General features: G+C 37.5%; 1 protein-coding gene and 1 long non-coding RNA gene across 4 annotated transcripts; one reads left to right on the top strand and one right to left on the bottom strand.

Moving 5' to 3' along the window:
* Positions 1-123066: 123066 nt before the first annotated feature.
* LOC103458690 (leucine-rich repeat and fibronectin type-III domain-containing protein 2) lies at positions 123067-253949 on the top strand. Of its 3 annotated transcripts, XM_008399680.3 has the most exons (6): positions 123068-124102; positions 165813-165937; positions 187333-187462; positions 204182-204270; positions 240916-242311; positions 244983-253949. In XM_008399680.3, exons 5-6 carry the CDS (start codon positions 240936-240938, stop codon positions 245971-245973), a joined length of 2367 nt encoding a protein of 788 aa, XP_008397902.1. In that variant the 5' UTR covers positions 123068-124102; positions 165813-165937; positions 187333-187462; positions 204182-204270; positions 240916-240935; the 3' UTR covers positions 245974-253949. The 3 variants fall into 3 exon arrangements, with proteins under 3 accessions (XP_081459148.1, XP_008397902.1, XP_081459149.1); XM_081603022.1 differs by lacking the exon at positions 204182-204270 and having other exon boundaries at positions 123067-124102; XM_081603023.1 differs by lacking the exon at positions 187333-187462.
* On the bottom strand, positions 227023-233915 carry LOC103458689 (uncharacterized). Its single transcript, XR_532605.2, has 3 exons — positions 227936-233915; positions 227640-227739; positions 227023-227517 (listed from the first exon to the last, which is right to left on the bottom strand). It is a non-coding gene; the product is annotated as an uncharacterized LOC103458689 (long non-coding RNA).
* Positions 253950-288358: the final 34409 nt, after the last annotated feature.

The following is a 288358-nucleotide window of genomic DNA, read 5'->3' as shown; positions in this document are numbered from 1 at the left end:
TTTTTTTTTTTCCAAATGCGGAAAGAAGGACAAGAAAATGTTAAATACTGTTTAGTCTCAAACAAAGCATGAATTACTAGGTCATAGCTCTGAAGAATCTAACCGATTTAATGATTTTTTCCCAGGTTTCTGAGAGATTCTGCCTCAAACCAACAATGTCAGAATATTGCTAACACTATAATTCTGAACCACAAAAACGTGTGACTCTTTTCTCACAGCTTGTTCAAAGTAGAACTGTTGCACCTTGATGTTCAAAATGTATGAAGGAGGAGAGAGGTGTTAACACTAAGCCGGGAGCGGAGCTGTGCGTGTGTGTTTGCGTGGGTGTATGTGTGTAAAAAGGACAGCTTGTATGGTGGATACTTACATCAGTAGGCAGCAACACTGTCTCTTCACTGTCAGAGCACTGTGTAAAATCGAGCTATTATACGATGAGTAGCAAGTCATTTTTGTTAAGGGAGGATCAGTCCTAAGAAAGGAACGGGACGTATTGGCAAGATAAAAAGTCGTTCTACAGGTGAAATGAAGAGGATATGATCAAAAAGGTGGCAAAGGAGTAGTTCAAAAGTTCAAAAATAGAAAATATGATTAAAGAATAATACATCATGGAACACTATGGTTCTTTATTGGTGTTCTCTGAACATTCTTGCAAAATTAGTGAATTAATAAATATCTCAGTGGGAAAAAAAAAGAAAACTTGCAAGTTGTTTGTACATTTCTTTAAAACACAGTAAATACACACAATGTTAAATAAATACATTTTAGATATTTTACAGGTTTTAAAGGGAAAAAAACAGGTTTGCAACTTCAATACGTGATGATAAATGGAATGAAAAGAGATTGTATAGGAACATCAGGATAATCAGAAAAAATATAATAATAATAATAATAATAATAATAATAATAATAATAATAATAATAATAATAATAATAATAATAATAATAATAATAATAATAATAATAATAATAATAATAATAATGGTTAAATAAGGAGAAGAATTGGTGGGGACAGAGAGAAGTTTTCATTCAAATGCTTGATGTCACAAACATTTGATGATAATACATTTGCAAGGTGAGCAGGGTTTGTAGTTTAGAGTTGGTCTTGCTTCCTAAAATTAATTAACAACAGAAAATGGTAGGTACAAACATTTGGTCATTTGAAGAAAAATAATTGTATTTAATTAAATAACATGCTGAGGTATTGGTTTACTTTACTTCTACTAATCTCCAGGAGACATGGAAAACTGCTTTAGACCTCTGGAGGTTCCCCAGAGATTGTAAAAAAAACACACAAAAAAAACTGAATATTTAATCAAGACTGGAAAACTGCTAAGAGTTTCTTTTTGCTATTTTAAATATAAACATTATTCATACAGAGGCCCCTCTGGTGGGTTTGCATAGCTGCAGGTGGTCTACACAAACACCAAAATACCTAAAGCTATTTGCAGATCATTCCAACATCAAACATCGGGCCAAAACTGACCACAGCTTCAGATTTCAGTTTTTTTTAATACATATATCCCCAGACCTTTTCTTTTCTCAGCAGTTTCTGACAGTGTTAAAAAAAACACAAAAAAAAAACAATACCCACCACGATAACAAGCAGATATTATGGCCAAGTGTCAAACCCACACAGGTCTGTTATAAAACCTGTCCACATATGGCGGGGGAAGTTATTAAATTATACTGCTGCTGCTTCACAAGTGTGGCTACCTGGGAATTCAATACACTGTCTCTTAGATGGAGGAAGTTCTCACTCAATAGCTGGTTATTTTGACTCCTCCAAAGATCATAATATGAAGTAGATTAACGTGCAATGATTGTTTTGTTCGCCTTTATAAATTCAGGAACAGCTTATTCTAAACAATGATAGTGGTAGATAAAATTCCAACATAATTCTACTAGCCGCAATGAAGATATAGACGAGACCACAGAAGGGGCAAATTGACCCAGATGTTCAAGCAATCAGGCATTTCGAAAACCTGAAAGCAGTTGAAAAAGAAAAGTAATGCTTTCATCTCCAACATCAGCAAGTCAGGTCATCTTGACACTAAAAGCACTAATCTGAACGAAGAGGGAGCGAGCCTCTCTATATGGCTGACACACTGTAATTTCTCAGGAGCTCAATATTTTGTTTACATCTTTCTGTAAGTGGCTTGTGGACAGATTTGACATCTTAATAAACTGCAAAAAAAGAGTGCTTAGTACTTGATAAAACCATAAATACCAAAAATTCGTTTAGTGTTGTTGTTGGTTTATTGAGAGAATTTTGTGTCAAGGAAAGATGAAATAATAAAAAAAAGACATTATTTCTCAAAAAAAGCATGTTATTAGGGAAAACTTTTCAATTCCAATAGTTATTTGACCTCAAGTTGTGGCAATTACCTTTTGCTTGATATTGAGCTCAGTCTGATCATAACCTTGACCAAATTAAAGGAGATTTAACTAAAAATAAGCAAAAATAGAAGGATTATTGAGTTTAGCAGCAGATATCTCCCCCAAGAAACACCAGAATCAACTTTGTGACTTTAAACCACCAAATACAATTTTTTTTTGCCTTGTATTGCTGCTCTCACAAAGCAATCCAATGTGAGGAAAGCAACCAATTTAAACAAACTTCACCAATTCTCATACGAATAAGAGTGTCACACATTCAGCCAGAATTGTGCCATGTATTTTTATATTTGGGTATATATACATAAATTCGACCATACTAAATGTAGTAACAATTCTTGGCTGGCTATAGCAGAAGATATTCAGGTCTTGCAAAGGGTTATAAACAGACTCAGAGTAGAAGTAACATTTTATTTTCACTAGTCGGAAAACACCAATGTAGAGAAATTATTAATTAAAGTATTTTTTACATTTACATTGGACATTTCTCCACAGATTCCTGAGCAGTAAGTGCTTCTGACAGTTTCTGCAATCTTTATTTTTATTATTAGGTTTTGTAAACAGCAGCTTTTGGTATGTTTCACCGCCAGCAGTAAGGATATTTATGTTTGAGTCAAATTTCATTTCTTTGCATGTCAGGCCCTTGTAAGCAATTTTATTGCAAGTGTTTTTAATGGGGTAGTTTTGTTGCAGTTTAGCCTGTTTAAGGCTTACTTACAGCAGAGCGGACATTTCTTAATTAAATTACATTGAAAATTGTCAGTTAATATTTGACTGGGGACTTATTTTTATTCTGTTGTCCAAGTTGGTAGTGGTGACTTTATGTGTTGATTGTGAGGGCAATTTTAAAGCTGAATTTTTTCTTTTATCGTTTACTGAAATGTATGTGGGAGCAACACAAACATTTAATCATTTTTAGAAGTTTAAAGAAACACAAATTGAATTTTTAATGATGTTATGAGTATCATAAAATACAAAAACCTCCCCTCTGAGCGACTAGGCTCTTGCAAGTCGGTATCTTTTTTCCATTAACTAAACATGAGGGACACCACACCGCTGGCTTATATGTTTTGTTTTCTCACTTTTTCTTTTCTTTTCTTTGTAGCATTTCTTCTTATCTGTGCCCACGTCTGGTTTTGTTAATGGGTAAATGCATCTTTACTTTTTTGACATATAGTAACATTTTCCAGGATTTTTGCAGCTTTTGCTTTTCAGCACAGTACTCAATTCTGAAGTTAAATTGTGACATGTTAAGTAAAACCGTCTGCTGCTACCATCATCACTTTTGGTGTAATAATTTATGATTTCTGTCTCTTTTCAAAGTGAGCTCACACATCAGTAATGCCAATTATGTTGCAGTAGTCCTAGCCCTTTGTTCACCACTTTGCCCCCAGATGTTTGAAAATGTTGTGTTTTGCTTTCCTTTGCTTCCATCCTGTGGCTGTAGATGACATGCATATTGTTTTCATTAACACTAGAATAATAATAAAATCACAGTATATTACGCAGCTCTACTGTGAAGCATGGTGGATCATGCTATGTTCAAGAATCCTGAATCTGTCTAATCATCAAAAAACTTGAGGAGGTCATGTAAACGTTATGGTCAGGATGAAATGCCTTTGTTTATCTCTTGTATTTGACACAGCCATAAGTGATCATCATATTGGTTCCTATGGAAACTGTACTAACTGCCAAGCATGGTGGTGGTGGTGTCATGCCGATGATGTCTTTGGCTGCCAGCTCTACTGGTGCATTGTGTGAAGCGGATGTAACAATGAAGATATTTAGAGTGCTTTCAATAACATTCAGCTTACTCTGTTTTTATCATTTTTTTCCCCCATGTGTAGCTTTGGCGTGCCCTGTCATCATCAAATTTTTTTTTCTTCTTCTTTTTTGGAATAACAAAAGCAATACTGAAATCATTTTTTTCTTCTTCTTTTTTGGAATAACAAAAGCAATACTGAAATCATTCCAGCCAATTTCTCTGTTATCCTCACCAAATGACCTGAGAATTCTGGGCTCTCACCTGGACAAAGACAACTGTCAATTTACTAACAGTTTTCTCAGTATGACTGATAGAATATTTAGAATTACTACACTATTTTGAATGGCTATCTGGATTATTAAAAGGTTGTCTCCCTGGGTTCATTTTAGCAACTCGGTAAAGCCGGAGGTGATTTTGACATTAAAAAAAGGTAATTGTGTTATATATTTATTATAAGCCTCATCTCTCCTCAGACCTTTCCAGTCACCCGCAGCGGTACACATGCAGCACTTTCGCCCGTAACCAATCCCAATGATTTGTCAGCCATGTGCAGTCAAGTGTGCTCTAATCTGCCATATCTGACAGCTGACAGCGGTGACTAAGTGCCCAAACACTCGGTATCGACTGTTTCCTGGGGGCAGCTGCCGCTGATGAACTGGAAAAGGTAACAATGTTGTCCTCCAGGAAGAGATGCTCTGGCCCTCCCCACTTTAATTCACCAGAGTGGCCAGTGAATCAGGCCGAGGCGTCACATCAGTTGTCATTCTGTCCTTCCTGATCCTAACAGAGCACGCAATCAGCATCCAAATCAAATCCCTGAGGGAAACTCCTCTGATTATGGGTTTTCGGCATGTGATTGTGTGAGTTTTAAAGTTTATATATTTATTTATCCCCCTCTGGCAGACTTCTGAGTCAAATGTGTGTTTGCAGCCTTTCCAGCTGAGAGGGCACTGCTTTCCCAGGCCAGAACAAACCAGATTAGTGGGGGATAATCCTGATTTAACAGGTTTTTTTTTTATGTTTTATTTAAAGAATTTGTCTCCACTGGATTACTGTCTCATGAGACTGATGCATCGCACATCAAATTTTGATTGAAAAGTCGTCTAATATGAATAAAGCGCATTAAAAACCACTTCACTGGTGAAGAGGGAATTTTGCTCCAAAAATTGGCCACAAGGTCTTTTAGGAGGTGGGATTGCTGCAGTGACACAATGCAGTCGGCTAGGTGTCCTTAGATGGAAAACTTTTTTTTTTACGAATTTCCATAATAAACTATGCATGATTGCATTTTTTAATATAAAATGCTGAACAAATTAATGAACAATTCAAGATTATTATAACTGTTACAATTTGAAGGTGCAATATGTTTGCTGGGAAAATATTGTAATAAATTATCTGGCCAATAAAGTGAACATCATGCTTGACCGACTGAACTTTTATGAATAATTTTAGCCAATAGTAGTAGTACACAAGAAGCTGGAGTAAAATGTGTTTTGTTTTTCAACTGTGACATTTTATATATGCTGTTTTTATTATTATTATTTTTTTCTAAAATAAATGTATTGTCAGAAACAGTCATGTTGTTTCTGCAGTGCAGTGAAAAAGTCCAGCTCTTATACAGATTTCTTTTGTTTTTGCTTTTGTCACATTAAAACGATTCAGAGTAAACAACTTTAATGTCAGGCAAAGCTAAATAGAAAAAGACTACCCAGGTTAACCTGGCTCTTTGTGAAAACATAATCATCCAACCCAGTAAATCATGAATAACTGTATTTCACTCTGTAGATATATATATATATATATATATATATATATATATATATATATATATATATATATATATATATATATATATAGTCATGATTTGCTCAAAACCCCTCCAGCGTGGCCAAGTAGAAACAACATTCTAACATTTCTCTTCAGGAACCTAAAAGACTCATTAACAATGATCACAAAGGCTTGAAAGTATACATGCATTTCCATGGTACTGTAAGTTAAATAAGTATAATAGTAGCAACAGTTTCCTTGAAAGTCAGGAAGGAAAAGGTTGGAATCCACTAGATGTTATGAAGGTGGTGCTGAGGAAGGTCTGGAGCTCTGGATGCTATTTAGATGCTCAAAAATGACTTTTTAAAATATGATTTCTTATTTTTCTGTTCCTTTGTTGTACTGATTGACAGTTGTAACTTGTTTTGTTTAGAAATTAATTCATTGATTACTTTAATTTCTTTGTTGTGTAATGCAGTGTTTTTTTTGTTTTTTTGCTGTTATTGATATTTTTGTTAAAATAAACAGTACAGGAAGGAAAAGTTGCAAGAGTCTCAAGAGACAATATAAAGACATAGTACAACGTCAATTAACTTGTCTTTTTTTATAATAATCTATGTCAATGTTTATTTTAGTAACATTGCATGAAAATTTTTTCACATTTTTAAGACATGTCGTCCACATAAAATAAAATGATATATTTCATGCCTAAAAATATTTGAAAAGACAAGAAGCTCCTAAATGAACTAAGGGCTAATTGAACAGATTTTTCAATTTCATAATTTTGAAGTTAATAAGAGGATATTTTGGGCAAAGGATTTAATAACCATAACCTAATTCTTCCTGGGAGGGAAACCCTTTAAGCAGGGAAGCGACAGTGTGTCATGATGATGCTGATTGGAGTCTGATAGAGACCTAATTGATTTTCCCCACCTTGATTTGCACCATAATGATTTAGACACAGTTTTCTTGTGCAGGTTTCAGGGAAATCAAAGCGGTATGTAAGCAAGCTAATCTGTCTGTGAGAGGAAACCTCAAACATCCCGGAGGAGAAGCATGAGATTATCACTCAAGACAACGGAAGCCACTTCACGGCGGATGGCCTTTTTTGCTTGGCATGGATATGTTTTTTTCATGAGACAAAACAGATTGAAATGTCTCATCCTCCATCCATGGCAGATCAAATATATATAAAGATCCACATATGTGCGACATTAAATTGCATCATTTTTACAAGGCCTTGCAATTTGGTTGGTGATGGAAAAAAAAAAATGTTGCAGCTGTCTTGGGTAAATATGCATGCCACATTCCCTTGTCATCATGTTTAATCTTATTGATGCATAGATCTAATATGACCACCTAGATCACAGCAGTACACAATAAGTCAGCCCCCTTCTTCCTCTGTCCATCACCGTGGGGTTCCCTCCATCTTAAAGCTGGCATTCACGTTCCATTATGGGAATTTGCGTTCGCTGATCCACTCTTGGAACATGCCGCAGCGCGGCGCGGAGAGGACTTTATTGACAGGCGTGCTCGTAAGTCAGGCCATCCATGCCGTCATCTGTTATCGTTTCAGCCGTCCCCTTCTATGAAGCCCTGCCGGTGACCTGCAGATAAATCGCGTGCGGGGCCTTGCAACTGTCTCCAAGGACAAAATTAGATTGGTGTGTACCTGTCAGCCTCATGAAAAATGGAACGGGCCAATTCTTACTCACGGCAGGCCAAGCAAAGGCCTCACCTTAAGGTGAAACCTGGAGGACAACTATGCCAAAGAAACAGCAAGTGTACCTGCTTCCACTGCTTTTACAGCAGAGTGCCTTCGATGCTTTTTTTAATTAGGCTTCAGTCATCGCTGTGCATACAATAGCAGCAGCTGGACAGCGAAATGCTAAAACCGACTTGTCAGTTGGCTCTCAGCAGGAGTCGGCCTCAGCTGTTTAAAAATAGCAGCAGGAAACAGTGGGCTTATTTGACATGTACATAGCCGGCGGCAGTTTCAGCTGGAAAGGGAGTGGTGTTTGTTTACCTTAAACTGCTCCACACTGAGGCCTCTGCACGGATTCCCCTGAAGAATGATTTGCGGAGCTGGTGTGTAACGCCACGATTGGCAAACAGTGTGGTGAGCTTCAGTCGTTTTGATGGCTGTCTCCTCACATGCCTCCCTCTCTCCATGCTCCTCGTGGTGGACTAGAGACGGTGCATTTGTGAATCTATTCACATGTCTGAGAGGGAACTACTACTGAGAAATGGGGGCTTTAGAACTTTGAACTTTGTTTGCATTTCTGGAAAAATCTCAACTGATTGTTGAGATTTGAACAGCAGCCAAAAAAGGATGTTGAAGGGTTATTGAAATCATTAGGTATTTAAAAAAACTTTAGTTTTATAATTGTCATCGACGAATGTTTTATTTCCTTGGGTAAATGTAGCAAACATTGACCATAACACAAAATAATTACTTTTAGTAACAGTCCATGTGCACAAGTTTACATAGATTCGTCATTAGTATGTAAATTAATCAAAGCAAAAACTATGCATTTATGCTATTTGCCCATTGTTTTTGGTGAACAGATGATAGAACATGAGTATGTTTATGTTTATTGTACACAGACTCAAATTGAGTCACACTGATAGAAATGTATGCCACGTACCCTCATTATTATTATTATTATTATTATTATTATTATTATTATTATTATTATTATTATTATTATTATTATTATTATTATTATTATTTGGACTAAATGTTTGGATTTGTATTATTTGGACTAACAATGTTATATTTTACCCACAATTCCCAATTGTACAAAGCAGTAGAAACCAGTCAGCAGGGCTGGAGAACACCTTGTGCTCAGTAATGTGTCTTTGTGAGAGGGGTACAGAGCTGACCCCACATTAGCTGTAGTCGTTTAAACATTGAATTAATGAATTTTTGATCTGATCAGGTAGTGTCAACTGTTTGTTCCCTTATTCTCCTAAATTTAACCTTTGGTTGCTCATACTTTCCTGACTGAGCTGGGGGTGGCCCAACAGCCACAGCAAATGCATTGGTGGTCTGACGCACTCTCCTCTTATTGCCTCTTATTGAGAGTTATAAACGAACACACAAACTTGTTCATGTGGTTTGTGAACAAGCACACTTTCATGTGTGCACTCTGCAGATAATATCACACTAAAAGTTCGACCTTGTCACAACACAAGGTGGTTCTAAAATTCTTTCACTGATAAGTGAAGGTTGAGGTTCTTGGACTAAAACAGAAACTGAGCTCTGAGAATGACAAAACCACCAACAAAGCCTTTTCCACCTTCATGCTGTCAGATATCAAACACTGAAAAAAGCACACTATCTAATGCTTTGTGAAAGTGTCTCTACAGTCATAGAACATTGTTTGCGGGTGTTTGTTTGAAAGTAAACTTTACACCTTAGATGCACAATACCAGTTTAAATCTTGAGCTACTTGTTAAAAACTGTGGTAACATTAAAACATGCATGACTGCAACTGCACAGATGTCTCTCCTGTTTTTTTGAAAGAATCAAAGCAACACTTCAAGTATGTTTTTGATGAATGAAAAACACTGTAACGTAATATAAAGTTCAAAGAATACATTTTACAGAATTTTTATCTTTTTATTTTTTCATTTTTAATTTCACCTAAATTATGTAAAACAAGAGATGGCATAAATAAATTATATTATTCTCAGTTACTTTAACCCATATACTCAGACATAACATTAACTATAATACAACATTAGTTCTTCTCTTTTTCTGCACCAATCTATACAAGCCTGACGTGTCTGATAGAGGAATACATTTTCCATCTTTGTTTTGTTGGTCTTGAACTCTTAATTGACAAAATAAAATAGCTGAAATAAAGCAAAAACCTGTTATGGCTCCTCAGATTGGTCAGAATATCTCCCTCTGGTGGTTTTAGTAGGTATTGGAATCTAATTAATAGTTGTTTTTTCGAGAGCTTGATGCTCTCAGTTGGTTTGACAATGTAGCTTGTGATCCTTTCACGGTGGGTTTTGTGATGCATTGTTCCTGCTGAAACTATTTTGTAGTGTGACTTCCAAGTTTTCTTTAAATGAGTAAAAACTGTGAAGGCTGTGTAGTGTGTCCCTGTTGTTCCAGATAAACTATGATGATTTTGTAGCCAACTGTTTTCTGCTTCTTTACAGAAGAGGTCTTGGAGTTCTTTTAAATTGTTTGGTTTCCTGGCAGAGACCCAATGTTCATCAAAAGTAAATGCGTTTTCCAAAGGTTGAAATTTAAATCCTTTCCACAAATGTCGGCGTGCTTTATCTAGTTTAAAATCAATTTTGGTATGCTAAGCGTCTTTGCCCTTTTGGGACGCTTCAATTGTATCTAAAACTTTTACAAAAATATTAAATGAAACTGCTTATAATGCTCAACAACAGCTCGGGAACCAAAGACACTCAAGCCACTTCTTCTGCAATCATTTGTTGAGCACCAAAACACAAGTAGGAGCTAAGCAAGATCACTTACATCTTGGTCCAACAAGTTATAAAAAAAAAAAAAAAAAAAGATAGCTAAATGAGTCTAGGATAAATAAATGTTATTCCAAAATATGTTTCTGACTGTTTTAGCAAGTTCTGTGTTGGAAGGTTGATGTCCAATTGGGAGAATATTTTCTGCTCTATAGAGCCCTGAATTATAGCATCACTGTTGGAGGTGTGATGCTGCTGATGCCGTCAAGGGAAAATCTGTGAAAAGCTGGTGGGCTAAGCTTTTCCTTCCCTTCACCGAACAACCCACACCCCTGAAGTCGGTCTCAATACACGTGCCAGAGAATTACCCATGCTGACATCTAAACTAGCTTTACAGCCATAAAAGAGGATCTCAAAATCACTGGGGATCACTAAGTGCTGCAAGCACAATAGAGGTGGACCATGTAGCAGACTAAAATTGTTGGCGAGGCTCAAAAGCACTTTATTGTGAAACATTCAGCCATATTTTGTGACTGATATTGGAAGCTGTATGTCTTTCAGTTTGGGCTACATAATAAATGGTTGTAATTGTGATCTGTGGAGTTTCTTGCATGAATGGAATTGTGGTAAACCGCTCTTTCTGTCACCCCCAGCTAATAAAAAACATCAGCTAAAGCAGGAAATCATCTAAATTCTGGGTGCATTTTCTGCCACTGATTATGCTCCAGATTAGGCTTCAAGTGGAAACAAAAAAGCTTCAAACCGAGAAGAAATATTTTCTTGTGGCATCCAGTGTATGTCATTATCCCATTTTTGTCACATCGACATCATAAATTTTAGCCTTTCTTACAGGGATTTTATGATTAGATCACAGTGTAATGTATACTTGTGAGGTGTAGGAAAAGGGATACAGATTTTTTTTCCATCTAATAAAAGCACATATTTTTATTCAGCTCCCTTTATTCTAATGCCTCCAGTGCAACCAATTGCCTTCAGAGAAAAAAAAAAAAACAATTTAGCAAATATTGTTGATCTGTGAGTAACTTAATCTCAGTAACTTAATCTCAATGTAAACATAGCTGTTCTTTGAAGGCCCCAGAGACTATTGGGGACAAAGCTGCATCATTAGGACCAATGAACACAACAAACAGCCAGCAGGTTCACGATGAGACGTGCAAAGATGCTCAGCTGATGTGGGATTATCTGATGAATGGACAACTACTACTACTACATCGCATAAGTAATGAAAGACCATACTGTTAGTTTATTTAATTTTTTCCCTAAATTAGATGGTCTTTGCTGCCATCTGAAGACAGAAATCCAATAAAGCTTCCTGATAATCCAATCTTTTCCTCAGAACTGCCCTTCCCATTTTTCTGAAGCCATCGGTATATGATGAGAAGCTCCTGTATTTTCAGCTTCCTGTTAGCGGGGAGCATCCTTGTTTTGCGAGGAGTCAGCACCTTTTGGCCCCCTGAAGATTTGGTAGCACCACAGCGAGAGAAAGGACCTGCTAGGAGAGCATCGGGCCAAAGTAAATCATCTCGCCTTTGTTCCTCCACATGGAGCTAAGGTCAAAGATCAAGACAGATTGAATGAAACACTCAGCCGTCTTGTTGTTACCTTAAACCTTAGTGGTTTGTGTATTTATATCATTAAACGCAGACCCATGTCAGCATCCATGCTCCTCCACATTTCTGCTGCTGTCTCCCACAGGACATTACGATGAACGTCGAAATGTGTATTGGACTAAGATTCCCTTTTAAGACCATCCCAGGAAGAAAAGAAACAAGCTCAGATATGAATAGTTTAAAAATAGAACAATATTACAGACCCTGCTGCTTCTTTATTTGTTTGAGGAGCCATGTGTTCCAGCTCCCTGTTGTGTTCCTGGAACAACTTCAAAGATTGCTTCACTCATCCATCCACTGCTCAAATCTCCAAAAATTAATATTCAAACAGTGTGCATAGAAAGATGCCCAGCAGCTCCAAACAGGACACCATCTTCACATCAAAGACAAAAAATATAACTTTTTTTTTTTCAAATCACTTGTGCCATTCTTTGGAATAGCTTGAATCTTGAAGAGTTGGTCACCTCAATTATCTCCCTCTTCCTAATTTCAGATGTAGGTTAAGAGCTGCAGTGAAATCTGGGTTATGTTTAACATGATAATCAGATATACAATTCCTAAAATGACAGAAATGGAAAGCCTGTTTTGTGTTATAATAATACTTTTTTCACTGCAATAACTCACTTGCATTACAAGTCAACCCAAATCAGTGCATAATCGTGAAATGGAAGGAAAATTATACATTGTTTTCAAATTATCTTGCTACTGTATATGAAATTTCCAGAGCTCTAACATTTAGGGACAGAAATTTTAGTCCATTCTGCTTTGCAAAATAGTTTTAGGTCAGTGAGACTGCATGGAAAGCATCTGTAAGCATCAGTTTTCAAGAGTTGTCAAAGTTTTTGGATTTGATTTTGGCCCGGACTTCGACTAACATCAAAGCCACATTCCACTTCAGTTCTGGTTGTATGGTTAGAGTTTCTGGGATTCCCCAAAATGTAAGTATTTAGCACTCTCTGACTGTCCTTTTGCTGAAATGTGATATAACAATAAATTTGACTTGATTTGCTACAAAACCTTACACAAAAAAACAAATTAGTTGGGGAAGTTTTTGCTTCCCCAACTAATTGCCAAGTAGTTTAATTTTGGGGAACACACCCCCAAAATGAAACTACACTCCTGTGGGAGTTGTAAATGATTTGAAGATCTTGGAAGAAAAAAAAAAAAAAATCAGTTGAGCACGTGTTTAAAAGAGCTTTTGGTTTTGTGTCAGTTTTGTGTTTTATGTTTGTGCATGTTTTAAAATCTTTGTTGAAAGTCATATTGTGGTAGAAAGTGCTTATTTTTAGGCACAGCCAAGCACTATGATACTGCCATCACCATCATTGACAGATGGTACTTTGGTTTGAAAGCCTCATTTTGACTCCAAACACATGATTTGTCAGTGTGAATTTTGATGCAGAATATTTGTTTGAGGTCAACAACTTCTCAGTTCGTGGCGTTCCAGTAGTTTGCGCTCATAGGAGACTTGAGCCTCTGGGTCTGTTGGGTTGTTCCTGAAAATCTGGACTTGCTAAGAAATGTCTTCTCTGTCTTTTCCAACTTGTAAAAATCTACAATATTCCTCCTTAGATCTTCTTGTTTCATGTGACAAACAAGTGAACTGAGACATGACCTTCTGCCAGGTGTTAGGCATTAACCTAAGTTGGAAGACATTGGATCCATCAACAAAACATGCTAAAAGATTGAAAAACTGAATGTCCGCCCTATTCTATTGTTCAAACAAATCACTGAAGGATTTTTATTTTTCTTGCTGGAAGCAGATTGCTTTAAAGAAATCATATTATTGCAGTAATGGTAGCTGTATGTAACCTGTCACATCTGCGTAGTTCTTCTATGAATCAAGAAAATAATAAATAAAGCAGCAAAACATCCTGCTGCTCTGCAGGATTCGTCTGCCTTGATCAGTTAGTCTGAGAAAGTGAGTGACAAAAACATCAGACAGATCAGAAACATGTAACTCTGGAGATTTCTACAGGTAGGAAGAGAATGAAAGCTCTAGCCAAAGGTGGCCTTAACTCTTAGACGCTGAAATACACAGAAAGTGTAGCAGGTAAAGGTTAGAGTTAGTCTAAGCATTCTGAAACAGGGCTAGAGCAGGTTAAGGAGGACAACTGAGCGAGCTCTCACTATAAGCCTTATGAAAGAGGAAAGTGTTTAGCCTGGTTTTAAAAGTAAGGAGCGTACCCGCCTCCTGAACCCAAACTGACTGCTGATTCTACGAGATAAGACGAGTCTCTTAGCTGGGGAATCCAAAAGCGGAAATGTCTGAAGAGTTACAAAAGAAACACGGCATACTGTATTTAAACATGTGACAGACTCATAATGGGAAACTTTTTTTAAAGTGCCAATCACTACTTTCCTGGGAGTTTTAATGACTTGCTGTGAGTTTGCATTGTATTGAAAAGATATAAACTGTATGCATACTCATTTGCAGTTTACAGTCTTAAAATCCAAACATTGCTCGCATATATTATTATGACTTTGCCAGAATCAACTAAAATTTCCCTGCATTGTTTTGCATAATTGCACAAATCTCAGTTTAATCAGGCAAACAGACGGAACAGCAAAATCCTTTTTTGTTTTTGGTTGCATTTATCCACAAAAGCGGGGCTGAAAATTGGACCTGTCTAACCTCCTTTCATTCAATAAAGACGTCAAAAGTAGGAAAAGAAAAGCTTGCCATTACCTTTCCATCTACTTCTCCTGTGTTTTCTCGATTCGTTTAATTGCTTATGTATGAACCCCGAACAAAAGGAATATTTCAAGACGGTGTCAGTTTTTCTGACATTAGTTAGCACCATTATAAAACACGGTGAGAGGGAGCAGTTGCGGCATTGAATAATTGATTGCCACTAAAAGACGCAGGCATTGTTATGCATTATTCAAATTGGCACTTATTACCATCTCAGCTTTTGCTGACGTACCAAATACCACAGAGAGAAGGCTGCTTGTGTTTCTTTTTTTGTTGTTCAGTAGTTTCGGAGAAGGGGCTGAAACTCCTTTTGTTGACAACAGTCCAGTTTTTGCTCCTGATCTGGAATTGGGGGCACAGAATGATTTTTATTTCAAGCTGCTGGATGAGAAGCAAGACATCCTCAAGGAACAAAAGAAGTCTGCTTGCCTTTTACTGAAGCACTTTTGATAAGCTGTTGGAGTTGTACAAATATTTGAAAAGAAACCTGAGCTTTCTTCTTTAATTATTTTGTAGTAGTTTCTGTTTTTCTGTCTTCTGGTTATGTGCAGTTACTGTTAATCTTTGTAAATATAGAACATTTATTTAGATAAACCTTAGGTATAACTTTGTAATAACGGATGGTCTCAAAGCAAAAGCATGTTGGTATTTTCAGCTATAAATTGTGAAAATTTATAGCTGAAATACTTAACATTCACAGCTTTTTACACATTTTTCATGTCGAAACTTTCGACTTTACTGGACTAAAATGTTTTTAAGATGTCATCTCTTTTTCAGATGGATGGATTGATGGATAATGAAAAATATCTTCTGTAATAAAATACTTAGCAAGAAAATAATATAAGGGACAAGTTGAAGCACAAAAACATCCAAAAGCATACATATAGACAAAGAAGAAGGAAACAGTAGTTTATATTCGTTTTTCTCTGCATGTTTTCTTTTTTAACATTAAATCTACAAGTGTTACACTGATACATCTAACTTTTAAAACATCTTGACGTGAAATGCATATTGTCTGTAAATATGATTCGCAATGCCCACTTTTTTATTGACGAAGAAACAAAATCAAGGCTTTAAGCCAACACACGCTGGCTTCTGTCTGTGAAATGCTGGAACAGCCTGACTGTTCTCATATGGAAATCCCTCAGGCACACCTTGAAATTTTGCCGTCTTCTCAACTTTGTTTAAAGCTCAAAATTCATCAAGGAAAAGGTCTCATTTCTGCACAGCTGAGCTTTTTCCTCAAATCTAAATACACCGGATGATGGAGAGGAAAATGAAAATTAGGGCGTTGGAGAGATACATTTCAGAAATGATGGAATGATGTGAGCACAGAGCAGAGCTACAGAGCACAGCAGAGTGAATGATTGCTGCCCTGGTTATAAAACACTTTCATTATGTGAGAAAGCTTGAGATCAAGAATGATTAGGCAGAAAGAGACTTGTAATGAGGCTCTTTGACTCTATGAACTTTTTACTCATTTCACATCCATCAAACCCAAGTAATTTTTCTTTGAAAATGGAAGTAAAGCTGAAGTTGTGATAGAAACAGGTGGTGGAGTACACAGGTAAAACGAGTTTCTAACTGAAAGAATGTCAAATATGGTTACAAGGCTCATAATATATGAAAAAAAAAAAAAAAAAAGCTGAAACTCAGTAAGATCAGATTCTGGTTGCTCGACTTCCCTCTGTTCTCTTTACTTCCTGAATTGCTTTTTGTTTTTTTTTCTTTGTCCATCTTGTTAATTTGGTGTTTTGTGATGTTTAGTTTAGTTACTGCCTTTCTGATCCTGTTGTTCTCCTTCCTCCTATCAGTTTATAAATTATGGACTACTTATATTTATTACTGTTAAACACATGGAACCGATACTTAGTCGTGTTAACTTTATACTTTTAATATCGGAGCAAGAACTAGACAAACTCTTGTTAGTTTATTTAGCCACCGAGAACAAGAATCAAACATGGAAAACCAACATTTAGCTTTGTAGGTCTCTAATACAGAACAAACTTAAGATCCAGAGAAACCCTAGCTTATAAATTATTGACTATTCTTATTCTTATTAAACATGCAGAATCAATATTTAGTTTTGTACCTTTACCATTTTGTCTTTCTTTTGGTTTTGCTGTTTTATTTGTATTTCCTTCTAATTCATGTAAAGCACTTTGAACTGCCTTGTTGATGAAAATGTGCTATATATATATATATATATATATATATATATATATATATATATATATATATATATATATATATATATATATATATATATATATATATATATAATGACCTTACCTTACCTAGCACTTCATAATTTCTCTATTTAACTCTAACAATTTAGGCTTTCTTACAGATCTTCCATATTCAATAATTCAAGGACTTTATATCAAGTACTTTTTTTTTTTATCAGAAATGCCTCTGAACCGACTTCATTATTTCCACCATCACCCCTCAGTACTGGCATTACCTAAGGCTTTCAGCTCAACTTTTTATACGGTCTTCATCCACAACTGCATCACTTCATATGTCTCTCTCATAACACCCTTAATAAATTAGTAGGTGACATAACTATTGCAGGACTGACGAGACGATGAAAAAACCTGCATAAAGAGAGGAACTGTAAACACCAGTTTAAGTTCCTTGGGGACTTCATCACATTCGAACTAGAACCCAGACATATCCAAGCAAAATCCAGCAGAGAATGTTCTTCTTGCGGATCCATACTGATTTACTCCTGAGTGTTTTTCTGACTGACTGCCACAGGAAAAAAAATAAAAGTATCTGCAATAGCATGACCCCTCCCGACCCCACTGAGGGAAAAAGGGTGCAAGAAAATGGATGGATGGATGGATGCAATAGCATGTGAGGACAGCTGAAAGTATTGTCGACTGCTCTCCTATGGATCTGAATGACACCCACCTGAACCTCCTGCTCACACTGGCCACAAATATCCTGTAGGACCTCTCATAGCAAAGAAACTCCCTCTGCACCACACTTCAGACTCAAACCCACAGCGTTTTAACAAGCAGAATATGGAGAAGTTTGTCCCTCCAAGCTGTGGAAAAACTACACAAACATAGAGCAGCTTGGATTCTATGCAAAATAACTTGTTTAATTTAATTCTCAGTTGACTTAGTTCTCAATTATATTACCACAATGTGTAAATGTCATAGAAGCAATTATTTAGTTTTATTCATAAGTACACTACCACTGTTTAATTCTTACAAAGGGTACACATTACAGCCTCTACTTAAGCTTAGACCCTCTGAAAAAATGCATAAATGTATTGGCTGGAATAGGAAGAAGTAGAAATAGTAAAAAAAAAAAAAAAAAGAAAGAAAAACATCTATCTATGCATATGCATCTTTGAAACAACTGTGCATTTCAGCTTATGGGGTCAATTTGTGGAATAATTTGATTGATGTCAGAAACAAACTAGATGGAAAGACAATGTTAAATATAGATTTGCTTTGTTTTGCAGATAGATTTTAAAAAGAGGCGTGTATCTGTAGTTTTTCCTATGGTATGATAGTATATTTTTTCTCATTGTCCCTTGAATTTTATGCATTCTTGCCTGACAACTTACATCTGGCCAGTTAATATTGATATGGGATGCTTAAATAATTAAAGTACTGGACTGAAGAACATGTAACAAGGTAAAGATTCTATGTTAAATACTAGATAAAGTCAAGTCTAAAACCTTTAGACAGAGAAATAAAAAGGACATCTGATAAATTGTCAGTAACGCTGTGATGAGTCACATTCTGAAGAAGCCAATTCTCAGAGGAAGGTTGCCAAGTACTTAAAAATTTCACGATGTGAGTGCAGATTAATGCCGGTCACAAGGACTGAAGATTTCACCAGATACAAAGAAATGCATCTGTGTCCCATTAGCTGCAGTGTGCAGCATTATATTATAGTCAAAAAATTATAATGTCAAATTAAGATGGTGTTCAATACATTGTATATGTGCTCACAATTGCTTACTTTTCACTTAATTTCTTCATTAACACACATCTAACCTCATTTTTATGCAACCATTTTACAAGCATGGTAAACCCCACTATATATACACTCTTCTGCAACTTGTGTCCTCGTTAAGTGTGTAGCGTGCAATTTTTGTCACACATTTCAGTCATTTGCGGCAGATACTGCAGCTCAGTATTTCAAAGCTGCTTTTCATAGAGTGCTGCGTCGGGTAAATCCCCAGCTCGCATTGTGCTGCAGGTAGGTGGGGTGTCGTAATCCTTGAATCAATCCACTAGGGGGGATAGCGCAAAAGGGAGAATAAGGGAAATGATGCAAAGAGAAGTCCAAAAATGCAAAAGGATTAACATTTATTAGACTTTTCACACCGGCTGCACTTCAAACAGATTTTTGCCAAAAGCTGAACTTGCCCCCCGGCTGTAATGGAGGGATCTGTTTTCAATATTCAGCCCAATAGTTTTGGATTAGCTGCAAAGAACAATACCTCTACTCCTCCTAAATTACAGTCTCATTACCCACAGCTTCTGCGGCCTCGGCTGATGAACCAGATTAATCAGCTGCACTCAGGTCGGCGCTGCCAGGTGCTTTGGCTAGTACCGTAATAATGCTGACCTTCCTTTACTGACAGAAGCTCCACGCTCCGTGGCAGCCTCACGGAGTTTACAGTCGCCCCTCCACTTTGAATTAACTTAAACTGCTTTAATCAGTTCCTGCTTCAGATCTTAAAAGTCCATCTCCTGACCTTGAAAATGGTAATCACTTCCCACACAATCTGCTCTGAAGTGGAAACTTTCTCACATTTCTTTATGCTTTATCTGCAAAGAAGAGTTGAAGTGATGGAAACTGTGCTGAACTCTTTTAAGATTGAGACTATAGAGGAGCTGATTATTATTTAATGTCTTAAATGCTATGTAAAATAAGGCCCCATCTCATTTGAATGAACAGATTAAACTAAATATGCTTGGAAGTGTTCATTGACAGACTTGACATTATTATTGGGTTTCCTGGTGTAGGAATGAGCAGTCACTGTCCAAACTGCAGTAGCTGGCAGTCGGCATGATCAAAGGCTGGTAGCGATGCACAAGCAGAAACAAAGACAGGTGAATTTCTGCTTGCAAACCAAAACATATATTTTTTGAGCAAACTGTACAGCATATTGACATGTGTCAACTCTTGCATGAGAGAGATGTATACAATGTTTTACAATGTTTGTAGCCTACACTTTCCTGGGTGAGATACTACAGCAGTGTAGAGCAAAGATGTTTTTTTTAAAAATCTGCCTAAAAAGCAGAGCGTTTTAAATAGTGTAAGAAAATATACCCAAGTTCCATCTTTTAGGACAAATAAGTATTACAACACATTTGTGAATACAGGAGAGAGAATCAAAAGCAGTTGTTAGGATAGTGTGTTTTTAAAATATAAGTTTAACCAGAACCACATGAGATGCAAATGAGCTCCTAATTAGGAGTGCATATTCATCCCTATGGTGAATTATTTGGTGTCAAAGAGGCAACAGAGTCAGTTCATGGGTTCATAGTTCATAGTTGTGTAAGAAATGTGTCCAGGGCCTACACAAGAAAAAACAACAACAACAAAAAAACACACACAGCTGTTATTCCTATCAATGTAAGAGACTGGTGCATGAGCCAAAACATCATAAAGTATTTCATTTAGTCTTTAGATATCAAGGCTACATGATAAATGACCTAGAGTTTTAAAAATCATCTCTTTTCATTATGGTGTTGCAAATCTCAGAAGAGAATTTTCAAATCTCTGCAATCGTCTGCATTTCTGCTGTCACTTCACCCACACTCATACCCACTCCTGCTATTTGCTTTCATTGTGCAAAAGGCGTGTTGTATTAAGTCAGGGGTGTTACTACCTTATGTAATCGTATCAGAAAAGAAGCACTTAAGACACGGTTGCATATTATTTTTTTCACTTAATGAATTAACAGAAAGGGTGTGTCGTATGTTCATGTACCTGTTATCGCTCTAATCAATCTGCCAACCTCAGCACTGTTAACATCTGTTGTGTGTCTTTTGCATTTTTAAAAATCAAAAAAATATTTTAGCTGCATTTTACACTATTTTATTTAAATGGGGGTCATTCTCAGTGACAGCATTAGGTAACTCTTCAGTGGTAGACATATCTGACGTACGTCTTTCTAAAGCCCACAGCAGAGCAGGTTATTCTTTTCTCTTTCACGACTGATTGTGCCAAAGTTATTGCCAGCTTCCTGTACACAGTAATTTTCTTACGCATTGTGCATCTAACTCTGGTCTTTGAGAATGCCAACCAATTTGCTGTGGCTATAATTTACATAAATATGGGCGGGCTTCCCCAGAAATGCACGAGGCACACACATAATTTAAATCTGGGCAAACTGTATCATCGCAGAGAAACACCTTTTTATATATTTTTTAGAAGCATTTCAGATTTTGCTTCTAGTTTCTGTATTAGAAGCATGTGCAAACTCAGGCTTTCCCACAATTGGCAACTATAAAAAGCTTGTATCTATGTCTCAAAACCTCTTTTACTCAGGATTTCTGTGTTAGTATGGAGAATGCCTATGGCCAACTCCAGCAGTGAAAACATCTTGGAGACAGGTCGTTACACACTAGAGCTTGTCATGTGGAAGGCAAGGTGTCAGTTTTTACCTTCTTACACAGCTCTAATCACACACTGGATTACGAGTCTTGTAATCAACAACCAGGGACACCAGGAGGCCTCCGCCTGCATTGCTGTCAGCTACCTACCCGATAGACCCGGGCCTCATGGGGTCGAATGCACCCGAGTCCCCCGGTGGAGGACCTTCTGTGCCAATCATCCAGCGAGACAGACACCTGAAACACTGTCAGTCTTTGATGTGGAGGAAGGGCTGGTGACCTTCACGCCTGCCGGGGAACAGCTTACAGCCAGAAAAATCATCAAAGCAGTAAAGCCCGATCGCCAGCATGAACAACTACGTGAGAGAGCGGCGAGTGTCTGCCCCCCCACCCCACCCCGACTCCACTAAAAATCTAATTGTCAGAAAATCCATTTCTGGTCTGTCAGTCAAGCAGAGGCCCATCCTGGAGTGGAGCGAGATTGTCAACATTTGCTTTGCATTGTGCGTGAGTGAAATGCATTTTTAATGATGGAATTCAAACAATCAATCCGAGAGCTGGCAACAAAAATAAACATGGAATCTCAGTTCTTAGATTTCTTTCTTCTGTGTGTAAGTGAAAATAGATTTGAGTCCCTGCTGCTGTTTTCAAATTGAACATGCTGGTTTTCTTTAGAAAGATGGGGAACGAAGAAAAGCACACTTTCTGCAAGCTGATTGTTTTAGAGCCACATAAATCACCTTTTGTCTCCTTTCTTTGCAGCTAAAGCCTCTGAGTTAATTTCTAACAAAGGACAGAGAATCTGAAATGATTAATTGCAGCTTTTAGATCAATTAGCAATGTCTTATCGGGATGTGTAAAAAAAAACAACAAAAAAAAACAGATCCTCTTCATCAGGTTTAAGGCTTGATTCATAAAATTTAACCTGCGGCAGAGGAGAGGATGTGTTTTCTGCTGATAACAGAGACCCACCTTGTGAAATTACCTCAAATTAAGCATGCACTGCACTGCACTGTAGGGGCAGCTTACACTGAAAGGCAGAGGTTCCTGCTCTATCACTGGTGTGTATTGAGGCATCTCTGAAAGACTCTACAAAGTATTCTTCCAGAGTACAATTCCTGCTGCCAAAATCAGTCTTGTAGTAACACCAACACTCACGAGCACAATTACAGGGAGTAGGAGGAAAGTGTCAGTGATACATAAAACAGCCAAACCAGAGCTCAATGCAGCCTGAGCGAAAAAGGTTCTTCTGAATGTCGGATTGTTCACTGTGTCCACACTAATCCACATCCTAATCATGCTATAATAACTGCCATGGACAGCTACATAGAGGATTTGCGTCCCTGTATGATTACTAAAGAAATATTCAGGGTGTTCTGAGGACATGTCGAGCCATTCTGTATTGACAACTCCAAAGGCTAAAGGTTTTATTGCAAAACATTGTTTTTTCTCCACAATAAATGGAGGATTTAAATAATTTGGAAACCATCAAATTTACCGGTGACTATAATGAAAAAAGACTATGCGTAATTTACATTTACATTTCTAGCTGTTCAAACCATACATCAACACTAATGTGCTAATGTCCCTGATCTTTGGTCAGGACAGGTTTTTCTCTCCTGGGTCAGTGCTTGTTGTGCATAAAAGGGCTTCAATTTTCCATCTTCTGATGTGGTTTTTTGTTTTGTTTTTACAGAAAAGACATCTCTAACCCCAAATGTTTCTTATAAAAGTGGCTGGTTGCATGAATAACAAGAGTTGTGCCACAAATACCGTATTAGTTAGCTGTGGGGAGAGATTCAAAAGAGTTTGCTGTTGGAATGAAAATAACTCTAAATCTAAATCTGCCTTGGATATAAATATTTGTAGGCTGACTTAACATTACTGCCACTTTTTTTTTTTAGCTCTCTACCATTAAACCTTTTTCTACAGCATAATGTCCACGACTATATTAGTGAAAAAAGTCAAACATTCGTTTTCAACCAGTGCTGACTTCTTAGATGATCGTAGCCTGAAAGTCACTGTTGTTGACATAACCATAAAGAAAATTTAGAACATGCCTTCATGGGTAAATTGAAAGCTTTACCGTCTGGCTCAAATTTGACGGTAGCAATGTCCAAATTTCTGGACTCAGCTCCACTGAATTTATCATTTGCTCCATTTTGCCATCAATCAAGCAAAGTGCCAAGATAGTTGAGCTCTTGAGATCAACTCCTGACTGAATCTGTGCAAATGCTACATCAATCCGGTTAAAATATTAACTCATCTCTCTTCTTAGATATGGCATGTCACTGTTTATTGAAGATATCAAGGCGATGCATAATCCACAGTTTTACCTATTGTTGACACTTGAAAACTTAATTCAGTAGCCTTAATGAGATAGACTAAAGCTAAGGAAAGTAAGATACTTACTACAAACCCTTCCATCAGTTAGTGAGGTAAAAAGCACTCTTAGCTGACATCTTAAAGAACCAACAAAGAAATCCCCACTCCCTTCTTTACAAGACGTAAATACGTCAGTGTAACCTCTGCCAAGGTTACAAATGACGTATTTACTCTGTCATCCATGCAACCTTTTTAGTTCAGATGTTCATCCTTCACTGTCACCTCAGGTTTCTGATAATGTGTCAGCTTTTGATGCCCTGAGATGAGAACAGACTGTTCCTTCCTTTCGTCCAGCACACAAAGCAATATGTGTCCAAAAATCTTATAAAGAGATGGAATAATAACAGAAAATGTCATGCAGAGCATTTTGGTAAAAATGTGTAAGGCCATTAATCCATGTTTTGTGTCCTTTAATTGATTTTAAAAATGGAGAATTCATTCATACTCCAGTCACCCCCTAAAAAGTCTAAGACTAGTGATCCAGCTTTCATCTATGAATCTATCTATATGGAAAGGAAATCTTCAATCTGTCAATAATGTTTTCTCAATAACAAGAAATCACTTTGGTGGACTGCTTCTGAACAGTATGTAAAAAAGAAGAAATCCTTCTTCAAATCCAATTATCAATGACTTCATATATGATATAAAAAAAATTAGTTTTTTTTATCCAGCTGGTCAAACTCTTCTACCTGCTGGCGTAAATTGGTAAAAGCAACGTAGTTGATCCTTCAGTGGAAGGTTCTGAATACACCGACTGTAAAACCAATTGGAATCACTTGACATCTTATTTTGAAAAATTCCTGCTTCAGTACATTATAAAGTGTTTTTTTTTTTTTTCGGGAATGAAAGAATCGCACAATTTACCTTTGAACTATTTCAAAGAAGTTCAACTGAATGCCCCAGAGTCCGTACGTATGGATGATTTGACAGTCTGTCTGGACCTCTGCAACTATTTTATTCATAAAGTCTCTTATTTGTCAGGGTCTGTCATTCTTTGTCAGGGGGTTACTGTGTGTGCATGCATTTGTGTGTAAGCTTGGTTGCACACCTTTGTCAGAATGACGATCACGAAGAAAGGCTTGAGGATACAGCACACGGCGAGAGGAAGCCGTTAAGGAATGAGGATACCAGGTTGTGCCATAACAGGAAAAGAGTTGGCTAGATGAAAACTTTCTGGCTTTTAACTGTTGTTCTTGTCTCATGTTATTAATTCTTTTATCGTTTGACCTTGTACTACTTTTGTCTGAATGCCGTTTTGGGCCATTTGAAATCTACAAATAAGAAAGTATTGCAATAATGGCACACAGTTGCTCAAATCTGGCCATGTTGCTGCATGTCAACAATAATTTATTTTAATATTTCAGTTCTGCCTATTTTGACCAGCATGTTCTTGAAGCTAACCCTAACATACTGTGTATGTAACTCAGAGGAACATGAAGTCAGGAATTACAGCTGCAATGAGGAAGAAATACAGTTAGAGGAAATTGAGAAGATTGAAGATTTTAACCTCAGATTCTTCACACATGCTGCTGCTGTAATGCTACAGCAGCAACATGCAACAGATATGAACTGTACTCTTAGGTGTGCTTAAAATAAACTGAGGTCATGTTTTTATGTTCCCAGGAATGTGACAGCTGCCGTCCCTCCCTTCGGTAAATTAAGCAAATTAGTTTATGTTTCATGTAGTTTAACAGTTGCAGCTGAGTTCATTCTCCACCCTTTCCAGGAGAAAGAGCAAGTATAATTTTGGTCTGCACTGGGGATTTCGGGAGGTTTCACTGTTTTTGCTTCCAGCAGCAAGAAACAAATAACCCAAAAGAGATCAACAGATAAATCCAGGATGTGTTAATTATTTTTAGGAGTTGTCGTTTATTGCGCTTGAAATCTCCATGCTGAGACTATGAGATGGCATCTGTGGCACAAAGGGTGTTGGCCTGTGTTAAAAATGGAAAATCTCAGAGCAGATGCTGCTTTTGGAAGAGACAGACTTTGTTGTTTTGAGTTCCCCCCCCCCCCCCCCTTTTCCCATCTAAAAAAAAAAAAAGCTGCTGCGACATTTTGAGCTCATAAAACAGAAAGAAAAGCATTATGCTCCCATTTTTATTCTTCCAAACCGAGATGCACCAAACTGAAACAGGAACACCGTCAGTCATATCTGAGTGTTGTGGTTTTCCTGGGCTTTGAAGCAAATATTATGCAATAATTTTACACATCATAGGTGCAGATTAGTTACTGTGCATTAATTTTCATGGCGGGTTATGAATGATAATTGCTCTGCGTATCAGGCGCAGAAAGGCATGCAAATGAGCTGAGTTCATTAGAGGCATTAGAAACACGTTAGCCAATTATGGCATTGTGATTGTCCACGCCAATGACATGGACACAGATTTTGGATGTGCTACCCCAATGTCTATTTTCAAGCAGAATTAAGATCCAGATTGCCTCTTTTAAAGGGATAATAACCCCATAATAAGGATTAAGAACAAAAGAATAGGTACAATAAACAAAATAAGGTGGGACACTTTGCAGAGGAAAAATGAGGCAACTCTACCAGACCAGAGTTTTTAGAAAACAAACTGAAGGAAAAGCTTCGAACCACCAAGTTTATTCTAAGCAGCTTGTGTTTTTGTATTCTTTTTAAATGGTATTGATCCGTTGTTTTTCACATGAATTCATCTTATGATCTAGTAACCTTGGAAAATAACATTATTAATATGACTGGCTGCCTGAACAGGAAAAAAAATCATTGTAATAAGATGATGTAATTGTCTTTTGTATTATTATTTATTGAGCACTTTTCACTCTGAAAGAAAAAAAAAACATAAACTCTTACTAAGAACTTTTGGTTTAGTCTCCAGTGCAAATACCTTAGTACACTTGAAATAAGAAAAAAAACAACTTGCAAGTAACTTTTCAGCAAGGTGTAGGAGCTTTGTTTGAAGTAAATAATTCCCTAATATTGAAGAAAAAATAGTAGTTCCACTGGCAGATTATTCAAGTTATAACATATCTTAACATTTGCCTGACATAAATGTCCACCAAGGAAAAAAAAACAAACAAACTACATAGATAAGATTAAAAAGCAAAACATTTAATGCCTGTGATAAGCATATATAAGGCCAACTAAATATATTCTTTCATTGATTAAAAAGTATTTATCAAATAAAGTGTTTATTCCATGCTTAAAATATTTAGGATGCCTGAAGCTGAAAAGAGATACTAACACAGTGCTGGCTAGCTGGCTCACAAGTGTCTGATGTGGATTAGTCTTGACAACTTTTCCGTCAAAAAAAGTTTTGTAAGACACACATAGAAAGTAAACTTGCGAATCAAAAGGATTTTCAACTTCAAAAGTTATCTTTTTTTTTGACCCACAGATCAAAATTGTCATCTTGAGAAAGAAATATTGTTCTAGTGGCTACAGTCAGACCAAAAGGAAAGATAAAAAATCAGTTTGCACCAACAGCTCGCTGTTATGGTTAATGCAGCTGGATCAACGGATCTTGATTATAATTGGTTGGATGCGAAAACGAAGGCCGAAAACACAAAAGTCATTCTTTTGTCAGTGTGTCTGCTCTCGCTGGAGGATCAGGCACAGTGAAGTTGTCACAGCTGAAATGGCTTTTTTCTAACTCGGAAAAACAAGTGTGGGTGGAGAAGGAGGTGGACAGAGACTGACATGGCTGAGGCCAGAGATAAATCCAGCAGCAACTTTGTGGTTTCGTTTCGTTTCTTCTTTTTTTTTAACCGCATGGCTGTAGAGCTTTGTGAAAAAAATTAAATAAATATTGCAGGTTATTGAGTCGTCCATCAAATTACATGTTCAGAGGAAGGTGAGGACGAGGGGGACTGAACTGTTTTTAGCTGCAATGTGAATGTTTAATGTTAATTTAAATTCTACTGGAAATTGAAATAAAAAAATATCCCAACTGGTGACAGAAATTCTTCTTTGACAAGGGCTCCATCAACAAGCATTCTCACAAAATAACGGGTTCCTTAATAAATTCAGATAAAAAGCACATACAAATGTTTAAAATTACCTCACTAAACTGTTAAAAAGGGAAGTAGTTCTCATTTTAGGAGTTTAAAGGATATTGTAAATGGTATGAATGATTTCTTGCCAATGTTTTTTTTTTTTTTTTTCTGGGGCAGTGGGACCTACAAGTGGCCTCCCTGGTCACAGTTAAGAAAAGCATGTTTGTGAACAGTTTCCTATTTGACTCTGAGAAAGTTATACTGGGATCAAACGTTGAAGGAAAAGATGGATTCTATTAATGATTTATGAACCAGAGAGTTCAAATCTCCTTCCTATCACTAAAACATCTCAGGAAATGTTGCTGTGCCTTTTTAGGGATGCAGTCTGCCTGTGCCTTAAAATCCAAGCATGTGTCCACTTCAGTTACCAGGTATTTAAAAGACACCACTTGTCCCATCTGCTAGTTCAGGATATACAATTGACTGGAAGAGTGATGACCTATCAATATCCAGCAGCACAACTGCTTGGTTTTTAAAGCATTAAGTTTGAGGGAGTCATGAGTAAAACTGTTTGCTTTCTGATCATTTTAAAAAGAGACATTGTTCCAGTGTTGCAGAAGATGTTAGTGGGGTAAACTGAAAACATTGTTAATAAAACACTAAACTTCCAAGATTTAAAAAAACACTTAAGAGGACCTTCAGCGGTGTGTTCTTTAAAACGTTGAGAATCAACAAAACCAATGCAGTCTTGATGTCTAAGAGCAGCTTCAGCAAGATACTTATAAAAGCCAAGGGGAAGTTGGCTTTTACAACTGTACATTGTACATCTGCATGCAGATGTACAGTCAGATGTACAGTGATGGTCTAATCAGATTAATGTAATGTAGCAGGAAAGAAGCAGATGGAAAACTGAAGGAAATGAACCAGAACGTGAAAAATCTAACCCACAAAAATATTATGTACACAAAAAATGTATTTAAAGCATTTATTCTTTATCTGGCTTTCACTAAACTCTAAATACATCATCATGGGATATTGTTGCTTAAAACATTTACAGAGAAGAAACAAGTGGTAATTGTCAGTTTGGCTTCAGTTAAATTTAGTTATAAAAAAAAACAGGTAAGGACAAGCTCCCTGTTACTAATGTTCATTATAACTGAAGAAAAAAAAAATCAACAAATAGGCCATATTTCCAGAATGAAATCAATTGGATTTAATAAGATATTGGAAAGAACTTGGGACACCATATGAAACAGGCTGGAGCACTGTACTGGTGAGCAGGTGTAACTTATCAAAGCTTTCCTGTTTCGCTAACCCAAACACGTAACATTGCCCGTAACTGGTGCCGCTGGGCTGGTTATGAACACAGAAAATAAATCTTAATTGAAGTAAGTTATTTTTAACGATTCTGGTCAGCAGGAGGCGATACCGTAGATGTTTCCGATTAATTTGCTGATGAATCGCATACAGATTGAGTTATGGTTGATTTGTGTTTTGAAAAAAAATTCAAATTTGTATATGGAAAGTGGTCCTGGTGTAAAAAACATTTATGCAAACACAATGCACACGTTTAGACATTCTTGATAAATGACTAGGAGATCTTTCATGAAGTAGTTATTTTAATTAGCACAATTATCATTAGATTTTAATTTTCAGCTTTCAACAAGAACAGGCTTTGAAGTGATCAGTCTCAATTTTAGCTAATTAAAAATACATTCTGCAGAGATTTTCTGACAAAACCAAGATGAAATGGTGCAACTTGGCAAAGAGAAGCAAGAAAGGACACATTCATGCTCCCCTGTCCTACTTTTTTCATACATAATTCATTTATTGGTAGAGATGTGGTGCTGCCTTCGGTTTTGTCAAAATGATAGATTGAATACCAACGATCATATCAATGTTCTCATTACAAATAACCCCCCCCCCCACTAAAACAGGAAATGGGATAGAGATTTATACGTATCCAAATCAGTATGAAAACTCAGTAACTAACTCAATGGCAAAAATATAAATTTTTAGACAAACAGAAGAACACAAACCAAAGTTAAATTCAAGCTTAAGCCTAAACAATGACTGAAAGTCGAAAACCAGATCCATTCAGATCTGTTTTTGTTTGACTGGAAACAAAATCCAAATCTCAAATGGGGAGTTTGAACAAAACCAACCGAGGACATCATGAGGAAATTCAGCAAAGATCAAATTGTCACGAAAAAAATAAAAATAAAAATACTACGGCCCAAAGCCCGTGACAACCCAATGCAGGTTAGGGTCGGCTGTTCATTCTGAGTCGTGAAAATGTTTCATTCACTGAATTTATCTGAAGATCTTTGAAGGAAGGTATGTTTGTGGATAAAAGCAGAAATCCTTCAAGTTGATATTCAGGCTTAAAGGTTATCGTGAAAGCGCAGGTGCATGTTCCAAAGGTTGGGTCTAATCGCTGCCTAACAGAGTTTTCTCCAAAATGAAGAAATCATTTTTAGTGCTTATGGTATAATGTTTTTTTTTCTTGCTGTAGAAATAGGCATAAAACAAGATTCCTGAGTACCAGAAAATCTGCTCTTTTCAGCAGGTGAATTACAGTCAGACTGTATAATCAGCAGAATTACACCCTGATAGAGGAAGGAATGCAAAGTGAACAGGGAGAAAATCATTCAATGACCCAAGTTGGTTCAGAAGAAAATCATAGGCAGGTTTTTGTTTTTTTATTTCTCTCTAACATGTTTTCAACAGAAGATAACAGAACTTAGATTTTAAAATAATAAATACATGTGAGCTGAACTGAAGGTAAACATGTTTTTTTGAGAAACTTGTGCAGCTGAATACCAATTTTAAACATTAAATATTTCTGCGTACTACAATAGATCTACCCTCAATCAATAATATCTGCTGATTAAAAAAACCCAGATCTTATTCATTCATATTAGGCTTGATGTTGCAATTAAACAAAATGTGGATCAACAAAGCATCAACAAAGGTCGTGAATACTTGCATAAATGTAAATTGTTGGTCTGATACAATTTGGATAAAGGTTGCAACATAAACTGCAGAAAACCTGGATCCCTGTGAATACTCTTCAGTGTGACTACATTGTTGTCATGCAAATACACACATGAATAATACAAACATATATTGTCAAAGGTAATACTTCAACGTGGGTCTGAAATGTATTGTTTTCCGACTGGAAACGCTGCGGTAAAAAAACCGGAGGCGTTGAGTCTGAGACGTAGAGCGAGGTGCCCGACAGAGCTGAATCCCACCTGAAAAGCGTGACTCGACTTCGCTCCAAATGAATTCCTCCCTCACGTCACCCTGCGACACCCTCATTTGACCAGAGTTATTGCTCTCATCAGGGATTACAGTGCCCTCCCCTGTTTGTGTGCCCAACATTTGACCGCAGGTTAACAAATAATAATAAATAATAACACAGTGATGATTTTGCTTGGAGTGTTTAGGATGACAGCTACTTTGTCACAGAGGAACTCAGAAGCCAAGGGCAGCAGAGACCAGGGAAAAAGAAAGCCATTATTCTCCCTTATCTTCAGGTTCATCAAGGGCTCTTGAGGCAATTGGATTATTCCACAGCCCTTATTCACAATTGATTGGTGTGCTGCTGAGTGGGAACAGCCTTGCAGATGAGTGTATATAAGTGAGTAGTGTTTTTGAGGATCACCGTGAATGAACCAGAGCAATCTCCCTTCAAGTTCTCCCCCCCCTCCCCCCAGAGGAGAGTTTTGCAATGTGTTGGAGGCATCAGAAGAGCAGTGTGTGGGCCTGACAAAAGCCAGCGTGCCGATTTTCTGACAATTTTTCACCTTTTTCTGTGACTCATTCCATGAAACCTGCCACAGCCGACGTGTGGAGAGATCCTGAAACGTTTGACACATTTAAGGAAAACAAAGGCTTTTCTTCCCCACAGAAACGTGAGAAGCGCAGCGTTTCATCTAAACCCCAATCAAATTCAAAGAAATTTAAAAAAAAAACTGTTCAGATGAAAGATGTGACAGCTGAAGGTGAGATGAAGGAGAATCAGCTTGAAGGGGAATTATAGATAATTTAAAGCAAATCAATTTGTTTATTTTCACAATTGTATTATTTTTTGATTAGCTAAGAAGTAGCTCTGTGGTGCCAACAGTTGTTTTATTGAAAATACGCTATTAATGTTTATGTAAAAACACTCTTACCACCAGGTTTACTGTAGGTATTAAGCTACATTTTTAAATGCAGTTAATTCATGTAACAGGATGCACACTTTTTTAGAAAATACTGTTACACTGGTGGAATAGCTTGACCAGTACATTAGAGACTGTTATGTTTCTGTTTTTGACCATTGCCATGCCACACTCTGACGACTCAGTGAGTCAGATACCCTGAGGCTGCAGCATCTGTCTGAATGAAACGTGATGACTGTCGACTCATGGAAGGACATTCCCACTGACCAGGGAGTAACGCAGGCCTCTCAGGCAGCTCCCTCCATAATTTTGGCTATGAAAAATAAACAAATAAAGCACTTTGTTGTTTGGTGATGTTTAAACCCTGACAGAGAACTCTTTCAAAAAATAAATTTATAAAGCGCAAAAAACATACATACTACTCTCTATTGAAGTACCATGCCAAGTATTAACTCTTATTAAACTTTTGACTCACTTTACATGTGCCTCTTCCAATACTACACTGACACTTTTGGTTGTAATGTCACCAAACAGGAAGAAGTTTAAGGAGTATAAATACTTTTTGCAAAGAACCGTAAGTTGCTGTTTTTTTTGTTTTTGTTTTGTTTTTTGTTTTTTTTACACCACTCTAGAAATACTTGCTGATTTTTCTTTTTCCAGAGTCTCTATGAAATCACGCTCAGCATCAGGTCAGACAGGAAGGTTGATACTGTAATAGATCATTATTTGCAATTTAGCTGATCTGCTGTCTAATACTGCTCACAATCTGGTCTATATGATCTTTGTACCATTAGAGGGAATGCTGTAAAGGAAAAAAAAATTGCTTTAAAGTGCTCACAGTTGTTTGATTTTCCCACTGATTTTGGTGATGGAGGAAGACAATCAGGAGGCCAATCAGGGAGTCGTAGTATATTCGGGTTGGTTCATAGGAATCAGTTCAACTGAACATTTTAACAGATTTTGCTTGTGCAGCTGAAGTTTAAATATATCTAAGCTCATAGTTAAGTGATTATTTGCTGATGTGTGTGACAACGTGGTTTGGTTTGTGTTTACCACTTATTTAATCTTTCTATAGTTGGTCATGAGATTTAATTTAAACATTGGTGTCGAAACTTTGCTTCACTCACTTTTCTGGGTTTGTTTGTGGTAAGATTATGTTGTAGTCTATATGTATGCATATATGTTAGACAAAGCTAACACTTCTAAACCATTAGATGAATATGAATGTTTCTTCTGTTTCAAGGTTAATTTCTGGTAAATTATTATTTTTTTCTTTTCACTCACCATTGCTTGTCCCCTTTAGATGCTACCGTCTGAGCAGGTATATGGGAAAAGCTGGCCCAGCATTTTACCATTTGTTGGTTTTGAACCCTTTGACTACACTACCTCACAATGTGACAGTCACATTGTTAGTGACTTAAAAGGGACTACAAAAATATGCTGATATTTATTTTCAAACAGGGACTCAGTGCTGGAATTAGTCCGCTTTGAAATTCTTCTTATTTTTATTTTCTTCCTTTTTTATTGGTTTGACATTGTTTTTTGTGGTAAATATACCAATAAGGATCACACTTTGGACAATGGCAGTAAAACTTAACATTTTAATTTACGTCTCGTTCATTTTATTGGGGAAGTGGCAAAGGAATAGCTCCTGTCTGAATTCATAAACTGTCTCCCTTATACGTTTTGATGTAGTCAGTTGATTTGTGTTGTTCTGATAAAGTCTGTGATCCCTCAGCAGGTCTAGTTGTTCAGTCCGAGATCCTCAGTCACAAAACGTTGTTCTGCAACTTTCACTTGTGTCCCTGGTCCAATACACTTGAGTCAAATAGCTGAACTGCCTCATCAGTATGCTGTGATGTTCCCCAGAGTCCTGTTAACAAACTCATTATTTAACTCAGGTGGGTTGGAGCAGAGACACATCTAAAAGTTTCAGGACACCGGCCCTCATTTGCACGTCAATTTGTATGAGCTTGAAATGGTTTTAGAAGGGCAAGAGACCGTTGCCTCATCGCACAAGTTAAATTAATGGAGAGGGAGCGACATTCCCTCTTCTGCATCAAGCCCTTTCGGCCTCAGATTACACTCACTAAAAAATGGATTAAGTGTATCAGAGTAAAAGAGGCTGAAAACATTCATGCCACACTTTTCAGTTTCTCTAGCTTTGTTGAGTGAATGAAAGCTATGTATTGTTTTGGTTCAACTTAATCATGATATGCCACCTTCTGTTGAACTATCCCATGCACATTCCCAGTGAATTACACTAAAGTGTAACAGGGAAAAAACGTGAAAAAGTCACAGTGACATAACAATTTTTATTTTTGCCATATTCTTACACCACAGATGTCACTTCAGATAAATCGGGAGTGCATTTCACAGCTGCCTAACATGATGACTAAACTCTTTAGTAGAGAGCTAAACTCCCACATGGAGGGAAATCTACTGTATTACTGGCTTCTATTTTAAACAATGTGATCGCTCTCCCACCACTGCACTCAGGTTCTTTTCAGGATCTAATTCAGTGTGAAAAGCATACAGTGTCCCCTAAAATCTATCCCAAAGCACCTACTAAAAAAATAAACAGAAAAAAATATTATACTTCCAGCTGCATTCATCTCGATTCTGTCTGATTCTGCATGTTGCTAAGAGGTCAGGGGATGTTGACGGGTCAGCGATGGAAGTTTTAGTCTTCTCTATTGTGCTGCAGTGTAAGAAGATTATGTTCGTCAATCCCTGTCCAAACTTACTTATTCTGTCATTTCAGCTAAGGATTATCCTGATCTGCTTAAGGGAAATAGGATTTCAGAAACTGCACACTTTAAGTTGCTGCAACATGCGAAATGTCAACTTCCCCTGCAGCGTTGTAATGAATTCTGTAGTCATGAACATTAACAGGCACTGGATTTCCTTTAGGCTTGATGATGATAGCTCACTTCATTGTTTTATGGACTGTATCCAATGATGCACTCTATTTAATCTACACATTTTAAGGTTAAAAATCTCTTCTCAAGGTAAAAAAAAATAGCTTCACATGCTGTGTTATCCTTATCCTTTCCTTTCTGCTCCAAGGAAATCAAAGAAATGCATGAATAATAATAAGAGGAGCCCAGGGGTTATACCTGTAATGATTTCCCTCTAACCCTGTGGAACTGCTACACCCTAAACATATGCTTTGTACATCTCCCCATGGCCCAAGCTATGTCTTCAACTAATGACAACATCTTGAGGAAGTGCAGCCAGTGATGAGAAAAGCAGGTGTGCACCTGGGGTGATTGGGGGAGGGGGACATGCTAATCAGGATTTCCCACCACAGCTGAATTATTTCACTTTGTAATGGGTTGACAAGAAAATGCCCAGAGTAAATTTAGGCAAGAATATATGTGTATAATGAGAGGGCGGGTTGTTTCGCCAAACCATCAATTTCCAAAGCCACACAAAAAAATCTCATAAAAGCACACACAGGGTCAGTTCGACCCCGCCAAAAAATCTTGTGGGGTCCAACTTGAACCTCCTCAAGTGGAGGTTCAAGCTCTTTTTCCAGACTTTAATTCCATAAGTCCTCTATGGTGAATTCAGTCATACTGTAAAGCAGGCATTGCTCACAAACAAAATTCTGGGGTCACAGGCGACAATCTGGAAATGCAGGCCGAGGCCCAAAATTTAATATTTAAAAAATACGGATAATCATGTAGTTTGCACACTTGACCAAACTTATCTCCAGAGGCTAAAGTGTCCTATAAGTTACACAGATGCTTGCATTAAAGATCAGTAAAAATTTGCATGTTTTAAAGAACGTATCTCAACCTGCCTGTTTTGTGAGTCACTCAGCTGAAACTCAGCTCTCCCTCAGACTGACAGCCATCTGACAGAGACCTGTCTGCAGCATTACTGTTCATTAAAAACTACAACTTGCAAAGCAAAATGCTTGATTTATGAAGTAGGAAAACAGCTTTGATGGAAAGTGTTGTTTGCACAAGATTAATGGGCTGCAAAAAGAACATTTTCTGATCTGAATTATCAACCAGTCACTCAAAGAGATGAAACAAGGTAGAGTTAGCGGTTTCTTTTAACTCCTCCTTGAACAGAGATGCTGAGAGTGATACATGTGTTCCTTCACTTTCTGTGAGCCTATGTCTCTAATTTAGAAGTAAATAATAAAGCTATGCATAATTTATGTGACATGCCGCTCAAAGGGCTTTTAGAACCAAGTTAACCCTTTTCCAGAGCAAAGAACACCATCTGGAAATAATCTAGAAAGAAACAACTGTAGCTATAAAAATGACAGCAACAAATCTGCTGATCATCATCAGGCTGCAGGATAGGAAACATTTCCCATTTTTCATGTTACGTTTTAAGTGTGACAAATTCATAGCGGAAGATAGCTCACAAAATAGCTGTTTCATATGTGTGCAACTGTAACAGCATTATTGATAGGTGAATTTTAGATATTTTTGCCTTGAACTGTTAAAACTGAGAGTTAAGAGTGGATTTTCAATATAATACATATATAATTTGGTAAGTATATTTATTTTTGCAAAAAATTATAATTTGATCATTTTCAAGGTTTAGGCACCTTGTTAAAAAGGTAGACAGAGCACTTTTCCACACCAAATTATTTCTTGGTTTTTGTTTGTGTTACATCAATTACTGTGATGTTACTGATGTTTGGTGCACTTTAATTTCAGCTTAATTATTTTGTTTGTTATTGTGTGTAAAGCAAGTCACTTTTATTTATTGAAGCATAAAAAGTAATTAAGCTGGTTAAGTTACATTTAAGATTTCTTAGAACGTTAAAGTGCCTGATGCATTTTACAGTCACAAATTAGAGTTTCTTAATGTGACAGACATAAAGTGCAATTTGTGTTTTAGTTGAAGTGAATGTAACAATTGGATTGGCTCTTCTGTAGTTGTCCTGGACCTTCATTCTTATCCAGAAATCAGATTTGGACATTTGAATATGAAGTCTGAGTCTTGCTTGTCAGTCTGATTTTTAATTTGTATGAGACTTATTTCTGATTCTCTGACCTTTCATAATCTACTTAAATACACACAAAATAACTCAAAGCTCCACAGCCGACTCAGGGTTTGATTGGGTTTTACTGGCAAATATTTGACTTAAAGACCAGTGGATATATGAGAACATCCTACAGTTTCGTGGTAAAGGTTTCAGAAACTTTGTAGCCCTGACAGCAGACACTGGACTCCATTTAATGAAGGACAAAATATCTTATTTTGATTTCTCATTAATCAACAAATGTTCTTTTTTTAATCTTTTTTTTGTTTTGTTTTGTTTTTCAAAATCTCTTTCTCTTTCTCACTGTTTATTACATGTTGTTTTTATTTTAATTATGTAAAGCACTTTGAAATGCCTTGCTGCTGAAATGTGCTATACAAATAAAATGTGATTGATTGATTTGATCTGTTTTTAAATGTAAACAGAACAAAATGAACAAAATGGCCACATCCAGCTTTAAGACTGCAACAGTTTTGCTGAATAACAATAATATAACTGGCATCAATAATAATATGATTGACAGTAAAGAGTCTTCTAGTAAATGTTTAATGTGGACCTGTTTGTTGAGTACTGCCATTACTTTTAAGGGCTACAAACGGGCTTTGTCTGAGAATACTCAGTAATGTGGGTAATTGTTTGGTATTTTACCACCGCAAGCTGTTAAGCACTGTTAAGCATCCAGAGGTTCATAAAATTAGATTGAAACTTCAAAATCTGCAAAGTGAAAATAGACCAATAGTCGTTTCCTAAGCAGATTCACACTAAAGTGTCTGTAAATCTCTGGCTGACGATGGGCCATTCTGTTTATGTTCTCCCTCAGTTTTCATGTTAAATATCAAAGTTCATGAAGGGACATTTAGAAAACCACTGAACCAGTATGACTGAGAGAGTATTTTCACATCAAATAGCAGCATGATCTTAATTTGCAAAGTTGAGTAAAAGGACAACATAACACTTCTGAAATAATGCACTTTGAACAGGTGAAACCAAACAGCAGACAAGCAAACAAAGGTTTTGTAAAAAAAAACTATCAATTGCAGTGTTGAGGAGCTGTGTTTTCTTTTTTTTTGCCACAGCCAGGACCTGAGTGTTTGCAGTCATTGAGACAACTATTGCATAAGAAGAAAAAAAATAAATGAGTCAATCCATCTAACAGCAGAAGCTCAAACTGGGCTATCAGTGATAATAAATGCAATCCACAACAACGACGTACAAAATAAATAAATAAATAAATAAATACATTAAAGGCTTTACAATAACAGGCCCAGGTTCAGATCTCAACTTGATTGAAATGCTGTTTTGTGAGCTATGTGTTACACGTCTCAGCATATGCATGGACAGACTTCTATAAACATTAAATACTCAAGCAATATTGGAAAGAGAGGTGGGCACACATCATTGCAATGATCTTATAAATAGTCAGACAGACTATTTATCAGTGAATGCTCAGTTATTTCTGCTAAAGTTTGGTTCACAAGCTGCTAAAATATTTGTTGTACTTTTTTTTAAACAGACACCTCCTTCCTTTGAGCATATCTGTGTTTAATAAACATGAAAGTGTTTAACTGGCAGAGCTAGGAATTAAATTTAGGAGCAATATATTGTCGTAATGAGATACGTTCTTGTTTTAATGGGTTTTGTATCGCTATAAAAAAAAAAAATCCTGCCCCAGAATTTATTTCAGATCCTGCTATAGCGCCTGGATATATTGGTTTCTTGCCAACTGCTGAAAAGTTTACTGTGAATCTGTGAAAGTGTGTGTAAACACAAACAAAGATGAGAAAAACTACTCTTTATCAGATTCCCATTACACTGCAAATTCAGGAAAACTGTGTACTAAACTGCTGCTGTTTTCAGAAATACTAACTTCTAATGTTATAATTTTGCAAGCCAAAGAAAAAAGGCTTTGCTCCACACACACTGAACCAAAATGTTTCTTTCTGGTGTAAACACTGCAAAGAAAGAAGCCAACTCAAAAGAAGCGTAAATGGGTTTTCGCTAAAATTCTCCTTTTATATTGTGGCAATACCATCATTTTTATCTATTGCAAGATGCTTGTGTTGATATGGAGGCCTGCGAAGAAAGACAAATTCATAAATTTTACATACAAAAAATTCTTTGTAGCACTATAACTGTATGGTAGTGTTTTAAAGATTATTTCTACAGCTTCCTGTGTTCTAGCTTTGACACCTACACACTCCTTTAACAGAACGGATTTTATGTTCACTTATCTAAAACACAATAAATTGCACATCTATCACCAGGAGCTCATTTGAGGGATCTTTGCTGTTTTTATGTGAAATGCTGTGCAAGTCATTCCTCACACAGACACTCAAAGTATTGATGTCCCTTAAGATTGTCTAAATTATGTGATAGAGCAACAAAAAAGCAAGTAGAAGAAAAACAAAACAGTTTTCTTCTTTTCAAAGACTGAAAAATATGTCTTGCAGGGTATTGACTCAGTCCCCTGTGTCGACGCTTTATAGATGCTACAATCACACTTGCATGTCTTTTGGGGTTTGTCTCTCCCAGCTAAACACATCATTCCCCATTTCCTTTGAAGGTACCTTAAGTTGCTTGCAGTGACCAGGACTTCATAGCTTTCTAGAGCTTCCATAAAGGTTCTGATGCCAGATTCAGTTTGTTTAGTGTTGTTCTTTAAGTAAACCTCGAAGGCATTAACATAACCATAACGGATAATTAGGGTACTTTTGAAGCTTGTTAGTTGCACTGAATTTTATTAGCGGTATCAGGGTAAAGAGGTTGAATATAAATGGACACCAGGATTGAAATCTGTATTGTTTTCTTTTTACAATTAAGATCAACTTTCTGATGGCTAATTACATTAAACTGAAGTTTGTGCTTTCAAGGTGACAAACTATGAAACATTTCAAGCAGTACTTCTGCAAGGCACTACAAGTGATCCAAATGGTTTCGACTCTGCATGCTTGAGGAAATAAATTCCTGTATATTTAATATAAAAATGTAATTCTGACAGTAAATGCTATCCCCTTTGACTCCAGGAAATCATAAATTTATAATTAGAAGTCAGATGCCCAAGACTGAAACAAAACAACTCTGCACGGTTAAATCACATTTTCTTTGCCTTACATCTCCTCTGTATTTTAAGTTTCTGCTCAGTCTCTCATCAGTTTTTTTTTTCCCCCAAACATAAGCTTTACTTACTGCAGGCATGTCAGTCTAACAGTCAATTAAAATCACAGTTTGAAGTGATTAAACTACTCAATTTTATCATTATGCAAAGGCGACTGCAGTTTGTCAGCCGCCGAACACGGCAGTGTCTGGGTGGCTCGTAGCTTTGGGAGAAAGGATGATTTGATGCCAGCTGGAGTGATGTTCATGGTGAAGAGCTCTGTGAGGAGGTCAGGTCAGACATTCAGCAGGGACAGCGTTGATCGCTTTGTGCGTTGCCCCCACATCGACACCAGTGATTATGGTAAAGGCCCTTGAGACACACGAACACCCAGAGGAGCTGTAGATGATGCTGTCGCTGACAACTATCTTTTACAGGAGGCATAATAAAAAAAATATTCTAAAAAGACTTGACAAAAGTTAGTGGTTACTAAAAATGCTTTTGACAGTTTTTTTCCACTCCCCTGAGTCACAGTCTCGTATGGAGCCATTCATCCTCTTCCCCGTTGCCTCCCTGATCTTTGCCACCCCTACAGCTTTTCTCCTTCAGCAGATCCTATTGTAAATGCTCAGGCTACCTGAATGTTTAGTTGTTTCTCTGCCATTAGAACATTTAGCAACTAGTTTATGACATTCAGTGACCCTCCTCCTGGTTCTGATTGTTTTTGTTTTTTTGTCAGATGTTAACAATAGCTCAGGGAGGAGGTGGAGGAGATCAATCTTTTCACAAATTATCTGTCTCATAACGGTGGAACTTTTAACAAACATGCAAAAATATATATTATTTACAAAAGTTACGTACTGCGGCTTTAAGACCCTAGGAAAGTCTAGCTGACTTCTCTCTGACAATAACAACAACATGAAGTTATGGACTTCCTGTTCTGGAACTCAGAATGTCACAGTTTGATTTGCCCATCCCAAATCTGTGCTGTGTCGACTGGAAACATTTACTGTCCCAGGTTTGTTTATGTTTTAAATTTTTACTGAGTCACATCATATTTATACAGGAAAGAGGAAGCAGTTAAATAGAAAGTTTCCATTCGGAGGTGGCACAATCAAATGTTTTACATACTTTCATTCTTTAGGAATTATTTAGGGTGTGAATGAATGAGGCACCAGGGAATTTGCTAAAAACAATCATTTCTTAGGGTGGAATCCCACTTCCTAAATACACACTCTGCTTACTAAGTATGTGCTTACTTGGGTTTTTCAGAAATTTCCAATGTGAGTTTGTGATACTGCAACAATGTATACATTTTTTTTTACATATTATCAGGGACGGCAGCAGATGCAGAGGACACTGCATAATATAAAGCTACCTGTAGTTTAGTGTAAAAGAGGAATTTAGATAAAACTTTAGCCTTACTTTAACATATAAATTATTGAGAGTTTTGTCATTAAGTATTCTGTTTTATTCTTATAAGCCTCCAGGGGATATATCAAAGTTTCTTTAATGTTCATCAGCTGCTCCACTGCAATGTCTGTGAGCTGTTTGCTGCCCAGGAGGAGGTAAACATTGTACATTTCTAATACTGACAAAAAGTGTTGATCCGAAAACCAAAACTTCACAGGTACATAATATTCTATCTTTTTAAAAATAATTTTGACTTCTATATGATTCTTAGTCGACATCATATGTCAGAAATGTAAGTTTGCAAGAACAAACTGAAACATTTTATTACCTTTCTAAACACCACTTCCTGCACTGCGCGTTTCAGTCTGAGACCGGCTTTCTTTTAATCTCTTCTGCAAAAATAATTCCCCTAAAATAAGTTCTCCACTCATGTTTGGAGCCCCGAAGACACACACTTCAGCTCTCACACATGACAAACATCAAAAGTGTGTTTGTTCTGTTTTTGTAAACACCGCAGAGCCTGTCTGAATCATGTGCTGTAGTAATAAGTTGTTGTCGGTGAGGCACAGCGGTGTCTGAGAGCGGACAGGTTCCTTCTCTGCATTGTCATCGTCGAAGGCCTCATGTGAAGCATTGTGTGGAAAATTGCCTGCACTGCGGCTGAGCAGAGTCTATTGTCATGGCACATGCTTCTACAGAAGATGGAAAATGAGTTCCAGTCTTGTTGAGCAAAATATAGAAAGACTAACACAGCAGTGTGTAAAATCTGTTCAACTTCTTCATAGACAACAAACTGAAGCTTTAAGTTCTAAAGTTTTTTTTTCTGCCTCTGACAGCTTTTCACCTTTACTTTGCTTCAGCATACCAGATTTATTTAGAATACCAGAAATGCTATACCCACTATTGCTATTCTGTCAATTTTCATTTCTCCTAATGACTTAGAATTAGCTTGACTGAGGTTTCTAAAACTCATCTGTCACTTTTGGTTTCACTCTAAACAGAAGCAATTATGTAAATCTGCAGAATAATACCCATAAAGACTCTGTTGTGTTCTTGCTTGACTGGTTAGAGAAACCAAGTTTTCTTCATGCATGCAAGAGGATTAATCATTTATTTCACTTTCAATGTAGCCAAAGAAGTCAGCGCTGAAAAATGCAAATGTTGACAACTTGGTATTCTGGTGGTAATTTCAAACCAAGTTTATTTGTATACCAGCAATAATACAGTGTAGTTATTTAGCCCTTAAAAATAACTTGGAAAATTTACTATCTTAGCTCAAATAGCTAAGAAAGTACTACACTTGTCTGCAAAATTCACCAACTGCATAATTCTTGTTTAGTAAGTAGTATAAGATTTGTTGTTAATCTCTTACTAAGAGATGAGCGCATTTTCTGGTAATGACGTGCCACGAAGTAGACATCTTATTTTAAAAAATCAGAAGGCAGTGCATTAATATTAGCACTAGTGAGTAAACTCTGGAAAATTTCTCTAAAGAGGAAATGTGTGTTCTCTGTTTAATAAGTGTGATACATTTGTTTTTACTGCACAATGTTCTGAGAGTTTTATGAAAATGAGTTTTTGTCATGTCACTAGAATGTCATGTTTACTATCTTGTATTTGATGAGTCTTTAACAATCAAATTGACTTGCTGTTTTAGCAGCTAAATGAGAATTTCAGCTGCTAAAATGAGAAGTTTGAGTCATGACTTATTTTGTGTTACACAGTGAAACATGCAGTATGTCTCTGCAAGAACAGCAAACACACAGTCGGTGGCACGAAGAGCTGCTTTGCTCTGAAATTAGTTTTTCCTTTCTTTAAACGCCGCATTGATGGCAGTCAGGACGATATTATATTACACACGAGAAAGAAATGGCTGCAAATGGAGACAAATGTGCACCATTAACTATCTATGTTGGCTTATTGATTTGAATGCACCTGAGGGTCTTGCACTTATTCTTTTTTTTGGGGGGGGGGGGAGATTTTCATTTAGAGCCAGTGGAAAACAGCTCAGGCTCCTCCTACATTATTCACTGGCCTGATTGTTTCCTGGTTTCCATTTTAACCTCACAAGTTTTTATTATGTGGTCTGAAAGTAAAAAAAAAAAAAGATAAGAATTGAGACAATGTGTTAAGTTACCTCTTCAGACACAATGATTCTCCAACAATGGAATATCCTCTCCCAGCAGGAAATCCTGATAGCCTGTCTGACATCACCACCATAATGTAATGAATGTTAGATCAACTCCCAGAGATTGGAGGTTAATGGTGTGCATTTTGAAAACAGAATTTTTTTTTTTTGCATTGTGGTAAGTGGACTACGTTTGCATTCTTCTGTGCCAGACGACCATGTCATACCTGCTTCTTAATTCAGTCGGGAACTCTCCCTTTGCTGATTCTGTGGGAAAAAAATGCTGAATGATAAAAGTATGCTGATGAGAGAGGGTAATTCACTTGCTTCTGCATCTACATTATTATGATCCAATCCCAGTGGAGTTGAGAAGGAGGCAATTGGAGAAAAAAAAAAAAAAAGAGTCGAACTCAGTAGTTCATATCCACTCTTCATGGGCACGAATGTCAGATAAATCAGGTGGGCAAAGTTTGAAGTTATGATGGATTTTCAAAAGACCAAAATTATACGTGCAGGCAGATCTCAATAACATTTGCTCTCTCTCTGAAATGTTGTGTGAGATTCACATTGTGGATCTTATTTAGCGTCCCTGCCCCACAACGGTACAAACAAACAAACATCATGGCCACCGTAACATCAGCCCAGGGATAATTTTGTTGTGGTTATTCAAACCATCAGTGACTCCACATCCTAACGGGCATAAAACCCCTCCGCAGGAACCAACTTCATTAAAAAGAAAATAATTGTTCCATTTTTCCGTGGCTCTTTTGAAAATATTTGAACAGGGCATTTCTACTTCACACACTGATTCAGATTTTATTATTCCGTCATCATCCACTTTAATTAAGAAGGGTGAATATTGATGGAGTTTATGGATCCAATTATGCCCTAATGCTATTTTTTACCAGTGTAATATGTAGGCTGGTTTGTGTTTAGCTTTTTCTTCAGCATTTGTGCTTTCATTCTTCCTTAATTTTGTAATTTTGTAATTTGCAGACAAGATAGACCCATAGAGAGGGTGGCATTAAACCAATACATTGAGATTCCTTTGTGTTTTAAATTGGTATTTTTTACTGTTTTTATCATCCTTCAGCATCCTAATTTCTTTTAACAATTCACTATTGACAGAACTGACCAAACCGATGAGTAATGACTGCAAGGTCTTCAAGTACCCATCCTTGCCAACAAACAGAATTAATCCAAACCTTTGCCCTCGAGACCACATAAACGCAACATACACTGAAGAGCCCTTCGCCTGCACTGCCGCTCGCAGACTGACAGAGCTGCGTAAGGTCGGGTCAGCCAAGGCTGGCCTCCCCTCATCCCTGTGGGACATCCTGCGCTCCTGAAAATGTAAATGCAGGTCCCATGTAGCTAATATGATCCAGTGTAATTTGTTGAACCACGGCAGGTTTGGAATAAACAGGCAGGCGAGCAAAGGAAGTGTCTTGTTTTTGCTTCTTTAATTAAGGCGTCAGAGGAAAGCAATCAAAATGGTGGAAGGTAGATGGGGCCCTGTTAATGTGATCAAGGTTGAATCTTTTCAGAGGAAATATGGAAGTAACTACCTCAAAAATGTATTTTCTGTGTGATTGTGTGTCATGTTTGATTTAAAAACCTCAAGTGCATTTTTCTACAGTTCTGTGCAAAAGTCCTCAGTTGCACTTTGTTTCTTCTTTTGTTTCCAAGCAGTCCGGATTTTTTGAGTGATCTTTTAAAAAAGTTTTGACCAAAATTCTCAAGGCTTTATGAAGGATTTTTAAAATTTCTTAAGAGAATCCAATGAAGAAGTAAAATGTAAAGAAATATGTTGGTTTTGTTTTGCACTGCAAAGTATACATAATCGCCAATCAAATGCTTTTTAAAATTTTGACAAACTTCAATGTTTTTTTTATAAAGAACGTCATAGAAGACGGAACTCAACTACTAAGGCATTCATACTTACATTTATAAGAAACTTCTTAATAATAATGAAGGTTACTTTAAACCAAGACCTGCAACTGAATTTAATTTTAGGCTGATTTTGGTTCATTCAGAACAATAAAATATGTTTTATTATGTTACCGATACATTGGAATGAAAATCAACTAATTCATGTTAGGACTGTAAATTTTAGTGCAGAGCATTATGGATGTGAACTATGTCTTTGAAGTCCAATGTACACGAGCACCTAAAATTTGACTTTCACCACCAAGAACGATATTTCTATTTTTTTACTTTAAAATGTCATCATCAGACTATAGTTAAAAGTGGTGAAAACATGTGCTGAGATGTTTTCTTCAAGTCTCAAAATATGAGGAGTGAAACATGGGATAATGGTTTAGCATGCACTAGTATTATGAAAACTATTAGCTGTTGATGCAGGCACCAAGGATTCAATTGCTGACCTTGGGATCTTTGTGTGATTCTCCATCTGTCTGATTACTATCTCTCAAAATGTTAAATTAAATGATGACCTCGTCATTTGTGTAGGACAAAAGTTTTTTTTTATTTTTCTGAAAGCTTGTTATCACATGTCAAAGTTCTTCTTATATGATCTTATTTTGATTATGATTAATCAGAACTTTCACTATTTATTATTGACCTGACCTTGTATTCAGTGGAATAATAACATGTTTCATGTTTCAGAAAAGTAGTAATGTAGAAACAACTTTAATCATGAAAGTGTATTATCGAAAGTTCTGCTCATTTTAGGAACTTACAGTTCTGAGAAAAAATATTTGAAAACCCTATTATATTGTCACACGGGACATATAACAAGACAAGTCTGCCATTCATATGCTAATAAGTCTCTTGTGACATCTGTTCCCCTGGAATAACAGGTAAAGATCAGAGCCTCAGATTGAGACTTGAAATCCATAAAAAAAGAGTCCAAAAGAAATACCCCGCCTTTCAGAAATTGCTGGGTTACTTGTTTCTTTGTTGCATTTTTCATTACTCTACATTTGTCTGTTTTTGTGTACATTTGTGCAAAATTCTGTTTTTTCCTCAAAATATGTTACTTTCTGCAGCATTTTTATCTTGTGTTTCACTTTGGACTCTGGACCAGTTCAGTCCAAAGTGGTGGTGAAAAATACATGTAATTTATTAGACCCAAACGTTTGCCCTTTGTGGTTTGTAAAGTAGCAAAACTTCTGCTATATGCTGGCAATCTGTCCAGGAAAAATCAGACTTAGAAATTGTAGTCAGAAAAAAGGCATATTAACGTCACAAATTGGGCCATGAAGGTCACATGAGTGGGTCCTAACTTTGAACAATGTCCAATACCACTTAAGGATTCAAATGTGTCATATAATGATGCCAACATCTGAGATGTTTCGGTCACATGTCCCATGATGTGAATTCATGTAAAACTGGTTATGTAGGCAAGAGGGCTACAGGTGTTAGAAAGATGACACCTCAAGTCACCTCCTCTGTTTAGTGTTGGTATTTAATGCTTAACATAAATACATTTTTTTCCACTTCTACCAAAAATACTCTTCTTCCTTGTGGACAATGGTATCTTGAAAACAGCGTCCCTTGCACAACAGTGGAAAATTACATTGAAAACTTGCTTAATTTCTCCAGAAATAAAAGTGTTTCTTGCATTTAGTTTTTTTAGGGTTTACCATTAGAGACCCAGGATGTTTGACAGAGAATAAAGAGCAGTTAAAAAACAATGTAGGTCAGTTGGAGGCTTTGGAAAGGAAAATTGATACAAATTAAAGTTTCTCTACATCTAGAGCAATCACAGTCTGAGAAATGTTACACATGTCCATCACTGAAATGTATACACTGCGGTGTGATTTCTACCTACCATACAGTTACCTTTCATTTATAAACACTTAGCAATGCAACACCCTGGATGATTGAGACTCTGCACCTTTTTGAATTTCGTCTGTATGTTTTTTGAAAAGTATAAAAGCAAGATAAATGATGTAAAAAGAGCTAACAAGATGAGAAGAAATGTGTAATTGAAGGATGATTGTGTGATTTCCTTTTAACATTGTTGCTCTCTGAAGAAATTAACAGCATTTCACTTACAACATAATAACACAAAGCTCATTTTTGGGGGATATATTAAGGGACTTGGTGTATCTGGAAAAATAATAAAAACCCCAAACTTATATCACTTATATCAAAATATTGGTGTATAAGGAAGCCTATTCAAACTTCCAGGTGGTAGGCAGGAGCAGGGCTCCACACCAAAGCAGGAGCTTCCAACAGAGACGCGTTTATGGATTTAAATTCCCTAGATGTGGTTGTTTGACATGCCGGTGGTCTGCGTTTTACCCTGACTGACATGGTTCAGTGTGATATTCCTCACACAGCTCATCCCACACATCAGTGCTCATCCCTCTCTGCTGATGCCAGTCTCCCCATACAAATCAGAAGATGGATGTTGTGCCAGTGAGAGGCGGACACAGCTGGGAAAAAAAAAAAAGGAAGAGAAATGCTGTTCCTGGGAGCACGTTTTGTTGATTTGAGACAGAAATATTCTGAGAACTGGAGGGAAGCCTGAATGGCCCCTGTGTTAAATTGCTTCACGGTGTCCTTGGATACATAGGGGCAAATTGGAGACTAGTAATGTTTGAATGTAGATTTAAAATTCAGATATCAGGCAGAGATGCTCATGTTTTTTTTTACTTGAAAACTAAGTTAATGGAGTTTAAAGAAAGCTTTTTCTCCCTTCTTCCACCTCATCTCCAGGCACCTCTACTTTTTTTTGCTCTTCATGAAGATTATGCAGTAAAAAGGACTTTGCTTTATTGGGGATGATAAAGTTTAGGATTAATACTGGCTGACAGTGCCGGAGCTTATCTTCCTCTTGCCTCCCAGGAACCATATTTCTCAGTTTTGTGCGGTCACAAAAAGCCAAAGCTGAGAGACGGTGTCAGCAGATGTCTATATTTAAAACACTGAGTGAGCATTCATCTTCATTTTTACCCTTGATTAAAATGAGTAAGACTATGTACAGCAATATCATAAGGATATATTAACCAATTTGAACTGTCTACAAATATATTTAGTCCATTTCAGGAAGACATGACTTTATTGAAACAGAACAATAATAACTACAAACATGATTAAGACTAGAACAATTTGAGGTCCTTCAGCCTTAGGGTTTTACATATCAGGAAAGGAAAACTATTTCATACTTGCCAAATTTTAAATTATTTTAATCTAATTTCAAGTGTATGAAGACAACAAATTCTACAAAAAAATTCTACGAGGTTGATTTTGGACCGTCATAACACTTTGATTCTTTGATTTTTCACACATTCTGTGTGTTTTATTTCTGTGTTTGATTCACTGTCATCACAATTCATTTGCTCCAAGTATTAGTTGTCAGACAGTTACATATATGCAAGAAGAGAAATGTTGTATAATTCAATATGCTAATTTTTATTGACATTTTATTTTGTGGAATCCAATCAATGTGAAATTCACTTTTTTTTGTTTTTAGGAAACATTTATGTAGAATAATCCTTTAATTAAAGATGAATATACACATTGATCTTATGAACAGTTTGGCTTTAGATTTCATTAATAACTAAAGCACAAAACCGCAAAATTACTTTTGGAAAGTACAACAATATCAACAAATAAAAGCACATTGCCTTTTCCTGTATGTGTACGTCTTATTCCTTAATGGTCCATAGTGCAGTGCAGTTTTTATTTCTGTCTCCTCACAGAGTCTGTTTCAGCAGGACAACCTGGGTTGCCTATAAATAACAAGTTAAAAATAAGCAGAGAGCAGAGTCTTTGTTTGTTCAAGACGGCCCATGTGTTCAGGAGACAGCACTAGTCATATTGGGAGCATTTTGAAAAGCCACATTGTTTTGATATGTATCCAGAAAATGAGACCCCCCCCCTCCTGAAAGACAGCCATGATAGGTCCAGCTACAATTACAGTATTTTCCTTTTTCAAGCAGATTACTGGCATTTTAAAGCGGATCCTGCCCGATTCTGGCAGGTTGAGGAAGGGAAACGGAAACAAATCAGGATGCTCTGAAAGCTTCATTTATCATCTGCTAACAGAGATTCATCTTAATACTGCCGTTTAGCTGCACCACGTTCTGCTTGAATTCATGAAGTGATGTGCTCATCCACATCAGTCGTGTCATGCAGCATCATCTGCTACTATTTTCAGAAAGAAATCCAAATGTCTGCACAGCACCGAATGGTTTTGGCTTGTGCGCAGAGTCACATTTATATCAGAAGACATTAGTTGTCATGGTAATGATGTGTGTGACACGTCATTTCCAGACTGACGAAGCCAGACGTGAGAACCATAGAAACTCAAGGTGAGTCTGATATCCGTGGTTACACAAGTCCAAGGGTTTTAACAAAGATTATTTGAAAGATGTCAAACGTAACACCGAGTGATGTCCTTCAGCTGTACAGAAACATACAAAAAAAGAAGTACACAGCATAAACACAAGGAAGAAAATATTAATACCAGACTTTGCAAATATGCAAGGTCTGCAAAACAAAGAATAATGAGGTCAAATTTTTCTTAAAAAATGGGATCTAAGGCTTAATTTAGCAGCAAATGTTCAGTTATTACACTATTTAACACATACATAAATGACAACACAGTAGATATTGTTTAAGTGGCATTTTGCTTCAATAGAAAAAGATTTCAGTCCAGGATTTTCTTTTTTAAGAAAAGGCTAATTCAGATTATTTTTTTGAGCAACTAGTCATGTTCTACACACAGAAGATAAGATAAAATAAGATAAGATAAGATATTCCTTTATTATCCTGCAATGGGGAAATTTGCATTGTTACAGCAGTATTGAGGACAGAGCAGAACCAATATAAAAATCTCTATATACAAAAAATACAAGTGAATATATATGTCAGAGGACTTGAAATAAATAATGTTGTTTGAATCCACTGAGTCTATGAGTATCTCCAAGTGATCAAACACTCAACTAAATAGAAAACAAGTTAAACTTTGCTGCCAAGTTAATCACTCCAAATATTCCACATGTTGGAGTGAGTGACTCTTCATCAGTGCAAACAGAACTCCTCTATAGTGTGGTGTAAAATAATTGATGGTAGTTACCTAATTATTGAATTGTTTGAATAGTAGTTAGCCAGATTTTGTAGCACTAATGCCTTTAGAGACATCTATGTGGTATATATCTTTCATATGTCCTGTAAATTCCAATTATAAAACAAAATTGTGTTAGATGAAGAAAAAAAAAAACATAACCTTGTTGAATAAGTGTGCACACCCTTTAACTAATACTTTGCTGACTCATCATTTGGTTGCATTTTCCTATGAAAGGAGTTTATCAGCGTTGCACTTTTTGATTGTATTATCTTACTTTTTGTTTTCAGGTGACTCCACAGATATTCGCTCACATTAGTTCTGGACGCCATTTCAAAACGTTAGCTCTCCTCTGTGGGAGTTATTCGTATATGGACACAAACGACAATGTTTTTACTTTCAACCAATGTCAGTTACCTTTGAGAAATAATAAACCCAGACGATGACCCCACTACCACACTATTTTATTTGGGTTGATATATTCTTTTGGTGAGAAACACCACGTGAAACTCACAATTTGAAATGGTGGCTGTAAAGAAAAACGTTGGCACCTCTGGAGCATAACACATTCTCCAACAAGAACTTGAGATTTTAGCAGGGTCTGAATGTTTTCTTTGAAATAAAATCCTTCTTTCTTGTAGCTAAACTCCATTTGCTCAGACAAAGGGAGAATAAAAGAGGTTGTTGTCACATGTCGAACTCATCCAGTTGGAAAGGCGATTCAACTCCATCAGTGTTCCTGCCTGCCTCCTGGCTGCCGTCCTACCAGTTTCCTGGCTGATACATTGTGCAATTAAATCCTAGGGATCCCGTTCTACCTCTTTGCAAACTGCGGCTTCACATAAAAGATCCACATAAGGAAACATTAATAAAACCTTGTCATGACACATTGGTCTTATTTCTTGATCATTACATTTTTCAAACAACTCACATGTTTTAAATAAACATAATTAGCCAATAAAGTAGAAGTTTGAGTTTAGCATATAAACTCTGATCTCATCACTCCATGACCATGCTGCAACACGTTATCTAGTGATGAACACATTATTTTCATTCCCTTTTTGTTCCATGATTTCTGCATGTCAGGTATTGAGGCCTCTGACCTCGCAGTCCGAATAGGTTGATGGGGTGGGAAAAGGGCTGAAAAGAAACAAGCAGAGGCAGACAGCAGCAGGCAGGCGGGAACAGCGCATCAAAGATAGAGTGCCCAAATGTTAGACTATGCTAGATTTATTCTGCACTGTGTGAAAAGTTTACGTGTGAAGCAGCAGCGCAGTTCTAGTTGACTGACTGGTCAAGTTCTTAGTCTTCACCTCCTTGTTGGCTGGTGTGTTCTCACGATGCAAAGTGCTGACTCTGCATCAAAAGGTGCTTCAGCAAAGTATGAGTTGAGAGTTGTGCACATTTATGCAACCAGGTTAATGCAGCTTTTTGAGTTTTCTTGGAATAGCTTTCCTAGGTTGTTCCACTTGAAATAGGTAAGACGTTTTGAAATTATTTATCAAGGTCTCATATTTTTTGCATTGTCAAAGCCTTTTATTTTATCAGAGGTTTGTCCACTTTCTAAAGTGTACATAATGCTTTTCCAAGGCGCACTGATGTGACTTTTTTTTTTTTTTTAACTTTCCGAAAACTTTTAGCCTTACTTAGCTGGAAATCCCATCATGTGTGCTTAGAAAACCAAAGCTGTTAACACAGTCTAAGCTAGCCAGATGTGGGAAGGGAGAAAAAAGAAGTAGCTGTGAAAGCAGCACTGTTATTGTGTATTTTAGCATATAAATTATAAAGTTATTTTCTGTAATGTACACAATAAGCTTCAAAACAAACTAACCTAGAAACAAATATCTTCATCTCAAGTGAAATCAATTCACCAAAATTTATATTGGCATCCATTTTAATATAGCTTTGGGTAAATGTTAACCTGGTCAACAAAAACAAACAAACACAAATCCATCCATCCATTTTCTATACACCCTTGTCCCTTAGTGGGGTCAGGAGGGTTGTTGGTTGTTGGTGCCAACATTCCGGGCGAGAGGCGGGGTAAACAAACAAACAAACAAAAAAAAAACAAAAAACAATGCCTGTGAGGATGTGAGACAGTAAAATTAAGGGTACGCACATTTTTAAAATGAAATATTATCTTTATGTCATAATTATTGGAATGAGTTTGATTCTTTTTGGTGGTCTTTTATAGAAAGCAGAGAGCAATCTTCCAATATCATTTTGTTGCTGAGGCATACATAATGGGCACAGTTGAGAGCATTGGGGATCTGGTGTCTTTTACATGTTCTTCCCATGCAATCATGTGCTCTCTCCGGGAACGGCTTCCTCACACTGTATGAAAACAGGACTGTTACATCTATTAGTTCCTTGAAATTGTCCTTCAGGTCAGAGTGTGTGAATGCATGGTTGTTTTCTTGTGTCCCCTGGCGACCGGTCCAATGTGTAGCCTACCTTCCACCCAATGACTGCTGGGGACAGGTGCCAACTTCTCAGTGAGGCTTCAAATATAAACCGGTACAGACAACAGATGGATGGATGAAGCCTAAAATAGCTATACAACCACATGAGTGGAGACGAATATTTTGTAGATTTGATAAAAAATGTTTTGCGAACCCTTTGTTATTAGAAACCACTTTCTGAAAAAAAAAGTATACTTTCAAGACCAGGCAATTCTGATTGCTGCTGCTGTTGTCTGACAAGAAAATTTAGAAATGATTACTACAGTGGTGTGTTGATGCACTATTATGTTCCTTAATGTCACAATTTAATGTTATACACATTTTCTTATGTTGAATTAACTGAATATGTTCAGAACTTAACTTGAGGCAACAGACTTGTGAATTAAAACCTTGACAAAACAAGTTTTATTCCTACGATAATCAATGAATAAGTTATGTCAAGATAATGTGACCAACATTATCTAGCTGTGACAAATGCCCAGAGCTTCTATGAATGCACCATAACGTTTTAAACAAAGTTTCGGAAATGATAAACTGAATCAAGTAAACAGATTGACAGTGACATACTACCTGTTTGTCAAACAGAAGCTTTACTTTCATCCATTTTATTGAGATCCTTGCATTAATGTTTATCACTCAACTCTTCCTTTTGCCTTTGTCATAAATAAATAACTCTCTCCTAACTGCAGACTAAGGAGAATTTATTTACAAGGTGATCAGTTGTTGCTTTAGTGAACAAGGAGCCTTCATCAGCTGTGCTGACACAAAACTCTTCAAGACACAGGATAAACACTCAGACATCTCTCCATGTAAGCAGAAATGGCAGGCTGTTTGGTTACAATCTAAGATTGAGCTTCCCCTTTACATCCACTGAACCCAAAATAATTGGTTAAGTTATAGGTAGATTAACAAGCATCGTTTTAGACCCATTGGCATATTTTTTAGCTCGTGAACGGCAGCAAACAAATAATTTGTTTGGTGTTTAGTCATTTCCTCTTGCGAGATATCTGCCTGAGTTCTTCTGTAACTAAAAGCATCTACATTGCAGATGAAATAAACGTCTTTTCGACTTTTACTTTTGCGCATTTATCACAAATTAAACCTCCCCTGTGAATTAGGGTTTTAAAACAAGTAAAGCAACAACATTAGCATCCACCCAGCAGCAACAAGCTCCACTGGTGGGAGCAGAAATGTCTTCATCTGCATGTAATTGCTGTTAATGTCTGCTTTGTGGTGCTGCTACGATTCGTCAGGCTTGTGTGCTGCCGTGGCTGCGCAACATTTCCCCTTGACACTGTTTTGGAAGTGAACACTGTCAGTGTCGCCTGGAGGGGAGGTCTGATGTTCCAACGGCTCCAAATGCTCAGTAAGCTGTCCAGACCCAGCAATAATTTGTGTTGGACAGTTTGGCCTGCAAAACAAAACAAAAAAAAAAAAAAAAAGGTTTGAGGTGTTTTTTCTTGGGGAGGGCATATCATTGCAATTCATTTCATTCAATATTTGCATAATTAATAAAAATCTCCTTACTGTCATTAACCTAGGAAAAAGCTAAATTCGCTTTAAAGTGAAAATAGATAATAAAAAAAATACCCTACAAAATGGCACCAGATATGACAGAAAACAACTGTATTTTGTCTATTTATTGCCTTATAAAAAAATTAAGAACCATGGATTTCGAATTTTACTAAAGTGGATTAAAGTGGTTTATAGCACTGATCACCCAGCTCTGTCTTTAAGAGCCACCTTCCTTCAACTTTAAGTTGCATTCCTACCTTAACATACCTTAATAAAAAAGCTGAAATGCTTCCTCAGCATGCCAGGCAGTTCTGCAGAGGCTTGCTAATGATCCATTAGTTTATATTAGGTATGTTGAAACAGTCTTGAGCAGGACATTGGCTTTAGAGCACTAGAGGTGAAGCGTTAGCGCTCTGCTCTTTAAAACAGAGCTGCCGACTGCAATTTTTTTTCTGACTTCCTTGAATTTAAGACGGTTGTCAAATTTAACTACTGCTTTTAGGAAGTACAAATAATCTCATGGCTGGGTTATGTATGAGGCTGCTTTTAAGGCACAGCAGAGGCCCTCGTGCGTCATGCCGTGCTCTGGAGATAGCATAACATATGAATGAAATCACATGATAATTTTATCTAATTATTATGTGAAAATGTTCACTGGGTATCAATAGTATGTTATTTTTAAGTGTCAAAGCATGTATTATTGTAAAAGTAGAGCAGTAGAATTACTGTTTCCCTGAAACATAATTGCTATTATCAACAATTAGCCAGCGTTCACATGGGAGGTGGTGGAGGTCCACTATGGCATGTTGCTTGACAGCTAAGCTGCCTGAAAATGAAGTGTAGGTCTATTCTTTTATTTTCTGATTTTGTTCACATTAAAGGACCCCTATAGCTCTGGATAAGTTGAAAAAGTTTAAACTCAAAGCAGACTGTGTTTCTAAACCCTACTTATGTCAAAGAAAATTACAAATCATTTGTATTCTGTCTGAACCACCAGCCAAACAGATTCAGTCTGATATGAAGATCCCAGAAACCCTCATAACTTATTTTATTTCTTTTTTTTTTTACTGACCACATTTGGTTTTTACTCTATTTTTTGCAGATTTGACATTTTCTGGTCAAGTTGGAGGAAGACTAAATGCTGACTGACAGTCTGTGATTTTCAGAGATTAAAAGTGGAGACAGAAATAAAAAGGGAAGTCATGCATCACTTTGAAGCGCCAAAGGCATTTCTTTCCCGGTGTCAGTGAAACCTACTGCACCAGTCGCAGCTCTGCAGCAAGTTAAGCCTTTCAGGGAGAAGCAGATAATGAAGTCGACCCACCGGGAGCCCCAAAGAGAAGCCGGGAAATGTGTCACTTAATGTGTCTAAAAATGTTCGGGATTTTTGGTGTCCAAAAGAACACATGTATGCATGTTAACAAGGCTGATGCTTCGTGGCAGGAGTTTTGCAGGCTTTAATAAAATATTTATAGGGGTTTGTGGGGGTCACCTTGAGATTGCTGCTTTTTGTCTCCCTGCTTCCTTGCGAGACCATATTAACATCCTCTTTTTCATCAGACAGGTTCATGAACTGCTGCAATTCTCCGCCGGAATCCTTAAATAACTAAGACAATGCAGGGATTTAACATTAAAGACACAGAGAAAGAGCGAGAGAAAAGTAGTTTTGGTCTCTGCAGTCTGAGGGCTTACTTTATGTTAAATATTAGGATCATTGAGGGTCAAATGCTGCACACCAAAGATGTCTTTTTTTCTTTTCAACACACAAAATAGTTGTGGATCTTAAGATAATCTATAGATGTGGAAAGGCTAAATAAGATGTTTCTTACAGCATCTTTCTTCACAGCTCACACTACCCAATGGCTTTGACCATTAGTTGTTGGATATGGGGAATCCGTCCATTCATTGCTTTCCACTTACATGCTTTGTGGACGTAAGAGATCCATGAGGGAAACCTAGAAATCCTTCCATCCACCAGCAGCTTATTCTAGGGAATCCCAAGGCAATACTGCCAAGTACTATAGATCTAAAAGTACTGGAAGCACATACCAATGCATAGGCTGGCTTAGGTTATGCTGAGCTATAAAGAAACAGAGAAAGAGCAAGAAGTTTACAAGTTTAGGAGGCTGGAGGCCAAACTGATCACTTTTCCTCACTCCAGTTACGCATTAACTGCAATTATTGTAACTAATCCCAAAATCAACTTTTTCAAGTTGCCGAAGTAGTTGATTTATTCAGTCGAACAGTGTTTAGGCAAATTGATTTTTCTATTTGTTTAAAATGGTATGGCTTTACATCTTGCACAAAAGCTTTTCATCACTCAGCCCCATGTTCCTTCAGACATAAACCCATCTCCCTCAGATACACAGCAATATGTAATAACAAAAACTGGCAAAATGAGATAAAATATTTATATATATGGTGTTCAATTGTTTTATTTTACAGCAAAAAAAAGAAAAAAAAACTTGTGAATTTCCCTCAAACCTCCAAACACCCAATTAAAAGTTTTGTCGAATCAAATTAAACGCATATCAAGATTCACGTCCTCTACCCTGTGGTCAGAATTATAGCCAGTTTTGCCTAATTTAGCTTAGTTATTAAATACCTACATTTGTAGTTAAATATATACGTTATTCTTCAATAAACTACCTATATATGAGTGAAATATTGTCAGCACACAGTAACAAAACACCTGTTTTCATAGATGCCATTAAAACCTGGCAGTGGGTGGTTAAAACAATTCCTAAATATGACACAATATGTTTACATTCTATTTTTTACAACACATCTAAAAGCCAATAGATTGAACTGTTGCAATTTATACCACATCTTGTTTTAAATTACACACAAAATAAAAACACTGGATCACTTGAATGTTGAGAAAAATATCATGGACCTACTCAGAAATGTACTTTTCTGTGACGACTGCTTGTTAAGACAACATAAAGTAATAATATTATATGTCCCTGGTAGTATGAATGAGAACTGCTTCATTACAAATTAGTTACAGCAGAAGTCAATGTCGAGCTAATCCTGCTTTATAAGGAAGCCAGCATTAATTCATTACCAGGGCCAGACTGAATCCAACATAATAGTGAAACGGTGTGAGTGCTTATTAAAATTGTGAACTGATTTGATTAGTAATGGAAGAGTCAGTTCATAACCTTTATCTTTCTCTCCCTTTATTCAGAAATTGATAATGAAGTGGGGAAGAAAAAATAATAAAAAAATAAATAATGATTAAAAAACTTTGAAAATTCTGTTAAGAAAAATGGAAGTTAGTAAGTGCTTCAGCAACAGTGTCTATAAGAAGTATTCACCCCCTTGGATTGTTTAACAAATGATTCATCAACAAAACGTGCCTCTTTAAACAAAAAACAATGACAAAAACCCTTTAATGTCAGTAAAAACTAATTTCTACAAAATAATGAAAAATTTAAATTTGTGGGGGAAAAAAAAGCATAGATAGAAATTCACCCACTTTATAGTGACTGACCTAATTCAACAGATGTCCAGACAATTGGTGCTTGTAGTGTCACAATGTGAGAAATAGCGATCAGCTGTGAGTGTGCCTCAAGTGATTGCAGTATAAAGACAGCTGTCTTAGGCAGATCCCTTCATTGGTTAATCAGTATTCCTGGCTACTATTATAGCATGAAGACAAAAGAACAATCTAAGAAAATCAGAGAAAAGGTTTTTGAAAAATGCAACTCAGAGGATGGAAGCAAAAAAAAATAAAAAATCTCTAAAGTACAGAACATCCACTGGAGTTCAGATAAATCCATCATCAAGAAATGGATGGCGTGGATCTGCCCAGATCAGTCTGTCCTCACCAACTGAGTGACTGTGCAAGGAGAGTCCACCAAGTTACCTGCGACGATGCTGGAGAAGTTACAAGCTTCAGCAGCTGAGATGGACACTCCGCTTTACGGGAGAATGGCAAAGAGAAAACCACTGTGGAAGAAAACACATTGGTGCTTGACTCGAGTCTGCCAAAAGGCATGAGGAAGACTCCATGGCTGAGTGTAAGAAAGTTTTTTTTTTGTTTTTTTTTACTGCTGAGGTAATCTGCTGAGAACCCTGGCTTCTGAGAACATTTATTTCCACCAAGACATCAAACCAAAGCATTCGTCTGAAGCTACGCAAAAACGGCTTGGAAAGACAAGAGATGCTCTAGGTTGACTGAGTCAAAGCCCCGACATCGATCCGATAGAGAAAATGTAACAGTTGTTCAAAGCCAATATCCACAGAACCTGATCTTCAACGGTTTTGTAAGAATGAATGGATTAAAACTGCAGCGTCCAGATGTGCAAACCTAACTAACTGAATGCTGTTGACTCAGCTGATTGCAGTGACAACAAACCGAAGCATACATACACAAGAAAAATGTAAAACATTCAAAAGGAGTGAAAACTTTAAGCTAGTTTATAAAAGTACAACTTTATTCGTTGGGGGAGACAAATAAAATCTGCTCTTTTAATCCTGCATTTCATTTTTGTTTTGGTTGAATGGGGGAATAGCTTGCATAACAAAAGTACACACTCATACATATGCCAAACAAAACAAAGTTTAAAGGCTGAGCAATGATGACTTTAGTTTCCTCAGATTAGGAGAGAGCACAGCTGTAAGCATTCTCCGCTCTGCCTTATCCAGACAGCAGAATGAACAAAGTCTTTACTGCAGATAGAGACGCCTTTATCACTCTGTCCCGGCTGCAGTCGCTCTGCTGCCTGACACCGAGTCTTTGGTGAGCTTATGTGGATTCATCTTTCCTTCCTCCCATCAGTAAGCGCTGACATTTTTAACTTTGTTCATTTCCTCTTGATTTATTTCCTTCTCTTTACACTTATTGTTGCTGTCTGGTTTATAAATAAATAAACCAGACAGTTGTCGCATGGACAGGACACTTCCTTATCTTGCTGCTTTAAAACCTTCTTGACTGCTTAGTGGGCATCGAATGAGGATTGAAGCCCTGGGTTGGCAGCATCCAGACGAGAAACACGGTTTACTCTTGAGAAGATCAATAAAAATGTGATACTTTATGCACAAAGAGACATAACTGAGATACAACAACCCAAAATCGTACTCTGGACGTACACTGAACTAAAGGCAAACATCAAAGTCCTTGGAGCAAACATGTTGGAAACCCTGAAGTGTTGTATTTTTTCAACATTTTGTAAAATAAATCAGAAAATTGTATTCTGTATAAACCTAAAAACTATTTTCCAAACCAGTAGTAAATTAAAGTTTCTCACTCTGCAATTACTTTTAGTTTTTTATAGAATTAATTAATAGTATTCAGAATATTTTGAAAATCTAAACTGTGCAAAACTTCTCATAACTAAAAAAAAAATATTCCTTTTAGTGGGAAACACAGATCAGGTCATCAAATAAAATAAGATCTTAAAAGGCCAAGAAAGGCCTTCAGAGGATGTAACGCCATGCCAGATCAGGTAGAAATTTAACAACATACCTAACAAATTAGATTTTGAGGTAAGACACATTTCAAACTGAACTAGCTCTGACACTGCACGGCATATTGCTGTTAATATGAATGAATATTATTTTACAGGTACAACAGGAAGCGCGAGAATATCTCATTTAAAAAGAAAAAAGAAAGGTGCAGTTTGTTTCTGCTCCACAGTGATACATTATGCCACTTCTACAGCCCCACAAAACCAACATAAGAGCTGCACGTGTTGCCTGTTCATACAGTATTAGTGTTAATTAAACTATAGCGCTCAAGTTGAGCAGATTAAGAAAAAAGTAATTGCAAAGCTCAAAGACCAATGAAAAGACCACCCAAGGATCCTCCGACTCTGTAAACAATGTTATTCTTAGTGAAATCGCTCAGCAGAATTTCATCACTGCATGAGAGCGAAAGATTCATCCATAATTCATAATGAGTTTCTCTCTGATGCAGCATAATCAGTTTCTTCAGACATATTCCAATGGAGCAATCAAACACTCAGACAGTTGGCAACACACGGCACACTCTCCGAAGGACACAAATCACTTAACCTGCGTCTCTGTTCAGTGTGTGCACGACAGCGTGTGAATGGTGGTGGAAATATGAGCAGCAATCGTGTGATTGTGCTGACAGGCTGCGTGAAAACGCTCCTCTCAGATTTATTCAAGAGGAATGAGACGATGGCGACAAGAACGAGACGGAGGCCGAGTCCAGAAACAGCCGAGATATATTTTAAGTAAAACAAGTGGATCGTTATTAGACTAAGTTACTGTCAGTCTTCAAAAGAGATGTGCTTCTAAGCTTGATTGATGATCAGCTGTAATTAATTTAATATCCTCATTGCAGTACACAAGTTATAATTAGAGATACACCACTTCCTAGATAACAATATTTCCTTGATTGGCGCCGGCCGGTGCTCTGAAAGGTCAGGTTACTGAACCAACAGATATTTTCTTTTCTTGATGTTTGAATGCATCACAATTCTGACATCCTGACATTTTTGGTCTCTAATGGATCAATTAACAGCGAGTAGTTTGATGCATTTTATTTTAAAAAAGTTTATGAAAAACCAGGTAAATGTCAGGGACATATGCTGGATTCACAAAAGGCATGATCCTATCATATCCAAGCGGTTTGGTTGGATTCAAAACAACTTCAATTTCATTGTTTAGTGCATAGTGCTGAGTGATCTTTAGTGATTTTTAGTGCTGAGGTGTTACAAAACGGCACTAGGATTGACAGACAAGACGTTTTGGTGAAACATTGCTGTTATACTAAAGTAAATAGAAATATTCAGCTCTAAAGTATTTAATTTCTTTGTCTAGTCACATAATACAGACATGCACTGAATCACATGTTCTTAACCCTAAAATTAGTGAATCTCACTGCATCAAGATTCTGGGTTAAATGTATTTAACGGTGTTTTGTTTCTGTTTATGTGTCTAAAATTAATGAAATGTTGGCTGTGTATCAAGTCACACTGCATCAGTCACTGACCAGTGATGCACAAGCCTATATTTTTTGCAAAGCAATGCAATTAAATGTTATTTTCTTTGCTATCCATTTCATTAAATTTTTTGTCTGTACTCACATGAAGTCCTGAAAATCATGTCTTACCCTGAGGACAGTGTGAAACCAACATAGATGATGTGTTTTGCCACGAGAGTTTAAATCAATGCGAATAGCTTGTAAGTCAGTTACCTGGTCAACGTTTAGATATAGCCTTTACACTGTTTTTAAAATGACTTCAGTTTCAGTCTATTAAACTGTCATCTGGTACGAAAATATATTTTAATATTTTTTTTTTATGGTCCATGGATGTAATAATTCGGAAAGCAGTTCCCCCTGTGCCGCAGCTAAACAGTTAATTATAGATTTTACATGAGCAGAATTGATTTCCGGTCTGTAATTATCTCAGTCCCCTACAGGCTTTTCATAAAAGACTAAGTGATCTTTAAATTGTGTTCGGAGGAGATGGCATCATTTATCATGCTGAAAAGATCCCCGCCTTTTCACATGGAGTCTTTATAGTGATATTTTTAACTTTTACAACTACTTAAGTTACCGTCTCCTCCGCCATTATTAGCATCCTCTGCTAGTTTACCTTCACTTGATATGCATCCTGATAAGTTCTCCCTTTTGTTCTTATGGGAAAATATTTGGCAGTGGATTTTTTTTTCTTCCCCAAATCTAATACTTTGTTCACAATGGACAGCTCAGAGATTTTATGTTGCGCATACTCACAGACTCTGTGATTTTGCAAACTCTGTGAAGTAAGAACTTTAAAACGCCCTCCGGCCCTGAGAAGAAAAGCCTTCCCACAGTTATTAAAGGTTACTCTGATCATGCCATTTTCAAAGTCCCCACCGCCACCACCTTAGTTCACACCCACTGTTTTATGAAGATGTCAACAGTCCTCTAAGCGGTCATTTACTCCAGGGTGCCTGCGTGCCGCCTCCTCTTCCTCCTCCTCATCGCTGGGAGACAGAAGACACAGTCATTAGAAGATAAAGAGCTTACCTTTTCCAGAGTGACAGGCGAGCCTCCGAGGGTACAAAGCTATCCATCATCGTCCACATCTAAAGTATTGTCTTAAAACAGGTGAGGTCATGGAAAATAAAAGCAGTCTGCATGTTGTGGAGTTTATCTGCAAAAAGTTAGTACATTCACTACATTCAGATTTTATTCCGAAGTTACACATGTAGAGATGTTGCACAAGCCACTGAAATCAACGCCAGAAACAGAGTTATTTGTCTGAGATCTTATCCCTCCAAACAATAACAACATTACTGTGATACACACCTCTAAACATAGTAATACTAATTTTGCTGATGATGCTGTTTGTGGAAAAGAGTAGAGAGAGCTCTTTTCCGAGTGCCGGCTCTTGCAGCACTATTCTCAAAGAAGAGTCAGCTCTCAAATGACTCTTAATTATTATTGTATTGTAATGGTTTACTTTGTAGATACAAAGAGGAAAAATCTGGCCTGGTAAAAGCAGCCCCTTGCTCTGTGCTCTCGGCTACTGAGAAACGACTGTTTTCTGGAGTCGTAAACTCTGTTGAGATTGTAAGTTTTGTCCAATTGCTAATGTTTCCCCATGACGCCTATAATGCGTCAATTCAATGCTATAAAGCTGACTGGAAATAACCATTCTCCACCGTGAAGAGAGAAGTGTCGAGCTGAATGAGGCGGCTACTAATGCTAATTCAATATTTGACTGAACATCTTTCACTTCATATGCTGCCGTTGCTAAAACTGCATTCAGACTACAATTCTAATGCAGTGCAGAGAATAGATGTTGCCGTTCACAATGTCTCCTTCTGTTCGCTGATTGGGCCAGAGGAATCCAAGTGAATGGGAGAAACCCCAGACTGAGCTGTGATACGATATTTTATTCAAGCAGAATAGCATGGAAGGCAGTGGCCAGACTACAAAAAAAAAAAAAGAATCACAAAAACAAGGAAATTATCCTTGAACACTGGGAAATTATTTTTTTTGTTTTTTTTTTTACTGGACCACATGGACCAAGCAAACCTCTCTGTGGAATATGGCAATGGAGTAAAAAAAAACTGTTGGGGTATGTTTCACTGAACAAGATGGTAAAAAACAGCAGTAATGTCACCAAAAACCAGATCAAGAAATTTCCTGTCATTTCACGGTGAAAAGCGCGGAGTAGGCAGGAGACACGGTTAAATGTGTCAATATTCAGTTTTACTCATCAAAGGAAATTCAGATGTTTACAAAAAAAATAAATCAAGTTCATGAGGTAATCCAAAATAATACATTGCAAGAGAGACACAAGAAAACATTTTTTTTTTATTAATAACAGTGTGAACTGACCAAGAGCTGACTGTGCAACGTTTAACCTACAGTGTTAATGATTGAAGTGGGACGAGGTGTTTGATTCAAAGCTGTGTGCAGCTGAAGTAAAACTGAGAAAACTGAAGAAATGGATGACAGAAAAAAGGAGGCAGAATATAAATACCAAAATAATGCAAAACATATAAACAGACTTCTAAAGATCATGACACCATCATGGAGGGTTCAAATAATTATTGCAAATCTGTCACCAGTTTATGCTTACAGAAGCTGATGTAACAGCAGCAAAAATATCTAAGTCAATGCCAGATAGTCAATAGTCTTCAATCTCCACCACGATATGAAAAAGTAATTCTGCCTGAATCATTTTAAGACACTCTGAATTGATGTCTCAATTTTTAATTCTGAAATACTGCCAGCACTCTTTCTTAGATAAACTGACAGCAGAAGCTCATTCCTCGGCTAGGATTCAAGATACACACTCTCTGCCATTCATAAATAATTATGCACATGCTGTACATAAGGTAGATTTCATCTGCTAGCAATTTACTGCTTGTCTTTCCAGCTGCTTTTACAATCACAACATTGGGCTGCAATGTTTCATCAGTTCTTCTCAATATGCTGGGATTTTCTTGCACAAAAGGTTTCCTTCAGCTCGTCAGAATAGACTTTTTAGCTCTGAAAAATATGAACATAGAAGCCGTTTAATTTTCTGTCAGATTCTTCTCATGGAACACCAGCCAAATGTTGTTTTACATATGTTCATGCCTAATTTTAAATGGTTCTTTTATTAGGATATCACAGCTTTAGAGCTCAAAAATAATGAATTGACTCAATCTTGTCCTGGTAGCAGGCTGTAACTGCTCAGCCAAGAGCGTTTTCTTTTTAAATCCAGTCTCTGCATCTGTAAATTAATGAACGGCCATGTGTTCAGTGACATGCACGTGAACTACACTGCATCAAAGCCTCATTAGCTACAAATACAGATAAATCTGGAGCCATAAGGTCAGAAATTCCCAGCTGATGATAATTTGTCTCTTATAATGAACTCAGCGTTGAGTTTATGAGGTAAACTGACTTCAAAGCCTTTATTTTTCTGATGATAAATAAAGGTGGCAGATGAAATGTTTTAAGTCCACAAGTGTTTTGTTCTAAAATATGTTTTTTAATATAGAGCTCTCAATATTAACTGATGCCATATGTGTTTCCCTTCTTTGTGTTTATTTCCAACATTTAATCATCACTGTGTTTGTTTGTTTTTGTCTTAATTTAGTTAAAAGAGACAGAGCACAAGAACTCAGCACTGTGTATAAAGATTCGAATGGCCATAGGCATATTAGGCTACTTTAAATTATGTTAGTGATCATGAAAGAGTCTCACAAAAGAATTACATTTATTAGGACACTGTTCCCTCTTGATTAGCTGAGGCAAAGAAACAAACAAATATAAAGGCTAAGGAACGAGGATGAGTAACGATTCATGATTACGAATTGACTATTTCAAAACACTGATTTGGCATAATCACCAAGAGTTTATTAGTTTGTGAAAAACTAAGTAATAGGTTTTACAACCGAATTCACAAGTTTTTCCATGTTGCAGAAACTGTCTCATAGGTTAAAGGGCCAGTAATAGGTGTTTTCGAGCCAGAGTATAACTTTATAGCACAATCAAGTAACTATGCTACCTTCAGTTGTTAGATAAATGCTGCTTATGTTAAAAATGACTGTACAAATGCTTGACTTTGGCTCATGTTACAGCATAATTGGCGCAGTCGTTACTGAGGCCCTCACTATTTGGGTCAATTCATATTTCAAGCTGCAAGTTCAGACTCAACAATCAGGAAAATCCTAATCCTGATGCATTTGGAGTCACAAACAGAGTTGATGATCAGTAGAGAATATGGATACATAAAGTGGACTTTACTGCCATGTATCCTTTCTCCAGTGTTGGCACTGAATCATAGTAGTTCTGTGTTAGAATAAATATTGCATAAATTTAAATATTTTTTTTTGTTTGTTTGTTTGTCCCCGTATGTAATTAGGAGCTGACTCTGTTATTGCATGTGTTGATTGGCTGTTATTTACACTTTTATCAACCTTCTCTGAGACCAGTTGGATGCAGCACCAGTACGTTTTGGCTCAGTGACCATTGGCCTGTCAATGACATGCTCAATAAAATCACAATGGAGATGCCTATTATAGCAGAGGAGCAGATGGGCCGTGAGCAAAAACAGAAGCTTCAAATAGCAGATGTTCCAACTCTTCAGTGTAACTGGTGAACCCTCACAGATGTGTTTTGATTTTATTTCACAGATGAGGAAATGGGGACACAGTCCTGGAGAGGAGCTGTTCGGCGGTGCCAGAGTGAGCAGTCTCTTGTCTCTCATCCTGAGAGGCGTCTTGATGGTGATCATTAAAGAATTGCACATTCCCCTGAGCCTTGAGCCACCAGCCAATTTGCACAGCTCTGCCAGAGCCCCAAAACAGGTTGAAAGGTGTCCCAGAAATAACTTCATCGCCGGCTTAAACAAATACGAGTCAGTGTGAGTGCACTTAAAGTGACGTTAGAAAACTGGTAATTATCCTCCTTCAGTTCCAGGCAATTCTTATCATGTAATTCCACATGAGCTACACATGCAAACATCTACTGCACGGAGAAAAAGGAACTGACGCCTCTCGGATCTCTTGTTTTCACTTGTTATTTTGTCACAGTTGAATTTTTCAAATGATCAAACAGACAAAATGCTGTTTTCTAATTACTTAAAAAGGAAATAGCTTCATGAAATGCAAAAAAAAAAAAAAAAGTCATAATTGGGAACTTTGTGCTTGAATCGGCTTGTCAGCTTGGTTTTCTTTGTAGTTAAATTCTTGTGCAGAATTGGTCATAAAAATGATCAAATCTACCTAAATTATTTATCCACTTTGAGCATATTCACTTGTGTATTCTTATAAGAACTCATAGCTGCATAAACAGGAGATTATTTTAAGGAACCAATCACAATTAAACACAGGAAGGCTCATGAAACTGCTTTAAATGCTTAGCAAAAATTCTACATATATGTAGAAAAGCTACAAATAGAATGTAGAAAAGCTGAATTTTGAAAACGCATACATTTCTTATTGCCATATCTCATGACAATGAAAAACTTGACATTTCTAAAATGGGTCCTCTGTTTGGAAAAGGACCAGATTTATGAGAAGAAGAACTATAGCTACTTCACTGGGAGGGTTGACCCAAATCTGAGGAAAAAAATGTGTCACAAGCTGTTAAAAGTTTTTGGACTCCTTTAAGTGTCATAGGAATTATGAATGAGATGGCACAGTTAATATCCAGGAGGGAGCTTCAACACAATGAAGCTATGCATATAAAACATCATTTAATATAATATCACACAATCATGTAACTACGTTATTATAAAGATGCCATATCAATATCAAAGACAACTTAAAATATATTTGACTTTGCATTGCAGCCGTATCTGACATCTTGAAATTGGCCTCTTTCTCTTTAGGAACCTCCTACCATTTCTACACTTCAGCATGTCATCACCTGATGCTATCCAGTGATGACGATTACAACCATTTTTAGGAACCTTGTAGCTTGTATGATGAGCTTAGCGGTGTTTCTTAATTGCTGCTGGGAGATTCAGGGATTCCTCAAACATGCATGAAAGTATCAACTCAACACTCTATTTTTGCTGATGGAATAACGTAAGATGACATAAAGCATCAAAAACTTGATTTTGCAATTTAACCTTCCTTCAAAAGCTTCAGCTAGTGATTACTGAAGCTTTGGAAAACTAGATGGAACCTTAGCTGAAAGAAAACAACAAGAAGTCCTGTTGGTGTTACAGCCCTGTGAAGGGAAGGGGAATAGTGAAGAACAGACACAGTGTCACTTTTGTCACTTCTAGTGTTGTAATGGACGGGCAAAAGGAAACACGTTTCCCTTACACCAAGTCAAGCATAACCAATTGAGACATGATCGGTAAATAAACTCTAAAGCCATAACATTTTAATAGGTACCATTCCAAGAAGATGCCATACACATTATGATAGTATGGCATCATTCTGTAGTTTTTATCTTGTCAGACGAGAATAATAAATTTTAGATCCGCAATAATAATGCCCCTTTTTTCATGAATTTTATTGCAATAGAGAAGTGAATTATGGTGTTTTTCATTTACTTTTTCCACATACTAAAAAGAATCAATTCAAGCAAAAATAATAATACAAAACAATAGTAGGCTGCTTAATGTTTTTCTCTTCGTATATTTGCAACTGTTTTATAACCCCTACATTTGCTGCTCACCACTTGTCATGCAGGGACACAGCAAACATGCTGTAGAAGATACTCTGCTGAGGTGAAACCAAAAGTGAGCTTCAGAGATTACATGAAGACTGTGTGTGATCATCAATCACACACACAAATGACATGTGCCCTTTTATTGCAAAAGGGCACATCGAACGAAATTACACCAATCCTGTACTGAAACATGCTGCAGGCAGCATCATGCTGCGGGCCTGGTTTGTTTTTCAGTCAAGGCAAATCCAGGTGTCAAATGACCAAGTCCAGACTTTATTCACACTGAGGATTTGTGACAAAACCTTTCCAGCTAATCTGTCTGATTTCAAGCTACATTTGCAAAGGAGAATTGATACATTTCACCCAGGTTTGTGACACTCTTAGAAACACTCTGCTAAAGAGCTGCAGCAGCAAAAGGGGTTTTGCAAAATATTGACTGTTAATTTATTTAACCACTATTTAACCAGGTCAGAAACGGTTTTCATTTACAGCACCGATCTGGGTAAGAGGCAGCTGTAAAAGCATTGGCGTCTTTATGTAAAATCTTTTGCATCCCATTCATTTTTCTTTTATTATAAAAATATAAACAATGCTTAGTTGGTCTATCACAAAACCCCCCTACATGGGGGCACTGTGCCATAAAGTTCAAGGTTAATGTGTATTTTTGCTAGACACAGTAAGTGTGATATATATCTATCAAGTAGATTAAATCCATGAACTTCTTCAATGTTTCTCTCGTAGTCATCAAAGAAGGTTTTTTATAGTGAAAACTTGGCAACGCTTTAGCGGCACACAGGAAACTAACAATTGTGCTGTCTTTCAGAACTTGAGCTGCATGCACAAGGACAGAAGGGGTCTTCTGGGACCTGTCACTTTCAAAGAGGGTCATCAGAGGAAGGGGTGACTTCTCATCTCCAAAGATGATCTGTCTTGTAATGGGCTTGGTGGCAGCTGACAGCGGTGGCAGAAGGTCGTTTCTGATGTGAAGCAGATTTGGCTCGATTTGTGCGGTGCTTCCAAAGAAACGAAAAAGTGTCTGACTTGTAATGCTCCTAATTGTCCCGCACACCTTTTCGGTGGAAAACAACGTCCGGTGTTTCATACAAGACGGTGGTCAGGCTGTGCTGCACACACACACACACGCCCAAACCAGGGAATCCTCCTCTTTCTGTCCTCACTTTGTTTCCCCCAAATTTATACTCACTAATCAAAACAAATCAGGATGGCATCCTTCATGCTGACAGCACATAGCACTCCAGAGGGTTGAGTCATTTGGTTTGGATGGCTGGCTCTCCCTGGCTTCGGCTTGTTGCTTGTAGCGAGGGGCTCACAAATCTCATTGTATTAACACGTGCTTGGCTGAGAGATGGGATTTAGGCCTTAGAGCTGAAACCACTATTCACTCTCCGGAAAGGGATCGTACACAGCTTATAGAGGAGGACCAACGGCAGACTGTCAGGGATAAATCAGTCACTGGATCCAGCAAAGCGTACATTAAGAGAGAATTGCTGGGTTCTGCATTAGCTTTACATATATGCTACTTTAAGTCTGCAAAACAAAGACTGTTTATTTATGTTATAGGGAGAGACTTTATTGCAGTTATCTACAATGATGACGTTTGAGTAGTTATTTACTGCTTTGCTGTTTGACAAATTATTTGGTCAATTAATAATAGTAAGACTAGGATAACTTAATAATGCACAATTGTCCAAAATAAAATGTTTTTGTGTTAATTGTATTATATTACATGGTAAAATGTCTTAATTTACTTACTTTTATAGGGAATTGTTCCATTAAAATGCTGCTTGAAAGTTGGAAAAATACTTCTAATGCATAAATTAATGTATACAGTTAAGTCCCATATTCTTATGTTGGACATTCAAGCTGTTTAAAATGTGCATAGAGAAATACAGCAACCATTTAGGTCAGGGGTGTCAAACTCCAGTCCTGAAGGGCCGCTGTCCTGCAGTTTTTAGATGTGCCACAGGTACAAAACACCTGAATCAAATGGCTTAATTACCTCCTCAGTTCTCCAGAGCCTTGCTAATGACCTAATTATTCTATTCAGGTGTGGTGCAGCAGAGGCACTTCTAAAAGTTGCAGGACACCGGCCCTCGAGGACTGGAGTTTGACACCCCTGATTTAGGTAGATACAAGAGATCAGGTTGCAAATTTTTTATGTCGCTTGCAGAAAGAAAACTGTGTATGCTTCCTACTTACACCGCCTGACTTTTTGTGTGTCGAGTCCTGAGGCGGGTCGGAGCCTCAGCACTCAGTTTATCAAAGTAACTCTGGAGCTGGCCCTGCTCCAGGGGCAGCGTAAGTACAGTATGGTCAACCAGAAAAATAAATACAAGCTCAACCTATATCAGCCAGCTGCCTGGTTAGCACCTGATTCCTAACATTTTAGCGGAAAAGCAAATATTTCCTGGCAAGACGTTTTATTTAAACAGAAATTGTAAATCATGTTGAAACAAACTTCTAATTTTAAATTCTTTTGTTTTGCGTTTTTCAAGTTTCTCATGACTTTTGACAGTAATGGTTGCATTGTTTCTGTAGGTTTTTTTTTTGGTTGTGCTGGAGGTGTCACTGTTGAAAAGAAATTGTTCTTATTACTAACCCCCCATATTTACCAAGAATGGGTGATTGCATTTAAATACCATTTTCTATCTTAAAAGCATCTTTGGGTCTGTTAATTCTTAAGAAGACATTATTGCTGTAACAAAACCTTTCCTTTTCTTACTCATATGTAAATCAATGTTATTAAACCCTTCCTCTCTAGCTGCTTTAAGGGGATTTTGTTTTTTGCTTGCTAGTAAACACTTCAAGGTTGTGCTTGCCGCTTTCATTTACAAGGTCCTTTTATTAATCCTCCAAAGGCAAGAGGGCATTGTATGCACCTCGGGAACACAAAGGGCAGATATTAACACCATAAAAAACTTCAGGGTGATAAATCAACAGAATTTCTCTATCAAAACCAATCGCAGGACATTTAGTGTCTTACCAAATGACACTTCACCACATGGACCATATGGTTAGGACCAGGATAGCAATGGTCTCAAAGGATAAGTAACCACTACTGATACGCAAAAGGAAGGACAACACCTTGAGAAAACTGGCACACAAAAAGAAACAGATGAACTGATGTAGGACAGGTGTTATTACAATGGAGGTTGTCAAAGTCAGACTAACATAACTGACTTACTTCCCACTTGCCTACCATCTTTTTATTAAGACGTTATACTGAGCTGTGAAACATACAAACCTGTTACCCAGTTTTAATAAAACAAAACAGATCATAAAGCTACCTAAGTAAGACATGCTGCACAAATTCATCTGTCTAGTTCTTAAAATAAACTTCATTTCAAATAACTATTTCTAATTAGTCTGAGTCTGTCGATACTATAGGTAATTAAAATGCAAACTGCAATTCAACTCTGAAGGTTAGCACAGAGTGTGATTTCACTAATTGAGACCAAAGTAGAGGATCGGATGGTTTCACCGTCTATATTTTTCTACACGTCACACACCATGCACTCAGATTCAGTCTTTCTGTTTATCTCATGCACATCTGTAGATGTTTTATTCGTTAGATCATTTTTAATTAGGACAAACCACATTGTACAACAGAGTTCTCACTGGATGTCATTTCTGTAAATAAGCAATGAATAGAAATGGACAGAAATGTCAAAAGGCTTCAGAAATGATCTGATATTCAAAAATAGTTACACTAGCCACTGACAATCAGATGATGTGCATCGGTTTTCTGTACCAGTGTGAAAGGTGAAGGGTAGCTAAAATAAAAAAATAAAAAAATCTTGAACACATCAAAGAGAAGGGACCTTTAAAGCTAATTAATTTGTCCTTTCTGGAAGGATTAATGGTGAGGTGGTTTCCTGCTTGGATTATTTCTGTTATGAAACCTTGTGTTTGCTAAATCCCACTGAGCACTAGACAATGCAATTAGCTGGCAAACATAAACAAATAGGCGGATAATTAAAAACTTAAAATAGCTAGTTTTTTTTATCATTTACACTTAGATGCCCAGTTCATCCATAAGCACAGTTCCTCTGTTAGTCTCCTGCATACTGGAGGTAATCAGAGCAGGTGTTTGCTGAAAGGCCTCATTTATGCAATTCACAGGTTAACAGGTATAAGTGGTGAACAAAGTGTCTATGTCATCTTTTCTGTTAAACTTAATTATCACAAAACACAATTAAATATTTTACCGCACATCCATTATGGCGCTCCAAAAGGAGAACAAACACTAAGTGACACTGCTCAGTGTAATTTCTTTTTATAACTGTGGAGTCATTAAATAATAGATGACAAACACGACTGAATGTATCTGAAGGGATGTTGGTGAATACTGAAGCACCTTTGCTGGAGCACTGCATTTCTTTTGTGAGCTCCTGAAAGCTTTTTAATTAAACATATTGTCTTCGTTATTTGTTGTTGTGACTCATTCTGATCAACAGCTTAACACTCGAACTGCCAGACATTTGTGGAGATTGCCTCCTTTTGTATTTCAAAAGTTTTGAAAAGGGCCCGTCGCTTGCACAACTTTTCCTTTTCAGTTGTGTTCTGCCTTGTACTGCGTTCTTATTCATTTTCATGGCTGAAACTGACAAATAGGTAAGAAAGGATATAACAACAGAGGTGTACTGTTTAAACATCAATTTAAACAATTGAACCTACAGCAGCAGCTTTACTGTTTTGATATAACAATGCATGTCTGTACTATCAGAAAGGTGAGCGCAAGGTTAACTTTCACAGGAAGAAGGAAAGGAGGAAATGTCTTTTTCTGAGTCAAAGCATAGATCCTGAGCCCACTGAGATGCTATGAGGTGACTTTAAAAACACAAAACAAAATAAACCTAACAAACATCTGGAGCAAACTTTTCTCAAGCCAGTATTAAAAGTGGCTGTAATCTGAAGGTCTTAAAGAATTAGAATTAAATGTTTTGTAGTATATGGTGGTTACTTCAATTGTATTGTTTTATGTTGGTCGTGTTTGTGTTTCAGTTGCATAAGTGCTGTAAATGTACCTGCATGGATTGAAAGGTTTTAATAGGCAAAATACCAACATCCCCCAGAAAATGTTATTTATTATAACATTATAATAAATTATATATATATATATATAATAAATTATATATATATATATATATATATATATATATATATGTGTGTGTGTGTGTGTGTAATATTTGGGCACATGTACATATTTATATTTGTCCTTTGGGCATTTTTCTCCTAACTTGAGGGACTCCACCTCCTGTCTACATTAGGATTGTCTTTCCAAGGTTGATGTTAAACTGTGCAGATAAATTGTTGATAACCCTAATTTTCTTTCTATACAAGAAGGGACATTAACTCTCATCAACCTCACAGCAAAGATCCATCAAGCACAAATAATTTAGCTCTATGCATTTTAGAAGTGTTTATGTAAATACCCAATATTGCTGAATAAGATGCTTTACTTTTCATTCCCTGTATGTGAACCGAGATTATAAAGGTATCTGTCTTGAGCATATCCAAGACATAATGTTACGGCCCTTGTCGGTATAAAACAACTTTTTGCTAAAATTGAGTTGGGTTTCTAAAGGGGAGTCAGAGTGGCCCAAAGCAGCATGTGGTATATAGTGACAATGGGCTTAAAACTGTAAACTTTATTACACTGTAAAACATGTACATTCATAAATTTTAAGAATATAAAAAGCAGTTATTAAAAACCCCAGGTTGCCAGGAGGTTAATCTATTCTGCTTTAGCATCACTGCCAACTTGGGGTTGTGGGCTGTAACTGCTGAACGAGACTAAAGGTCCAAAGAGTCTCTTAATGATACAAAGAACACCGTCATCCTTTCCTCAGCTTTTCTGCCTCCTCTCTAAAGGTTTCTCTATTAACTGCTGCAGGTGTCTAGATCCATCGCTAAAAGGATGAGAAGCGTGTAAACTTTGTCAGTTCATCACTAAGTCAACATGAGACACAAATAATCAAATATACAGAGGGCAATATGTAATGTCCAACTTCTTTGGTTTCGAAAAGAGAATCCCGAGAAAACACACATGCACAGAAGGAATGTGCAAATACCACACAGGATTGGAACCCTCAACAGTCTTGCAAGACAATATAAGTTGGCATAAGGGATATTAGTTGAGTAAAAGCTTTCCACAAAATCTGGAAATGTGTGGAAGTGAAGCAGTTTTTTGTTGTGGACCTGCATAAAAATAAATATATTTTTATTTGAAGACTTTATTCTCTTCAAGTGTTGTAGCCATCCATCCATCTGCAGTGCTGAGAAAGAGTATTTGTCCCTTTTACAGACTTGCAGTTTTTGGAACTGGTCACAATTCAATGCCTCAGACATTAAAGTGTCTCACACTGAGACAGTTAGTGTGAGACACTTAAAGTTATAGCAAAATTAAACAAACTTTGCTACAACACAAAGATAATAGGAGTAAATAGAAAATACCAATACATTTAAAATGAAGATTGAATTTATTGATGAAAGTAAAAAAATAAAAAATAGCAAAACTAACATGGACAAAAAATTGGAAGAAATTGTAACTATGATTGCAGCTGTGTCCTCTAGCCATGACAGCTATATGTAAATAAAATCATTTGGAAATGAGCTGTGCGGTTATTCAGCTAAAAATATGCATAGTTTTATTTAATCGTTATAAAAATGTTCTCACGTAGCGTGTCGTAGCTTTAACCTGGTCACCAAACAGTGAATTACCTCAATAAGTAAAAAAGGCAGTGTTCAGTTACAGGTTAAGTCTAACAGATTTCCAAAGCTTTCAAGGCCCCCACCCAGCACTGAAAGATTCGGCTGAGAGAATCATTGAGCCAAATCAAATCACGAAGGTTATGCAGGAGTCAAAATAACAACAGAGGACGCCCTATTTGGTTTATGCTGCAGATTTTCAGAATGTAAAACTCTTGGGAGAGATGATTTTCTGCTGCGCTTGAGACCTGCTGCCAGGGCTGGCAAGAGACAATGCACTGCGGAGATGTGATATGTTTAATAATGGAGGCAAATCAAAAAAAGACTATTTTTATTCTCTCAGCTGTGAAAACACTACAGGGGAGCTCTTAAGAGAAATGTCTCTGTAATATTAACTGGTTCATTACAAAGTCAATACGCTAATAACAAAAACATTGTTATGACATTGTTAGGAAGCATACTTAGTCATTAAAAAAAAAAAGATTTCCTGATAACACTCGAGCTCTCATGTGACTTGTGTTTCAAGAACAAAGCTTCTTTTATCTTGAAATGATAATGTGTCACCATTCATTCATGTTTTAATTCACTTAATGGAATTGATTTTCTTCAGTTTCATGAAGGTTTTCCTCTCCATCCTTAAATATTTTCCACAATCAAGGCAGCTTCCACATGTACCTGTGCACATAATGAAATAGCTACTACTGATATGCGTTCCTGATGAAATGTCGTTTTGTGTTGTCTTAAATAACTGATCTACAATCAAATTTCAAGTTAAGCTTAAGTTATGTTCCTGAGGTTACCCATGTTTAACTGTATATTAATGAACTTCAGCCAAGTACTTTTGACCATACTTTTGACAAGAAGCCACTAGTGTTGTTTTTATGTGGGCAAAATGGGCAGTTGCCCAGGGGGGCAGGAAAAAAAGGGCACACAGGGTTGTTTTCTGCAGCTTTGGTTGAAGAAAATCCTGCTGAAGAATTTATAGACATCTGCCCTTAAGACCAATCACACTGACTATGCAGCAAAATATTGATTTAGATAACTGTAGCAAGGCCACTTCTGAATAACACACAAATAAATAAATAATACAAATGTAAGTTTAGGATATGCATATCCAAAGTCTGACTAGAAATTATGGAGATTAAAATAAACAGAAAGCATTAACTTTTTATTTTAAAAATTACAATTCCAAAAAAATTAGTGTCAAATGAAAAATACTTTTGAAGATGCTCACTGCATGTAAGGTGGTGTGTAAACGGATGGCATAATATGTTTTATTGTATATTTTCAGACAATCAAAACACAATTTTCAGAGATGTTAGAAAGTTAATTTGCAGTCCTGATTGTTTTAACTCTGATCAAGTTCAAACTGCATTGGCTGCAGACTCAGGAAAGAAAGGACGTTGCCGAGGCAAGTTGGCTTATTGAGTGCCAGCGAATTGGTCTTGATCTGAACCAGCAAGCAGGTACCAGCACTCCAACACATCTACTTCAGGTAAATGGCCATTTATTTTAACTATATACTCAGTTTGTAATAAACAATTTAACCTATGTTTCAGTATGTAGAAATTAATAATTTAAGAAAAGTAATTCCAATTTTAAACTTTGAAAATAATACACTTTATAGGAGAGATAGCGCCTTCTAATTCCCAAACATCTGTGACCTGGAAAGGAATAAACACATTTAAATTTTGATATTTTTATAATGTAGAAGCATCTCATATAAAGCACAAATGCAAAAGAAATAGACATGACAGCATGACATCCAGTCTGGTGGAGAAATTATGAATCACAGTAATGAAATGCATTAAAAGAATAAAAAAACAAAACAAAAAAACATGCCAGTTCCCTTGATATGCCGTCTGAAGTCTGATCAGAGAAGGTGATAGTGTGAGGAAGTCAGACACAGGATTTGTGTTTATGCAACATCGTCTGTGCACGTATATGAGGGAAATCTGCATGTGCTTATCATGTCTTTACGCAGACAGATGTGATGCAACGTCTGCGAAACCCTTTTCCAGGCAGTTTAAAATCAGTCAGAGAAGGTTTTGTGCACCATGTGACCCCTCACAATGCCCCCAAACGTATTCCAGCAGACTTATATCCATGACTTCAAAGGTTGCTGCATGCATATATATTTTCTGCCAAAAGATCTTCTCAAAATGTATTCCTTTTAACTCCAAATTTGACCTTTAAATGACTACGATGTTTTAGTTTTGCCTTGTAGAAATTTTAGGTTTTAGCATCAGGCATATTTAATTACCCGTTATTAACTACCTGAAACAAAAGAGTGCTGCTCTAATGGCAGCAAGAATAACACACCTGCTACGTCACTATGTCTTCACTGCATGATAACAACCATGTGTTTTACTGAACAGATTGGACTACTAATCCAAACATCTTCGGATTGAGTTGTGTAGACACTTAACATAAAAATATGAAAACAATGAAACAAAAGCATTAACAATAATAATGCACTGTACAAAGTACATACTATCACAATCAAATGCTTCTTGATTGGGCAGTAAATTTTAAGTTATATGTATATAGGTGCTGAATTGAATTGAATTGCTTTGCTTTGATTTAGATGTTAACTTTTAATAACTCCTACTCATTCTTAGAAAGGAGTGCATAGTGAATAGCCTAACACTATACATTAATAACTACGGTGCTCAAAGCAAGACACTTCATTTGGGAACCTGATGAACAACTCTTTCTATTAGTACCGGCCAGTTAAAAATAATTGGAACAACAAAAAGAGCAGGGCTCCCATATCTCTGGAGCTTAGATACCAAAGGCTAGAGACAGAAAACTAACATTAGCCTTGCACATTTGTTCAAAGATCCTTACCAGAGTGGGATGACTGCAAACATTTGGAGCTACATGTTCACAGTCAGATATTCCTATGGATATATGCATATCAGATTTTGACCTTTAATTGTGAACAAATAACAGGAACACAAAAGAGAATGTCAAAATGTGTGAGGAGTAGAACATGGCATTTGACCACAATGGGGAAATTCAAAATTAAAAACCATGCACTTTTGCTTCCTCTTTGGTGAACTCCAGTTGTGAAACATCATGTTTGTACACTTTACATTATCTTACCGATATCATATAATTTTAAGTAGAAGAAACTTATTGAAGAGAAAGTCAGCAGCAATTCAGAAAACTAATAGAATGGTCATTATGGTCTTGTTTAATTTTAAAATACCTTAATAAGTGACAGGCCCAGAGATTTTGCTGATTTATGAGTTAAAAGCTTTAAGGTTCAGTGACTACTACTCCACTACTATACTCCACTGGTCTCCTAACAGAGAAAGAGCCTGTGAGGAGGACAAGCATGACAAAACGTGTTATTTTAAACTCACACAGGGAACCAGAAGGGCTTTCAGAACCCCAATCGACCTCGGAAAGAGAGCTTTTAAAATTTTTAGAGACCCTTGTCGAGTGTATTGAACTCTCCTTTTGTCTGCAAAGCTTTCAGTCACCACCCCCATACCGTTGCACACACCCCACACACACAGGCAGTAGAGAAATGTCAGTTTTCATGAAGCATGTCTTTCAGCCTGAGACAGTGTTTTTTACTTTAGCACAGGTACTTACAAATACAAACCTATGGCTGCTAGTGACCCATCTGCAGGAATTCGCTAAGAATTGGTAAAAAAAATAAAATAAAAAAATAACTTGAAAAGGAATATAGGTATGCACTTTAGAAGAGTTGGGTTTAAAGTAGGATGGGTGGTGACCATCCTAATGCCAAGGTAGAGATCTTGGCAGTCTGAACTTTGTTCCTACAGAAGCTAGCTTTTGGGTTGTGAAATGTGGGTGAGGTTGAGAGTTTCTGGCCAGAAGTAGTTGGACTCACCTTGGACGTCACCCCCCAAGGTCGGCCCAAGGCATAAGCTGCTTTTAGTTAGTTTTTAAACTTATTGCTCAGAGATGCAATAAGTTTGATCGGTTTTTGAATGATCTGATAATCTGACTGTTGATGGCAGCCAGTCCACAATATTAGCAAAACTAGAGGGCCCAAAACCAAATTTTGCTTAGGGCCCCATGAAGGCTTGGGCCGGGTCACCCCCGATCTGAACCGATCAGTTTTGTTATTGAACTTTTATGGATTGGACATGTTCAAAAATAAGGGTGTCCATATGTGCTCTTGGCAACAGGACACCCAAGACCGCAGTTCGATAATCAACTTTATTGTTGTCTTTGCTTTGTGGCTGCATGACTTGGACACTTGGGTGAAGAGAGAGGCAGAGCAGTCCACTGACCGCTCCAGTGGACAGCTCGGATGGTGAAAAGCTAACTCAACTTTTTTGTCTGGTCAGTTGGACAGGACAAAAGAGAAGGAGTTTATGGGATGACGATTTCACAAATTAGCATGATAGACAACATAAATGTTCTGTGTGAAAGAACAGTTTGAGTCCACTGTAGTGATGGCTTGGTCACGAATGACAAGAGCTATCTCCTCATTGAGAGCCATCCATCCATCTTTTTTACACCTTTGAAAGGTTTGTTGCAATTGCACTGGGTTTAGTTTACCATTACACTAATGCAAAGCAAACTTATTACTAACAGCTTTAATATATTCTTAACATTGTTATTAAGAAACAGTATAAAAAAACAGAAGTGCAATGCCAACGGGAACATAAGATTTCATTGCAGTTCATGGAAATTGTTACAGCCCGTAACATGCATCTGTCTCCTGTCAAAAATCACTTTGAAGCTCAAGTGTCATACGCAGTTTTCCCACCCAGCCCAAGCACTTCCCACACACCTTTGAATGGCACCTGCTAACAGATCCTGCTGTTATCTGCACTGAGATAACACTGTGAGTGAAGTGACAAAGCCCTGGGACCCGCCTGTCAACTTCAGACACATCAAAGGTCCGGGCGCTTGTCTCCAGCTCCTCAGCCATGACAAAGTGCTGTCCTGTGGCAAAGCAAGCAGTCGAGGTTCAACAAGGACTTGGAGATCACAGGTGTATTTCCATTTACATAGAAATAAAGAACATGCGCAGAAATAATCCCCTCAAGGATTCTATTTGTTTGGAGGGATGTCGCCTCGGAGTTTTGATTCGGAGCAAGAGAATTTGTTGTGTTTTGATGGGACTATGTTGGCTTGTACACTTAAAGCAGCAAAGCGTTTTGTACGGGATAGAAAACTATGTCGTTTTACTTAGCAAAGGCTGGGAGACACAAAAGTACCTCAGCTTCTTGTCAGCTTCACCTCTGCTACAAACTCACCCCTGCTGCGATGGATAGAAAGCTGCAAATTGAGGGCTGTTCTTTAATGCTAGAGAGCCCCGGGAGATGGGAATGCCAAGCTTTTATCGGGGCTTTCACAGTGTTGATGGCTGTATGAGAAATTCACACAAAAGCAGTGGAATAATGGGAATGTCTGTGTTTATTAATGAGGCAAAGAGAAGGGTAATATGACAGTAATTAGGAGGCTTTTATTCACAGATTCCGGCCTTATAGTGCAATCAGTGGCGAATTTAATATAAAAACTTCAAAAGTGTGCTAGAAGAACATCCGCAGAAAAAATATATTTAAGGTTATGAAATAAGATTCACCATGCCAACCATGCAGACTTTTGTGTTAAAAAAGATTTACAGTTGTTTTAGGGAACGTTATGTTATTTCAAGCTCACAAAACTATGACGCATAATATTGGATTCATGAGAACAAAAGAAAGGCTTCACAGTGGCGCAGTTGGTAGAGCTGTTGCCTTGCAGCAAGAAGGTTCTGGGTTCGATTCCCGGTCTTTCTGCATGGAGTTTGCATGTTCTTTCTGTGCATGCATGGGTTTTCTCCAGGTATTCCGGTTTCCTCCCACAGTCCAAAAACATGACTGTCAGGTTAATTGGCCTCTCCAAATTGCCCCTAGGTGTGAATGTGTGTGTGCATGGTTGTGTGTCCTGTGTGTCTCTGTGTTGCCCTGCAACAGACTGGCAACCTGTCCAGGGTGAACCCCACCTCTCACCCAAAACGTTAGCTGGAGATAGGCACCAGCAACCCTCCCAACCCCACTGAGGGACAAGGGTGTCAAGAAAATGGATGGATGGAGAACAAAAGAAAGTAATAGTGATATCTTGAGATTAAATTTCTGTTTGACTTTACAAATTGAGAATAAATCAGTAGCCTGGTAAAAATCAAACCCTTGCATCAAACACTTTGCTTCGTACAGAGGGTCTGAGCTCTCGACTGTTGAGAAAAGATTGTTTCTTGGTGGCGTGGGCTGTGTTGAGGTTTTAAATTTTCTCCGATTGCTTACATTTGCCTGTGACGTATGCAATGCGCCATTTCTATGCTTAGAAGGAAATTGAGGTCATAATTCACAACTTCTCTTTCTGCTCACTGATTGGCCTGTTCAAAAATAACAGGAGACTATCTGAGTCAAGGGGAAAGAACCCAGACTGTGCTGGAAGTGGAATTGCACCGGGAGGCAATGGCCAGGCTAATAAATCACTATCTTTGGTTTAAAATAACCGTAATCAGGACTGTCCAGATGTGACAAGCACATTTATTGTGTTCTTTTTATTATTCTATTGTGGTCCTTTTGCCAGAAAGGACTGAAATGGTCCCAGTTTCTTTTGTTTTAATCAAATAAATCTGCATTCAATGAAGAAATCATGTCTGACCACTCTTAAATCTAACCTAATGGGTTCACATCAGCATGCACATCGATTTGTAACAAAAGATATCCAACTTTAGCAGAGTTGCAAATCTTTTCCTTTCAATCCTTTTTTTTTGTTTTTTTTGTTTCTTGAGTTGCTTTCGTCATATCCATGACATTTTCAGAGTTACATACCTTTAAGACTCAGAACAGTCACTGGACAGAATAAAAGTAGAGGATGGGAAGCCTGTGAGGTTAGAAACACTCCAGGAGCTTTCTTCTCTGTCGTTAGCTTATTACATCAATCGTTTTTGACCGCGAGTGATGAAATCAAGGAGAATAACAGCAGCAGAAAAAGTAATTGCTCATTCTGTTTCGTCTTTTCTGTCTTCTCTTTTGTATTTGCACCCTGAGGAGTGAGCAATGGGTTACATGTGCCAAAATAAATGTCCTCTCCCGAGGGAGTGTACAATTAGCATATTTTAGAGCTTTGAAAAATAAAATATTAATTTTAATTTGTGTGAAAATCTGCATAACTGTGTTTTGATCAAAATGGTCTTTTTTAAGTTAAAAGGAATGCTAAAATATAAATAAATACAAAAATGTAATTCTAGCGAATTACACTGTTTTTCATTTCATGTGGTGTTTGAATATTAATTGTTTATATGCATCTTGTGTCATGATCCGTGTTTCTGTGTGTTTATTTTTGAGGGTTTTTTTTAGAAAAAACTGTGAGTCCTGTCTCTGCGTCTTCCCCGTTGATTGTCCCAGGTGTGTCTCGTTCCCTTGATTACCCCGTATGTATTTAGTCCCACCTGTTGTCTGTGTTCCTCGTCGGGTCTTTGTCTAAGTTTGTGTAACTGTACGTCCACGTCATCTTTGCAGTTAATCTGCCCGCACAGTTGAACTGTGAAGTCCTGTGCTGGCATTAGCTCATCGTGTTAGTCTTTGTTGTCAGTGCTACCGGTATTTAGCTGCGTGCTACTTTTTGGACTGTTTGAGCATCTTCACCATTTAAACCATCATTATCATCTTCATACCTGGGTCTCTGCGTCTCTCCTCACCACCTCAACCCAACCTTATGACATCTTGTGCATTTCATCTTTTCATTGTGTTTGATGTGTTTGTTTTATCTATAGGAATACATTAGAGAAATGATCAGAATTCAACAACTCTGAGATAAAATTAAACCAATCTGAAGGTTGCAGAGTTAAAAAAAAAAATCTCATGCTTGCATTAGATAAAAATATTTATTTTCTTAATGAATTATTCCAGATGCTGTCCTTGTTTTGAGGCTGAAATAATTTCTCAATATGTAATCACTTGAGTGGGACCAGGGACATAAGATATTGCAACAGTTTGAGTTCCTCTCTTCAAAACTTCTTCTGAAGGTTTCATATTTCCTCGGATCAACACATTCTTCCCTGTCGTAACACCTCTGTGCTTCTCTCCGGGGGGATTTTTGGGATGTATGTGAGAGAGTGAAAGCACGCAACGCTCTAAAGGTTTAACATGTCAGTCTCCTGGTGACTAGGAATCTTCTTATTCAGAACAGGTACAGCTGTAAAGTTCAAAGAAAAGAGTCAAAGTCTCAAAATAGTAAAGATTCTACTTTTGTTGGATTTTGTGGCTCTGAATGAAGCTTAAAGCAAGCTGTGGTGCTCTTTTCCCCTTGGCCATTCTCCACCCAAGCTTGGGACATTTCTTCTAGTGCAAATATAGTCTTTTACGTGTTCACTACCCTGTTGTTTTTCAGCTGCAGTAACAAAGCGGCTGAGCTTTGTAATGGAAATGAGCTTAAAAATTCATGCTGTTTATCATCTTCAAGGTTTTTGTTTGCAGCGCTGAGTCCTTGTGGTTTTCTTTTTAAATATAGTTTAAATACTTGGAAAAAATATTAGCATATCTACTTTCACTCTTGGCTTTTTAAAAAAAATATTTTGTGGGGCATGAAATTCTTCAAAGCAGAGTCAGTGGACATTGAAAAAAAATTAAGAGAGCATTTGCCAATAACTACCTTGGCTGTTATTAAATTCAAAATACTAATTCACTCACAGTATTTATAACGAAAGAACAAGATGCCAAACATAATGAAATATTGCACTGATGATCATGAGTTTATATGAGTAGAAAAAAAAATGGTGATAATCAACACTTCTTTAGAATATCTTAAGATCTTTTGAGGGCCGTGGAGTCCAGACTCTAATTCTTCTTTTGTTGCAAGTTCACATTGGATCTTTTTATAAGGCAAACCTTTACTCTAGTTTGTGTACAATGATGCAGTAAGGTAGATTTCCTCTGACAGATTACGTCCACAGGGAAAACTATTTTCCTAACTATGTATAGATAAAACAGTATTATTTTTCTTTTTTTCCTCATTACTTTGTCTTCTTCTTCTGCACTTAATGTAAGCATGATGTGGCACCACGCTGACTGTCTTAGTGAGACACAGGTAATACTACAGAAGTACAGCATAATATACCCAAAGCATTTGTTAGGGATTTTGATTAAAAGATTTTTTGTTCTTTGAATCACTGAATCAACCAGAATAAGTGCAAATGAATGTAGGGAAGAAAATATGTCTTTAAGTCACTTCTATTAATATTTGACACTATCACTTCCAACAGGTGTTTGTTTTGATGCACAGTTTGCATTGTAATGATACAGAAATACTTGTGTACATTTTACACAATATGCTCACTGATAATTTGTCTGTATGTTACAGTGAATATTAAGTGACTGAACCTATTAAAATGAACAGACCAAAGCTGTTGAACCCACTGTGTGTTATTAAAAGATAAGAGCTGTTTGGTTAGGGTTGTAACAAGTTATTAGCACGTGTATTATGTGATACTAACCACTCTAATTAATTTAGCCCGATAAAACACAACGTTCCTCAGTATTTTACAGTCTCTGGATAATTAATTATGTAGTTCTCTGTTGTGTTGTGGATTTTTAAAAGCTCATTATTCATTTAAATGTGGGTGCTTTATTTACAAAGCGTGGCAGTCCATTACAGGCTGAAGATGTACTTCACACAGACATTCTGACACAGACATTTTGACCTGTTCACTGAGGAAATAATGTATGTATGCATACATATGCACAATTCATCTAATTGCTACAAATCTGGATAGGACATGGTGAAGAAGAAAGAAAATGTGCACTGAGAAAACCTTGAACTATAGAAAAAAGACTTCAATTTAGAATACAGTCAGTTTAGCTGTTTTTTTCCCCTGAATTTTAAAAACAACTATCAAGTCCATTGAAAGACAAACACCAACTAGAGTCAAGTGTAGCCAGTCAATCTGTTCTTTGTGTAACATGTTTTTGATGTTCATTTTTTTTTAACCAACCCAAATTTTATACTGGATTAATTATGGGTGGTTTAATAGGGAACAGTCCTATTAAAGTTAGTGTTTTGTGTTACTGGTGCCTATCTCCAGCAATCATTGGGCAGTCTATCACAGGGCCACAGATTACTATAAAATTTAGAAAGACCAATTAACTTAACAATCATGCTTTTAGGCCCCAGAGTACCACCACAAATGCTCAAAGACAACATGCAAACCCAAGAGTTTCTTGCTACAAAGCCACAGTGCTTCCCACTGCACCAATGTTCTGTAGCTAACCTTGCAGTGTCCTTGTTTTTGAGATAATTCCTTTACAGTTTAAATGGTTGACTGGAATCATTTGCAACAAAAAGTATTGCAAGAAACTTCATATATGAAAAAAAAAATACATGTGAAAGTTATCAGATAATTGAAGAATTCTCATTCGGTGCATGAATACAGTCGTCTTAAAGTCAAACTAACTGTTTTTGTTACATGGATTTCTTATTCTTTTGGTACTTTGGTTTCTGCTGCTCAGTCTGCTCCCTCGGGATCCATCTCTGTTGAAAGACTGTATTGATTCCTTTCTCAGCAATAGGTATATTGATTCCATATGAAGCTTCTGGAATAGATTACCAGTCTGCTGCTGATCATAATCTAAACATGGCCTCATTGATTTCAGCTCTTCTGCAGCCTGTGGTGCTCAGTAAGCAGCAGACTGTTCTCGCCATGCGACAAGTCACTGGCTTTTCAGGTGGTCTCACACACACACACACACACACACACACACCCACACGCACACGCACACACACACACACACACACATACAAAAAAAAAGTCTTGGGGAGAGTTTCAAGTCTTCTTCCAAGTCTGTCAACCTGAAGTAATCGCTTATCATACAGAAAGCATGGAGTAGAGAGACTGCGGCAGCTTAGAGGAGAATTTACAACGATAACATGGGTCTTAGGATAACTCCCTAAGAAATGAACTGAACATGAAGCTGACTGTGACTGCTTGAAGGTGCACTAATAACATTACAGTATTAAGTGATTTTAAATTGTAACCCCCAGAGGATGATTATAATGCAAATGAACATTCAGTACAAGTATCCAATTAAATATTCCTAACTTGTTCTCATGTTTTAACAGCACCATTTGGAAAGTATTCTGTCTTCCTCCCATTAAGAGGCTTATGCAACAAATGCTGGATATGGCCCAGGAAAGGGACACTATTGTCAGGACAAAGACTTCATCCTGTAAAGTGAAATGAAAAGTCTTTACTCTTTTGTTGAAACGTTTTGTCTTCATCCCTCGTCTTTTCTTTGTAACGTTGGGAGAAAAAAAATCTGAAATTTAAATAAGCTCTTATTCATCTAATAGTCATTTATCTTTAAATGATATGTGGTGTGTTGATGTGTATTATAACAAATATAAAATACAGGCAAATTATTATTTATTGGAGAATGTATGTATGTATTCACCTGTTTATATACTTTGCATTAACTGGAGAATATGACAAGTATTTATTTTTAACAAAAGCAATTTTTACCACATTATTCAAACTGCTAGCCACCCCCCGAGACCCCAGTTAGTTTTCTCCACATGCAAAGATTTCTGTGGCCCTAGTGGCCTTTATTTACAATAACCAGGCAGAAAAAGGGCAGTTAGAGAAGGGAGAAAGACATGCAGCAAAGACCCTAAAATACATATAGCCCCCGTATTGGGTCACTCATATCACCACTGTGCTATGTGCCGCTAGTTTTGCTTTAAAAGTGCTTTATGATGTACTTATCCACTTTGAAAAACAATTACAAAAAACACATTGTTTTCTATTTATTTCATAGGGTTCTTGTCTTGAAAATATGATAATTTATGTCCCCTAATGATAATGTCAGTTTAGGCCTAATGGTGGGATTCCTGTTCTCTTTATGGACATAATTAGCACTATATTCAAGCAAAAACATGTCTATGTGCTCTTGGCACCAGGACACCTTGGGCTGCAGTACGATGAATGACTTTGTGTCGTCTCATCTGATCTGCGGCCTCATGTGAAGAAGGGGCGAAGCTGTATTTGACTGTGTTCTTCGGAGAGGGTACTCCAGGAGTGCGGGGTACCAGGTCTTTTATTATTGGTTATTGTGTGCCTGTGAACTCAAGACTATGGCCTTGAGCTAGAGAAGGGTAGAGGACATTCTCCAGATAAGGAAAGAGGTCCTGCCATGTGTTAAAGAATTGAAGTATCTTGGGGTTGATAGGCAGATTGGTGCTGCACCTGAAGTAATGTGGGTGCTATTTCCCAGTCATTCTACGTTCCTACCCTCATATGGTCATAAGCTGATCACAGACATAAGCTGCTGAAATTAGTTTCCTCTGCAGGATGTCTGTGTTCTCCCTTAGAGATAGAGTGAGAAGGTCGATGATCCAGGATGGACTCACAGTAGAGCCGCTGCTTCAACACATCAAAAGAAACCAGTCGAAGTGGTTAGGACACCTCCTGGATACTCGCTGCTGAAATGTTCTGGGTAAGTCTCACTGAAAGGAGACCCTGTGCATCGTAGAGGGACTATGTTTCTCAGCTGTTACGGGAATTGGAGTTCCCCTGGAAGAGTTGGCCCAAATAGCTGGGGAGACGGAAGTCTAGGCCTCTCCGCTTAGGCTGCTGCCGCCGCAACCAGACCCCCAAAAAGATAATGGAAGGATGGATGGATTTAATGAGTACATTTATTTCAATGAAAAAAAAATAAAACCATGAAAAATACACCAACTTTTACTACAACCACTATAGGATTTCTTGTAGAGAGAAAAATATATATATTTTGAATCGTCTTTCCTAATTACTTTACTTCCTAAATCTGAACATAAGTTTCCCAATTTAATTACAAAGATACTAAACATCTTTAGACCAGGAGCCGCTCAAATGGCTACTGCTCTAGGATCAACCAGCTCCTTTCCTGACTCTGATCTGGTCTCGCACTTCTGTTTGGAGCACTGGTGAGAAGTGTAACTACAGCAACTTCTGATGAATGGGCCAAATTACTCCAAGTGTCAGAATATGTTCTCTTTTTGCCTGGACTGTAATTGTAACAAATGAAGTCCAGATAGAGTGAGATTTTTTTTTTTGCCATTCCTTCCCATATGAGGAATAATTAATTCCAAGTGAAGGGCCTGATTCCAAGACAAACGACTCGACTCAACTTTCCTGTGCACACAGCGCTAATCTTTGCCAAAGAATTAATGTGATGCAAACAGCTGCTGACTGAGGGAAATTCATCTTTTCAGGATGACGTTAACCATAATTTCATTTTACTGTGTACTTCATGCAATCGTTTCTAATATAACGTAATCTTATGTGATGGTAAACAAACCCGGCTGTGCAAAATATCCACATCACACATCACGGTCGCCGAAGTCATTCGCACATCCTCAGTAGAGTCCGTGGAAATCAGGTTGTTTGCAAATAATATTGAGGAACTGTCATGTTTTGGGGGAAATATCATTGTAATTAAAAGTCATCCCCTCACTAGGATTTGAGTGTTTGTTTTTATTAAGGAAACAAAGCAAAACTATTAAACTAGTTTAGCCATCAATGTGATAGAAACACAACAAAAAGGATAAAAGTTTCTGTAGAAGAGAAATTCATGACCAAATTGTCAGAAACTGAATGAAAACTTTAATTATTGTTTTCCCAGATAATGATTTTACTGAACAGTTTGCAGATGTAATTACTTTTCAGAGAATTTGCATTTATATTATTCTGATTTCAAATAGTCAGCTTTTCAGGCGTCAGGATAAATTCTGTTACTTTTGTTACATTAAAGCTTTTTTGACAGGTGATGAGGAATATTACATTTCTGACAGGTGATCTGTTTTTCAAAATATGACCACAATTTGCACAATGTTAGAGCAAAAAGACTCCACCTTTCTGTCCCTGTTTTTGTCCAGATGTAAGCAGCTTAATTGAACATTCATCACTTTAACCCGCTTACTGTTGCTGCTTAGTTATCGTCCTCCTGTATCTCCATAGAGATGTTGATTAGTATAAGACTTTTCACAAAAATTACCCTTTTTTAAAGATTAAAAAAATAATAATTTTATGATTCTTAAAAAACATTGCATTATAACAAAGTTTCCATGCAGTAGTTTTAAGCAATGTAAAAAATTCAGTTTCATTTCTTTACAGAAAGAAATGCGTGGGTTTTCTCCGGGTACTCCGGTTTCCTCCCACAGTCCAAAAACATGACTGTCAGGTTAATTGGTCTGTCTAAATCAGGGGTGTCAAACTCCAGTCCTCGAGGGCCGGGGTCCTGCAACTTTTAGAAGTGCCTCTGCTGCACCACACCTGAATAGAATAATTAGGTCATTAGCAAGGCTCTGGAGAACTGAGGAGGTAATTAAGCCATTTGATTCAGGTGTTTTGTACCTGTGGCACATCTAAAAACTGCAGGACAGCGGCCCTTCAGGACTGGAGTTTGACACCCCTGGTCTAAATTCTCCCTAGGTGTGTGTGTGTGTGTGTGTGTGTGTGTGTGTGTGTGTGTGTGTGTGTGTGTGTGTGTGTGTGTGTGTGTGGGTGTGTGCGTGTGTGTGTGTGTGTGTGCATGGTTGTTTGTCCTGTTTGTCTCTGTTGCCCTGCGACAGACTGGCGACCTGTCCAGGGTGTACCCCGCCTCTCGCCCGAAACGTTAGCTGGGGATGGGCACCAGCAACCCTCCCGACCCCATTAAGGGACAAGGGTGCAAGAAAATGGATGGATGGATGAAATATCCTGATATTGTTGCAGTAACAATTGCTGTAGATTTGTTGGATCATGTGAATCTGCAAAGTCGGAAAAGTTTGCTAAGAAAGTCTCCCCCCACTATTTTACAACCAGCAGCTCAAACTGTTGATGCAGGGCAGCGTTTATCAACACTTTTAAGATTTAACGCAAAATTCTGACCTCGAGAATCATTAGACCTTGCAACATCTTTCTATTCTGTTACGTGATTTTAGGTAGTCTGAGTAAATTAGTCTCAGTTTTCTTTTCTCAGCTGCCAGGAATGACACTGAGGGACATGATCTGCACCCAGTGTGGTGAAGGCTGGTCTGATTAAACTTCAGACGGTAAGAAAAAACATACGTACAGTATGTGTGTGTGTATGTGTCTTACAGTGTAAATGTCTCATTTCCACTGTGTGTAATAACTTCTTGCTTGTATCTAAGTTGATCAACCCAATTAAGCTCCAAAGGAAATGCTGCACTTTGAATTAGAATAAAGATCAAAATCCACAAAAGTCTAAATTTTATTTTGCTTCTTCATCAGAAGAAGAAAATAAAAGGCAGTTTTCCAGATATACTAGTAAAAATGGAGCCCTTAAACCTGATACCTGAAGCTTTGACACTCATCGCTGCACCTGGCAGACAAGCTCTTAACCTTGAGTCATTACACCACTGCACCGTGTCAGATGAACTTCAGTGAGCGGGCCAGGGAGGTGATTTTTGTGCATGCATACAGGCCGAGGAGCAAAATGACTGAGGCACTAGAGATGGAGAGCACCAGAGTCTCAGTAAGAAAAAGGGGGCCAATTTTCTGTGAGAGCGCTTGGCTCTGTTGCCAAGTGTCAAGGCGCAGAGATGAGACAACTCCAGGACTGCCCAGGATATCTGATGAGCCGCGATGTAAAAAACAAGAAAACACAACCTCAGAGGGTTCCAGGTCAATCAGACACTAAGTGGCTGTCAAGACAATGCTCTATGATATAACAGTGGCACCAGTTGTACCTCTTGCTGTCTGTGCTTGATCTCTTGAGATGGATGCATGTTTGTGTTCGTGCTCTCGCTGCATTTCTGTCTTTCACAAATTAGGATTCTGTCAACTGAAGCACTTTAATTAAAAAGTCACATCAAAAATAAAGGGATATGGATAAAAACAGTTGAGCTACACAACTTCAGTAATTTTAAATGGCAAATAACTAAGCAACAATGTAATATGTTGGGAATTCGGGATTAATTTAAAATGGAAGAAAACTTCTCTTCCCATGTAAAAATACACCTGCAGCTATACAAATATATATATATTTTTTTTCAGTAGGTAGGTCGGTCAATTGATAGATATTCTTCTAGATGCTTGATCTGTTAAATGTCTAATTCTTACATTAATCCAAATGACCACTGCAACTTTCATTCATTCTGTTTACTATTTAGATGTGCTCATTTCTAGTTAATGTAAAACTATTGCTTTCCATATAACTATGTACTTCAGGTGGATAAAACCAAACTATCCACAATGGTATTTATTCTCTGGATTCTGTGCTATATTGGTTTAACTCTAACTTATCTGGCTATAATTTGCATGAATCATTGACAATCATAAATAGTACAAGCAGACATAAGGTTAGCCATGATTCTTGGACCATGTTTACTCAAAGTCTACAGGCTCCTCTTGGTTTACATTAGGATATATAGCTGTAATATGAAAATAGATATAAAAGACCATTTCATATTCTATGCTGTTTAATTGCTAGAATAAAGGGTTTCCTATCAAAACAGGACAGAGACTGTAATTTATCCAAAACCCAACTGACAAGGCCATGAAACTAAAGCTCAAATAACTGCACTGAGCTGGTTTTAAATTACTTCCTCAGACTATGATACACTAAAACATCTTGGCCTTTTCATACTCTCTTTTTCTTACCAGACATAAATCACATAGACCCATCAGACCAAAAGAGACTTTCTTCACTAAGTGTTACCAGGACCAGAACTGAACAAGAGGTCTCCATTTTCTTCTGTAAAGCACTTGCATGCATTAGTAATATAAGGTCATTTAAAGTGTGTACACAGATATGCATTGGCGGTGAATTAATGTTCTCACCAGACTGTTGCTATTTTTGGTGGGATAATTTATTGTATGAACTGGAGTGATGTATTGTTTGTATTTTTTGCCAACAAACTGATTAAATAATTTTAAATAAATAGATTAATCTCTCAAAACAAAAAATAATTAGCAAGTTTGCTTATTGGTTTAACATGTTTTAACCAATTACAAATTAAAGAAGTTGTCTAATAGCACAGACTCTCTCTCTCTCTTTGGCAAAAGACTCAAAATGTGATACAATTTATTTCACAAAGTGAACAATAATCAGGATTCTTCAGCATTATTTAATCGCTTTGCGTCCCAGGTTCACCCCACCCTGTTCAGAGGCCTGTAATGACCTCCTGTCTTATCCACCACAGTCTTTGCAACTCTCCGCCACTATACCATTACCCTTCAACACTCCAGTTTCACTCTGACTGACATTCAATTAAGTGTTAAAGGGCAATCTACAGAGGACAGTCGCAAGGAAGTGAAGTAAGAGAGCTGAACCTACAATTGCCCCAGGACATTTCACCCCTGAATCAGTAACTCATGAATACATGAGTTACTGATGGAACCAATGGAAAATAGTTCAATATTTTTAAAATAGCCAGTATTTTTAACCATGAATTAACTCCTTGCTAAAATAAAGAAATTAAACAGTTAAGAAAAATGCTGAGAATAAGAATTTTATTTATTCTGAGTTCAGTTGTAGAACATTTACATGTGCTCTGGAGTTTATTCACTGATCATTTTATATTTAAAACCCCCCAAAATAAGGTACAATTATATGTTATAAAACCATACAAAATATGGAAACAAAACACTTGATAGTAAAATTCCTGGTAGCAAAATTCCAACCTGTCCTTTGCTACTGTAATATTTCACAGACTGATAGTAAAATGATTACAGCAACTGGATATATTGAGCATGTCTATTGTTGGACATAACTCATCGCTGTTTGGTTATGCAATAAGTGTTCAGTTTCTTCCTGTTAATATTTTAAAGTCAAGTCTATTATTGTTGCTTTTTTAGCTTCTTTACAAACTACTGCATGTCTTGGGGTTTGGAGGGGTAGCAGTCTTCTGCCCTGTTGGCTTTTGAAAAAGCCGTGTCACAGCAACAAGTGTCTGAAAGTGCTCCAAATGTTTTCTGAAATGTCAAAATAAATTGTGCAAACACGAGGCCAAAGTTTAGGTAAAATGATGATAATAGCTGGTGCGATGTTACATTAATGGAAAAGAGACTCATGTGTGTTGTTCAGGCTCACAGAGGCTTCAGCAATACTGCATGAGCATATTCAAAAGTCTTCTACTCGTCTATTACAATGTATGACTTTATTCTTTGCGGAGGATATTATTGCCTCGAGGTTCAAAAATAAAGAATAGGGATAGGAAACTTCTGGGGATATTTTCGGATGCTCTTTCATTGAGACGGATGAAAAAAAATCCTGAAGCCTCCCAGCACCAGCCTCCATGATTTGTGCTTTTAGTTGTGTTACTTTCTCACGCGCAAAGCGTTTGACACTCTTCGTAAGGGTTCCTCTTCATTTAGCAATGTGACAAGCACTCTGTATGAGAATAGTATGAATATTAATTTCCCCCCTTGAACTTTTTTTTGAATAAGATATAATGACTCCTTCTCTCTCCTTCCAGGTTTTTGGTTTACACCACCTCACCCAGCAATTTGCAGTTTAAGCTGTGTGGGAGTACCCTTGACAATACTTGCTGTGGATGTGTGAATGTTTTGTAGTTCGAGATACATCAAACACGTTCCAGCAGATGTTCATCACGGCTTCTGCTCTGACTTTCACACTCTGATTGTGACACACTTTACGTGCAATAATTAACTTTTTTTTCTTCCCGCCCCACAGCGACGACAAACAGCACAGACAGCTGAATGACATGGTTTAGATTAAAACAGAGTCGGCGCACATATCCTTCCTCCTGCAATAACTTCACCAACAGATTTCCACTGGTGTGTTTACTCACAGTAAGTTCCTTGACACAATAATACCGCTGCCACTTGTGCATGTTGTGTCTCACATCATTGTCCTTTGTTTATGTTGCTTTTCTGAGGCTCCCCACCTTTCTCTGTTTCTGGCGTTCAACAATAGTCCCCTGCATATCGCCTCCAAGTTTAGCTCTTGCCTGGCTCATTTGAAAGTCAAATACTCGCTTTTGCTTCCCCCCCCCCCCCCCCACCACCACCACACTTCAAGAGAAGCACGGTGGCTGCAAACGCTTAATCAAGTCGTAGCGGCAGTGCTGCAATCAGAGAACACACGGGAATGTGGGTCATCCTGTGCTGTGCACGAGCTAAACGAAAGCCACCAGAAGCACAGAGATGTTTTGCTGACCCTCGTTGCCGTGGTCCAGGCTGTGCTTCTGTCTGATCTCCTGACTGGAGCTGTCACGTTAAATCATAGAAAGCATAGGAGGAAAAAAGGGAGGGATGTCGAAGTTCTTGAGATGCCTGTTATGAAACTGCAACAGCAAACTGCAGATACACCATGGAGTTAAAATAGAAGGAAAACAGGTGCTCTATAAAAAAAACGATTACTTGTTTGATAAGTACAGAAGACTGAAACTAGCATCATAAATCTGTTACACACCTTGCGTGGATACAGTTATCGAATAGATGTTGAACATGCTAATGCAGCTGTTATTTTATACTCCTGTTTCAAATGGGCCAACAGCTGTTGTAGCTAGCTCTCAAGATCACAGACCAGCATGGAGTCAGAGCTGACACCAGAGCTGATCCTACACATCAGGGAGAAATCTTGGGATCTGAATAGCGATTTGAAGATCTTAGCAAAACACCAGGTCATGTATGGATGTTTGTTGTCTTTTTTAATGACCTATACCAGAATGCTGTCTCATCACGGGTAAAGTTTAATTTACGCTCAATAGTAAACATGCAGACTCTTGCAGCTTGTAGCAGGAGCCATTTTGGTCATTTTGTCCATCAGCACGGAGCTTTGCAAATGCATACTAACTCCTTAAAGCCCCAGTAATGGGCAGTTGTCAGACAATTAGTGGGCTTCGTCACACAATGCAACCTCCGGACGAATATCAAACTTTGTCAAGAGCCTGTGATGCTGTCTTAATTTTCCACAGAAATTTAAAAACACGTCATGGAATTGATATTTAAAAACATTTTTTATTTTTTCCAATGAGACCGTGAGAGAAATGTGCCATAATACGCAATATCATGTTTGGAGAAATCCAAATGCAATCTATTTGCATAAACACCAATTCCAACTCTTGTATGGTGGTGGAGGACCAATAATTTTTGCTTGTTTTGCAAGCACAGGCTCATCAATGATCCCAAAAAATATAGCTAAGCTAAAGAATAAAGGCTAAGAAAGAAAATAATTAAGCTGTTGCAAAAAGTCCCAGTCCAAGTCTGGACCTCAACCTGATTGAAATGTTGTGGTGGTATCTTAAGAGAGCTGAGCAAAAATGTCTGCAAATATTTTAGCTAATGTAAAGAAGAGTGAGGCAAAATGTACGTACAACAGAAGAAACTGATAAAGCCAGATAGAAAACAAGTAGTGAGTGGTATTGCTGTTAAATATGACTCCATCTTTCTATAATATATAGGGATAGTGTGGAATCTGTAGTGTGTTTTAGCACTCTTTGAATTATATCTCAGTATTTTTAGAATCTGATGAAGACCAGATCATTCTGAATGTGACTTCATCTAAAAACCTTCAAGTCGAAATTGGGGTATTTTGGATTTGCCGCTTCATTAACATGTAGCAGTAAATCCGATAATGGATATGCATATAACATGCATATGCATATAACATATACATCATGATTATATTTCATGCATTTTCTTTCCCTGTGTATTTAGGATGCCTATTTATTTTCACAGCTTCCCTCCAGATTTCTTCCTCATTCCTCATGCAAAGAGAGATGCTTTACTTCAGAGTGAGTGGGTGAACATCAACTATGTGAGGCACAAGTGAGCCTTGCACTGAGTCCCGCAGTCAGTGCAACATATACCCACTCCAACTACACGGTTGGTACAAACATGCCAGGATTGGTTAAATGCCCAGTCTTTAAGCTGTGCATTTAGCAGCAGCTAAATCTACTTACTTGCTGTATTTTTCCTTGTTTTTGTTTTTTGGAACATTTCTGTTTATTAAACATTAACCTATGAGATTTATCTTAACCAAATAATTACTTAGAAAAATATTTAGGGGCATATTTAAAATAAAAATTTTCGACGGACCCTCCGAGGGTTCCAGCCATGTGACCTCGACTCGCTCTGTAAACAAAGGCTCCGTGTGCCTTTAAATTTTTTTTTTTATTATTATCCGCTAAAAGAGGCTTTAATCTTTCAAAAACTATTCCGCATAAAGGTTTTGCCCAAAATGTTAAGATTTTAGAGCTATTTAAAAACAGCTGATGAGATTTAAAGGTCCTCGGGCGATGACGCAACTGCCCGGAAAACCCCCGATCAGCTGATCATCACGGCCATTTTATGGCTTCACGAGACAGTGGAAAGACTCTCAGAGTATGGCACAAGATGTCGGCTATGCAAAATCATGACGTATTTTTCGGAACCCGATCTAAATGTGTGCGTAATTTATGCGCTCTCGGGGTGCTCTCGGTGCGCTCTCGGTGCATAAGCACGTGTGGTACACGGGAGTCTGAGCACGTGGAGTTATCTCGGTTCCGTGAGTTCAGTTTTGATTTTTTTATGATAAATCGATCATAGCAGCAGAAACTGGACGATTTAGAGGCTTTTGAAGGCTTTTGAACAACAACGGTTTTCCGATTTGCTACGAGTGGAGCTAAATCTTCTGATAGCTGGTGGGATTCGGACGAGGAGGAAGAGGAAGAGCCGGACACAGCTGACAGACTTGATCTCGGTGATGTGTAAGTTTCCCCCCGCAATTTCACACAAAATATTTGATGTTTTGGTTCTATTTATTTATTTATTTCAGTGATTATATGCTTGTAATAACGGCAGGAAGTAAAACCATGTGGTTATTTGTTTACTTATGTTTTACTAAAATATGTTTTATTTTACTAGTAAGGATTTCATGTTTACTTTGGTTCATTACTTTGTAATAAACCTCTAATTCTTCAAATACTTTATTTTTATTTATAGTCGAGTGGAAGCCGAACCATCAAGCTCAGGTGACGCTGAACCTCCCCCCACCTCTCATGATTCTTCACCTTCTTTGAGGTAAGATGTCCATTTTTTGGTGGTGATGGTGGTGGTGGATTTTCAAAATTGTTTATTTGCTCTTTTAAATTATTCAAAAAGTATTTTTGACTGTTTTATCTTGTTTCAATAAAAGTTTTCTATTTGGAGTCAAAGAAAGAGCTTTCACATCATCATTATTATACAAATTACACTGTGCATAATGGTACATTTTGCATATAAATGGGGTAAATGTCATGACCAATGGTTATATTATATGTAGAAAGTGTCATTAGATGGTAATAAGCTATTTAATTTTAACAAACCCCCAGTATTGATGTAAAAAACACATTTGGCACAGTTTGGTGACATTTTGGATAAATGTGCCAAAATGGCCTCTCCGCCTAAGAAATTTCTCACTAATACCATTCTAAAATAAATATGATTCATCTGATTGAGTCCAAATTTGGTATACTTTTACACAACATTTAGATTTAAAAGTCTGTACTACTTTTTTGTGTTACAAATACTATTTTGGTAGTGTTTTCAATGTTTATTTCAAAGAAAATTTTGGCGAGGTTCAAAAAAATGCAAAATATTTTGTATTTTGTCCCTAATATTTCAGGCAGGGTCAAAGCTACAATGGTGCTGACACCAGAAAACCATTCTATGACATCTTACCTTTACAGAGGTACCAAAAGTTTCTTATTAAATCTAATAGCTGTGAGGCTATAAGTGATTTACTTTTGTGTGTTTTTGTCAGGCGGAAATTTATTTATACCCCTTAGGGTGTAATTAATTAGAACAAGCCAGTAGCAGACTGTTATACAAGTCAGAAACTCAGAACCTTCATCCCAAATAACCAATAAAACTCCCTTTATTTAAAATAGCTCATCTGTTGCTCAAATGCAGTTCAGTTAGCTATTACCCCTGCTTATATTTTAGGTCTACTATACATTAGATAGTAGAGGAAGGGGGTCAGCAAGGCTGTTCTGTTTTGCCCCTTCCTGCATCATCAAATATTTTTATATCATCCTTCTCAATCGTCTGAAGATAGAGACTAGCATAACAATATTGACCTAATTAAAACATAACACTCCCACATGTTTTTTTTTACTTACATTTCTTAGAAAAATGTCATTTGTGCAAGCATAAAAATCAAAGTCAGAAAGTTGCAGACAGAATTCACAAAATGTGTAGGATAATAATACTTATGACATTTTTAGCAATCTGATCAGAACTAATCCAGTTTCAATGCAAATTTGTGGCACTAGTATATCTGAGGTGATTCACTTGATTTATAATCAAAGTTTTACAACAGTCCCACAATTGCAATTTCAGTTCTCTGATTAGCATCTAAACTTGACGCAGACCAAGAACCTGCAAAATTAAAGATTCTTTTTTATTTCAAAGCAGTGTTTATATCACAGTTTTTTCATTTTCCGTTCAGAGTAGATAAAATCAAATTTTAGATTTTTGTAGACTGCAGATAAACCGTCTGTCGTTTTTGTTCACAACAAATTATAACAGACAGACTGTGTTGCTCAGTCTACTTGATTATTAATAATGTGCAAAGAACATTTTTACTTTTACGTTTTTTACATTTACAAGAATGAAAATAAAGTACATTCAGGTTTGGTTTGACCGGGTGGGGAGGGGGGGAGCGGAGAGTTCATGAAAAAAGTTTATATGAAAAAGTTGCTGGCAGTGTTCTGTTAAAAAGAAAAAAAGAAAAAAAAAAGCGAAGAACAATAGACGCAAATAGAAAGAGGTACCATGTCGTGTGGCTGAATATGTTCCTCTGATTTGTCTTTCCGAGGGGCTGTTAAAGGAGGCACGGTTCTCTGTTCCAGCATTCATTCCCTCCATGCTTCTTTCTGTGCTTGTTAAACACCATAGGACATCCATTAGAGTGTACAGGCTTGCAAAGATCCACTGGATCTGAATTCAAGGTCTAAGAGCTAAAAAGGAAAAAAAAAATCTACCCCATGTCCTTTACTTTGTCTTTAACATCATTCCTAAAAAAGCAGCGGAAGCTCTACTGGAAGCGTTGAAGCTAAAAAAAAAAAGAGAGATATTTCCTATTGTCTTGTTTTTTATTGTGTCTTACACATCAGAAGGAATGGAATTGATCAGATCTCATCTTAAAAATCGTTTTTTTGTAACAGTAGTATCGGTGTCTGTATTCAGAGCTTAACGAAGCAGCATATCTGTGTTTATCTCTTCTGTCACACACTATGGTCATTGTAATCATGCACATGTCTCTGCACTCTTAATTAATCTCCTCACACTCTCCATGTGCATTTGCATATTCACATCATTTCAATATCAAAAGAGCCTCTGAAAAACCTTGAATTTAAAGGACAGCTGGCAGTGAGGGAGTCAGCAAAAACCCTGAAAGTGAAGTCAAGGTTGGAAATACAAAAAGGTGCAAGAATAAAACAAAAAATGTAAGCCCGTGTCTAAAACAGATTGCCTTTAGAACATATTCTGTGGAAGAAAAGCCAGTATGTACGAATAGTTTGACACCACAAAGCAAAACAAGATGTTTAGGATTTGTTGTTTATTAAAATTTTCAAAAAATAAGTCGATGAATCAATCAGTCCAACAGACTTGCTGAGCTCATTTTCTAAGAATAAGTTGATGAGGAATCACCTTTTACATGTCGTGTTTCTTAGGACAGTAAAGCAGAGAAGGACATTAGGAGAACAATCAAAATGCTGCCAAGTGGAAACCAGGGTAAAGTTTTGCTTTGACTTCAGCAACTTTGGTCAAAAGAGATAACCAGAATATGACAAAGATACTGAGGTGGTGCTTTTGGATATAATAACCATATTTTTAAAACTATCATTTTCTCAATATTGTTTGACTGTACAGTGCATATTCAATCTCAAAAAAAAAAAAAATCCACTTGATCCAACTCCTATTTGTTAAATGTCCTTTGATGAGAACGGACACTGGGAGCATTGTGGTGTATATCACCAACATAACACCTTTAACAAACATTAGTCATGCTGAAGTGCATCGAGACGTGACAGATTACTGGATTTCAGACTCGAATAGTTTTATCACAAGCATTTAACCTTCAGTATAGTGCCATCAGACTCTACTGGGGCATTAAGTTACCTTGGAATACCTGGGAAGTTGTTTTTGATGCACATCTGATGATGTCAATATGTGCTGACTTTGTCCCAGCCATATGATATTAATAGCCACCAACAAGCTTCTGGTATACTTCTGGCTGCGTTTTTGACCAAAACTACTTTTGCTTTCTTTTCTACTTTTGAAAGATGCTGCAAGATTTCTGGAAAAATTCACCAGGTAGTCAATATTTTTCACTAACTGCATTGCAACCACCACAGGTCTTTGAGCAACTGATCCTGGTTGTAATGCATATCTTATGACTAACATAGATATTATATGAATTTTTTTGCCTTCTTTTTCTGCTCCAAACACAACTTACTGTATATGTTCTTGGTGTCACTGTACTGTTAGAAAATGTAATGCGGTCAAAGTTTCCGCTATTTAGTTATTGACTTAACATGGCTCAAGAATTGAAAACTAGACCTGCACAATAAAATAAACATGTCCAAAAACCATACAGCATTGCCGCATTGCAGTTGTTATGCTATTTTTTTTTTCAGTGGGACTAATGTAGACCTCGCCCAGAGAAAAAGAGAGCTCACCTCTGCATGTTTTGACCAAGTCATAAATGTTTTTAAATCATTATGAAAGGTTATTTAGTGACTTTTGCATTAGCTTGGGTTTAAAACTGAAGTGGTTGACATTTTTAAGATGGCCTAATGAGCACAGACAGAAACTCTACCAACAGGAAAGCAAATTATGCCGTACACATCATTACGTGTAATTCAGGAAATATTTCAGAGAAAAAAGGGAGTATTATTTTTGCCTCTTGTCTGGAAAAGGTTGAGATTTGCATATAAATTGACCATTTTATTTTTCCCATTGCTACCCTTCCAGCCTTTATTTAATTTGCGGACATGTTAATGAGTTCTGCTGGTTTGGCACAGTGTGGGACTATTCATACAGTATGTTTGAATACATATTTTCTGGTTAGCCAATGGCCTCATTTCTTGATTAGACTGTTATGTCCCAACTGTTTTTAGGCAGGTTGTGCATGTCGCATGTTTTTTTTTTTGGGGGGGGGGGATTGTGCTGTAAATGTTCCTCTAAATCTTTGGTTTGAGTTCTCTGCTTAGAACATTAGGGTAATCTCTTTACTTTTGCAGCAGGCTGTGTGACATCTTAATGTGCTTTGTGGACATGGTTCTTGTTTCCCTGCAGGTATCATGTGGAAAGGCACAGCAGGACTATTGTATATTTCGAAGCTACACTGCTGGTTGGTGCTTTTTTATATTTTTTTCTTTTGGCTGGATGTCACTGTCTGCAGGGCGTCAGCTACATCTTGTCACATATTTTGCTTTAGAGGCTTTTTATGGATGCACTGTCAAGGTGAAGAGCAACTGAGGGGAAAGATTGAGGTGCAAGTCTGGTTTTTGAGAGGTGTGAAGCGGATCTCGATGTAGGAGAGAGAAACTTGCTATTCAGATTGGCTTGTTAAGGTGGGGTGAGGAAAGGCGTGGCATGGAGGTCTCTGGATAACTGAGGGTATGATGGAATGGTGTGATCTGGTTGTATTATGACAAATGTGAAAAGGTTCAAGAGGCGTGAATCCTTTTAAAAGGCTGTACATCAAAAAGCTGTAATTATGTGCAAAATCAAAGAGCCACTTCTTAGATTTTTCAAAGCGTTCTATGGAACCTGCTCCTTTTCTTGGTGAAGTATTCAGGCATTTGGTCAATATAGAGCTCTAAATGAAACATACAAGTTTTCTTTTATCTGAATGCGCATATAAGCTGAACATACATTTTTCAGGCAAACTTTTCCACTTTGCGAAGAAGCCTGACGTAGAGGTCAGAGCAGAGTGAAAAACGTTATGGAAAAAAGTAAATACATTTTATTCTGAAGAAAAGCAAAAGATGAAAATGTCAAACTTTCACTAACTAGACAATTATCAACTTGTTGAAGAGCAGATATACTAGGTAATATGAGTTAAAGTAACTAAATGTAAAATTGGCAGATAAAATTAATTACACAAAACATACAAAGTACAAAACAGAAAAAGACTTTGGTGAGCAAAGTTGACAAAAAGGTGAAAAACACAAAAGTTTACATCTGATCATTATTGAAACAAAAAAGCTTGTTAATGTATAGTTTTAAATTATTTCATTTTAATAAAAAACCTTGGCATTAGTTTATTTTGAATAACTATTATTATTTAGATAAGCTAAACAAAAGAAAACCCAGCTTCATAGTAGAACTTTTGTCATAATTCATCTGAATATTCACATTTTAAAACCAGCTGGGATGATTAACCATGACAGTTTTCTGTTTAGAAAAGTACATGACGAGAAAATTCCTGACAAAACCCAGACCAGAGTGGATTAATCAAACATCCCAAATATAACCAAAAAACGAGTATTATGCTGGTCTCCTCCAGCAGCACCTGGTGTGAGATTGAGAAAGAGAGATTTAGAAACAAGAAGAGAAAGACAAACTCTTGCCTGCTGAATTAAAGTAATTAGGTATTAGACAGGTGCCATAGGCCATGAAAAAAATACAGAGAATCTAATATTTGCTGCCAGGCATCTAATGAAACGCTGGATAACTGAGTAATGGAGCTGATTCCGGTCGTCCCTGAACTCCTTCGTTGAGTGAAACTACAAACAAAGGACAAATGATTCTCTGCCCCTGTACTCTGGATTTATTTCGTCAAACAGAGAAGAAAAGGAGTAGTTTGTGCATTCACAATGAATCTCCTCTGCCTCCCTCGCCCTGGTAGGAGCTGCAGCAGCAGCAGTCCCTCTGAATGTGCTGGAAGCCTGTAAAAACAGTTATGCCGTGTACAATGTCTGTGTAATGTGTAATCCTTAACAATCCATAATTTGCTCGCATTGTAAACACTCGCAACCTTGAGACAAAGTGAAGGCCACTGACACACAGAACGGGGACGAACCGAAAGTCATCCATGAAAATGTTCTGCTTTTGTTGGTGGTTAGATTGCTGTCAGGATCCTCCTTCACTTTTGCTGAAAAGTAACAGCCTCCTCTCTGATAAGCTGTAATTACATTGTATTCATTCACGCCGCTGACATTAATCATAAAGCACTCAGAGTCAAGTGGAGTCTGCTGGCCAAACGCAGAGGCAGTCGAGGATGTTGAGGAGAAAATGAAAAATAACATATGTGGACACGATGACTTATGATATCTTTCAGTTCCAAAACGAAGGCAGTTCATTTATCAGTGTTGTTCCTCTAAAGTCAACGTTATACCAAATAGAGTATTTTTTTGCACGTTTGGCAGCCTCTACCGCCAGATTTCCCCTTTTTCACTGACATTAGTTGAACTAAGTTACGACATAAGCGAGATACAATTTTTTGACCTTGGTTTGACGTCATCTAGGAATGATACCACACACCCAGCTTCATCACACTTAGTTATCACAATTTAATGACTTTGACAATTATTTGATTTAGTAATTTACAAGAAAAATTGATTGGCTCCAATGAGACACAGCTACTCAGTCAGCCAAATACAAAGAGAGCACCAGTGATAAGCCGTTTAAGTAACAAAAGAAACAGGCTTCAAACAGGAAGTGTCGATCATAGATTGTCGTGATAATATTTCAAAAACTCCAAGTTTAAATTTGAGCAGACAACAATAATGACTGCCAGTGGCTTCATGTTGATTCCTGAAGTCAAAGCATTGATTGAGCAGCGTGTTGCAAGCTTTGACCAAGCCATGAGCAGAAGTAGTCCCAGTTAGCCTTACTGGACTTCATCCACAATAGAAATTTCTTATCAGGAAATTGATTTCGGTAGGATTCCTTCATTTTTTTTTTCATTTAAAATTAAGCTTATTCATCTCATAAATGAACAAATATTTGGAGTCCAAGACTGAGAAATAGATTGACTAAAGCAGTTAAATCAGACTAGTTTTGCAGTTTCAGGTTTCAGAACAGTAAACGTTCAACTGGTGAAAATGTTTGCACTCTATAATTTCACAGGAAATAAAAGAGTTAAAAAAAAAATCGCTCCAATCTTTTGTTTAAATTTTAAAATGATCCAGGATGAGAAAATAGATCTTTCTAAGCCTGATAAAGACATCCAAGTGAAAAGTGACAGGAACAGCTGCAGCTTAAAGCAGCCTCTTTGAAGTCTTCAGCTTTGCGGTTTTGATAAAAGCTAAAAACAGTCACCTTATGCCAAAGCTTCACATATCAAAGAGGTCCTCAGGATTTAACATTGCTGAGAAATGAGGTGGGTGTGTCGTCTTCATGTTTGCATTTACTGATTGGGGAGACAGGCAAGAAAAAGTGCTGCTTTTGAACAGAAAATCTGTGTTTTTCTCACATTTTTAATGTTGCCGTTTTTAAAGAGAAATAAGGAGCAACACAAGGCGAGATTCCCTCACTGAACTGCAATCCTGCCTCCACCCAGCAGCTGATGAAAATATTTGTGGTACGTTCATTTGAGATTAACATGAATGACTTGGATTATTTAATTTCTCGCCCGTAATCTTCAATATCTGAGGAAAAACTCAAGGTTGGAGTTACATAAAGAAAATTAAAAGTGGCAAAACCACAGGGAAAGAACTAGATAGCTGCAAGTGGAGTGAAAAATATAAAGCACTTCTTCTGTTCATGTTTGCTGTTTGGAGGACTAAAATTTTTAAAAAATAATGTTTTACAAGTAACAGAAATGTACAAACTAAAAACACAAAATACTTAGAACTCACAAGAAAAGCAGAAAAGGAGAATGAAGACAAAGGGTTGGGTGCATATATTACCAGGTGAACATAACAACAGGGTTTAGTACGTTTTATACCTACACTAAAAAAATCACCTTACATGATCAATGTGTACACTTAATGCCATGCCTGCCCTGCTTGCTCTGTTTTTTGTCCTGTCTTTTTCTATATTTTTGGAGCCTTTCTTTGCACATCATCCAAATCTACAAATTATGGATCTGGTCAACCGATCTCTCAATTCAATTGATCAAATTTTCGATGAGAAGTCTGGGCACAGGAGAGCCCTCTTGTCCTGCGGGGACACACCCGGCAGGATTCACCCTGGATTTATTCATGATAACAGGATTTCTGCTGTTTGGAGCTTGTGGATTCCTGGCTTATCGACAAATTTGTGACGGACTTGGCCGAACTAGCGAACACTCAGACTGTTGGTGTGGACAGAGACAAGGACTCTAAAACTCACTAACGAGTTGGAATCAATCTTGGAGAAGTTGCTAGTTTCGGCTCAGTGGAACGACCAAACTAATTTGGATGATTGGGAACTGAGATGTTTTTGGAGAGACTTTAGGGAGGATTGAAATTTTAATCTTCCCAACCTAAGACATTCTGTATCTGAATTGGCTTTCCCCGTGTGGCCTTGGAAGGGCCACACGGGGCCCTTCCAAGAGATTAGAGATTGCAGGAGGAGATTAGAGATTGCATATCTCTAATCTCCTCGAAGATATGTAAACACAACGCTCTTCCCTCCTCACCCCCTCCTGTTTCCATGGAGTTGCGAAGCTGAACGCTCCTAAGGACATTCCTAGATAAACAACACCTTTATCGAACTAGCCAGGACCGCTTAGTAACGTTCCTTCGTGGCCCTTTGACGTCACCGCCTTCACTCATGTCTTTGTTTTGCCCCTTTGTTTTGTCTGAATGTTGCCACCTGCCCTACTGTGTCCATTCCTCTTTTGTGTTTTAGAAACGGTGGAGTACTCCCTATTTAACCCAGAAAAGGATTATTTTAGTTTATCAGTAATATCAGAAATTGTGGAGTACGCACTATTAAGATCAATATTATACAGCCCAGAAATGGAATCAGAATTAGAATTAGAATAACTACAAAACTTGGAATCCAGACTTAACAGGAACAGTCACTGCTTAGTTTATATTACTTTTAACCCAGAAAAGGATTTAGAACAAACTTATAATTGTGGAGTACTCACTTTAACCCAGAAAAGGAATTGGATCAGTCATTCTTTAGCTTATTTTATCAGAAACTGTAGAGTACTCACTATTTAGAAATGGAATTAAATACTTAGCAACCCTGAACAGGAGCACTTAGTTTACATACTTTAGAACAACATTAGACTAGTTTTCTTTCCTTTGGTTTGTAATTTTTTTGTATTTCCTTTTAACTCATGTAAAGCACTTTGAAATGCCTTGTTACTGAAAATGTGCTATGTAAATAAAATTACCATTACCTTTACCTTTACCTTTAAAATTAATCAAAGGATATTGGCAAACACCAAAGTCAGAAGAAGCTACATACCGTACTTTGACAAAATTCAATTTCTTTATAGATAAAAAAAACAAAAAACACCACACATTAATATCATTATTCAATTTGCACGGATATTATTACTACTAGAAATAAATACCTGGTGCTTTGCCTATTTTTCTGATTTGTTCAAATGCACCATAGCAACCACACTTCCTGGAGCCTTGGTTTTTAATTGGGACATTATATAATTAAGTCCAACTTTCTTTGCAGGTTACAATATAACCGGGCATCTTTTGTAATCATGGTTACCACGCCAATTACTGATAATTAAAAACAGGTTATCTCTTCCCGGGAAGCATGATCCGAGCTCACGTTTTCACCAGTGAATTGGCTGACAGCTGAATAGCATCTGAGAAAATGTCTTGTTCATTATATTTAAATGGTAAAGGATTCTGTTGTATTCTACCCAGACTCTGAAATGATTCTTTGTTCTGTCAGTCTTTTGAAGCCGCGAGGAAAAACAGCAACCTGCCTGCAGGAACAAAGCCAATCTGTGTGTGTTTTGTGTGAGCGTGTGAGGACCACACAGCAGTAGCCATGTTGCATCATGCTATTGATTGCTCATTCACAGTGCTCCAGTGATTATAAGATGCAGCAGTCTAGCCGAGGGCTCGATTCCTTATTAATTCACTTCTCTCCCCAAACCGCACGGTGCCTTTGTTAAGAATGTTTTGACAAGATAAAGATCTCACATGCAAGACAAAAGCTGTGCAACACCGATTTCAGGAATGACTGGCATTATTACAGTCGTAATTACAGGAACAAAGAGTAAAACTGCGTAATTCCCATTTCTCCAGAAGAGAAATACATGTTTTATTGCACGCGCAAAAATGAACTTCTTTTTGCTTTTGTTTTACTTCGCAACTGTGTCTGTGTGCCAGCTGTTGTTCTTGCTGCCAAGAACAAAAGGTTTGAAGTCAAGTAAAGCAAGTCACACATGCACAACCTTTTGCCAGATTAGTTTTATCTCTGTATTTGTTTTGCTTTCTTGCTTCTTCCCACTTGACATCTTACCTAAACAATGTAAATCCAGAAGGTAAAGATGTGCAGATGATTTTTCACAGCAGTGCATCATCTGCAGCACACATAAAGACACAGAGAGAGAAAATACAGACTTTAACCGCGCTTCATTCTAAGTGTGTAGAAATTCATGACTGCAGGTGCATTTCAGTAGAATTACAATCTGACAATCTGACTGGAAACAAAGATTACAGAAAGCCGCAAATTCGGGTTTTCACTAAGTGAGAATATTACATGACACCAGCAAACAAATACATTGTCCAGTTTATGCACTCAATGTTTCGTCAGGCTTCTAGCAACAGATTTTTAAAAATTATTTTTTGAATGTTAGATATTTTTTAAGAATGACCACAGATCTCTTATTTATGTCTTTGAACAAAAAAAACAAACATTTTAAACAACATTTTGGCTGCACAGATTTTGAATTTTTTATCCAGCTGTGGGGCAAACATCATTTTAACATAGATCTCAGTTTTATCTTACTTTGGGAAAGTTTTTTTCTGCCATTAGTTTGTGGTGAACTAAAGTTAAGAAAATTTGATAGAAAAATTAAAATCACTGCTATGGCTCATCTACGCCTGAAAATTGTACCAGTTTGTGAAGTTATTCATAACTTTAGTTAACCTTTAAATCAGAGCTATTTTTTTCCCTCAGTTTAATCATTTCAGCCCTAATTAATACCACCACAGCAGCCAATAACAGCCAAGCAGAGTGCAACCTTTTTTTCTGTTGTTTTAAAACACCAGAGAGATATATGGATACCCTTCTGTCAAATTTTAATCCGAGTTTGATGGATTAAACGTTATCAAAGCCCGCCCCCTTTAATTACCCACTCCCCCCTACCCCCATAGGACGTTTGTGACCTCCTGACCTTCCCCTATGGAAAGTTTGTGACCTCGTGACCTTCCCCTATGGAAACTTTGTAACCTCCCCCCATAGGACGTTTGTGACCCTGTGACCTCCGATACCCTTCAGTCAAATTTTAATTGGAGTTTGAAGGATTACTTGATATTAAACCCCTCCCCCCTTCCTGTGACCGGATATCCCCCCCCCTCCCCCACGAACAAAGACTTTAATCATACGGAAACTTTGTAACCTCCTGACCTCCCTCTGTGACCATCTGCTCAGCGTTGACTCCTCCCGAACTCTTTGAATTAACCAATAGGAATCATTTACTTGTAAGTGAATAAATAAATATACTATATTCTAAACCATGTTGAATTAGATTAGGAATAATGTAACTATCTCCGGTTTTAAACAGATTGTCATGCTGCGTGTGCGTGCGTGTGTATCTGTCATTAAAGAATGGGGCAGGAGAGCCTTGCTGCATGTGTGTGTGTGCGTGTGTGTCCTCAAGCATGAGAAACCCACAGGATATGTCAGACATTCCTTCTGACAATAGCTTACAGTGCATTATTTGGTGTTAGACAACAGACTTATAGCTAGGTATGAGGGATACCTATGAAGGAAAACAACAGTTTAACTGTTTTACTGCAAATATTTAGCTTACGGTGCGTTATTTGGTGTTGTTGAACAACAGACTTATAGCATGGTAAGAGGGACTGACCTCTGTCCAGCACAGCAAAGTATTTGTGTGTGTGTGCGTGTGTGTGTGTGTGCGTGTGTGTGTGTCCCTGCATAATAGTGGGTAGGAACCTCTGAATGAAAACAACAGTTTAACTGTTTTACTGTAAATATTTAAGGTAGCACGACTAGTTAGTGCTGACTGAGTTTGTAATTTCCTTCATCCGTTCCAAAAACAGTCACTTAAATTTTAAACTCTAGATACTTTTCTGTAACACCTGCTAGTGTGATACATTTCAGTAAAAGTTCCTCATCTGTAATTGTATTTCTTAAAGATATGTGGCAAGTAGTAAACAGGCCTACATGAGGCTACTCAAATTTAACATTTAGTTTTCTGCAGTGAAAGTGAAAGACAAACTCTAGCATCACTGCCTTTCCAGGATTTGTCCTCGCATCATTGTGAATTCTACTTTGCTTCAGTCTTTTTCCAGCTGTTGAATCAACACTGATCTTCTCAGTGCTTCATGCTTTCTCCAAAATAGTAAAGGTTGGTTGAAACTTATAGATTTGTTTTTTCTTCAACACTTGCTAGTGTGATACATTTCAGTAAAAGTTCCTCATCTGTAAATGTATTTCTTAAGAATATGTGATAGGGACTAAACAGGCCCACGTGAGGCTACTGCTCATATTTATCATTCAGTTTTCCCCAAAGTTTAAAGTTTTTACACTGCACCACCACGCTTCAAGAGTTGCTCCAACAATTGTTTTGTTACCTTTAAAATTATGTACAGCTTTTGTCTATGACTTATACGTTGTTTGTTTTTTGACACTAATTATTCTTTCCTTCCATTTGTTATCTTACATGCTTAAGTGTGTTCACTACTAAATTTGACAGAAGGGTGTCTATATATCTCTCTAACACCAAATAAGGCATTTCTTTTTCTGTGTGTGGATAATTATATCATGGGAAATTATATGTTAATATAGAGTGTAACTGTTGTCAAAGGTGGTGTGTTTAATCAGCAGGGTGTCAGTTCCTTGCAGATACTATGGAGAGAAAAAAAGGTGGAAGAAGGGGAATAAAAATGGTAGCAATGAAGTGAAAGGGAGAAAGTGTGATATTGATTGGTGTAATCATTCTTAGTTTCTTGGCTTCTTTTCAAAAGCCAACAAACTTGAAAGAAAGATTTTTTTTTAATCACCAAATGATTTAACTGAATTTATTGAACCAGTCTACATGTAAAAGGCAACTTAACATTTTTTTCTACTTAAAAAAAGTGTTTCCTTGAAAGGAAAATAAAAGAGTAAATTAAAATAATCACTTTCGGAGTGTACAGTAAACTAGTAACATATCTCCAAGAAAGGATTTTCGGTTTCTGAACTCCTTGTCAAACCATCAAGCATCAAGTCACGTGCAGGTCAGGGGGAGTTTGCATCCCAAATAACCCTGAGGTGTGGATTTGTTGGCCTGTCACAGGTGTTTTACATCTGCAGCAGTTTTCCCTCCATTCCCCTCAAATGGAGTAGGATTGACTCAGTGACCCTGATTGACTCAGTGAAAGGAAAGAGGCAGCAAGATAAATTCAATTGGATGGCAAAGGAACTTTGTCAGTACTTCTGTCTTCAATTCTGTTTTGAAACACAAAACTTTCCCGTGAATGAGATATTTTTTTTCTTTTTCTAATTAATAATGCTAGCGATGTAGCATCAAAAATAATTGTGAATCAAAATGTTACCGCTCCCAGTAAGCTTGTGTGACTACTGGAAAAACGTACAAAGGTTTTTACACAAGCTGTTTATGTTAAGGATGCAGGTAAACCCAAAATCGGCTGAAAAACAAAGCACTGGCACAGATTGCATGAATTTATGAAAAAAGAAACTGCTCCAAATTTTGTCTATCTTCTGACAAAGCACAAATGCAGTCTGTTGTTAGTGACACACAAACATTTCTCAATTATTTTTGGTCAAAGTCATCCGGAGGCAGTGTGAAGCATCAGAGAGTCATTTTTGGTGGATCTTTCAGGCTTCAGGTCCCTGTAATATGAAGTTATAATTGAAACATACCTTCTGTGTCAAACTAATTAGCACATAGCTAGTGTTAGCAGCAGCAGCTTGGTGAATTTGTATCACTGCTATTTTTTGAACAAGTGCGTTCTAATAGTTTCTATGTAGCTTCAATATTTACAGCAAAATTTAAACCCAAGGAGGTTGATTTTAACTTAACTCCTCAGTTAACTGTTTAACTTAACTAAGTGCAACAACGTTTTTCACTACATAAGACCATTTTGTCAGGGGATTTTAGGCTTTGACAAAATCTGTACTCTGTAAATACAGAACATCAACTTCCTAGTATAAAATTGTTTTAAACATTTATAAAATGGAGTTCTGTTCTTCATATTGTATTCTGTCAGTGGGGACAAACAAAATAAAAATGACGTTTTTACAAAGATGGATGGAGACAAACACAGGTGGCCTTTCGCAGGCTTTTATTTGTGCATTTTATAAACCGCGTATCATTTTCTTTCCCCTAACAATCATAAAATACCGAGTGTTAGTCGTTCGTATACAAAACCAGTAAAATATGGAAAATGTCTAAGGGTGTGACTACTTTTTAAATGCTCCGTACAAAAATCTCTTGGCCTGGTGTCTGTCTACCTGCTGTCTCCTAGCCCGGTGTTTGGGCCTATTACCGTTGTTAATAACACGGGCCCCAGATGGCATCATCAGAATAAACATCAGTAAACAGCTGCATGAGTCATTTCTGTCGCACACACATGTGGCGGCTTTGTTCTGCTCCTCCTACAGGGGCACCAAATCATAGAATATATCCCGTTTGAAGGTAGTGAGTAACAATGTGGTGTTCCATTCAGCTGAGAGGGGCTCGTTGGATAACAGCCAGAGGACATGATGTGCTCCATTACTGCTGGTTGTTCATCAAACAGCTCACACTTCTGTTTCTGTGAGGACGATAAGACACAATAACTCCACCTGGCACCGTGCGACTGCAGCGGCTCTGTAATTTTAAATTACGACACACTGTCACATATTTTCTTATCTGAGGAGCACATTTGTGTTAATAGAATGTTTTTCTCACAGAAAAGGACTGAGCTTTGGCATTTCACTCTGAAGGCATGCAGCTGACTCTTTTTATTTCCCCTTCTACAATAATGCACAATATATTCAGTGCTTTGGCATAAGTGCCCTTGTGGTTTTCTTCTGTTTTTGCTCTTTTGTCTCTCTTAAATGCTTCAGATCAAAAGATACATTTTGATATCCAGGATAATTTGCACAAATGTTTTCATGTAATATTATTTATTTTTTAAGGAAACAAAGACATCCTAACCAAACTGGATCTGTTTGAAAAGTAAACATCCCCTGGTTAAAGCAATGATTGACAGAGGTAAACTGTTTTGGATTATTATTATTTTTTTTTTTTTTTCTGAAAGCTGAGTTCAATTTCACTAGTCACCCTAAGAACTGAACAGAACCTGTCTGGCATCGTTAATCCAAAGTATTTAGAAAAGCAACATATCATGCCCTCATCTAAATTTAATTAATCAACAGATATCGACAACAAAGTCAGTGACATCTTTCAGTTTGGAATATGTTACAAACCTATAACTAAGGTTTTGGGACTCCAGCAAACAATGAGTCCCATAAATGGCCGACAAACCAGAATTACTCCTGGAATACAAAACGGTCACAAAAAGAACCCACAATAACAACTAAAGATCTGCAAGCCTCATGTGTCTCTGTTAAAGTCAGTGTTCGTTGTCAGTAATCGCAAATGCTTGATGAGTTTGTTGCATCACTATAGAGGAATTCAGACCACCTAAAACTAGCAGATTTACGAGGGGTGTTGAGCATATACTCCTGTTTAGGGTCAGGTTATAATTTATAATTTCACAGTCAGATTTAATGCCAGACATTAACTAGGGTATGGGTAATTATTTTTTCACATAGGTCCAGGTTGGTGTGGCTAGCTTTTTCTTTGCTGAATAAAATCATCATTTGAAACTACTCGATGTATTTATCCAGGTTTTCAACAACTTTGTCTGGTATTAACATTCATGTGATGATCTGAAAAATAAAGTGTGACAAAACGCACAAACACAAGACGTAATGGGACAACCTGAACAGTTGGCAAATGCAAGCAAGACTTTAATTACAGTGAGGCTTTCTGAGAAGCAGAAAAGCTGTTGCTGATTAACTCATTTTAGCAGGTATTAGATTATTAAAAGTCTATCATGTTTTCTTGTGACGTGATGCAGTGCAGAATTGAGGCCTCATAATTTGACTTTTTCATTTCAGCTTTGGGCATCCTGGAAGTATAAAATTACTCTGTTTTCCATATTTGGGCACAACGGGTCTCCGTGAGTCTGTGCAGCAAACTTCCTGATGCTGCAAATTCGCTTTTTCAATTCCCTTTTATTTCCCTGTTGTTTCTGTTTCCCTGTAAATTGTCTTCTTGTAGTCTGCATTGTTGCACTTCTGTCAGAGAAAATGAAACAGGGACAGGAATGTAGTCCCCGTGACGCCGGTGATGGCTCAAAAGTACAGGTTTTATTTTTATTTTATTATGTTTCCTTCTATCGCAGCACTCTGTCGTAAAAGAGATGCACGGCAATAAAAGTGACGGCTCATGCTTCATGTTGTCATATCAGAGACACGCACTCTGTTTTTGGTATATGAGGGATTTCAAGACAGTTAGAGGCTACTATTTTTTATGATTTTTTTTTTTTTAGTTAAGCTATACCAATCAAAAGTCAAGTCAGTTTTTTAAAAATTATTATTTCCACATTCATTATAAGTCTAAACCTAATAAACAGATTTCCTGTGCAGATCCAGTGGTCAGCGATAAATAAACAGGCTGTCTTTAAAAGGCAGATGTTTCTCTTTCCCCCTGTGGTGCAGAATTGACTGACTGATTCAGGAACTGACTGTCATCTGCTTGGTTAATTAATCATTTTTTTCTCTCAATAACACTGACAGCATCACACCTGTAATTGCTCATAGAGATGAGAGAGCATGTGCAGGAAATTTGGCTCTGCCCTCGGAGATTGAGACCGCTGAGATTACTCGTTTCCAGACAAAACTGAATGGACATGTTCCTTGACCTGAAATGAGGAACTGTGTTGAACCTGTTGACATTAAACACATCGGTAATTATTTCATCCAGGCAGAGATGCTGCTGCTGCTGCACTCATCGGCAGATACAACAGGTTGTAATGGATTTGTGTCAACGAGTTGGGTTGTTGGTTTTTTTCGTCAGTGTTGTTTTTTTTTATTGGTGGTTCTGTTCTGGACCGAATTGGGGAAATTTGAACAAATAAATGACCAAGCTTTTCATAAAATAGTTTTTGCCAATGCAGCTCTGAATATAAACCATTACAATTGAATATCGATAATGAACAAGATAGTTCATCAATATGGTCGAGAAGGTGGAAGTAAAATATTTTGAAGCATTGCATTTATTGAATCCTTACTGATTTCTTTATTTTATTTTTTTAACTAAACTCAAATTGTTTTATGTGAATACATAGGATACATAAGAATTTTAATTGTTAATAATAATAATAATAATAATAATAATAATAATAATAATAATAATAATAAAAACAAAAACATTAGTACAAGAATGTTTTGATCCTGGGATGTCTGTTTAATTTGTGTTTTTGTTTTTTGTGTGCATTTTTAGGTTTTACTACATATTGTTAATTCCTTTGTTCATTGTTTAAAATGTCTTGCCATCCATGCTGTCTTTTCTGTTTATTGGTGTAACTCCAGCACTTTCTTTTTGATGAGTAAAAATATAACAGTCCATCATTACTTTAAGACCCAAAGGTTAGTGACTGCAGCTTTTTCCAGATGAAGTAAACTAAAATGATGTAACAGTCTCTAATGAGAACCACCCTCAGTGCAGACAGCTTTTTCTGCTGACCTCCCTGATGATTTCTCACTGAAAGTTCAATCAACAAAACAGACTGTAAAGTAATCTGATTTAAACTTAGGACTGAAATTTTAATTCAGTAAGAGGAACGACGAACGTTGTTGAATTGAGTCATGTTTTTGAGTTCATGACTAGGCAATTTGTCATGAACTCAAAAACAGACATTTTGAGAAACTGCACATTGTCTGAACAAATAAAATAAATAAATACAAAATGTATAAACTACAAAGAAGAATACTTTCTGTTATCTTCTTCATGGCTTTCAAGAGAGCCTTTTCTTGGTAGTAGTCATACTCTTATTATTTTTCAGATGATGGAACGATTGTTGTTCTGCAAGATGTTCAAAGCTTGGGTTATTGTTTGTTTTGGGGTTTTGTTTACTAATCCTCTTCAAAGTTAATCTATCTCTGACTTGTCTAGAGTGCAACTTGTTCTTTATGATGCTATTTGTTCATTGATGTTCTCTGAGTGAGTTTGCTGATAAAGCAACTGGGTTCACCAGATTTTATTTAAATGTGTCAGTGTAAACGCAAAACTTTACAACATAATTTAGGTGTTTATCTCAAAAATGTTCTGCCAAAGCAACAGTTTCTGGGTTCCCAGGAACAACCTTAAACGCTTTAGACTGGTTGCTGACTGCATTTAATTATTTCTTTCCCATCTGTTGATGAATTAATTCCCAGTTAAAGAGAAGCAAATAAGAACCGTCAGACTGACTCATGTCATTACATGACGATCCTCGTGTTTAAGTCCGACCAGACCGCTAACATGAATTATTTTCCCTAAAAATTAATTGAAGCAGACTGATGGATCCAAAAGCTTCGGATTTTGCTCAGATTAACCTCTATCTCGGTCTGATTTCGCTGAAGTCTTCAAACAAAGAAACCCTCTTTGTTTTGTACATAATGAGACATGCAGCATAAAGGTCAGCGTGTGAAGTGACACACATATTAACTAGAAGCTACAGTTTTTGACAAATATCCTACAGCCTCACAAATGGACGGTAATTGCATAATGCCGGCACCATCTATGTGGCCTTGTAATCAGGACACACTCTCGATGATCATCAGTCACTTTCAGAGAATTTCATAAAGCCTCACAAAAGGTTGTCTGACAGACGAAATGAGCTTCACTTCCTCTCAAAGTCCTCCTGTGTGCTGCTTAGTTTTTCATTCAGCTGTTTCTGTTGAAGTCAGGTGGTCACTGGGTCACAGACACTAAAGATGGCCCACCAGCAGAAATAAAGCCACAAACTCGGCCTATTCCTCTTGCCTTTGATGGATTGCAACAGAGGAATGTGGGATCGGAGCCATGCATCTTCACCATCATGCTGTCAGGGCAGCTTTGAAGCGACACAGATAAAATCAGTCAGATGGCGAAAGCACGAAATTGTTTATTTTCTACAGATACGTCACGGAATTAGCAGAAGTCAAAAGCTTATTGTGGAAGGTGTTGGGCAATTTAGAAGAAAATCTAAACTGAATCTTTCATTATTACAACGTGCACATGTTCAGTTACCGCCAGCATAAAGAGAGTGCATGAAAATGTATATGCTATCATAATTATTTAGCATAAATTCTAATCTCTAAACAGAACCGACACAGTCATGAGCCACATAACATAAATTACTGTCATTGTGAAGTTTTGTTTTTTTTGTTTTACAGTGAGTTAGATGCCTTTACTTTTCATTTTTTTAGCTGTTGTGTCCTCTTCAAATTCATCTTCCTCTGATATCATGTCAATTGATGTAACATAATTTATCCTTCTGATAAATCATATTTAATCAGAAATCCAACTATCTGTTTGGTTACAGATGCAATGAATCAACCCAACACAGAATCTCAATAAAACACACGTACATTTGCAAAAATGTCGTTTTGTCTGCTTATAGACTGTGTGACTGCATGATATTATTAATATTTAATCAGTAGATGTCAACATTACAAATAATTTAAGACACTTGACATTAATCAAATGACAATTCATCCAATATTTTATGATCAAAGCTGATTTTAATTTCCATGAATTTTCCAAAAGCAACGCTGAAGAGACTACACCACTACAGCTTCTTATTTTATCCAAGTTTCATCAAATAACAAATAAATAAATAAATAATTCCCTTTAGCTCATGATGTGTTCTGTGACATTGCTTTCCTGTCTCTATTAAAGACAGATGTCTTTGAAAAACTGGGTCATTCATGTGATCACTGCTTGATAGCTTATTCCATTGCCCCAACAACATAACCGCGTCATTCACCTCCTTCTGTTCCTCTCTGCTGTTCTCGTTCACTAATTAATGAGAAGCCTGTGCCTGATTTCGCCGCTGATAGACAGGATCTCTTTCTTATCACAGAGTCGGTCTCAGAGCTCAGACATTCACTCTCCTAAAAGCAGAACACACAGAACAAGCCGAGTTAGTCTGTACCCCGGAGCTGTTGATCACAAATATTTTACACTGCCTGTACTTTAATATATTTATATGTTCTGTCCAAGCAGCCAAATCTTCTCATATGTCCCTTAAGTGATCTTTCCGAAATCTTTTCAAGGGTTGTATTTAAACTCCGGTTGCACTTTCACACGTCCTTCGACCTGATCAATATTTTAAGGTATGTGCTTTAAAAACAACAAATGGAAAACCAAAGTTTGAGGCTGACAACCTACGTTGAGCTGACGTTTGAAAACTGTATGAGAGTTTGCTCATTCAGACTAAAGTGTGAATGACCAGTTTCCAAAGGATCTCCTTGACCACCAACGCACAAAATTTCCTGTGAGGAAAAAGCTCATTGCAGAGGGAACGCGCTCTGTAGTCACTGTTGACAGGTTTTATGTAAATGGCCAGCTGTTCTAGGATCAGGAGATTATTCTGTGGCTTTAGTGAATACAACTGCAGGACGGATTAAACAGTAACACTGACTAGATGACAGGTAATGTGTATTTGCATTTAATAACTTCAATGTTAACATGTAACTCATTGTGATTTTGATGCGTGAATCTCCCTGGTCCCCCATTCTTCCTTTCATTCGCCATCTCACAAACACACACATACACCACTCTCTCTTTCTTTATCATAAACACATGAACACACACGCATGCACACGCACACACTCACAATACAACTGCAGACCTCTTACTAAGTGATACAAATTCAAAATGACTTGATTCATGGGATGTAAATGGAATTGAAAATCATATAAAATAGCATACAATCATAAACTAACTAGAAAAACTTGAAGCCAACATAATCTTTCTTCAGTAATCTCATATGTCTAGATCTGGACCATAAGGTACAACATATATCATTCATTTGTATTTAATGAACTAATTTTAATGTTTTATAACAGGTCTGGTTGCCTTATCTGTGTCATAAATCCAGTGTCATGAAATATCATAAAGTGATTTTTGCTTTGTTACCACAACTAAAGCTATTAAAAATAGAAGCTGCCATTTTGTCATTTCTCAGCTCAGAAAACTTTTCATACGTCTGTTTGTGGGTGTGTGGCATGAGGGAAGATGGTCACCAAGGCCGGGAACAGCTCCTGTAGTCCAGTGATGTGGAAAGAAACCAGCAGCAATAGGGCAGACTTGCCCCCAGGTAACAATAAGAACCATGAGCATAGAGAGGCCAAGATACCTCTGCACCACTATGGCATTCATCCAATGCACAACCATCTCATGCTGAACAAAGGATCCTGATATAATGTCAGCAGACTACCAAAAAGCCCTACATAACCAAGGGAGACAGACAACCCTTGGCTTCAAAGTGTCACCGACAGTCACTGACACACAAACTACAGACATGCAGGATCCGGCCAGTCCATGAGATCCCCAAACATCTCAGAGCAACATGCAGATCCTGTCTATTCAAATCACACTTAAAAAAAAAGGTTGCAAAAAGCCCATTCCAGCTCACCTAAAAGTTTTCTGTAGCATACCCGTCACATGGGTCCAAGGATGAGGGGTAAAGGTGTCCCCACATCGATGCAGAACCACCACCAAGCAAGTTTCTGAACCTTCTCTGCCTCAAGCCCCTGATGTTTTTTATGCTGCCCCCACAGTAAAGAAACATGCAGCAAAATTGAGGCCAATACCAGAACTGGTGACAAGTAACAACGCAGGAAGTCCTAAAGCCTATGTGTCCCTTAAAACACATTAACAATGTTCGGTAACTGAAGGATTTAGACTAGAGAAAACAGACACATAATCAAAACGTGCGGCTGCATCCTGTCCTCTAGACACACTATAGGAAAAACCCAGAAATCACATAGGTCTGGAAGCGGAGAGTACCAAATCCAAGCAGAACAGGTCAAAGGGAGCCAAACAAAGAAAATACTGCAAAGCACAGCAGGAGCAGGGTCACAGACCACCAGAGTGCAGACAAGGACAGAACAGATGCGCCATAAGGCTTGTTTGTCTGGGTGTATACTTGCTGCATTATGCTAAAGGTGGATGAATGTTTACTCTGGTAACCATTCAGGGTCCAAAGCAATTACTAAGAGGTAATTGTTTTGCTGAAGTTTTATTGAAGACGATTTGATCATTTTTTGGATGCAGAATAATTGAAAACCAAAAATGACATGACAGACATGTTCAGTATGTTCATGCTTCTAGAATCTGCCTACTTTGTAAAATCTTTATGAAGAGCAGTTTCTGTCTGTAAATTGATATCACATTTTGCTCTCATGATGCCTTACTTTTACTTACACATGCTTGTTTCCATGGTATCGCCTTGTTTGCCTTTAAGCTTGAGAAAACGTATCAGTTTCATGTTTTTGTTGTTTTTTTGAGTCTTTTCACACTTTCCTTTGTGATTCGGCTCTGTTTGTTTTCAGCTGCTCCCAGTCTGTGTAATTGAAACTTGACAGTTTGGTTGTGAACTTAATCAACCAGTCCTTGACTCCTGTTCATTCTTTCTTCTTTTCAAGTATATACACAGTTTTTGTCTTTTTTTTTTACGTCTAAGAGCCATCATACAAAGAAATACTTGTTAAGAATAATTACAATGATTTATGAGCAGCTTGACAACTGGCCTCGAGAATCTCAAGGAGTTTGAAAAAAAATGTACATATTACAGTGGAGCCAAATGCTATGTGGTTAATTTGCCTTTTCACTGGTGAGATAAGCAGCTAGTTTCAAATAATTCATGCACTCTGTTGACTTAAATACCACAAATCTTCCTTTATGGACAATTACCATTGAATATGTCAACCGTTTTTCTCAGTAAATATATTTTTGACATTCCTACTAACATGAAATTCACACCAGAAGTTTGCGACAAACCAAATTAATTCACACAATTATTAAAAAAACAAATCTGATGAGGTAGAAACAGGAAACAGGAAAGGAGTATTCAACATCCTGAGGAAAACAGTCCCATGCATTGCTCAGTTGTGATTTTAGCTATTCTTCCACACAAACTGTTTACAAATGCTGGAGATATCGGGGGTCATTTGCATGCATTCTCATGAAGAATGTCCCAGTACTTTTCTCAGCTTTGAGCAAGCTTCAGTTTTGGAGTCTGGCAGTCGGGATGTACAGAAGCAACGGAGGTTGCGTCCTTTACTTATTTTTATTTATTGATTTATTTTTGGAATAAGTGTACCACCTATTTCCAGGTCTTTCTAAAGCTTTGTGCGAGTTTCATCTTGGCTCTTTGACAACTCTATTAATTATTCTTTCGACTCATCTGTTAGAAATCTTACAGGAGGCACACGTTGTGGTGAAATTAACCTTTTTTTTTTTACAATTTCAGGTTTTCTCCAGCTATGCCTTTAAATTCACTCGTTTGTAAACAGTGGTGTTAGTAAATGTGTCTGTCCCTCTGCTCAGAATGGAGATGGTTTGTTGAAGTGAATTTATTCAAATATTGAATAAAGTAGAGGTCTGCACAAAGATGTCACGGCTCATCCAAGCTGCCAATAATCTGTCGCTGCTTTCTTTGTATTTTATATTTCTGAATTTTACTTTGTTCTAGATTTTATGAAGTTTCTAATTTGTGTAGATCTGCCACAGACTAAAACCCTTCGTCAAAAGTCACTAGTGAACAAATGGAGCTGGCCTGTCAGTTTCCTTTAAAGTCAGTGTGGGAGCATTTTGCTTTGCTTAGTCTCTTTGAAAAGAGGATGTGAACTGTGCCAGGATGACTTGACTTGACAGTCTATTACACAGTGAAGACAGCTCATATAGGTGCCACAAAAACCCACACAATAGCATGTCACATCTGTAATTAGGTAGTTTCTACAGTAATGCCAGTATTTATTTAGTTTTGTTTGCTTTTTAAAGAAAATATAAATGTCTGATGTAGGAAACCAGTTTATGATTGCAGTTATTAAAACAACTCTCTCTTGAAGAGGAAAAAGTACCAAGTGAACGAACAAAGTAACCAATTGATTGAACTAACTAATCGCCCAACTAATCAGCAAACTCAGTTAACCCAAATCATCATTCATTCTCCACTGTGCTTTACAGTTAGCATAAAACATTTTTGCTATGTTAACAAACACCAGCTGGCTCCAGTGCAACAAAATGCTTTTATAAAGATGGTCAGACTGAAGATGATAATCAATAAGTTAGTGGATTTCATTGCCAGCATATGGCTTTTGTCTAAATGTTATAAAAGGAATTAATGTGAAATTATTAAATAAGTAATGATCCTGCTTGTGATAACATTATCATTACCTTGTTTGAATTTAAAATCATTTATGTCCTGAGAATTAAAATAAAACTTACTTTAATTTACTTTAACAATGAAGGATTTATGGGTCAGTGATCAAAGCTATAGAGATCATCTCACTAAAGACAGTTTGCATTGAACGGCTGTCATTTTAAAGCTGACAGCTGTAGGAAAACTGGACCCAATTAACCAGTTCTGGTTTGTGTCTATCTGGGTTTTGATGATATAGAAACGCACACCCTGAGGTTTTGGTCCTCTAGGACAGATCAATTGGGTTAAATTAAAGTCTAATGAACAGCTGTAGCATGAAATGTGTACATAATGTGATCCTAAGCTAATAGTATTAAATGCATTATTGAATTTGTTCAGTTTTTGTTCCAGATTAAGGTCTCTATGCGTGTCCATTTGACTTCCCATGGTGTGTTTCTGATATTGCAAAGCCTCAAAAAAAGTATTCACACCCACAAAGCTATTCCAGATTTTATTGTATTATAACATCTAACTATAATGCAATTTCTTAGGATTTATGTATAAGACCAACACAAAGTAGACCACAACTGCATGTTGGACAGAAAAGGACAAAAAACAAATAAAATAGCAAAATTGTAGCATACATTTGCATTTAGTTATCTTTATTGTATTTCAATTGTTATCATAAAAAAGAATAAGTGCAAGACTTAATAACAGATTTTATCTCCATCTGATCCAACAGAGCTTGAGCTATTTTACAGTCCTTTTGAAGTGCAAAGCTCAGACATACCCCGAAAATATGTAGAGCTGTATTTGCAGTAGTCAATGGTTCTGCAATCTATGAAATCAGGGGGTTGAAAAAAACCTAAAATGTAAGCTAGATTTTTATATATCCATCCATTCATTTTCTTTACAGGTTGCCAATCTGTTGCAGGGCAACACAGAGACACACAGGACAAACAACCATGCACACACTCACACCTAGGGGCAATTTGGAGAGGCCAATTAACCTGACAGTCACATCAGGAAACCGGAGTACCTGGAGAAAACCCACGCACAGGGAGAACATACAAGCTCCATGCAGTAAGACCGGGGCTGGGAATCGAACCCAGAACCTTCTTGCTGCAAGGCAACAGCTCTACCAACTGTGCCACTGTGCAGCCCCATTTGTGTGTGTGTGTATATATATATATATATATATATATATATATATATATATATATATATATATATATATATATATATATATATATATATATATATATATATATATATATATATACACACATATATATATACATATATATATACATACATATATATATACACATATATACACAAATGGGGCTGCACAGTGGCACAGTTGGTAGAGCTGTTGCCTTGCAGCAAGAAGGTTCTGGGTTCGATTCCCAGCCCCGGTCTTACTGCATGGAGCTTGTATGTTCTCTCTGTGCGTGGGTTTTCTCCAGGTACTCCGGTTTCCTGATGTGACTGTCAGGTTAATTGGCCTCTCCAAATTGCCCCTAGGTGTGAGTGTGTGCATGGTTGTTTGTCCTGTGTGTCTCTGTGTTGCCCTGCAACAGATTGGCAACCTGTAAAGAAAATGAATGGATGGATATATAAAAATCTAGCTTACATTTTAGGTTTTTTTCAACCCCCTGATTTCATAGATTGCAGAACCATTGACTACTGCAAATATATATATATATATATATATATATATCATATAATATTATGATATTATATGATATATATATGATATATATGATATTCATTTGGTTTCAATTTATGGTTGTTGTGTGACAAAGAGGGAAATGGTTCACGGGACATGAATGCCTTTGGCCATTGTACTACATAGTTATTCATAGAGAATAGCTCATAAACTGCGCCTTCTAGATAGACACGTACAGGACTGACACAGCGCAAACCCGTTTGCCCGTATTGACACATATACTACAAGTCCGTGCTTGCCAACAGCTCTGATAGGCTAAACAGGCGCTAAACACAAGGTAATCCCAGGTAGGTCCTTAATCCGCTGCAGACGGCTCGGTTCCCTGTGGACGTTGCCAAAGTAGCTCATTAAGCACAATCAACGCCCCACTTTTTTTTTTTTTTTTTTTTTTTCCTGTTAGTGTGTGCGCACAGGAGCTGAGCTTCTTGGCTGACCTGCTCCTCTTACGCCCCTGCTGGTTCTCCTCTCGGTGGGCTCCGGGATGCTTCATGGTGTTTGTGCCATCTAGGGTTTTCCGCTGTTCTATTGCAGCCTTTCCGACACAGAGACTCTACATCTACTCCATCTACGCGCTCTCTGGACGAGCAAGTCGCCTCTGAAATATTAACGATAAACTCTCAACTTTGTTGCTTTGGATTTTTCCGTTTCCTTTTGAAAGAATTCCTGCTTTCTGTTCGGATAACTACTTTGGATATTGCAACCATTCCAAGGACGAGGATTCGATTAGCGGGGAGCAGACAGGGGGGGAAGACCTGTTTGTGCGAATGTAGCGACTTTTCCGGCGAGGAAATACACTGACAACTGCAGCGAGCTGGTTATTTTTACTACAAAAAGAATGCTGTGAAGCTCCATGTCGCAGCTTGGCTTCCGGCTAAAAAAGCGCAGATTTAACGCAGCATCTGCTGGTGCGGGGAGAGAAAAAAACTCGTCTGGAGCGAGAGAAGGAGCGATATGCGGTCGGCGGGCGCCTGGTTTTGCGGTTCTTCTGGAATTAGTGGAGGAATGGAAAGGGAGCGGCTGTAAGGCTGAAACCTTGAGAAGGGGGGGAAAAAAAAGGAGTTCTGTGTTTGGCACGTAATGGATCATTATCCACCGGTGCAGGTAAGAAATAACATCAAAAGCCTCCAGAGATTAGATCTGTTCTGTTTCATGTTTGTTCTTCATCTGCTGCATGCACGATGATCATGAAGAGCCAGTTTACATTTGTGCAGGCAAGGTGGGGTGTTTATTGGATGAAGGGTGATTCAGTCTTCGGACAATTACTGCTTCTCATAGAAAGTAACCTGATCAGCGAAGAGCTGCTGGACCTATCAGTTGGACATTTAATTAAATTAAAAATGTACATCTGAAGCCACATTTCTGCTTGTGTGTGTGTGTGTGTGTGTGTGTGTGCGCACGCAGGCGAGTAGCGTCGATTAAGTCTGTTTGTGAGATTTTGTTTTCTCCCAAAATGTTCCCTTGTAATTCACAAAGCTTCGTAATAAACTCTCTCTAAGTTGTACGAATGGGCTGCTGTGTGCGTGTGGGTGTGTGTTTGCGTGCGTGCGTGCGTGCGTGTGTGTGTGTAAGAGAGGGTTTTATTGCGAAATTCCCTTGACATCCTAAGAAAAATATTGGCTCGTGCGTGTGCAAGCAAACGCAGCTATTTATATGCTTGTGTGTGTATGTTTGAGGTTAGCGGGCTCTATGGCCGCCATGAGGCACCAACTCCACCACCTTCTGTAATCATCACCCTCTTGTGGATTACATGGCAGTCGCGGAGTCGCAGTGAGAAATCGGTGTCCGGAGGTGGAGACCAGCCGGTCGGACTGTGCATGCAGTTCAGCACCGTGGACAGCGCACACAAGTCTAACTGCCGCAGGAGGCAGCGTTTCCACTCCCACAGAGGGGGCTTTCTTCTTTTTTTTTTTTTTTTCTATTTTTTATCGGTACTTGCTTGGCTGTTTAGCCCCTTTCTAAACTGCCATCATATTTTAAGCATAAGGTTTTTTATTTTTTCCCAAGCAAAGTCACTGTACAGAAGAAAACACTTCAATGACTCAGTGGCAGGTGCGCTCTCTCTCGCTCTCTCTCAGTCTCTCTCTCTCTCTCTCTTTGTATTCAGCCTCTTGTTAATTTGCAGAGGCAAAAGAGAGCAAAGAGAATAGAGGAGAAACGGCTCACCAGTTGTTTTAGTTCAGTGTCAGACCAAGACATTCATCTCATCTGGCTTGATTAATATCCACCTCTTTTCAAGCTCACTCACCCTGTCTCTGCCATTTCATATGTCACTGGAAAAATTAAACACTTTGCCACTGAATATTTGAATTCAACTTCCACTTTCTAGTTCTTTCTCAGCAACAATGTTGGTGAGAAAGAACTATTGAGTGTTTGGAAGCTTTCAATTTTTTTAAATCAGCCTTTTTTTCCTCCCTTTTTTACGTGACAAGCAATATTTGCCACATTCCCTAAAGGTTTTCATTATTATTATTTGCTGAACATGAAAGGAATTCCCTCAGGAAACAAGTTCCTGTGAAGCTACCTTTACTTTAGTCTCTTGACATTTCATTTTGTTTCGTTAAGACCAAGTTCTCAAACTGATTACTCACGTTAGGTGTAACAATAAGGCTTCAGCTACCCATCATCTCCACTGAAGTTGCTTACATTCAGCATTCAGCTTGCTGATTCATTAGCGGCACACAAAATATAGATTTTAAAGCTTGAAGCAACAATAAGTTGACTGCAAATTGTTAGATTAGCACAAAAACATACCATGAAGTTATTTTTGCGAAATGTAGGCCAAAGAGGAGGTTTCATTAAAATTCAGATATTTCAGTAAATTCAGCAAAATATTTGGATCTGCTCAGGTCTGTTCTGGCCTTTGAGAACCATCTAACTTTCCAGGCACTTAATGCCACGTAATCTCTTGCATGATATACCAGCAGCTATATGATTTGTATATCCAGAAACTGTTCACACCTAGAAATTATTCAGAGCATTAGTTGATACACACTTTGCTATATTTGCCATCCTGATATGCACAATTGCTATATATGTAAATCTATGACTAAAAGGGATGTCAGGAATGGTTTAAAAGATAATTAATTACGTGATTCTATTTGCTAAATTTGTACTTAGAAGCTAAATATTTTGCTATGTGCCTCAAGTTGCTAAATGCTACATAAGCTGATGTTTATCTCAGGACCTGTTTGGGAAAGAGTTGTTTTGTTACATATCTAAAAATTATTAGGAAAATTCAATAATCATAAAGAAAACATATGTTTTGGCTTTGCTGGCCCTTGTGCATTAAAATAACTGTTTTGTTTGTTTGTTTTTAGAAATTTGATCCTAATTTGAATCGTTATTTTAAAATTTATTCTGACACCTCAAACTATTGTTGTCATATTTTATTTTCAAAAGTAGAATTTCAGAATATATAACTTTTATATTCATCACATGGAAATATGGAGTTATTGTAGTTAATCTAAAAACCTACACAATGGTAGTTTACAAAAACTGTCCACAATTTGGACATTAAATGCTTTCTTTAAACCTTTTGCGATACGTTTTCCAACTTTTCGATGAATGTTGGAAAGCTGTTTTGTTCATGGTTTGGATTCAGTTCTGCCATGTCCATCGCATTATTAAAACCAGCAGAGACAAGCAGATTAAATAAACTCCGATTAAATGTTCCAAGATATCATATGAAATGACAAAAATTAACAGTTAAGAAACATCGACAACAAATATCAGATGCTCAATATATCAACTAGTCATAAAACAAAATCATTTAAATTATGTCTCAAGGGAATTGCATATCATAATGTTCACAGTGTGAGCAGATTAACTGAATAGGGCCTTCGTCTTCATCCAATCCTACCTTCATACAACACAACCAGGGGTCTCAGTCACATTGCATTCCTATGATTCTATGTTGACATCAACACCATCAGCCAGTAAATATAACTAAACACGTTTAAGTTAATTTAATTTGGTTTTATTACATCTTCGCGATTGGCAACAAAAACATCCAATTTGTGCTAAATTCAAATGTTTCTGTTTCAGTTAACTAAATACAGCCTATTGTGCCCCTTAAAGTAGATAATCATGTTGTTTTTGCCAGGGAGCCACACGAGCGAGACATTAATTAATTCTTACTCTGCATTCATTGTTATTCACGCTGCTCGCCACAAACAGTCACAACATTAGTGTCAGCTCCGCTCATCTGATATGGCGGTATCAGTGGCGTTTGTCTCTCAGCGCTAGACACCAGGATGACGCTGGGGGGTTAATGCCTTCTGTTGAGGCCGCTCGCTGAAATTGATAGGGCCGCTTTGACAGATGAGGTAACCTGCGATTGCAGGCGAACGCAATTTACGGGTGCGGCAGATGGATGCAGAGGACACCGGGAGAAGTAGGGCAGTTTTACCTCGGGGAGCAGCTTGGCATGTACAGAAGGCTCCCGATGACTGTTGGAAAGTTGTTGTTTTGCGATGGAAATTACATGGCGACAAGTAGCAGGGAGATGTAGCGGAGGCTGTTCCACTAAACTTTGAAGGAGATCAATTTGGGTTCAGTTCTTGGCCTGAAGGAGAAAAATGAAACAGAGAATAATTAGGGATTTAGCGTTGAAGCACAGAGAAATGCAAATCTCTGCTCACCTTCCTTGGCAAAACTGTTTGAAAGGGATTGAAAACGCACAAATAGATCCAAAATGAAAGGTTGTGAGGCTCTAACATGCAGCCAGTCAAATGTATTTGATCCAGGGAGTCATAATGGATTTACAGTAAAGCTCATCTGGGAATAGAGCGCAGCTGCAGAGCATTTTCATCACGGTCTCTCACCTCAAATTGCAATGAATTACAGAGACACATTTTCCTGTTGAATTATTGCTGCGGTTGTCACCGAGTTGGTCTTTTGTTTGTGTTTGTGCCCTGCAACTGTGGCCCTGCTGCAGCATCAGCTGCCAGGGCAGAAACCTCACATGCATTCTTCTTTTTTTTTACCCCTCTTTTAAACTGCTGTGATACAAATTTGACGACCATCCAAGACTTGAATATTCACAGTGCACAGTCTAATTTGTATACATTTCATTATGTTCTTTTTCTTTGTGAAAATGAACATTTTTATTGCCTAAACATTTCTAAACATTTTTTTAATTAACATTTTGGTCTTGGTGTTCAGAATACATTCTTCAATGCCTAGTTTTCCTCTTTACTTTTAATAATTCAGCTTTGGTTTCTGGCTTTTTTAACTAAAATTAGAAGTCGTGGTAAAATTGCTGTAGATTTTGACATTTTTTTTGTTAAAGTGATCCAGGTGAGAGCACATGAACAGTTTGGTCCAACAGTTCATGCATTTCATTTCTTCAAGAAAATCCTGAGTGTTTTACTACAGTAAGAAATACATATTCACAAATTCAGAAACCCAAGAAAGACAAAGGAACATCAAGTGTGGAGGTTTTGAAAAGGATGACTTGGACTAGTAGTTTTCAGCATAAAAAAAGGCTGCTCTTTTTTTCTTGTACTTATTTTTTTGTTTCACCAGCTGCCTCCAAAGACTCAAGAGTGGGATCTGTAGCTTCCTACTAGCTGAAATTGAAAGCAGAAACCCTGAAGTCTTTTCAGAGTCATCTGTAGCTCTGCTTTCATGTGGTTCCAGTCACATCCCAGTGGTGTTAGAATAGTGAGACTGAGCGAAAAGGTGAAGCAAATGTAATTTTTACAGCAATAACTAGCAATTACAACTTGCTATTCATTTGCTTTAAACCATTTGAGTACAAGGCTGCAGTAATGTAGTTAACAGAAATTAAATTTATACTATTATCCTGTGATTAACCAAAATCAATTAGATTTTATTTACAACCCCCTTTTTAAGGTGAAACAGTAAAAAAAGAGAAGTGATCAAGCAATCAAACAGCAACAATCAAACTAGAAAATGCTAAACTTCATAAACAAAAGAATATTTTGACTACTAAACTACAATAACTAAAATAGAAATGCATAAGGTTGCATTGTGTTTATAAAATCTCCCATGCTGTGATGTAATTTTAAGGTTTTCTGAGACTTCTTGTAGCAGCTTGCAGTCTGCCCTCCTGCTGTCCTCATTTTCTGTGTATAGGGAAAACACATACAAATCTTGGTCATTTTGACCCGAGGACAACAGGAGGGTTAAGGGTGAACTTGCATTAGGAATGTTTGCAGTTGTTTTAAATGACTCAATCTGATAGTGCCTATTTAATGATTGCCTCAAAATAGCTCTTATGATGTCCCTGTGATGTTCACTTTCACGTCAACACTCAGGAGCACAGAAAACTAAATGTCTGAGGCCTAACCACGGCAAACTTTCTTTATAATGCTGAGTAACAATGTTCTACTGATGTTCACCTGATGTAGGTGGAAAAACATGACATGTACTGAGATAAACTTTTGCTTCCTGTCTCAGCAAACGGATGATAAGGTGCAGATACATTTCAAGTATTAGCTTAATATCTTGTTTGCATCCGCCTGCCTGCGTTTCATTCAGGTGGCCTCGCTGCTGATCCGGCTGCGCTTTGATCTACTTCCTGCTCTAACCGTCGCAGCAGGAAGCATTTCGCTCCAGAGTGAATCAAAGCGAGCTCCGGGTTTTGGAGGGCCGAGCCGGCGTGACACTCTGGAGACGACCTCCGGGAGCTTCCTCCCTTTTGCGAAGCAGAAGTTTGTAACGTCACTTTGCCACTTTGCTCACTGACCAGTAGCGCAACTGTGGGGACACAGACGGCAGCGGATGTGAAACACGAGAGCGTGTAGTCGTTTTCTGCTGGAACCAGCGTGTCTGGGGCTCAAACTCTTGCTGCCATTGCAGCTAAGCACTTTAAATACATTAGGAGGGAAAACAACACCACATGGTCGGGTTACAGAGGACCAAATTCACCTTTTGGGTTTCATATGCTGTATTCTGTTCAATTTCCAATTTCAGCAGAGCCCGCTCTGCTGTGACCTCTTTCTCTCCTCCCACATGGCTGCTTTGCTGTTGTTGCTGCTGCACTTTTGAGCACAGTGATGCCCATCAGGTAATGGCAGGTTCATTTATCTAAGTCAGCAGTTGCAGCCCACTCCAGCTGGATTTCAACCGACTTTTAGATTTTAAAAGCCTGCAAGCTGCTTAGATTGAAGGACCAAGCACAAATATAGACTGTGGAAAACCTGGCATTATGTTCCCTTTGTTTGCATTTAAAGCATAGCTTATTTGGTGCCACTTTAAAGTTTCTAAGGACTGTCGTCCTCTGAGTGTTTATTTCAACCATTCCCTCGTTGTCTGTGGCTTGGCTTCCTGTCAGCAAACTCAAGGTGTAATGTACCGCTGCCTGTTACAATAATTTACAACTCACAGTCTTCATGGATCACAGCCTTGGAGGAGAAAGGTGGCAGAAACGTCTGCCAACGTAGAAGCCAGTGGGGGGCGATTAGCTAAAACTGTTTTTGACAGAAACCGTTCTGCTAAAGCTGCTGCTTTTCTCCACACATCTGTCTCTTTTTCTCTTTATTTGGAATTGATATTCCAGTCAAACTGCGATATTTTAAGACACCAAATGCAACATTCTTGTTAACTTGTTATTTAAAGCGCAATAAGAAAATCTTTTATACATATGTATATATAAAAGAAATCTGAAAAGCATCGTGTAAATAGAGTCCACTTATCTGCTCCATCTCTTTGTGAATGCTGCTGTCTTGTGAAGGCCTCGTTTTTTTGGGTTTTTTTTTGTTGGTTTTTTTTTTAGAAAACATTGGTGTTAATAGAAAAAATCCGACACAACTGCAAATGTACCAAAACATGGCCGTCCACCTTAATGGACAAGCTGCACACAGACAGCTTTAAAGGCAGAAGCAACCTAGCGGCCGATGGTAATTCTGGAGAAGTGGAATAGGTCAGATGGGAGGATCAGTCGACAGGGTAACTACTTTAATGTGCACTTGAAAAAAATCTTACCTTCACAGTGGTAAGAGTTGATCGGAAGGTGAATGGAGCTAAATAAGGGAAAATCTGGGAAGACGACCTGCTAAACACTGCCAGAAGCTGGTGATGGAAGTTTACCTTCCAACTTGATAACTGAACAAACAGCCACAGCTATTATGGAATAGTTTAGATTAAAACATTTGCAAAATCTGTTTCTAATTGATAACCTGTGCAAGTCTTGAAAAGTGATAACTCTCAGATGAGCTACATCAAATCTGACATCGAGCTTGGGCTAGTTTGTAAAAAAGAATGTAGAAAAAGATTCAGACTGTAGTCATGCACATCTGGTAGAGACATACTTTTCTGATGTAATTGTTGCGAAAGCTGGTTGTACCAAGTACTGACCCAGGGGAACCGAGTAAAATATAGCTAAATTATTAATCATATAATATTTAGTCATTTCAGGTCTAGCCTTCAGGAATAAATATTCTTTAAAATGCCTTCTAATTTCTTGCTGATACTCTGAGACTTTAAAGTCTTCAACAATTAGGGATTTTTCAGGGCCGCAGTTCTTAAGCCCAAACAAAGATTTTAGAGATTGATTTATTCCATCTCATCAAATTCCCTCTGGAATTTTCAAGAAGAATAATTCAACCCTGCTTTAAATTTCTTCACAGCTTTATCCTATGTCCTGTTTGCTTGGTCCTCTGAGACACAGAACTGCTATTATTATTATTATTTTGGTGTATTTTACATGTTTCTTTTTGTTGGTATATCACAGGAAATCTAAATAAAACAGATTGTGCTTTGTGGTTGTAAAATATGTACTCAATCAAAGGGAATTAATACATTTGAAAGGGACTTTATGGTGTCTGAATGCAACAATATATTGTTACCAGCTTTTAGGGCTAACATTAGCCTTGTCAACAAGGAGCAAAATCCTAGTGATTTCCTAACTTGCAACTGGCTTGCAGCCAGCCAGTAGGGACACACCTTTCCCAGAAAGCAAGAATTACCACCTTGTAGGCAAACAAAACACACCAAAATGCATGGATTTAATAAAGTGTGCTCCTAAGGTTTATCCTGGAAATATATGTTGAGATGAAATACACAACATTACTGTTTACGACCTTCTCAGGCATCATTCTTATGAGCACAATGGGGGCAGGCAATACCTTTCATAAGTATAATCCTCCAAAGCAGGAGTGAGAAGCCGCTGGCATCTTGAACAGCGTCATTGTAGAAGGTAATAATGGAAAACAATAGCAGTTGACGACACGCGAGACTCAGCACTCGTTTGGTGTCATGATCTAAGCCCAGAGTTGTACAAGTAGTTGCCTTGTCATTTGCCTTCAGCAGCTATTTAATTTAAAGTTAATCGTTGTCCAGATCGGTAGCTGGCCTCTACCAGTATCAAGGTTTCCTTAATCTTCATGTTTTATACTTGCTGCACACATTACACACTGGTGGAGTAGATCATGCTTGATTTGTTTGCTTCCTGTGGGGTCTTCACCGGAGGACACTTCGATGTCATTTAGATTAATCCACTGCTGTCTGCTTCCTCCTCTGGCTTGCAGTAAACACGGGAGGCAATTAAACTGTGTTAGAGTTAATATGAAGGAAACACCTGATGGTTCCCTCACAGTGCAGTCATTTACATTTCCACTTGCGCCCCTTAAATGTCCTCCATCTATATGGCTCTTCTAATCTCCATTTATCTCTCTGTCACACATTTACTTTTAGCATGAAGAGAGAAAAAAAAAAAACAGGCTTGGTGAAGCTATCAGAGAACATGACAAAAGCATCATCTTCCTCTCTCGTGTGCAGCGGGGCCTCCGAAGTAGCTGAGAAAACAGATCCTAAATGGAGAGCTGCTCACGCCGTAGAGGAGCGATAACATTCAGGCTCTGCAGGGATGTCACCACTGTGAAGATGCTATAATTTAGAAAAGAGCCAGAACGGCTTATCTTCTTGAGCAAAATAAGGAAGTATTCAGGCGGGGGGTACGCACAAACAAGGCCGCTGTGACCGGGCAACCAGGAGGAAAATCACTGGTCTGCATTCAGGTTCTGTGGTCAAACATGATGGAGCAGTCGCGCTTATTCATGACAACCTCACCTGAAGTGTGTTTAAAAGGTCAATTGCTCATGCATCCAGTAGATTGTTCTTATGCTTCTGCAGAGGCAGCTTTTGCAAAAAAAAAAAAAATGTAACCAAAAGACAAGAAATTTGATATTCTGCTCATAAAGCTGCTGGAGAAGCTGTTCTCCTGCTGAGTTCGATTTTCTTCACCGTGTCCTTGAGCATTGAAGGTGCAGACCTGTGAAGTTCCTTTTTCCTGGAACTCTCTGGAGGCAAAAGCCCATTTTAGTGCAGCAACAGCATCATCAACAACGAAAAATTCCCAAAGTCACAGTTTTCAAAGATTCATTATAACTCAAGATCCCAATTTCAAAGTTGTCTGTTCGCTTTTATAAATTGCTGTCATTAGGCAGAAAATGTCCCCATTCTGCCTTAAAGTTGGAGTTCCCTCACAGCAGCCGCTTTGATGAATTGATAGCTGGTCTTTTAATCTCACTGTTCTCCTCTCAGGTCCTCCCAGATGATTGCTCCATTGATGGGTTTGCCAAGTGTTGTCCTTGTCTAACTGCAAAGGTTCACATTCCTCCAGTACAAAATAATATGTGTAATAAATTACACATATTCCTTTAGTGAAGATTTTTAATTGCTTGTTTGTTCATTTGGTTCAATCTGGGTAACATTTAGATTACTTTATTCTGTGTTGCTGTACAAAATTTATACTTTCTTGTGAGGAATATTTGTAACAAATGAGCTACTTTTATTTTTCCACTCACAAAAGGGAAAAAAAAAATAAAAATTAGCATTAAAAATGCTAGTAGGACATTTCCAGTTTCCTTCATAGTTTAGAATTGATGGATTTGGGAACCGATTTATCATTTGTCATATTTGTAGTCGAGCCCTATATTAGAGTAACCTAAAGATGGAACACAATTGTTTTACTTGCGTTTTAGACCATGATCATGTTAATATTTGCTCAAGATATTTTATATAATTTTCTGTTCATGTTCCATTTTTTTCCCTTCCATTCTATTTGCATTGTGCCTCTTGAAAATGGGATTTTACTTGAATAAAAACTGAAACAGACACTTATTTTGTGCAGTTTTATTAATTAGCTTCTTGTATGGAGATACCAAAAAAGTGGGTCTTGCAGGTCATGTTCTGAATGCAAATTTACAGAATAGTTTAATATTTGTCCTTGCCTCGATTCCAATATTTCTCTGTCCTGAATTGCTTTCTTTAAAACTGTGTTGTAGCTATAGCTTCATTTCAGGGACAAGAAGGTACCAGACACTGTGATCTCAGTTTTGTCATATTGTCAGCCACTGATATTTGTTTTACAAAACCTTGTAAATTTATATTCTGATGTCTTCATAGAATAATATGCTGCAGCCTTTCTCTATCGCTTTGTTTGCTTCTAGCTCTTGTTTCCATTCAAGCATCAGCAGAAAAAAAATCCCCAATTTATTGTTTTAGTTTCAGTGAATCTTCTGATGTATAGATTTCTATTGTCGTGCTGAAATTCTTGCATAAGGTTTGTTTGAAAATAACCATTTTACACCTAAATTTGACAAATGGCAGGTTGAACTTGTAATGATTATGGCACCCTTTTGACACATCCATCATTGTTAGATATGATGTGTTTCACATTTGAATTTGCTTTTCGATGTCTTCATTGATGTACTTTCTGGACTATTGAGTGCATCTAAAAACCTTTGAACACCTTGCCCTGTTCAGCAATAACCGATCAAAATGTGCTAAATATGCCGACTTGAAAACATGCATCTAGTCTAACTAGGCTTTAAACTCAAACTGACAGCAGTTCAGGCTGCCCATCTTAGAGCAATAAAGTTTCCCTCCAAAGAAGTTAAAATGAAGAATTTCTAGCTGTCACTTCCTCTCTCGCCACAGACCCGTCCAGAACTTGTAAAAAGCTCAGTTTGCTTTTAAACAGAGTTACGTTTGATCAATCAGAGCTCACATTGACTGCAGCTGAAACCTGTCTGCCAGTATTTACTCTCCCCTGTTCAGCCTCCCTGATTGCAGATCTGCTTTGTCACTTTAATCAGCATGCAGTGAACGGTGTCAGTCAGGCTCTCCAAACACACACCCACAGCTGCAGGAGGAGTTCTTAGTGTGTGAGCCTCAGACAACGAGCAGTCGCAGGATCTAATCGAACGAGGGAAAGCGCCTGACGCAGTTGAGGCTTGTAACTCATGAGAAAATAAAAGAAAAGAAAAAAAAAAAGTCAATGTTCTTCCTTGTTGGGTGGGCTGGGTGTTTTGCACAGCGTGAGCCCATCAGTAGTGGAGCCAGGCTGACTGACAATTAAAGAGTCTGCTTAATAGGGATCTGTTTAATCAGGGAGGATGAAGTTTACTTTGACGGAAGCAGTCACCCTGCCTTAAGAACACAGGCCTGCAAAAATTATGATTTCATCATATTTTAATAGGATTAAAACATCAAGAGCCACAATTTCAAAGTTTTCATTTCCAGATTTTAAATGTAATTTGGGTCTCTTTTCAACTCAGACTTTCCGAGTGGATTTTAATTACGTCCGTCCTCACAAAATATTCGACTTTACATCCATGATATATTATTGTTTATAAGAAAGTGACTCTTTTAATGTGGCACCTTTGCACATCTGGAAGTCAAACTCAAAGAATCAGGCTTGTGTAGCTCTGCAGTTCTCTTACTGATGTATTTTTGGATTTTATTCTGAAAGCAGTGTGTTTGATGTGCTTCCTTAAAATAAACCCACTGCTGTAGCGCAAAATAACTCAAATATGGTGAATTACTGCATCAGATGCTTACAAAGCCATACTAATCTCAGTGCAGGTAATTTTCTGAAGAAATACAATAAGTGCATTTCCTTATCCATGTGTTTTTAATACATTGTGCAGTTTTAGTTTTCAGAGTCCAACTTAAGTTTCTACACTTTTGTACTGCAAGTCTCAAATGGTGCAAAAAAACCCCCAAAAACATATTTGACCCAAACAAGGCTCATCACCCATGATGCGGCACATTACCACACACACACATACCTAGATAGCCTATTTGTCACAAATTACACTAAATAATAAAAAAGGAAAACAAAGCCTACCTATTTGAAGTGAACTCTCCTCCTGATGGTTCCCAGGCTCAGGCGCTGTGCCTGTGACATCCACAGGAGGAGCAAGAGAAGCTTTCTCTATTTTTCTGTAACAGCTGCAACAGTCCCTGTAATCCAGAAGTTAAACACTGTAAAGGACCTATGATACTTTAGGCTCTGTTTCTCTGCAAAAGATCCTGGGAACCTTCTTTGAGCACAGAGCATCATGGACTCTTTGAATTGTAAGAAGATTTTAAATATAAATTGATCTGTTTTTGCCAGAAGATTGAAAACGGGTCTCAAGAGAATCGTTCACTAGGATAATAATCCAAAACAAATGTCCAAATCAACACAGAAATCTTTCAAACATAAAATCAGTGTTTTCTTTGGCCTTTTCAGTCCCAAGGTCCTGTCAAATGTGTAGGATGAGCTAAAGAGACAAGCGCATAGCTGGGGAGTTTGTCAGAGATCCCTCTCTCTGTATGCTCCATTCTTTTGCAATGTTATATGAGGGATTAAGTGGGCTTGAACAAAGTATTGAATGCAGAGCTTCCTGTGGGTGTGGGGATTCTGCTTGGTTTTGTCATTATAAAGGTGGCCTTTTGCCTTTTCAGATCCGGTTATGTTTCTCAGATAAATATTGAGATTGCACATGTCCGCTGGTTCGAAATGTCAGTATTTATGTACACACTCCCACATACCAGAGCTCTGAACTGTCGTAGATCATAAGTTTGTTTTTTTTTTCCCTCCTCTTCTTTTATGAAAAAGGGAGAAAGTGATCTAACCTTTTACTAGCAGCACTTAAAACACATAATTTGCTGTTTCCTAGCCAAGGACCAATTTCAGTCCATTCACTTCTTTCCATTTCCATTAACACCACTAATTCCCATTAATGCAGGTAATCAAGCTTGTTCTGCGCCCAAGGAAACTCATTTGACTTCTAATCATAGTCTTACTCCTCATTTGATACAGCAGGAGATCTTTTATTTCTCTCACTGTGAGAAAATCTTCATTCTTCTGAAGAACATTATCTGCATTGTTACATGAACACATTAGTGCTTTGAATTTTCCTCTCTGTGACAATGTTTACACACTCCACACAAGTTTGAAAGGAATGTGGTCGCAAATGTAACATCTCTCTCAACTGATGGTTTCACATTTACGTGAAGCAAAATGTCTGGGAGTTAAATGAGATGTCACCAGTGTGGGGTCCCGATTCATTATGCAGCGAATAACAAGTTCCTCTCCTAACTAAGAACTGTGAAAGAATGTGGCAGACTGAACCCCAGCACATATTTTTGCCTTTTTAAATTACTTCAGATGTTTCTTTTTTCTTTATGTTTCCGGCCCTGAATAAACAAAATGCAACCCAATTTTTTAAAAAGGTCATTTGAACCATTCATAAATGCCAGAGGCATGGAGCATGTTAAACAGAAGCAGAGCAGCCCGCCGGGGAGAGAGAGGGCCATTCAGATCGCTCCACACTGGCCAAAATGCCACAGTTATCAATTCAGCTCCACACACAAAGACTCTGTGTGTGTGTTTGGTGGCTGAACCCGGTGCTTGCTGCTGTTTGTTAGCCTTTCACTGATTTTCATCAAACACCTTTTTAGAGGTCTGGAGGATGTTGGGGAGGAGATTCCATGGGTGTTTTGCTGCAGATAATAAATGCTGAAGAGTCAAGCATGAGTTGTAAAACCTTCTATTTGGACGTATTTTTAATCTTAAAAAAAGAAAAAATTCTAAACTAGCAGTTTTCTGTCTTGACGGCATGCTTTGAAGCTTCGAAATACTAAATACTTGTGGTAAAACTCAAAATTCTGACGTGTGTTTTCTGGACTAATTGAATATTGGCATTTTCAGGTTTGACACTAATAGACAGTTTTCTTTCCCTTGGTTGAAATGGACGTATATGTATTTCAGCGTTTAGTCCTTTGCTCAAATTATCTCATTACTCTGCCAATATTATGAAAAACACCGGTCACATTATGCAGTCTGAGCATTTTCTGTAATCCTACATGAAAACATAAAGACCTCTCCAGGATGCAGCAAAGACATAAATCTTATTAAGTCTGAATTTGGTTTTCCTTTATATAAATAAAAACTTACTGGTTAGATCCACAAATGTGCCAAAGTTTTGCATTTTTTTCAGTCTGTGTTCTAAGGATTTATTTTGTCCAGTTTGTATTTGAATTTGAGAGACACTTATCTGGGTTAGATTTTAGATTTTCTTGCCAGCCAACATGTGGGAAATGTTCCATAGACCTGATGGTTGGAGTAAATGGATATCTTTGGATTTACTGTGATGTCACTACAGATCCGGAGTTATGTGATTGATGGACTGAGTGACGTATTGTTTTTGTTAGATTCTGAAAATCAGTCGGTGACACCCCTGTTATTGCTTGCAGGAGATGAAGCAACTTGCTCAAGTGGAAGTGTTAGGTGACAGTTTTGGGTGAAGTAATTTGTCTTTCCCTGAAGCTGAATCATGCAGAGTATGTGAAGCTCAGGTCAGGTCCAGCATTGTTCACCGATTAGTTCCTGTTACGCTCACTGCTGCTTGAGAAAGTTCATCTCAGTGCAATACGTTTCATATCAAGTGAATCATGGAAAACATAATAAAATGTGCTGTGATGAATTCCCTACATTTAGAAGCAGAAAAAAAAAATACATTATGAATTTCTTTTGACTGCTTATCATATTCCCTCTGCTTCTTTTGGATGTTTATTTTTTATTTTTTTGCCTCAGAATTATTTACTGCTGCACTGGTTGCTGCTTTGCTTCCAAAGAGTCGGGTTCAACAAGGAAAACAATCCAGCGTTGATTACACATTTCTTGTTTCAAACTGTTATTGCTCAGGTGGCTCATTTCTCGGGACAAAAGAGAAAACAAGCATAGCTCATATGTTCAGATGCTAGATGAAGACACTTCAACTTTTGACTGTCAATTTGTTGGAGTCTTTTCTTACTTTTAGGTTGCCAGTTTTATTACAATAATACAGTCCTATGGAATACAATTTTAGAGTGTCATCATCTACACATTGTTGATGAAATAAGGTCTCTTGCACAACAAACTATTAATGTATTTTGATATTAAAAATCACAACTTGAGCAGTATTTACAGCCTGTCACTTTTGGCCCTGTCCAGATCTTCCACAGGGAGATCTTTGTTCATTATTTTACTGGTAACCGATCCAAGATGTTTGACCTGCATGCACCTGAGTAGAGTAATGTGCTTAATTTTGAGTAATTTTGCTTTTGGTGCTGCTGCTGCTCTGTGCATCACATCTTGAAACTACTTTGACTACAACCTAAAGGACCACAAGAACAGTTGCGGACTGTAATCTCCATGTCAGCAAAGACTGAATCTTGATCAGGCAACTTGCATAAAGAGATCAGTATTAGTTAGGCTGTCACTGGAATATGACTCTGGGGAGGTTGGTTGCACTACCAAACTACTCATAGGCTCACATTGGCCGGTGAGAAGTTCTGAGCTTCTGCTGTTTTCGGACTGAAAAGGTAAAGACTTATAATCGTCTCCATTAACATGCGTGAGTTCTGACTTCAGCATGCGATAGATTTAATCAGTGACGTCTCATTCTGCTTTAGAAATGCAAACACATTTCTATTCTTGTGTGTTTTTCTATTAAAAACTAGAAACATCAAGATTTTTCTTTGAGTCTGACTATGTTTTTGATTAAAACTGTCCATCTCTCTGAGAACAGACATCCACACAATACAGATAGGATAAATAAGAATACTTTAGACTAGATTCAGCGCTAGATACTTCTGAGAATTGTATCCATATTTTTGGGGTTTTATTTTGTTGGAATTTGAAGTTGCACAAAGCGATCATTAAAGGCCCAAAAGCGTGCAAATATTTTAGCTCTCACCTAATTTTTCCACTTCTGGCAGGTTTCCCTGTATCCCAGAATTTGCTTGCCAGCATCTTATTATTGCTAATTACAGCACAATTACACCATTTCATGTAATCATGTGGAAAACAAGCAGCACATCTTAGCTACAGTTTAAAGGGGAAAGCCAAGTAAATATTTATTTGGAACTACAGGCTAGTAACAGGCTGACACTGGAATAAACATGGATGTTTATTTTCTGATCTCTATATTGTAGCTGCTTAAGAAGGATAAAGATTTCATATTTAAGAACTGATGAGAGTTTTTTTTTTCTTCTGCAAGGTCTTCTCTGACAACATGGCAGCAACAAATAATCAGGTTACAAGTAGGTCAGGCTAGAAAAAAAAAATCAACATGCTCTCACTTCAATGTACCAAAGAAGGTTGAAGTGGAGCATAAATCTGTGAAATTACATAAGTTGCACACCAAACTTAAGGAATTGATTTCAAACAGTGACTGCAATGCTGCCAGGTTTTGTGTGCAAGATGGTTTGGCTCAGTTGAGTGCTTTTAAATAGCTCTTTACTTGGAACCACTAGTAATTTAGTTGTGTTAGTTCTACCAATGTTAGTTCTACCATCGTCGTGAAGACATTTAATACTTAATTTACCAAAAGTAAACATCAGAATCTTTCTAAAAAACAGCAAACATCTGAATTAGTCTACAACTATTTTACCTCTTCATGCCCACAGTTAAATATAGAAAGCATTTACTGCATAGACTCTTTTACAGACATGGCCCAGAATAAAAACACGCAAAATTAAAAATAAAAATGTCAAATGTATATCACATGGATCACTTGAACCTAAAGAAATTATATCAAATTGGATCATAGAATTGTGATTAATAGAATAAATAATAATTTATGGATGGATGGAACAGCTCCAGAGTAACCAATCAAAGCTTTTCATGCAACGTTTATCAGATTTGGTATGAAAAAGGAATCCCAAAAACCAACAGCATGAAAATAAAAGAAATAATAACTTGAAAATGACCAATGAAAACAAAATTGTGGTTCAGGTTCTAATCGATGTATTATTATACCATTAGAGAATTTACAGGCAGAGCTGTGCTCACTTGGTGCTGTTTGAAGCAAATTATCTTTTCACACTTTATTCTTAGCATAAAACTTTTTAAGCATACAAAATATGTGAGCTATCTTACGTAATACTTTTCATTGTAAAAACAAATCATTTGATGTTGTTCTAAATAATAGCCAAAAATTCAACATACTGTTACGAATATTTAACATGAAACGGTGAGCTTTCAGAAAGCTGTTGAAGCCGTTGCTGGGCCATAAAGCAGTCTCTCTACAACAGTAGGGTTAAACTTTAAGAATAAGACTGAGCCTTTCATCCAAATTGCTCATCTTTCACTGTCCCGCAGCAGAGAGTTGAGTATTTCCAGCAGCAGAGTTGTGTCATCTGTCTGTTTCTCAGCATGCCCAGCACTCTATCGTCTACTCCAGTCAGGATGTAGGCTGCTATAAATAATAGAACTTACTGTGGATTGGGAAAGCGTGTAGCAAAAACAACGACGGGGCCTCGCTGTTAACATCACATTATTACAGGCTCGTAACCTGCCCTTTCTTTGCAAACAGTTTTTTTTTTTTTTTTATCTCATGAGTGCTGACCAAAGTTTTATTTGTAGCATGTTCTTACTGTGACTGGCTTTATCTAAACTTCTTGAGTTTTTCACAAGAGGCTAGGCGTCACAACAAAAGGATCAGTTACAGTCAAACCATTGATTTAAACTGTAAATACATTTTGGGCACATCAAGCTGATATGAAATTACATAGAAAATCCACCAAAAATAGGGTATTACAAAATAGTTTGTGGCCGTAAATAACACACTTTGAAAAACTGGTCAAAGTTGTCTGAATATAGAGATAATTTATAAAAAGAATGTCCACATTGACCCAATTGCGTCTACTTTTCTTCCGTTGAAGAAATTAATTGTTAATTATTTAAAATTGCTGTATATGTAAATGAAACTCAGATTAAAAAACCTCAAAGGTCAACTTTTTGCATGACATAAAAAGTAGTTTGAACATTAATCTTCAGGGTTTGTAATGCACATTATTGCAATTACTTTAGGAGTTGATAAAAGCTGCAGATAACATTCTGGTTCTATGTTTTGCTTTTTCCTTCTTTCTAGGAAATTGTGATTTTTTCCCCCTATGGTTTTAGACAAGATTAGTAAATATGAATCTCTATATTAAGAATAAGCCCAACTTCCAGAACAATAAAGGTGAAATGGCTAGACATGAAACAACTTAACTTTTAGCTGCAGAAAACAAATTGAATATTTTAACTACCCACATGAGCTCACCTCCTGTTTCATCCTCAGTGCCATCATCTGGACATGATGAGGGACCAGCTGCTGGCCAAACTGAGGGTCATGTTTCATGACATTCAATTTTATGAAACCTGGTACTTTACAAATTTAAAAAGGCACCGAAGGGTTAAATATATATGATTGTGAAAGTTTTTTCTAGACTATACCTCTTCAAGCCTGAGTCATGTAACTTTTGTACAGTGGTACCTTTAGGTGATTCTGTGATTGCAGGCAGCCCACTAATGTTAAATACATAACCACTCCCTGCAAAGGTGTAAACATATCAAAATAAACTGATTTTACAATGATGGCTATAGCATCTCTGTGTCAAACGATTGGTGGTAATAGCTTTGATGCAGATGGAATTGTAGTGGTAATTAATCTGTGTTGTCAGCGCTCATGTGTAGCTTTTATTCTATGACAACTCCTGCTGATATTTCTGCTACTACCGTTACTTGTGTGTGCTGCTGCTCGTCTCTCTTTTCAAACCAAGAACTTGCTGCTTTTCCTCACTTCATGTTCTCCTCCTCCCTTTTCTTTTCTTGCTTGGCTGCCTGCCTGATTTCTCTTTTTTTTTAGAGGGGCATGACTTTTTCCTGTGTTCTTCTCCTCTGGCTAAAGAAATTAATCCAGTTGATACAAACTGAAATGCATGTAACAGACTTTGAATCTGTCCGCAATACTGGATTTAATTGATTTTTTTAAAGTCAATTGAGGCAATAATTGTTGAATTGGTGCTAAAAAGTAAACTGGATTGAACTGAAGTCAGATGAAGTGTGAACTAATCTACCTTTTGAAAGGGTGATATGAGAACATTGTTATTATTGCTGAATCCAAATTCACTGCAATCTGCCCTCTCTCAGTCTTTCCTCCTGAATACTGAAAACAAAATATGAGTTCTGTGCGATATGAGTGGCATATTTAGATCACATCTTCTCTATGCTCCCAGTTTCAGCTCTTTAATCTATTTTGCCTCTTAACGAGGGATTTTTCTTATTATTTATGTTCTATTTTTGTCCCCTCAATACTTCACATGAAAAATAAGAAAGTTTAAACAAAAGAGTCCAAGTTGATGATTTGCTTGATGTGTGGGAAGAAAAAATAACTTGAACCAATAAGGTAGATAAATCTAATATTTTCTGACTTATAGCGGTATCTCTGCAGTATATCTTGGGGCTGTTGCTAAATCTGAGATCTCATCCGTATTAAATTTTAATAAAAGGAGTGAGGCAGTGGTTTAAGATTTAAAGCAGCTTCCTTATAGTCCTGTGGAAGTATTTAGTTTTAAGCACTCCACTCAGTGAATGTCTTCCTGCTCCTGTTTTTAACAAGTTCTTTATTCTGACTCGACTCCCTAACTTTGTGTAAATGAATAGCCTCTTTACGTTATTTTGTTATTTATGAAAATTGGAATAAGGGTAGAAATACTATAAACCTGCATTTCTTCAATTATACCGAATTTAAAGAAATGCAGGTCTTTTAAAGTGGATCGTTATAGTTCTGGCATTCCTGAACGAATTGAGCCTCAACCCTGATGTCCTTTCCTCCTCACACACTTTTGGCAGGGCGAAATGCCAAAACAAAGACTTCACATCTGCAGCTCCATCATTGGCCTAAGCTCATCCTAAAGTACAAACAAATCAAGGCATTTGCCTTAATAACTGCTTCAGTCATCTGCATCCTATAAAAGAGCATAATAAATGTTCAAGAAATGTATGAAGATTGTCCCTTCAAATAAATGTGCAATAGCCCAACAACATCTCATAAAAGCAAACAAAATAAGGGTGTGAGAGTGGTGATGATGGCAGGAGTTTGTTCTGTAACTGGTGGGTTTCTGTCTCGGTGTGTCTTCGGGTAAGACACTTCACCCGCTTTGCCTGCTGGTGGTGAGGAGAGCTTCATCAGGTGGCGCCAGTGCTTGGCAGCCTCACTTCTGTCAGATCGCCCCAGGGCAGCTGTGGCTACAGGGTATAGCTTGCCACCATAAGCGTGTGAATTTGTTCAATGACTGAATGTCGTGTGAAGTGCTTTGGGATCCTCTGGACTTGATAAAGCACTACACAAGTACAGGCCATTTACCATAATCTAACACCAAAGTCAGAGTGGCATATATTTATTAAAGGTTTGTGTTAATACCCCTCAGGAAAAGGAATTGTTTTATTTTTTTTTTCCATTATTGTTTTTTGGTTTGACAGTTTGCCATTCAGAGATTATGGGACAAAAGAGCCTACATCCAAATCTGTTGGCATCTATGTGGGTCTTTAGCACATAGGTTAAGAGGGATGAATGTGGAACGGAGAGGATTGAATCTCAGCCTAGACGGAGTTCCTTAAGAGTTTGCATTCAAAGTCAGCAAAAATGTTAAGCAAAGTTTGGTTTGGATTTCTGTTTGCCTGTTGATAATAGAATGGCTTCAGGTTGCAGTGGTGAGATAAAAATAGTTGATCAGTTCAGGTTGTGCTTGAAAAGGCTTCATGTGCGCATGCAGCATCAACGGGCACTTAGGCGCACAGGCTTTTTGCAGCTTTTCATTTTTTTCATTTTTTTTTTTACTGCACCTTCGAAATGAATGGGAGACCTCCAGGGCAGAGACTCTGCATTCAACTCTGATTCAGCAGACACTTTCGTTCCTTTGTGTGCTGTATCATAGTCAGCAGATGTCTAATTGAGGTTAAAGGAATTATGGGTGAATAAACTGGGTCTTGAGGGAAAACACACATGCCTGGACTGGGATTTGTCTGCTGGATGCAGCTTGTTGTGGGATCTTTGCAAAAGCTCAGCAGTGGATGTTTAATTCAGGAGTGATCGCGTGTGCTCTTGGAGTGCAAGTGAAGAGTGAAAGAAAGCTTTCAGCTGCCACTTCATTTTATTTTGGGGGTCAAGTCAAGGAAATCCCACAGTTATCTGACTGAAACCAGAGATGTTCGAATGTCTCAAAACAGAAATGGCTGCTACAAACTGACTATTACAAAAAGAAAGATTTTCTCAGCATCTCAGACTTTGGCCTAAATATTACAGATCTACGAGAAGCTTTTCATTGTGTCCCAAAATGTTCATATTGTCATTTATGCTATACATTAAGTGCAGTGCAAGTTTAATAGAATTACTGAAAGAAAATGAAGCTACTTGTTCAACTAGGTTCGACTATTGCCTAATAATGCATAGGCTCCATGTGAGAAAACTTTGGTAAATTGTGAATCACATAAAAATAAAAAAAAAATGACAAAAACATTGAATAAGACAAGATCAATATCGACCTAAAACACTGCCAATCGACTGCCCTGAATTCTTAAATGAAAAATCTGTGTGCCACGTTTTCTATGGAATCTGCACTTTTTCTGATTTTTATTAGAAAAAAGTTGAAAACAAGTTATTTCTTTTTTCATGTAACAGTAATATACCACTTTGTTTTGTTCTGTGAAATAAAATAATTAACCAACAACTAATTAATTAATTTATAAACTAACAAGTAATAAAAAAAAAAAAATGAAGCTACATGGTGGCTGTTGCTGATTAAACGATTACAGTCCCTTTAAAGTATGCTAAAAAGAGTTGAATCATAGCCTAAAACATCAGAAATTAAATTTTAGTGGTCGTAGCTGGGCTGAGCATCTAATATGATCCATATGAATTTTTGCTGCCGGGCATGGCGAAGCTGTTTGACAGTGGAACACTTTCAAATGTTACATTTGTCACATCAGTCTGAGTGTCAGAGCCTGAGGCTCTGCACACGTTGTTCGCTCAGAAGATGTTCACAAGTCAAACTACTTTTCTGAAGAAGATTTTAGAAACTCCCTGAGGCGGCTAACTTTCTGTACATCTGATGGCAGCTTGGAAGATGATGGAAGGCGAAAATTTAGCTGTCCGTGAAGACATTCACAGACATGCATGTGTAAGATGGACCCAGTTTACAATTTGTTCCTTTGGCTTTAGCTGGCCTATGAAAAATACCAAACGTAACACAGTTTGACAGACAGAAAATAGGATTTTAGCTCTGACAATGTGATTCCTATAGAGCTATTAGTTGGAAACCTGGCATACAGTAGATGGTAAACTGAAGGATGATGCATCTCTCTGCTTCTGTCTTTGATGGATTTCATTCAAGTCAGTGAAAAAGCAAATGTCATACAAAGACTTCAGAGGGCCAGAAGAAGTACTGGCCACCATAAAACAAAAATCCTGATGTGCTTGGAGTTGCAATATTTAGGTATGACTTCAAGTTTGCTATAATATGCTGTTTCAAACTATTTTCTTCCCTTTTCCATTTTGTCTTTCTGTTTTTATTCCCCTGTGAGCTAAAGAGCATTGCCATCCCTCATGGAAGAAAGACGGCTCTCCTTGAAATGGTCAGCAGTTGCTATATAGCTTGTAGTTGTTGTTGTTACCTCAGAATCCATTTGGAAAGTGAAAACCTGTGAACAGTGTGTAAAGATAAAAAAAACCCCTCAGCACTTACTTGATAAAAGTCAAAATATAGAAAATAATTATTTTTCTAAATATAATTTGCGTTAGTAGGATTGTTTCAATTAGAATCTATTTTTACCTCTCATCTAAAAGGTTTCTTCAATGCACTTGTTCAGTTTAGACTGTTAGTATATTTCCCTATTTTTATAGATTCCTCTGTAGAACTGGGCAGCTAGAAAAAAACGTTGATCTTCCATGGAGGTCATGTTTTTATTTCTAAATAAAGGGAGAAACATATGATGAGATTTTATTTCTTCTTCATTTAATCAGTCTACTGGTAAAGTTGTTTGTATATTCGTGACAAATGGGACACAAGGCTTGGTTTTATAGCAAACACGTGGCAGGATTTGCACAAACTAATGGTGAGGCTTCTAATTTTGCTGCTGTAGTGATACCCTGTCCAGCTCTATCAATGCAAATACTGAGTTGCATTTTAAGATAAGCTCCTTACTCTATATGTAGCTCTAGCTTAGAGATTTTCATCTAATCAAGTCTGTTCTGATCGTGTGAGTCAGAGCCAAACTGTGTTGCTGTCTGTAGAATCCAAATGCTGTGAATGAAAATAAAATAGGAAAAAAAAAAATATTTGAAATTTCTCGACAACTTCAGATTCAGTTGGAAAAGTACTGTTGTCAGGTATTGGTGAGTTGGAGGAGACTGAAAAACTGAACCTCTGATAATTTGTTAGCTGCATTGTGACATAAGTTGCTATGAATTCTGGAGATCATGATGATGAGCTGAAATTTAACATTTCAAAATATTGACAAATGAAGAAAGATGAAGAGAGTCCCAATGTCTGGTACTTCTATCTGTGCCAAGTTGAAAGAAATCATCAGTGCATAGATTGATCCGCCCGATGAAACTGCCTCTTGGCTTTAAACCTATACAGTTACCCAAGAATAGACTGGATTACTTGTTTGGAAACAGAAATTTACATATGACATATTTAAACATGTAGCTTTTTTTTAAAACTCTAGCGATTGGATGTTAAATCAGGCTAAACCTTTTCTAATTTAGGTCAGTTAAGGATTAACCAAATTAATTCTATTTGCTAAATGCCAGAATTGAGAGGAATGTTTCAGAAGTTTTTGTAGTATTTGGCAGATATCCTTTTAATTTTGGGTTGGTACATTTTTAACTCATTCTTCCTGAAAGAAGACTTAGTTTATTAGTCAGTCTTGCTCATAGACATGTTTTCAGCTCGGGTCAAAACGTTGAAAAGGTTTCTTTACAGGTGGGAAATGAAACAGCACTGGTCTGAAATAAGGGACGCTCTGCCACATTCCTGTAACACACTAATCCATTTGCACTTTCATACTCTAAGGTGCCAATTCTAAATGTCTTAGGTAATTTCCAACTGAATCATTTGCATCATCTTAGGTTAAACAGACACTACTATGAATGTGTGTTTATACATGTTCGCTCCACCAAAGCCCTTAGTGCATTCCAAGTTTACCGCTGTATTAACTTCTACTGTATGTTTTCTTTTTTTACTTTTTTTCTGGGTACAGTAATTAAAAAAATAAATAAATAAATAAAAAACTTTCAAAGTAATAAAGTATGGCTACATCTGGGAGCCAAACTCTAATTTTGTGTCGGGGTTTGGGTTATTTGAAGAAAAGGCTTTTGAGTGGTATCTTACACCATGTCTTCCAGGTTAACAATGAATTGAAATGTCACAGACACACAGGAAACTCACATTGTTTTGTTCCTCTGTAGTGTGTCAGCACAGATAGCTGGAAGTCAGACAGAAGTAATCTGAGATGGCTCTGTACCATTTTGTCTCAATGAACTTCAATGATAAACCCATGAGTAAACTATTTTCCACCTATGGACTCAAACCATAACATTTCAGTAAATGTTTTTTTCTTTGCAGCTAGGAGTTTTTCATTAATTATATAAATTAACAATTAGAACAAGCTAAAGAAATCTGACATCCAATTTATTTCTTTCGCTAAAAACCTTGTGCAAATAATTTGCACATATTTGTGTTCAATCTTCTTGTTTTGACTGACACTAATGACGTTTTGGAACAATGATAAAACTTAAAGCTTCTACTGATGAATTTTATTTATTGGGGCCTATGAGTAGAATGTAGAAAGTTGCCTTAAATTAATGGTTTTCATAAAACATCCCTCTGGAGGATGCTAAGTGACAAACAGCTGGTACAAATCAGCCTGCGAAGAGAATACAACTTCCAAAATTGGAAGTTGGCTCTGAGATGGCTCTGTACCATCTCCGAATGAGGCTAGCCTCATTCGGAGACAGAGAAAGTCAAAAACTAAAATCATCCCTGCCACCTTACCTCAAGGTTTTCTGATTCACATCTTTGTACCTGAAAAGTCATGAAATACCACATTTGATAAAGCACTACGCACACTTTGAAAAAGCAAACCTGAATCTTTAAAATGAAAATAAAGTGTTTGTGGTAGTTGTGCATCACTCCACTCAATGGCTCTGTTGCTGCAGGCCCAACCATTTTATACTATGATTGCCTATAATGCACTGGAAAATAATGTGTTTTAAGACTTAGAAGGATGCGTAAGATTAAAGGCCAGCTTCCCCCTAACTTTAATCCTAGAACCAGAAAAAATGTCATGACTACAACTGTGAGCTTGCAGAACTGGAAAATATCCAGGAGCAGAATGAAAAAATCATATCTGCATCAGCAGCGTATTAGGTGCTGGATTTGTAAGAAAAATATCCAACAGAAGCGTGGTTTTCTCTGCCATGCATTATCATACATATGCACATTTTCTTTATTTCCATGTGTGGTGCTGCTAATCCTAAACATTTTATACTATATATGTGATCATGTGGGTGTAAGAAGATTGGAAGCCTTGAAATAAAGAGTTAAATTGAACATCTAGAAAGCTTTCCAAAGGGAGAAAGCTGGTCATTGAACACCAGCGTAAGTGATGCAGATCTAAATAAATGTCAATATCCCCATGATGTCTGATAAGGCTAAATATTTTGTGGAAAATGTAGCAACAGATGCTGTTCGTGTAGGAGGCATTCTCACGGTTTGCCAAATAATCTTGCATTCCACTCCAGTTAGTGAGAAGAGAAAGCTACAGAGTGGCTTTTGACAACAACTGCATGGTTGTGTTAAACAAAATCTGGTGTATAATTCAATAAAGTGGTCCTTAATATTTCAAAGTGTGTTGGCGTTTTAGGAAATAGTTGATGTTCATGAATTTTGGCAGCTTTTTTAGTATCACACGTATTTCCTGCCTGTGTTTCTGGAAATCTAAAAAAGCAATAAAAACTCTGTCAGGTCATTGATTTGCCGGATGAGTTTGCACTGCCTCTAATTTTCTCCTGAGGATTCACGGTTTTGGGTCGAACTGAGAAATAGATGGTGTTTTTTTTTTCCCCCACTGCTGAAAACGGGATGAGACAATGGAACTGACCGAAGACAAAACTTGATAATGCATCTGACATGTTGTAATTCTGACCATGTTATTATAAAGAAGACTATTTTGTTCCACTTATTCAGGATGTATATGGTCCATGGTAGAGTGTCGTGAAGTGTGTTTTAATAAAACTTAAGAGGAAAGTGTTCAGCATAAAAGCTAATTTGAGCAAAGTATCTAAAACTCATGTCTTTAAAAAAATAGGAGATTTGAACAAATGCTTGACAAAGGACCCAAGAGATGCTTCATCAGTCAGGTACCCTTCCTCTGTAAGGCAAATCTGTTTCATATTAAACTAAAGAAATGGGAGGTGGTGCTATCAGACTTAATTGCTACTTTTGACACTGCAGACTGTAGTGTCCAGTTATCACCCCAGGGACATTTATTCCACAGTTCAATTTAACGAAAGAAGATACATTCCTTCAACCCTTTTATATGCAAATGTCTGCATGGTTCTGTCCTAGGCCTGGTCCTTTTTGTCCCATTTGGTCTTTCGGATCTTTTTTTTTTTATCAAGTAAAGTGCTTTCCTTTTATGGAGGAATTCAAAGGTGCTAAACTCATGAATTAAGAGACGATACACAAAACTCCATTCTCTCCGGCTCACCGACAACCAGGAAGACATTTAATGCACATCTGCGGAATCACACATTACATTTTCATCATCTCAGAATCCAAAATGTCTTGTCTTCTGCTTCTGGCTTCGAGCATTTATACCATTTCAGTCTGCTCTTGTGTATTGGAAACTGTCTGACCAATGGCGTTCTGAATCTTGCTTCTGGCTCTGTTTTACATTGAGTGTGTATTGGAAGTTCCGAGAATTCTGGGTTTGACCTCGTGGAAGTTAAATCTGCTCCTTCAGAGGACCATTAGTCAGATTGTTAGTTCTTATCTGTTCAAACAGACATCCTTTCCATGTTCTGTTTTCGTTCCATTTGCGTGCAACGCACAATGGAAGGAAAAGAGACACACCAAAATCTTCTGCAATAACAACTCAATTAATAATATTTCGGCTCCGACATAATGAAAAGACAGTAGAACATATCTTAATGTGAATTAACATAACTTTTAACTATTAATATAATTATATTTTCTACACTTTCTCCTGATTTCCGTTTTTTGTGTGTTTAAATGTGGTTCATTACACCTGAGTTCCGTGTCTCCAGCCACACCCAGGTCCTGTTACTGCCACACTTGTTCTCAATCAAGACAAATCAATCAAACAAGATCTGTCTGATAAAGTGAGGCACATCAAAAGATCCTCATAAGCTCATTTCTACTATTTAGATCTTGACTTTATGCTTGTGTAAAAATATTTCTAGAATAGTTTTATTAATTTGCTATATTGTTTGTTCAAATGTAGCTGTTTTAGTGCGATGCTAGTACTTTAATTACTGCGGTTCATTCCTTGCATTCGAGAGTCTTTTTTTAATGAGTGGGTCAAGCCTGCAAAAACGTATCCGGCCTGCAGGACCACATCAAAGGAATACCAGAATCTGATTGTTTTCGAGAAAATATGAAAACAGGACAGAAAATACCCTATAAGTGAGTGAATATATCAAAAAACAATTTTTATAAGAATTACATTTTTAACAAATGCACTAGAACTCCCACGCCTTGCAGGATGCTTCTTAGCTACACTGAGATTCATCCAGCAGCTTTACCTTATTCTTAGAGACAACATTATTCATATTTTATTATTCATCCAGTATTGCTAAGATTATTCAGGTCACACCATTACTATCTGAGAAGAAATATTATTGCTAGCAGAGCCAATATTGTCCTGTGCTCTTTTAATGCCAAAACCTTCTTCAAGTCTCTTCTTTTGCTTGAAAAAGATGTGGATGGCGAACCACTTGTTTAGCAAATAGAGACAAAACAATGCAGCAGTGAGTATGATAAGTCTGCTTATGAACTGAATGGATTTTTTTTTATTGTGAGCAGAGAAAAAAAAACATTATCTTCACTAACTATTGTATCTGCCTTTTGTTCTGTGACGAGAGCTAGTTTGTATTTAAATCTTATTCTGTGACTTAACGTGCTTTGTGTGTGTTACAAAAAGATGGGAGAATCAGTGAGAAACAAGTTGGGAGACCAAGGATTTTATTAAATAAAGCATCTCATCTTATATGCATAATGCATAGCAATTCAGAGGAAGCTCATTAATTTCAGATGAGAGAATCCTCTTTGGCTGCATTGGTCTGTTGTACTGAATCAGTGTGACAGTGTCATATGCTTACAGTTACGCCAGAATACACAATAGTATGTATGTAATAAAAACAAATCATCTGTAAAAATGTATTTATTTATTTTTTTCTTGCATGCAATTCAGCTCCAGTGGTTCAGCGGTGACTCACATCAAACTTGCATGCGGGTGGTTAGCAGCATAGATCCATTATAGATTAAAGATGTTGTAAGTACAGAGTAAAGCACTATGTCTTCTTGCCCTCCAATATACCAATATGCCTCAGGCTGTGTTAGCATTTTAATGTTTGAAACTCGAACTGGAAAAAAGAAAAAGTAAAAAAAAACACTGTGTGGAAAAACTTTTTTTTTGGCTTTATTGAGCAATTTTTTTTTTTTTTGCTTAAACTTAAAATATTACTTCTAGAATAACTGTCCAACAATTTGAAAAACCAGCTAATCAGCTATTACTAAGGCTGACCTTTTAACTCAATGGCAGCAATAAATTCACATCATGCAGCTCCAAAGCAATAATTACACCTACACTACTGTGCTTGAATGAGGATATGGTGTCTGTACTTGTATGGTACATTTGGATTTTCCATGCCATCTCTATTTTTGTCTGATCTGTCAAAAATACAATTTTCAAAAAGTCTTGTGGTTAACTTAGATGCAACTTTTTTACAACAAAATCATGCTGTTTTTATTTTTCTTTAGTAATTCTTGTCATTACGTTTCAAACATGGTTACAGAGGCTAATAACAATGTAAAGTCTGTACTTTGGGTTAACTTTCTAGGATATTCACATGTGAGAAGACTGGCAGCTCTACACTTAACACGTTTAACTCTCTACTTCTATTTATTGGTAGACATCCACCAATAAGTTTTAGAAATGGACTAGCAGTCCTTCCCAGATTGTTAGGCATTGACGATTGTATTTCTAAAGTAATTTCTTATATCTTACTTGCATGGCATTGCTAATAAATTTACTTCTGCCTGCTCCAGAGCAATTGAGTGTGTTTGTTTGCCTTTTTTATTTTATTTTTTTTACTTCAGCTGGATTAATAATACATAGTATGTGTTTGTACCCGGCTCTGTGAGTGCTCCCCCAAGTGGTCAGATAATTATTTGTCAAATGAATTAGAAAGTATGTGGTTTTCTCAGTTTCACTTTTGGTTTCAAGCATTCACATGCTGAGGTGAGTGAATTGTAAACAGCAAAGAGAGCACATTTATAGTGATATTATAAAAGAGTCACTGCTGCGATTTCTTTACAGCAGCTGTAAAAGATTCCGTAGCGCACATGTTTCACAGCATGGCATGTGGGAACCATGGTGCTTCTGCTCCAAAATATTGCAACCTGTTGAAATAAATTTTGGTAGCCTGGCTACAGCTCAAATTGAAACTCTGCATGCTGCAGTTTTAAATGTCTGAGAATAAGGGGTAATTACCAAAGGCAGCATGTCTTCCTATAACATTGGAACATAAGGCAGATGCATCTGTGTGACCAAGGAGTAACAACCACATTGCAATTGTGTGCTTTAACACATAAAAGTCCTTCAAGCCACCGGAAGGACAGTTGAACAAAAACACATCAACATCATCTGCAACCGCAACTGTAGCAACATTCAAAATCCACAAAAAGAAATATCAGATTGCAAAGCACTGACCTCGGCTCTGCTGCTTGAAATCCCACTGCTGCCATAAGAGGCTTTACTACAGACTAGAAGCGGGTGAATAGGGATAATTTAATGAAACATTAGACAAGAGCACTCCACAGTCCTTTTAACAAATTGGTTATTTTCAATGCCAAGCTCGCCCCAGTTTGGTTGCCTGAAGGAAGAGCTGAGTTAAAACAGACAGAAAGAAAAATTAAGCACAGTTATTGACCTGTAGCGCTTAGGCTTTGGTAGAAACAGTGACCGTAGGCCGCAGAAATTTGTAATATGAGGCTGCTGTTGAAAAAGCCACTGGTGGATTTATAAAACCCTTCCACAGGATGGATTAACTGAAACAAGAAGCCCAGCAAAAGCGGAGGCACACTTTTTTCCACAGCTACCTACAGATGGCCTCCTGCTAATCGGACCTTTTCAGTGCCATTGCGGTGTCAAAGATAGCTGCCCTTTTAAAGATATTGGCAGGTCTCAGGGAAACATATTTGAAGCGTCACTAATTAGATTCACCCCTCATTGCCTTTCTACTCTTCTTAAGCTCAAGCTTTAAAGGAGGCCGGAATGAAGCTTTGAATTAGCTTAATGAGATTGCCAGGCACATGACTTGGATTTCACGTGGAGAGAGAGAGAGAGAGTCATCAACAGGCAAACTGTGCCAATATGACATTATGATGATTGTTGTTTGCGCCCCCATTCAAAGGCATAGTGAAAAATATGTCTATGCATGTGTTCTAGTGTATTTGTGTTAAGCATTTCCAGTATTGAGGGTATAGAAAAAGGTTGAAATTAAAAAGATGATTTCATGGACACTGACTGGGGTGCACCAAAATGTTCTTGGGTTCTTTTTTTAACTTCTAAGATTGTAAATATCTTGTATTCGAGTTTTCAGGGAATATTTAGCAGTTCTAATCCAGGTTTCTTCTCTAACTAACCTAGTCCAAATGCATTCATGGGCTGCGTACCATTTAACAAATTATTTTCCCTGCATGTTTTAGATGTGTCTTTGCTTCTATGTAATTAAGAATTATAAATAACATTAACAGATTGTTAATACGTTATGCAGAAACCCGGTAAGAGCTCATTAGTGTAAGACAGTAAGTAAGTAAGTAAGTAAGTAAGTAAGTAAGTAAGTAAGTAAGTAAGTCAATAAGTAAGTAAACTTTATGTATATAGCACTTTTCACAGGTCAAAAACCAGAAAAGTGCTTCGCTATAAAACAATCATAAATATAATAGATAAAGACATTAAAGGAAAATCAAACAGCATACACATAATATCATGCAGCAGAAAACTAGTTAAAAGTCAGTCTGAATAACTAAATAAATCTTCAGCTGCTCCTCAAAAGAATCAACAGAATCAAAGCATCACAAAGAAGGAGGCGGCACTTTGCACAATCTGGGGGCCACTGAGATTTAACCTCTCTACCTCTTTTGGTAGAAAGGTAACCTCTTTTGTCTTCAAATTTGTATGCAGAACCAATAAAAACCTTTGACTGGAAGATCTTAGATTGAAGTGTGGGTTTTAGAAGGTTGGAGATGTAGGCTGGGGCTTGACCACACAGGGCTCTAAAGGAAAAGATAAAAGAAACTCTAAAATGTAGCAGTAACTAATGTGAAGAGAGTGAAACTAGAGAAATGTGCTGTCTCTTCTGTGTTGGCAAAAGCCTTGCAGCACCATTCTGAACTGACTGAAGTCTGTCAAGAGCTTCCTTATTCCAACACAAAAAAGGCTGTTACAGTATTTAAGATAAGATTAAAATAAAAGCATGAATAATCATCTCTACTTCAGCTTTTGACACCAGAGATCTTAAAAATATGTCTTAGCTGAATAAAAAAAGCTAACAGGAGTAAATATAGATATAAGGCTGTTTCAGAAATTCATTTAAAAAAAGTGAAAGTTATCATACCAACTCATGACACACAGCGATATAATACAGGTGGTTATTTTAGCTCATTTCAATGACAGCTTTATGGGAAAAAAAATAAATAAAAATAAAATATATATTTTTTCAGAAAATCAATACTTATTTTTTTCATAAACAAGCTTTGTTGTTCTAATGTTTTTTTTTTCTATCAGCTGAATATGTTGGGTCATTTTGAGGTCAAATTCATACATATTAAGCAGTAAACATTATCAATGGAAGTTCTTAACCCTGTCATAACATATAAATAATAATGTAACTACTAGTTTAATCAGTTTTATGTTGAAACTGATGAAACTAGTAGTTACATTACTAATTGCATCTAATGGGGGTAGAAAATCATTTGGAAAAGTTTTTCTTCTGCCTGAATTCATTACTGAGTGAATTTAGTGTTTTCATAAGATGTAACACAAAATCATCAAAACTAACTGAAATACACTTCACCTGTAAGGAACCAAAATATTTCCCCTTTTCAGTAGATAATTTTAAATATAAATTCACTTTCAATATAACCATGCTCTGTTTTTTAGCTCTAAGATGGCCTTCCATAGCAACACCATTGTTTCTCATGCTGCTATCAGTATGCCTGAATTTGGATCCCTCAATGTTTTATAATTCCAAGAAAGCTGTAAATAATGACTAAAACTGAAAAAGAAACTTTTGACACAATTTCTCCTAAACTTTTCAGTCAAAACTTTAATCCAACATTTCCTGCTGTTGGGTAAGTTAAGGTTTTTCCTCCCTGTGGATTAAAGGATTTTAGGGTTGCAACACTTTTTCATCCGAATAAAGTCACAGCTAATCCAGCTAAACTTGGATCATTCACAATGTAAACGACAGGTTGACCTCATGTTTCTGGATCCTACTGATCTGTTTCATGCAATGTGTCAGTAATGTGTTGGTGAGCTCCTGGCAGTGAGCAGGGGATTATTTTTATTCCTACATTTGTTTGGTGTATTTGCTAAACTTACTGGGGATGCTGCGTGAGGGGATTTACCAGGTTTGCAACGCTTGCTTTTTTGGGAAGCAACTTTTTTTTTTCGTGGTTGTGTGCTTTTTTAGGGTAAAGTGTAGCTGCACCTGTCCTGCTATATACACAGCCAGCAGTCAGGGAGACAAATTAAAACAATTTCTGCAGACAGTCTGCTAACAATTCTCAAGACTCAGCGAGAAATGAAGTTAAGAAGCCGATGATCTGCAGCAAAGTATGGGGTTAAAGGACTAAGTTCAGCTTTGTGTGGACTCGGTTTAAAGACTGTGCAACCAAAGCAGTTTTAATACAGATTTATTGAACAGTCATGCTGTTAAGGGCATGATTTAAGAAGGAAGATAATAGGAGTTAATATAAGAAAATAATTTCTAATTTTTCTTTAACAGCTACAGCATGATTCAGGTTTGAACAAAATCTATTTCCAAATTTAGACATTCATTTTGGGGACTGCACAGTGGCACAGTTGGTAGAGCTGTTGCCTTGCAGCAAGAAGGCTCTGGGTTCGATTCCCGACCCCGGTCTTTCTGCATGGAGTTTGCATGTTCTCCCTGTGCATGCGTGGGTTTTCTCCGGGTACTCTGGTTTCCTCCCACAGTCCAAAAACATGACTGTCAGGTTAATTGGCCTCTCCAAATTGCCCCTAGGTGTGAGTGTGTGTGTGCATGGTTGTGTGTCTCTGTGTTGCCCTGCGACAGACTGGCGACCTGTCCAGGGTGTACCCCGCCTCTCGCCTGGTACGCTATCTGGAGATAGGCACCAGCAACCCTCCCGACCCCACTGAGGGACAAGGGTGTAAGGGATGGATGGATGGATGGATGGATGGATGGATGGATGGATGGATGGATGGATGAACATTCATTTCGTGGAAAGCTAGGATGGGCAACTCTAACGAGTGTTGATGTCCTGTAGACTTCTGACACTCTCTTGCCCCAACACTCCTAATTCAGATAGTTGAATTATCGACTCAGCTTGCAGTGAAGTACTACAGAAACCTGTTTATCACACACTCAATTAAAATCAGTTATGACTGAGGAAGATGCGAGACTCCAGCTCTTAAGGACTTACTGCAGTTTAAATGAATTAAATAATCCAACTGCAAATTAAAGTAATAAAAAGCAGCATTAAAGTGATGTATGCATTAGTGCATCGATAATCACCATCAATAATACAGGATGGGTCTTGCATAATTCAGCCTACATACAGTAAATTATAAACTACTTATTTATACAAGTACACCTACGGGGTCACTTTATTAGTGACCCCGTACGGGTTGTGGAAAGATAGCAAAGTATCTTTCCACAACAGAAACAGCAAATCAGGCAATCTGACCAATGGTAACAACTTAATGTATTCTGGTATCTGTGTTTTAGTTCACTCTAGATATCAAAATGGGTGAGAAAAGGCTTTTCAGTGACTTTGCTTCTTGGTGCAAGACGGATTGTTCGGAATATTTCAGAAACTAGTGATCTACTGGCATGTTCATTCACAACTCTCCTGGGATGACAGAAAGTGGTATGAAAAGAAGGACATTTCCAACTGATGATGGATGTGTGGACAGAAATGTTTTGGTGAGGTTGGAGTACAATGGGCAGGGTGGTTCCCCTAATTGTGCAACCAATGTTGGCCAATAAAGCCATTCTGATCTTAATTACAACCAAAGTATGTAAGATATTGTCTCCGAATGCACCACATGATGAAACCTTGAAGTTTGCCTATACCAGGTGTAACCCCTGTCAGCTAAGAGTAAGTAGGTGAGAATGCAACACAAACTAATTAACATTTCAGGTTGCTGTTGGCAGCATGATGGTGTGGGGGATATTTTCTTGGCTTATTCAGGGTCATACTAGTACCATTTGACTACTGCTTTACTTTTCTATCTCTTTATGACCCCAGTGTACCAATCTTCTCATGGCTAGTTCCAGCAGAATAGTTCTACATTTTACAAAGCTGAAAATAATCTCAAATGGGTTTCCTGAACATAAAAATGAGGTAATATTCTCCAATGGCCTAAGGAGTCACCAGAGCTAAATCAATTAGGGCCTCTTTGGGATGTGGTGGAAAAGGAGAATCATCATTGATGTGGAGCCAACATGTCTGCTGCAACTGTACGATAGTGTCGTGTCAATATTGATCAAAGTCTCTGAGGAACATTTCTGATACCTTGTGGTATAAATGCCTCATAAAATTAGTGCTGTGTAGCAAGGCGTACGTACGCAATAAAAAAAAAACAGATAATATATTTTTTAAGTGTAACTGATTGTTAGCTAAATTAATCGGCACGGGGCGTGTTTTTGTTTAGACCCAGCTGCTTGATTTGGGTATTTTTCTGATTGCTATGACAATTTTGCACAGTGTTCATCTGGTTTGATCAGTTTGATACTCTGCTATTTTAATGGAAATGGATTTTGACAAGATACTGAACCATAAAATGTTAAAAAAAATGTCCCACACAGTTTGATCATTGCTTAAAAAAATATTAAGACTAGTACTAATATAAATAATTTCTGCTATAACTAAAGTTGCATAATATAATAACTCTCAGCCAGTGAAATGTCACCGCCAGATAATTCTTCTTGAGCACGATCAGTGGTGGGCCCTTTAATTTTAGGAGCCATGTTCAATTATGCATACCAGCAATATTTGACCATATGGATGGGTTTTCACTGCCTCCAGGTTCACTCTTGGCATAGATTCTAGTGATCAACATGCAAAAGCTCACAGAATTTTAGGGATATCAGAAAAATAAGAGTTAGAAAAATGTGGGTTAATCATGTTACATGTTTTCCCCAAAAAAATCATGCAGCCCCAGTTATTATAACAAGACGAGTGCATCATCCCATGCTCGCTCTGAAATGTAAAATTCTGAGTAGTTTCATGTCTGACCTCTGAAATATCTTAGAAATGCGTCACTTATCTGCCAGTGTGTTATAACTGGAGGAAGAACAAGTGCTTCTTTTATAATATCAGCAGAAGATAACAAAATCATTGATTGTAGCCCATGTGTCATTCTATTGTTGTTGTTCATGTTGTTTTAACAGCACTTATTTAATCATAGGGCCGCATTATCACACCCTTGTATATTTATGTCTTGTTTACACTCACTGATTGCGTGGTATACAAAATGCTAATTGTGGGAAGTAGTCTTGCGTACCGTTTAATCACTGCTCTGCCTGATAATTAGGAGCAAAAAAAAAAAAAAAAGAAAGAAAAAAGAATAGAGCCAACTCAGACAAAATGCTGCCAATGACAGAGACTGCATGTTTTGGCTTTGTTTGTGCGTCTGCCCGTCTGTGCAGGGGAACCGATTCTTCGACCTCTGCATTTGATTTAACCAGAGGAGCTGTTTTCTCTTCATTACTCTCTCGCTGTTTTTCCGGTGTGACACTGGGAGGTTAAGAGTTGTCTGCGGATGCTTATTTTGTGTCACTTTGTTGCAGGAGTTGATCAGATAAGAAGACGGTAAACAAGTTGCGTTCAACCGCTATAACATGCTCATACTTTAGACTTATGTTTACCAGTGGGAGATCAATGTTTTGCAGTGTCAGAGGTTTGGCCCACACTCTGCTACTGCCATATAAATAACGAATTCTTATTCTAAATTGCCTATAGAAGGAGCCATTCTCTGCTTTGATATGTGGAAATGCTTGCAAGCTCTGAGATATGCTCTACACTCGCCGTCTCCATGTCTCTGTATGAGTCCACAGGCTTTTTGTCAGGTAATGCTGATGAGCACAACATGGAAATCACATTAAACCCTGCATGAATCATCATCCATGTTCATGGGAGGCTTGGTAGGGGAGCATTAAAACCTCCTCATGGCAGCGCAACTTTGATCAAGAGCGTCCGGCAACGCAGTAAAACCATAAGCTGCTGTATCTGCCGTGCTCAGATGGGTCAGGAACAAGTTGCCTGAGTTTTACCAAGCATTTCAAAAGCTCCAGCTATTCATAAATGTTTCATCCTGTGTTAAGTCAGTGTTTACAATCTGCTCAGAGGAGCATTTTGACGTCAGTAGATTGTGAGAAGTGAGGCTGAGATTAGCTTTTTTTTTTTACACCTGAGGGCTTTTGCGTCAGTATATCACAGTCACAGTGTGGCTCATTTGACTGGCTTGGATTTTTATTTTCATGAGAGTGAATGAACACAATGTCTTTTGAGACTCTAATATGAAATCTTTATTGCTTCATGTTTAATATTTTATGACTTTATAGTCTTCACCTAAAGTAGACGGCTGCTACAGCTCCCTATCTGGTGCAGAAATGTTTCCCCTGAGTGTCCCTTCTGCTGCAAATGAACTAAATTGTTGTAAATGTAAATTAATTTTATGTCCTCACATTTGTCAGGCTGAAAAGGGGGCTGACAGGTGCCATAAGAAGCTTAACAGCAAGGAAAATCTGCTCAGTGACAAAGCTTAGTTAGCCTGGGTGCTATTGTAAATGTTTAATCCACTCACCTACATGCTTACATATTTGGTATACAGAGAGTGTTAGACATGCTCGAACCACAGAGTGCCAAACTAATATGTTATGGAGAGGCTGCCGTCTCAAACTATTTGAAATGAAATTTCATTAAAAACAAAAAATTTGATACTCAGAATTATTTGATACTCAGAATAGTTGCTGCTTAAAATAGCAGCAACTATTTTAAAGTACCCTTTAAAATAGTTGCTGCTGACATTTATTTTTCCTTTTCCGTCACACTTAAATATTTTAAATCGGCAAATGTCAATATCAGAATGAGTACTCTGAGTATAAACAAAAAGCAATTTTCAAATGATGTTTCCAGTCATTAAGGGGATAAAGCTGGTCAAACAATCCTGGCCCTATATGTAAAAAAATAATAATAATGACCCTTCCTGTTAAATACTGAAATACAATTTTTTTTCAAGAGTTTAGTTCATTTTCACTTGTCACACCCAGGTCTCATTACCTCCTGGCTTGCAGAAAGAAATGACCTGAACTGGGGGCTAGAAGACCTCAAAGGGAAACACATTATGCTCTAAATTTGCAGCGTCAGTCTGTTAAGTGGTTCACAGGCCTTACAAAAGCTTTGGGACTCCTGCAAGTCACAGTGAGAACAATAATTCACCAATAGATAAAAGAAAAAGCAGCTCAGAATTTTTTAAGTGTGACCCACGTACAAAAATAATTTCTACAGTGCATAGACAACTCATCTAGCACAGCATCTTAAGCTCTGCAGGCCTCACCTTATACAGTCAAGGTCAGTGTCCCCAAATCAGCAGGAAGGCAAAAAAGCATCCGTCAACGAGGCTCAAAGCCGAAACCACTGCTGAACCAGGGCTACCCCAATATTTATATCATTAGGCTCTGGGGTTCCATTTTATTCAAGGTAGCTGATCTTCAAAATGGTTTGATAAACAGAAAACAGAAAACAAAACAAACATTTATGGGGCAAATACGTTTTGCAGCTCAGCAGATTAATGCAGTTTTTGCATGATGCTGCACTAAAATTTAAATATGGCAGCTTTTAATGACATAGGTAATCCTGTGATGGTTCTCTGTGTGAATCTGGTCAAATCTGGTCTTTTATGCACATTTTTACACTAAATTTTTATACGGTTAATCTAACTTTAAATAACTTGTTTTTCTCTATAGTAATATAAATAACCTTTTGGACTAGGCTGTAGGTAGTATTTCACTGAGAGTTGGTGTCAACCTGCCAGAGTCTGAGCACAACTTTCTTTTGCTAATGGAGCTGAAGAACAATCTACTGAAGCAAACATGGAAAGGTGACTCAAATAAGGCAACAGAGAGACAGGCACTTGAGTAGAAAATATAAGGGAGCAGGGGGTGGACTCAAGCTGATGTGTTTGTTTTCCATTGCAGGTTTCCAGTAGAAATGTAGGCAAACGCATTTTAAGTCTCCATTGCAAAAGAACATACATGCTGTCACCTTGCATATAATTCTGAGCAGATAAGGCACCCTGTCACATGTCTTTATTTTGCTGAATATTTTTTTTTTTAGAATCTTAGACCTGAAAAGGCCTCAGGTCGGTATCTGAAGTAATAACACAGGGCAGGTATGGAAACTGGTGAATCGTGCGGAATAATGACGTCTTTACCCATTTGACAAACAATATCAGGGGCTCTATCCAGCTTTTGAAATTATTCCTGTAAACATTCTGTCAAAAGTTGGGGGTGGATGATGGTGAGAAGAAATGCAGGGACCCAAGTTATGGATGAAATAATGAATTTAATGAAAGATGTAGCTCAGTACAGTCCAAATCTCAGGTAGCACGGATAAGCAGGAATACAGAGGCTCAACACCGGTAGCAACTGAATTGACAACGACTGACACATATGAGCTTTCGCCGTCACAGGACTTAACAGTTCTACTGTGTCAACTAACACAAAGACAGACTAGACGGGCCGATGCCCAGGATCCGACAACAGGTGGGCTTAAATACACACAGGGTAATCAAGGGAAAGAGACACACCTGGGAAAACTCAGCTGACAGGACAACACAGAGACTCAGGAAAACAGGGCGAAACACAGAAAATCCAAAAATAACTCAACAGAAAAGCATGGATCATGACACATTCAGTAATGACACCAAGTAGTTTTTGCAGGTGGAAGACTGAGGCAGCTGTGAAAGACAGAAGTAAAGCTGTTTTATTTAAAATTATCCACTGCAAAGTGGATAGCTTAAAATGATCCAGCTTGCGGAGCTTTTTGGCATGATTCATTACAGGACAAATAAAAGCTGACTTGTGTTAATTGGTGATGCATTGGAACATATACCACCCCTCGTTAACCTTTCATCATGTGTGTTTGTGCAGTGAAAGCTCAAGGCAGCAGGAAAGCGAAGCGCGTCAAGGGCTTTCCTTTTTAATTAGCAACTATTTGATAGTGTTGGATTAAAATCATTTGGATGGTATCATGTTAAGGTTAAATTTATGGGTCAAGAGTAGGCGAAAGGCTCAATTTAATGCTGAGTTATAAATAAAAGAAAAAAACGACTTAATTTGACAGCGAATTTGGAATTGAAACTACAACCAAAGGAGGCTTTTACAGGTTAAGTAATTAGGTTTCTGTTTGAAAAATTAGGCTCAAGAGAATCTTAAAAATGAAATATAACTCTTATTTTATCTGTAATATTTCACCGAATTTGTGAGGTTTTGCGGATGATTGTGTTAAAAACTAAACGAGAATAAAAGAACAAGATTTGATATGAATAACTTGCATGTATTTACAAATGGCATAAAGCAAATTAAGGATTGCTTATTAGCAAATTAAAAGACTATAACTCCAAAACAGGACTTGCAAAACTCAGCTTTAAAAGAAAATAAAAAAATGCCACACCTATATAATTTGTGGATGTACTCTGTGGGGGGAATGATGGATATGCTCATCTGACATAATATTATGACCACTGACACGTTAAGTGAAAAACACTGTTTACCTGACTCTGCAAATTGTTAGGTGGGACATTTTGGGCAGTAAATCTACATTTCATTGGTTTAGTGATGTTGACTTGACAAGTCAACATCCAAATAAATGTTGGGTTGTACTGGACAAACAAGTCAAATCCATAGAGCTCCCACCTTGGAACCAGTTGGACTTTAAGGATTTGCCACTAACATCTTCATCAGTGTCGTGGATTCCTTGTCTCAAAGCATATTAGGCATATTAGGCATAATGTTTCACCTGATCAGTGTATATTAAACCTGATACTTTTAGAAAAAGCTTTACATATCAACATATTTTCAATACCAGCTTTTATTGCGTAATGTTTTTTTTTAACTCAATTGGAACAAATGAGATTTCAATGAAGAGGCGATCAAAACAAAATCACCCGAAAGGTCTAACTTTAGCAAAGTAAAGCCAAACAGATGGGTAGAAATCGATAAAGGCATTTGTCATAAATTATTAATATCCTTGAGAACACGTATGGATGGCGGTGTCATGCTGTAATTGGCACGGCACTTAGTTCAAACTGAGTCCGGCTTCGTGTTGAGTGATGTAAGCTGTCGGCACCTGCCTAGAAAAATGCTAAAGCTATTTACAAGGGCAAAGTGATAAATGTGTGACTTCAGTTTAAGTTGACCCAAGTCTGGATGATGGGGCACCGCTGAGGGAAACAATAGGTTCACTGGTGGAAGAGGTTTTAATGCACATAAACCCAGTTAACATTTAACTGGTGCTACAAGAACAAAACGATAAAAGCACATGAGAAATTGTATATGAACTCCTGTAAGGCCCAATTTAAAGGCATTCAATTATGAATTTATTTTAAATCATGTTTGATACAGCATTCTTGTAACTGAAGGTGACATAGTTACTTGCCTGTGCTGTAAAATTACTTGATGTGCCTGGAAAATACATAACACTGCCCCTTTAATTAAACTCTAACAGAATTTGGTTTTGTTGGTCTATCATGTCGCAAGAAATAACTTTTTTTTCCTTTCTTGACGCTGAAATATGAATTTGGATTATGTGAAGGTCAATTGAGCCCAAATCTTAAATTCTTAAATCAGATGCAAAGATTGATGTGTTTTCGACTTGGATAGTCACCCGGTATCAATGGTTCATGATTTACATTTCATGGACGTTCAGGCCTTTGCGATTTGAGACAGCTTGCAGAAACACATTCAAAACAAGAAGCATTTATAGCAAATAAATAAATAAACAAAAACCTGCAAATACTGCCTGAGGTAAACATATATCCACTATTTGAACTGCAGAGATTTGCAGGGCTAAAAGAAACCTTCCCATTCTTTCCTTCTAAATAAAAAGATAAGGCGTCACAAAAATGTCAGAGCAGTGCCATTTCTCATCCCCTGTGTCCTCCGTTGTCTTCCTCCAGGTAAAAGATTGAACGGATGAGGCGGAGGACGTCTTCCCCGGCACAAACGCACACAAATATTGTAGCATTCATCTGCGGGGGGAGGAGGACCTGCGACTCACTGTTGCCCAAAGGAGAAATTCAAGGTCAGTAAAGTTTGTCTTTGTTTAAACAGATCGAGAAGGCTTCCCTCTTTCCGCTGGTTGTCTGTGTAAAGCATTAGGATGATATCTTAGTAGCAGCCCGCATCACGTACAAGAACAAATACAGGAGAATACGTTTCTTGCATTTACCTCTCAACCTTTATCTCTGCCCTTTTCCTCTATCATTTGTTCATTTCTTCCTTCTATTCTTTATATTTTCTGATCTCTGTTTTATTCCATTTTGTCCATCTTGCTACCACTCTTTTTTTTTTCTAAACTAAAGACAAGAATAAAGCCTAAAATCTGCATCATGTGAATCTTTGTGAACATTAAATATACAAATAAGACCAGATCAGAAGAACTTAGATAAAGTTAGAGCTTTTCCTAAGGCTATTTTGGAAACTCTGAATGCCGATTTAATTTGTTCCAAAAGGCAATTTGTATCTCAAAAATGTGCATGTGAAAACATTTTCCCTATTAAAAATATGCAAAATTAAAATACTTTCTGCCAATATGCCAAGGAAGTCCAGTTAAAGGCTGGCTCATTAAAAAGGCTGATAACCATAAAAACAAACATTTTAATGACTCAGATTTGCAGTTTCAGCATCATAAAACCAAATTAATTACTGTTTTCCAGTTGATGCATTCAGATATTATACGCATTTTAGGCAACAGATTCAACATGCAGAACCTTGAAAATTTTAAATAAAACATATGTCTCTTGAAAATTCATATAATATCAGGTCTATCAATTTGTCTAAATTAATTCTGACATGATTCATGTCCCCCCAAAAAACTCTTCAATTCAGTCCTTGGTTTTTTAGCATACATACATCTTAGACTGTGATATTAGTACATAATTTTATTGTTCCATTCGTATCTACTTTTTCATATTCTTACTGTTTTTACTTAGTAAATATGATTAATTTGAGTTTCATCATCATTTTATCCTTTTCTACTTCTAGTTTGCTGATTAAAGTCTTTAACTTTAAGGTTGAATTTTTTTCTCTTGATAAAAATAAACACAAATTATAGACTAGTCAAATCTAGACTAGATTATATGACAGTGGTGAGATTTTTTCTTGTTTCTTAGAAATATTGTTCAAATCTTACATTATTGTGCTAAACTCCATATCATGTTGCATTCCTCTGGTGATCTAAATGAATCGCTACAGCACTAGTAAGCTAGGGTTTACAAGTTGTAAAGTTTGGTCGTACAGATGCCTGTAAAAGCTAACTTGTGTGTAAGTTATGCAGCGCAAGACAAATGCTGTGGTGTCAATATCAGCTGCTGTCGAAGTTGAAAATAGCCAGCAGCAAGCTTGGAAAGCTTTCTTTTTACTTTTCTTATTGAAACCTTCTACTTCTGTTTTTCACTTTTTTTATTTTCCCAGTCCTGTGTGGCCCCTTTGTCCTTTTTCTTTGTTTGAGTTTGTTTTCCTTTCTTTTTCAACCTCCCTGCATTTTCTCCTTCCTTCACTTCTCTTCTCCATTCTCACTTTCTTCTCCTGTCCTTCCTACTGTTCTCCATTTCCCTCCTTAGCATTGTCTTTGTCCAAAAAATAGAAAATCACTTATCAACTCTCCAAAACAAACACTTTATTGTCAAAGGACTCGTTTCCCTGTGAAGTCCACACTCTGAGAAGAATTTGGATTTTAATTGCTTCCCTATAGATCTGTGTCTCGTTGAAAAACTGGGCTAATTGCATTAGTAGATTAAAAGCTGCCAGCTTGTGTTACTGCAGCGAGCATGCTGGAGTGCTGCATGTGTTTTAGTGAATGGAAAAATAATAAAAGTGATAGCCAGAATGTCTGTCTGGTTTATGTGACATGCTTTTCAAAAAGCTTTTAAGGTGTCAGTCATGACAGGATGTCTTCTTTCACACGTCAACGCTGCAGGTTCATCACATTGGACAAAGTCGCTTTGACGTGGTTAATGAAAACACTTCCTACCAGGAGCAAAAATCTATTTCTTTTTTTTTTTTTTTTTTGGGGGAGGGGGGCAATAAACAGGAAAATTTCAGATTAATTCCTTGGGACAGGAAAAAAAAAATCCCTTTCCTTCATGCTCTCTTGAGAGGATTGAACCTTGTTAAATAATGTTTTTGAAAAGTAATAGTAGTTATAGCAATGTTCTCTATTAGTCTATGTTCTTCCTGAAAATATATATTTTTTTAATGTTCAATCAGCAATGTCAACAATCGTATTATACACCTTTATGATCACATCTCACAGAATTTATTTGCACCTGCTCTAATTTTCACTATAGTCCATCAAAGTATAGCTTCACAATAAATAGAAGCTGAAAGTAAGTTCCAAAATTGTAAAGGAAATACCTTCTAGAACAATCCATTATCAAACTACTCTAGACAATATAAAATGTCTCCCTTCCATCTACTGTGTGTTATGTCTGTCTCTGAAAAAATAAAGTACAGTATCTGTCAACCAAACTGAAACATTTCCACCTCATACTAGACAAGCATGTCTTTATAATACACGCCAAAAATAATATCATTACTTTTTTATAACACTCAATGCCTGTGTCTGATTCTATATGTGTACAGTTGACCTGACTTTGCCAAAAGAGTGATATAAAGCATTTTTCTAAGCATTTCATTCCTTTTTCGTTGACATTATCAAAATGCCTTCATAAAACTGTGGACTTGCCCAAAGAAGCAGAGCAATGTTCAAGTTCTTAAACAATGAAAGCTGAACAATTTCTGACAGCAAAATCAGATATCTGTCAAACTGAATATGTAAGTCATGTGATGTCATCCTACAAAAAATAATCAAAACTCTAACCTCAAACTCAAATTTAAAATATTTATATACATTTCTAGAAACAAATCTTGAAATGTCAGTAAAATACGAATTAGGCTTTTATCTGACGCCGACATCCTGACAGACGTTTTTGAAAAATCTGTCCTCTTTATTTTCCACCCCTCTTTTCTGTCATCTATTTTTCCTCAGTCCTCAGGTGAACTCTCTTTTTCTGCTCCGTCTTTCTCTCATTTCCCTCCTCATCCTCCTCTGTCCACTTCTCTCTTCCTTGTTTTCCTCCCCCTGTCTTTTTATGACCTCCTCTGTCCTCTTTCTTTACTGCTATATCTCACATTTGAGCTTGTTAAACATCACAAACTAGGCTATTAGCTTAAGCAGAAAGTTGATCCAGCTAGACAACGACACAAAGCATCCAGCTAAACCTGCACAGACATGCTTTGATGTTCTGGAATGGCACAGTCAAAGCCCAGACCCTAAGCCAATAGAACTTTTGTGGCTGGACTCGAGAGAGCTGTTCACATCTAGTCCCCATGCAACCTGACAGAGTTGGAATATTTTGCAAGACATAATCGATTGTCAATTTATTTTTGACAAAAAAGTAAACTTTTGTTGATCAAGGTTGATTTTTAGAAGCAAGAAAAATGGTAAAACATCCAAGGGGGTGAATACTTTTCATAGGCACCACATGCAAACTTTAATGGGAGAGATTCTCTCCAGACTTACTTCTCTACTTCTCATAAATGTTTTGTAATTGTTGTTTTTTTTCCTTTTCATCCATTCTCCCTGCTTCCTTGTTTCTTTGTTCCTTATTTCATCCCTCCCACTGCCCCTTAGTTCCACCTCACTGCTCTCCCTGCAATGTTTCTGACTTTTTAGGAAATTCAGGGAACTCTCATGGACATCATGGTATCTGAAGATGAGGTGAGGGTCCCTGCTGTTCGCTTTAGGCCCTGTACGTTGTAGAATATACCACCGAACAGTGTTGATAGTGGAAGGTAATACAGACAGCTTTGAAGGATGGATATTCCATTGTACAGAGTCAGCAAAAGACAGGCTGAATACAAATTGTACTTCTGGGACTTCTATCTATGCTACTTTATTTATGAGACTCACGAAAAGATTTTATTGGTGTATTCATATTTTTTGTTTTGTTTTGTTTTGTTTTGTTTTTACCTAAACAGTTTATGTTTAGTTAGTTTTGCTTTGTGAATTACACTTGGATTACAGTAATTCTGGTCATCTCAGCATTTCTGAGTAAACTAATGGAAAATTTAAGATACACATTCCCCAGCAGTGGTCATCCAATGGGCTAGACCACTACTTGTCTTCAGAACTGCCTTTCTTCTAAGAGGTTTTGGTCCATTTAAACATCATCATGCAGTTACAACAGATTAGTCTGCTGCAAATCCAGGATGTGAATTTCCTGTTTCACCTTTCTCCATAGGTCCTCTTTAGACTGAGATCTAGTGACTATGGACGCCTTTAGAGCACAGTAACCATCGTCAAATTCAGAATACCACTTTTAGATAATTTAGGATTTGTGGTATGGTCCACATTTCTACCAGAGGTAACAGTCAGATTTCGGTGTCACTGTTGTCATAAATGGATCCAAGTAATCAGCAACAACTTGCCCAAAGTTTTCTATGAAAGTATCACCTGTACCAGTATACCACCAGCTCCACCACCAATTTGAAACCAAGATGGATTCATGGAGTTATGCAGTTTAAGGCAAATTATGATAAATACCATCAAAATTCTGCCACCAGATTCATAGTTTTTTTTTATTTTTTATTTTTATGTTGTAATATGTTATTGTCCAGTCTTGGTTAAATACATTGAGCTGCTGTCCTCTTGTCTGATTTGCTATTTCTTTAAGTACTTTTATGGGTTAGTATAAATAGGCATATGTAGTCTACTCACATACGGCTGTCTGGTTTTCTGAACATTCCTTCAATAAATTGACATTAGCACAACCTTTGGATTAATAGCATTAACCTTAAACCAGGAAATTGATATAAGGTTGAGCTAATTAGAAATAATGAACCCCCATATTTGTAACTGCTATAAATATAAATTTGTATGGTATGTTACTCTGTTCTGTTTTATGTAAACCGAGTTGTGTGAATTTGTATCGGAAGCTTACTTATGTGCATTGCATGATTAATAATCTTCCTGCATGCTTAAGTGGGATTTAATCTAAGCAACTTTCTTTTTCTTATCTGTACTTAAAAGACTGGCAATGAGCTTTTTAAGGTTGTTCTAAAATAAATGACAATTTTTCACAAACCTCACATGAAAGACATGCAGTAAAAGACTGACTTGGAAAACAAAGCAGTGCAATTTGACATCTGAAGTATAATATATTTTTAAATGTTCCAGATTTAGCGGCAGCAAGATTTGCATTTCAGTAATTTTGTCCCCAGGGCAATTTCTATTAAGCTTTTCTTTGTCAAGAAACTGATATTCAGTTCGAGCTGCAAAATATTCGCTCTAAAAGATTTAATTGATGAAGCCAATAAAGATTGTCATGTAGACCACCACCCAAAGTTATATATACAGATTTTATGTTATGATTAACATTTTAATAAAAGCCAATAAAATACTTTGGTAATCTCAATATGCTGTTCCCCAGCAGTGTCAGTGAATATAAAGTAACTCATTTGATGGTTTGTCTTACATTAAAATGAGCTCAGGCTCTTTGATTACTTCACTTTGTCTTTATCCATTTTATTAACTGTCTTGTATCCCTTTTATTTGCCATTTAATCATTTATTTTGGGTCTGGGAAAATATATTTTTCACCAGAACAGACATTTTTGTGAGCAATGCCTGGTAGATTGTCATTTTTGACATAGGTGACCATTTAAAAGACTTAACACATTTCAATTAGAGTAAATCAGGCTTTTTTTGTCGTTGTTGTATGAAATGTTTAAACAGATCTTTAAGGTCCATATAAATACATAAGTGGTTGTGTAGCCCGGATATTTTTGTGGGGGAAAATGTGATGTATTTCATGCTCTTTACAAAAAAAACTTGGTTTGTGTTTTTTTTTTTTTTTCATCTAAAATGTGCTGCAGATAACACACAGATAATCGCCTGATATGACCTGGATTTATAAAAGTATATTTTGGGAGGAAGCCCTTTACACGGAAGCTGACTGCTTCCGTGTAAAGGGCTTGATTGGAAATAAATCAATTCATTGTCCTAAATCAAACAAAGGGCTGCTTAGTATACAATGTAGCACAGTTTTCTAGGCAGCATTTTTAAACTCCTATGACTGAGCTTTGATCAGAAAATTTCTAGACTGTGGAATCCTTGAATATTACAGCCTCCTACGACAGCTGTTTATGAACTTGTCCTAAAACTGTCAATGTGCTTGATGAACAGAGCCATGAGCCTCAGGGATGTAGCATTTTAAACGAGAGCCACGTAAACACCTTAGTCAAGGATCTCCTGTGCGGTATATTAGCTCCTTAACCCACCCACTCTGAGGGGAAACAAATCTGACTGTCCTTATTCACCTGCCGCACGTCGCTTGCATTTTTCACTTGCGTGAAGCAGACATTTCTTACCCTTGCGTCACTGCGTCTCAGACGATGATGTGTGGTTACATAGTTCCTGGGGCTCTACCATATGTTCCCACCCAGAGATGCTTTCATTTGTGCTACAGAAAGTTTGTGTGAGATTGTTCGCAGGAAGGAGAGCACTGACAAAGCAGCTTCAAATGTTCACCATCTCTTTGGACTTTTAGCTAGTGATGCTGCTGTACCATGTCAAACGTGAATGTACAAACTTCTGCCTTAGGTGTCCTTTTGTCAAAGTCTTCAGACTGGAGAAAGGAGATATAGCTCATGATCATCCAAACATGAATCAGTATTCATCTCCTGTTCACGAGTCATTTTTTGTAAGTCAGAATCAGTTTGAAGTCTATCAGATTAATGCTTTCAAATATGTCTAAAAATAAAATCGGCATAGATTGCAAATTCAAATCATTATCCCTAAACCCAATGACATTTAACATGGTCTTTTTCAATACATAAATAAAATATTAAATGCTAAGATTTATTTTCAAGACAATCCATGACGAGGGGCAGATCTGGTAGAATTCATCACCCAGCAAAAATGAGGCTCATTACTTAAAAAAGGAAACCATGCGTTTCAATGGTATTTAGAAAAACATTACCCTCCAACATTCCACAGAGATTACGGTAATATATCCATAACCTTTCCACATGCTAACAAAACCTTGAAAAATGTCACGTCTGGTTGGGTAAATCTTGGCACAGAATGTAATATCTTTACTCAATATCTATGTATGTTTCTGTACAACCAGGAAAACAAACCCGATTGTGTCTTCTGAACGTGAGGGTCAGCTTTTGGCTGGAACCTCGTCTCACATTTAGCACTTAACAGTTTCTCCAAGTTTGGATGAAAGTTTCGGTGCATCGAACACTACTGTTGCATGAAGGTACTTTAAAAAATGGTTTTGGGTTTTGTGAAATTATAAGAAATGAGAAACAAAGACATAAATTATTCCAACAATTTTGAGGTGCATACAATTACTCTCTACAATAACCAATAAGACTAAACAGAAAATTAGAAGTACTTGATAGTAGCCTAATCCTACTTGTTTGGGCGCTGTTTTTAATTCACTTGCGTTACTTTTTAAGTTGTGCAGTTGAGGCTCTTGTTGAAAAAAGGTTAATTGACTTGCTGATGATCAGTAATGAAAAGCTACGTAGTAGTTAAGAAAATCCAATTAAGAAAGCAAAATTTAGAATGCTCATTATAATGCAACACCAGAGCAGAGAGAAAAGATTAATTATATTTGAGCCACTGATGTAAGTGTTCAACAGCTGAGTCTCCTGAATAAATTGCTTAATAAACTTTATTTTTATTGATTGCCAATATTTAAACAAAATGAGTTGATTTGATCAGTTTAGATCATGTTGTTAAAAAGGCTGAGAAACCCCACAAGATATAGAAGAAAGAGAAAAAAACTCAGAGCTTCTTGGTGTCTGAGAGTCCAAAGCTTTGTTAATTAGCTTTATTATAGCCAAACAAGACACTTAAATTGAGACTAAATTAGATAATTGCTTAGTATGTGTTTCTTCATTAATAACAAAGGCTATTAACAAGTAAAACTATTAAGTGTCTTTTTAATTAACAGAGTCAGCTGCAAATATTTTACTCCCGAGGTCTTTTAGTTAGATTTCGAGTAATTTGGTGCAACTTTGTTGCTCCTTTGAGTCACACTTCAGGCATGTTTATTTGTGCAGGTTTTTACACAACAGAAAACACAGAGTGGCTTGGAGAGAGCTCAGAGAGCATTACAGCAGTGGATGAAGTTTGATAGGGGTCACATTGTGAGTTTGGATGAGGCTGGGTGGTAATTTTTGTGCAGTTGCCCAGCAGTGTGTGAGGTGTACAGATGACAATGAAGGTTCCAGCCACTGCAATGCAGTGATATTATGGGCCAAGTATTACAGAATCCCATGATACCTGCAATTGCCATTTGCACTGAGGAGTTCAAATTGGTTCAACGTCCCCATAAGTAGACTGATATTAAAGGCTTTGTTTAGTTTTATGTTCGGAGGTGTTGTAACAGTGTCTACATTTGTCTGAACGTGGAGATATTGCATTGCGTACTAATACCATTGTATCTTTTCACCTTAAAGGTCAAATAAGGTCAACAAAAAGCCCTTAAAAATGTGTGTCTTGCATATTTTACATTTATACAATGTTTTAATCAAAATTATTCACAAATGTAATGAAGAAATACATGAAACTACAACTAACAGAGCTGTGAAGCAGAGCAGAAAATTAAGATTCTTGGTATCCACCCAAATCTCCCTTCGTCACAGATCTTTTGGAGAATTGTCTGGCAGCTGATCCGACGGCATCTGTGCACCCATAGCTACGCAATATTTCATTTCAAATCTCCAAAATTATGTGCAAATTTGTGAACAAAAGCCATAAGGTGCTGCGTAGCAGAGCAATGAGGGCTGTTATTTGGGCACAATGACGTCACGTCTAAACATGCAACTTTTTCCCCAACCAACATTTGAAAATGAAAACACCGGCAATTTCCAGACAATGGAAATATATATGTATACACATATCCTTTATGGATCTGTGATTATCGGTCTGCATGTGTATTCCCAGAATGTAGATCCTGATTTTGACTCTGAGATTTTCTGAATCTAACATGATACCAGAGGCAAGTTAAAAACTCAAAACTATAAAACAGGGCAATGTTGCTGTAACACACTGAGCTGTCCTGGTGTATGTGGTGGTCAGCACTGGGTGAACTCCTCTGTGATCGTGACAAAACGTCTCAGGTAAAAATTTACATTTTTTTTATACCTGGAAATGTTGAGTATGAAATTTTCAAATGAGCAGGAATATGAAAATACATAGGAGCACTATGACGAGTACATGGCATCTATCTATATCGGTCTGTCTATTCATAGCAGCCTGAATGTCTCTGTAGAAGACAGTGGATTTTTTATTTTTTTTGCAATTCTCCCTTTTCTTAACACCTCCTGGATACTGAAACAGTGAATTTTAAGTCTTCGAGACGAGAGAGGTGACTGCCTGTTTCTCATTTTCCACCTGAATGCAATGTCTGCACTATGGGACTTACACCCATCTATACGCCATAATAAACATTCAAGTGACTTTCCAGTTAAATGCCCTGTTTTATTTCACCATGATCTGGAATCTGTGACCATAGTATTAGACTAAAACAGCCTTTCTTATTTTTTTTTTAATTAAACTATATTCTTAAACTTCTCAAAGAACAAATGATCACTTAAGAATGATTGGCAAACTCTTCCAAATTAACTATTGATCATCACTGTAATGTCCTCATTTAAAAACATCAATTTTATTGTCAGCATACTAACAATATTCATAAAAAAATTTCTGCATCCTGATTAGAAGGGAATTGATTTGGCAAAAAATATATTGGAGCAATGTAATTACTACACATCAAACCTGTGAATGTTTTTCATTAATTTCTGTTAGACAAATATGCAGACTGGTAAAGTGTTTGAAACTTTTGAGATGCCCACTACTCCTCTAATTACTACTTCTTCAGTAAAGTTTAGATGTTCATAGCTGCTGTGCTTGGAGTGTCATTTTCAGCTCTAAAATTATTCCCAAAAGGAGCAAAATATTCAGTGTAAGCCAGTGAAATAAATTCATGTCCGTTGCTGTTTCACATTAATAAAGATTTTCTTGCAGTATTTTGAGCAAAACTGGTTGGATTTTTGTCTTCTGAAAGTATTTCAGCCCCTAGCTCAACATTACTCTTCATCAAGCCAGAGAAAGACACACCTGAATACTTTCATGACTGTGAGGTAGAAAACGATGGAAGAAGATAGGCGAAGATAGGCGAAAATGAGGTCTTGAAGTATTGATAAGGGATAGAAAACCAGCTTGGATGTTTCCTTTAATTCACTCTCAGATTGTATCGCGTTCACCTTTAGTTTACTTCACTTTCTACATTCCTGGAAGACTAAGACCTCGTTTAAAACTACCATTCTTCTCCTGTCTTGTGTAAAAACAATACCTTGAGTAATATTTGTGATGTAAATCAGTGTGGATACAGTAGTGACATTGTGAAGCCAACAGAGCCACTTTGGTTGGGTTTTGAGTAACAGTACTGGATGTGAAGCTGACAGCTGATCGGACAGCCACTCTCAAAGAACTATGACTCAGTTTCACCTTCATTAACATTTGAGCTGTGCAGAAGTCTTATACTATTTTTAATCTGCTCATGTTTTTCTTTAAAGAAGTCAGACTTTCATATAATCTTTGAAGTGGTCTAGAATCAGTTGTCCAGATTTTCTAAAGGCCTTTTAGTGATTTTCCTTTGAATTTGGTTGCTCTTAATTTTCAGTGTTCACCAACTTAGCAAAAAAAATAAAAATAAATGAATAAATGTGATTTGTGCTTTCTTACCAGCACCCTGTCAGATTGCATCATTCGACAGAAAACAGGATCCTAGCACTGACATTGCAATTGTAAATATGCCAGAATTAGCATATTTAGATGAAAACGCTAATTCTAGCGTGAAGGAAAATAAAAAGTGGTTTAAAACTATTTTACAGTCCCTCGTTATCGTTCAGAAATGAAAATGAAAGTTTCTATGCCAGCAAAAGGAAAAGAGAAAAGCAAGGTAAGAATCACTCAATCAAATCTTCTTTGAGTCTGATGCAAACTGGAACAAAGGGGACATTAAAACTTTATGTAACCAAACACTATAACTAGATTCATAAAATAAAGACATGTCGACAGCAAAATGAAAGTCAGACACTTGAGTGAGTCCTTCATTTAATTGAAGTGTAATTACTGTGAAATTGTCTTAAATTAAGCTTTTGTAGATGGAGAGCATTCAGCATGGAAATGGAACATTTTGCTCTTAACATCAGACAATTACATCCTTAAGTTTGATAAACAACAAATTACCATTAGATTTCAAATATAGGTAAGACTGACAGCAGTATGATAAAGACAGTAAATTACATAATCCATGAACATGTAGCATTTTTTTTCTATGGAGATATTACAGTAGAGTAAAAATATGAGTATTTACAGATGGTTAGACTGATTGCCAGATAGTTCTATATAATTTATGTGTGTGTGTGTGTTGTGATAGATTGTACGTGGACTGGTGTTCTGCAGTTTGCGTAATATGTTACATTTCACACTGTGTGAAGCAAAAAAAGAAATTCACAGCAGTACTCTAAAGACCCCTGAGGAAAACATTCTGCTTTGGGGGCCCTTTTCAGCAGCAAAGTGCAAAAATAATGACAGTAGACAAACACAAAGAAGTGTTGGAAGACTACAAACTTCCCAGAGATTACAGCCACTTGGCATAGGGGCATCTTTCAGGACAAAGATGACCTGAAGCGTGCAGACAGTACAGTGCTATGTGTAACTGCATGTGTGTGTGTGTGTGTGTGTGTGTGTGCGTGGGTGTGCGTGCATGCGTGTGTGTGTGAGACTGAACTTTGGCCCACATTTTAACCCAGAAGATGGCTAAAAAAAGACTTCTCAAAGAGGCTTCCCATCTAATCTGAGGTGATATGAGAGGATCTGCTAGGAGGAATGGGATGAGCTCCTTTGAGACAGCTGTTGAAACTGAACTGATAGTGAAGCAAATGACTGGAACAGGTTTAGCAATGATTTAAAGATTACTGACTTTACTTTTGGTGTTTGGGTGTCTCCAGGTGGTCGTGATAACTGTTCTGTCTTAAAGCAGAATGCACATTTCTTTTTGTCACACTTGGTGTTTTGGATCCAGGACACAGATACTTTTTTTTGGATTCTTCTTCTTTATTTTTTACTTTTTCAAGTCCACTATCATAATGCTGATAACTGAGTAGAATCCTACTAAGAGCTAATGATTAGCATTGGTGCTATAACAGTAAGACTTAAAGATATACTGATATGGACAAGGCTAATACAACACTAACAATGTATTTAAAACTTTTAGCTAAATTTTAAATGTATTTAAATACTGATAGGCATGTATTTCCTGTTGTCTGAGGCTACTTTATTGTTATTTTGTAACTGCTACCCCGTAGCAAATCTACAACGGCAACACCATTAGGTCAAAATTAAAAGTGTATTATGTGATTGCATCTGCTAGGGCAACTTTGTATCTTTACAAAGTGTCAAATAAATTAAGTGTATATTTTTAGCTGTGCCACCTCATAACTCTTTTGCTTGCAACGAGTTGGTGCCGAGAAAGTAGCAGTTTTATAACTAATGCCAAAGTAAATTGTGTTTTCACAACTCAGCACCAAGAGTAGAAAAACATCTGATTCATACCAAATAATGCTATTCAACCAAGGCACTCAAAGTTCATTAAAACAGCAATTTGGAGAGAATTACATTAAATATGAAAGAAAATCCATTTAATTATATTTTCCAAGTGACTTCTGACAAAATCCATCATGTTTTATTGATCAAAGAAGCGAGCGATGGAGGGATCTGCTCTCTCCCCATCTAATTAACTGACACATACATTGTACTGCCAGAAAACAAAAAAGTCGCACGTCATGCAAATGTGGAGCAAACTTCACACTCCCTTCATCATCATCATCATCATCAGAGGATGCTTGCTGCGTGCTGTTTCCACAGCTAAATTTAGAGGCGACCCTGATTCTTTATTCAAGTCTCTCTGGGGCGGTTCTGGTATTTTCGTGCTTCAGCATCTCTTTTTTTTTGTTATTGTTTATTTTTGCTGTCAGCAGCTGGATGGAACAGTGTTCAGGAGGCGGTAAAGCTGCAGTGTTACCAACAAACATCACTGCTCTCATCAAAGGGAAGCAAAGCTATTCAGTCATATTCCTCTGACTGACAGCTTAGTGAATTTTTAATGGAATATTTTATGTAGGATCTCATGAAGTTAATTAGACGTAATGCAAAAAGAGCAGGAGCTCTTTGTGCAACACGAAGGTCGGTGTTAGCAATGCCTGCCGGGGGATTTATTCTCATTTTGACCAACAAGGAAAAGGACTGAAAGCAGACCCAGAGCATTTGTTATAAGATTAATTAGTTGCTGTTTAAAACTTAATGTGTCTGTTGTCTAATTAAGTCAGCATTGATCTGTAACTTCTATATAAAATCAATGAAAGTAACCCATCTTAAAGGCTCCAAAATGGTTCCCAGGGAGAGAGGTTAGGTGATTATAGCAGGATTAAAGAAATTAATTCTTGTTCAGGCTAATGGTTTTTAAACCTTTTAAACCTCCCTTGGAAAATGTTTAGTTTTCCGGACTGTTGATTATCTTATTTCAAAGCAAAATACCAAAGGGATTCTTTGGGTGATTATGTTGGAATTAGGCTGATTTTCCCAAATTAAATGCAGATTTGTTTAAAAATGTATATCTTCCAATAATGTTGCTGCAGTTGAGTAAATGTGATGGAAGCCATTCAATTTTATCTAAAGTCATCCACCCATCCAGTGACTTCTGGTTCTGCCAGAATCAAACAGATGCCTGAACTAATTAAGCCTATTCTTTTCGATGCAGCACCTTAAGTTGCTGACAGATAATGGAGCTTTTCACCTTAATTTCTAAACCGGAACTGGGCCACAACACATTGGAATCTCATTTCATTTTGTATTCTGTATCACAGTATTTTTTAATGACCATAGGTGGGGTGTTAAAGTTGTTTTGTAAAAGTCGTGCTTCCTATTGCTATTAGGAACACATGCATGTTTCTCTTCATTCAGTTAAACAGAAAAAAAAAACCTTCTACTTGTGTGCAAGTGAGGACAAGCTAAAATTGAGCATTTAAAACATCTTAGCAATAGCGTGGTCATGACCTACCAGTTATCTGCCAGCAGGAAAGGAAAAAGGTGGTGGTGCCATGAGTAGAGGTTTAGAGGAGGAAGAGTTACCTTGCATTCACATTGTGTGAGCTGACCTTTAAAAATGCCAGCCTTTGTCGTCTGTGACTGACCTGCTGCCGAGGAGAGCAGCTTCACCTCTGTAACACCACCTACATTTAATACTGCCGCTCTGCTGCTCTTTATTTAATGAGAAATACACGCATACACACACGCACACACACAGATATTATTTCATACTAACAGAGTAAGTCCAAACAATTTTAACACACCTATCTGTTGGGGGATAAAATGAGAATAGGCTTGTTTTAAAAATCTGTTTTGGTTGTAATCCATATGCAGGATGTAAATTGGATTAAACTTACATTATGCATATCAAATCTGCCTATGTTGTAATTTGACATACAATATGGGTTTCTTTATAAAAAGCTTTTAAATATTCCTTTAAAATCATTTGTACAAGAGTAAACCATTTAAGAAGTTTAACATGCACACACACACGCACGCACCCCCCCTCCCCCCCTACCTCCCCACACCACACACACACACTACCCTTCCCGAGCTCTTCATTCAAGGACATAACTTAGATGCTACCAAAAGGAGCTTCTTTGCATAACAATGAGTCTATAAATACACAATCTATATGCTACATCTGTTGTGATGTCAAACACAGCTCTTTTGTTCCCCATCAATGTCCCCAACTCACACTCACAAGGTAAACATCTTTTTCTGCCTTTAGCTGCTTCTCCACTAGAGCATTGTTTTCGGAACAGTTCATAAATGTGAACATATGTTGGAGAAATTATAACAGACACATATCGTTTGGGAGCATGTACCCCGTCTAAGTTGATCTGGAAGAAAGCAGACCTTAAAGATACACTCCTATTATTACCATTATGCTGGAGTTACAGTTATAGGAACCGATCTTAATGTCAAAAGCTTAACGTAAAATTAGAGGAACCTATTTTTACATTAAGAATTGGAGTTCATAGTTGATTTTTTGAAAACAAGGTGCACAACAAGCCCAGATCGTCACCCAATCACTGCTACAGTTGGAATGAGGTATTTGTGCCAATATAATGTGTTTGGTCTTTCTTCCAACACTGTGCCGTTGATTATGGCCAAAAGTCTATATTTCGGTCGCATCTGTCCAACAGACATTGTCCCAGACATCTTGTGACTCATTCAAATGCAGCTTTGCAAACCTTAGCAATCATATTGTTTTAGAGAAAAAGGCTTTCTTCTGGAAGCCCTTCCCTAACAGAGTAATGTAGACATTGATGTCTATCACTGAAATTTTCAATCTTAATGGTGTTAACAGCATAATGAAAATGCATTGATGCAATGACATTCTAAAGGCGGACTATTGGAAAGAGCAGGAGTTTCTTAAAGAGACAGAGGCCAATTTCATGGAGTCATATTGCAAAGTCAAAATTCTCATAAGTTGTATTTAATATATGCTCCATTTTTATAACAACTGAAGATAACACACTTACTTGATTGTCCAGTAAAATGGCACTATGCACCTGCAATACACATAATACTGGACCTTTAAGGTCCTGTGTATCAAGATTTTGTCCTGGGGTCTCTTTGATTTATTAACATCTACTGTTATTGTAGGTCAAGAGTCTGGATATCCCTCTCTACAATATGCCACACCGTCTTTGTTAAGGTTCCACTCTGCTAACTTTTTTTAGATGATCCATTTTGGAAAACCAGCTTGGGTGGCAGTTTTTGCTGAGGAACTGCAAACATTTAGTTCTGTAAATTTAAAAAGCTGCGTCTGTGTTTGGCTTTATGTTTCAGCACAGATTTAGATCATAATATTCTGCTCATCCATGTGCCACCCCTTGGATAACAATCTTTTTATATGCTAAAGGTTAATCTTCTATTCCATATTTAGTTCATGTAACATTTAGTAATGGAACATTGATGACCATCCTACACACAAGCTGCTTTGCAGAGAAGTCCTCGATTCTTTAAACAACTCCACTTATGTAATGTGACTTGTGCATAATGATGATCGTCAAACAGCAGCTGGTTTCAGCTGAGATAACGTTAATTCAATTCAACATGATTTTTTATTTTTTTATTTTTTTTGCTTTAACACATGTGAATTATGGAGCAAAAGGCTCATTTAGTTGACTCACATGCCGTGAGCAGCAGAACTAAACATAGCAGCCTACGATGTTGTAAGAACACAGCAGGTTGAGTGCAGAGGAGGTTTGAAAAGCTGTGAGAGCAAGTTAACGGCTGCTCTGAAGTCATACAGCGATAAATCATGTGCACATAAAATAAGTGCTATGTATTTAAAAATGGATGGAGCAAGTTGCTTAGGTTGGGTGAGAAAGTGATAAAATGGGCGCATTGCTTGATTAAATCCCAGAAGAAAGAAAAAAACCTGCAAACCCGTTAAGTTTAGGTCGGCTTTGAGGGAAACCAAATCTGAACGAATCAGTTTCTTTTTCTTTTCCTTCAAGCTATTGCTCAACTATATCTATAGATTAACTTTTAAGAATAACTTTGGAGGACATCACGACGGATATAACACCTTCTTGTATGACATTGAATAGTTCGTAAAGTGATTTTTATGAACAGCTCCACCTTTCATTAGCATTCATGAAGCCGAGTCCTTTGCAGAGATCAAAACAACAGCAGGATGTACAGAGTGTTTAATCTGACCCCAAATCTTTCAGGCGCCTCGTTTGCAGTTCAGATGACACGTATGCAAATCCCTGCAGATAGAAGATGTCGCAGGATATCCAGCTACCTGTCATTTTACCGTGATGGGTATTTGCAGACAAATATTGGATGTGACTTACAGGCCATTGCTGCAGGTCTTTGATGAGTCAAATTTGGACAGGTGTGGAGTAACGTGTAGCCTTCGTGAAGAAACTTTAAACAGTTGACAAAGTCGCAAATCTTCAAGGATTCTGTGACGCTTTCTCTACTACCGGATTGTTGAAATTTATCTTCATTGTTAAAAGGCTATCGAAGTCAGTGGTACACAGCTTGTTTTGTGAAAGACAAGCTGTAGCTTAGTTTAAGTGGAGTCCGCTCTGTAAAGTGGCTCTGAAAAGATGTCTTGCTGTGGTTGTTTTAAAGCAATACTTAAATATTTCATGAAGTCTTTGACAGGCCATCCTTCAGCTGATCTAAAACGCTGCATCAAGCATACTGATAAAAACAAAAAAGGAGACGTCATATTTTCTCCTATATTAGCTTCCCTTCGCTGACTACTTGTTAAATCCAGAATAGAAACGAGAACTCTCCTGCTCACATGTAAATCCCTTAATAACCAAGCTCCATCACACGTCAGAGATCTGATTGTTCCACATGTTTCTAGCCGAACTCTTTGCTCTGCCAGGTTTGCTGGTGGTTCCTAGAATTTCTGAAAGCAGAATGGGAGGCAGATCTTTTAGTTATTTTTGCTTCTCTCCTGTGCAGTCGGCTCCCAGTTTTAGTATTTAATAGATGTTCTGGCTGGTATTCAACCTTCTATGCTTATCAGAATATTAACACAGCACATCAGCATGAAAAAACATATTTAGGGCAATAAAGGGGGGTGGCAGCATTATTCTGCAGGGATGCGTCTCTCCCACAGTGGCGGGGAAGCTTGTGAGTTGACTGAGAGATGAGCAAAGCTAAATACAGCATAACTGTGGAGGATTTTTACAACTTCATGTCTGCTGTTGAAAAAAAAAGGCAACATAATCTAATTCATATTTTGAACCCAATTTGTAAGTGTTAACTATACCTACTTTAACATCCCTACTATGCTCACAAACAGAAGTAGTCCATTGATTTTGTTCCTCTTAACGATATGAAAGTATTTCACAAACATCACTTTAGAAGCAAAAACATCACTCCACACAACACTGGAGTATTTACACACCAAAAGGAATGAAGCACACTTGGAGCCCACAAAACCTTTTCATTTAGCGCTACTTATTGGTCAAAAGCTTTAAAATGTTCTAAAGATGAACTGTTAAAATATTCATGCCCCCCTGAGGAGTTCATCCATCCACTGTTCCACAAGATATTTCACCAAAAGCTAACTACACCCTTACACACACAGAATGTTAATATAGTCAAAATTATATTTCTGTATTGATTTCTCTAATGATTGTCACACATGTCACAGACCGAACGTGTGGATTTTCAGCCTTTTAACATATGTGACCTTGCTTTTTATGTATTCACAGCAACCTTTATTTAAACCCTAAAGAGTCCTGTAGGCTCCCTTTGGACTGCCGAGTCGTTCACAACATGCTGACATGACAAATAAATGCAGGAAGAATGATTTACAGCCTGCATGATGTATTCCCACTCCAGTGCCCACCAGGATTGATGACACAAACATATACTTATCGGTTCCGACTGTAGCTGTATAAGTAGCAGATTCAAAGCTGCCAGCCTGATGGGGTCCTTTTGTGTTGCGTGCATTTAAGAGGACATGTTCCCAGCCTTATTTATAGCCCACTTTGCAAACACAACGTGAACCCAAACTGCTGAACAAAGCATGACTGTGACATAAACTAAAGACAAGATAAATAAAGTAAGAGTTCAATTAAAATGGCTCAAATAATATGAAAAGAATACTTTAAAACAAGCATCCGTCCGTTGTCCACCTCGTTCTTGAACAGTTACAGTACAGTCCAAAAATGCACTTTGTTTTCAGTCATTTTTAACCCTAGTTCAGATTTATTTATTTGTTATGCATTTCCTGAACTGAAGTACTGTATTATCTGTTTCATGTGCTAAGATGGGAGAGGTAGTGAATTCCCTCCCAAATGACCAAACAATCTTGTAAGTGCTGCAGTATGAATTTAAAATTCACCATCGGACAAAAACAGCTTGCTGAGATTTTTTAATTATATTCTTTTAGCAACAGACTTTGATGACAGTGAACAAACTGTGCTATTAAACTCAACAGATTTCAGCACAGTTCACTACTTAATGGCTAGAACAATGAGTGGGTATCACAGGTTTCCCTCTATTTTCTTCCAACTTTGTGACAGTTCAATAATTGCATCTTTACCTCTTCTATTCTACAAGGCTCCATTCTTGACATGTCTTCATACCTGCTGTGTCTCAGTTTTATTTTACACTCACCGATGAATGCTGTGCTAATTTAATTGTGAAAATAGACCCAAAAGATAATGATTGAACAGATAAATACTTTCCAAGTGGTACTCAAAGACGAAGCCTACTGTATTGCAACACTTTTTTAAAATACTTTTAGTCTCTGTATTTTGATCCAATATTCTATGTTTTTGTTGTTGTTTGTTTTATTTTGTTTAGTTTTCATCTCCGTCCTGCTTGTTTTATTGGTTTCACCTTCTTATCTGCTATTTTGTTTTTATGTGTTCTCTGGGTTCTGCGCTGTTTTATTGTTTTGCACTTGTTGTTTTCAAAGTCCTTAAAAAGTGGTCTGGTGTTGAAAAGGGGGAAAAAAATCCCTGGTTTCAATTTATCAACTATAAATCAAACTGACAACTGCTGGTGACCTATGCGGCATATGAACCAACTACAGCGTCTCAATTATACACATTGATACCCTAACTGCCTCAGTTCTGGTTGGATTTTCACAAACTTCATGCCTGTTTGCTCCTGAAAAGAAAAGAAAGCCCACAAGATATGGTGGGCGCTCGGGCTGCTGTAGGTGGGTTTGTGGAAAAATGAAGAGCGCTACCTCCAGGCTTCAGAATCTCATTTTCCATATTGTGTTGCTTGAATGAAAGCAGAGGTGTTCCTGGCAACAAATAACCACTACAACCGAGGGAGTCAGGAAATCTCTGGAGCTTTGTAAAACCCCTTACTGCAGAGGGAGCTTGTCAATTGGATTTGTGGGAGGATATTCTGTAGCTGTCACTGCGAGAGTCAGAAATCACATGACACAAAGAAGTCTTTTTACATCTAATAATCTGATACTTTAGCCCTTGAGTGACGGTGTTTATTTATTCCCACAGGTAGGAGGGATTTCCTCAGAGTAGGAGCCTTTGTGTTGTCCTATATGACTAATGTCGCTTTTGTCTGAGATTACAACATGATTTTGGGAGCCATTGATTTCAATACTGTAAAGTAAAATGTGTATTGTTTTTCTACTTACTCAACCTCCATATCTATCCATACTTCTCAGTCACAGCAATATGCCTATACAGTATCATCCAGAACTCTGACAGCTGAGGCGCACAAGTTCCCACTTCCTTATATAAACTTGACACGATTAAGGAAAATTTGGAAAAACCTCCAGAAGTGCACTGGCATTCATGACAGTCAGTTCTACCAATGAGTCAAGTCAAGTAGAATTTTTTATAGTGCATTTTACAGGGTTTTACATGGCAAAAAACATAATGCAGTAACCAATTATGAAACAAGTAACATTTTGTCAAATGCCATTGTTAAAATAATCAGGAAAAATCACTATCAAATATACATAATATATATTAACTGGTGCTCTGGTTAATAGTAATTTTTTAGACTTGATTTAAGTTAAATCGGAGTTTCAGTATTTTTCCACTTCTATCATTTCTAGATGTCTGGCAGATGGAGGGTCTTAAGAGTAGTCTGGCTTTTAAAAATGTGTGTATTATTCAACAAAGATGGTACTAATTGCAAAGGGACAATGGGAAGGCTTTTGTTTACTCACCTTGGACAGCTCAACCTGAAGCCAGAACATTCAGTCTTCTTCCAAATAAATATTGCTAAAACCCTGTCCTGTCTGTCTCAGTCTCGGCACGCTTTCATCTTCTCTCATTAGGATGAAAAGCGGGAGAGGGTTTCTGGGAGGACATGTGCTCTGACATGGTCACAGCATTCTAATGAGGGGATGTGTTAATGCTCTGTTTTTTTCCTGCACAAATCTTGATTTCCTCCTTTTTATAAAGTGATCAGATGTTGTCAGGACGGACTCCTTTGATATGGAAGTGAATCATCCAGTGTTTGACCTTTCTGTATTTTCCTTAAACAGCCCTTTAAGTCTGGAGGCTTAAATCAAAGACTAGGAGGGATACAAAGACCGATGTGAGCTGAAGAGCTGCTATTCTGTTTCATCTTGGACTCTAAAGTGAACTTTTAATATTTGATGTCCTAATTCTAATAATACCAGATGCCATATCTGATGACAAAAAAAAAACAAAAAACAAACAAAACACCTGTCTCTGTTTTAATACTTTGTAAGATAAATTACTGGAGTTTCAAGCCTTCAGTAATGTTGTGCTGTTGTGCTTCTGTCTTGTCTTTTTGTAGGCGGCTTGAAAAACCAAAACAAGACAAATACAGCCAAGAAGATGCAAAGCGGACTTGGACCCTATATTTCTCAAATGAATCAATATGTGTTTGGATACCTGACCTGATCAAACAGCAGAAGCCTGTGTTTGTGAGTATGAATGTGTTCATTACTATGACTGAGATGTTTTGCACAGATGTTAGGTTTTAGATTGTCATGCAGCCTTCATTTTGCACCAGGTGGGTGTGCGGGGATTCTGCAGTGTGCTGATGATGTGAGGGTTAAGTTGGATCTTGGATATTCTAGAGTGTTCATCTCGTGGTTCAGACTGTGGTTACCTAAACCAGATACATCTACCCAGGCCTGTAATTGAATAAAGTCAACCATGCAACAGGAGGAATATCAAGGCCCATTATACTTTTTGACAAAGATGCCAGGTCAAAACACAAAAGGAAATCTATTTAAATGAGCAGTATTTTTTATGCATCTGTTCTACCGTAGCTCTAAACGTAATCTAGATTCTATCAGAGAGAAGGAAATATTAACATCAAAATTCACTTATTGTGTTAATTTTAAAACTGATTGATATTAGTAATCTGGGGGGTTAACAAGATCTTGTGGCAGAACTGTAGAGACTTAAATTCATTCTTAATTAAAATCTGTGGCAATAGTTTCCACTGAAGCTCTTAATCTAGTCTTATTGTGTTTGAGATATTTTGCAAATAAATACAGCAGAAATTTATGGTGGTAACATGGCAACCTGTATCAGTTTGGTTAGGTGATGTATATGAACCAAACATTTGGTCTTAACAAGCTGTAGAATGTTTCAACTAATAACGTTAAAAGCCCAAGCATGTGTAAAACTCTTACATATCTCACTAAAATCTGTAATTGTTTGTCTTTATTATGAAATGTAGCCCTTTAACTCATTTTATATTATTCTTGTGGGTGTGACTTGACTTGACTAATAAGATATTTTTCCATTTGAAAAGTACACTTACTTTCTACGTAAATGGTAAACATGTTATACATCCAGAAGTTTTTCCTGAGATATTATCGTAGCAGATCCATCACACTGAACATTTTTTCACTTCTAAACCATAAAATCTGTTAAAACCCGCATTCCTGCATGCTGTCCATTCATCAGAGTCTCACTTAGCTGTCAGATTTTTTTTTCCTCCACTTGGAATCATTTTCTCTGACAGAAAACATTTTTCAGACTGTTTTATTTCCTTTTTTTTAAGATCATCATCCATGACAGCTAAAACCGAAGGCTGTTTGACAGATTGTCTCTCCACTACATTTCTGTGTTAAAGACATCTATAGATGCAGTTTTTTGTGGATAGACATGCATCACAGTGAGAAACTCCCACTTTGCTAAGCAAACACTTTGATACAACATTAGGCACACAAAACAGGGACTGATTCACACCATATATCTAATGCCCTGGATCTGCTTTCAAAAACCAACGTTATTTGTTAAGTCCAAGAGCTTTCAAGCAATAACTGTATTTTGTAAGTGCAGTTGTTATTACTAAACAAATATTGTGTTGCAGAAAAACAGACAACGCCAGACTTTGTCTTTTTAATGTTCATACAATCTAAAGGTCTTTTTTTACAACTGTGGTGGGGCACAAACAACAATTCAAACATGTCAAATCCAATCATATATATTGAGTTATAAATTTAAGGTGAAAGAAACAACCTTCTGACAAATTACATACAGTAGAAAACCTCAAATAAAACTCATGTCATATTTAGCCATTATCTGTTCTACTAGAAACATGTGAATGGACAATATTTATTAGCAGAACAATCATTCCTCAAATTCCAGAAAGCATAAATTAGAAAATATGACTTAATATTAATCACTGTGCCCAACCTCTGTCTCAATATATTTTTCTCTCTTTCTTATTGAACGTTGGTGTCCTTTACTGCTATTCCAGCAGAAGTCATTCTTCCTAATAATCCCAGAGGCAAAGCTCCCATGGCATTGAGTTAATCCACGATTGTCTCACCTTTGCTTTGTAAAGGGTGGAAACAGATAAGGACTTTTAGATAAGTGGTGGCAAGGAGACTCTTAGCACACTCTGAAATAAACTGCATCTTTTAAAGCTCGTCTTAAAACCCATCTATTTTACTTGGCTTTCAACACCAGCGGGATCTAGTTTTAAATTGTATGTTTTTGTTTTTAAACTGTAAGTTTTTATTTTTTTATTATGCTGTGTTTTAATGTACAGCACTTTGTATCAGCTGTGGTTGTTTTAAAGTGCTTTACATATAAAGTTGGTTTGGTTTGGTTTGGTTTGGTTTAAGATGTAATCTGCTAGGCAAATTGGGTTTCATGTTCTCAAAATCGCTGAATTCTTTGGTATCCTTGCGGGGTTAATACAAGACGTGGGACTGCATTTTGTACTGAAAACGGTAACAGATTTTTGGTCAGTGTGATGCATTAATATTGCTTGTTTTGGAAACAAAAAAAATAACTGCATTGATATATTATAATTAAATATCATTAACACCTCATTAAAGTAGGATGACTATGCTGGACCCTCTAATTCAGTCTTTGTGAGTTACATTCAAAGCAGTGGTGTAGCATATAGGAAAGGATTGGGACGAGAAGACCGACATTATTTGAGCCACTGCAGGAGCATGGCTGAACTAAACAAAGTATTTCAAAGCATTTATTATTTTTACTTTCACTAATTGCTAGGTTGCTTTTGTGGGCACTATTAGCAGTGATCTGTATGAAAGCTTTTCAGCGGAAGAACCGAATAGGTGCAAGGTTTTATAAAGTATGAGCATATTCAGTTCATTTTATGACTAGCTTGAACTGAGCACAAGTAAAAATCAGCAAAAAAAAGCAGGATTTTCTGTGAACAGCTGCTGCAAACACAGACACTAAGGATGGAAGTTTTGTGCTTTTGTAAAGATGACTGCTTGTGGTGTGACATTACACAGAATTATATCCATCCATCCATTTTCTTGCACCCTTTTTCCCTCAGTGGGGCCGGGAGGGGTGCTGGTGCCCATCTCCAGCCAACGTTTCGGGCGAGAGGCGGGGTACACCGTGGACAGGTCGCCAGTCTGTCGCAGGGCAACACAGAGACACACAGGACACACAACCATGCACACACACACTCATACCTAGCGGCAATTTGGAGAGGACAGAATTATATATATATATATATATATATATATATATATATATATATATATAAAAGCAATTACGTTTTTTTTTTCTGGCAAATAATTGGATGGGATGGGGGTGAAGAGGCCAGAAACCACCACTGTTTGAACATGATGTGCAATTGTATTTTAAGAATTAGGAATCTTCATCAGAAAACAGTGAAAACTACTTACAATATCATTATTGAGTTATTTTTAACCCATAGAGGACACTTTATGCCATACAACTATACCATGCCACAATAATTTCACATAATCTTACTAATACACAATAATTTTGTATCTCGCTCACACATTATTTTTTCTCATTTTTAAAGTGAAGAGGCTGACAGCAGATCTGAGCTCAGCACTGACTGCTTGGAGCAAATTTCCTATAACAAAATTTCCCTTTGTTCTGGTGGATCTCTGTCAGGCGATGTCAACTTGTTTTCTTTTGTTAGGAAATGAACTCTCTGGAGTTCGAGTCTCTTAATTCATCTTCCTTTGTTATCCTGTTTCTTTTGGGATAAGGTGGCATACAGATTAGCTTTGGGCCACAGTACATTTAATTGTTACTTCCATGATAATTATTAGGCTTTTACAATCTAGTATTATTTAGCTGGCAACTTAAGTTGCAGAATAGTAATAGGTGGAGTCTGATCACAGGACTTTAAACAGTTAGGTTCAGGTTTGGACCTACTTTCTTTGTCTTCCATCTCTGTAGCCATTTTCTAGTTTAGAAATATCAACACATATCTATCTTACTTTAGTGGCATGTTCTCTTATGTGTACCATTTTTAAGAGTTGCTAACAAAAATGGCCGTCTGTGTCATGTCATTTTTTTATACCCTAGGAAAATTAAGCATCGAATAAAATTTAAAATAAAGCAGGAATTGCAAAAAATATATTTGCAATTATCTTTCAGAAATGTTATGAACTCAAGCTGCTAATAAGTTCAACACTAGTGAAGGTGCAAAAAGTGTTTCTTAGCTTGGGAGTGTTTTTCCATGTTGAATAAATGTACTCCTTTTTTAAAGATTCTGTTTTTCAGTCCTGGACAATGGCACTGCAGTGGATATTTTGTAGCTTTTCTCAAAGCTTTAAAAGTTTTTAATGCTCGTCATAATAATTTCTTTAAAGCATGTCATATTTTTAGCCTAAAGCCACATCCAACAAAGAAGTCAAACATGTTTTTAGTAGGAGCCCTTGGCAACTTGGGCTTTCTCACATTTTTTCTCAAATGTTGTGGTGAGACTTTACTAGTTAAATCCAAGCTGTCAAAAATTTTCTTTAATAGCCTGTCAGGGGTGCAATGGTCAGCCACTTTCTTCTGAAAATATATGTAGCCCTGTGTCACAATAGGAACAGTAAAGTGGTAAAATAGGTTCTTCTCAAATGAAGTAATTCAGTGTAAATATGCCCCTGAGGGTAGAAAAGACATTTCTGGACTTTAAATTGCCTTCTCGCTCCATCTTCTCTCAGCAGGTTATCAAGGAGATGATAACATGTTAGTGTAACCTCGCAATCCCTCGATTGCTCTCGTCGATTAAACAATCTGGCCTGAAATTTGACCTGCGCTTCCACTTCCATCCTATTTCAGTTTCCCAGTGGCCAAGCTGGGGCCGCCCGACACCGGCCCCTTCACAGCTCCCTAATCCTCCTCATTAGGCAGAGCCCCAAGGCTCTCCTTACAGTTCATCTATTCCCACATGCCACGCACCCTACCCTGCTTTCATTTTTGGCAGGGTGTGGAAATGTCATGAATTTTCCATGTGCAGTGTGTGTCAGGATGCCAATCTTCTTCTCAGCTGTAGAACTAGAGAAAAATTAGGAGAAATCAGGTCGCAGTCATTTAATTCTCCAGGTTTTTGCCTCTTTTCAGGGAACATTATCCGTCTTTTTTTTTCTTGTTATTCATTTTCTTTTTGTTTTAATGCTGTAAAACCAAACCCTCTCTGAAGTTTAAGTGCGGAAAAACAAATTAAAGCCGTAAAAATCCTCCCTTCCTCTCATGTAAAGGTTGTGGCAGAGCGGCAAATGCTGAGAGGATCTAAATTAACCCCCTTTGAAGTTGAGCTCTCTGGATTTCTCTATTTAAAAAACCTGTTATTGTGAGTCATACAAACAACTGAGACGAATCTGGAGCTGCAGTTTCTCGGTGGTCGACCCGAATCCGAATACGCTGGCTATACGGCTGCATCACGCCCTCTGACAAACGAAGCTAAAACTCTGGTGACAGCAGCAGTAGAAGGCGGGGGAAGAAAAAAAAAATCTAAAAGTTTAGCAGCTTTAGCTCCTTATCCAAAAATATGTTCAGAGTGATACCATGTTCTATTTATAAATGGCTTGCAGAGGGGATTTTTTTTTTTCTTTTTAATCCGAGGCAGGGAGGGGAATGGGCGTGAAATGCTGTACCACAGAGGAGTTTAATGTGTCTGACAAGGTATTAAAACTGAAGAACCAAAAGCAGAGAAGGTGATAACAGCGGAGAATTATTCAATAGTTTCCTTTATGGGCTTCATGTGTCATGGAGGGTACGTTGTATAAAAGATGTACCAATGTTTGTAAGAAAATCAGACATTGTTGTGGAAAACCTAATTACCTCTTTGAAAATGCTTACTCCCTAATAAAGGAATAACCTGTAAATGTAAGACCGCTGTCAAGAATAAACATATCTTTTCACTTTTTACTTAGAAAACAATATAATATTTTAATGATCCTTTCTGCAGCTTTTAGAGGAATGTGCTCAACTGAATGCATTTCAAAGTCTACATGAACATTTCTGCTGAGCCAGTCTCTGTCAAAGATGTGCTGTTGGCTGGTCCTCCCACAACTAACACACAACCAAACAGTATTCACCATCTTTCAAATACAAAATGGAAAGTGTGATAGCTTGTGAACGTTTGTGATAGTTTGTGAACTTTTGTAACAAATAGCTGAGACAGGAAGCGGAAATTAAGCTACAACGTCCATTTTGTGGCTGCAACTTCAATTTCGTCTCTCAGCTGGCATCACTTTTTCCTACATATATCATATCTACACAGCCTACGGTTTGTTTTGCGCTGCGTAGTTAATCTATAGGACATGTCTATGCCTGTCAGTGTCACTTTTCCCATCAGAGAATAATAAAATCCATAGAAGGTACCAAGACAATGTCAAGAAACTGATCCTGGCTGTCACTGGAGATGTGTTTCTGTAACCCAGCAACTGTGGTCCCTTGAGAGGAATGTCCTGAAAATAAGGCCCTCAGCTATTCCATCAGAATGAGAGCTGCCATTGGCAGCACATTTCAGGCCCTTTCATAAGAGGAAAACACTTTTAGGTAAACAAAGAAAGCTCAACCGTGAGAATGAATCTTCACATTCTTCACTGAAAAAAAAAAGAATTACCTTCATGTTTTTAAAGTCTGACTTTAAATAAGGTCTTGTCTGTTTGAATTTTTGAGGATCAAACTTAACACCCTGGGCATCTTGGATAAAATATATTGACATTCACACAGAATACTGAGCTCCTCGTCCCTCAGTAAGACATTAAAATGCAAAATAACCTCCAGTTGTTTAGAAAAGACATCATACTTGGTTTTCTTGGTATTCAGCAAAGGACATGTCAAATTGTCAAATTGTGAACTGGGTTCATTCTTTACTGTCTATATTTTATAAAACAGAGTAAAAATACTTGATATCCATATCAGTGAATCCAGGCCGAAACGAAAGACTGTGGTTGCTTTACTCTAAAGGGGATGAAATTGAAACAGGCATCCTTCCTATGATAAAATAATGTAACATGAGCATCAACCTTGAAAAAATTATGTCGTTTTAATATAATAGGGCTATTTAGCCTTTTAAAAATTATTTATACTCTTTGTCTGATTCCGACTTATAATTTTATACTTTGACGGTCAGTGACTGACTGGCAGCTACATTAAGTACCTGCCTTGTGTGACATATTTAAACACCTAAGACAAAACGTATCCGTTTGCTCATTCTGAGCTTTTATTTCTCCAGCAACCTTGAAGAGGTGTGGCCGTTTTGCTTTCTTTTGGACAAATATGTTTCAATCCAAATACTTCATAAAAAAGGAGCTTTTTATGGTACATAATAAAGTATCACTTCACCCTACGGTCTCCTAATAATCTGTTCCTTCCTCTGATGACGCACCACAAATGCACTAAAGTTTTTGAAATTTGTAATTTTGCCAAATATAATGGACTAACATTTCCACACCTTGATGGAAGACAAATTACATTAGTAACATAGGATGTTTTTATTATTCTAACTCATTTATCTTCAGACACTGTGTACACACATACCCAATATTTTATGGGTAGTTTTGTCAGAGTTATAATTTACCACAGAAAATAATTCAGTGTCATGCTCCAGTGCCTACATGCAATGTTCCACACCCATGTTTTCCACTGATTTTAGATGGTTTTCAGGATAACAATTAAATATCTGACAGCCTTTAAAGGTGAAAAAATTCAGCCGTTGTTCACAACAGAGGAATAGAGAGCAAAGTGAGAAAGACCACAGCTTTTACTCCTACATTTTGGCCTGCATGATAAAGCTACACAAGTTATTTGTTTGTTTTAAGCCTCAAAGATCTGTCACTCAGCACAGAGTGGTTATAGATTCATCCGACCAAAAAAGCAAATACTCAAATTATTTAAAGTTCAACTTTGTGCTGCAGTTTTGGCTGAAAATAGAATTCAGTTCAGAAATAATAGTTTGGGTTTTTGTGAACAAAAGATCTTTGAAGAAAAACCTAAACTGTACTGTTTGCTTTCAGTAAGCCTAAGATCTAAACTAATTAAATTGGGAGATCTGAAGAACAATTTACTCAGCTATGTTCACGTTTCATACGCAATCATGCTGCTATCCTGCGACAGGTTGCAATAATACACAAGGCTGACAAGAGTAGAAACAACAATCAATCCTTAAAAACAAATGTCAAAAGAGGTTCAACTGCTGGGATAATGAACATTACTAAACTGTTATATTTTCCAAACTTGAGTGAGCTATGAAGTGAAGTGATTAAAAAAGATTTGTTCCAGGGAAGTAAGCACAGAACCCTAAAAATTAAATCCGACTGTTTTCTCCGGAACTCGTGGACCTCAAAAAATGTCAGGATGTTTCTTGAACATTGTTCCACATTATGTCAGGTTGCAACCACAAACTTGCATGTAAATTATTGGATTTTACTTGTTGTAATGCACAGAAGAATGTCATGTTTCGCTTTACAAATAAAAATCTAAAAGCTGTGCCATGCTCCCCTTGATTTCCCAAAATACGATCAGGCGCAACCAACTTCATGTCACAACAGTGTCAACTTGTGTGTTAATTAATCTCTGTATAAATGCAGTTCTTCTGCAAAGGCCTTAGAAGTTTCCTAGAGAGCACTGGAAAAGAATAAACTATTTAATTTACCTCAAATTACACCTGTTGCTGTAATGCAACAGGTGCTGCTGAGACGAGTAAACGTGATCGCAGGAAGTCGCCTTTCAGGGCATAGACCTACTAAAACATAGCTGATCAAAACTGACCGGTTGAGCAAGAAAAGGACAGGTGCAGTGGCGCCCATGGGGGAGATGCAGAGATCTGTGGCTCAAGTGGGAGAATTTTTCATCAACACAAATATTAGGATGTCCCATTTCTTACAAACTAGAGCACACATATAAAAAGGAGCTGCTCTGGTCAGGAGACCATCATTAAACTTTTTGTCCTACATGCAAAATGTAGTGTGTGGCAGAGAGCGAACACTGAACAAAATCCTGAAAACACACACCGTTCACTTTGTAGTTGTGCACAAATTTATGTTGATATAAAATCCCTTTAAGACCTTGATGTGTGTGGTTGTAATGTAACATGGATAATTTTGCAAAGCATAAGTGACCAGGTTTATCAGTTGTTTGCTTTTACTGATTTTTTTTATTTTTATTTTTTTATGTAACATCGTATGTAATGACTGAAAAGGAGATTTGTGCTGCTTGAATTAAGATCTAGAACTGGGCAATTTTTCTTTTTTTTTATTATTCAAATTAAAATTCAAATGAATAATAAAATGAGTGCTTTTATTCTTATTGACTTTGACTTCTGCTCTCTGTGGAGATCCTAATTTATTCCTGACCTTTGGTGATTCCCTGCTACACACTGCATTTGTACATTGTTTTGTTGGTAGCCTGCCCTTTAGATCAGAAACAGACCTATGTGTTCTTATGTTTGCATGAGCCGTGCGTGGGTGTAATGCAACAGGTGCTGCTGAGACGAGTAAACGTGATCGCAGGAAGTCGCCTTTCAGGGCCCGTCCATCACAGACGGCCTTCTGTGCTTGTTCAAGGGCCGGTTTTTACAACTGTGGGACATTGACACAAGGAGGAAAAATCACGGATTTTTATCCTTTCTCCTGATTCCTGCTTAGTAAATATTATCACAGTGCTACAAGCCTTGAGGTATTTCACTATGTGCTCCTGCATACCTAATCACTGCAAAGGAAGACTTATTCCGGACAACTTTTAAGTTTTTTTTTTTTTTTTTGACACAAAAGCAAAGTTGTGTTTGTTTAGTAAACTGCTGCTGTCAAAGCAATATAACCTTGAAACTCTATGAACTCCCCAAACTACTATTTGTAAGGACTTTAATGCTTTATGAATAGGATTTATTTACTTTAAAACACTCAGAATTAAAGTTTAGTCTTTTTTTCTTTCTATAAGATGTGTATTGAATATATTACTGGGCTGATTATTCTCTATTACATTATGGTGACACATTGTTAACAAAATGTAAATGCCTTCATTTTAAATCATCTGTTTGGAAAGACAGTGTGCTACCTGACCGAATTTGCTTATAGTTTTTCTCTGGGTTGAAATCAGACATGAAGGATTCAGAAATTACAATTAGAATACTGTTAAAAAAAAAAACAGAAAGACTCTGAATCTTAGACATTAAAACTCAATGAAATCTTCAGTTTATTATCAGCATTGAAAAGATTTTGAAGGTTATCCTACTGAACAGTTTGGGTTGGAAACATTGCATGTGAACAATAGAGTCTGAGCTTCAAGAACCATGCAGATGCAGTAGCTCGTGGAAAAAAAAGCCTGGCCAATCATTGAGGGCACACACAGTACAGTACATGGATTTAGTTTTAAATTGGCCAGCATTTTCTTTATTTTTAGTTTTTAAATTGCTCTGCTTCATTTTCAGCTATAATGAATTAGAACAAGAAAAATAATATTTGGGCTTCACTTTTTGAATTAAATCTGCTGACCTTCTAACTTATTAAAATGCATAAAATTGTCTCTGGTTAAGTTTTATTTATACATTTATACAACTATTGTTCATCCTCTCCATAGATTTGTTCTTTAAGAAACTTGAGGGAAAAGGAAAGCTGTTGAAAGAAAGCATTCAAAAACGGTGGTAGGGAAACTAAAACTGCAAATCACACTGAACACGTCATCTGCCCAGTGAAACATGGTGGTGGCAGCATAATGTTGTGGTGACGCTTATCAGGACAGACAGGAAGGACTTTAAGAGGAAGATTGTGTAAAAAAACAACTGTTGGAGGCTGCAAAAGACTTAAACTTGGGGCATAGGTTGAAATTAGATTACAGCTTGCTACAAAAAGTGTCAATAAAAGCTTAGAGAACGTAAATGCATGAAAAATGTTCTTAAGTTAGTGGTTGGACACTTTAAACTGTGGAAAACTTAAAGTATACTTTTGCAAAACACTGGTATTCATACTCAGATGTGGAACTCAAACTATGAGAGCCCCTTACCTGATCACTTCTCTGGAGATAACTCTGTACTAACAGACCTTCACACTAACCTAAGTGAACAGCGATAAAATCATCAAAAAGCCTGTGGATGCCTACCTTTTTTTCCATCTGGCTGTTAGAGGAGGTAGAGAAATATTTTATAATCGGAGCATATTTCTTTTCAAAGTTATTAAACTTTCATAGTTCAAGAACACACTGCTGTACTTTTGGAAATGTAAGTTAAAACTTAGTGTTGGTAGTTGGTATAGTTTTCCCTTAAAGTCAGTTCTTGTGTTGCACATACAGAGTACCAACATTGTATGCTTGCATTCTCTGCCTTTTAATATTTTATTTCAGTTTGATACTTTCCACATCTATTAACCTGAATTATTTTATCTGTAGAGCCTCCATTTGATGTTCAGCACCTAATACGCTTTGATTTTTGACACTAACGTTCTGTTCAGACCAGCCTACTTTGACAAACTGCAGGACTGTGTTAATCTAATTAGATTGTTTTGCAGGGTAATGGTTAATTATATTCTCTCATCTCCACCACTGTTTTTTACATTCAGTTTATGTGGATCTGTATCACGGAACATTTGAGGTAGCAAATTATGAAGGTCGCCAGAGGCAGGGAAAAACAAAGTCCCTCAACTCATGACGATTTTCTGAGAAACTGTTGTACAGACGTCAGCTGCTGGCACAAAGGCCGCCGCTGCCTCGGGAAAGCTTTTCACCTTGAAAATTCTCAGCCATCGTTTTCAATTTTACACTACATTTCATTTCACATTTAGACATTTATATTGTATATTACCCTTTGCTCACAGTGTCTGAGTGCTACCTGTGTAACATTACCCCCGGGGTAGAGAGCTGCTCTGTGCTCATGACAACCAGCCAAAATCCCCGTGGGACATGTTTTAAACTTAGCTTGGCTCCGTTCTAGCCCACATGTCCACCAACCTCGCAGGGGAGAAATGACTCCAGATGGCCCGCACGTCTGTGCCATCCAAGCTGAAGTTAACACTCGTACTCGTCCAAGCCGAGGCGTCAGGAGTGACATAGTTTGTTCTGCCATTCAGGCAAGAGAAAAGCCTGTTTTTGTTGTTGCTTTTTTTTTTTTTTTTCAGAGAGGGAGCTGCAGCGGAGGAACAATAACAGCTATGGGACAAACAGTAAACAAGTTATGTTGAGCTTGTTTCATTTTATGGTGCTTTTGAGGTCAGAAGGCTCAGTGCCTTTCAGAGGTACTTATACTTTTATACATTAAACCATAACACTCAATGTATTTTACTGGTAGTTTATGTGAAGGACCAGAACAACAAAGCAGTGTGACATTGTAAAGTCGAAGGAAGTGGACAGATAATGTTCAAATTTGTGTATGTACTTTTGAAATCTGTGCCCCTGAGTCGTACTATGCAGCTACGTCTTGACAGCTGTTAGTCTAGTCATGACTCTTCACGAGTCTCCTTCAGATTTGAACATATAGAGACAGACATTTTCACCCATTCCAGCTTCAAAATACTTCAAAAGCTCAGACAGACTGGATGGAGAGTCCAAAAGTCTTAATGGGATTTTGGACTGGGATTAAACTGTACCACTCTTAAAAAAAAAAAAAAAAAAGCTTTTGCTTGCTGTGATTTAGTTAATCTCCAATATGAAATTTTATAATTTCTTCTCATTCTCTATCTGGCATCATTCAAAACTTGGTAAAACAGTAAAAAAAGAAATCAAACTCTTTCTTGTCTTTTTAGCCTCTCAAACATTACGAAAGATTAACTTTTCACAAACAGAGCGACAAATATAATGGTGCATTTTAATTTTTTTAACCTTACAACTTTACATACATGTTCTAATCCAACAAATTTTTAAAAGGACGAGCTATGAATTTAGCAAACCCCGAAGTCTGCAAATATATATTTTTAGTAGTTTTAGGATTGTAAAATCCATCAAAATTAGTTCATCCACGCAACTCTTGGTGATGTTGGTCAGAACTGCTTCGGAGGAAGAATTCTTTCAAAAGAAACTCAATTAGAAAAAAAAATAAAAATTCTTGTTTCAGCATTAGTATTAAATACTTTTCTGAATAAAATCTGAATACATTCCAGAGTTGTCCCTCAGCTGCCTTGTAATTCCTCCCTGTGTATGTTATCTCAAGCTCTTTTCTATGTAATAACCAGTTCCCCAGCTTTGATGCTCTTTAAATGGCACTGGCTGGATGAGTGGTCACAGATATGGAGTGAAAACCACACGGACTGCGTAATGACAACGTCTGAGGATTCGATAAAGCCTTTTCTCCCGGGCACTACAGCCACCCTTGTGGAAAATGTGATTACGCTTCTCCACAGGAGACGCAGTTGGAAGATATTTTTGCGGCTGGGAAAAAAACCTGGTTCTGTCATTTAAACCCATGTTTTGGTCTGCCTCAAACATTGACACTGTATCCAAAACAAAAAGAGTGTATAAATAGTTCATTCCTGTTAAATCTAGCTGAGTGCTAACCATACTTTTTTGGGGGGTTTGGTTGGTTTTTTGCTTCAAATTACGCCAAAGTCTTGAATAACAGAGAAAGCCACTAGATTTGTCATCAGTTGCTTTTTTGAAAATAATAATAAAAAAAAAATTCAAGACAGGTCTGAAGTTGGTAAGTTGACAAAAATGCTCTGCTACAAAACAATGTTGCTTACCTTTTGTAACCCTACCATGTATATTTTAAGAACTTGGTCGTTCTGTAAGTGATGGATCTGGAATCTTACAGTTAGCTTTCTAGGTGCTTTACAGAACTTTTATGGTACTTACTTGCTATTTTCCTAGATTTTACCAGTTCCTTTCTTTGAGCTGACACAAGACTTTACGTCAATTACTTAGTGCTTTTATCAAGTCGCTTTCCCAAAACTTACTGGATACTCAGGTGCTGGACTGTATATGATATAAGTTGTAATGGGTCCTAAAATGTTCCTGAAACTTTCATGTTATGTTCTGAAAAGTTAGTGGGTTCCTTCAGGCTACTATATGCTTTATTACTGTATTATTTTCATAATATATTAGAATATTATTTCCATCATTCAACTTAATTAGTGAAACCTATTTTAAACAATGAATATGCACAAAACAAACATAACTTTTCATTAGATTTAAACTAAATCCATCAAGCTTAATAGAAGTAATGCTTGGCATACATTATTGTCTGAAAAGAATCTGAGTAATACGTGACTTTCATGTTATAAAATGAACTTAATGATTCTGTAATTTATGAAGTTACATGTGGTTTATTGTTCTGGGACACAACCATTTCTAAAACATAAATCTACAAGAATATTTTTCATTTCAATATAGGAACAGCTTGCCTCCTTTGAAACTCTAAAGTGGCTCAACCATCTTCCACAGGCTTTCACACAAAGCCTGTGTGGAATTTTATCTGTGCTAAGGATACACTGTAGTGCATCCATAGCTAATGACCATCATTCTCTTCTGGCTCCTCTGAACCTTTCAGGTTTACAAGCTGCGAATCGTAGCCTGGACAACAGGTTCATATCTGTAAATTAAACTCTGCAAAATCACAACGACGGTGCCCGACAGGAGCGAACAGATTTTAAATGCATTGCGAATGTGATTAATAGTCTTGTTGTGTTGTAATAAAACTGTGCTCTCCTGGCGTCTTTGAAAGTCTCAATTCCCACACTCATTTTGCAAGCCTGAATGTGCATCGCAGCAGGTTAATACGCAAAGCAGCAGCTTTAAATGGAATCTCAATGAAGACAGGGAATGATAATGTGTTGTTTGCAATCTGTGACTGTTAATCTGTAGAGGATAATGACAACTCCATAAAAAAACAGGGGGATTTAAAATAATCAGCATTAAACACATCACCTTCCTCAATCATTGCAGTTTAAATATTTAAATTAGAATAACGTTTACACATGTTTTTAGGGAAAGGTGTCATAAAAATGAAAACAAACTATATTAATTTGTTAAATACATCAGTGTTGCTGATCCTATGACTGAACATATTGCTGATCTGAATCTTTGAGTCTGTTGTACACTAAGGCTAAAGTGACGGATTTACATTTAGATAACTTTCTTACTACTGAGACCTGCAGTTACGGTATTTATGTATTCTTACCCATTCTTGCGAGATGCTGATGTTTCATCATAGATGTTTATGTTGAAATGACTAACTTGAACTTTCAAACTTAATTTTATTCTACACAAGAGTAGATTGAGAGAAAGTTCAGGTTTGTTTTCCAGTCATGAACTCGTTCCTGTAAGATGGGCTCCACAGGACATATAATCATAATAAGAAAACTTTCATATTTAAACATTAAATATAAAAGCTTCAACATAAAATTTGCTCTCATAATATTGTTGATATATTACATTTTAAGTTTATAAATTCTTTACAATTTTCCAGATTTAAAGATTTGTTTTCATGCATGTACTGTTATGTTATGTGAAATTAATATCTGTTTGCTTGTTTATTTTTCTATCCATCAGTCAATTCTGATTCACTATTATTTTATCCATCAATTCATTTTATCGTTTTTGCTTTACTAACAAGCTCTTTTTTTCTGTTATTCCATTTGGGGATTTTTAGGCCTTTTTTTTTACCATTGTTAAGTTTCTGACTTATATATGAAATGATCTGCTTAATTTTAATTAACTTTTTAAGTATTTATATATGCTTAGATTGTTTGTTCTTACATCTTTTAAATAGTTGGATTTTTAGTTATTAATCCATTGTGTTTTTTGGTGGTTTTCTTGTATTCCTCAATTATGGATTGATTGATATAACTTGGTCATTTTTGGCCTTTTAGTTTGATTTGAAAACAAGTGGAAGGTGAAGTCCAGTCAGTGCTGCCTGAAACTAAAGCCAGAAACTAAAGTAGGACTTCATTCAGTTGTCAAAGATCTGTATGGTGACGTTCTGTCAAGGTTTTCACCCATCAGGCTGACATCCTGGTGCTGGACCAAAAGGGAAAAATTGAGGGTGAACACCAAAGCAATGAACTGGAAACCAATACCAGGGGCAGAAAAGTGCGAGAGTCTGGATGTCTATGAACACGATTGGTTCAGGTATCAGCATCGATAGAAATGGCTGGATCATGTGGTTCAGTGAAACCGGACCTCATGAGCCCCAAGAGGAAATAATACTCGTTACAGCCAGAGAACAAAACCGAAGGAGCGCTTGTTTCCTCCGTTAGCATCTGCAGATAAACATATCATAAGTGCACGATCTTTGTGAGCCGAGTCATTAATGGTTCCTCACACATGAAGCGGGACTCAGACGTCCTCGCTGACATGCATGCATCTGCACCCACATTCTCACTCCCACACACATCTCCCAATGCAAACACGTAATGCAGCGCCCCTGCTGCGTGTTTAGAAAGGAAAACAGCTTGTAGGGATGACTGGCCACGAAAAATCAGAGAACAAAGAGACAAATAACGCTCGTCAAGTCATCGCAGAGATTATAATGTCACTTGGGAGCCAAAGCCCAGCATAAACACCCCGCTGTGCAAAATTTCAATAATTTTTCCTTAAAGCAATATTATCCCCCTTTTTCTCTCCTTTCACCCTGCTTTTGTTTGAGAAGCACATAATTCACTCCATCCAAATCATAGCTCGGCCGTCTGAATTTTTAAAGGGTTTCGTAGCTTAGCGGTGAGATTTGCCCTCGGCGGAAACGTATAATCACGCCTGTTTTGTTTAGGATGTGGAGGAGACAGCTCCGTTTTCTAACTGTGTCAGAAAGAAAGAATTATGAACAGTCACAAAGGTCAAATGTGTAAAACATCAAGTGATTTGTTAATGCATAAAGGCTGATTTAGTATTCACCTGCTAAGGAATGGCACTTGACCTTTTCATTTTCAACACCTTTCCCACAGACACGTTCATGCAAAAGCGAATGTGTGGGACATGGACTTTGAGCGCCATTTTCTTTTACCTCCTCTCTGCAGGGCCGAGTGTTCCTCCTGCTCTCTGAGAGTGAATGTGAGGCCTGGAGGATTTTCTGAGGGACCATATGGCACAATACACCACAATATAGGTAAGGTTGGCTTTTGTCACAACGTGAAGCCTGACACCGCTTTTGTATCAAAAGCTCAGAAACTTTAGGTGATAATGTGGGACTTTCTGATCTGGTTTCTGGATTTATTCTTGTTTTTTTCTCAAGAGGCAGAAGTTGAACAAATAATAAAAATAAAAAAACATCACACTGTTAATATTTATTAAAACAAAGATTAAGTCAAAATGGGGGGCGGGGGGAAGCCACCGCTAACTGCAATACCTCAATGTAATTGTTTTAAGTGTTAATTCATTATGAATGAAACTTTTTTACAATGTTACTTCAGCTCATTTAGGTTTCCCAGATAGTAACCTATCTCTTAAAGTTAGCCTAACCATTTCAACCAACTACAGTTTCCAACTTCTGTTGTAGATTTTCTTCTTCAATTTGGATCAGTGTCTAGTGGGGGTGAGCTTTCCCTGCTAGACAGATACCTTCACACTGACCTCTAGGACACTTTGGTTTACAGAGAACCTCACATTCAACTCAAACCTATCAACAGAACAACACACAAAGGTGAGCTTTGTCTGAGCTCCCTTTCAAAAACAGATGCCATCTAAATCCAAGGGTTTCCAAAAGCATTTGTGTAAGTAGTTATTGACTACAAGGTGCCAGCAGCTGCAAAACAAGACCAAATCATCACTCCCCCACCACCATGCCTGGCAGTTTGTGTGAAGTGTGTGCAAAAATCCTGTGTATGGTTTTCCCCAAGCATGTTTCTTACTGACACAAATCTCTAATTTGTTCTCATCCCAATGACATCATTCCAGAGATGCTAACCCTAACCCCAGTGCAAAAACAAGCTTTTTTTAGTCTTAGAGAAAATGCAAGAACTTAATCTGAGATTTACATGACCTTACTTGGAATTTGCTGGAAATTTCTAAATTTGGGAAGACTAGAAAAAAAATGTTTTCACTTGGGAATAATACATGTGTACAGTGATCGACTTTAAATTTCCTGAACATGACCTTATGACTCGATTGATGGGCAACAACTGCTAATGTCTTTCCCCCTGTATATGGTTCTGAACAGCAAACCCAGAAAAGTCCTGCTTTTAAAGGAGCTTCCTCTTGCAACCTATAGGAGCAGCAATTGGATTTAGTTTTTTTTCACCTTTTCTGCTGCGTCTTGTAAAGTGATTTAAAATAATGAACTGTTTTCAATCTTGATCATCTCTGGACATTGAGTTGTTGTTTTTTTTGAAGAGACCATACAAAAAGTCTTAAAAAAAAATTGTAAAAATTGAAGATAATTCAATCCTTCTCATTTCTGCATTACATTGATGCCATGAACTCAAGGAGCTAGCCAGGCTATCAACACCTTCTACACATGTGAATGCTTGCATATGATAAGCACAATTATTTTTAAACGAAACATTCCTCATTTCTTTTGTTTTCTCATGAACCATTTGCAGAGTATTTTCCCCCAACTGATCACAGTAATGATGCATGTAAATGTTTCATCTCTGCTCTAGCTGAGACTTTCTTTGTGGGCTGTAGCTAGAGGGGTTTTTGTTACTGCGCTAACTTCGCAAGGAGACATCAGCCATTTTTTTTTTTTTACCCCAACACAAGTCATTTTTTCATCATTATTTCTGTTCGGTTTCAGAAGAAAACATTTGGATAATATCTTCATGGGTTCTGCTGTGAGCTTTAAAAAAGGATGTACTTTTCTCCCTCAAATGAATAATATGCTCAGCACAAACTGAATGTGTGCAAAGTTAATATATGGGTATTTATAGTGCAAGGCTGATAATGTCAATGGAAATAACATTTGTATGTATTACAGTATTCCAGCGAATGTATTACTCTGCTGGTGAAATCTTCAGAGTCTGAAATATTGCAAACAATCTCTTATTGGGTGTTGCCATGTGGAGATCCCTACTTCTGCTGTTATGTTAATTGAAACACTGTCATTGCAGGTGTGTTCCCGCAATGACAAAGAAGTAAATTGAACGCTGCATTAATTTCAGCAAAACACACCTGAAATATACTCACATATCAGCCAAGAAAAGCTTTTTTAGCTTCAAATATCATGTCCGGTGTTTGCAAATTGTTCAGATATAGATCCCAAATTTACATGTCAAATCCATCTCTCCATTTTTTTATATATTTTTTTGTTGTTGTTGAATTATAATACACAAAATGTTAGGTACCTTTGACTATTTTCCTCAGCAAATAATTGGACAATTAATAAAGTATTATTTTTGGACTACAGTAATGCCTTGTTTTTTTTAACTAGACAAAGCATCCCTTAACAATCTTGGGAGTATTGATTAAACACACTTGTGAAATTCCCATACGGAGTTCTGATAAAAGATTGCTTTCACTCAGCTCCAGGAAGGAAGGACCTCTGAAGTTGTTAAAAAAAACCTATAGATTTGCAAGTGTGTACTTTCTTGTAGTTCATGGTGCATTTTCAAAAGCAGACAGTATGTGGAGTTTCTAAACTCCTGATGCAGAGCGGGTCAATGTACATTCTCTGCAGACAGTCTGAAAGATTTGTTGCAGAAATATTTTAAAATCAACCAGATTCTGTAATGTAAGTGCTAAATGTTCCCACAATGCGTGTATTGTTTTAACAATGTGGTGTTTTTTGCAAATGTTGTGAGCGCCAGAAGGGAAGTATTGGTCTAATTGTGTGTGAAATGTCAAATAAAAATGTAGTGGTGCAACTTAAGGTTACTGCAAAAGTAAACAGCCAAATATATTGAAATACAAATTGAGCTCCGTGTAAAAAATAAAAGCAATCTGTGTAGTATAAAGCTTGCATTTAAAACAAGGTTGACTATGTAAGTAATAATTGATGGAGCCATCTACATATTGATTTTAACATTGTTTAGGAATGGGAGTCGACTGTATAGTTAAATCATAACATAACAAAGAAAGCGAAAAGAGAAACTAGCAAAACTAATAGTTCTCCATAAATGGTCATTGCTAACTACTACTTCCATAGATAAGCCTGTTTGGATGTGCAGTCAGAGCCAGGAATGGTGGGAATGTGATGTGATGCACATCGGTGACACAGAAGTTCAAAATTATAATTTTCAGCCATTGTTTACATCTGGATTTACCATGTTTGGCTTATGCCGGTGCAGAGATATGATGAACGTCTCATATAAATTTCGTAAAAGTCAGATAAAATGCAACATGACCGTTCTAACTACAAATGCTTTGAAAACAATCAAATATGTATCCAATTTAGCAACACATGAAGCGGCACAAATCGTATTTTTTGTGTGGTGAACAGATCGGAAACGGGTCGTTCAGACGGCCCTGAAAAAGTTGCATATGGGTCACATATGGACAAAAAAAAAAAAGTGGATTTGGGTTGCATTTGCTATACTGTGTGAATGTGGACTATGTCAAAGTCCGTGTTCACTGGGAACAGTGATGCTGTTCTTTCTGCAGCATCACATGATGTGTAGAAAAAGAAAAAAATACCATCGTCAATCTTGGGAAAACATTTTATCCCTGAAAATAGCAGATCAAATAAAACAAGATCCTAATCATAAAAAACGACCCCTTTCTGATTGTATACAAAACATCTCGATGCAGCATCAAATGTTTTCAAATCAAGAAACATTTTTATTTTTTAAATGTCTGTGCCAACAACCGGATGAGGTTAAAATTGTGCAGTTAAACCTAAATGGGAGTCAAGATGTATTGGATTGGACAGTTTCCTGGGAAATCTTGAGCTAACCAGCAGCTGCAGCAGATTGTGAAGAATGCGGGTAGAGTGTCATGTTGCTTCAGAACGAGGCTTCATCTGTTAATGATGATGTCTGTGTTGTAAAGCAAGTGTCAGTTCTGAGCCGCGGTGAAAGCTGTCCTACTTTCTTCATACACACTTTGCATCATGATGGATTTAATGTGATCAAGAGTAAGCGCACTCTTTTGATGCTTTGTGCCTGTTCTCTCCGGAGGAGAGAGGGGAGAACTCGTTAGACTTATAGAGGACGTGCAAAATAAACTTTTTTTTTCTTGTCTGTATTCAGGTTTTTCATGAGCTTACTAAATCCTGTACCAAAACAAAACAATGCCTAAATGTAGGCTGCAGGGGGGGTTATGATGATTCAAGTGAGAGTGAAGAGCAATGGAAGAGAGTCTTGTTGTTTTGGGGTTTTACTGACACAAAAATATGGCGAATACAAGAATAGAAAAAGTACATTTAGTGCTACGTTAGGATATGGATATAACTGTTTGACAAAAAAAAAAAAAATATATATATATATATATAAATCATGTGAATATTTCATACGGATGCTCTGCTATGAAGTGTGGTAGCCTATAAAGTTTAATTTTCCTATTGAATTTTCATGAAAGGCTCTTTTATGTGTGAAGTTGTTATTAATCTCCCCCTGACTAACAGGGGATTCAGATGCTTAGGGGGGAAAAAAACCCCAAAAAGATTTTTAGATAGCACACTGATTGAAAGCCTGATAAATCATTTTTGACTCATGGCGAGGAAATCCGACAAGCTTCCACTCAATAAAGGAATAACTCCTCTCTTTGCAATGTCTTGGGAAATCCATCATGTATTGTTTCAATTAGTTCCCCCTTTCAATGTGTGATTCCACCAGTCTGACATCTTAATAAAAGTACTTTACACACTTTGTGTAGATCGTTTCACATTGCTGGAGCAATGCTTCTGTCAGATAATTAGCACCTTTAATTTTTCACCTAGCTTTGTTGTTAAATGCTCCAGTTTTTCTTTTTGTACATCAGGATGAGTTTCAGTTTAATTTGTTTGCAGCCCACCTCAATGGGCCCAGATAGTTTGTTTGTCCAGGTTAATTAATGTGCACCAGTTGGTTTGTCATTCAATTTGTAGGAAAAAGCTCATGTTCAACTTTCCTCGTTTCCCCGTCTTCCTTGATTTCTTCAAGGAATAAAAGAAGATTTTATTTATTTTTTCTATAATTTCTTTCTTTCTCCCTTGTGAAAAAGAAGCTCATAGAAATAAGTCGGAGTTTAAAATGACAGAAGAATTCACCATTACGATGGTAGTAGAGCTCGTCGTTCACATGTTTAAAGTTTCTTTTAAATAAAGAGATAAAACTGAAAACTTATTGTTTGTATCAACTGGAAAGGACCAATTTTCTAGAGAACCTAGAATGACAGAATGAAAAGTTATTCTCACATTCATCTCTGTCGTTTGTGTATATCCTTAACATCTTACAATTGTGAGCTCAAGGAAAATGAGAAAAATTGCTAATATACGATGTGTTATTTTATTTTATTTTTTTCTTGCATGCAAATGTTTTTAAAATCACTCCTGTCTACTGCCTGCATATATAGGGGTGATTCAGAGTAAAACTAAAAGATTTGAAGCCATTTGGTTTAGAGCTTGAAACCTGCTGTGACACACTTGGTGCGAACGCACCCTCTGTGTTTGTGTCTTGCAGTCGAGCCTTTCACATGCATGGGCCGGAAGAAGAGAGGCAGGTGTGAATTCAGGAGGGAAGGGCCTTGCTGGTGGAGATGAGCGCGGGGGGGGGGCGAAAGAGCTGATCAGGAAATGGTGTAGGGAAATCTAATTTATTTTTCATACGCTGCTGAGACGGAATGTCATATATCACACTAAGCTGCAATTTTGTGCCAGCGCCAGGCTCACAAAAGATGAAAGAATAGTGATCAAAGATACAGAGAAGGGAGCCGACTATTGGAGTTGCTATGGGAGCTACTTTCACAGAGAACAATATAAACTGTGTTGAATTAGTCATCCGGTATACTGTCACCGTTGGTTTTCAGTGAGCTACAACTCACTTCAAAAGTCTAATAGTGTTAGACGTTTAAAGTGCTGTTGAGTGATTCACCATAGGATTGAGAATGAATGAGTATTGTTCAGAATCCATGGGCTGATATATTTACAGAAAAAGTACACAGTAATGAACTCAGCAATTGATTTAATGATTGTGATTTATATTAAATATATATATATATTTTTTCAAAACAAATACCTACATTTTAAAATAGTCTCATCTTTTGTGGAAAAGCAATCTGGTATTTTACTGTGGACATACACTTCAAAAGGCAAGCTAATATGACTAATTAGTTTCACAGTTCACACAGGTTGTTTTACAAAAATTAACAAATTTTTTTTAGACATTATGATATTTTAACCTTTAGGATCGTTCTGAGAGTAAAACACTTTTTAAAAGAAGATTGTATGGGTATTATTCTTGTGACAGTTAGCCATATCTGGTAGCTACTTAGCTAGTTTGCCATTTAGCTTCTTCACACAAGTCTCATTGTGACATTTTTTTACGTATTTGTATTTATAATAAATACATGAATAAATTTCAAGGAAAATCTGATAAAATGTTTCCAGTTGTTTAAAATACTGTCTGGTTTTTGAAAATAACTAGTGCACAACTTATTGGTTAGCTTATTCGTAGCTAAGCCAGTTCACAAAGATCTACATTGACCTCATTAAGGAAACAAAAAATACTGCAAAGTATTGAAATCATTTGCGGTGAGTCATCTTCATTTTTCTTGTATATTATGATCGCCATGTTAGGTAAGCTGATTAAAGGAATTTCATAGTTTTGGGTGCTTTACTTAATATTTGTTTAGTTTTTCCTGCTTTTCCCTTTAAATACTAATCAATTGTGAGTTGTTCAAATCTAAGTATTGTCTTAAAAGGTCCAAATAAAGGTGGTTTAAAGAATAAACAGATGCCAACTGTATCGATTTGTAGTTAATTTTATTTATTGTTCCATTTCCATACGTTACCATAAATGTCCAGTTTTTTATCCAATGTCCATTCATTAGAATACTTAATATAAATGGAAAGGTTATGGATTATAGATGACAGCTTTAATTCATAGTAGCTTTAGTAAGTAAGACATTAAAAGTATCTTAGCTTGTTTAGCCTATATGTCTGAGAGTAAGCTTGCTTCTGCTGATCCTCCACCTCTTTCTTTTCCAAGGATTTAGTTCTTTTTTTTAAATTTACAGCATATTCCTTGATGTCTTGAAATACTTAGTAAGTAGACAAGTTAAAGGAATCCTCTTATGTATGTATTATTTCAGGTTTTCATTGGTTTCCAAACAAACTCATAACAAAATCATTTTTAAAAAAATCACAAAACCTAATAGACAGCTGAAGACAGAATAAGTCTCCTTTTAAATCACAATTTTTTTAATGACTCCCTTTTATGTCTTGTTGGGTTCCCCCCCCCCCCCCCCCATTTCTTTTGATGTCTTCTTGCTCATTTAGGTCCTCTAGTATAAAACACACACACAATAAAAAGATATCACAACACTTGTCTTGTTAACAAAACTACCAAAGTATTTTACACAAGCCAAACCAAATACTGGCTGCTGCTCAGAAATTCAATTTGGAGTTTTAAGATACATGCAGACTCATTCTCTTAATTATGGTTTGATTTATTTCTTCATTCGATGAGCTTGTCATCCACTCAATACACGAGGCTTTTAAACCTTTTCATGCTTTTGCTTTGAGATTCCCCACTGTCGTCTTACATGCTATAGAGATCAACTTATTAGGGTATCCATATCAGACTCGGAGGCTGGTTCTGCTTCAGTGGCGCCATGGAAAATGCTCCGATCTTTGCAGAGTTCCTTCTAACAATTTTCAACGGCGATGCTGAGCTCCGTTTTAAGGGATTCAGTCCAATCAGAGTAAAATGTGTTCTTTAAAAAGGAGCATTTGTACATTCAAATTTTACTGTTCATAGCCCTTTTGAGTTTATTTTTGTTTCCAAAAAGTTGTCTTAGTAGTTTTAAAAGTCACTGCAAGTCAAATAGCTTTAATCAAGCACATTAAATGGCATTTCATAGCCATTCACTTGGCACTTTTTAAAAATCAAAATCACTTCGCTCTTACTTTTATATATACTAACTAATTTGCAAGCAGATTTGCTATAAAACAATTATTTTCAGTTAGCTTACATTAGTCCATTTCTTAAGAATATGACACTATGAATTAAACAAAGACATTTTGTATAAAACTATTTTTTAAAGTCACCCAAGAGCCTTGATTCTTAACTTTCACAGAATAAGCAGTTTTCATTGGTTTTCTTTTCACTTCTCGTCCAGTCATCTGTTAGCCTTCGTCTCTGTCATCACTGGGTCCTGTGTTAACCTTGAGAGATTATTTCATTTTATTAAAATATGAAATCTTCTATTCGTCTGCCCATGTCCTGTTACAGCTCCAGTCCTTTGCCGCCACAAAACATGACAGGCACAGGGCAGCTAGAGACGTCTATCCTTGGAGCCGGTGATGGAGATTCTTGATTTGATTTCATTTAACACGTCTTGCATTCCTCACATCTTTTTGGCATTTTGTAGTTTAAAGTAATCCACTGTTGCAATCAAGCAAGCCTCTCTTTAAATCATTGCGGATTACAGAGTACATGGTGCAGGTGTTTTGCAATCACTCCTACACAATGATTTATCATTACACATTACTTGATCAAAAGGTAATAATATATATTATGTTTTTCTTCCTGTTCTGAAGTAAATGTTTTTTCCTTTTTTTTTTTGGGGATAGAGAAATCACAAGCCCAGTTTTACTTGGAGGCATTAAATCCTTTTTAACAGAATAACACAGATGAATACATAATCATGTCTATTTCTCTGATTTAATTGCGTATTAGCTTTTAGATTGCTTTGTGCTTTCATTATGTGATTTCACAGGATAATAATCAATTTTAGTCCGGAGATGAAACTCCCCCTCCAGCAAAGCCCTTCAGATATGAAACACACCCCCAAAAAACTAGGCCACCCAAAAAACTGACGCTCTGCTGCACACACCCGATGCTCAATCTTTGAGGAAGAGGGGAATTGGTCTGCACTGAATCCAGACAACTTTTCATACAATTTGGCGTGACAAACCTGTGGAGCCGAACTAATGCTATTTAAAAAGCTGCAGAGGCTGCCATGTGCTTTTGTCTGATGCGTTTTTCTCGCTGTGCAAAGGAGGGAAAGTCTGAATGCAGAACTTGGTCTTGCTCAGAGAGAGAGCGGCTTTTGTGACGCCGTCTATGGAAATCTCACCTGCAGGAACACATCCATAATCCTGTTGTCTATCTGCTAAACTTTTCTTTTTCTTTTCCCTCTTCTGCACAGCATCATCCTTCACCTGTCTTCCTGACATTCTCTTTGCTCAGCTGTTTTGAATTTGTTTCAGTGTCATGCAAAGCAGATAGAAACCCGTAGGTTGAATTTGTTAACATTGCCCTCTGTTGCATCAGTAGCCAGTCCCAGAAAGATCCCTTTTTTCATCCTCTGAAACATTTTTTCCAGCAAAAATAAGCACTTTAATAAGTACGCACCTGAAATGACAGACAAGAACATAACATCATCCAAAAAATGAGGTACGCCCCATAAGTCTACATCCTGTAGAACCACCTTTATCTGCAATACCTTGCAACTGTCATTTGTTCTATGACTAAATCAGGCTCTCCTATTCTTTTTTACAACATTGCTACAGTTTGTAGAGGTGGCTCTCTTGAGGCAGTGTGTCCGTAAGGCACGTTTTACGTGCTTCCCTGCTTCAGCCCAGGTGATTTCAATCGACAGGTGTTTGCTGAACTGCAATCAGCTGAATCAGGCGTAGTAAATCAGGGAAGCATCACAAACATGAAGTGCAGTGTGCCTTGTGGAACGGGGTTAGGAAACACTGTCTTAAGGTACACAAAAGCATTTTTTATTATATTGAAATCTACATTTTGATTGGGTCTTTGCATCACCTTGAATTGTTTCAGGGTATTCTGCAAAAGATTTACTGTTTATGACCCAGTTTCAATTCAGTCTTTGGTTTAAGAGTCATACGATTTATCCACCAACGATTACTACCCAATTGTTGGTGGATAGTAACAATTGCTCATCCAATGGCTTTGTTTTAACACAAACTGTGTTGCTACAGAGCAACCATCTGCTAGAAGTTATGCTTTGAAGAGCAGCAAGTGGTTTCTACTTTCCCACTCGAATTCTCTTGAAGTTTGACTTGAGATCATTTTTCCATGCTTGTAATCAACTAGTGAAAACTTGCTTCTGATGTATTACTACTATTTAACCTTGATGTCACTGAACACGCTCCAGAATTAGTCATTAATGGAAATGCAAGGCCACATTCACATTATGTTCCGAGGTGATGAGATGATGCAGAGAAAGGAAGATTGGTGTGCTAGTGTTTAGATTAGTTCACCTGCTTTTTTTTTGCTTTCACTGAATTATCTCTATACTATTATATTGGTAGGAAAGAGCAGGAATCCATTTTTGAAAAACATTGCTACAGAATAAGTTAGCAATGATCAAAAAATTAATATCTATAGGACGATAAAGATTGATGATGAATCCTGACTTGGATAAAAACGTAGAACAAGACTAATAAGAGCTTTGGCAGTTACAGTTTGTTTTAAGGTGTGCTTACAATACTGGATGTCTGATTTCAGTGCATGCAAGATGTTTATCTGAGAATCCTGCCTTGTCAAAAGAAGCAGGTAGCCGCCAACAAGGATCAATAAATTGATTTTTGGAGGTTGTCTACTCACTCCTCGTCCCTGACACTCACTCTTTGGCTGCTATATTTTAATCAATAAGTTTTGCTTTAGCCATTCAGATGTGCCTATGTTCCCCCTACAGCAATGAGGCTTAAGCTGAACCTTTTTCTGTGTAAACATTAAGATCACAGACGAGTTGTGACTCAAATATTTTCTGGACCGTCTCCATTTTGCCTTCAAAGTCCCCAGATGTAAACAACATGAAAAGAAATCAATGAAATTCAACATTTTATTAATGCATCTTGAAATAACTAAAAACTAGACATCATTTTTTTGTGTTTGTGTAAATCTAAGGAAGGACAAAGACTGTACCCAGGTTCAAAGATGCATTTCCCAACATATAAAATGCGGCAGATTTGTTGGCACCAAATAAATTACTGATAACATTTTTGGTTTTGTTTTTGGTTCCATGGGAACATTAATGAATATCAATGTTAGTGGTGGGACTTGATTAAAGATTTTTATTGAGTTAAGTGCAGGTTCTGCAATTATAGCATTTTAATCAAAAGCCATAAATCCGCAAAATAAGCAACAAGTTCAATTCAAAAATGTCTTGCCACTAAATTATTGAACAAATAAACATATGAGTTCAAAAACAAGGGTATTTATTGCTTTTAATCAGTTAGGCTATTCAACCATCAAATTGGTCCAGAGTGCAATTATATACATTCAGTTTTCAAATACCTCAAGAACCCCTGGTCATTCCTGTAACTTTTTTGAAAAAAATACATATTTCTTTAACGATGTAGGCTGTGGACACTAACATTAGGGCCTTAACATACTTCATGTGAAGTGCCAAAATCGGTTCTCATTGACGTAGATGCGTGTTGAAAATTGAGTCATTCTGTTCATAGAGGCAATCTCCTTTTCGACACAAATAACTTTGAGGAACATTTCTGTGAAGCGATGAGGAATTATGTACATTTTTTGCAATTCTTCACTATATAACTCCCACAATATCACTGATGAATGATTAATAACTCTGGACTGCAATTATAACATTTATTCCTGTAGGAGGCTGTCTGCAGAAAAGTGTGGCGCTGTCTGTGACCAGCCATTTTCTTTACACCCTTGTCCCTTGTGGGGTCAGGAGGGTTGCTGGTGCCCATCTCCAGCTAATATTGCGGGCGAGAGATCGAGCGAGGGTCACCCTGGACATGTCGCCAGTCTGTCGCAGGGACACAGAGACAGACAGGACAAACAACCATGCACACACACTCACACCTAGGGAGAATTTGGAGAAGCCAATTAATCTGACAGTCATGTTTTTGGACTGTGGGAGGAAGCCGGAGTACCCGGAGAGAACCCATGCATACACAGGGAAAACATACAAACTCTGAGCAGAAAGACCCCAGGCCGGGAATCGGCCTGGGGTCTATTCCCGGCATGGAAACAGTGCTACCTACTGTGCAGCCCCTGCCTGTAACCATTTCCTAAAAGTAACAAAATGCATAGAGGGAACTTGCGCGGGTAGAGGCGTATATTTAAGCTGGAGGGATGTCGCCCAGGTGGTCAGAGTCACTGTGCGAAAGGTATGTGCAACGAACATGTCGAAACCACATAACTGCACATCGACTGATGAGGTATGACAGGGCCTTTAGTGTTCGGGATGTATGTGTTTGCAACAACAGGTTTTGAGATTGTATTTTATTGTATTTTAGACTACCATTTTAGCATAAATGACTCCTACTAATCCACAAAAAGTAGCAGTAACCCTAATAGCTCTATCAATGACCTTAACAGTCCAGTTAGTGTGATTGTTCAACACTTTAACAGTTTGAAACTTCTAAACCATGATAACAATTGAAAAAACCGTTTGGGCAAATGAAGTGGAATGTCTAAAAGAAACAAAACAAGTCCTATTGCCTTCTATGCAAGCACTTAAAATATGTAAGATTCCATTATCGTGCGATTACTGTATATATAATTGTCATCTTATGCCTTTTTTGAATTGTCAAGAGATTGTGAGATGCTTCTACATTATTTACAGACACTGAGTGGAAAATAAGTATAGGGCACGCAGACTTTCTTTGCTTTCCTACTTTGGAAAGCAACCAGCTCTGAACAGCTGGTTGCTTATCTTGCTGATTCTTCAAACTGGGTGGAGTTCAACTATTGTACTAACTAGCTGTTGTTAACTAATGTACAGAGCTCTGCTTCCCATAATCAAAAATATGTATTTATAGCTCAAGATTGTACTGTATTTATTTTCACAATAATATCCAAGTGTCTGTCAAAGTAAACATGCATGTCTGATATAGTATGGGTCACAGTTGCTGTTAAGAAGAGAAACGTCTGAGCATGTTGTGTATTATTTGAAGATGCTTTATGGTATATTCTTTCAGTTTTGTCCAACCGATTTAGGAGACTGTGGATCAAGCATGTTCAGTCCAAACTGCTGGTACTTAATTGGTTGGGGATGTGGGGAGTTTGGAGGCCAGGTCAGAACCTTGGACCTTCCAGTACATCCCTGGAGCTTTTACCGAGCAGCTTTTTCTGGTTGGTGAGGGCGAACTGGCCCTGGAAGAAGCAGTTTGAGCACAACATTGTGAGAAAATGTTTCTCTCTATACCTTCCAGTGGCTCCAGTTTTGTGCTTAACCTGCACAAGTTGGCATTTTTCCAATTCAGGTGAACGATTAATTGTTTTACAATATAATGTTGATGAAGCTTTTGCCTGCAGTGATCGATTTTGGAGATATTAGGGACCTTAGATGGATCAGAGGCAATCAGAACACCACAGCTGAGCTTTAGTGTGCTACTTCAGTGGCCTCTGCATGCACAGAAGAGGTCCACTGAGCACTATAAATTACCAGCTGCCTTTGTTGTAAGCGCCTCTGCTGATTGGAGATCTTTCCCTCGTTGTTGGGACAGTTTTAGGACAAAGAGAGGCAGCAGCATCTGCTCTGCGAAAAGGCTGTTTGTTGTGCCGAACATGCTGGAAAGAGCATCTCACATCAAAGGGAACATTTAGTATCTCCAAATCGCTGCCTGCTTTAATCATACAATTCTTTGTGTTCTTCCATTATCATTTATTATTTCTGAATCTAATTAAACAGTGAGCCTTATCAGCCTTTGAAAGTACATCACATATTGAGTGGGAAACAAAAGTTAATCCTGTTATTGTAGCTGGAATATTGGCTGACTCAATCACATGCGGATTATTTGTATTTGATATGAGGCTTTCTCTGCCGACTCGCCTTCAGAACATATTACAAACATTGTGCATTCTGTCCACAAGCGATGTTGTACATAAGACCTATTTGTTTGACGAAAAGCTGGCTCATTGGTTCTGGATATCTTAACCTTGTGTTTTGAGCATATCTCTCTCAAAAGACTCCTGCCTGTCAGCCATTTTCCAAACAGCCCAGCACTCCTCTCTATATGACAGACCTTATTTAAAATCTGCTTGTGTCTCATTCAGGGATCTTAAGGTCTTTAACACCTGCAGTATAAATTATATAACAGTCCCCCATATGGACAGACTTCTACATAAACAGACACGTTTTGCTTGCACGAGCATTAGTACAACGCAAATGGAGATTAATCAGCCGATATCATTTCTGTCACCCTCAGTCTATGGAGCGAGCGGGGTTAAATTTATGCTTGCTTAAACTTGTCGGTGTTTGTTTTCTCCTTGCTGCAGTGGCAGATGGGTTGGGTTTTACTGCATTAGAGGTTTTTAATGCTGGGTAAAGTTTGAATTGCAGATGGCTGCATTAATTCTGCTTGCAAACATTCTCCTGCTGATTGTCTTGTCATCTCGGCTTTGCTTGCATCGTCTCAGGGCTTGGGCCAAATGAACCCAGTCCCCAGCCAGGATAAATTGGATGCGATGGTAAACATATTCTGCTCATGTTTTGGTGGAATCATTGTGAAATAGATCAGTTTTCTGCCTTCTGAAGATAATGTAGAAAGTATAATTTCTGGAGGAATTTTATAGTACAGTCAAGTAACTATGTTACCTTCAGATGTTGTGAAAATGCTGCATATATACTATATAAAAAAAAAATTAAGAAATTGGACTTTGCATCATTGTCATATGTGATACCTAAAAATTGGCTTCTGTCTCTTTAAGAGCCTTCAACTCCCTCGTCAGCACGTCACCATGACAATGCTTTTCCATGCCATCCATTTATGCCATTTACAACCGTTCTTAGGAGCTAAGCAGGCTCACATTTCCACCATGTGTTTGCTAATTGATGCTGCCACTAGTCTGGTGCAACTGAGTGTGGAAGGGCTAGAGAGAGGTGCCAAGAGCTCTACTCAGGACTGAAGCTTAAAGGCAGAGTTTTGGATAAATAGGCAGTGCATAGTATGAGCAAACATTAAGGGAATGATACAAAACTCAGGTCTGTTTTGCATTACAACTCTCCCATCTCACCTTTAAATGTACATTTATAAAACCTTCAAATGTCAAAAAGTATATATATATTTATTTTATTTTTTTTTTTTTAATGCATCACTTTCATTGAAAGACAACTATTATAATTTTTATTTTATATCTTTTTATTTTGGTTCATGGAATTTATTTCAAAATTCCACGTTCAAGTGTATCCATGTTACAATTTTCTAGCTATTTCCATACCATTTGTGTATTTAAGCGTGGTACCATAGAGCCTTGTCAAAGTATTTATTTTTAGGTTTCATTTTAAGCCACATAACAAGGCTGGTCATTCAGTTTCAATTTCAAATCAGAGTTGAAATCTTCCAATTAGTGTATTTTAGATTGTAAAACAAGTTAGAAATATTAAAATAATTCCATTATCAAAATTTCATGCATTAGCCAATGACACATCTCCACAAGGCAGCATCTAGAATAGCCGGTCAACTGCATTTGTGATATTACACTTTTGGATGCTTGCTCGTGTTAAGTTCCTAGTTGTAGCCCAACTGGCAGATCTGCTCATGGATTCGCATGAGCATTTCATCCAGTTGTTCTAAGAAGTCATTTGTGTCTTATTTTATTAACCCAGTAAAAGTATGGAAAGGCTCCAATATAAAAAAAAAATACTGAGCTGTTGGATGTCTTCTCTGCCCAAAACCCTCTTTAACACGTTTCCAACTATTAATTACCTTTAACGGTTTCCATTTAGATCCAAGATAAACTACAAAAATTCTTCATCTCGCCTCCAGAAGCCTTCATTGCTTTCTGCCTCAGCATGTCTGACCTCTTTCACCCCATCATCCCATCCCAAGACCTCAGTTCCTCTGTTGTGTCACTACAAACCTAAATGATGTTTTCATACAGTGCTCAGGGACCTTTCTGACACCGTCTCCCATGTTCCCATCTCTCTATCTTTCTGTTTGACTAAAATGCACTCCTTGCACACCCTGCTAACTCCCCACTGTTTGTTTGGAGGACGACTGGCGCTGGTAATCAGCTTTCGCTGGCAGCCGAAAAAGAAGTTAAGGCAGCGAGCAGCTGCCAGCAGTCATGCGCGTACGGCGGCGCGTCCATCTGTGTGTGTGTGTACATCTGAACGTCGCCACATATCGTCGTCCTTAAGCAGAGTGCACAAGAAATGTGAAGTAAAATTGAATTTCGAGGCTGTCAACCGACGCACTTTCAGCAGCCTGTCAAAATCTAATCACAGATGGCTTCATCAGACAGTGTCTCTCACACTGGTGAAAAGGGTTTCTGCCTTCCACATGTAAAATTTAGAAAGCTTCCTCCCACAGTAAAGACAGCCTGAAGGTTTTTTGCATACAGTATCTGCATGAGTGCTGCATGCCGAAGCTGTAACAAGGAAGATGGATGGAACTTGTTACTCACCAGTGATTTACATCTTTCTTTTTTTTTTTTTTTTGCTGTTGGCAAAGAGCTGCAGAGGGAACCTACAGATATGACTTGTTTCTTACTTCCCTTTTCACGGTCACACATCAGACTGTCACAAGACATCCAAAGTTGTCTTCCTTTGGTCTTTAGCCTCTCATGCACAGCAGGGGGAAAGAAGAGATCGGTCTCTGACACCAGTTTTTCCCGATGCTACTACACTCATCCCTCCTCCCCCGCATGGTGATCTACTTCTCCTGCTGAATGTTCCTAGGCTATTCATCTCTTTCTTCCTCTTCCTCCCCACCCCTTCCTCTCTACTGTATCTGCCTCCCCACTGCAACGGCTTCATGTTGTGGTGCACCTTCGGGCTGTGTGTGGGATGGTGTTGTGGGCTGGCATCTGGCAGCCTCTGATAAGAGAGCAAGGGAGCCGGTGCTATTCCTTCTGAGATGTGTTTTAAATTATTTTTTAAGAGTATTGGCCAAGGTTTTTCTCTGCGTCTGAAGGGCATTGTCTACTAAATACTTCAAGTGACCAAATAGGCGCTCCAATGAGAATTGTCTGTATTTCTGAGATTGTCTTCTACGCTGCGACAAAACTGAGGACATCCAAAAGCTGATTCTGCCTAAAGAAAATGGCACATAAGTCCACAGAGGAAGATAAAATCCCCACTCAACTTATTGTCAGGAGTCGTTTTATTTTATTTTATTTTATTTTTTTGTTAACACTGAGACTTGGAAGCCCCCCAAAACAAACAAGTCACATGTTTTTAATCCTGAAAATGTTCCATTTTATCTGCCAACTTCCAGCGCCACAAGCCATGGAGATGTCAGATAAATAGATGAGTGAAAGATCTGTTAATTATTAGGTTTGGCTGCAAAGTAACTTTTTTTCCTTTGAATCCTGCCAGAGAACTACATTATTCTGTAATGTGCATACTTCCCTTTGTTGGATGTCTAATATGGGTAAGGTTTTCTTTCTCAGTTGGTCACCCCGCTGGTCAGTGCATGGACATCCAAGCTAGAGTCAGTGTGAACAGTGACACGGGTGTTCCATGTTTCTCGGATGTTCTGCGAAATCCATATCAACTTTATTCCATTTGAGGGTTGAAATCTAGTTCAGGTGAACAAATCTTGGAGATAACTGGATACTGCAACATGACATTGATCACAAACACACTTTAAATCTGGCTTTAGAGTAGATAGAGTGGTGGACTCTAAACCCCAAACTCATGTGTTTTGGGTTTTGACCAGAACATTATTGCAGGACTGTGTAACACGCATATAATTGGCAAACTTTCACAATAATTTTGTAGTGCGGCTCATGCATAATCAAGACATAATTACGTTTTCACTTCTTAGTTTAAGAACACCAAAACATAAACCCATAAATATTTGATCTACAAAGACTTCAAATAGGCAGCTCAAAATTTCATGAGCAAAAAAAAAGAAAATTGCATGTGCAGTAAGAAAGCATGTTGCATGCCTTCTACAATGATCGTACATACTGTGCTTTTCAAATGAGGATTTTGCATATACTACTGTCCGTCAAGGGTGTTGGAGACTGGAGTGAGCATTTTCCATGTTCTCGCATGTAAAGCACTATTAGTATTAAATGGGTGTTTACCTGTGAGTAAATGCTTCTTAAACTCCTGAGAGAAACAGGTTCCTAAGCTGCTTAGAGACTCGTCTGCCAACTGTGGTTCTGGTCAAGCAGCCTGTTTTTCTGTGGGAGGTCAATATAAGAGTTAAATTATCCAGAAGAATCACAGAGAGAGCTGTTGGAACTCTCTAAATGTCAAGAAAAAGGTTTTTCATTGATTCCTTTATCTACTTGAACTTAAAATATGCTGAAGTGCCATAAGAGGGAAAATAATAGAGTCCCAACAACATCTAATAGGACTCACCATAGATAAGTTTTAACCTTTCTTTAGAAGTCTTTGTTAGACGTGTTGGAAACACAAGACATTATTATAAAGAAAATATGTTACAAAGATTTTATTTATTTTTTTTTCTAAATCTTTAGAGCAAGTAAAAAATGAATAAGAAGGTGACTGGACGTGTAGATGGAATTTCCATGTTATGATAGCGGTCATGAGGCACAGCCAGATATTTTACAAGGCAGAATTACATCTAATGTTGGAGTAAAAGGCTTCTGGCGGAAACTTGTGGTAGTCTACTCATTTTGTCATTAAAATCTAAAGCAAGAGGGCGCAAACTCATCAGAATCTTCTGACCCACACATTGTAACCTCATATCATAGGATAAATAGAACGTAAAAAATTAATCATCTAAGCACCTTATTTCCCACCCCTTTCCTGAACGTTTTAACTTGCGACAGCTGAATATTTCCTCGGTGTCCTGCTTTTTAAAGACACGAGAACCCAGTTCATTAAAATTCTGGTGGTGATACATTTTATTCAATCATTTCTGTTCCAATAGTGGAGTCAAAATCTTTTGTTATACTAGAGCTGGGGATGTAACCATAGTAACAATTTTGTATAACTGTGTGAACGTTGCACTCATTAAAGTTCACAATTGTTTACACCACTGGCAGATTGAAATTATTTGAATTGAGCACAAAGTTTGTTTTAAATAACAAATGAGACAAGCATCTTTGAAAATAGGATTCCGACTTTAAAATAATTCAGCTGTTTTTATTCATTTTTTGTAAAAAAATAAAATAAAATGGCTTGTCAAAAATAACCTTCTCAATAATCAATGCAAAAATAATTTGTTTTCCAGCAACAAAACCCTTCTTCTAATTGGTGACCAATTAGGAGTCTCACAGGGTATGAACAATTTTGAGCTTAGTTGTATATGCTTGTATGCGACTGATTTATCTCCGCCGAACCTCACTCATGTTTGTAGCCTTAGTTTGACTGAAATCCGTCTGAATGTTGCACATCTACATGTTAGAATGAGCCTGTATGTTTCATGTATGACTTTTGAGACTACGAGCACAGTACACAAACCTGAGACTCCTACTGTGAAATGTTTACATCTGCTGCACTGTTGCTTTAGAGAAAATCAAACATGTCTGTTAAACGTGTATTACTTTGGCAGTCCTGCTGAGTACAAGCAGAACCTCTGACAGAATGTGCTAATGCAAGAAATCTGACAAGCTGATAGGTTAAGTAGACAAATCAGACGGCTCTGAGGATCACAAGCATCTCGCCAAAAGTTAAACAGGACTAAACATTGTGCAGCTAGTGGCGGCTGGAGGTGGAGGACTATTATGAATTATTTTCTTCTTTCTGTTTGGAAGGAATAAGTCTTAAAAAACACTTCCTAATGCATTGAGTCCAAAATACAGCTAAGTGTGAGTTGAAGCGTTCCTGTTTCAGATTTCGCTCTTTCTGTTTCTGAGGTGAACTGCACAGTTGATGGACATTGAAAAAAAAAGTTTTCTTCATATAGTGGTATTAATTTTATTTTAATGGTTATTCAATTTTAAAGCAACATTTGGAACTTGAATTGATGTCATTAAACTCTGTAACCTTTTCATCCCTACAGTAGATTAGTGAAGAATGGAAACACCATTTCTGCACAATTTTTTTGACTAAAACTAGTTTGATAAGACATGTAAAAAACATCATAGATAAAAAATAAAAAAAACATGGATTTACTAAAGTCTACAGTGATGCACTTGGATCTTGTATCACTGTTTATGGCCTGTTTATTTCTAAATACCAAGTAAAAAATAAAAAATAAAATAAACACCAAAGAAGCACAGAATAAGTCCTGGGACAGTCCTGATACAGCCGAGTCATCAGGCAGCCCGTGATTATGTGAAACATCCTTTGCTTTCAGATCGTAAACAGATAATCCAAGCAAAATGGAGAAAAACAATCTCTTTCCAGGAAGTCTGGCTAATTAATCTCAAACCTTAGTAGGTCAAGACTAAATAAATTTGACTCCAGGGTTCAATTTATTGAACAGCATTCATTCCCCTTCTTCCAACCGACTCATTTTATATTTGACTTGGAGGTCAATGAGCTAACATTCTATAGTCATTCTGCAAAGCAAAGCAGATTCACTAAACTGCTACAGTTTTCTTCATTTTAGACAACAGATGAGGAATTTAGTGGATTGGATACATTAGAGCTGGCTCAATAGTTACTGCAGTTTGTGTTGGGCATCAAATGTGTTTTTGGCTTTAAAAACATTAATTTTCAAAATTTAAAAAATAAAAAGAAAGTCAGGCTTTGGTAAGAGCAAGTTGGATTCTCATTTTTTACATCTGAAGTATACATTCACAATGTGGGTCTGCCATTTGTTTCCACAGGCCTTAGGTTCTGATATCCAGAGTATTTCAAATATTCCCGCCATCTTTTTTAGAAAAGAAAAACGATGTTTTCACAGACTTTTCTAATGTTTTCTAATATTCTTTTTCATGAAAACAAAAAAACGTATTTTGTTTGCCAGACTCGTATAGATTGAACTTTATCCTCTCATAACCTTGTGACTCAGTGAGTGCAACGGACTCCAGGTCTGTGGCCGCACAACAAACCCAAATCATCACCCCACCACAACCGTTGTTTACATAATGGATTTGTGGTCAAACATGTCTACTTCAGGTGAAGGGTGTTGTTAAAGATGTCTTGTAGCTTATTTAAAAGCATCTAGCAAATCAAAGTCCTGCCCTATAACTGTTTAAAGAGTCAGGGTTTCTCCTGGCAGTGCTTCCAAACAGGACATTTTTTTTCTGTCTTTTTCTCGCTGTCTTGTCCTGGACTTGAGCCTACAACATTTGTTAATTGGCAGTGGGATGCATTTGCTAGGATTTCCATTTCTGTGAAGATTGTCTTAAATATTTCCTGCTTTATAACTGCACAATTATAAAATTGAAATTGGCCTAAAATTAAGATTGATTGGCACCGAAATCTTTCCATCATGGCGTGATGCTACATCTACATTCCTATAAAAAGTAATCACACTTGCTAACTTTTGACAACATTGATATTTCCACTTAAAATGCGCATTTGTCAACTTTATAAAACACACATCGAATTTCTATCCAGATATTGAATTTAAAAGCTGCTTCTTATTCTTTATTCTTTGTAAACAACGGTTCAAGCTGAGTTGTTTAGAAGAACCAATGTCCAAAGACGATCATCCCTGACCCTACATACCTCACCTTTTGCTGCATCTTGTGCTTGAAAGATTCAGAGGTTCTGGCCAGAAAAGTTCAGGAGGTCGGACTGATGATGTGATGTGCATGGCAGGGGGCCAGCTAAATATTAAATGAACCAGATACACGGAGGGGAGGGAGGGGGGACTCTTTGGCTGGATGAAGAGAGTAAAAACACGAGGCGTGGGCAGTGCGGCTTGTCAGTTACCCATTTATGTCTGAGATAGTGCACAGCCTGCGCTTTGCCTCAGGAGGTGTGAGGAGTGTTGTGTGATGGATGCAGCAGCGAATCCACAACTGGAACGATGTACACGGCCCGGCTTCAAACGGAGCTGTGAGGGAGTCGTCCGACCATGCACGGAGAGCTCACTCAGTCTGGCTCGGTTCTTATATTTTTTATTCTCAAACCACATCTCAAAAGGAGCAGAGATTGAGTTGAGTTATGAGGAGTTGGTCTGCCGCCATAAGATAAAATGAATTGGAGTGGAAATTATGAAATCCTACATTTTTAACTGTAAAAAAAAACAAAAAACTTTAGGTTTATTTATGAAAATGAATACCAAGTCACAACAAAAAGAAAAAGTAAGCTGAAACAGCAAAAGTCATTAGAATAGATGCATTTTGTAAAGAACTTTCCCTTTAACTGTTTTTAGACTTGTAGCTAATGCTAGTTATGTCCATAACCAACAATTAGGAAATATGTACAAAGTAATGAGAAAAAAGCAAGCACGAGGAAAGCGAGAATGCAGCCTAGAGTTGCATTAAGTTAAACTTTGGTGTCAATTCATAAATGGTCAATTTCTTGTACTTGCACAGTGCTTTGTCTAGTCCAAAGGGCCCCAAAGCACATGGTACTCACGTTCTGTTTTTGAAAAAGAAGTGTTTATTCTCCAACCACATCTTCTGTTATTATTGTTGTGAAAAATAACAGAGGTTAAAACAAATGTCTAATTCCACACAGCAAATCCGGCAGGCCCAAATTAACTCTGTCAGATTTGATTTCAACACTTTTAAAGTGTCTATATGGGTCCACACCAGAAAGTGTTAACTCTTTTTGGAGAGTTAGCACCTTAACTCTTATAAAGTGTCAAATATCAAATCTGCTGGAGTTAATAATTTAACACTTACTAACACTAATTTAGTGATAGATCTTAATATTGACTCTCACAGAGTATTTTTTTTTACTTCATAAGAGTTATTTGTAATTAATATTAAATGGTATTTTATTGTTTTGAACTTTTAAAAATTCTTTGGAAAATAAACATTTAATAAAGAGGCAATGATTTTCTCAAATGCATTTATTTCAAAACATGCACCTTAACTACAAAACATATTACAATGTGGATTAATGTGCATGTTTCACGTGTTGCTTTCATTCACATATTGGTTATCAAATGGTCTAACATATCAGCTGTGCAATACAAAATGCAGTATGCTTAATACATTTTTCTTCAATACAATAGGCATGAAATTGTTCAAAGTACAAGGTGGAAAAAGTAAAGCAAGCAGTTCATGTAATATGATAGAGTACATTTTCTTTTAACAGGTAGATTACTGGATGTTACAGTACATAACAGACCAACCTGATAATCAGATCCATCATTTCTGACCCAGTTTATGTTTCTGTTGATAAGAGGCAGTTCCTCTCTGCACTCCACCAAAGAGATGTCCACTCACTAACAGATTGTCTTCAGGTTGTTGGGCTGTTTGTGACGTTTGGCCGGAGACACCAACATGCATCGGACAGTCTTCAGTCTCTTAAGTACGACAGCCAGTGTCGGTCTCTGGATTGTAACAAACAAAAAACATAACAATGAGAAGTGGAACGAAGGAATATATTTTACTACAACTCTAACAACAAGCATCAATTACAGAAATGTAGGGTTTCAGAGATATTAACACTTACATGATCATTTTTGGAGCTTGAATCTAGGAAGAATCCATGGAGGGATCGGAAGGGGGAGGTTAGGCTGACGACTGGAGATTCATCCTCAACCAGACTGGTTCTAATATATACAAAAAGTCAATAAAAGGATTAAAACATGCTGCAAAACGTATATAGGAAGACACAACACAAAATAATGCTCTCAACATAAGACAGATCTGTTCAATTTAGCCGCGTGGTGAACGTGACGTCTATCATACAGGTTGAGCTCAACTCAAAATAATAGTTAAAATCCATCTCAGAAAAAAATTACTTACCAAGCGCAGTAAACACCTCAGACAGGTGGAAAGTAAATAGTCCTGAAATGACTTGGCTTCTGTCGCTTCCTTCAGTGGGAATCTGTGATTCTGGGGCGGAGTCAGTGAATTAACTCCTTCAGTGTTAGATGGTGGAGTTCAGAGTTAAGAAGTAAAGAGTTATTGATTCTATTTTAACACCTCTAGATTTGAAACGGAAACACTTTGTTTTAACTACTAATAATATACACCCCAGAGTTGCATAAACAGAATGTGACTCTATTAGAGTAAAATTAACTGCTTTTGCAGGAAAATCTACTAACACCAAAACATTTAACACTTTAGAATTTGCTGTGCAGGAACATTTACGCCTTTTTGCTCCTTCTGCAGACCTGATAAGCTGAAAAAGAAAAAAAAAGAAATGCATGAAAACCAAAATAACATTTAGAACCGAGCGGCAGCTTATGCATTTGTGGAGCAATATTCAATGAGTCACAAAGTGACAAGCTCCAGGTGGCTTGAATGGCCCGCGTTGTTATGGTGGTGGTTAAGAAAATAAAACCGGTAATTCTCCATCTGTAGAAATCATTTGAAATCCCCCATGGCTTATGTTTTCTGCAGTTTTGCTGACAATATAACACAACATGCTCTGCTCAGCTGATTAAACTTTACCTCAAAATGCAGACATTAAGATTATAATATTAAACGAGGCTAACTCAGGCTAAATGCCTGCTACTCTATAGAAAGCTCCAAATTGGCTGTTTTTATATTAGTGTTTTTTTTAAATTATTTATATATTCAATTTCAAAATGTCATAATGAAATATATGCACAAAACGATGAAACATCTCAGAATCAGGAAAAATTGAAAGGACATGGGTTCAATCTAATTAGCTACAGGTTAATTAGGTCACTTTTTAATTTTATTTCCTGGACTGGTTTTATTTTTATTGCTGTCAGAAACCATGTGGCTTATGTTAAATCCCCATCTGTGACGCTGCCGTTCATTTACTGACTGTACAACAGGAGATTTATCAAATAAGAAGGATTTGTGATTTTCCTCTGATTACTCAGTGTTTGCTTTTGAATGTCAGCTGCACAAAGCTGACATCCAAAGAGGAAAGAAAAAGGTGCATGGCCTTTAAGACTTTGACCTGATCCCTGTATGATTTATGAAGATATAAAATCAAATAAAGATGGCCTTCCAGCTAAGTTCATCTCTTTCAAAACACTTGTTATTTCTGAGCAAACCTGGTGGGGTGAGAGGAATAACCTTTGATGCAAAATACAGTGCAACATTGGAAGGAAAGCTGCTAGAAGACTTGAGATTTACCTTCCAGCAGGAGAGTGAACATAGACATACAGACAGGGTTTCAATGAAATGTTCTGGAGCACATTATGTTCATTTGTTAGAATGGCCTCGTCAAAGTCCGGACCAAAGATAAATAGTCTTTAAAATTACTGTTCAGCTCAGTTGGCAAACTCCAACTGAGCTGAGCTGTTTGGAAGAAAAAAATGTGATAAAATAAAATTCTCTAGTAGGAGACGTGCCGCTATACTAAGTATTCACAAATGCAAAGCTACATTTCACACCTTTGTTACCATCCATCTTTCACTACGCAATTATACAATTTTTGTGTTGGTCTATCACAAATTAAAATTACAAATTTGCCCATTTACTAATTTCAAAACGTAAAAAAGAAGTAGTAGTAATTTTCAAGGTTCTGTTTATGTTCTTGACAGATGAAACTCAGGCAGATTTTAATCACATAGAAGCCATTCGTCTGCTGAAAAGTCATGGTCATTTGAGATTCCTGTTTTTAACATCCACGTAATTCATTCATGATTCATTCACAGCAATAATAAAAACCCAAAGCTGCTAATGAGAAATTATGTAAACTGTTAAAGGTGCAAGTTTCCCAAAATGTAAACAAATCAATGCTTTTAAAAAAGAAAGGCTTATGTTGTAGCCCACAGCTGAGGCACAGCCGCTGCATTTTTAAGGCCCCTGACGTAGACCGAGTACAGGATTAAATTCGGAGTGTGACCTCAAAAAACAGAAATGTTCGAATCTCCCGTTAAAACCTCTCCTCAAGCCCCACAAAGCAGTTCCCTTCATTTTTGCCTTGTTTAAAAGTGCAAACCTTATCACGACTCGGAAAAACTGCAGACGCCATAAGACTCTTTCAGAGAAAACGTGTTTACCAGCTAAAAACTCCCTGGCTTCTGTGAAGTTTGAGGAAAATAAACTCAGCACTGTGGGAGTCTTTTTTTTTTCCTGACAAGGTTAAGCATGGTGAGAATTTTGGCTCCTTCAGCCGGATTACATCACGCACAAAATGTGGGAGCACATAAACTCAAACACTAAAGGATCAAAACATGGAAACAGAAACTGTGCCAAATAACCTGAAGTCTAAGCAAGCCGTCCTTCAACCACTGACATTAATGCTCGTTGTCCTGAGCTTTCCTGGAATCTCAGAGCTGAAGTCCAGAAGCTCTTCTATCCTAGTTAAAAATAAGGGTGTGCTTAACGCAATACTCAAAATACATATGACTTCTTCAGTCTTCCTTCTTTGGCAAACTTCAATGTTTTGAGATCAAACAAATTTTAATATTGGAAAGAAATAACTTGAGGAGGGATGGCAGTGATGTTAAAGTGTGGGTTTTTATCTGAGATTAATGTTGCTGTTATGACCAAAATTATTCTCATGTATACTACCTTACCACTTCGACACCATAAAAAAATGACCACTTGGCTGGCATTACTTTTCTTCAATTGAACACTGTTCTGTGCTGCATCATCACCATCTCATGTCCATCCAAAACACATCCACAAACCGCAAACAAGACGGAAATAAATATGACTTGTTAATATTGGCCCTCCCTATTTTACTTATCAAACCGATACCAAATGTGTTGAAAATTGATTAACTAGCCAATGTCAATTGTGCATTCCTAACTTTGGAGAAATGCAAAAAGTTTTTTTCAGATTTTAGTAAGGGCAAAAAGGCTATTAAAACTTACTCCCTTTTCAGTTATGAATTAAGTAATTACATTTTTAGTCACCAGCCACATTGTCAGACCTGGTAATCAAAAATCCACTTAAAGAAACAAAACGTGTGACAACATGAAGTAGGCTAAAATCAACACATTATGCCTCAATCTAAGGACATTCAAGCACAGAACATTTGTCAGTCAAAAAAGAAAGAATACGAAGACATTTCTACACACCTGAGGTGTATTGGACGTTTGAAACCAACTGTGGTTGTTTTTCTCCTCAGTGTGATGCATTTGTGTAGGTGTGAATACATTGCGGTGTAGACTAAATCAACTGTACCAAGATCACTTCCTACAAAGCCTGTATTATCTTGGCGTAAAAACCAGCACAAAAAATGACCATCATGTCAATTGGTTGTCTTCAGAAAATGAATGATGTGGTGTAGCTATGAATTCTCCTCAGGACTAAAAAATCCTAAAGGAGAATCTCCACTTTTTACTGTGTGACCTTTCACTCACTCTCGTTTGGGTTACAAGTCCACCTCTGAAAGTTTCCCAAAAAACATCTAGCGTGATTCCAGTCACAATCGAGATGCGAGTCTTGTTGGCAGTTAATGGAAAATGCTTGGTGGCATTTAATGCCACTGAGTTTCACGAACAATTATTAAGATTTAAGCGGCATTGACATTTGATTGACGTTTTTCTGATTTAAAAATGTGTCAGTCTATTCAAATTGGCTTTAAAAAGATGTCAGAATGCAATAATTCATGTTAGGGAAAAAAATAAACAAAGTCCAAAAGTCCATCATTTATATTCTGTCTTGGGGCAACTTTATATGTGCACAGAGAAAGCTGCTGTCACCATTTTGAGTGTCAGCACCCACAAATGATGCAACGCGGCATCAGTGGTTTGTGCACAGCACTTGCAGGTTTAGCTGTCATCCTGACTTGTTTTATCAAATTGCAGAGCAGAGAGAGGGAGAGAGAGAGATGTAATGCAACTGAGTCCACTTTTGTCTGTCCTCTTAGAAGTGTGCTTAGAGACTAGGTGGCTTTTTTTTTTGTCTTTAATTGAATGTACTTTTAAATGTTAAAATGCAGAGAAATTGCTAAAAAAATATATGTTTCTACAATGGGCACGTAGTGAAAATGCCTCCCATTTTAAGTTATATTCTAATGGGAGGAAGTACATGTTAAAACCACAAACTCCCATGTGGTAACCTGAATGTATGTGACAAACTCACATAATGTCACAGACAATTGTGAAATGCTCTCAAAATTCTTAGAAACGACACAAATACAGGCAAGGTGGGACCGACCTGAAACTCCAAGGGATACTTCTGGGATCAAGGGATAGGCAGAAAATAAACACATGAACCAGAAAACTAAATTCTAAGCAGAACGCAATCAGATTCAAGAATAACTTAAAGAGTGAAACAAATAAAGTAAGGTTTTCAGAGAGAAATAAAGACTATCTTTTAGAACCTGAAAATTCTTTTTTTTTTCAAATACCCACAGTGTAACCTGGATATGTTTTTTTTAGCCTTCTTCAATCTGATGCCACTAAATAAAATCAAGTGAAATCAACTTCTAATTAATTCTAATAATCAGAAGTTAATTCAGCTGTTAGGTGATCCAAGTGATTATTAGCGAACAAACAACTCCATGAAGTCCGAGGAACACAGAAACAGGTAAGAGATGTGAAGAGATTTAAAGCAGTGTTGGGTCATAAAACAATAACCCAACCTTTAAACACCCGTTCTGTCCACTGTCTAAAATCTAGAGAGCATGGCACAACAGGGAAGGCGTTCACCTAAACTGCACAAGAACAGCATTAATCAGAGAAGCAGCCACGGTAACTCTGGATGAGCTGCAGTAGGGTTTTAGCATCTTTGTATAGAAAAGCATCCAAAAGAAAAGCAAAATATATCCTATTTACAGTTTTCTGACTGACATGCAGATCAGTGGTTCCGAATCCTGGTCCTCAGAGACCACTGTCCTGTATGTTTTACATGTAGATGACTCGAAAGACATGTAGAAGATCGTTGGGTCAGATTAGACCAAAAGAAGCCAGTTTGGCCTGTGAAGCAGATGTCTGAACAAGAGGTAGTAGCATCATTCTCAAATACAGGGCAACATTCGAGATCTTTAAAAAGTTAACATGTATACTTTAATAGGGTGTGTTTACGACATAAAATCTAAATGGAATATCTTGAAGTTTGCGATTCAAATGTGGCAAAATGTGAAAAAGTACAAAGGGTGTAAAAAAAAAAAACGTGCAAGACACTGTAAAAAGAAAAATTAAATGTTATGAAAAGGATAAAAAAGTCAAAAATAACAAACCAAAGAGTCAAAAGAGAAACAATTCAACAGAGAAAGGAAAGCAGAGAAATGTTTCTTGAGCATAAATTGGGGTCTAAAGAGTTCAGCAGACTGTAGAGTGACGTGTCCGCATTAAATCCTTGAATTTCAACAATGGAGGGATTTGTTGCTGCAGAAAGGAAAGAAGAAGCCATCAGGATTACTGCCCTCTCTCTCAGGGCCAGCACTACCTACAGAACAGTTGGATTTTTGTGTAACAGATGGCAAAACAGCTGCAGAGGCCATGTTCATATGAAGGTTACGCTTACATAAGAGACCTCTGCTCACAACACACACCTTAAAAAAAATTAAATAAAAAGCTGATGCTGTCTCATTGCCAAAAAGCAGAAATTCTGATTTGCGCTACCTTCTGTCACTCAAAGGGGTCCATCATGTAAAGCAGCAGGTTTTAGTTTGAGGCAGTTTAGTTTCAACATCTTAAATCATCAGATTAAAGTAATAAAAAGGCTGCATGAGAAGTGATGTATGACCTAAGAAATTAGCTCAATCTAGCTGATTTCTGTGCTCAGTTGTTTTTGTTTGTTTTTTTTTTTATATGTTGTCTAATACTGACAGCTCCTTTTTTGGTGCTAAGGCCACCTTACATAGTTTCATATTTATTTTATATAAATATTATTATTATTATTATTATTATTATTAAAACTGACAGCTATACTCATTAACAGGTGTGGAGAAAAATGTTATTAACAGGGTTCAAATAAAAAAAAAAAAATTATCTGTAATTTTTCAAGCCACTGCTGTGTTTGGTTATTTATTTTCCTTTTTTTCCTAGTTATTTTTCCTGTAGAGATGAGGTGGATTTATGTATTTTTTTTACTTGGTTGTTTATGTGTTAATGTTCAGTGTGACGACCATAAGACTCTAGTGTGAAAACTGCTTTAGTGTCCATAAATTAGGGTGACCAACCATCTTTTTCCCCGGACATGTCTGCTTGTCACTTTCTGTTCAGGGCATCCAGGGGCTTTCTTTGATTGATGAAAATGTCTAGGGTTTCATCGTTTTTCAGGGGACCAATGGGTATACTTATATCGCCCGGTGCGATGCATGGAATGCGACAGCCTTCCTTTCATGTGACATTCTTCTCCGTCTTGAGCTGCTGCCAAGTGGGTGGTTTTGATCCGCTCATAGACAGAACAGACAACACAAGCTGTGTGGCAGCACTTCTGCTGATGTTTACAAAATGCAAGAGTAGCTTTAAGGGGAAAATAAATTTCCTTCACACCATCCTGGTCACAACAAATGGGTAGCAGAGTGCACAAACCTGGCAGAGGAGAATGAAGACAAAGACTAAAGACTGGAATATATACAGTCTTTAGTCTGCAGACTGCTGCTTTTTTTTTGTTTCTATTACATTGAATGTAGTTTAAGACTTTTGTATTTTTTTGTCCAGTTTGACTTAAATAAAATGTCTTCATCTTTTTACAGAATAATTTTCTAAGCTACAGAAAAGTGATTATAGGAGATGCACAATTCTGACACTTTTTGCCAATATCGTCACAGGCGTTATGCCAGTTTTTAACCACTATTTAGGATTTGTTATATATATTTACCTGTGTTTCCTTTGGACAGTGTGTAAAAGTGACCACACTGTTTTCATTGCTTCTCTGTTACTGTTAAAACATCCCATAATCCTGTGCTGCATCACTATCACAGGCACATAACAGAACAAATACATGGCCATGTCCCTCACTCCCCCCTTCCAAACACACACAAATGGCAACAAAATGGAAATAGTAAATATTGGTTGCTCATGTCATGGTTGCTTATCTGACGGCAGCCAATATGCTAGAACATGACCAACACCAGCTGATGGTGATGTTAATACCAAGATATTGCGCACTTGTATCTTCAAATCATTCTAAAGAAAATAATGAGGTTGATGGCATTCAGATTACAAAGAAAGCTAAAAGAACACCACAAAACCAAATATAAAAGTGTTTTTATTTGTTTTTTTACTAAGTTGAAGTAACCGGTAACCCACGGATGGACACCATGTTTCATGAATAAGATGTTCCTCCTGCTGAATGAGATGTTCCTCTCATTCAGCCTCGGTCGGTGGAGATTAACTCTGGAGATTGACTTTGACAGTCTGATTCTTTTTTTCTTTGACTTCTCACTTGCTTTGATAGTCACGGACAAGAAAAAGCTCCATGTATAAATAATGTTGTTCTCTTGAAATACCGACCTTTTGTCTTTCTGTAATCCCAAATGTTCCACTATCATTGCCTGGGAGTTGCAGCTGATTTTTTTTTTTTTTCCCAAATGGTTGGCAGGTTTTCTCTAGGCAGATTGTCAGAAGAGACTATCAGACCATGCGTGTTTTATTTTTCCAGAAAATTAAAATTTCGCTGCATAATTAGTACTCTGGGTTGACAGATGTCTCTTGATGAACTCCTTGAACTCAGCAAGTCTATCATGGCATCTTAAGTGTGCTGTCTAAGAACTGACAAAACACTTGGATGTCAGCTTATGGCTTAATTTCCGTTTTGAAAGATGGATCCTCAGCTCATCCATAATAAGCAAAACAGTTTCTTTCTCACTCATTTCAAATTTTTGCTTTTCTTTACTTCGGTGTCTTATTCGTTTTAAATCTTGGATCTGTCCCTACTTGAAAATGAAGCCTAAATAATTAGATTTTTCCATTTGAAGCTTAATATAGTTTGGCCTTAGAGCCAGCTAGTTTGTCCCTCAATTGAGGATCAACCAAAACCTTCAAACAATTTCTCAATCAAGCCAAACATTTGGTTTGGCTTGATTGCTAGGTTGGTTGCTAGGTTACTTCATAAAGCTTTATCTTCACTAACCAATTTAGATGTGTCTAAAGCTGGAGTGCTTTCCTGCAACTTTTAAATGCATCTCTTCTCCAACACGGACTGAATGGCTTCAGTGCCATTGCCAAACCACAATAGACTACGATTCTAAAACAGTACAGAAAATCGACATCATTCTCAACTCCTTCTGTTCCCTGATTGGGCTGATTGAAATTTTGCCAGAGAAATCAAACTCAATGGGCAAAATCCTAGACAGAGCACTGAAGGAGTATGAAAATCAAGGAGATGCATCTGGAAGGAGTTTTGCCCTTACTTTATTTTATTTTATTTCAAACACAGCCAGAGATATTTCAAGAGCAGTAGCAAAACAAAGACTGTTGTTGTCCCTCCCTGAAACACTCCCTATAACAAATAAAAATGAACACACGGTCAGTATATCAACTACAAAGTAAGCAATCTCAAAAGGGATACATAATTAAAACCTGATATAAACATATAATGTACTTTTTTGGCATTTTTATGTACAACACTGTGATAACTTGTTCACCAATAGATGTTCCTCAATTTGAAGTGCGTAACTGATTAAATGACATAAAAACTATCAGAGGATGAACAGTTTATTTATGTACAAGGTCTCCAGCCAAGTTGCATTTTTATTTCCAAGTTCAAATCAGCAGGCGGGCCTACTAAACAGCATTCTCCTATTTTTGTCTTCTTCAAGTAATATGGACTTCATTGTGGTAGTTTTAAATCAAATCTTATGTAGTTTCACCACAAAGTAAACAACTATTGGTATTATATTATTGCTATTCATTAATGTTTATTTAGCAACTGACAGTCACACCTGAAATACAGAAACATGCGGTACATAAATCTGGCTTTTAGGTTAATATGTGCTCAGAGGCACAATCTGATCAGATCATGATCAGACATGTGTCAGCTTTGTTGCTCCTGGCAGGAAATTAGATCCATAAATTCATGTTCACTTTCTGGAAATGCACATAAATATATTGATCTCCATCAGCTACTGTTTCTTCAAGTGACTGCAAGTCAAATGTATGCGACAAGGACATGGAAAAAAAAAAAGCCTGAATAGAAATGCTTAAGTTTTCTTTAACAAAGTTAGATTTTAGTTTTTGACATTTTAGTAATAGTTTATGAATCACAGGACTTGCACACATTTTTAATGTTCAGTCATTTTAAATTCCTTTATTTTATTATTATTATTGAAATGTATTTCTGCATAGGTATTTAAATGTATGTGCGTGGATGATGAGGAGACAAATAAATGAATTGTTTGTCAGATGGATTGATGAATGGATGTATAAAGGACTGATGATGGCCAGATTGTAGGATGGTGGATGCAATGACAAATGGATACATGATGGACAGATGAATGTATGAATGGATAGACTCCTCATTAATTAATGGGTGGACAGTATTTTTACTATGGAAATAAATAGACATAAATCCTGACAATGAAGATCTCACTTTCATGTTCCATTTCAATAAAAAATAGTACATGATTTACCTTTCCATACTGTGCACAAAACTGTAAATAAGAAGTTCAGCATTAACAAAGATGAAATGTAATATTTCTATAAATGTTTAAAAACCGTTTAAGCAGCAGGTAAATAGTTAAACGCCTTAAATACTGCCCATGGCCCTCACCTCCTTACAGCTGAACCTTTTGCATCTCTGAAAGGTCAGTTTAACTTTGCATCTACCAACTTTCCACTGCAACCACAAACAGAGCATGTTCCACAGGGTATATTTATGTTCTGATTTCATTATCATTAATAGTCTTACCGAGATTCAGCTGGCTCTACTTTTAGATCTGCAGTTTCTACTGTTTCTCAAAATGGTTTCTTGCTTCGCTTGTCCCCGTTCAGAGGAAAAAGGGAAATGTGAACTGGAATAAAGAAGATATTTCAGGAGTTTTTTAGTCTGTGCTTCTAGATGCCATCCATTAAAACAGGTCCGTGAGAGAAACTGTCCGTCATTGCTGACAGTTCTCGCTGTGAAGCCTTGTGGGGATTAGCTTGAGTGCTGAGAAGATCAGAACCGTATGCATCAAGTCTGCAAAAATATGGATGAAATGAAACCATTCTACAGAGAATTTCATACAGTTTCAGCAGAGCTCTTTGAATTCGTATATGAGGATTCAGTAACGTGTGGCAGCTTAGAGAGAAAAGGTCAGGTTATGATCGAGTGTAGCCTCACAGTAAACAACCTAAGTGTTTTTAAAGAAGCCAACTGGACTTGTTCAGCTCTGACCAACAGCTGGAAATATATTGACTTTCACGCTTTTAAGAGCCACATGTAGTTTATTGCTATCCACCCAATGACTGTGGCGTTTACCTAGTGTTTGCAAAAACTTGTCGGAGATTACCGATGTGAATTAAAAAATTGGCCGTCAAATAAAACTTAAAATCGTCAATTGTGGCACAGGGGTGGAATCGAGATTTTAAAATCCAGGGAGTTGTTAAAGGAGACCAAGAGGGGGGCAGGGATGATGTTGGGGTGTCACACAAAAATAAAAAACCCAGACAGCGCTGTAATAAATGTGATTGACTCAAAACATAAAGGTCAAAGGTTGAGATAAATATATAATGCACAAATAAGTCTGACTAATTGAAGCAATTTATCTTTTTAAAATATAGATTAAATAGATGCAATTCTTCAGCACGAGTACATTGTCCTGCATGTTTCAAAAATGTCTGACCTCTCATGGCAGTTTGGCAGACTTGGATCAAAACTTTTTTTGAAAAGCGCTTTTACCTACTCAACCTGGTCCCGGGTCTTTTTTAGCTGCATTCAAAAACATGGATAGCTTTAAAGTTGCCTTTGGAGGATTGTTGGGTACCTAGGGCAACAGCTTTGGATTCATTTCTTTAAGTTAACTTAATTTCTTTCTCAAGCCTACCTTATGAATATGTATGGAAAAGTATTCTTCTACTGGAATTTGCTAATTGTAAGTATGCCATTGAAAAGCTTTGCATATTTTGGATTTTATTCCTTATTCAGGGTTCTGAAATATAAAAGTAAAAAAAATATATTAAAGAAGCTGAACAATTTTTTTTTTAAATAGGTGGACAAAGAGTTTTAATTGCACTTATGACTTGTGCTGCATAGTGAAGACAAGCAAATAACAAAAACAATATAATTTGTGGAAAGTCTGGATTACAGACTTCACACAAGAATGTTGAAAATAATAAAACAATTTGTATTGCATGTTCTAATGGGGTCATATCACAAATGATCTGCAGTTGAAATTGCAGTGAAAGAATATCTACCATGGCTGCACAGTGGTGCAGTTGGTAGAGCTGTTGCCTTGCAGCAAGAAGGTTCTTGGTTCGATTCCCAGCCTGGGGTCTTTCTGCATGGAGTTTGCATGTTCTCCCTGTGCGTGCGTGGGTTTTCTCCGGGTACTCCGGTTTCCTCCCACAGTCCAAAAACATGACTGTCAGGTTAATTGGCTTCTCCAAATTGCCCCTAGGTGTGAGTGTGTGTGTGCATGGTTGTGTGTCCTGTGTGTCTCTGTGTTGCCCTGCGACAGACTGGCGACCTGTCCAGGGTGTACCCCGCCCCTCGCCCGAAAAGTTGGCTGGAGATGGGCACCAGCACCCCTCCCGACCCCACTGAGGGAAAAAGGGTGCAAGAAAATGGATGGATGGATGGAATATCTACCATGTTGACTAAGTACAACTTAATACAATGGATGCCACATTTTACAAATTTCCATAACTTTACAATTGTGTTACTTTGTGTCAGACACAATCCCAACTTATATTGAGGTCTGTGATTGCAATGTGACAAAATGTGAAAAAATTCAAGGGGTATGAATACTTTAACCTAAAAAAACAGTGGGGATACAGACACCAATTTACAAAACTTTTCTCACAACAGTGCTTTTATGCTAATAACTCTACATTTGCATCTGTAAATAAATAGGGAATGCATTCTATAAGTGGGAGAGATGGCAAATGACAGAGAAAAGAAATCACCAACACAGATCCATAATCATAAGATCTGACTAAAAGCAACATCAGAACCTTAGTTTTAAGCATTAAGCCGAGTTACACAACGAATGTCTAGATTTTTTCGTACTCATCTTTGCAGGTTAGGTCCATAGCCTGAACTTCTTGAACACTCCCCTGATGGTAAACTCAAAAACAATTCACACATGAGTGTGTCTTGTACATTAAACCAAGAAAAAAAAAAAAAAAAAACACCCGTGTGAAGCAACCAGTATCGATTTCACTGATACATATTAGCACAAAAAAAAAAAAAAAGCTGATTGTGCCCATGATTCCAGAGAAAAAAAACACCCAAAGAGGAGTATTTCTTTTGTAGAAATTACTTGGGTAAAAACAAAGATGGATTTTTTTTTTTTTTTTTTTTAAGCATATTAGAAATTAATGAAACAAACATCTTGGGGAATTAAAAGTTCACCAGATGAAGCCAAGGGTGACCATTCATTCAGAGGACTCAGCCAGGTGTGAGGGTTGATAATATGTTCATGAAAGCGTGCCGATTCCATCGAACACCTGAGGCTTCTCCAATCTTTTCTTCTAGCCAGAATAATTTTTTATTATTCCAAATGCTGTGGAGAAACAGCAAGGAATGAATGTGAGTTAAACAAAAGGATAAAGGAAGAGACAAATATAGGTAAGCTGATTATGTAATGAGCAAAGAAACTCTTGATGACATCAGTGTGTAAAATTCCTTAAGAAACTCGACCCTTTTTTATGTTGCACAATATTAATCTGAATGATCCAACTACTACAAGTGATTTTGTGCAAGTAAAAAATGCCAAAACTTTAACAGTTTCCTATTTTCTTCTTTTCCAGGTTCCTTTAAATGAGGTAACATGGACAAAGTGGTCATCTGCCTCCTGATTCTGGGAACCGCTATGACAACGGTCCATGCATGTCCCAAATACTGCGTCTGTCAGAACCTCTCGGAGTCTCTGGGTACCTTGTGCCCCTCAAAAGGTCTGCTTTTTGTTCCACCGGACATAGACCGGAGAACTGTAGAGCTCCGGTTGGGAGGCAATTTCATTCTCAAGGTCACCACTCTGGACTTTGCCAACATGACAGGTCTGGTGGATCTCACTTTGTCTCGCAACACCATCAGCAGCATCCAGCCTTTTTCCTTTATCGATCTAGAGACATTGAGGTCACTGCACCTTGACACCAACCGGTTGACTGAACTGGGAGCGGATGACCTACGAGGGCTGATCAATCTGCAGCACCTGATCCTCAACAACAATCAACTAAATCAAATCTCAGATTCAGCTTTCGATGATTTACTGCTGACTTTGGAGGATTTGGATTTGTCTTACAACAACCTGCGCAGTGTGCCTTGGGAGGCCATCCGTAAGATGGTCAACCTGCATCAGATGAGTCTGGACCATAACCTCATCATCTTTATTGCTGAGGGGACTTTTACAGACCTTGAAAAACTGGCTCGTCTGGATCTGACATCCAATCGCCTCCAGAAGCTTCCTCCAGACCCGATCTTTGCACGGTCCCAGAGCAGCATGGTGATGAGTACACCTTATGCACCTCCACTCTCTCTGAGCTTTGGTGGAAACCCACTGCACTGTAACTGTGAGGTACTGTGGCTGCGAAGGTTGGACCGTGAGGATGATATGGAAACATGTGCCTCTCCAGCCAGTCTAAAGGGGCGCTACTTTTGGTCTGTCCGTGAGGAGGAATTTGTTTGCGAGCCCCCACTGATCACTCAGCATACGCACAAATTGCTGGTGCTGGAGGGCCAAACAGCTAGTTTGCGTTGCAAAGCAGTCGGAGATCCAATGCCAACTGTGCATTGGGTTGCTCCAGATGATCGTTTGATTGGGAACTCCTCAAGAGCCACTGTATATGAAAATGGCACCCTTGACATAGCAGTCACCACATCCAAGGACTATGGCATTTTCACTTGCATTGCTGCCAACGCCGCAGGGGAGTCTACTGCCTCCATCGAGCTATCAATCATTCAACTGCCCCACATCACTAACAGTACTAATCGTACTACACTGCCAAAATCAGGACTTTCAGACATCACCAGCTCTACTAAGATAGGTAAAGGGGAGCCAAAGCCTCCTCCAGAAAAGGTGGTTTCTGTATCTGAAGTGACTGCCATCTCTGCTTTGGTCAAGTGGACCGTAAGCAAATCAACTCCAAAGGTCAAAATGTTCCAGCTTCAGTACAACTGTTCTGATGATGAAGTTCTCATTTACAGGTAAGAGAAGCCGCAGTCAGTTATTTCCAAATTAAAGTTGAAATCTCACTGGCCAAAGTGCCCAATTAGGACTGAGACATAATCTCTTTACCTCAAAATGCCATAATAAGTTCAGGTTTGATAGTTAATTGCTAATTGTCTGAGCTCTTGAGACAACTATGTCTTCTGAAGCGTTACTCTGAGATCAATATTCATCTTTCTTAATCCTTCTTGGGTTTTTTTTTTTTTTTCACCATAAAGCAGACAATTTTGTGGGGATGCAGCTTTCACATTCTGAGAAATCCAAAGAGAAATCCTTGCCCTGAACCATTAATTAGAAACCCAAGAAGAAAAAGGATTATAGAGCTCATTCTAATGTATCCCTCTTAAGCTGCTGAACTCCATACAAAGTGTGGGCCTTGGCGACAGTAGCAAAAGATCTTTGGGGGCTCTGTGAAATCAATTTTCTGTTTTAGATGAGATGCTGAATGGAAAAAAATATTCTGATGGATAATTGTCTGGAAATATAGAAAATAGCCTCAGTGTTCAGCTAAAAAATAGTGTGGTACATACAGAGAAGAAAAATAGCTTTTTCCAGATTCAGTATCCCCTAAAGTAACATTTATAGATCTTTCCAGAGAATGCCCACATAGTAAGGCACAACCCATTGTGAAAATTAGATACCTTTCTAAGCTTCAGCGGTTTTATGTGACTGCTGAAGCTCCAATAATTGACAGCAAATTTCTGCAAAACCTTATCAGATAATTTATTTTCTGCTATTACCTGCATAGGACTGGTGTTTAGCTGGGAATCTGAGATTATTAAGAAACGCAGCAATGAAGGATGTTACTTTGCACAAGCGGAGTTGATGCATCTCACATCTGTGCAAATTCAATAATAAGCTTTTTATCTGATTTGCTTCCCTTTCATGCACATTCTGTGCCAGCTTTCCTCTTTTTCTGCCTGGTGACAGTAGTGGATGAGTCATCTACATTTGCATTCATGAGGAACCCGACAAAGCTAAAGCAGTTCCCTGCATTCTCTTTTTCTTTTAAATTACATTAAATTCCATCCCTGCTTCTTTTTATCGATTACTAGCAATAACTGCAAAACAAATTGGGTTGCTGCATATTTGAAAGCTCCATAATTAATTTGTTGACCAAAAAAAATCTATTGTATTCATTATGTTTTTAGGGTTATAGCGTTCCCAGAAAGGACTGTTTTCATTAGATCAAAATGAATGCAACAATGTGCAGCTACAATAGCTCAAAAAGGGTCAAACAGTTCATTATTTATGTTTGATGTTGAAGCCCATGTTTACGTTCACCAGGTGGCTAGTAGTAACTTCAAATAATTTTGTGTCAGTTTTTAAATTGTAAACGTACTAAATGTGATGCTTGTTGACATGCTTTTATAATCACGTAGATGATAAAGTGTGCTCTTGCTTCATTTATGGTATTCAAGATGGAACTAATTAATTATATGGTGCTATTCAAATACACTTGTTTATTTTCAGCATAGAAATAATACACTGTGATAGAATTGTGATAGTTTGCAGCAGGGAAGAGCCAAACCAGAAAGATATAACCAATTACCTTATAGTGCTAACAACTAAGCCCATAAGTCTAGGAAGAGTTAGAAGGTAATTCATTGCAAGCCAATGTGAATTACATTATTCTACAATGAGAATTATTTACTTGCCACTGCATACCATACCGTATAGTAAAAGTTTAACTTGTTGAAAAGTTGCACAATGTATTACTGAAAGCCATAATGGAACCTTAAGAGAGCTGTGCAGAACCCAATGTTAGCCAACTATAATGTTTAAAGCAATGCTTCAACAAGTATTTTGAAACTCATCAACATCCATAAAAGAGACTAGTGAGGATAAATTTATCCTGATGAGGATAAGTGAAAAATTGTTAGTGACAGTGCTTACTGTTTAATTCTTAATGTTCACTATGTTGTATCTACAATTACATATTTATACCCCAGGACGAGCAGGAACAAAAATAAATCTTCCTATGAAAACCAGTTTCTAAAATGATATGAAATAAACTAATATAAGTTTATTGCTTGCAAATGTTCACCTTTGTCTGAGTTTTCCACCTAAGAATTCAGATAAATAAAAAAACAATCATGGCCACGAGGGGCAGCAGAGCAAATGTACGAGTTCACTTGCAGGTTGCATAACAAGACAGTTACGTTGAACAGCAAACGGTCCCATTGGTGCCTTCAGAGTTCAAACAAGTTGATGGGTGTACCATCCAAAGCACATCATGCCATCAAGCAGATGAAAGAAAGAGACATTTCTAGCATCAACAAGAATAGTTATTTATAACTCCCACTTAAATGAATCCAGCAAAATTACTTGTTTGCTCAGAATAAATCCATTTGGTATCTTATAATTATTGATGCCCATTTTAATAAAACATCCTAAAACATTTGGTATAATCTAGTTGACCATTTGCATCCTTCAAATCAAATGTTACGCAGTGGAAGAAAAGTAGTAATCTCTTTAAATTACTTTCTGCATATACTGTAAAATGCTACATAACATGCTGGTTCTTTGGCATTTCTTTTATATGCTCTGTCTAATTCAAAAGTGCTATAAGCATATTTATTCTTATCAGTTTTGTTCCCCTGCGGAAAGACTTTTGGCTTTTTTTTAACTTCCCATTTGTGCTTTCAGGATGATTCCCAGGACTCACCGGGCCTTCGTAGTCACCAACCTGGTGCCGGGAATGCAGTATGACCTGTGTGTTCTGGCCATTTGGGATGACACCGCAACCACTCTCACTGCCACCAATATTGTTGGATGCATCCAGTTCGTCACCACGGAAGATTACCCACAATGCCAGTCTCTGCACAGTGGATTTATGGGTGGCACCATGATTCTGGTCATTGGTGGCATTATTGTTGCGACTCTGCTGGTCTTTATCATCATCCTTATGGTGCGCTATAAGGTAACCAGTGGGATTCAAACCAGTAAATTACCCACCGTAAGTAACACATACTCCCAGACAAATGGGGGGGTAAACAGGTTCAATGGAGCCCCACCACAGGTCAAGTCCACAGTAGTGGTCATGCGTGAAGAAATGGTGGAGTTTAAGTGTGGATCCCTCCAGAGTAGCCTTTCTTCATCATCATCGTCCTCTAACTCGTTGGACAGCCAAACAGGAAGAGGAGCAGGCTATAATGCGCAGACCAGCGAATGCAGCAACCTGCCAAGTACCAAGTTTAGGAGGCATGTGCACGGCACTAAGGCTCGGCAAAACCTGGACCAACTTCTAGGGGCCTTTACGTCACTAGAGCTACGGGGTGCAGCAAAGGACCACCAAGGAGCTTCTGTCTCCTCGTCCTCTGCTGTTGCCAATCCCATGACAACAGTGGCTGTGGCACCACCATCTGACAAAGAACCCCTGCTTGGGAGGGCTGAGTCCACAACAATGCTGGGGCGTCTCCTTGGGTTTCAACATGAGGATAAACCCAAGAGGAGTCACTCATTCGACATGGGGCATGTCGGGGCAGTGCAGTGTCGCAGCAGTCAGCCACGTAGGATCAGTAACATCTGGACTAAACGCAGCCTGTCTGTTAACGGCATGCTTCTGCAGTACGACGACAGTGAGGATGAGAAACCCACTTTTGAGAGCTCTGAGTGGGTTATGGAGAGCACAGTCTGAGTCTATGACCAAACAATAGATCTATATTAAAAACTAAAGAAACATGAACACAGCGGGATGTTCTGTATGAACTTCAACCATGTGAATACTGTTCAAATGATTATGCGACAAAACTAAAGCTGACTGTCCAAGATTGAAACTCTTGACTATATTTGAATAATGTTCCATTCTGAATCAACTGGAGAAATTACCTATATGGAAAAACTATCTACAGAACGATAAGATACTCATACTGGATTTACGTCTTTAAAGGAACTGAACTCTATGAGGACTTACTTCAGCTGTGATAACCTAGATCACACGTTTCAGACTCAAAGTGGAAATGTTCCAGCTGTCGAAAGAGGGGGACCACAGGAGCTAGTATAGTAGAAAATTAAAACAAACTCATTTTTATTTTCATGTTCTTTTTTTAATCATTTTTACTATTTATTATTTCAGGTGATTCGCCAGAAGAAAGACTCACCTCAAAACATTAAAAACAGGTTTACACAGGATGTACCAACTCTCATGTTGCCATTTTATACCCCTATTTTCCCTCAGCAATTGCAAATTTATCATCATCTTCATCATCATTATCATTTTCTCAGGTTATGCATGAGGTGACCGTATGAGAAACAAAACAAATGCTAACTTAAAACACAGGCTGTGCTTGTACTCAAGTTTGTAAAAGTGTTTTTTGGTTTTTTTTTAGCAATCAGTATCTTAGACGCAGCACACAGCAGGCAGTGATCTCATCTTGAGAAATCAGAGGAACTCAAATTGGGAAATTAAGCTAACAGCTAATTAGAGCAGGAACCACTCAAAACCAAATGTATGGAGTCTAAAACAACTCAGTCAAATCAATCCTATTAGTTTAAGCTTCAAGTACCTTTTGTATGAAATTGTCATTTGGACACCGTTTGGTTTTCTTAACCAAATTGTGTCTATAGAAGTGTGTATGCCCTATACATGGTGGGTCGAATAGCCAAGCTGTGAATCACTGCTTCTCTGTATTGATGGGTCCCAGTGGAAGTAGCTTTGGTAGCTTTTTGGATATGTCCCAAGACGGAAAAAGCCCCTTGCCAGGATTTGCTGTAAATGCTAAATCTTACAGCCGTCTTGAGGATTCCTAACAACCTTGGGGCTCTTGTTTACAAGTCAGGGTACAACTGAGGAATAGATTTACTTTGTGGATGAGACCAGCATCTGCTGAATGTGATGTGGACACTGCATCAGTAAATAGCGATAAAGAGAGAACTGAGCTGAAGGATAAAGCTTTCAATTTGCACGCCAATATATGTTCCATCACTCGGTTAAGGTCATTAGTTGTGGGTAATAAGCCATCTGTAAGTGCAATTGGATGGAATTAGCTTCTTTAGGAGGGCTGGATTCTCATAAGGAAAGGGTGTGAAGGTGCTCATATTAGAGTCCCAGTTTCTCAATATTGACAAGGTAATTTGGGTATTGCCATCTGAGCCAAACTGGAAGAGCCCCTTCCACAGATCTGCTGGAGAGATTACATTTTACAACTGTCACTTGAACCCCTCAGAGAAATCACCAAATGAGGTGAAAGAAGTAGCTGAGGGGGAGCTAGGTCTGGAGATCTCAGTTTTATAAGATACTGCTTCAAGTAAAGTAGTTTAACTATCCTAGTTGTTAAGATGTAGGAGTAAAACAGAGGAAGAGATCTGATTGTTGGACTGGAGGGACATCTACAATACAAACACTGTACCAGCCTGCATTGGTGACAAAAGAAATGAGGCAAGACTCCTCAACCTACCCGTCAGTGGACATGAAATCCCTTGGCTAGACTCATGAGTGTGGGGATTGAGCTAATGAAATAAAGTATGAATTAAAGTAGCTAAAATGACCTCTCTCAGCAGTGGGACTGGACTCCTAAATAGAAAAAGATCCACTTTTGGAAGGCAGTCAGAGATGGGGCTTCTTTGCATTGGCAGGGAGTCAACTGAAGTGGTTTTGGTATATAGAAAGGAAACCTGTTGATCTTCTGACCAAAAGAGGCTGGATAGATAATCTCCCATTTTATTTAGTGTCCCCCAGTTGAGGTGAGGCAAGGGCCTTCTGGCAAAATCCATTTTCTATTGTATCCTTGCTGGTGAGTGGAGAGAAAGTGTTTGATGAGTAAGAACATTTTATGTAAAAGTAGATGACTCAACAGAGTGCTTAACTTGCAATGAAAGTTTTAAATTTAAGTTCAAGGTTCAGCGTGTGAAATTAGCTCTGGAAGAAGCTGTTAGCTTGATTTCACAATAATTTATTCCCCCTCAATTCTCAATATTCAGATCACTCCGGCTTCAGGAAAGATACTGACAGCAAATACTTATTCTACCTGCCCCCCCACCTAGTTGGTCTCCAAGGAGACAATTATAACGTTTGTCCAGCTCAGGTTGAAATCCTGCTTTGCAAGTAATTTGATTATCTGGTGCTGGTTTGCAGGAGTCCCTGCAGACCAACGGCTCATTGATGTGAACGTTGTTTCCCTAAGAGTGTGGTTTCAGCTACTATCAGCACAAATTACTGTAGCCAAATGCAAATAGTGTTTTAAATTCATCAAGCCCTTTTAATCATTTGCCCAAAGCAGCCAACAGCATGATCTATCACCGGATTCTGAAACTCTTCAGGCAACAAAAACAAGAAAGCATGATAATTACTCATTTAGCCAGGTTAAACGGAGGAATTTGTCATTTATTGGCTGCATAAAGGTCACTATGCTGCTCATGAGAGGATTTTATTTGGAAAAATGGGAAGAGTGATGACTTTTAGGGAGCCAATAAGTTGCAAAGCCTGGGAATTTATTTCACCACGTTGCATGATACAAAACCTATTTTGATTAATGTGTTTACGTGACTTGATTCACCTGAGGAACAATTCATCTGTTATTCTCCTTCATACAGGGCTGTACATTGCAGTAAGATACTTAAAAATTTGTTACTTTTCAGATCACTGCCTAAAGTTAGCTGCATCATCCCTGTGTTTTAATGCCTTTATCAGTATTCTGTGGGACTCTGCTGCATTTCAAAAATGTTGGGTGATCATCATTTCCTTTTCCTCCTACAGTAGATGTACTGTTCTGTATATTGGTATATTTTTTTGTACAATACCTGGGTGAGAATGTAAGGGGGTAGGGTGGGGACTGTGCAGTAGTAATTCTATTTCCATGTGAAGCAAACGGCGAGAAGGTGCTTTACTGTGGTGTACCAACAAAAGGTGGTTGTTGGTTGGCTTACTGAAGGGGATTTTACATGATGTTTCAAGAGCGGTGGACTGGACATTGTTAAGTGTTTGAATCAACAACTAAAGTGCATATTTGCTCTTAATGTTACCTTTACACTGACAGTTTTGTGTTTGCTTCCCCGTCACATTTATAAAGTCAAATGATTGTTTTATTTATTTTTTCCCCTAGCTAAGCTTGACTTCCAATTTGTCATAATTATATTTCTGTAAAAAAAAAAATTCTGACAACTCACATAAACAAAATTTGTGCATCATTATTTTTTGAGATTTGTTTTATCATAAATAATTATAATATAGATAGTAATAAAAAGCATTAGTGTTTTTTATCGTTCACAAGTTATGAATCACTAGAAGAAAAGTGAATGAGTATTCATATATATCAGTACTTAAAAATTGCTTTTGTTTAACAAAACAATCTTAAAGACTAGTTTTAAAAGCGTTCCCACAAGTTAAAACTAAAATAATGCACTAACATTTTGAGCTAATCTTAAAATAGAACATCCATATTCACTTACCACATTTTTATCTCTCGTCTAGAAAATGAATGTAGGTTATGATGGAATAAACCAATTAGCAGACTGACTGTGGCATTTGCAACCTAGGCATTTATTTACACCTTTTATTTTTGGTTGATCATAAAGCTGCTCCGATTTACATATGTTCATGCTTTAGTTGTCAACAAGAAACATAAGGTTTAAATTTTTATATAACTGCATGTGTTTGTGGCATTTTTTGAAAATCACCAGCAGATTTGAGCACCTCTAACAAAAATACTGTTTGTATCAAGAACCTCGGCTGACAAAAATGTTTCTCGTGTAAATTAAAAGACAACTGTGCTGTTACTTCTGCTATATTTACCTACACAGTAATCAGAAAGAAAAGTTGGATGTGTCTTACAAAAAAAGAAAGAAAGACTCAAGTGAAACTGTGCCGTTTGTTTTTACCATTAATGGAACTTAAGGTTTTACATTTTCCTTCATGGTAGAAGATAAAACTATTTCAATCTTTGCTCAGAAAATAGATCATTTCAAAACCTGACATCTCAAGATGGAACCAGACTAAATCAAAACTGGGTGATGGTAAGATGAGAATGATGCTCTGGTACTTAGTGACCAGTGGGAAGCAACCGTTGAGCCTCTGCGTGTAACATCATGTATCATCCCTCTCCACTCTGCTAACCAACACTATAACATAAATGTGTACTTGACTCGACATAGACATGATTCTCACCTGAACTTCTAAGCAGAAAAAAAATCAATTAAAAAAATACTGTTTGTGTGAAAACATTTTGCTACAAAATGATATAAAATATTGATAAATTCCTATGAACCAAACTGGCTCCACTTTGTTTTCTTTTTCTTGAAAAGTCAACTGTTGTACATGTTAGCAGCTGCATCGCTCCAGTCAGATCAATGCTAATTGCTTCTTTTTGCGTCTCCTCACGAAGCACTGAAACACTGAGTGTCCTTCCTGCCGTCCTGCAGATGAGCAGAGGGGGTTTTCCTCCAGAAGTCCAGCTGCTGTAATCAGGCCAGTCGCTGCTGACTCACCTCAACACTGTCCTTATTACAAATCACCTGTACATGCAGCTCCTGGGCAGAGCCCATAATAAGGCCTTAATTCATATAATCTGTTAGTGAAGGTGCTTACGGCAGCACAGAGTAAATATAATCTCTACAAGGGGAACGCGTTGCATGACGAAGGTGCAGGATGAACACGACCGCTGGATGTCAAACGCAGCACGAGCGCTTATTAATAGACCTTCAGTTGTCAAATATTGGGTTTGAAAATACACATTTATTTTATTTTTTTTTTACAATGACAAGTAAGGCATTGAGAATATCCCTTCATGGAAATGAAAGTGAAACAAACTAAAATATAAAACTTTTAACAATCTGACAATTTCTTCCAGTGTTCAATTCACGTTTTGCCTCCCTGTGTCTCTGTCAAACTGTTTATTAAATCTGCCACAAGTTATCATCTACAATTAACTCATTCTTGAAAATTAAAGCTGAACAACAGTTCACGCTGCAAGTCGCCTGGGTGCAGCTGTTAATTCAACAGGAAACAGGTTCTTGTTCTTTTAACACACTGGATTAAATTGAGACCTTGTTTCTGTTGTAGATCTCAGCTTGCATGCAGGGAAAAGTAATTTACATTTAACGCATCCAACCCCCTCCCTCTGCACCAGACAGCTCTTTTGGATTAGACATAACACTAAACATGCAATTTGAAGCCTATTCTGTCTTTTTTTTTTTTTTTTACTCCTCCTTTTTATATCTATTTGAACTCTACAGTCTGAAAGTAATGAGCGAATCTTTTCCACTTTAAACTGCATATGTTTTGAAATGATGATTATGTCAAGAGGATATCAAACCCAGCTTACATGCTCGATACAGGACAGCACAGCATTTTATCTTGTTCCAGAATTTCATTAAATTTCTTGCATTTCAACATGTTTCCTGAGTTTCTCAGTGTTAAATATTATTTTATCAAGAACTTTTGTGGTTTTTACTCTTGTGGGTTGTGTCACACCTTGTGCTTCCTGGAGATTTTCCTTTTATGAAGTCTGGATATCTTCAATAAGGAAAAAAAACATGTAAAGTGATTAGAAAAAGCATAAAAACATATTTTTAGAAACGGATTATAGCAAAAAAAAAAAAAATCTTCTTTAAACCCTTTAAATATTGATTGCTGGCCCAAATCAATTTATCTTCAATTTCAACTTATACTCCTGATACTTAATATGAACGTATTTAGATGCATGAAAATTCACAGTGAAAAAAAAACTCAAGATCCCAGGAGAAATCTGCTGCAACAGGAAACGGATGATTTTCTCCTTGATTGGCCGTCGTCTGATGAACACGCTGTACCCAAGCTCTGATTGCTTTAACTGCAACATTATACGGCGTACTACTGAGTGAAACGCCACCCAAAGTTAGCCACTTTCAGTATCTGCGAGGTGTTTAAAAAGAAGCCAGATGAAACTATTTATTTCATGACATGTCGACTCATGTCTGTGGATTTGAGTTATTTTGGGATGAGAATACTCCAATCTACAGGGCTTCTGATGTGAAACTGACTCACCGTCATCAGCAGAGAAGAAAAAAAATATATACTATTTTATATTCTGTCACTGAAATCAACTTTTCATCGGCACATGTTTAATCATTATACAATATGAACAGCGCGGTTGTGTTTTTGTTTTTTTAACGGCGGTGCCTACTGGGAGCACTCACACTAATCATTTTCTCCTCTTTCATCTCTGACCTTCAGTTACTTTTTCTCTTTCAAAAATCTGTTACTACTGTTTTATTTTTCAGGGCACTCACCCCTTTTAGATTATCTGAAGTAGTTTTTTTAATGTTTTTTCCCCACACGTTACTTTTTTTTTTTCTTTTCTTTAATGCAGCTTTTGCACAGCAGCAGCCTGCAGAGAATCTATCCATGATCTTTTATGCCTGAACACGACCCGCCGCAGTTTAGCCAGAGTTTGTACAAAAGCTCAGCAGATTGCATTGGAGGTCATGACAAAAAGTTTGAAGAGGGTGTTGGAGCGTGGGTCTCATATTCCCATTAATAGTGGGTTTCCATTACAGAAAATGCTCTCTGAAAGCAGCCCTTATCTATCATCTGCAGCCTCGTCGCCACTTTCGCAGGGATTCTTTATTTCCAGAACGCTGCATTAATAACCACAATATTAATAACACAGAAGAGATGCTAAGAGCAGGGGTTGTTTTTCTAGCAAGAACGTTGTCGAGCCACAGTTAAGTTTGAAATGTGAGCCTGGCAGATGTTATTTTGTCTTGCTTCAGAAATGGCGTCTTCTCGCTTTTCAAGTAACAAGCAATTAATGATACCTGCTGGATGGTTGTAACAATATTTGAGGTTACGGTGGGGAAAAAAAATGCTTCCCCAGCCAATAGAAAATCCAATCACATCCTTGTGTTATTACATTCAGTTATTTCCTTTGGAAACAAAAATGCAAATTAAAATTCTGATATATTTGCCAAATTAGGGAAGCAATCATCTTTAATTAATTTAGCCATTTGGTTTTTCATTCTTTTGTTTTACAATTTGTGTTTATTTTCTTATTCAGAGTGGAGCCTATCTTGATTGTTGCTACAGTTTAGCACCTTCTCAAAGTCCAGACTCTGACCTGAAGCAGGAACCAATCCACACTCAACTTAAGAAAACCTCAGTAGAGGCCGAGCGCCATGGAGATTGTTGATGTTAACAAAGATTTTTAATGTTTACGTCATTACTAATGGTTTTCTTTAAGATTTTTTGGCTCATGTGGTCTTTACTGAAAAGTAAATAAGCTGGGAATACGGTAGATATAGAGAAGATGACATGCTGCAAGGGGCCAGAGATGGGAATCAAACCCAGGACAACCACATGGAGCACTATGGCCTCTGCTCATGGTACGTGCACTCTACCAACTATATGTGACTTTTATTTAAAAATGTTTTTTTTTTTTTTTTTTTTACATATTTGTTAAAACTGTCACTATGTTGTGACCGTATATGATTAGCACCACTAACAACACTGTTGGCAGATGTAAAAGAGTGGATTGCCAAGTCCAGATCTAAAAATAATCTCTTGCCTCAAATGAAAGAGTTATCTGAAACTGATGGGCTGATTGGAGCCTAATTGAGCCAGCCAGATTTCTTGGCCAACACAGGTTGATGGAATAAGGAGTTCAGCTCCATTAAATTCATGCCATGAATAAAAAAAAAGAATTTTAATGCTTTGGACATCTGGTCTGTTCACCTTCTTAGTACAGAATTTGGGACAATTCCCACTTGGAGGAATCCAAGATACAGACCCTGAATTTGGCAACACAGATGATTTGTAGGGTGTTGTGAATAGTTTTGTTTTTTTGCCAGAAATAGTTTGTGGAATATTTTCCCAGATTTGCATCTATCAAACCCATCAATTAATTGAAGTTTGTGCCCATCCGAGAAGAATCCTTACAAGCAGTGGCGCAAAAAGTGGGTATGCAGGGTATGCAACGCATAGGGGCGCAGCACCAGAGGGAGCGCCAAAACCCCGTCTGGAGGGGGCGGCGCCCCGATGATGTTTTCCCATACACTTCAGCACGCCTTACACTCCTTATAACGAGGTAATGTAGCGAGTTTTACCCTTTACGTATCGTCGCCTCGGGGAGGGGGGGCCAGCGTCGCTCCTTCACCCTGACGTTCCTTACCTCGGGGGGCGATCTATGTTTTCGCATCCACCTGAATAATGTGTAGTTGCGCCACTGCTTACAAGAATTGTAAGGCTGACATGTGTGCCACAAGACACTTTATGCCAAAACGTTTCTGACAGATGTGCAAATATAGTACAATAATGCTGTTTGAAACTTTGCATGATTAAAGTGGATTCACACAGAAAAACCTTAAAGTCACCATGTAATTGTATTGGGCATAAAATTCTGTTTATTTTGTCTGTCAGTGATAAAGTTAAGTCTTGGTTGGAAATTGTATTCAAATATGAAATTACCAGACTCAGCTCTGACAGATTAGCGGAAAGAAAAAGAAAAATAAGTTTAACACCGTCACACAGCTAACTCAAAAAATGATTGTGGTAAAAACATTTTTTGGGGTGAATTACTCTGTAAAGCTTTAAATTATTCGAAACATTTTTGCAGAATTATGCATTTGCCCAGAAGCAAATTCAAATGAAGCAGTAATGTAAGACAGTTACTCTATCTACATGAAGTGGTTTCAGTTTTGTAACCTAAAACAATGAACATCTTTTACATGTAAACTAAGTATCAGCCAAGTCATTTTAAAACTGCCAAGCACAAGTGCCTTATAATTTCTATTAGTCTGTAAGTCAAGCATTACTCACTTGATTTGACAGCTCATTAGACTGAAATGCCAGTGGTGAAGGGTTTTCTGTAATACCATTCAGCTTTATTAAGCTTAAATTTCTGTTCTGGTGCCAACTTTCGTTTTGTGTTATCAAGATTATTTTATCATCCTCAAACTTTTATTTCATGTTAAATTATTTAAAGGTTTGACCTCGTAGATATGTAGGCTACAAAGTGCACTGATCTACAGCCGAGCTAACTCCAACTTCTTGTTTGGTTTCAAAGTCACATTTCTTCATGCTTGTGCAACACCTCTCCACCTGAACTGACCACCTCCAATCTCTCAGCTCCACGACTCCTGTAGTATTTGTAGTTTGACCTCCGATGAGAAGGAGGACTCAGCTGCCAATAGCTCTGAACAGAGGGCATGTCAATACCAGCTGGTACAGATGAGGCAACACTGAAGGGCTGAAGTTAGAAAGTTAATGTTTTGGTCACAATTTCAACCACACATTTACGTTTCGCAGACTTAAAATCTACTCAGATGAGACAAAAAAAAAAAAACACTACTTTTTGGCCTCCAGGCATGTCATATTGTCGGAAACTAAAGTGATGCTAGGGTTTCTCACTCCTAAATGTCCAAAATATGATTTACTGCATTACACATAACTGAATCTGAGTTTTGTTGGAATAAACAACAGTACATGACTCAAACAGGGATCACACTAATGAAGATCCACAGCACAATGACACTGCAAGCTCACACACTGACCTGCAAAAACTTCAAGCGACCACATAAAAAAAAATATAATATATATATATATATATATATATATATATATATATATAATCCAAGGTTTTATTTAAATGAAAAAACTAATTTTATGTATCGATTTACGGCGCAGTGGCGTCTCAAACAGTGAGCACGGAATAATAAAGCTCAGTGTGACATCCGAGGCACAGCAGGATGCATCTCAGCAGCTTACCTCATCTCACCCCTCCTGTATAACATTGTGTAAATGTCACTCAGTAAATAGAGTGAAGAAATGTCGTAAGCACGAGCCATTCCTCACACGACGCCATCCATGCGCTGGCATATCATCCAGCTGTTTCAGGTGACAAATGGAACCAAACCACTGCATCCAACTGTAGCAGGTAAATATTGTAAACCCGTTTGCTGAGCTCATGCATAAATATTGCTACTGTTACTGAAGTGAGAGGCTTTCTTTCAACAAGGAATAGCATAAATAGTTTATGACATGCTGTCAGGTTATGAGTGCTCCTGGAAATTTTTGCTCACAAACAGAATTACCTGAATTTTCCCAGACCTACCTGAAAGGTAAGCCGTCGTCTTTGGCTACATGCATTTTATCTTCTTTTACCCATGTGGAAATTGGATGGAGAATTGAGATGCTTTAGACTGATTCTGGTGTTCACACACACTTCACAAAAGTAAAATAGAGGGATACTGACTTTTTATGTCCTCCTATGTTTTTTTTGTTGTTTTTTGGACCTGACCTCAGATTCTTGGGAGACATTAAAATTAGGTCCAAAAATTAAATGTTCTGATATTTAATCCAATTATCTTTTTTTTAATCCTATGCTGAAGGAAGGACAGTTTGATCCTGCTCTTTAATCAGAGCAGTGTTTATTTTTTTCTTTTTTAATCATCATGCTGTAGGAATGCGGTCCTTCATCAGCCAGACTTTAAGACTTGAGGCTTTTAGTTCAGGTTGACCTTTCAGCAGAGTCATGAGCCTGCACAAACATTTAGAGCCACAACAGAATGATTTAAGTACACCGATGGTCCAGTCAAAGTCCAGACCGAATGTGTACCAAAACTTGAAAATTGCTATCTAAAGATTCTCTTCATCCAATTTAAACAAAATCTAAATTTGTTGCACAGTGGATTTGTAGGTGTAACTGCAATAGATATGGATTGAACAAAGTACCCAGAGAAACACTTTCCAAATTTTTATCTGCAAAATATTTTTTCAACATTGCACAATTTTGATTCCACCTCACAATCATCACCTAATTTGTGTTAGTCTACCACACAAAATACCAATATAATGCACTCAAGTTTGTAGATATAATGAGATGTGAAAAAGTAAAGAAGAATGTTCACATAGGCCTCCCATTCTACACAAAAAAAGTTCTAGTCAACACTTGATCTTTGATTTGGACTTGATTGGAAACAACGATTTCTTGTTGTGAAACTGCCAAATTATACAAACTAACCAATAAAAATACTAAAAATCTGCATCCTAGCAACTATACTAAGGTCTATAAACCTACTTTGTTGCAAGTGACACTCTGGGAAGCTGTATTCACTAAAAGATGGCGTCCAACAAAATGTGAATGATCAATACAGAGAATTGGCAGAATCTTCTGGTGCAAATTAAAACATTTGGGGGCTTCCTGCTATGACGGTAGTTTTGAGCAAACCATCTGCTGGAAGGTAGTGGGTGTTTGTTATTGTGGTGGCAGCATATGTGGGGCCTGCCATTTCAAAAACAAAAATGCCAGCCTTCTGTGACCTTGAGCTGCAATATTCTGCCATACAAGAATGAATAAACATGCGAGGGGGCTCTTTTCGTTGGTTAAACCCAGTAAGCTTTCCACATTGAGCCTCTGCCAGTCTTGATTCAGGTCCAAGTTGTGGCAGTTTCCTCCGTTTTATCTTTTGTATTTCTCAGCAGTTTTCTCAGAAGGTCCAGAGGGATCTCCCGTACAACTGGAGGGTATGCTTTCAGGACGCACGAAGTGGAGGCAGCCTTTTTCTGAACCACTCCTGCACATGGTGTCCAAACCCTTGATCATGTCTTCAGGGACTGTCAAATGTGAAAGACACACACTGGCCATCCAGTTACAGTTGGTTCTTCTCATTTTGTGATTAAAAGCGATGCTGCCCTCTCTGATTAATTCTCAGAGGAGACATTTTTAGCTCAGAAACTTTATCCCCCAAGTGTTCTGGAAAAGCACAACATTTTGTTTGCCGAAGGCTCTCTTTTTGAAAGGATTATTTGTGTACACCATAGCCATGCTTTTTTTTTTTTTCTTCCTTACTGAATACCCTCAAATGCTGACTTTGAGAAACTGGGGAGATTTTTGCTTTGTGCAGTTCAGAAAACACATGGACAGGCACACATGAACACATGCAACCCACATAGGGGCAAGATGCAATTTGCAGGGTTGTTTTTTCTTTTTTTTTTTGCATCCACGTTCATTTTGGCTTACATTTTACACACAAATTATCATGTTAGTATGTTTTAATATATATTTGTATGTTTTATCTACATGGTTTTTATAGCTCAAGATGCAACAAAAGGGTGTACTCTGCTCAAAAACTGGGCTACTTATGCCATCTTATCCATCTCCAAGTCCGACCTTAATATGGGAACGTCATCAAACCTAACGTTACCAAGTTCCACTGCCACTTTTTGAAACCAGTGGAATTTATTAATAGGCGCAGTAGCCAAAAGCAGATTAAGCAACGCTGATGGCTGAGAATGTTTTTTTGGTTTTGCATTGTTCGTTTATAACACAACAAACCGAAAAACAACAGGATCTTAATGTTAATCAAAGTGTTCGAAAGGAAATTTGGTATTTACAAAAGAGGACCTTGAGATCTATGACTATGGATGTTTTTTAGTGAAATGAATGAATTACCGCAACATTTGGCTCCACAGAAGCCTCTTAACTACATAGTTTAAACCAGGTGTAATGAAGCAGGGAAATGTCTACATTTTGCAAGCCAGGACTGAGAGGCCCTGATCCATTAACAGTAAAATAAAATATAATTCATGGACTGTGTCTGCTCAGAGAATGAAAAAGTGCACATAGGAGGAAGTAAAATCATATTCTTCTTGAACTTGACTTGAACTACAGACTAAAGCTGGTCCCAGATTTCATCTCATTCAAATGTTTAATTATTAATTGACAATGCTAATGGTTCACATTAGGGCGTGCATCACACTCCTGGTTTTATTCGTCTCTTCTCTCAAAATGCTCTCAGACAACAGAGTATTAATGGTGCATGCTGGGAAGACTACATGCAGGGCTGAAACCACAGGGGGCTGTGGGACATCAAGGCCCTTTACAGCGAAGGATTGTTCCAGAATCCTTCGCTATACAGCTGTACTGTATCCTCCTGCATACAGTACAGCTTCTGCTGGCAGATGTACTTGTGCTGACTTTTTCTTTTTTTCCTGTCGTAGCCACTCCAAAACAACTTCCTACTCGTTCCTTCTGCCAGTTTGCAGTGATGCATAAAATAGTGAGTGAATTCAAATATATCCCCATCAACTTTTTAACATACTATGAGCAGGTCATGTGGATTGGGAAATGTTTGCCAAAGCCTTACACCGAAGTAAAAGTTCAGCATTTTCTGACAGAACTGGGGCAAATAAGACTTGTAGCTAGCACACTAGGAGCTAAATGGGACTACAGAGAGGACTTATTCTTCACCGACAATAAATTTAAATAAAAATTGCAAAGACAAAGAAACTCAAACTGAATATCTCCAATCTACATTATTTATAAAAGGCAAATTCCAAAGCAAAAGAGAAGTTAAACAAGACTTTGCATTTATCTTATAAACACAAATGTTTGAGTAATTATTAGAAGTAAATTAGTTTTAAACACATAAAAGGATTTTCGGGTCGTTTTGTGCCCAAAGCAAGAGCTGTAAATTTAGTACCAGAATAAAGTTGAGTTTGTTCAAAGTGAGAAGTTCAATTCAAACCTTAAGCCCACAGTGGTGGCACAAGAACTTCATTCCCATACGTAATGATATGAGATCCTCAGTGTATCCTGATCCACAGGTGTTTGGACATTTTGTTTCTTTATTTCCAGTTAAGATCATTTCCTTATTGTTAGTCATCCCTCAGATTCAGTTCTTAGCTTAACATTATCCATGTTGTTTGGGTTTTGGTTTTAAGAGTTTTTGGTTTGGTTTATGTTCTGTTTGGTTATTTCCTTGCTTAGATTTTACCATGGTTTTCTTATTGGGTGTGGTACTTTCTGGGGCATTTTCTTAAATCAATGTTTCTTTCTGATCATGTTTATCTTAGTTGTAGGGTTTTGCAACTTCCTCTTGCTTTGCTGATGTTACTCCTTTCCTCAGCCTGAGAACTTCAAGTATGTTAGTGTTGTATTCATGAGTAATGACAAGATGGAGTAATGAATAGACAGATCGGGGACTTAACTATAGCAGGTACAACTCCAATCATTTGTAATAGAGGACAGAGCTGAGCCAAAAAAACAAGATTCATTGCATCGATTACTGTTCCCACTTTCACAGTTTGGATATTCTCAGCCTTAAAGATCTGGTAAGGAGCTCTGTCACCTGCTTCCTTAAAGAGTTGGTGGAGATTTTGGGTCATTTGATCATGATCCTTCCAAGGCTCCTCTTTTTGGATATTTTTTTGGGGTGGGGGGAACACACTGGAGGGACGATATGTCCAATCTGAAGAGTAACTGGACAGACGTATGTCCAGGTTTTCCTTCTTGACCCCCCTGGCTCCCAAAATTCCTGATTTCTGATAGAATATCTGGCTGTGTCCTTGACATGTTCCATTCTGGAACATTTGGATCCAAAATATATGTGTAGGGTGACCAGCTCATTAGCAATCTCTCGTTTCACATCCCCATCTGTATGCAAATAACACAAAACGGATAGACACGCATTCATTCTTCCGGCAAAATAAGTCAATGATATTACAACGCACTGGGAGCAATGTCTGTTCCGCATAACAACTTTTTCTGAAATTATCAACTCACCCTCTTTGTTCCTAATAGAGAATTTTGTAACAGTGTTGCTGCTCTCTGAATATTCCCTCCGCCACCTCGCCGGCATAGCCTCATCACTTCAACTGGTGCAAAGTGGGTTTCTAAAATTAGTCCGTCTGTTGTGCTGCGTCTCCCCCTGGGGACTCATCTTCCTCCAGCTCGCAGAAACTACAGTATCACGGTTTGTAATTTTATTCACGTTCGGTAATTGTGTTCCTGCTGACAGAAATTTAGATGTGCACTGTTGTTTTGGTGTCATTTGTTGAACCAGCAGGAGCTATTAAACTGCACGAAACATAAGGTCCTTTTAATCTTGATGCCTAACTGGAAGGAAGCATTTGTAGTATTATAACTTACATTTGTTTTTAAGCTAAATATTTATTTTTAAATATGTCTCGTTCTGCAAAATTGTAGCCATAATTTCTATGCAACAAAAACAATTAGCTCAAACTCTTTAGTCGTTTTCTATCCAATTCAGTCTTATAAAATGCTGCGGAGGAATTTGCAGTTATTAGCCTCCCTTCTCTGTCTTCGTGTAGATTTGTACAAACTAGATGTCAAAGTAGAGCCTTAATTTGCTTGTTAAAATATTTACAAATATCTTGAGGTCAATTACAGAAGTACTTTATTTAAGCTCAAGAACAGCACTGTTCGTCTGTAGGAACAAAGCAAAGCTCTTGTTTTATTTAATGAAAAAAAAGAAAAAGAAATAGTGCACATGAGCACAGACATATTGATGTTGGGTGTTTAAATAAATGCGCACTGGTACTCGCAGTTAAAGCAGAAGCAAGGAAATGCAACAACCCAACCGCTGGAAAACCTTCCCCACGAGCGTCTAGGCTTTTCTGTTTGTGATCCCTGCAGCGCTGAGCTCCCAGATCAAGCTGCGCTGAATGTTTTTCATCCTTCGAGGCTCTTCTTCATGACGCAAGAATAAATTGAACTGAAGGGAAAAGCTTTTTCTAAGCCAGCCCTGCTAATCGTGGAGTTGGGTTAAAAAATAAATAAGTAAAAAAAATACAGCTTTTTCCATATACAATAAATCCCTGGTGTATTACTTCATGACTTGACTGAAAGGTCAAGTCATGCAGAAGCAAAGTCGCAAGGATAGCACAGAATAAAGGTTTTCAGTGAATGCCAGAGGAAATGCACACCACTGCAAACCTACAAACAAAACCTACGGGACCATTTTACCTTAAGCATTAAGCAACGAAATATAAACTCCACAAATGTCCTGACAGGACAAATTATTTATATGCAGTAACCAAAAACAATAGATTATTTACATCTTAGAATAATTTACAAACCTGAGTTAAAAACAAACTAATTCTTTTAATTGTATTGTTATACCGTCCCTGAAAAAATCTTTTCCTAATAGTGCAAGCTAAAAATCACTGTGAATGAGGAGGCGCAGCTAAGCAGAATAATTACACCTAAATTGGCATTTCTTTATTTATCGAGAAATTGTAAAATAAGTTCCTGAAAAATGTCCGACATTGTGGTGAAGCTGCAGAAAGTTGTAACCTAGATCTACTAAACTAGATGGTTTCTAAAGACCACAGAATTATGACACAATATTGTTAATCCTCAACCCATTTTACTCCACCTCTAATTGACACCGCTCACAAATCAGCATTTTCAGTTGATTTCTCATCAGATGTTTAAAAAATGTTTTTTTTTTAAATTATTTATGTTACGTCAATGCTTAATATTCAATTACTTCCACGCATCCTTTATAATAAGGTGCAGCACCAAGAAGGCCATTGGTGGTGCGTCACCTCCAACCTCAACTTTTTATGTAAACACCACCCCAATGCAAATGTGTAAGTGGTTGTAATGTACATAAAACAATCCCATGATAGTTTTAGGTCTTAAGACAAAAGTCTACTTTGAAACAGATCTAATTACTAGTCATTGCCTTTGATTCCTAATCCTAATCTGGATTAATCCTAAATAAAGACTCCAAGAGAGTTATCCAACACTGGCAAGATATCAACTGCTTAGAACCTTTCAACAGAACCTCACTTCAAAAATCCTTAGCTATCCGTTTAAGCGCTTTTTTTTTCTAATAGAAGAATGAAGAAAGAGATGAATAGACAGATCAGAGCTCACTAAGAGGATGAGGAGACTCTCACCAAGAGAAAGTTGGGACAGACAGAACAGGATCCAACTGACTGACACGAGCATCCTCCACAGGATGCTAATGCTGCAACATCTGAATTTAGAGCTCGGGCTTTAGCCTGATAACCAAACACAGATAGCAAGGAAAATTAAAAAAAAACGGTTCAGGCCACCCTCTCACAGCGCCACTTCCCTTTCCCCTTTCATTGTCTCTGTCCACATCAGCTCACCTTCTGCTCCGACTTTAATTTCACACCCTCCTGGGCCGCTTTTTTCACAAATCTTAGGAGGAGATGAAGTGTGCTTTTTAATCAGAGGCTTCTAAGACTCATGGTGGATTGAAGCCACGTCTGGGCTTGCACAGCATCTCCAATCTTATGATTTTTCTGAGAAATGCGATATCGCAGCTTGACCTCTCAGGCAGACTGTGAGACTTTGTGACGATGCAGAGACAAAGGGTTCGGCAGGTCATCTGGAATAAGTTGGAGAGCAAGTGTAAACAAGCATTAGATTCCGACCTGCCTTAGAAAGTCATAGATTTCTCTGCAGTGCTCTTTTTTCATTCCTTTTTCCCACCTCGCATTTCTGGTTTGCATCGTGTGGCTGAGGATTTAATTTCTCACTCACTGTCACATTTCTTCTCGCCATTGTCAGCTGATTAAGAGAAAATAGCACTGAGGTAGTGGTAAAAATAAAAATAAAAAATTGTGCCGCTGCATTGGCATGACAATATCCTTTAAATGTGTGAAACGAGCAAAAATGCAATATGTTTGCAGTCACTGCTTTCTCACTGAAAATATTCATGTTTCCTTTTGAAAATGGACATCGAGGTGGAGCAAGATTCCTGTTTTTATAATGTCAAAATTCAGTGATGGGGGAATTGGATGTTTGATGACTCAACGGATGGATGGACAGACGCTAAGAAAAAAAATGATGGATGGAGACAATACGGGTTGAAAAACTGAAAATACGCTTTTTGATATCGCCTTACATTTAGATAGCTTAAATCAGATTTGTGTGTTTCCACTCTATACAAGAACCCTTCTGGACCCAACAGTTCCTCAGCAAAACAGTCAATGCTGTTCTGAGCGTAGTCAAAGAGTAGAAGCTGCACACTAACAGGAACAGTTTACAACACTGAGCTACAGGTGTGTAAACACAGCAGAACCCTCTCCTGAAAGGGGGAAAAAACAAAAAAAAACTCTTTAGTGTTTGAAATGAGTTAAAAGCCCACAGAGATTGAGCATTCATGTTGCTTTGTGTTCCAGGTTTGACTTTCACAGAGAGCAGCGTGCTGGAGAGCTTTTTAGGGCTGACCGCCGCTGTGCTGAACCCTCACCGCTGTGATGTCTCTGTGCTGCTCTTCATGAGATCATCTGTCTGTCAAGCAGTGTGACATCAGTGCAGAAAACAGGTCTGTTTACTTGTTCAGAAGCTTTTCTGTCGTTTACTGTAGAAAACCCTGGCTTCACAAACAACATCTGGTAGTCTTTGAAGTCACGAGACAAGTGAGACTGGTTGCTAATCGTGTACTAAAAAACAGAAGCGATTACTAATTGCATTAGGGCTGTAACGATTCCTGAAATGATTCGAGTGTGTCGATTATTACAATTTCTCGAGGAAAATGTATATGTCTCGAAGCTTCGTTAATTTTTGTTTTATTATTTAGTGTACCGTGTTCCGCCCGGGTCATTATTTGTGGTGGGCAGCGCTGTCACTTCCGCCTATGAGTTGTTGCTAAGAGTTAAACGGGCCTATATATAGTGTGGCCTATGTGGAACATTCTCAAACACGACAAAAAGAACATAATAACAGAACTAGCGTGACCCAGATGCAAAAACGGAAACATTATATTTCTTTATCACATAGCAGAGACACGTTACCTTCGTCGGTGATCCTCATGGCTCTGAGAATTACCCATAATACCCCGCTCTTTCTAGGGTGAATGCAATACAACTTTTTACCAGCAGATGGTGCATTTTAGCAGGATTTAACCTGAACCATTTTAACTATGTTGCACTAGCAGCATGGTGTTGAATTTTTCGGCGTTTCATCAGGTTTTGGGGGACCAACAAGCATTGTTAAATTGTCTGCCGAGATGCTTGGAGCACGACATCTTTTCTGGAGTCGGAAGAGAGAGAGATTGAGCAAGAGAGAACAAGAGATCCTATTACTCGATTAATTGTAAAAAATAATCTACTCAATTACTAAAATATTTTTCTACAACAACCCTAATTGTATGCTAAAGCCAAGTTGATAAAATATAGATTTTACAAAACTGCTGTTTTTTTAAGTGTTTTTTCAGAATAACATCACACAAGGTGGCTTGAGTGGACAGTGCACAACCATCTAATCTTAAATGTCTATTTAAGATTAGATGGCAGAAGTGTTAAAATTGCAAGAGGTTGTCATTCCTACATATTTAAGATTCCAACAATCCCCAGTTAGAGCCATTATCAACAAATGGAGAAAACAATAGCAGTCACCCTTACCAGGAGAGGCTAACCTACCAAAAGCACATCAACAACTTAGCCAGAAGGTCACAAAAGACTTCTTCAGCATCAGCTGTTGCTCAGATAAGATTAGTCTATAGGTTTCAGAAACAACAACAAAAAAAAGGAAAAATACGGGGATAAAATTACATTTATAGTAAATTTATATTTCTAAAAAAATGTATATTGTATTAAAGCGGATTAGAGTTGAAAAAAACTGGGTATATGAGGACAAGGCAGTCCTGAGACAAAACCCATTAGAGGCTGTGAAAGACTTGTTGCAGAGGTTATACTTTCAGCAGGACAATGATCCTAAATATGTTGCCAGAGTTACATTGAAATTGTTTAAATATGCCGCCAGCAGAACCAGACCCTTGGTCTGATCATTGATTCAGCATACAGTTTTCATTAAACTGGCATCTTGTTTATTCTAACCACGCTGAATCGCGAGAGGTCTGTTAAGGTCCAAGGCTAGCATTAGCATTCTTACTGTCTGTGTTGACATATTTAGATGCAATTCCAGCAGTCATGTGCAGAAAGGAACCTAAAGTAAAACCTGCTCCTCACCCTCAAAAACTCAACATTTTGTTCCGAATGTCAGAAAACCTTATGACTAGCATTTTAGCAGCTCTGTGCATGTCACTCCTACATCAAGAGTTATCTGAGGATATAACAGCACAACTGGCATAACTGGTCACATGACAGGAAGCAGCTGCAGCCTGACTCCCTCTCTCTCATTAAACATCATCAGAACAGGTGAAAAAGCTTAGATTCCAAGCAGAAAACCCAGATCAGATCAACTGAATAATTTAATACACCGGGTCAGATCAAGACATCCCTGCCTCCTACATTTAATAACTGTAAGGCGCTATCTTTCAGAAATGGGAAGACGTAGTTGCGATACATACATTTCATTTTTAGAAATCAAAGCTTTGCACTTTTTGCTCAGTGCTGCGGTGTTCTAGCGGCCTGCTTTTATTCTTGAAAACGGCAGCAAACCTCCCCCTCCAGCACCCACATCTCCCTGATGTCTGCAAATTCCAGAAGCATCAAAACATCCTCGCTCTCCCACCCTTTGCGGTTTCATACTTCTTCCTCATATCCCTCATATCACCTATCCCATGGTCTCGCTCGGCTTTCTCCTCATCCTCGATGTATCACCAATCTCACCTCATACTCTGAGACAGGTAATCAATATCTGCGGCTTTGCGCTCCAAGTCTTATTGACTTTGTTTTTCAGGAAGACTCCATAAAGAGTCACTGGGGAGATTCTGTCACTGCCTGTTTCATCCCCTGGCATTAAAACCTCCTCTGTTGCCACCTAAGACAAAAAGTTAAGAACAAACTCTATCTGCCTGCGTGATCACTGGAATACCAAACAACAGCGAGTGAAGTCGGCAAGGCCACTCTCCACCTGTGAGAGAGACAAGGTTGAACAATGTGTGAGGAGAATAAAAACAGCATGCTGGGTCCTACAAAGATCCAGTGAACACTGATGTAGCTTTAGATGTGAGGCAGCAGGATGTGTAGATGATTTCCAGAGATAAGCTACAGGGTAGCTCTTGCATTAAAGGAGCAGAGATGTTTTTTTTTTTTTCTTTTTTTCCCCCTCCTATCGCTTTACTGTAGCAAAATGTACTGAGCCATCTGCAAAATCTGAAGAGGTTGTTGAGTAATATTCGAATGCAAGACTACTCAGCTAAATTGCTCAGGGGGTCACATTTACTGACTCAGTTATCCTGCAATAAAGTATGATGTAAAAAAAAAAAAGCAAAAAAACAAAAAACAAGAACTGAGTTGTAAGTAATTATATCATCTGTTTCACTTATCATTTATTGTACCGGGTTAAATCATAAATGCAATAAACAGAACCCAAACGTGTAATTCAAAGTAATTGTATTTCAAAAATGTTATTGCTTGCAATAAAAAGTCGAAATTTTGTAATAATGTGAAACAATATCAAGAACAAAATGACGTGTAAATCCTCCAAAAAATATCTTGATGTCTCTGACTTGCCAAATTGTTTTCAGATATTTTATTTCTACTGTATTTGTTTTAATGGTACTGGGGAAAAAAGCTGTGGTGTTTTACCACAGTTTATTCAAAATTGATAAACGTGAGCTTGAAAAGCGACTCTAAATAGTAGGCTTAGTAATGAGGAAAAATGCACTTCTTCGACTGGAGAATGGCAGAAAACTTGGGTTCAAAAGATGTAAGAGCAATGGGCAAGCACTGATGCAGGAGCTCATTTAAGGTCAACCGGTCTGAGAATAAGTTCTTATGGCATTCATGTGGGAGAAGCAGGACTCACATGTGTACTTTGACCCAAAGCATCACATTTTGTCAGTGTGTAGATCAGATCAGAAGTGAAAAGACCTTTTCTTTCCCAAACAGGATGAAAAACAGCTTTATTTACCCTTAAAAGTCCCATATTAAGTTTATTCAAACGATGGAAGATGTCCCTTTAAACGCGCATTTCTGACATGTACACGTCAGCCAGCATTTTTATGTGTTCAAATGCACATCAAATAACAAAACCACCACAGGTATGTGGTGGTTTTAACTCTTTATGTTCTGTCTCACTGATTTCTTTTTCAAATGAACTCGTCAGTGCCGGACTGAGGCCATCTGCTGGCCGGAGGTGGTATGGAGTCGCCAGTTGAATAGCCTAATAGTTACGACTACTGGGAAGCAACTTCAAGATGATGACTTGGCTCTGGAATCATTGTCCTTTGTGAGTTTTTTATTTCTTTTAGATATAGAAAATGTATCTTTGTTTTCCTGATAAGTTAGGGCTCTTATAAAACTTAAGCACGTTCAGTGGCATAACAAAGTCAACCTCTCAAAAGGAACTGTCCACAAGGTTTCTACACAGCTGGAAAATTCGAGAATTTGACTCAAGTTTGTCCACGTTTCATAAGTATGAAAAAAAAAATTCCATTTCCTGCTTTGCTGAAGCAAGACCTTGTCAGCGCACAATCACCAATAGATTCTGCTACACATATAAAGATGATTGTTGGAGAAAATATGAGATTATCTGTTAAAATTACAGCTAAGCAGAGCTAGATTCTGCTACATGACAATGACTCAAATGGTTCCCTTAAATTCACTGGCTGAGTATTATAAAATGAAAAGTCCCGAGCCAACCCGAAACCCAGATCTTGATTTCAGTGAGACGCCAGTAAGCCAATTAGTGCACTTTTGTTTCCAAGAAATTACAGGTAGTCAATATGTGAACATGTCATAATAAAGATCTAGTATTTAAAAAGGTACATCACAAACTCTTCACACTACAAAAAACTAATATTTAAATGCTTTATAGGGAGACAATACATACACACCAAGATACCATGATGTCAGGAAATGTCTTTTGAAGTAATGTAGCTGCTTAGTCTTGGAACCAGACCATTAGTCCACTGCAGCTCCTCCCTGTAAACCTAAACTGTTGACATTTTACAAAAACTACCTGCAATTTACCTGGATGCTGTATGGATAATATTCATATTGTTGTCCAAGACTCGCACATTCCTTCCTGCCTTGGCCACACCATCAGCTGCAGCATTGCAGCTGTCAGCAATAATTGGCTGTTAGGTTGATCTCTTTTACCGAAAAATATGGCCTGTTCAGCGATGACGCACACAGATGTGGACACGACGACGTGCACGCACAAAACCATTTTTCAGATGCACACATCCCCTCTGGCAAACGTGGGATAATCCCATTAAGAGAAGGTCCACAGCTCGTTGCTGTCACACTGAAGGGGAAAAGAACCAGGTGACAAAGCTTTGAGGGATAAGAGGGATCATGTTAAGTTCCTTCTGCGTAAGATGTAAGAGACATTCAAAGTGGAAGGCTTTGCAGGATAGCCACCTAAAACACGGAACATGCTTCGTTAGCAAGAGGGGTAGGCGTGCAGGAGAGGGGCTACAGAGGGCCTGGATGTAAGATAAATGCTAACGAAGGCCCATGCTGTCATTCAAACAGCTGCTGAAGCTCTTCATGGGGATCTGCACCTCAGGAGATCAGTTTGAGTACATCTATTAATCATCAATCAAACTTGATGTTGCTCCGCTGCAATCTCTTAATTTCACCCTGAGAACTCATGCATGATATTTATGCAGACAGAGCAGATTTCTCCGGTGACCACCCAAGCCATAGTGACCAGAAAGCCCACATCTGCTGCACAGTGCTATATCGGTGTCTGAAGAGTTCCTTGCATTTGGCAAATTAAATCCTTGCAGTCTAAATTTAATAAACTGATAAAGGTACCTAAGTGTGTGTGTGTTTCAAGATGACCTTTTCTCTGCTCATCTTATCCAATAAAATCAATAATCACCTTGCAGACTTCTAAACATCTGAATCCTGTTAAAATTAGCTTATTGCATCTGGAAATATATTACTCTATATTGCCTGAAGCCTCAGAGGATTAGAAGAGATGTGGGCTTTCATATAAGCCCTGGTGGCATTAGGGGTTTTTACCTTTTTGTAAACAAAGAGGAAACAGAGCAAATCTTCCAGCTGCACGCTCAAAAGCCCTAAAGTAGGCTGCATAATGTTTTATTTGCTGCCTACTGCACAAACACTACATGATGTATGAGGAATCATTTGTTGTTTATGTTTGAGGTTCCCAGCAATAGAGCACAGGCAGAAAATCCATCCAATTCCTTTTCTTATTAGTGCCTCAGAGCTCAATTATTTAATTATTCCAGCAATCAGAAATTTCAAAAATGTTTTATCTCCGTCAAACAGAAACTGATCTGTTTAATCAACAGCCCCCTTGCAGGACTAAATTAGTAATTAATTATTTAGTCTCCGGAGATAAAGACATGAAACAGTCTGATATTATCCAGCTGAGTCAACTTTGTGCAAGTTTTCCTCTTCACAAGAACAAGTTTAGGTCAAACAGATTAAAAAAAGAAACATTTTGATCTTATTCAGCTCTTTACATCTGGTTGGTTCTTTACGCTCACTGAAATTGTACTATATTTCATCAGGACTCCCAATAAAATTGCTGTTTTTTTGTGTTATTTTCTGCTTTGTAAAGGAAATGCACTGTATGTCGAAACATGCATTCATTTTCACATAGAACAAAAAGTTTTCTCTTGACTGTTTACCTCAATTTTCTGCCTTTAGCTGTTCATCAACGTCAGAATATTCAAACAGTCTTTGGGTGAACTAGGCGTGGAGCAATTATTTTTGATGGTCAAATCAAGGTCTTTCAGTTTTAATAATAATTGTTAAAGTTAAGTTTGGATTTCACAAAGTGGACTTCTGAGGAATTGTAATCAGCATCAGCATCAAACCCACACTGGACAGCAATCAGAGACATTTTAGTTTAGATATATTGATGATAAAGGTCAGATTTGTTGTCCTTTTAACAGATTCTCCCAGCTGAGCAGTGAACCTCTGCATCTCCTCTAGAGTTACCAACAGCCTCTCTGCTGTTTCTCTAATTAACCTTACTGTTGCGAGACCCAAACGCTCCTTCAAACTGCTCTATAACTTTCTCGCTCATGATTTACCTTGTTCACAAATGTTCTCTAACAAACCTCCCTTAGGCGTTTAAATCATGCACAGACAGAACATTTTTACCAACTGTGTGACTTCTGAAGTTTATTAGTTTGATGGGAAATGCTTTCCATGTTGTTCAGACTTTTATTCACAGATTAAGGTTTAAAAACCCATCTGTTATTTAAATTCTGATTCACAGTCACGCACAACGTACACAAAAAATCTTAACAACATAATTCAAATGAAAATAGAGACAGAGCAACTTATTTAAAGCCGACCCTCTCTTCAAATGATCAAAGCCTGACTCTTTTTTCAGACCATATAGCTAAATATGACTTTTATTTATCGCAAAGCAAAGGTACATATGTTTCTTATTAAAAAAAGACACTACTAAGGAACCTCAAAGGCAGCTTTTTCCCCACTACGCCGCACAGGTCAACCAAATACTGCAGAGTCAGCGATGTGACACCAACAACCTTCTAGTCTGATCATGCCCGCCCTCCAACACGGTCATCCACCATCCCTGAGGCTCCATTATTTTTCCCTTCTGATATAATGGACCAAGAAGCTCCTGTAGAGGAAACAGATGGTGAGAGGTAAGCGTAACACAAGGTCCTTCTACCCAAAGCTACTCTTCTTCTTGTTCATAATTATGCCCTAAGGACAAACACCCAAAGAGGCTTCCCAGCTCTTAGCTTTAGACCTTGGCCTCCACCCCATTCCTAATTGGAAGACGGTTCAGTGTTGGAGTCAGAAGTTTAGCTGATTTGACAAGATTAAAACTTGCAGATGTAAATCAAAAACAATTTCACCATGCGATTTGTCATGTTCTTTTCTCCATTTCAGCCTAAATTTAATCACACAAAAGACGAAACACCTACAGGATTAGAGTTAAAATGTGTCATTTTAGGCTTTTAATGCCGACTGATTGTCTGATTGTCTGTCTGAATATAAATACCACAGACACGGCTTCTCAGGTAAAATTCCACCTGGGTAAGCCAACCAACCGGCCCGCGCTAGTTGTGATTCTTCAGAAGAAACAAGAAAATGCAATAAGTGACCTCGAGCACATGAAGACCCTGCAGGGGGCTCAGCTTGAGGAAGGTTGGACTCGGAGACAAAAAAAAAAAAAATGCAATTTGTCCAGGGTCAAACCTCCCGCTGGGTGATGGCTCCCATGAAGAGGAGGTGTGTCCTGTATGCGCGTCAGAGACCTCGGACGTGTTCAGAAACCTCCAAGTTTGAAATTAGATTTATTTTCAGGCTTCTCCGTGATATCATCATGGGAATAAGGGGATGTTATTAGCTTGTTTTCATTTGCTGACCACTCTCGCTGTCTGCGGGTCATTAACCATCCATTCTCATCCCTCACAGCTCCTCACAGTTGTTTACTTAATTTCCCCCAACCATGGAGTACAGGATAATAAAGAGGCCCTTACATTTCAAATTACGCTCCTCTTTTTTTTTTTTTTTTTAATATCCCTGTTGTACAGAATGAGCACTGGAAATAATATTGCAAAATGGGCAGCGACACAAATGGTGATGCACTGGGAGAATTCAGGCTTTAATCAAATGTACCTGAAGCTGATTATACAGCCACAATGTGATAATGCAAACCAGAATGAGTATCATATTTATTACTGCTTCTATCTGTTGTGCTTATGTCGCCATACCTCATAAAAGGCTGCCGTTGTAAGTTATGAGGACAGAATTGCACCTCAAATACAATCACACATTTAGAAATTATCTTTTAATTTAAACAGTATTTTATTCACAGTTCTTGACGCTGGAATTGAAACTCACACCAAGTCGTTTGAAATAGGAACCATACCAACATTATAAACAACAGGAGATAAGGCTGTCTGGTCTCATCTGAGAATATGGGTTGAAACAATTATAATAGTACTGAGTTTGTTATCGGCGACTCTGACACAGAAAACTGGATTATCTATCTGAGCAGATATGTAATGATCAGAGTTTTAACTTATTTCCAATTAAATACTTCTGTGAAGCTCTGAACTGCTGATACAGACTTTAACCAGTTTTAAATTCTCTTTAATGACTAAAAATACAAAAACAGAGTATAATAAGGTTGTATTGGCTCATGAGTCTGACAAGGAATTTAAAGAAATGACATGGCAAATTTAAAATCTGCCATTCGACTGAACTGAAAATAGTGTTGAAGTGGAGGACATAAAAAAAAAAAAACTACCAACATGCTTTGGTCTGACCATTCAAGTAAGCTCACTGTGAAACCAGATGTTAAAAGAAGTCTCTAAAACCCACAACACTTTAACTACACGGCCTACAGCAGGCCTTTACTACTGTTTCCAGATATGTGCAAAGAAAGCTCTTTACCCTAAGAAAGAATAATCGCAATGAATTGTACCAACCCTTGTTAGCTTACAACAAGGACTGGCTGAAAGTCCTGGGCTGAGGCTTAATAGCTCAGATCTTCCTCTTTCAGACCTGCTGCTTGCTGATTTGAAACAGGCTGAACATGCAAAGAACCCATTTGACACGCAGCTCCGTGACGAGTGGGTTCCTTAGATTAATGTCCTTGATTGGTAAATGGCCACATGAAGTACTGATGTTACTTTAGCCAAAAGAGGGATTGCTAGCTATTAGGAGGAATGGTGAACATATGTATTTGTTATATTTTGTTTAGACAAGGTACGTTTTGAAAGTAAACTACTGTGTTTGGACATATATTTGGGAGAACTGAATATATTTTTGCTTTCCTCATTTTTTTATGACTGAAGTAAAAAAAAAAAAAAGCAAGCTGTTTTATTACACTCTTTTTCTCCCAAGAAACGTATTTAATCGCACCAATAGAACAAACCTCTAAGGCCAAAATCGGTTCCTTGTCAGATCCAGATAAGGACCGACTCCTGAGACAAATAATGACAAGTCTACCAGGTCTGTCATTTGACGTCTTGACATTGCTGGAGGCCGACCTTGAGCCTGACCTGCCACAAAAAGACAAATTGCTCTGGTGTACATTGAACAACTGCTAGTGGAGGGAAACTTTAGTGCTAAAACAGCACTGAAGATACAGCACATGAAAACAGAATAAGAGCCTCTGTAGTTGGGAAATCTTTGAAATTACAGCTTTACTTCCTCTTTTCAAGACAGTGTGGATGTAATTCAAAATGAGAAAAAGAAAAAGCAAAACCTATCACAGCCTCTTTTATTTTTCTTTTATGGCTTTCTCTTAATCTAGATCTGTAAGAAACATCCTAACCTTAACAATCATAGCTTCCAGTCAAACCCAGCATGGGATATTACAGAATGACATCAGGTTTTCTCAGTCAGTCGTCTGTGAGGGGGCAGTGCTGACATCTTCAAAGGAAGTCTGTCATTATTTTCCTAACAGCATAATTTCTTTCTCTTGTGACACATTAAGGGTACCGCCATTGGATGATACTCGGATGAAACTCCAATTGGCTTTCACAATAAAGAAAGCAGCCGCTGCTGTAGGAAACATACATCATCATAATGTACCTTTTATCTCTCATAGAAAGCTAAGTAGCTCAAACTGCAGCGGTTTGTAGGCAACTATGAAGCAGTTAAGATAGAAAAAAGTAGAATGCCTCCTCCCGTTTGTGGTAGAGTGTCTGCTTTAAACAGATGAGTTCAAGAATTTGGTGATGGCAGATGATCAGCTTTGGCCCTTGGCATAATCTGCTACTCAAAGGAAGAGGCTAAACTTCTTGATTTAATGATATGCCTTTGTTCAAGTCTCCCAAAGAATGTCAATAACCAAAAAGCAGAAGTGTGGATGCAAATGTCTGGAGTTTCCTTCCTAAACTCCAGACATTTGAACATATTTTTAATGTTTTCATAAATATATTGCACAGCTAAAAATGGTATTTCACAAGATCCATCTGCAAAGCCTTCAATTTGTTTCTTATTATATAAATTATATATAATTTATTTCAATTATAGCCACAAATGATTTTCGATAGAGCTGCGCAGTAAACTCGATGCAATCAGCTACCAACTTTCAACATATGCCGCTTGTATTGAACAGAATTGGTGTTTCTGCATACAATTTGGATCCGCTAGTCTTTTAGAGTGCAAGCACTAAATGGGTTGCTGTCAATCAAATCTTTGTCATCATACCAAGAAAGAAAACATACATATTCACTCAAAAGGACCCATTAAAAGTAGTGTCACTGAAAATCAGACACAGTCTTCCACATCTCACTGACCTTATGAAAGGGATTTTCTTCCTTTTCCATTGCAAATCATTAATTTAGATGGTTGTGTGGATTTAAAACTGAATGGATACAAAAGTGAATCTGCCAATTTAAAGGGCAAAAATGGGAATTAAAGTGACTAAGACAGTACAATGCGAATTAATGCGAAGCTTAGAGTTTACAGGCTATCATTAAATTAGACTACTTACCGTACAGCAGTTTGTAAGGAAAATCACACCTCTGGCATGTTCTTTTGTGTTCTTCTCATATTTATTGCAGATTCCTGTCAAAACAGGTAGGGGTTTTTTTGTTGTTTTTTTTTTCATACGGAGACAAGACATTGTCAGCCGCTGTAGTGGCCGTCTCTGGGGATCTGAGTGGAGAGAGTCATGTACGAGAACCTCCAAAATAACAAGTGACAGGAAATCACAACTCGTCTCCCCTCTCTCCCGGATAGTTAAAACGGCAAATTCGCAAGTGTGAATTTCACCGGGAGCTCTCAGGCCTCCAAATGGCAGAGACCCAATTAATCCGCCCCATAATGGACTGTATGCTTGTGGATTCTTTCCACTGATTGGAAGGCTTAGAAGGCATCAGTTAATTAGTTTTAAAGAGTTCGACTGACATTCACATCTTTCTTAATTCCCTAATTTAATTTTTGCTCCTAATATAATTATCACATGGACCCAGTTATTGATTGACTGCAGGTGTGCTGATATTCAGCAGCGGGACTGCTGTGCCAGTCTCATTTTTCTGCTGAAGACAGGCAAAAACACCAGCTGCTCCTGCCTCAGTCTGTCTGCACTCTATTAAAAAAAATAAGAATGAAGACAGGATCCTTATTGTATCAGTGTAGAGGCAAACAGCACAGTGATGAGAAGTAACTAGAGGCGACAGCTGGCTGACACGCTGACATGTCCCAGGTCATAGTATTGCTCACAATAATCCACTACTGTCAGGACTGATGCTTTAAACAGAAACAAAATCAATTTGAGTTAGTTTCTTTTATACGCACGGACACTTTTAGGTGGAAAATAGATAGCTTTGTCACTTGTCTTCAAACAAGAATCTGTGTCCTCTAACGTCTAATGAAATAATATCACAATATCTTGATGTAGAGGCAGAACTTGTTGTCAACACAACAATGGCTTGCAAACATCAATTATGGCTCTACAGGGTAGTTGAATTTTTTCAGGACAAGGTTATGCGGAGTGGTCAATCAATCAATCAATCAATCAATCAATCAATCAATCAATCAATCAATCAATCAATCAATCAATCAATCAATTGATCAATCAATCAATCAAGTTCATGTTAATAGCACATTTCAGCAACAAGGCAGTTCAAATGGCTTTTCATCATAAAGCCACAAAAATAAAAACAACATACAGTCAACAATTGAGAAACCAGTGGCAAACATTTGATGAGTGCATCAAAATCATCAATATGCATCAAATATACTGGTCAATGTTCCCTTTATTATGGTTCAAAAGCAACTCTAAACAGGTGGATTTTTTAACCTAGATTTAAAGGAACTCAGTGTTTCGGCTGTTTTGCTGTTTCCTGGAAATTTGTTCCAGATTTGTGGTCCATGCTGAATGCTGCTTCTCCATGTTTGTCATAAACAACTGGTATTTTACCTGTGGTAGACAAAAGTCTAAGGGACCTGTTTGATGAATTAGGAAAAATTACAACAGAAGAGTGCAGCTAATAGTTAAATCAGAGGGGCCTCTATGGTACTTGGAAATCACATTTTCTGATTTGCAAGATCGAAAGAGAAACAAGTTGTAATTCCAACTGAGAATGTTTGATGTTGTCAAGAGACACCAAGTTTAATATCCAATGGTTGCTGTGCGTACATATAAAGTTTAAAGTATAAACATTGTATTGATATTCATGACAGGCCATGGAGAAGGTAGGAACAAGTCCCCAGAGCACAAACAGAGAAAAAGAAGAAAATAGTGATTTTGTTTTTCATGAAGGAACCATCCCATCCATGCCTTAAATAGGTTTTTAAATCATAAACTAAATTTAGCTTGCTTACAGAAAAAACTTAAAACTTTTTCAGAGTGCGGGAGAAGGTTTTAACTGTCCGCTTTGAATGGCTAGTCACACCACTATTGTTGTTGGTTTGGTCAATAAAATGGACGTTTTGAAAGAATGCGTGGCTTCATCATCAACACATCACCCTACCAAAAGTCAGTAACGGTTGTTGGAAAGTCTCTTCATTGGTCTGGGCCAAATGTACACCTATATCTGACCTGATATAGGGTAAGATAACTTTTTTCTGTCAAGGTAAGTAAATAAAACAACACCAGGACTATACTTATATAATTGGAGGCATTCATGTCTGCAGTAAAACTTTTCAGTTTCTTGAGTTGAGTTTTAGAACTTTTACTTTTTTATATACTAAACCTCAAATAGGGAAGAGACCGCTGTAAATCTGTTCTAAGTAGAATGATTGCTTAACCCCAGTTTGGAACCGAACTCTAGGGTCTCCCTAAATCTGGTAGGATAATGCGCTATGATCTAATTAAATCAAACTTTAACTTCTGGACCAATATTTTAAAGGACAAGTTTGACCAAAACGGCACTAAATTTTACCACAAAGAAAAAAGGAACTGACAACCAGATAAATGACCAAGTTCGCAATAAAGCTCTTGAAATATAAACTTAATTTAAGCAGCCAGTTAAAGGAAACAGCAGAACTTGCTGAACAAAGAACTTAAGGTGCTTCTGTGGCTATTTAATTCAGAGCAGCTGGTAGGGCCAGATGGAAATCATGGCATTCTTTTAATAGCATTAAGCAATGTTCAGAAAAACACAGAAAAGACTGATTAATTAGGCGAGCATCGTAAGACGACCACATCTATCTATTGATTTTTTTTTGTTCACATGCCATCTGTAACCTGTCAGCAGCAAGACTGAGATTAATGGATTATTTATGTCCTAAAAACAACATTTTACAGCTCATAACTCTAAAGTGACATCTTTTGACTGGGGGTCACTGCAGATGTTTCCTAACAGCTGATATACTCTTTAAACAAGACCTCTTGATGCTTGTATGTTTGTATTTTGTAAAATCTTCTGTGCTGTTAGAAAACATTTGAAAGAAGTTAATTTTGTGACCTAAGATTTATCGGTATCTCCATAAGCAATACTCTCATTCCAGAGCAGTCATGTTAAGATTAGATTTGGGGAACTCTAAATAACCTCTGATTCATTCATAACCTTCAGTATGCTCTTTCTATTCTAGCAAGACAACCACTTTTAAAAAGAAAGAAGTAAATGCTAATCTGATTTCAAGGAAAACACATTTTTGCTTTAAAAGTCCCATTTGTACACATGGTGATCTGAGGTGTTTCACAGGACATAAAAGGAAAAACAGAAATAACTTTTTTGTATTATTCTGCTGGTAAATAACTTTAAACCTTATGAATGATATCACAGAAAAGTGAAGTTAAACTACACATTATTTGCTTATATCTATAAAAAGCTGTAAATTGTGAATCTCTTCTGAACTGGAGACAGCTAGACAGATAAAATCAGTACTATTGATGATGATTATTATCATCTCTTACGTGGAGTGTGACTTTGGCAGCTTTATGAGGAGGCCCTATGTGCATTGTGATGTTTCTGGTTTGGAAATTACTTGTTTGTTGAAATCCGGTAATAAAAGATGGTTCAGAAGATTCTTCTGGGTTGCATTCATCAAAGCTGCTAACAGGCACAAGTTTTGCAATTTCTTTGTAGGTTTTTTTTTTTATTATTATAGAAGCAGGGGAAAATAAACAGAAATCATTTAAATGTCTGAGATGTGCCACCCATAATAGACATTTAGAAAAAGCCGCCTATTAGAGATTATTTTACATCTTAGCTTTAGAAAAAAATGCATAATATGTTGTAAAAATCTCCTCCAGGGAAACGGATACCAGTTTCCTCTAAATATATCCATTCTTGAAACTGATGCTTAACAAGGTTGTTCTGAGGAAAAGGTGCAAAAAGCAGGTCATAAAAATTGTGCATGAGGAAGATATTGCTGTGAGTGAAATAATTAACACGACAGGGTCGAGCAGCACTCGCTCTTCCCTACTGTTCATTAGCACTTTCTAGGCCACAGGCTCTTTGTACCATTTGGCGGAAGACAGAAACTCCATCAATCACCTTCACATGGCTGGTGTTCAGCTGAACAGTGATAATTATTCTTCATACTGCTGGTCTTAATTGTTGGACTTGCTTTGTTAAATGGAAAGCCTTTCAACAAAGCAGATTTGTCCACCCAAAAGCACCAAAAGTAGGTAGGGTGACAGCACCTTTCATTCAGCTAAAAAAACAGTATGTTTGATAAATTCAGCTGAGAAGAAGAAAATTTAACCCATGTGATGTTGGTGAAAACCTAAACTAATCTGTGACTCGGGCTTTGTCTATGGAGTTCAGCCAGTAAAGGCTCAGACAGTTACCTGATCTGCCATTGGCTGATTTAACAAAGAATGCCCTCAGGGGAGCTCATTAAAAAGCAATCAGGTGAAGTCCTATGATTTCTAACAGCCTCCCAATGGTCCAAGAGTTAACGACTAACAGTGAGAGGAAAAGTCTAGTATTTGTATAATGTACTTTGAACCTCGCTTTGAATAGCGAGGATCAAAAGTCTCACTGTAGCTAAACTTCAAGTCTGACTATAAAACTTACGGTATACATTTTACTTAAATTTTCCATTCAAAAATGGTATCAATGAGCTGTACTCTACAGTGAAGCATAGTGACGGCAGGATCCTGTTATGGGGAGGTTTTGCAGGAGTCGAAACTGGTAGACTTGTCAGAATAGATGGAGACACGAATGCAGCAATGTGCAGAGGCATCCTGGATGAAAACCTGCTCCAGAGTGCTCTGGACCTTAGATTGGAATGACCCCCAAAGCACATGGGCAGGATTTCTAAGGAGTAGTTAGCCAGAGTCAGACTTGGATCAAACATATCTGGACAGATGTGAAAATGGCTGCAAAGACGTCTCCCATCCAAGGGATGGACCAATAGACAGGTGAGCTAAGGTTGTGGTATCATATTCAAAAAATACTTCAGTCTGTATTTGCTTCCAAAGATGGATAAATAAAATATTATGTGAAAGCTCTGAATACATCCACAAAAGCTATTTCTTGATTTTTGTACTTTCAGAAAATAAAAAAAAACACTTAAAAACTGTTTTCCACATTGTCACAAAGTGCTATATGTGTGTCAAATGTAAAGGAAATACATTAATATAATAGTGAATACAATGATTAAATTGATAAACAATTAGAATTAAGTGTGCAATACAAAATGTGGAAATACTGAAATGCTCTGAATACTTTTAGGATGGACTACACTGTGAATGAAGAGAGAGTTGTTTATCTCGTAAAAGAAAATAAAGTTTTGAGTATTTGACTGTATTGAAAGTTTTTCTTTATTTTATCGGCTTCAATGACGTTTTCAGCTTAAACGCTCTTGCGCTGTTGGGCAAAATGGCTTCTGGCTGACAAGATGAACAAAAACGGCAAGAAGGCGCAGATTTAGCAAAGAAATAAACAGAAACTCCTTTTGTAATATATTTCAATGAGGGAAAAGAGGCTGCTGAAACGTGATGGTTTATGAATTTAGTCATCATGCCTTTGTTGCTTTGCATGCACAAAACAGACAAGTGTAATTTGATGAACGCGCTCCGCTCTCATAAAAAGGAGTGTATTTACCAGAGAATATCATCAGGAGAACATTCATTACAAGGCGCTCTCCAGAAATCTGGGCTCAGGGTATTGAGTGGTTGTTTTCGCAGTGCCTCTCAGGCATCAACTTCTTCCTTATCTCCACCTGCTCTCAGGGGCCCGCTGCCTCAGTCAGTGATGGGAACTCATTAGTTTTCCTCTACCAGAGGATAATGTTCATTCTGGACCCAAAGCTGATGCCGAGAGCCCGATCTGTCACGTGTCCTTTTCTTTTTCATGTGAGCATTTAAATGTTTACATTTGCATGATTCATTTTAACAGTATTAAGGGATAGGTTCGCTCTGATGCTGCTGCTCCCATTGTAAGAAAACTATTGTTACATTTTTATGTATTAGATTTTCTATTTTAATGTCTTTTACTTGAAAGTTCCTACCAAGAGAGAGCAGTAACCCCCTTCAGCGATCAGCGATGCCATCGGAAAGGTCACTACAGCCCCCCAATCACCAAAGTCCACCCATCATCCACACCAGTGACCCAGTACGAAACAAAGCCGTCCCCACAACGTCCATGGGGGACCAGATCGGCATTCAGTGGCCTGCACCAACCCAAACTCATGAGCCGAGTGGTCCAGCATGACCCGACCACACACATTTGTAAGTGGCCAGCTGAAGTGGGAAAGGGGGGAAAAAAAGGGAGAGGATGGCCCCTCAGCATACACACCACACCAAATGCATGTTTTTGTTTGATATTTTTTGTGAGTTTGGATGACAAAATTGAAATTAAAATGGGAGACAATAAATCTCCTCTTTACTTTATACACAAATATGACATGACGCCGAATAGGGCCAAAGGTCGTCTGACTGCACGGCTGTACACCACCTGTCTGTGTTTTCCATCCTGCAACAAAATCTTTTGAATACCAACCAAACTAACCTGTTGCATGTTTTATGTAGTAACTGCAGAAATTGTCAAACTGTTCGGTTGATCCAAAATGTTTGACTTTTGAAGGTTTGCTCACAACATATAGGTCAGCTGAGAAGGCACAATAATTGAATCCATGGAGACAATTCAAAACTAGATTAGATGCAAACATGCATTACATTTAAATTACATAAGCATTACAAGGAACAGAGATTTATTTTTCTCATTTGTTTCCTCTTTTTGTTGCAAATAGAGAACAGAAAATAAAGTACATATGTGTGTGTTTGTTTCTAAGTACTTAAAAGAGCTTTGATAAATGAATCGAACATCTTCTTGGAGGGATACAGAGAAATGTGATTTGAGTAATAAAACCGTTTGCACTTCTTCCACGTAAAAAAACTAAGTGTTTTTTTGTTTGTTTTTTTCCCCCAGCAAACTGAATTCACAAACTAAACATTTCCATTGCTGGTTTCTCACCTGGTTTTTCAAAACTTTCTCACTGGTCACATTTCACTAAATCATACTGCATGATTCATCAAGTTTTCCACCACCCCAGATGTGACACTTTAACCATGAATTCACTTTAAAAGTATTTATGGAACTGCCTGCGCACTGTTTAAAGTTGATTTCCACAGTTGAAGTTCAGTATTATTTTGCCGTTAACATAATCTAACTTACCTCATATGTTAGAGACAGAAACAAAACACGCTGAGGATCTGCTGTGAATCAATTGTAAATGTTACACCAGTGCCAGACTGTGACGGTTGTGTCAACCAGCCAAAACAGCCTAGATCGTTTTTTCAGAGCTGAAAAACAAAAGAAAACAAAACAAAATGGGGAGGAAAAAAAATGTGCTTGCCACACATGATTTCCCACAAGAGAGACAAGGTAATACCATAGCAGGTCAAGATGCATCCTGCATTTCCCCGCGAGGTTTGCGTTACAGCGGGGATACTTCCCAACGGACCGGCCGCGGGGCACCAGTCAAAACAAAGGATTCATGTGAGAAGTGTCTCATTCGGGAGCTGCAGACACAGCTGAGACGTGTGACATCCTGACAGGTCGTTTCCAGATATACCATCATATATAGAATTGTTTTTGCTTAATTCGGTGCAGTGATAAATCAGAGCAATTATGCAGTCATCTGTTTCACATGTTGTAGCTCTTAACCACGTGTTTGTTATGCATTTGCCTTGAGGCATTTGAATGATTCATCGACATATCTGAGTCAAGACCAGCGCTGACAGCGCCCCGACAGGGCCTGCGTGTCCTGAATGATAAACTTAGCTCACGTTGCATTAAGTGGCTTATTTATCTCTGACTAATATTCATTTGATAAAATAATTACACTTACTTTAAATAATTATTTGAGAGATAAAATAAAAAATCTTCAGAAATGCTAAAGCTACAGCTAAGAGTTGAGGGTTTCATGAAGTGACCATTCAGATTGTTTATACATAATGAATAAAGTCTACCTTTTGATAAGTCGGGATCCTAAAGAGAGACAACTTGCAATCCATTTATTTCATTTAGTTACAATGTTTAATGTTAATTTTATAAGAATGGTTGGAGAAAAAAAACCCCAACAAAAACAAAAAAAGAGGAGCTGTCCTTTCAGCTTCCAAGACTGAAAACATCTTTCAGAGAAATAATCAAGCCTTTCTGTTGTCTGGAATTGCTGTCTTACTCTGAGAAACAATTTGATCTGCTGTTCATGCAGCTCCCACATCCCACACTCCTGTTTCTCAACTCAGCTGACAGGAAAATATTGGCACAACAGCAGCGGTCCCGAATGAAAGGTCACCTGGCAACTGGAAGGCTGCTGGTTGTAGTTCTTCAAGCTTGGATGCTTTGGTGGTTCCAAAGTTTGGATTGAGTGATGCATAGACCAACAAAAAAAGCAAAAAACAAAACATCTTTCCAAGAACTGTTAAGTGCAGAAAAATACAAAGAGAAAACAAAAACACTCATTGCAACCAAATCTGAGTGATTTTGCTTGGTTTCTGTATGATGCTTCCTCTTCCTCTGCTGAGGAAGGAGTCATCACAAAGTTGTGACCCGTGATCAGTCAACTAAGTAACTTGCGAATCAGGATTATACCTATAAGAAAATGTGATGCTATTATTATTCCTACTACATTATTCAGACAAAAGAGAACAAGAATATCAATAATCTACCTTTTAGAATCCATTTCCTACCTTAAGCTGTTTCCGCCTTGAAAGTTTCATGCATTCAACAAAATGATTAAACGCTTGAAGGTTTCATTATCATGTTCAGTTTAACTAAAAATATTTACAATTTAAAGTTTTGGCTTATGAATAATCTTAAAATGGTTGAGTATCTAAATCAGACCTTTTTTTTCTGCCTGAGTGATGATCACACTTCTTGGCAGGTATTTAGAAAGACATTTTTCTTTACCAGAACACTCAGACGTCATAAAAACATTGATATGGGGTTTAAGGTTTATGATTAATCTAAAATATTCTTTATGAGTATTTCAAAGGGACTTGAAAAGCCTTATAGTGTCAGTACATCAAAGTGATAAAAAGGATAAAGCTCAATCTAAAGCAACAGTTGAATGCAAGTTTGACATAAATTATTCTTACTAGTAGGGACTTTGCTGAAAACTGTGGACTTCATGCATTGGTTCAATTGACTTTATACAAGGTCTAATTCCTATTCTGCATTTGTAACAATCAGAAAATGTTCTTGGTTCTGGTCCTCCAAGGTGTCTACATTTAAGCTTGTGTTTGTATTTTCAGGCTGACTCTGTTCAAGCGTGATTTATGTCATGGCTGTATTTAGCAGCAGATTTTATGCTAATGTGTAAGTTTTTCTTTAAATCCACTGGATGTTTTTAATCCTGATGTCTTCCACTCTAAACACATTCAAAATCAGTAACCACAATGCTATTTTATTAAGGAAATGTTTTCATTTACTTAAATAAAACAAAACAAAAAAAAAAGAGTTTCTCTTTTGTCATTTTATGTTCTGAATGTCTTTACATACAGATCAATCCTTGCAGCATCTCCAACAACTTCAAGCATAAAGTACCGGGGAGCTCCAAGTGTAGAGTTATGAGTAATATGTCCAAACCTAACAGGCATGAATGTGAGACTATTACAGTTACCACAGGCCACTGACTATTAACCTGTCTCCTCTGATTAAATACGGCTACGAGAGTAAGACACAGACATCAAGAAAAGAAATTGGAGGATAAATGGCCAGAACGTGACGAGCATTAAAGTAATTAAAGTCCGCTAAAAATATTGGGGAATTTAGACCAATCACTTGTACTGTGATTATTCTGTTTCAGCTCCTGCTAATTTACAAAATTAGATTTTAATTCCTCCTTTGTGTAGCTGTTAACATGTCAGACCTATAATTCATGGTTTTATATCTGGTTAAATCAAAGGTACCCACTCAAATGGGTAATCAGAGGTCTGTGTTACATTTCAGTGAACAACATCTCCACCTCAGAGCGAATGAATCAGGGCAATAAGATTTCCATTGCATGTCTCTGCTCAGCTCTAGTCAGACGTTTACATACCATCGCCATCAGCAGAGCTTTAAACGGTTTATTTCACTTGTCTCTCTTTAGGTATGTGTGAAAGCATCCATCTAGTTTCACTTCAGATTTAACCGATTTGTCCAGGTCAGTGAAACTTTGACAGTCGGGTTGTTCCAGCAGCACAATGGCCCCAAAAACATGTCAAAACTGGTTTAAAAGAAAGCCAGCATTAAGATTTTGAAAATGACTTTGAGTTAAATTCAACAGAAAATGTTTGAACTCCAGCCAGTTTCAACGGATGCTACAAATTATGACAAAAGTGGTTAAAACCCCGCCAGAACGATGACAACAGAAAGTGAGGGTTCTCTACTTAGAACCCTCACTATTAAAAGAACTATTCATATTAGATTTTGTGTTTTAGAATATCCAGCCTCCATGAATTACACCAGATAGTTTTGTCTAAACCTGCATCTTGGACAATGTTTTATGCTCTAGCAAAAAGCCAAATGCTAAAATTCAAATACTCACAAATGCAAAGCCTCTTTCCAGCAGTCCACCATGGAACTATGACACTCTCACACATACCTGAGAGCAATTTGGAGTTGATAAATATCTTGTATCTAGCTTGTATGTGTTGGTGTAAGAAAGAACATACAAACTCCACACAGTTCTTTAAGGATATGAACTCAAGGAGTTTTTGCTGCAAGAAGCAAGTGCCAACAACTAGACCGGTGCAGCCCAGAGGGCAGACAGTCATTGGACTGAATTGGAGCACATGAAGAAAAAGGAAAAAGTAGTTTCAAAAAGTAAAGAGACGACTTTACAAATTGATAAGATGAGGTGGAAACTAGCAGGGGATGCTGTCAAGATGCTGAGAGCAACACTGAAGAAGCTGCAGGAATTTCTGACAAGGTCTGTTGTTTTTCATCTGACAACCTTTTCCTACACATTCCATGTCTGAAAGATGGAAATCACTTTCTCTAGAATAAATAAAAATGTCTAGGCCTTTCTAAAATCTCACAAAATCTTGTCGATTAATGTGTTATGACCGGCACACAACCAAAACAACATCACACCTGCAGACAGACATGGTGGTGGCAGCATCATGTTGTGGACATAGAAGAAATTGTGTTTTTTTTTTTTTTGTCAAAGGTGGATGACAAATAAGTTGCTCCAACCAGCTCTGGCACAAATATTTTGTGTTTTTTACAGGAAGGAAGATGAATTAATTTTTTTAATTATACGGCCCAAATTCAGAAGTACGTCTGACAGAAGTAGATATGTTTGTTTAATCTGATAAAGGTAGAGAGCTTTGGAAGGAGGAATGAGCAAAATATTCTCAAGACAAGGTGTCTCCTCCTACCAAAGAAAACTGAACGCTACAATTAAATGAAAAGAACTTCAACAACATTTACCTGGAAGGTCATTTGTTCTTTTGTATTTTCCCCCATGACGTCTGTTTTTCAGTTAAATGTGTTTTACAAAAAGTTTCGACAAGCTCTTTAGTCTGACTTCTCTATAACACAAATATCCGGCAGATCCACTTTACAATAGTCTACTATTAAAGGTGAAATAAACCAAGGAAACTAGCAATTTATGAAGCGAGGCACAAAACACTCCTGTTGTCGCAGCAGCATTGCAGTTTGTAAAAATATCAAAGAAACTTAAATCCCACTGCTTAACACAAAGGGATCTAGTAGGAATTCACAAATTCCTGTAGGGCGGCTTTATTAAATTATACATGAATTTAAGAAATGGCTTCAATAAACCAATCAGACAGCTGCTGTGAAACATCACCAAGACTCCAGAAGAGCTGCAGAAAGTTAATGTGGCTCAAATTACGTCACAGAATAGATCACAGATATAACTTGAAATTTCAGAAAATGAACCCCCTCCTTGACCAATTCTTCTTTGTGTCCCTTTTGTACTCCTTTTATTTAATCTGACAGGAGTAAAAGTGGTCTGTGCTGAGAGAGACTCTTCAGTTCAAAGGTAACTTCAAAGTGATGTCTCTCACATTCGACTCTGTTGCATTTTCTTTGCTGCGTGGAAATTATTCTGGACTTCGGCTAGTTTTTCACTGACATTAAATTGGGCGCTCAAGAGTTTTTGTTTCTGTTCAGGAGGACGCAGATTTGCGCCTTTGCATAAATATTTTACAAAAAAAGATAAAAATAACTGTTTCCAGTGTTTGTTTTTTTAATATGTCTATGTCAGATGGAAGGAGTAGGGATTAATTCAAGAACTATATTTTGTGAATTGTAGAGGTGATTTTTAAAACTGATTCTTGCAAAAACATTGGGCAACAGATGAAAGATAAAAGCAATACAGCCGTAACACAGACCATTTGTTGCATCAGTTTAGTTTCTGTTAAGAAGCAATTATCTGGCTGCTGACCAGCTTTAAATGGGACATCCTTCAAATCTTTCAATGCGAAGGTCACTTATGACCCAAATGACAGTAAATTATTGATGTAAAGTTGCAGCCCTCATTCTTTTGTTGGTCCGTGGAGCTAAAATAGACGTACATCTTGCTTACTCTGTCTACATCGTGGATATTTTTGTCATGATTTAAAAAGAGGGGACGGAAAGCTTTCATGTTCTCTAACTTGAAAGAGCTCAGAGCAGTGATTGCATAAATATTGGAGGCCTTGACATAATGAAAAATAAATATACTCGCTGTTCATGAAAAGCATTTTTGCAGCACAGAGCCACCTAGAAGTAAGTGCTGCTGTAATTGTTTTCACCATTTGCTTTTTTTTTTTTTTTTTTTTTGAAGGGAAGGCCGAGAAGGATAACATTAGTTACTGCACCATAGGCCATCGTGTTCATACGTAAACTCTGGACCATGATGTCTCCCCAGAGAATGAACCATAGTTGTAAAGAGAGTGTTTAAAAACAGCGACAAGGAGACCTCTGGAAATGGGAAAGCATCAAATACTTTTGATTCTGTTACCCTCTAAGTCTAGATCTCAAAGGAGTGGACTAGATCAATAATCACATATATATTTGTTATTATATCAGAGTTTAAGATACTATAGCCCTCAGCAAAACTGATAAAGTTTCAGTGCTGAAGTGCTTCTGCAGTT

This window comes from Poecilia reticulata, chromosome 22 (genome assembly GCF_904066995.2).
Source record: "Poecilia reticulata chromosome 22, P_reticulata-male-v2, whole genome shotgun sequence".
NCBI classification, from domain to species: Eukaryota; Metazoa; Chordata; class Actinopteri; order Cyprinodontiformes; family Poeciliidae; genus Poecilia; species Poecilia reticulata.
This window is presented reverse-complemented; position numbering and strand designations above follow the sequence as displayed.

What these genes read in the sequence shown, in the direction of transcription:
- LOC103458690 (XM_081603022.1), top strand. Translation starts at nt 240,936, where the DNA reads ATGGACAAAGTGGTCATCTGCCTCCTGATTCTGGGAACCGCTATGACA. An exon ending in GATGAAGTTCTCATTTACAG is followed by an intron (nt 242,312 to 244,982) that starts GTAAGAGAAGCC and finishes TTGTGCTTTCAG; the next exon opens with GATGATTCCCAGGACTCACC.